At 40.1% G+C, this 250,201-nt stretch overlaps 2 protein-coding genes and 1 long non-coding RNA gene across 13 annotated transcripts; 1 reads left to right on the forward strand and 2 right to left on the reverse strand.

Moving 5' to 3' along the window:
- Positions 1-47,283: 47,283 nt before the first annotated feature.
- Positions 47,284-50,920, reverse strand: LOC141573077 (uncharacterized). The gene is made up of 2 exons (XR_012498646.1): positions 50,715-50,920; positions 47,284-47,914 (listed from the first exon to the last, which is right to left on the reverse strand). It is a non-coding gene; the product is annotated as an uncharacterized LOC141573077 (long non-coding RNA).
- A 68-nt stretch (positions 50,921-50,988) lies between these two features.
- Positions 50,989-213,550, forward strand: SPATS2L (spermatogenesis associated serine rich 2 like). Of its 9 annotated transcripts, none has more exons than XM_019746487.2 (13): positions 50,989-51,088; positions 72,871-72,920; positions 136,840-136,900; positions 158,164-158,272; positions 161,429-161,478; positions 164,133-164,385; positions 177,409-177,615; positions 178,969-179,104; positions 198,196-198,254; positions 204,528-204,637; positions 207,115-207,217; positions 209,921-210,141; positions 212,654-213,550. In XM_019746487.2, the coding sequence occupies exons 3-13, from the start codon at positions 136,862-136,864 to the stop codon at positions 213,044-213,046; spliced, it is 1,680 nt and encodes a 559-aa protein (XP_019602046.2). In that variant the 5' UTR covers positions 50,989-51,088; positions 72,871-72,920; positions 136,840-136,861; the 3' UTR covers positions 213,047-213,550. The 9 variants fall into 9 exon arrangements, with proteins under 9 accessions (XP_019602046.2, XP_074195861.1, XP_074195865.1 ...); XM_074339757.1 differs by lacking the exon at positions 50,989-51,088 and adding an exon at positions 51,138-51,414; XM_074339760.1 differs by lacking the exon at positions 72,871-72,920 and having other exon boundaries at positions 51,008-51,088.
- Positions 213,551-223,577: 10,027 nt separating this feature from the next.
- On the reverse strand, positions 223,578-240,021 carry KCTD18 (potassium channel tetramerization domain containing 18). 3 transcript variants are annotated; one of them, XM_074339765.1, is made up of 8 exons: positions 239,884-240,000; positions 239,504-239,649; positions 236,853-237,088; positions 235,275-235,486; positions 232,677-232,870; positions 231,644-231,738; positions 228,405-228,507; positions 223,578-225,239 (listed from the first exon to the last, which is right to left on the reverse strand). In XM_074339765.1, exons 3-8 carry the CDS (start codon positions 237,010-237,012, stop codon positions 224,735-224,737), a joined length of 1,269 nt encoding a protein of 422 aa, XP_074195866.1. In that variant the 5' UTR covers positions 237,013-237,088; positions 239,504-239,649; positions 239,884-240,000; the 3' UTR covers positions 223,578-224,734. The 3 variants fall into 3 exon arrangements, with proteins under 3 accessions (XP_074195866.1, XP_019602050.2, XP_074195868.1); XM_019746491.2 differs by lacking the exon at positions 239,504-239,649 and having other exon boundaries at positions 239,884-240,021; XM_074339767.1 differs by lacking the exons at positions 239,504-239,649; positions 239,884-240,000 and adding an exon at positions 239,028-239,448.
- Between the last annotated feature and the right edge of the window lie 10,180 nt (positions 240,022-250,201).

Consider the following 250,201-nt stretch of genomic DNA (forward strand, 5'->3'; position numbering starts at 1 on the left):
CTTTGGAGGTTACTACACTGCAGCTTTGACAGTTTTGTTGACTGCTGCATCCCAGCACTTGAACTCTGCCTGGCACATACTTGGTACAAAATAAATATTAATTAAATATAATAATTCACTAAATCAATCTTCGACATATAATTGTACCAAAAACCTTAGCTTTAAAATAAAATTTCCCATAAGATCATATAAAAAATAGAAATATTGATTACTACTCATTACAATGAGACTATCAAAATATCTTTATTGATTGTCTCACATTTTTAATTGTCAATAATATATAATTGAACAGAATTATCAGCCACATTCCTTTACTCAAATAAATCTTTGAATCTTAAAGTTCAATGTAAAAACCATCAGGCACTATAAAATCTTTTGATCAACTAAAACTATTCCTCTGCTCCAGGAACTGCTCCAATGAACAGAATTTTCTTGTTTACAATTTTCAGCTGGCAGATGAGAAACGCATGAAGCTTTATCCAAATGGAAAACTCAGTCATTCTTGGTAAAGTAGAGAGGGAAAAAATACCCTCAGCTCTAAGAATCTGTCACTGGGAAGAATATTAAGGTGATGCAACTTATTTCTTTGAATAAGAAAGGGAACAGATTGAGTAAGTTCTAATTCTCGCATTTAACTGGACTCTCATCACTGTTATCCTTTCTCATCATTCTGTTCTCCTGCAGCACATAGTGCTCTTGTACGTATGCGCACGTACACACACACACAGACACACACACACACACACACACACACACACACACACACACACACACGGGTAGTTTCTAGAAATTTCTCCATGGGATTGGAAGGGTAGCAGAAAGATACCACTGCAGCTAGTGCTACTCAGACTATGGTTCATAGAGGAAAGATGAGGCAAGGGTGGCTCTTGGACACTCCTCTGGGTCAGATCTCCCCTCTCCCCGCTCCCTTCAAGTTGCATGGGAAAGTGCATATTGCTAATGACTGCAGAGGCCCTCCTGGGAGGAAAAGCCATGTTTACACAATTGTTACTGAGCTGCATTCCAAACTCTTTATTGTTTTAGTTGTCTGGTTTAAATCACAGAGAGAATGGTTAGGAAGTACTTTGGAAACCAACTGAAAAAGAGGAGTGACGTCCACTAATGCAGTGGTTCCCAGACTTTTAGATTTCGTGGACAAGTAATATGTCAAAAATAAGTTAGGAAACCAAGAGACAGTTGCCAACTTTTATTTTGCCAAGTAAGACATTAAAACAACATCAAGTCTTATTATTCACTATCACCAGATCTTCATAAAAGGAGCAACACTTAAAATAAAAATAAAAATAAATAGCAGGAAAAATATAATCTTGGAATAAAGGACTATTCTTTCCAAGAAAGACTGGTTGCTAACGAGAGAGAGAGAGAGAGAGAGAGAACACTGTCAGGAGCTTCCATGGCAATCCCAGGTCCCCTCAGAAGTCTCTTATTGCTTCTTTGTGCCCACCTTCCAGCTACAGTGCTTTGCTTCTGATCGCTTTCATCAGCAACCTTCTTCAGAGGACTGCCCTTGGGCTTCTAGAGTTGCTTTGGGTTCAAGACAGAAAACCAGAAGTGCCTGGGAGTCCTGACTGCTCCTTGAGTATGAAAGCCCAGCTCTTTTCCTTGGAAGTGGACAGATTCTGAGGGTTGTCCTCTGAGGGTAATTTCCATATGAGAGGCTGAGACTGGGATTGCCACTGAAGTCATCATGCCCCTGCTTTTCTTCCCTCTCATTCTGTCCTGCTTTCCCACTTCCTTATTGCATTCTCCTGGGTCATTGCATAATATTTCACTTGCACATAAATCCTCACCTTGGAGTACCTTCTGGGGAAACTGATGGAAGACAGATGGGTTAATGCTCCTTCCCAGATGGCTGTCAGTGTGTTTATGGTCTTTGAGGGGACATCCAGACACTAGATTTGGATGAGAAAGCCCGAGTTCTAGTCCAAGCTTCACCACCAACCAGATTCTTGACTTTGGTCAAGTCTCCAAACCCTTGGCTTTGCCTATTCTATCCACGCTACAAGCTGGCTACGTGGGAGGATACGGAATGAGGGTGAAGTTGGTGGGGTGGAACAATTCCACAAACGCAGGTAAGAAAAAAATGTGGCTTCTTTATCTCCTAAAGTTGATCCAGTCTTTTTTTATAAGCCTCGTCCCACTGTATAAGGCTGACAACAGGCAATTCCAGCCTAACCAACATGGTCTCATCCAATAATTTAAGTAGACTCTTTAGATAAATCAACCTTTATCAGGCAAATGTTATTCTTTAAGATTCCCTACTCCTCTCTGATGTGAGATCTGGAAAAATGGAAGGAGGGTGTGTTACCTCTGAGTGGCAGGAGAAAGGAAGACCTCAGAGCTATGCATCAAGGACTCACCTGTCTGCTTGCTCCTAGTCTTTGCCCATGTCCTCCTGGCTCCTGGGCACCCTGCTCACACTGGGTGCAAAATCTAGGGCTCAGGAACAGGCAGTGACTCCCTTGGCTCAATCAGGGCATAACCTTCTCCTCTGCTGTCTAGACACCCAAGAATCTCCCAGGCATTAGGGGTCCCTGAAGTTTGGCCATAATTTCCATTTGATGCCCACCCTGTACCCCTTGTCACAGGCTGCTGTGTCTCTGCTGTGGTGACTCCCACTGATAGGTTCCCCAGCCACACTCAGCCTCCTTATGCTCCTAGGGACCATGCAGGACATTCAGGACTTTGCAAGGCCACACAAAACCAGAGCAATGCCAGCATAATCTTCCTCTCTATCCAGCCATACTGTGTCATCACTTCATGGTGAGCACACGGTACATGCTGCAAAGGGGTCTCCTCCTGAAGTCCCAAACAGCCAGCCTGCCCTCTGTTCGCCCAGCTAGGAGACATGGCACTGGATTCTGTCCCCTTAGAGGAAAAGGTCCTTTTTCTAGTTCACACAAAAGCATTGTAAGTGCTAGCAGCAGCTCTGGTCATATCCATTCTCTTTGAGGACATGACCCACCATGTCCCCGAGCTACACTGGCTGTCCCAGGACACAGTTTACAAGAATGACATACAGATTGCTTTATATTTGCAAATATGATCCACCTTCCAGATGCAGAAGCATCTGGAAGTAGTTGTATTCTGCCATGAATCAGCACTGTGTAAGGATTGGGGTGACATGGGGTGATGTACGACACAACCCCTAAAGGAGGAGAACTGAAGTAAGCGTTAGGCAACAATGCAAGACAGCATGCAATTAGGCAGCAGCTGTGCAGTGTGGGTCTCCATGCTGGGGATCTTCAGGATGGAGGCAGGCCCTTGGGGTCGGGAGCATCCAGACAGCCCGCCATCCATGGCTGGAATCCAGGCGGGTGTGGGTCTGCTGCTCTCTTAGACATGGCACAATCTGAATTCTATTTTCAGAAATCCTTACCAGTCTTGGGCTTTTCTCTATTCTATCTATCTCTAGTCAATCCCTTAAAAGAAAAAACAAAAAAGAGGACAAAGTAAGTTCCGGAGGTGGCTGCTCTTCATATTTGAACCTAACAGGAAGATTCCTGAGCTTCTCTCATGAGGAAAGGAGACACTTCCATAAATTTCAACTTGATTTGTTAAAGTGGTCAGAAAAAAACCTTAAACATGATTCTTAAAGTAAAATTTTAAGTGGAAAAAAAATGCCAACCAGCTGTGGGTTTAATCCCACCCCCTCAACACGACACAGACCTGCCATTTCGATTGTCCCTTCCACCACCGTCTCATAAAACAGAAGGGTGTCTGCAGTCCATAACATGACTTCTGAGCTGCTATGGCCAGGTCGCCTCATTATTTCCCCTCAGATATATTCCTCAGGCTGTCAAGGGTCATGCATCTCAGTGCCTCCCACACACTTGTTTGTTGTCCAAAGGAAATTTGTGTCAATCAGAGCAATCAGTTCACTGAGAGGTGAGTTTGTAATCAGTCCAATGGTTCTCCAAAGTCTCACAGGCTACAAAAAGCTCAAGCATGTATTTGAAGAGGCTGTAAATTTAGGAGATTCTCAGAAACCAATGAATGACTTGTTTTTAGTGAACTAGGGTCCATATCTAATTTATTTGTATCAATAAATCTATGTATAAATCTATGTAATATTTGTATGTGTTACAGACTGTTTCCAATGAGGAGAGGGGGAGAAAGCAAGAGAGAGAGAGAGAGAGAGAGAGAGCGCGAGAGAGAGAAGAGAATAAAGAATGTTTTGCTAATAAGAATTATTAAATGGCCCTCTTCAGAAGATGTTTTTAGGTGCTTTTTCTTTTCCTGTATTTATCAGAATAGATGCACTATGGAAAGATAATGCAGTACATAAATTCTTGTTGGATTAGCATAAAAGTGAAAAGTAATCACAGGAAATGATTACAGTATGCTTATAAATTTAATATTTTCTTTGTAAAAATGCAGTGCTTGATTTTTAGTGAAAAAAAACAAACACCATGTTTATTTCATATCTGAAAATGGACCTTTTTTTTAGTATAAAAAAGGAAAAAATATCCAGGATGCTTAATGTGAGTTCATAGGATTACAATTAGTCAGAACAACTCTCCCTACTGCTCTGAAGCACTCACCAACATTTAATAGAAATGCCAAGTCCAATGGGCTATAAATGAGAAGAATAATATTCATACTTGCCCCGCACATCCCACAGGGTTGCTCTGGGACAGAAAATGAGCCAATAACATGCACAACAGAGGTCAACCCTGAACCAGCACAGGGTCTTTTCTTTCCACCTATCTTAGCCCTCTGGTTGTGAAGGTCCAATATCATCTGTATATAGCATGAGGGGTACAAGTGTCTTGGGTCATTGAAAGGGGTGGGAAAACACACAACAGTTTGGATGGACCTTGGCAGACTTTCAGAGATGTGCCAGCTCCTTCCAATGGGCAATCCAGGGGCATTGTGCAAAAAACTGTGGATGAAAGAGACCAAATAAAAATAAATGTAACCAAGAAAGGAAGGAAAGAAGAAGGAAGGAACGAAAGGAAAGAAGGGAAGGGAAGGGAAGGGAAGGGAAGGGAAGGGAAGGGAAGGGAAGGGAAGGGAAGAGAAAAGAAGGAAGAAACATAGCCCAGGGGCTTGCAGCAACAACTATCATGGCTCCTACCCATGGCTGACAGAACCAGAAATGTGAGAGGAGAACTGAAGAACAGCACCATGGAGGCTGAGACTTAGAGAAGAGAGCTGGTGAGAAAGTGAGAAGTAAGAGTTAAAAGAATGGGAAGCTCCTGAGCACTTGGTGTTTGAGAAAAACACAGAGGAAAAGAAACCCTCAGAAAGGTTTCTAAAGGTTGTAAACTGGATCGGATAATAAAACCATACAATAACCAGAAGATAAAGTTCTTTCAGAAACACATTTAAAGATGTGGATGGCTCTTTAATTACCTTTGGATACTAGACTGTGTTTTTTTGCATGATGTACTAAGTACCACTGAGCCAAGTGAAGCTGTGGTGTTTATTCAGGCACTCTAGCCATGGTACACCCTGATGGCGTATGTATTGTCTGAATGATAATATATCACTGACAAAACTCAGTGGTAAATGTAGTGAGATTTTAGTAATGAGACCTAGCTCATGTGCCTCAAAAATTCTTGAAACAACAACTAGAAACTTTTTCAGATCCCCACGACAATGTGGAAAACAAAAGATTCTGTTTTCCACATAAAGTGAGTATTTCTCAGGATACAGTTTGTTCTAGTGGAAATGAATATGTGAGTTGTGAATCTTATCATCTATTTCCAATTACAACCACAGATTTTTTTTTGATTTTTTTTTACTTTGGCTAAATCTTCCTCTCTGATGTCTTATAATTTCCCCAAAGATGTAGTAAGAGAATAAATCAGATTATCATTTGTATCTGTATCATTTGTGTCATTTGTGACAACAAAATGAACAATATTATCACAGGCTGGCATATTAGTCAGGGCTCTGGACACCCCATAGCCCAGTCAAGTTCACAAATAAAATTAACCATCCCAGTTGGCTTTATAAAATTATAAATAAAACAATGTTTTCATTCACCAGAATGTAGTGTGAGATTGTCTCTTCTTGTTTGCCTGAGAAGCTGCCAGGAACTCATTTTTTGGGGCAAAGGCATGCCTGACATTGAGGGATTCCCCTCATAGATGTTTTCCTACTTCCTGCATCGCTCATGAAGGGCCAGCCTCCCCATGAGTTGAAATGAACAGGATGGCAAATGCAGAGTCAACAGCAGGATGAGAGCAAGATGGGCAGGAGGCCGGTAAGGACTTATGGCAGCTCCCTGCATGACACTCCCCTAGACCTCACACGGCCACAGCAGGGATTTAAGAGCTGGACAGCCTTTTGGGGACATATAGCTAAGGAAATGACAAAGTTTGCTCAAAGCGGAGGAAACAAAGGGAGCTCTTGGCTGCTCGTAGAGCTCATGTGTAAGCCTCAGAGAGCCAATTTCTCTGCTTGGATTTGTCTCTCAGAATTCATTTTGTTTTGCAATCAGAATTACATTTCAGTTTAAAACAGTATCTGAGCCATGCCTTCCCTCTCCCATGTTAGGGTGCACCAACTATTCCCAAGCCTTAATCAAGCAGTGCTGTGCCTTGCACCCAGATGAGGAATCCTTAGTGACTATCATTCAGGAGTAATAGCTTCTTTGTAACAATGACTTACGACTGACTCATTACCTCCTTACCAGCCAAAAATATGCATTTCTCCAGGGTATATCTACATGACAGTAAGTAAATATGAAAGAAAATAATTAATTGCTTTACATGAAAATATACATTAATTTCTTTTCATGGAAATTGGCTTGACACACTAATAGCTGCCCTGATTCTTCAATAGATAAGTATTCTTAATCGATTAGTTCTCATGACAAACAAGACTCTGGCATACGAACTTGTTGCCTAGTCCTCCAGCTAGAACTCACTGCTTTTTTTTAACCCTAGCATTTATCTGTACATCTCTTCTGTGGTATAAATATTTAGGTAAACATCTTATCTTTCCTACTGTGTTGTAAGCGCCTTAATTCATCTTTACACCTTGCACAGTACTTAGCACAGTACTTTGCTTTTGGTACGTTCTTTGTAAATATAATCAACCTAATGAGAATGTGTATTTGCCATGCAAAAGCTGATTCATACTTACTGAGCAGCCACTAAGTAACCAGCACTGCACTATCCCTATGAAAGGATATGATCTCCAACAAGGAGAGATTTAAAATCACAGTAGTGAAAGGAGTTACTTATACCCAGAAAACACAGACATTTTGTACAGAGACTATTAGTGAGTTACCTTCTGCTTTAGCTAGTATCTTCTCCAGCTTAGTGCAAAGACAAATCCTAGAAATTGTTCAAAATAAGGGATACCATATTATATAATACCCAATTTCTATAAATATTACTGCAGTATATTGAGAAATACCAGTTTATATGTGTGAAAATAAGATAGCGCATATAACAACTAGCAGATATTTCTGTTTTAGCAAAAATCATATGTACTAAGAATGAAGGTCTCAAGCTGATTTTCAACATTATGTGTTCCTTATCTGTTGTGTTTTTAAAAAAATAAAGTTCATTACTTCCATCATTATAGCTGACTAGATGCTCTGAGGGATTCCTCCTGCTACGAAACAACTACGTAAATCCTATTGAAGACACTCTGAGACATGACTGGTTTCATAAGAAATAGAGTACGTGTTCAGAGATCCTTCTCTACCCTCCCTCCCAAATCACGTAAGACCAGAATTACCAGGAGCTGGGGCAGCTAGAAGGGGCAGGGTTACCTGAGATAGGTTGAACAATAGCATGGCCTACTGCGGCAAGTGTAAAGGGGCCCTTGGACTCCCTGGGTTAGCTGAGACCTCAGGGCGGCTGAAGTGGCCCCAGGTACAGAGCCTCCTTACCACCAGCAGAAGCAAATTATATGTGGGGAAAATACAGCCCATTTGTTTATGATGTGCCCATGGCTGCTTTTTCTACAAAGCACAGTTGAGTACCTGCAAGAGATTACAAAGCCCAACAAAAGCCTGACCTTTATAGGTCAAGCCTTTACAGAGAGAGGCCTAATCACCTGGACCTTTACAGAGAAAGTTTACCAAGCCCGCTTTAGATCCTTAAAGGTGACGTCAGTCTCCACTATCACCCACACACACACCCCCTCCAGAATGTAGATATATTATTCTTGGTTTACTCTCTTGCCTGGGAGGAGTAGATCCAAAGGCTTCCAATCCAGCAGACAAAAGCTCTAATGTGGGGATTATTCTGACAGTCATGTAAAGGAATTCCAACTGTACATGCCAAGACCAAAAGATGACCCGTGAGTCCATGGAGGCAGGGGCCTCACCGTACGTTGACTTTGGCCAAGACTTCATTTATTACGTGGCCTTAGCATGCTCCACACTAATAGGCCATGATGACACCTTCTAGCCAATAGGCCTTAAAATACTTGGATATTGCCGTTTCCCAAGTATACAGTTACCTGAGTAAATGGTCACAGGTCCCTGTGGGGACGCTCTGGGGTAACCATTACCACATATCCTTATCGTGCTAGGTCCAATTCTTCCTTCTGTGCAACTGGTCTTCTCTGCACTTTTTTGGATTCTAGGTTTAAAAACCTGCGCCAGTTCAGAAATTAAACCAAGGATTGTGACATTTTATTGAGGCTACTGTCTTTAATCTCTTTTTTTTTCAGATGGTACAAGCTGCGTTGTACCCTTGTCAGCTGCCCATGTATTTTGCATCTAAAAATGGCATGTTCTAGTAAGCATCTCTGTAAGTCCCTTAGCTGCCAATCTAGCCACTCATACAAAATTGTGTTTATCTGGCCCCCATTATGACAGGGTCCTGTCATCCCCTTGTTAATTAGCAAGCCTAGATCTATATTGGTCTCTCCTAGTCCAGCTCTGGACTATAAAGGAGAGTGACCACTGAGCATTTCAGTGATGCTGGTGCCCCCTTCACCAGCAATGGTCATTGATAGTATATCCTCTGGGTATTCCCACAGAACATAATCTACTGGTGGGCCTCCACGCTCACTTCACTAAGCCTTTTAATTGCTTCCTCCATCGCCTGCCATTTGGGCATTTCAACTTCATGTGGACCATCACTTTTTCCATGTTTCTAGGAGCTATACTAATGCGCTATCTCCAGAGGTCCATGCCATGCTATTAAATTCTATATCTTCGTAGAAATAAATTCTGCCTTATGTAGTCTTATGTCCCTGTCTCCTTGATCAAGCTCACTCAGATCTCATCCTAGGAAAATGCTCCTTGCTTATACTGGTACCTGCTAGCTAGGTCTTATATAGTCCCTTGTTTCCTTTATCAGTCTCCTAATGTTCCCCATCCAGCTGGTTCATGCTATGACTTAACCCTATTATAGTCTGAGTGGTCCTGAGGGGGCACCTGTTGATGTGTGGGAGACAGACAGTACATTGTCTCAAGGAAGTGGGGTGTGCTAGTTCTCAATAGGGAAGGGTGAGGCACTTCTGAAAGCTCAGAGGGTTCAGGAATCTGTGCACTCTCATTTTGATGGGTGATTCACCCAGATGTCATCATCCCCAAAGTGGAGCCCCACTTTTCCCAAAATTGTGCCTGACCTTGACATAGCAGACCTGACTTAGTTGGGTGTTTAACCTTCTCTGGGACTTGGTCACTTGATTAAGTCCTAGGCCTGGGCCCAGTCTTCAGCTTTCTCTGAACTTCTGCTACAGGAGACGAGAGCTCCTTTTTAAGCTACCAGAGAAGACCTCTGTTTTCATACCTAGCTTTTCAGTTGCTTGTTCATCGCTTATAGCTTTTTCTAGGGCATCAAAATTGCTTAGTAATAATCATCCACTCCCATTGCCTTAGAGTTACTATTGCCCCACACACTGCTCAACTGTCTGCTATGTCACGCCAGCTACTATGTTACACTCCACTAGTACAACACCCCAATTCACCTCTGGTGAGAATGTTAACTACTGGATTGCCACCTTGGGCCAGGTACTATATGTACTCCTTCTACCACAGAGATAGGGGCCTCATTACCAACAGGGAGGTGTGTGATCCAGCTCCCAAACCTCATCTTATCACCCATTTTCTCTGACCACTCCTTGTACTAACTGTCTCAGATGGGGTCACCTCTGCAGGACAAATGGGGCATATACAGGAAGAACAAATAGATATGTGGAAATCAAAGCTAATGTTCCTGTTTTTGAGTTGGGTGGCAGATTCATTGCTTATTGTATTATCTGGTAACTTACATGTAATCTTTTGGGTGTAACTAACAATATTTTCTAAAAATAAGAAGTCTAAAATAAATCGGTTTTTTAATTATTTATATTGTATACCATATTATTCTACCATAATTAGAAATTTATGAAAAAGCATTACTGCGTTTAAAATTTTTCTTTTAGGCTTCTAAATACTAAAAACTAGTATATGTGTTATTTTGTTGTTGAAAGTATGTAATATAATCTGTTGGAATTAACTAAGAATAGTGGTAGTTCATTATCTTTGTCAGTTTCTATTTTAATCTTGCTAATTGATTTTGAATAGAAAAAAGACTCAATTAACTTTTAATAATACAGTCTTCTTTAGCTTTTAATCAATTAATGTTTTAAGTCTCCATCTTGAGGTACAGATGATATATCTCTATAAGAAATCATGATTTTAACAGGGCTGAGATAACACTCTCAGTGCAATAAAGCATAGTCTCCTAGGTCAAGTTCTAATAAATTGTTTGTGCTGATCTTGCTTTATTAAATTTCAGCTTTCCATAAACCTTGTTGCAATATTAATATAATGATTCTCAATTCTTTGTATGATGGAATCCTTAAATATTGATAAGATTTTGCATTTTACAATTATGTTATCATTTATGTTATCAACAAAAATCTGGATGACTGTTTTTGTTTTTTAAGCAAGGGAGTAAATGATCATATCGGTGTTTTGTAAACATATATCTTGATGATCTTTAAATAATGAATGGAAAAGAAAAGTGTAGAAAAGAAAGGAGAAGCCACTGAGGACTCTTACAAAAGTCTGGGTAAAAATAAGTAAGTGTCTGAATCAGACGGTGACAGTGATACTGGAGAGAAAGAATGGAACCACATGAAATGTTTTGGATATTTCCTGGGGAAGGACTTGGTGATCGATTTGACATAAAGGACACTAGTCAAGGGTGGCTCAAGTTTCTAGTCAGGTAGACTGGGAGGAAATAGTGCCATCAGCAGTTTGGTAATCAATGATGAATTGAAAGGTTTGGCAGGGAAAGGATTAACTAAAGTGTTAGCCATATTGATTATAGGAGGTGTACTGGTCATAAAGGTAGAGTCATCAGATATTATCAAGCAGGGACAACAGCCAAAGAAATATTTTGTAAGATTTAAAAAAATCTTTTAAAAACTCCTTCTCTGCCATTACCCCAGTTATGCATTTCCTATTTTCCTAGAGGAAACAAGGCAGATCTCCTGGACTTCTGGGAAGGCAGGAAAGACAGCCATACAGACAGCCTGAGCTAGAAGCAGTCCCAGGCCTATCCTAGTATCCTGTGCAAATCGATGGAGGCCTAATATGGAACTGAGTTTGTCTCCATCTTATTTCAGATTTATTCTTTTTAAAATCCGTGTTCAAAACATGTCCAAAACTCTGAAAAGTCCAATTCTTTATAAGTTTCTAACAAATAGCTCATGCTAAAATGAACGATGATACACTGACAGCCACACAATTCATAATTCTCAGTTGGGCCAATACAGAAATAATCAACATATACCAATAGGCCTCAAATATCAATATGCAGCAATAAGCCAACCAGTCCTTTTATAAATGGGATGTATAAAGCATTAGCAACAGGCCCACTTTGGGCTTTTATTTTTAATTGAGCTTAGCTGACCTTTAAATAGATTTGCATTGGGAGAAATGTAAAACTTCCTCAAATATCATACTACCTTATTCAACATAAGCCATGGAGTGGGGGTGGAGGGTTGTATCTCTGGAGAGACATTTTACATTCTAGTAACTATAAGAGAAAGGTTAAATACTAAGCTATTTCTCTGAAATTTTCGTATTCTAGTGAAGTTTATAAATGGATCTTTGGGCTTAATAAGAATACCACTAATAGTATGACCTCTCAACGCTGTTCTCACCTCTGGGACTAGTTTTTTGGCATTTAATCTCAAGATGATTGTTGTTACACTTTGATAGCTATTCCTGCAATTTAATTATGGTGCCACCAGATGGTGATAAAAAAATATTGTGAGGCTTCTCCCCAGGAAAGCAAAATGGGTAGACAACTAACTGACTAATGGACACATCTTTTCCAGCAATGATTTTAGCTTTTGTAGTCACAACAGCATAAATACATTGTTGTGGGTAAGTCTTCAGTTCATGAATTTTGTCTTCTAAACACTCAAGTTTCCCATCCAACCACCCTAGGTACTTCTTCCACCTCTCGGCCCATCTATCAGTCTCTATCAGTACCAATGACAACCACAATATCTGTCTATTGATTAGGCACCAGGTTTCTCAAATATTATTTCATTTATTCCTCATATCAATCTGTGAGGTAGGTATTATTATTATTATTATATTATCCTTTCACTGAGGATAGTAAAACCAGGGGAAATTGTGGGTCCAAGAGATTAAATAACTTGCCCGAGGTAATCCAACTTATTAGAAATTTTATTAAACATTGAAAAGTTCTAAACCAGGCCTAACTCTAAAACCTTAGCCATTACACTGTGCTGACTTCATATGTTATCTGCCTGGCCTCTTCTAAGGCCTTTAGCTAAAAAGAATTCTTTCGGGAGAAAAAAAAAAATGTAATTGCTGGTGTGGATGAGTTTAGGGGAACTAGAAGATCTCAGAGGATGTAGGTTCTTTAGCTGTGGACAGACAAAGCCCCCAGAAGACATTTTAACCTACTTGATTCAATTCAACAAATGATGATTTAAGGCCTCCGTGTGCTAGACACTGCTCAGTGTTATCACAGAAACAAAGATAAGTGAAACCAAGTGTTACCTCTTAAAAAGCTTATATTTCTCTCCATCTTTTTCTACCGAACATCACTGGAAGGCATGCTATCCTCCCAGAAGAATTTGGCTTAATTAGGACAACAACCTAAGGTTTATTAGGTGTAGGTTGGTACCTACTCCAGGAATTATTTGGATCTATCCCAAGTCCATACATTCCACATAGTATCAAGGATCTCCTTGAATGGCAGAGGAAGAGCATGTAGAAAAGAAGAACAGTTGTAATCTACGTATTTTTAATAGCATCAGAGTTTTCTGGACCATTTATATGCTGTGGTGGGCATCTTTTTATTTCTTAATCATCCCTTCCTTAGAGAATATACTTCTTCCATATAAGGTGAGATCATTGTGAAGATATTAGTCACACAGCCCTGCCTCCATTGGCCATAGGAGTCAGCACATAACTCCTCAGGTTATCAATCACGTCCCTCAAGGCATACTGATTGGTCCACAGATGTACATGTGCTCCAGGTAGAGCCAATCAGGATCCACTTTGGGGATTGATATATGGACACCAGAAGAAGCTATTTTTTCAACTGTGATTTCTAACTATGGACTATATGAAACTTGCCCACCATGTAGAAAGAGTCTGACACTGGAATAAAACCAAGAAAAGACAAGCAGTGCCAAGATATGGAGAGAGTCACAGGACTCTGATGACATCATTTGAACTCTTGGATATATTTCTTAGACTTGCAGTTATGTGAAACACACACACACACACACACACACAAGCAAAACATTTTGCCTGTATCCATTGAGGGGTGGGTTGTTTGTTTGATGTAACTGAAAGTTAAAGGAGCAGCATGAGAAGTTAGGTTGAAAGTATAAGAAGTTAAGATTGAGTATCTGTTGCTTGGAACCAAGAGCCCTGACTTTAAAAAGAAAATAAATAATCTAGAACACCCTTAAACCTTGCAGTTAGTGGAGCTGCCTCCTTAAATCTCTGAGGGTAACCAGGTGCAAAGTCAAGGAGCTGGTGCAGATGCCCTGCGCTTTATTTACTGTGATCATAAAAACAGCTCTCTTGGGTTGAGTTCATTGTGTTTCCCAGGTCTGTTCCAGAGGAATTGGAACAATTTCTCCATTAGTATCAAGGATGCATCAAGTAGCATCTTGGAATCCTGAGTATCCATGGCAGCTTTCTTCTAAACACTCAACTAGCAATTTGAGCAGTTTGTCCGCAGGTCTTAGGACTTGACCTTTTTTCTTTGCTCTGACTCTGCAGATTAATTGAGATCACTGATCTAAGGTTTCTACCTTCACAAAGAGACATATTTTAGCTCATTCATCTTAGTGATGAACAAATAGGTTCCAATCATGAATAATCTGAAAATAAGCAGTTTGTGGGTCCTCCCTGACCATTGTTAAATAGGGAAGTCATTAATCGATTTCAATTACCTGGCATGACGGGAGAATGAGGTCTGGAAACTATCATCATGGCTGATATGTCTATGGTTCCCTGGTCTAGAATTCAGCTATTGAAAACATATGCAAAAAGTAGCTGAGGTTTCAGCCTCACAAGCTCTGATAATTTACCACTAAAAATAAACATGTGCTCAAGAGACAACTACTATGTAAACACTCTCAGAAAGATTTTTCAACATCTGCGTACAGAAGCTGCCATCCAATACCCAAGGAAGCCGAGGGCACAGCACACAAAGAATGCTTTATCTTTTGGGGGAGCCAGCATCTGCTGAGCATGAAGGGAAGGCATGACAAAGAGTCGCTTCTCTTGTTCAGGCAGGGAAATGAAACGTGATTCATCGCTCTGTCTTAACCAATCACATGTTTAATGTTCCATAACTGTGCTAAATATTGGAGCTTGCCTTTTGTTAGAAACATAATGCCTATCCTTTGCATTGGTGTTGGGCTGCAAAATTCTTTTTGGGAAACAGAGACATCCATATATCTTGTTCTCACTGAGTACTCTGTGCCATGTCCAGCATACTACCTGGCACTTAGTAGGTGTTTAATAATTTGTATTTCTTGCCCATCTTTCCATTAATACTGTCTACTTTAGGCAAATATTGTTTGTAAAGGTCAGAACTATAAAGGCAGCTAAATGAGGACACGAAATACCCTTTCCCTTACTTCACGTTGATTTTAAACTGAAAGTTCCCTAACTTTGGGGACATTTAATTTTTATAATTTATATACATACAACTTTTCAGTGCTACTTCTGGTACCGTGTTTCCCCGAAAATAAGACCTTGCCAGTAAATCAGCTCTAATGCGTCGAAAGAGAGCACTCATTTGTGTATGCCATTTTGCCTCCATCAGGGTTTGCAAAGGAAGGCCTAAAGGAAGAATTGACCAAAAGAACAGCTGTTTCATGAGGCAGGAAGTTGAAAATTTAAAAGCTTTTAACTTAAAATTAGGTTTGGGGTTATCTGAGGTCATCAAATACTCATGCATATTGTATTCTTCATTATCACAGGTCATAGGAGAGACTTGGAGCATGGGAATTTACTGCTAGCATTGTGACAGGAAAACCTCCAGAATCATTTATTCATGGATTTATGGGCTTTTAATATGAATTTTTGCCACAGATCACACATTCGTCATGGTGGGAAGTTGCTTTGGTTGAGTTGTGTAAAACACAGAAACCTCTGACAACACCCGGATAGGAAAGAATTACACACTCCTTGGTATCCTGCTTTCTCAGCTTATTTGGAAGTCTAAAAGCTTAAGCCTGCCCCCCAATATAAATCAGACTCCCCAGAACAGACCAGCTTCCCAGCTGAGCCTGGTTCCTTGCCAGCCTGCCCACCCCTGCCCCGTGCCTTGGTTAGTCATGTCTATACTGGATGTTCTAGTGAAATCCTCACTGCAGGCCTAAACTTGAGAGTATCTACAGGTGTCTTTCTAAATTTATGCAGATGATTTAGTTTCTTTTCTCCTATTTTGAGTTTGTTTATGATTTTTGTGATTTTATATAGTTACACATAACATTACATAAGGAGTATTGATGGTTCCCAACTACCTGCTGTCTGACTCTCACCTTCAGCATGTAGTGAAGGATAATTCACGTTTCTGACTACCAGTCGGCTCCTTTCCATTCTTGCTCCCCACGTTAGAATTTATGAAAAAACCATCACCTAATTCTAGTGCTCAGTATGTCTCCCATGGGGGACTAAATGTCAGAAGCCCAGATGAAAAACAATTCTGTAACTAATAGACTCCACAGGCTTGAGCAAGTTCTGGACCTCAGGACTCTTGTGATGGTTAGTTTTATGTGTCAACTTGGCTGGGCTACAGTGCCCAGAATGTGGTCAAATGTTATTCTGGTTATTTCTGGGAGGGTGTTGTTGGGTCCGTGGACTTTACATAAAGCAGATTGCCCTCCATTGTGTAGGCAGGCTTCATCCAATCAGTTGAAGGTTTGAGTAGAACACAAAGACTGACTTTCCCCGAGCAAGAAAGAATTCTGCAGCAGACAAGTGCCCTCCAGACTGGAATTGTGACACTGATTCATTCCTGGGTCTCCTTGCCAGCCTCCTCTACGAGTATAATCATGTAGGCAATTCCTTAAAATCTCTCCCTTTCTCTCTCTCTCTCTCTCTCTCTCTCTCTCTCTCTCTCTCTCTCTCTCCATGTACATATATGGAGAGTGCCAAAAAAAAAAAATGTATACACATGACTTGTATTCATCTTTTGTTATCAGTATATATTGAGTATTACAATTTTAATACAGTTTTTTTCTTTCTTAAAACGTGTATACATTTTTTTGGCACTATCTATCTATCTATCTATCTATCTATCTATCTATCTATCTATCTATTTGTTATTGTTTCTGTTTCTCTAGAGAACACTGACAGAGAGCCAAGCTTTAACTTCAGCCTTCAGGCAGCATTTGTGATACTGATAATGCTAGAGAATAGCTTTAGGAAAAAATGGGGAAAGCATTACGAACAGAGAGTACAGAGTTCAAGACCTCATTCTTCCACTTTCTGCCTTTGTGATTTGAACTACTCACTTAACCTTTCTGAGCCTCATTTGTACGATAAAAAGAGCAAAACAGATTGATCTAAAGTACTCTCTGGCCCTACTGAAGACTTCAACCTAAATGATCAAATAGAGAAGGAGGAGCCGCACTGGTGCATTTGGCTGCATAATGAGCCACAATGTGTACTTACAGGTTAGGTGACTTTTTTTTTTTTTTTTTTTTTTGCCATTTACTTGGATATAACTTCTGCTCTGCCTTGCCCCAAATACTAAATAACCCTGATCACTATCAGGCACGTACCTATTCTGCAGGTATTTTGGGGACTTTCGTTTCTTCTCTTCAAGCCTGGAATCTTTGAGAGCCTAATTTCAATTTGTAAGGGAATAAAATTGGCCATGCATTTCCAAACTTAGGAAAGCTGAACATTCTATGATCCATTTGTGTCATAAACATGTTCACACGTAAACACACAAAAATGTCATTAATATGTAACAGCTGTTGTGTATTTTAATGAGCTTAATTGTAAGTTGTAGGATTATAACATTGAATCATTGTATCATTTTATATGAGTCAAAAAATTTTAATTGTAAGAAGCAAAATATTCACAAATCTATGACTTGTAGGATTAGTCATTTCAATAATATTTTTCTGGTATAGAATTTCTGCTAGTGATCTAAAAATAAAAACATTATTTTTGTTTGTATTTTAAATATGAATTCCTTTTGACTTGCTCATCTGTCGTCTGAGGCTCCTAGCTTTCCACTGAATTGAACTCTGTGTGTGAATTTGTAATACCTGAAAATAGTAGTTAAAAATGTAAGCATCAACAACATACACACAACTATGTTTAAAGTGCTTACTATTAATGCATGTTAATAAATTATGTAATATTTTAAGCACTTAATAGCATTTAAAAGATTTTGTCCTCTTTAAAAAAAAAAAAAAAGATTTTGTCTTCCTATAGCTCTAAGTTTCCCTGGAGTTTTAATTCTATCTTTCAAGCACATTTACACACTGTTTTAAAAGTGGCTAAAGAAAGCCTAGATAAATATGTGATGAGAAATTTAATGTCTCTTTAATTTTATTATACAACAGAGAAAGAAAAGAAACTAACATTTATTATGTGTATATGTGCTAATTCGTATGCTATTTTCTTTTATATACATAATATATTCTCTCTTTTTAATATAGACAAAAAAGCTTATAGTAAAACAAAGGGGAAATATAAATGAGCTTTGAGGATTTAGCAGAAATCTGATGATTTTACTGAATTCATGAAGTTTTTTTCAATGTCTACTTTAAGTTCAAATTGAATAGTGACTATTTGAACACGCTAGAAACATCATCTCTAGTGTATAACTAAAATGAAACCTCCTGGGCTCATCCTGATAACTAAAAATGTGTTCAGCATTTGACGCTTCTAGTTCTCTTATCCTGTCATATCGATGTAATATTAAAATCACATTTTATTTAGTCCCCCTTTTTTCAGCTTAGTTTTCAAGAAATCTGAGTCTGAGAACACATTTGCATTAGGTGTGATACGTTCTTCACTGAGTGTTGCAAAAACGGATTTCATTTGTAGTTAATAGACTTCACTGACATAAATTAAAGTAAAACATTTTTAGGTTACCCCTAATTCAAGTTTTGATTGTTAATAAGTCCATAGCAAAAATAGCAATTAAAAAAAAAAGCACTTAAACAAACCCATTTATACCTCTAAAGTATACTGAAACTGTCTGAGCATGCTATCATAAAACAGAAATTAGAGGAGAAGCAAAATTTCTTTTATCCTGATTAGTAATGAAAAGTCACCAAGATAAAAGTTTTTAAAAATTAATTCTTGTAAGGAAAAAAAATCCAAAACTTTGCCCCTGCCAGGAGCAATTTGTAGAAAATGTAGTATGAGAAGGATATTCTTTAATTGTGTATAAATAGAAAAACAAAGATAAAAGATGACTAAATATTTTCAAATATTAAAATCTATAATAGCAATGTTAGTGGCATTTTTACTGATTGACTGAAAGTTAGCATTTTGGGGGAAGTGTCACATACTATTCTACTTCACTAGAGTGGAAATTTAATACATGGGACGCAAATGACCTAAAAGTCATGTTATTAATAAGTTATTGACATTTGGGAGCAAAGAACCAGAACATTAATTTCTTATTTGATTTGCACAACTACTGAGTAAGTTCTCTAACATTATCACCATTCCGTTTTACAGGTGATATTGATGTTATATGTAGGCCAAGATAAGGTGGCCAGTAACTGAATTTGAACTCCCTCTTGACCCCATATTCCAAGAGGTTTGTGTACATTAGATGTTCATGATTATTTTGTTTTGTTCTATCTCACTACATTAAACTTCTGTAAACTTAGCCAAACTCAAGAAATTGTGTAGATAAAATGCTTCTCAAACTTTAACCTGCATAAAAATCACCTAGAGGGCTCGTTAAAACACAGACTTTCAGGTCTGAACCCCAAAGATTCTGATTCAGTAGGTATGGGTGGAACCTGAGAATCTGCATTTTAACAAGTTCTCAGATGTTGTTCCTGCCGCCAGTCCATGGTCCACTCTTTGAAAAATACTGTTATAAGCTACTGGTTTTATTTAATGTGCTGCCTAATAAGGGAACAGATTGCTAGAGCCACAAGGAGATAGCCGACAGGTCAGCAATAATGACTTTAATTCTAACAGGGCCACGTGGCATTACTACATGCTGCATAATTCTAGATGGTGCTACTTATATAGTCTACTACCTGCTCATCTGTCCACTGTGTTCTTGAGTCTAAATATATGTATTCCAAGAATAGGAGCGGAAAAAGAGGCAAAGAGAAGAAAGAGATAGTACTGTTTTGACCACTGGGTTTTGGAATTTCCCAGATCCAGGAATATTATCATAGCCTATCTAGTCAAGCTGATTTAGGGTCAGAAAGTTTATATAAGGAGAAATCTCAGCTCAGCTTTGGAAGCCAGGTGCTATAGACTGACTGTGTTCCCCCTCAAAATTCATATGTTGAAACCTACCCCTCAATGTGATGGTATTTGGAGGCGGGGCCTTTGGGAGGTGCTTAAGTCATGAGGGTGCAGCCCTGATCATGGAATTAGTGCCCTTATAAGAAGAACCCAGATTGTTCCCCAGCCCCTTCTACCCTGTGAGAACACAGCAAAAAGATGGCCATCTATGAACCAGAAAGCAGGAACTCACCAGACACCACATCTGCTGGCTCTTTGACCTTGGACTTCCAGCCTCCAGAACTGTGAGAAATAAATTTCTGTTGTTTATAAGCCACCCAGACTATAGTGTTCTCTTATAGCAGCCTGGACAGTATAAGACACCAGGGATCTGGAGAGACTTGAAGCTCATGTAGTACTATTTGGGATCCAGAGGACAAGGGCATCACAAAGTTGAAGAGATCCTCCAACCAGTTCTGCCCAGAAGACTCAGTGACTTTGTTGGCACCGGGCCCTGGAAGCTTTAGGAGATAGTATGAAGGTGCCATCACTAAGGACACCAGCAGCAGAGGCAGTGAAAAACTGCCCTATCCAAGTGGCTGGCAAATAACTGTCTCCCTCACAAACCTCAGAAAAGCAAGATGAGAAGAACTGAGTGACCATGAGATACCAGCTGGACTGCCAAGGGGAGGGAAAGAAAAGAACTCAGGGAGATTTCAATGGGGGATGGCGTTGGCATCTGGGAGCAGCACAGTGGGAAAATAAAACTTGTCGAATGTTATTAGTAAACACAGCCTCTTTCATGCTCACAGGCTGGTGAGTTCAGAGGATATTCAAAGGAAAGAAATAATAATACAAAAAAATAACAGCTATCCTAAGTATACAGACTGCAAGCATTCCCTGTCATGATGGGAATAACTTTATTATTTTAGTATTAGTCACACATCATGAGTAATTAACTTTTTAAATTTATCTCTACTGCTGGTAAACTGCCACTTCTACTACCACTTCAGTTTGTTACCAGGTTTTGACATCGGTGTGAACCCACAACTAGGTGATCATGAAAGAAAGCATCAGATGAGCAGGTTTTGCTGAGCTCAGGTTCGCTGAGTGGTAGAGACCACTCTCTGCTCCTCCCAGCACTCCTTCCTTGGCCCAGAAAGTCCACTTTCTTTGAGAAGAGAGGGTCTGTCCTCATTCCACTTCACTACTGCTCCTCAAAGGAGGAGGAATGAAACAGCTAACTGATGATTTGGGGGTAAGGAACTGAATTGTTCCTAGCTTCGTTCTTTCTGCTTTTGATATGGCAAGTCTTCGGGAAGAAACAAATTCTACTCTGCGAAGAAGGGGTTTGCCCTCCATGGGGAAAACTCCTACGGTTATGGGGTGGTAGCTGGGTGGGTAATCTAGTTCAAAACCACTTAGCTGTGGTTTAAAACCGCATTCTCTCATCAGGGCCCCAACAAGAAACAGACGGCCTACTCAAATTAGGATAATCTGAGGAGGGTATATTTACAAAGCGACAATTTACAAAGATGAAAGCAAAGAATAGGGAAAGTGCAAGGGACTGTGTCAGAACAGAGGTCCCCAATGTGGACAGCCATCATCCAATCCACTGAAACTCTCAATGGAACAAAAACACAAAGGAAAGTGGAATTTCCTCTCTGCCTGGCTGCATGAGCTGAGCATTGATCTCTTGCCTTCAGTGTTCCTGGTTCTCAGGCCTTCAGACCCAAACTGGAATTTACAGCATTGGTTCTCTGGCTCTTAGGCCTTCAAACTGCAGCCCTGGCTTTCCTGGTTCTTCAGCTTGCAGACAGTAGATCGTGGGACTTCTTGGCCTCCATAATCACAGAAGCCAAATACCTATTGGTTATTTTTCTCTGGAGAACCCTGACTGATTCAAATACGCTCTAGAAGTCCCACCTACATCATCTTGTCATCCTGGCACTGCCCATTGCTATGCATGCTATTCAATAGCTTCCAACTGAAAGCAATTGCAACTCTTTGCCTAAAGGATTTCTCAGGCCAATAGAATCTACTTGACTTACATATAGAGCAGCTGAAAGTACCAGACAGATAATGAGAGCACCCCTCAACCAATAACTGATAGGAGTTGAAGAATAACTACCTCCACCCCTTGCTCCTTGGGGAACTACTTCCAAGGCATGTTCTACACTATCTTCCAGAGTTTACCAGTAGGACCAAGCCCCAGTATCTAATGGCAATACACTTAGGCTTATTAGGCACCCTCGGTCAGGCTTCCTGCCCTTTCCTGTCTCGTTTCCCCATTGTCCTACTTGTACTTTTAAGGGTTATCTCCTAAATAAACTATTTTACTCAAGTCCTGGATTCCGGGTCTGCTTTAGGTGTACCCAATCTACAACAGTAGTATATACAGGGTGAAAAAATTAACAAATAACAGTCTGTAACCATCTAATCGTATTATTTAGAAACATAGAGGACAGTGCCAGAAGAGATTGGTAAAACAATTGAAAGTAATTGCCTCTGGGGAGGGGATGCGAGATAGGGCTAGGGAAGAAAAGTGGTCAAGGATTAGCTGGTATTTGTTAAAACTTTGTAATATTACTTTATTTTTTCATATACACACACGTATTTCTTTTATGAAAATAAAAGATAATATAAAATATGCTTTTGACTTATTTGCAGAATAGGAGCAGTAGGGGAATAAAATAAAAAATAAAGAAATACAGGTTGATTAAGCTGGAGGAAGAAACAAATTTCCTTGGGAGAAATGTGATCTTAGTAGTCAGGCTAGAAATATATGAAGAGAAATATGAGATACTAGAGGACAGACTTAATGTGCACAGTATGGAACGGGAGATGTGCCTGAGTCTAACTGCTTACAAATATGGGGGTAGGAACCAGGGTGATGCTTTAGTCATTGCTAGCCTTTGAAAGGTGAATGGAGCTCAAAAGAAATGTAAAAGAGAAAGACTGGAGCCAACTGGAATGGCATCCCTGGAGAGAATTCAGATGCAAAAAGTACTGAACAGCATTTTCTTAAAGCTATAAATAAAGTGCCCATAAAAATACAAACTTGGAAGTACCCTTTGGAGAACGAAATGGCTGTACTAAGTGTTAACAGAAATCTTGGACAGTTTTGAGAGGAAATAACTGAGAAGATAAACATAAAATATGCAAAACATTATTAGGTAAGTGGATTTCATGGTGAACCAGTTATTATAACAGGAATCCAGAAATCACCTGTCCTCTGAGAGAACACGTTCCAAAAATTCATAGAATTAAGATGTTCTGCTTCTAGAAATTGCTGAATAAGCTCCTCTATGACCACAGATGATAACTATAAACTGTAGGAAAAATGTAATAACACAACTATCTGAAGGCTTAGAGAAAGCGAATAAAAAAGGCAGATTTTAGAAGAAAGTAGAAAATTGGAAGAAGAGTACGGCTTAAGGTAAACTTCCCATTTTTATGACTTTTAGTCAAGGGATAGGCTACAGTTGGCACCAGGCAGAGCAACTAGAGCTCTGATAGAAATCCAAAGTTATTCTGCCCTGGAAAACCAGAATACATAATATGGGGAAATACGGCTGCAAGGAAATGAGAGAATTATCCCAGAAAGTATTTAAATATATGGAGCTCCAAATAACTCTACACAAATCTCTGTTGTACCCCTCAATTCTAGATAAAGATAAAAAAACTGAACTGAGATTTAAACTGCCACCTAAGAAAGAGTTTGAAATTTGAGTATAAAGCAAGTCAATTGCCTGATAAACCAAACCCAAATGAGAAAAAACAAAAACAAAAAAAGTCAACATTCTTCAGAGGAACTTAATACAATCCAGTCTCCACAGCATAATAATCACAAGCCCAGGACACACACAGCCCCAAATACCCAACATATAAAACTAGAAATTGTGATCCAGTTTCAAGAGAAACAATAATCAATACAGAAGATCCAAGATGGCGCAATAGAAAACACTGTGCCTGCTTCCTTCCACGAACACATTAAAATTACAACTAAATGATAGAACAATCAACCTGGAAAACCATCTGAAGTCTAGCTAAACATAAGTTCTATAACAAAGTTATAGACAAAAACTATATATTTCTTATATATATAGTTATATAACAAACTTTATAACAAAGTATATAAAGAAGCAGCCACATCGAGACTGGAAGGAGGGGTGGGAACGCAAAACAGGCTGACCCCAAACATCCCTGTGGTGGTTGAGAACCAGGAGGGATATCTTGGCCGGGGAGGTTCCACCTGAAAGAGTGAGAGACCCCAGCCTCACACCAGCCTCCCCAACCCAAAGTACTGATGCCAGGAGAGGAGCCTCAACAACATGTGGCTGCTAAAAACAGTGGGGATTCTGATCGACTGGCTGAGATGGAAGGCTGCAGGAAACCCAGACATCCTCTTAGGCAAGGGCCCATGCACAGACTCACTCATTCGCCGGTACTCACCCTGGGCTCCAGCAAAAGAATGGTGACTGGGGATCGGGGAAGGGGGGCGGGGTGTCAGAGACATACAGGGGAAGACTGAGGTGTGTGAGATTCCAGGGCAAGGGCTAGAGGACAGTTGCCAATTTTCCTGTGTAGGGTCCTCATCCCGCTCAGCCGGCAGGTGGACGCCATCTTTCCTGTGTTGAGCCCACCCCCACAGGCCAAATCCAAATCTGATTGGTCTGGCGAGCTCTGCTCGCTCCATGCTGCTGACTCCCTGCCCAACTCAACTCCCCCAATGCCAGAGGCACATTTTCTTGGAAAGCAGCCAGCCCTGCCCTCATTGCACTCTTCCTTGGAAAACTAGTGGAGTCTGCAGGCCCCAGGTCGGAGGCGACTGGCCTCAGTATGCTCTGAGACGATTGCTGAGTAGCTCCAGGCTCAGCACTGGCACCAAACGGTGACCACAACTCTTCCCACTCTAGCAACTCTCTGAGACCCTGCCTCACCTAAATTGCATACCACAGAAGGCTTAATCAGTGGCTGAACCTTACAGGAGCCAGCAGGTGGCAGCAGGCCTCCAGGTGTCCTGGATTTTTGTAGCGCTACCTCAGGCCCAGTACTGGTGGCAAGAAAATATGCTCAAAATGAATAAAAAGATAGGAAATCTCAGTAGAACAATGGAAAGTATAAAAAAAATCAAATGTAAATTCTAGAACTGAACAGTAAAATGCTTGGAATAAAAAATCCATTGGATGGAACAGAATGGAGATGACAGAGGAAAGAGCCAGTGAATTTGAAGATTAATTAATAGAATTATCCAATCTAAAGAATAGACAGTAAGGAAGGAGAGAGAAGAAGAAGAAGAAGAAGAAGAAGAAGAAGAAGAAGAAGAAGAAGAAGAAGAAGAAGAAGAAGAAGAGGAGGAGGAGGAGGAGGAGGAGGAGGAGGGGGAGGAGGGGGAGGAAGAAGGAGAAGAGAAGAAGAGGAAAAGAGGAAGGAGGAGGAGCAGGAGGAAAAAAGGGAGGGGGAAGGGAAAGGAAGGAAGGAATGAAGGGAGACAGAAAGGAAAGGAAAAAATAGAGGACAGAAACTCAGGGACCTGAAAGACAATATCAAAATACCTAATAAATTTATAACTGGAGTCCAGGAGAATAGTAAAGAGAAAGAATGGAGCAGAAAAGAATATTTGAAGAAATTATGGTCAAAATGTTTCCAAATTTGGTAAGTCAAATGTATAGACTGAAGAAGCTCAGCAAAACCCAAGTGCGATAAATATGAAGAAAACCATACTTAGCATATGACAGTCAAACTGCTATTATAAAAAACAAAGAAAAAAATCTTGAAAGCAGTCTGAGAAAAATACCACGTTTCCTCTAGGTTATTGTTAACTTCATAGCTGAAATAATGGAGTCCAGAATACAGTAGAGCAACATATTTAAGGTAATGAAAGAATATATATATATATATATATATATATATATATATATATATATATATATACTTTCCCAGTGAAATTATGAAAATGAAATAAAGACAGTTTTAGATTAGAAAAAAAAGTACTAGCATTAATCATCAGAAGTTCTGTGCTACAAGAAATACAAAGAACATAATGTACGGTGGAGGAAATAATACTAGATGGAAACTTGAAAAACATTATCACCAGAAAGAAATAAAGAATATTGGAAATAGTAAAGAGCTGTGTAATTATAAAAACCTCTTTTTTCTTCAACCTTTAAGCATGCATATAATTTACAGCAAAAATGATAACATTGCTTTTGAGATTTATAATATATGGAGATGCAATAAATATGGCAACTATAGTATAAAGGACAAAGGGGGGTAAATAAACCTTTGTTGTTGCAAGGTTTCTACATTTAACATAAAATGGTAAAGAACAACTCAAAGAGAGCCATGAAAAGTTAAGGATAGACATTATACTTTCTAAAACAGTAAGTTAAAACATATATTTCAAAGAGGTATAGCTAAACAGCCAATAGATATATTAAAATGGAATTCTGAAATATATTCAATTGATCCAAAAGAAGGCATAAAAGGAGAACTAGAAGAACAAATCAACAATAGGGAAAATAGAAAATGAATAACAAAATGGTACACATAAATCCAACCATATCAATAAAAGCAATTCAATGGTGAAAGGAGTCTTTTCAACAAAAATGGCATTAAAATAACTGGATTATTCATATGGGAAAAGAAAAATACAATAACTTCTCACACTGTACACAACTATTAATGTCCAATGGATAGAGACCTAAATATAAAAGCTAAACTCATAAAGCTTTTGAAAGAGAACCTAGGAAAATAGTTTCATGACTTAGGGATAGGCAACATTTTCTACAAAAACAATACTGATTTGAAAAAATGGTAAATTAAACTTCACCAAAAACAAAAACTTCTGCTCATCAGAAGTCATTAAGCGGAAAAAAAAATAGACAAGCCACAAACTAGGAGAAAACTGAGATTTATTTAGAAGGAGGCTACCTAGGAGGGTGAAATCTGAATATAGGAGAACCAAAAGAGATAGTTCCAGACCAGAGCTAGTACCAGCAGAGGGCAGGGAGAGGTTACCCTAACCCATCAGGAGAGAATCATATAGAAGTGGTCACCTTGAGAGGGGTTGTGATCTTCACAATACAGAGCAGTGAAATTTGGTCAAGGGACACGGCCAGCCTGAGGCAATCCCATAGGAAGGAATCCAGGAGAACAAATAGTCTAACTTTATTCTCCACTATTTCTTACATTGCTCGCTAGGGCTCCCTCTGGACTGAATCCAATCAGAACTCAAGGGCAAGGAAGATGGTTGATATAGTCGTTATGAGACACTGTAGGGGCCCCACTCACATCTACTTGGCACTGAACATTCCCATGTGATTTTTGTGATTGCACAGAAATTGCCATTAGGGCCATTCCAGAAGTTCCTATAGATATGTGGTCAGATCCCTGTCAACTCTCAGCTTCCTAGCTCCCTCAGATTTCTCACGCTACCCATACCTTTAGGGATTCCAGAAAGCACTGTCTTGGATAGCCCATCTATAGTGTTTAAGACGCTCTTCTGAGAAAACTCAAAGTGACCTCCACACCCACAGCCTACTACTGAACTTCCTTACTCCTCGTCCTTGTGGGTTTTTTGGTTTTTTTTTATCACGCCATCTTAAGTACCTGTCAGGATGAAGTGGACCACGCACATACCTACATGTTTGCCAGTGATGTATGAGAGAGATTTTGGAATTGTAATGAACTGACTGAACCAAAATTTAAATGAGATAGAGTAGAAGAGCGTCAGATTACTAGTAGCATTTGGAGCAGAAAGCTAAACTATCAATATAGTAAAGAACTAGAATAGGGTTAGATACTAATTTCTGAGGTGATTTTAAATATTAGATTTGCTAAAGCTCAATTTGAACAAACTTTCGAGTTTTCAAGACACTGGGTGAGGCTTTGTGCTATATCCTAATAAAGCTGAGGAAACCTGAATAGATCTCAGCTTCTTGCAACCTTAAAATATCAAATTGGATCTTTCTTTCAGTTTAATGATAGGCATAAAAGGAAAAGGAAATTTATTTCCTCACACAATGAAACAGTCTTGAAGCAGTCAAGTGAAGCTTGATCTAGCAGTTAAATGACATCACCAAGGACTTTTCTCATTGTCTATCCCTTCTGTATCTGCAATGTTGGCTTCACTTCCAGGTTTCAAACAGAAGCTTTCTTCTCATGATGACAGCAATTTCAGCCTTTACAATTTTTAATTCAGTGCTTGAAGAAATAGAGAAGAAACTTCTGATAGTTTCTGCACATGTCTTGAGATTCATTCTCATTGAATCAATTCATGTCATGTTCCCACCTATGAACCAATCTCAAGGGCCAGGGTCATTGAAAAAGCTAATTTGTTAAGGTTCCATGCCTGAAGTTAGAGGTGGGCTCAGCTTTTATGGAACTATATGACTTCCCAAAGAAATTGGGGGCTATGGAGCATGAGATAGTAGAAAATGGAAGTTTGGAAGCAACACATTCAGCATATGTCTACTACTGAGCCTAAATGGCTTCCCAAAGATGTACCTCTTCCATTGACTTACTGAGCCCTCACATTTCACACTTAGAAAGTTCTTTGGTTAAGCCTTGGTCCTCCACTAATATGCAAGTGTCCCTGTTAAAAATAATACATTCAGATATATCCTTGGCAGGTTTAAGTTTTGGGGAAGGGAGAAAGCAATTGAAAGCATAAGATCCTTGGACACCTAAAAAGCAGAAGAAACTACCAAAAGGGGAAGTGAAGAAATAGACTCAGGATGCTAATTCAAATTGTGTCTCATTTTTAAAAAGTGAATACTTTTTTTAATGGTTAAAAAAGAGTATACTTCCTAATACTGACAATACGTAAGATGTCTCTCAACAGACATCTCAAAGCAGGCCAAGAAAAGTCATTTGTCATCTCCGGCCCAAGAATGGCTTTGGGACTTCACAGACCACTCCAGATATTTGAGACATTTTTGATTAAAGTCTAGTGGGCCATTCCAAGGGGGAAAGACAGATGTATCACAGGACGTCTTTCTCTCTCTCTACTAAACGGAAATAAACAAGATCTGTAATCAGCCATCCCCTTCCTGCCTCCTACTGAAATACACGGACATACACATACTTTTAAGTGTATTCCATTCTTGCAAGGGTCAGAATCCACAGAGAAAGATGCTTCATGCAATAACATTGGAGGTTCCCTAATGTGCCACTTCAGAACTATGAGCGTTTTAATGAGGTCTCAATTAGGCATATTTATCACTACTTCATACCTACCCTGCTTCTCATTATTCCTCTCCCACCCTGTAAGACCCAAGAGCTTTCTGAATCAAAGCAAGCTTATAGAACTCAAACTTGCTAATCTGATTACCCCACTGGACATGAGACACAAATAATGTTGATTGATTCCTTTACTATAAAAAAAAAAGGCAATGAAACACCTTGGAAATAGATTAAATAAAGACTATATCTTTTAAAATTAGGCAAGCAGTTAATTTGGGCTGTTGGCATATTATTCTTGATTACAAAAATTGTAAGTAAAGGCTTCTACTGATTCACAATAAGAACAAACTCATAATTTATTTAAATTTATGCTTCAACAGATAAAATATCCATATGCAAAACAATGAATTGAAATTCCTACCTCCTACCATATACAAAAATAAACTCAAAATGAATCATAGACCTGAATGTAATATCTACAATTGTAAAATTTCTGGAAGAAAACATAGGAGAAAGCATTTGTGACCTTTGGTTAGGCAAAGATTTCTTGGATGTGAAACAAAAAGCACAATTCATAAAAGAACAAATTGAACTTCATGAAAATTAGAAACTTCTGCTCTTCAAAAGAAACAGTTAAGGGAATGAATAGATAAACCACAGGCTGGGAGAAATATTTGCAAATCATATATATCTAATAAAGAACTTGTATTCAGAATGTATAAAGAATTCTCAAAATAACACGTTTTAAAAATGGGCAAAGAAATGAACACTTTACCAAAGAAGAGATATGGGTGGGAAATAAGCCCATAAAAAGATGCTCAAATCATTAGTCAATAAGAAATGCAAATCAAGTGACGTCATAGCAATGGCGGCAGCGGGGCGCACTTTTTGAGTTCTCCGTCGGATCTTATCAGAAACGGGAAGCTTATAACCCATCAAAGGACTCTCTGCTCATCACGCAGAACAGCGAAGAGACTCGCGCAGGGATTTCTTGCAGGTGGGGAAAAATTGGGCGAGCAGGGGAAGAAGGAAGGGAGCGGAGCGGAGACGCGCCGCACCTGCGGTGGCGGTGGGGACGCGGGTTGGGATCGCGGTCCACACCTGTGGCGGTAGAAATTCGGCCCCCACCCTCGGGTTGTGGAAATCTGCTCCGCACCTGTGCCTGTGAAATTCCAGCCCACACCCACGGCTACAGATACGCAGGATATCCCAGGACGGAGGAGAGCCCGGAAGCCACGAGGTGGGCGTTTTGCCCTGCATCCCACAGCGGACCTCTCCGCTGCAGGGGCAGCATATCCAGCATTAACTTCAGCTAATAACCTCAGTTGGTCCTTGGGCCGGACAAGGAACACAGACTCCGTGCCTGGGCACCTTCCCCCGCTCTTCTGACCCTGTCCCCGCCTTTCTAGAGACTTGATCTAGCCCCTGCACTAAGGAGCAGCGGCAGATTACAGAGGCGCCTTGGAGCCCCGGCTCCGGGAAGACAGGCGGGCCCAGGGAGGAGGCTAGGAGCTGGGAATCTTCCGCCCCCAGCCACCACCTTTTCTGGCCTGCGGGAAGAGTGTTAAGACAGCGGGGCTGGGAAAGAGAAGACCCCTCCTTCCATCCCCAGCCCCCACCCTTTCTAGCCAGCCTAGAGCGGGGTAAACACATCCCCAGCTGCAGAGACGCAGGGGTTCCCAGGACAAAAGAGAGAACACAAAAGCCAAGTGCCGGACTCTACTTTGCGTCCCACAGCAGACCTCTCCCTCCCGCAGAGGGAGGATTTCTAGCATTTGAGACTATTAAACTCCATACCTGGGCCCCTCCCCCCGCTCTTCCAATCCTACCCCCACCCTTCCAGAGACTTAAACTGGCTCCTGATCTGAAGAGCAGTGTCAGATTACAGAGGAGCCTTGGGGTTTGGGCTAAGGGAAGACTGGCCGCTGGCTTTGGTCCAGGGAAGAGGCTGAGAAGAGTGTGGTTTGCCCTGGACTAGGAGACAGAAGACTCATCCACCCCAGATACCACCGTTTCTGGCCTGTGGGTGGGGTGTGACACAGCTGGGCTGGGAAGAGAAGACCCTCTTTCCATCCCCAGCCCCCACCCTTTCTGGCCTGCCTAGGGCGTGGCAATTACATCGGCGGAGGCACTCCCAGGGATCAGCAGTAAGTGGTATATACAGCACTCAGCTTTCAGCAGCTGAGGAATTCCCTGCCGGCCACACACACACACAGGGAAGAGGTGCCCTAAGACTCAGGAGAGCTGGACACAGGGCTGGTGGTGCTATTCTCGGTGTGCATATGTGCGTGCAAGGGCAGAAACTGCACTGACTTTGTAAAACCTACTGTCCAGACCCCTCAGCCCCACGCATCTAAAGCTGCAGCCTCAGAGTCACTCTGGGCATCAGGTGACCGGCTCTACCTGCACAATACGCAGGGGATTACTTGGTGGGCTTAAGCCACAACTGGCGCTGTTTTTTTTTTTTTTTTTTTTTCTTTCTTTTCTTTCTGTTTTGATTTGTCTTTATATTTTTGACATCTTTGCCTGTGTCGAGTGGGGATTCTGTGCTACAGCAGAGAACAACTTGGAGATCACTTGGTGGGCTTAAGCCACAACTGGCGCTGTGTTTTTTGTTTGTTTGTTTGTTTGTTGTTTGTTTGTTTTTGTTTGTTTGTTTGTTTTTGTTCTGTTTTGATTTGTCTTTATATTTTTGACATCTTTGCCTGTGTCGAGTGGGGACTCTGTGCTACAGCAGAGAACAACTTGGAGATCACTTGGTGGGCTTAAGCCACAACTGGCGCTGTGTTTTTTGTTTGTTTGTTTGTTTGTTGTTTGTTTGTTTTTGTTTGTTTGTTTGTTTTTGTTCTGTGTTGATTTGTCTTTATATTTTTGACATCTTTGCCTGTGTCAGTGGGGATTCTGTGCTACAGCAGAGAACAACTTGGAGATTACTTGGTGGGCTTAAGCCACAACTGGCGCTGTGTTTTTGTTTGTTTGTTTGTTTGTTTGTTTGTTTTTGTTTGTTTGTTTGTTTTGTTCGGTGTTGATTTGTCTTTATATTTTTGACATCTTTGCCTATGTCGGGGTTGTCGATTGTTTTTTACATGTGAATGTATTTGACTTTTTCCTTGTTGTTATTGTTGTGCTTGGTGATTTGCTTTGTTCTGTAATTGCCCTACCAGTGCCCAGCTTAAGAGGCACAAGATTCAACATACCCAGCGCCAACTCCAGACCAAGCCAGAGTACTACGGGTTTGACCTACAAGTGACACACTCAGAGGATTCTTTACAGGCACATAGAGGCCAAAGGGCAAACCACATCTAAGCGGTCAATCCTCACGCAGCAGAATACCCTGCGTGGGCAAAGCCAAGTCTTACAACTAGTCAGCCTAGGAGTTAACTCCACCTACTCACAAGCGAAAAGCAATTAAGGATCTTCTTTAACAGGACAATATACACAACACAAGAGTCACTTTTAGAGCACACACAGGGGAGAAGAAAGTAGTGCAAGTCAAATATAAAGGACATTTATTATATACTAATCCAGCAAGAACTAAGAACTCCAGGGCACCTATCTAATACATCAAGCAAACACAGAGAGTCAGCCAGAATGAGGAAACAAAGAAACATATCCCAAATAAAAGAACAGAAGAAACCTTCAGAAATGGAACTAAATGAAGCAGAGGTAACCAAACTGTCAGAGACAGAGTTCAGAATACTGATGATAAGAATGTTTAAGGAACTTAGAGAGGACATCAAGAAGGATGTAGAAATCATAACGAACAACCAGTTAGAACTAAAGAACACAGTTCACGAAATAAAGAACTCACTTGAAGGAATTAACAGCAGGTTAGATGAAGCAGAGGATCGAATCAGCGACTTAGAAGACAAGTTAGCAGAGATCACCCAAACAGAACAACAGAAAGAAAAAAGAATAAAAAACAATGAAGATGGTTTAAGAGACCTATGGGATAACATCAAGCGCAACAACATGCATCATAGGAATACCAGAAGGTGAAGAGAAGAAACAAGGGATTGAGAACATATTTGAAGTAATAATGTCTGAAAATTTCCCTAACCTGATGAAGGAAACCAACATACAAGTCCAGGAAGTGCAGAGAGTTCCAACCAGGATAAACCCAAACAGGTCCACTCCAAGACACATTATAGCTAAAATGGCAAAGATTAAAGACAAAGAGAGAATCCTAAAAGCAGCAAGAGAAAGACAGAGGGTTACATACAAGGGAACTCCCATAAGACTATCAAATGACTTTTCTGCAGAAACATTGAAGGCCAGGAGGGAGTGGCAGGAGATACTCAAAGTGATGGAAAACAAAGGCCTACAACCTAGGTTGCTTTATCCAGCAAGGCTATCATTTAAAATTGACGGGGAGATAAAGAGCTTCCCAGAAAAGAATAAGCTAAAGGAATTCATTACCACCAAGCCAGCATTGCAAGAAATACTAAAAGGACTTCTGTAAATAGAAGAAAGACGAAAACAATTTATCCACAAATTTAAAAATGGCAATAACTATGTACTTATCAATAATCACTTTAAATGTAAATGGTTTAAATGCTCCAATCAAGAGACATAGGGTGGCTGAATGGATAAGAAAGCAAGACCCTTGTATATGCTGTATACAAGAGACTCACCTCAGATCAAAAGACACACACAGGCTAAAAGTGAAGGGTTGGAGTAAGATATTCCATGCAAATGGAAATGAGAAAAAAGCTGGAGTTGCAATACTTATCTCTGACAAAATAGACTTTAAAATGAAGAAAATATTAAAAGACAAAGATGGACACTATATAATAATAAAGGGATCAATTCGACAAGAGGATATAACCCTAGTAAACATCTATGCACCCAACATAGGAGCACCTAAATATATAAAACAGATATTGACTGACATAAAGATGGAGATCAACAGTAACACTATCATAGTAGGGGACTTCAACACACCTCTGACAACAAGGGACAGGTCTTCCAGACAGAAAATCAATACGGAAACAACAGCCTTAAATGACACATTGGACCACTTGGATTTAACCGATATTTTCAGAGCATTCCACCCCAATGCTGCAGAATACACGTTCTTCTCAAGCGCACATGGAACATTCTCCAAGATAGACCATATGTTAGGCCACAAAGCAAGTCTGGATAAATTTAAGAAAATTGAAATCATACCAATTGTCTTCTCTGACCACAGTGCTATGAAATTAGAAATGAACTACAGGAAAAAGACTGGAAGACACACAAATTCATGGAGGCTGAATAATATGTTACTAAACAATGAATGGGTCAAACAGGAGATCAAGGAAGAAATCAAAAGATATCTCGAGACAAACGAAAATGAAAATACAACGACCCAAAATCTATGGGATGCAGCGAAAGCAGTCCTAAGAGGGAAGTTCATAGCACTGCAGGCCTACCTAAAGAAACAAGAAACATCACTAATCAACAGTTTATCTTCACACTTAAGGGATCTGGAAAAAGAACAACAAAATAAGCCCAAAGGGAGTACAAGGAAGGAGATAATAAAGATCAGAGCGGAAATAAATGAAATAGAAACCAGAAAAACAATACAAAAGATCAATGAATCCAAGAGTTGGTTCTTAGAGAAGATAAACAAAATTGACAAACCTTTAGCCAGACTCATTAAAAAAAGAGAGAGGACCCAAATTAATAAAATCAGTAATGAAAGAGGAGAAGTGACAACAGACACCAGAGATACAAAAATCCTAAGAAATTTCTATGAGCAACTGTATGCCAACAAATTTGACAACCTGGAAGAAATGGACAATTTCCTAGATGCATACAACCTCCCAAGGCTAACTCAAGAGGAGACAGAAAACCTGAATAGACTGATTACCACCAAGGAAATTGAATCAGTAATCAACAATCTCCCAACAAACAAAAGCCCTGGACCAGATGGCTTTACAGGTGAATTTTACAGAGCGTTCAAAAAGAATTGTCACCTATTCTCCTCAAACTCTTCCAAAAATCCAGAGGAGGAAGACTCCCAAACACTTTTACGAAGCCACTATCACCCTGATCCCAAAATCAGACAAAGACACCACAAAAAAGAAAACTACAGGCCGATATCGCTAATGAACATAGATGCAAAAATCCTCAACAAAATACTAGCGAACAGAATTCAGCAATATATTAAAAAGATTATACACCATGATCAAGTGGGATACATCCCTGGTATGCAAGGGTGGTTCAACATCCACAAATCAATTAATGTGATACACCACATTAACAAAATGAAAAATAAAAATCATATGATCATATCAATTGAGAAAAAGCATTTGATAAAATTCAGCAGCCATTCATGATAAAAACCCTTAAGAAAGTGGGAATAGAGGGATCATATCTCAACATAATAAAGGCCATATATGATAGACCCACAGCTAACATCATACTCAATGGGGAAAAACTAAAACCATTCCCCTTAAAATCAGGAACAAGGCAAGGCTGCCCACTTTCTCCACTTCTATTCAACATAGTGCTGGAAGTTCTAGCCACAGCAATCAGACAAGAAAAAGAAATAAAAGGCATCCAAATCGGTAAGGAGGAAGTAAAACTGTCATTATATGCAGATGATATGATACTATATTTAGAGAACCCTAAAGACTCCACCAAGAAACTATTAGAGCTGATAGATGAATTTAGTAAAGTAGCAGGATACAAAATTAATATTCAGAAATCAGTTGCATTTGTATATACCAATAATAAAACATCAGAAGGAGAAATTAAAAAGCAATTCCGTTTACAATTGCTCCAAAGACTATAAAATACCTGGGAATAAATTTAACCAAAGAAGTAAAAGATCTGTACTCAGAAAATTATAAGACACTGAAGAAAGAAATGAAAGAAGATACAAATAGATGGAAACACATACCATGTTCATGGATAGGAAGAATTAATATAGTTAAAATGTCCATACTGCCTAAGGCAATATATATATTCAACGCAATTCCTATCAAACTACCAACGACATTTTTCACAGAAATAGAACATATAATCCTAAAATTTATATGGGATAACAAAAGACCCCGGATATCTTCAACAATCTTGAGAAATAAGAACAAAGTGGGAGGTATAACAATACCTGACTTCAAATTATACTACAAGGCTACAGTAATCAAAACAGCATGGTACTGGCATAAAAACAGACCCATAGATCAATGGAACAGAATAGAGAGTCCAGAAATAAATCCATGCCTATATGGCCACTTAATCTATGACAATGGAAGCAAGAATGTACGGTGGGGTAAAGACAGTCTATTCAATAAATGGTGCTGGGAAACTTGGACAGACACATGCAAAAAGATGAAGCTGGATCACCTCCTTACACCACATACAAAAATAAATTCAAAATGGCTTAAAGATTTAAATGTAAGATCTGAAACCATAAAATTCCTAGAAGAAAATATAGGAAGAAACTTCACAGACATTACCGGAGTAAGATTTTTACTGATATATCCCCTCGCGCGAGGGAAGTAAGAGGAAAAATAAACATGTGGGATTACATCAAACTAAAAAGCTTTTTCACAGCAAAGGAAACCATCAATAAAACAAAAAGGGATCCTACTGATTGGGAAAAGATATTTGCCAATGATATATCTGATAAGGGGTTAATATCACAAATTTATAAAAAACTCACTCAACTCAACTCCAAAAAAACAAACAACCCAATTAAAAAATGGGCAGAGGACATGAAGAGACATTTTTCTAAAAAGGACACACAGATGGCAAACAGACATATGAAGAAATGTTCAACCTCACTAACCATTAGAGAAATGCAAATAAAAACCACAATGAGATACCACCTCACCCCAGTCAGGATGGCTATCATCAATAAATCAACAAACAACAAGTGCTGGCGTGGATGCGGAGAAAAGGAACGCTGGTGCACTGTTGGTGGGAATGCAGATTGGTGCAGCCACTATGGAAAACAGTTTGGAGATATCTCAAAAATCTGAAAATGGAACTACCTTATGATCCAGCAATCCCACTCCTAGGTATCTATCCGGAGAAATCCAAAACTCCAATTCAAAAATCTTTATGCACTCCTATGTTTATTGCAGCACTATATACAATAGCCAAGACCTGGAAACAACCGAAATGCCCATCAGTAGATGACTGGATTAAGAAACTGTGGTACATTTATACAATGGAGTATTACGCAGCCATAAAGAAGAAAGAAATCTTACCATTTGCAACAACATGGATGGACCTAGAGAACATTATGTTAAGTGAAATAAGTCAGAAAGAGAAAGACAAATACCATATGATCTCACTTATATGCGGAATCTAAAGAAAAGAATAAGTGAATGAACTAATCAGAAACAGTTTTGGAAACATGGAGGAAAAACAGAGGGTTGCTAGAGGGGCGGGGGGGTGGGGATAAGGGGAAGGTGAGAGGTTTTGGGAACGTACAGAGGGATAGTGGATGGGGGGAGGGGGGTTCACACAGTGTGAGGGATATAAATGATAAATGTCTAAGTTTTGCTTTGTCTTGTGCACCTGAAACTAATTAATAAAAAAAAATAAAAAAAAATAAAAAAAAAAAAAAAAAAAAAAAAAAAAAAAAAAAAAAAAAAAAAAAAAAAAGAAATGCAAATCAAAACCACAATGAGATGCCACTTCATCTTTATTAAAATGGCTGAAATTAAAACTACTATCTATACCAAGTGTTGTTCAGGATGTGGAGGAATTAGACTGCTAGTGGGAATGTAAAGTAATACGAAACATTGGGAAAAGTCTGGCAATTTCTTATGAAGCCAAACACACACATATCATACAATCTAGTCATTCCATTCATATTCATTTAACCCAAGAGAAATGAAAGCATATGTCCACACAAACACTTTTACATGAATACTCATAGCAGCTTTATTTGTAATAGCTAAAAAATGGAAACAACATAAAGATCAATCAGCAGGTAAATGAATAAGCAAATTATAAAGCTTTGAAAGAGAACTTTTATATTGGTATAACAATATAATAGGACGCTATTCGGCAATAAAAAGGAATGAACTATTGATACACGAAGCAACATGGATAATTAAAATAATTATGCTGAGTAAAAGAAACTAGGCCCCACCAAAGAGTAGATAATGTAGATAAGAGTAGATAAATGAGTCCATTTATATAAAATTATAAAAAATGGAAACTAGTCTATAGTAACAGAAATTGAATCAGTGGTTGCCTGGTAGTGGTGTGAGGGTGGGGAGCTGACAGAGGATTTACAAAGGGGCACAAAGGTGAAACTTTTGGGGGTCATGACTATGTTTCCTATCTTGGTTGTGGTGAAAATTTAACAGGTGTACATATGCGTATGTCAAAACATCAAATTGTATACTTTAAATGTATGCAATTTAATGTGTGTCAATTATACCTCAATAAAATATTAAATGTGACATTCAAACATGTTTGTTGAAAATTTCTAACCATGTTGTCATTTGACAATACTTTGTGAATACCTCCATGCACTGAAACTATATATATATAATATATATATATATTAAAAAGGTATCAGTCCGGCCCGGTGGCTCAGGCAGTTAGAGCTCCGTGCTCCTAACTCCGAAGGCTGCCGGTTGGATTCCCACATGGGCCAGTGGGCTCTCAACCACAAGGTTGCCAGTTTGATTCCTCGACTCCGCAGGGATGGTGGGCAACGCCCCCTACAACTAAGATTGAACAGGGCACCTTGAGCTGAGCTGCCGCTGAGCTCCCGGATGGCTCAGTTGGTTGGAGCGCGTCCTCCCAACCACAAGGTTGCTGGTTTCGACTCCCACAAGGGATGGTGGGCTGTGCCCCTGCAACTAGCAAGGGCAACTGGACCTGGAGCTGAGCTGCGCCCTCCACAACGAAGACTGAAAGAACAACAACTTGACTTGGAAAAAAAAAAAAGTCCTGGAAGTACATACTGTCCCCCAATAAAGTCCTGTTCCCCTTCCCCAGTAAAATTTTAAAAAAAAGGTATGAGATGTAACCCCTATACTACAAAGGCTTTCAAAGTTGTTGAAGAGTTCCAGTTTTGGACTTGTGGAGTTGAAGCTATTTAGAGGGACATAATAATATAGATTTAGAAATCTAGAGCCAATGACAGAGTTGTGAGCTGAAGATATAGATACTGGAGTTAGAATATACAGAGCAAATAAAATAACTTACACAAAAGAAGTGTTCTACAAATAGATTTTGGTAGTCCCCCCTTATCTGCAGTTTTGCTTTCTGCAGTTTCAGTTACTCATGGTCAAAAACAGTCCAAAAATATCAAATGGAAAATTCCAGAAATAAACAATTCATAAGTTTTAACTTGTGTGCTGTTCTGAGTGGTGTGATAAAATCTCACGCCATCCCAGTCTGTACCACCCAGGATGTGAACTGTCCCTTTGTCCAGCGTATACAGGCTACATACACTCCCCACCCTTTAGTCACTTAGTAGCGTCTCAGTTATCAGATTGACTGTCTCAGTACCGTAGCACTTGTGTTCAGGTGACCCTTATTTTACTTCAGAATGCCACATTCACGTGACTTTATCTCATCACATAGGCATTTTATCATATCACATTATCACCAGAAGAAGGGTGAGTACAATACAATAAGATATTTTGAGAGGGAGGAAGAAACCATGTTCACATAACATTTATTACAATATATTGTTATAATTTTTCTATTTTATTATTGTTGTTAATCTCTTACTGTGACTAATTTATATAAATTAATGTTATCATACGTATGTATGTATGTATGTATAGGAAAAAACATAGTATATATAGAGTTCAGTACTATCTAAGGTTTCAGGCATCCACTGGGGGTCTTGGAATGTATCCCCCAAGGGTAAGAGGGGACTACTGTATAGAAGTGAAAAGAGGAATGAAAAGACTGAGGAAACCCCACTGGGAGCACCAACATTTGAAAGGCAGGAGAAGGTAGATGCGCTGTGAGACGGAAAAGAGGCAATCCTAGAGCTTGGATGAGCACTGAGAATGGTAGCACAGAGGAGCAGAGCGTTCTTAAAAGGAAGAGTGTCAGATGATTCACGGAGGCCATGGAGATAAGGAGTAAACAATGTCAACTGAGTTTGGCAAAGAAGAGGTATCTAGTGACCTTGGTGGGAGCACTTTGCATGCCGTTATAGACAGGAAGCCAGACACCAGTGTGTTGATATTCTTGCCTTGCACTTTGGTTGTTGTAAAGGAGGCAGAAAAGAAGCAGATGGACATTTGCATCATCCCTTCTCAGACAGGACTCACAGCACACCGGAGCAATCAAAGGATGACGTGTGTGTGTCTAGACTTCTAGCTTTCACTTCTCTGCTCTTTCACAATAAGACTCTCCTAATTTTGATCAGAATTCATAGCAGTCATCACTTCATCCTTCTTTTTCTCCTTCACTCAAACCCGTACATCCCTTATTTCTCTCTAGCTCCATCTCTCTCCTTCAAGCCACTGGAAAGAATGGTCCATCCTCTCCTTGCTATCTTCAGGCATCCAGCAATCTGGTCCTGATATGATGGGGGAGTTTGTAGTGCTAGATAAAGGGTAGCATAAAGAGTGTGATCACCAGACTGTGTGGATTGATTTTCCAGAGAAGAACTATACTGAAATGTCTGAAATCTTCACTACTGCTGCAGTTCACTCTTTAGTATAATGGCTACCTGGACCCCTATCCTGAGATGGCCCTTTTCTGCTTACAGCTGCAAGCTCTTGACTGGTGTCTGTCAACCATCTGCTACCCTGCCTGTGGCTTAGTGACGAAAGTAAATGCTTGGTGGGAGTCTTTAGGACTTGGATTTAAGTAGCCATCTCTTTCAAAGACATAGACTTTGAGTAGTGTTGCTAATTTGGCTTTTATCTTATGTCCTAGTTCTAGTAGCTATGCTTCTCCCTTCTTCCCCACCTTGCACTAGAATTCTTGAAACAAAATCCCCATCTCTGCTTCCTGTTCCTTAGTACCTGGCTTCTTAGCTAGATATACCAGACAAAAATTTTAATTGGTATCATAGTAGGGAATAACAGTGGCTTTAACAAAATAAAAAGTTTATTTTTCTCTCATGTAAAAAACATCCAGAGGTAGACAGTTCAGGACTCTTATGATGGCACTTTGGTGGTCGGGGACTAAGATTCTTTCTTTCTGGAGCAAATCCTTAACATTGTTTCTACTTTCAGAGTTGCTCCATGGCCCAAATTGTCTGTCGAAGCATCAGCCACCATTGTTTTCTTTGAAGGAAAAAGCAGAAGAAAGAGAAAGCAGGAGGCTGGGAGGAAAGGCACATAGCAGCTATTTGTCCTCTTATTATAGAACTTTCCAGAAAAGCTCCACCTACTAACTTCCACTTATTTTTCATTGGCTAGAAATCGGTCACATGGCCAAACCTTGCTGCACCAGCCAAAAAACAACAGGTTCTAAGTAAGAGGAAGAGGATGGATTTGGGATAGAAACCAGCAGTTTCTGATGTAATTGCTCAGCTTAGAAATGTTTGCCATTCGTATTATATTCTCCCTCTTGCTGTGGCTCAATATCCTATTTTCTCTCTCTGACCATAATATGTGCTGATGAACTTCCACAAATCTGACCATCTGCTGATTATCCACCTGAGTCTCCAAATACTGTCTGCTTCTATTGTTTCTATTGCTGCGCTGTATCCGCATAATGGTTTAAATGACTTGATTACCCCTTTTGGGCGTCCGTGCTGTTGACTCCAGGCTTGGACTTCTTGTCTATGAATTCCTGGTGAATAGTACTTTCCAGTATTGCCAAAGATGCTTGAAGTTCCCTTAGGTAAAGGAAGGTGAGCATATTACACAAGGGACCAGGGTGGCAAAGGGCAATGACAGTCATTATTTTGGACAGAAACTCATCGGGTCTGCGGCAAGCAACTGCTTACTCTGCTTGAATCGCACCTTCCTCCTTCTCCTCCTTGTCTAATCAGTGGTCACCTCTAGGATATGTCCCTGGATCCAAGGCTTTCATTCCCAGTTTGGTAACTAGATTGCTACCTTCTGAAATTTTTCTTCTTTGTGTCCTCCTTGGCTCAGAATCATTTTTCTGGGTACAAGTCTTAGCCTTCATCTTATGGGTTCTTGACTTTCTCCTTCACCTGTGCGGTCTGATGCTCATTTTCACTAATAATATCTCCAGGCCCTACCCTGAGGCTGGTAATAAACACGTTTGTTTGGTTATTTCTAGGAGTTTGCTGGAGCAGGCTTGAGAGAGCTGATTGTTAAATATAAAAATATATTAAAAGTAAATAAATATATAACGTCTCGTTGAACTGTTGGTAGCTTGAAATTGGCCACAGAAGTTATTTACAACATGGAAATTGTCGAACGCTACCAATCAGGGCCTTTTTCTTTTTCCTGAAAGGTGGTTTACGAGCTCACCATTGCTTGTTTCTCCCCATACTTGCCCCCTGTGCAGGCATGTGCGCGTGCTCGAGTGTGTGCACGAACACACACACACACACGCACACACGCACACACACACATACACACACGACAAGTCTAACTCCAGATCCTCATCTCTTCAGTCTATCTCAGCTTCCAGCTACTGCTCACCCTTTCACGCTCGCCTATGTCCAGCGATTTCACATGTTGGCTCCTACCTTACAACAGTCACGTTTAACATTTGATCATTTGAAAATACATTCTGGACCCTAAATACACTTATCCAAAAAACTGCTGACCACATTTTTTGAGAACTGCTAATGTAGGCCATTTAACTTCTGTGAATTTAATATTTGAAGGAAAAGAGGTAATTAATTACTACAGATATTTCAGAAAGACCGGTGCAAACTGCAGTGATAAAGCTGCGTGGTCCAACCAAAATTATCAAGTTGCTTTGCCTTTGACAGAAATTATATCAATTCAGATCATGCTGTTACTGTGTGTCAATCAGGAGCTCTGTTACATCTTTGATTAATAACAATGAAAAATGAATTAATTATTACTTATTGCAGTATTTTAGTAAATAAAACCATTCAAGATACGGAAAAACAATAAAAAGGATGATGAAAGGCTAGGGACCACTAGCCTATGACTTTTTAAAGAGTATGCCAATTTTTTATTTTAAAAGAGTTACGTTTATAAACATGTAGAGGTTGCTAATATAGTGACTAGACGCACAGGCTCTGGAGACACACTGCCTGGGTTTGCACTAGAGCTTTGCCACTTACTAGCTCTATGATTTGGGGCAAATTCCTGTGTCTGTGCCTCAGATTTCTCATCTGTGAAATGGACAAAAAAGCACCTACCTCACATGATTATTGTGAAACCAAAATGAAATAGCACATAAAGTGCTTAGAATGGTGTCTGGCATGTAGTAAATAATTAATAAATATCTGCCAGCATTTTCATCATTAGTGCTATTTTTGGAGTGCCTGCAATATGCCAGGAACTGTGCTACACGCTTCACATTCAATGGCCTGTAACACTTCACATTCGATCTCCTGTAAAAATTAAGCTCATTTTTATGAGTAAGGAAGTGATGAACTGATGTAACTTTTCCAAGGTCTTGTGGCAAGGAGCTGGCTCAATAGAGCTTAGGAGTTTTCATTTAAATGATAGAAAGATGTAAAGCCACGGCTTGCATTGGAATCCAAACCATCCTGACATTTAGTATTCTACTGGGAAATTCTTCCTTCATAGTCAAACGAATCCTTGCATGCTGTAGCATAAACTATTCTTGTTCTGTCTTCAACAGAGACAGAAAAGCTCGCGGACATCCCTGTGTTTCCCCTTACAGGCTGTTATGAAGTTGCCCTCTTGATTTGTCTTCCCCAGGTTTTAAAAACACACAGCTCCCACAGGCCTTCTGCATGAACTCTGTTTATTAACCATAGAATAATCTCCACACAAATGTATTTCCACTGATTTTTTAAATTAGACTTTACATCAGAAGTTCATCATTGATGTAAGTAGGGCGCAGTATCCTTTGGCTGAGCTTGCTTCATTTAGGAAGCAGCCGAACATAAGCATCCTTTCCCTGTTTTGGATGTTCTTATTCCACCTTCCCATGGAGAAGCTGCTATCCACAATGTGCCTTGATACACCTAATAAGGATATTTTTCCGTTTTCAAGTTTACATGTCATTTTGTTTCACAGAGTTGAGTCTAGATTCACTGATATTAATATTGAATTGTGCAATCTGGAAGGCAATGAAACGCTGTTTCATTGTTCGTCATCTGTTCATTCCCCACGTCTGGGTCAGGCACGGTGCTAGACACGAGAAACAAAAGACAGTGTCCTTGCTCACAGGGAGTACGTAAGTCTCCTCAGGGAGACAAATGCACAGTTACCTAATTATGATGATAGGGCAATGCTCAGGAATCAACAGGAACATGGGAACGGGGGCATGGATGACACCCTGGAATGTGGGTTTTGTGGGGTCTGATACAATATCCTGGGTATCCAATCAGAGACCCAGGCTCCAACCCCACTTTTACTACGAACTTTGTTATTATGGTTGAATTGCGTCCTCCACCCAAAAAAGGATATATTGGAGTCCTATCCCCCAGTACCTGAGAATGTGACCTTATTCGGAGATAAGGTCATTAAAATGAGGTCATTAGAGTGGGCCCTAATCCAATATGGTTGGTGTCCTATAAAAAGGAGAAATTTGGACATGAAGACATATGAATGCAAAGGAAAGGCAATGTGAAGAGACACAGGGAGAAGTTCGCTACCTAGAAACCAAGGAGACAGCTCTGGGACAGACCCTCCCCTCGCAGCCCTAGGAAGGAACCAACCCTGCTGACATCTTCATCTCCATCTTCTAGCCTCCAGAACCGTGAGATAAGAAATTCCTGTTGTTTAAGCCAGCCACCCAGCCTGGGGTGCTTTGTTATGACAGCCCTAGCAAACTAATTCATCATTTCACAGTCACAAGCATACCTCATGTCTCAGGTTCCACTCTAGACAAGGCCAGTCCCACGTATGGGAAGATTTGGGCAAAAGCACTCAAAGCACAACCAACCAAAAAAGTGGCTGAATCTGCCTTTGTTTCATTCAAAGGCTATGACCCAAAGGAATCTTGAGTTTTCTTTACATAGTGAGTTTGGGTATACAAGTTTCCTTTATACTCTCTAGTATAGTATCCAAAAGCAACTCCAGGAGAACTTTGTTTATAAAGTAAGTAATATACATTAATACGAGATATTTAGAGTATAAGCTATACCCAATAGATAAAACTTTGTTAGGTAACAGATCAACATGGCACGACTTCAAATAAATGGTTAATAAACATACGAAAAGATGTTCTAGCTCACTAATAATCAGATTTGTGACAAAACTACTCTTGGTAAACAGAAGGTGCTAATACACATCAAAGAATCAAGTGAATGTATACATCCTGAATGAATGATAACCTACTCACCTATAACACACACTGCTGCCATTTGTCTTCCTGTTGGCACACAACTAAGGTTGAATGAACCTGGAATTATCTTCCTAGAATGCAGGGTGTCATGTAATCGTTAAAACCAACCAACCAAACAAACAAAAAACCCTCAAATCCAACTTCTATTAGGTACATAATCATTTCAGGCATTAGCTTTTGAGAAGAGAAGGTTTTTAACCTTAAAAAATCTGAAGCAGTGAAAAGATAACCTAATATTTAGCTCCTGTAGAGACTATGCAAGTTCAGCCAAAGGACATTGTTTGGTGTTTTTTTGTTTCCAATATATTTTGCCCTCCGGCCAGCAAAGTTATCCCTTTTCTTCTCACCCCAAGTCTTCCTCTTTCCTGGAAAATTTCCAAGCAGAACCCTGGTTCTAGTTCATAACAACTCAATCTGCTGCCATTGGGACACCAAGAGAATGACTCATTTCTTTGGATTTGCCTCAGCAAGTTTTTGGCAAGCCTTTGTTGCTCTGCCCATCCATCCCTCAACCCCTCGGCATTGGCCAGTGTCCACAACGGGATTTTATTTCAGTCTCTATTGACTTCCGTCTGTTTACTTTTTGTTTTAAGAAATTGTAATTATATAAATGATATACAAAGGGGGAAAAAGTGTACAAAGTTAAAAATGGAAGTCCCTCACCTCCAGGGTTACCAGTGTCAACAGTGTACATATCCTTCAAGATACATAGATCTCTGCCCTCCTCCCCCCTTTAGAGCACATACTGTACATATTATTCTGACTTGCTCTTATCACTCAAAAATATATCAACACTCTTCTATGTCAACAAATCAATATCTCCCTCATTTTTAAACAGCTACTTAAATTATTCCACACTGTATATGTACCAAATGTACTTAACCATTTCTCTATTCATAAATGTTGAGGTATGGTCCAATATTTTTTGAGGGGGGGGCCTCTACAAATACTACAATAGACATACATGTAAATATATTCTTGCACACTTATTTCTGCTGAATAGATTATGTATAGTGGAAATGCACAAAGAATATATGCATTTTTAGTATTTATAGATACTGCAAATGCTTTCCAGATGTTTATCAATTCTTACTCCAATCACTTCAGTATAAAAGTTATTTCTTATACACGCCTACAAACACTTGATATTAAAACATTTTTTCCAATGATAAGTAAAAAAAATGTTATCTTTTTATTTACACTGATCATTGGTAAGGTTATGTTTTTATAAGCTTATTAGCACATATTCCCTCTTTTGAGAATCAAGAATCACCTCTTCCTATCCTGTGTCCATTTTCTTATTTTGCTGCTTCACTTTTTTGTATTGATTTCTAGAAGTTATTTCTATTTTGCATATTAACCTCTTCCTGTTGTGTATGTATGTTGCATACATTTTCTCCCATTAAGTAACATTGTCTATGGTAGCCTTCACTGTATAGAAATATTGTGGGTTTTTGTTTTTTTTGGTAGTCAAATATGTTTAATCTTTTCTGTTATAGTTTCTGGAGTTTTTAGCAAGGTATTTCTAGCTAGTGTTATAAAGATAACCAATATTGTAAAAGATTCTCTTGTATTTTCTTTTAGCATTTATAGTTCTGTGTAGATTGTTAATCCCTCTGGATTTTTTCTTAAATATGGAAAAAGATAGTGTATTCGTTTTCCTTAACTCAACAGAAGGTTTTTGGTTTTTTTTACTAAGATAACATTTCTATGTGGGTGTTTAGCAAGTAGATACCATAGAGAGACTTGGGCTTCTTCTATCCAGTGTTTCTACCCTGTTCTCAGTAAGGAGTCAGCAAATTATTGCACACAGGACAGCTCAACTCAGTGCCTGTTTTTGTAAATAAAGTTTTATTGGAACACAACCTTGTCCTTTTGTTTACACAGTGTCTATGACTGCTTTCTTGTGAAACAGCTGAGTTGGGTAGTTGGGATAGACACATATGACTCACAAAGCCCAAAATATTTACTTGACAGCTCTTTGTAGGAAAAGTATGCTGACTCCTGCTCTGGGGTCTCAGGAGTCCTTAGTTCCCACATAGCAGATGGAGAAGAGAAATCATGCAGGAGGTTTTCCATTAGTGGGGACTGGAAGTGGAGTACAAAGTTTCCATCTACATTTCACTGGTCTGAATTCAGTCACTTGGCCTCACCTGTGAAATGTGGATTAGTTGTACATCCAGGAAGAAAGAGAAACAGATTTGTAGAATTATTAGCCATTCTCTGCCACAGTGTGACCTGTAATTATTTGTTTCTTTCTTCCTGCCCATTTTTAATCAGAATAGGCTAGATTATGCTGCAGAAACAAACAACTCCTAAATCTCAGAGGCTTAGAAAACCAAAGGTTTATTTCTTGTTCATACTACGTATCCATAAGAATCAGCAGAAGTGACATTGCTCATTGTTGTCATTCATTCCAGTCTGATGGAGCAACCACCACCAGGCACCTTGTTGGTTGCAGTACTATAGGGAAAAGTAGTGATGCATGCATTAGTTCCTCTGCCCAGAGCTGACAACTCATCACTTCCATCCACCTTTCATTGGCTGAAGCAAGTCACAGGGCTACACTGTACTTCAGTAGGGTGGGGAAGTGCAACCCTATCATGTGCTTCAACGGACGCAGAGCTGCAATATTTGTGAACAGCCCTAATGAATACCACACACAATGAGAAAACACATTCATTTCTTCCCTAAGGGAGATCACCCAGATTCTACCCAGTCACAGTCAAGGAACGCTAGATGACAGACTCACCAACAAGTCTGAATAGTGGCCTGGAGCCTAGCAACTAAAATCACTCCCTGTCCCCAACACTGATTCAGGTGTCAAAATTCTAATAGAGACAACTACTGACAACGGCCTGAAACAGGTGTCTGGGATCTGAGCTACTTCCCTGAATGCAAATCCTGATCTGCATGACCATGCCTGGAGAATCAGGAGCACAGCACAATCTAGGGTGGAAAGTAGGGAATATGTCATTTTGCTGAAATCAATACTGCAGGGAACCAGTCAGCCTCAGTGAAGGATATGTCACTGTTCTCCTTACAATTAAGCACACTGGGTAGACTGTAGGTGACAATATGCAGAAAAGCAGTAGACACAGATGAAAAATACCCGTATGGAAATATTAGAACATATAAACTAACGTGTTTTGTTCATCCCTCAGAAAATGTTTACTCATGATTTTCGTTTGTTTGCTTAAGAAAAGAACTTCGCTTCCCTATGGAGCTTAGAAAATAGTAAAATCATATTTATGAATTATAATCATAGAGAATCATTTTGAACAATAGAATCCTATTAACATTAGACAGATAACGTCCTGATCAAAATTTCAAATAAAGTAATTTTTCAAATATTTTCACTATCCGGTGCCAACAATACATATTTTTTTCATATTCTACATCTTTGGATTTGTCTGTCTCCATGTAATTATCTCCATGTCTACTTCCATGTAAGTATAAAAATCATTTATGCTTAACTCATCAAAATACTACTTTTTTTTGTTATTTGATGTCCAAGAAGTTTTTACACTTTTCAATGGGAACTTTAAATCCTCTCTCCCAGAAACAGAAATTTTCATTTTTTTCCTGACTTAATTAAACATAAAAAGGTTTAAGTTTGATCGGAAAGTCACTGTCTATAAAACTTTTAAAAATCTGGTTTCTTTTGCTAGTCCCATAGCTAACTCTTGAAAGCTATAATTATTTTCTTTAGTTACTTTAATATTGTCTTGTCATGGGCGAGGCCTCCATCTCCAGTAGAGAATTAATTTTATCTAGTTTGTGGTACAGTGGTTACTACTACACTCTTATTCTCCATTTGTTTTTTCCATCAATTCAGTGGTTTAATATTTTTGCTCTCAACACACATACCAGTTATTCTTACGGCTGCCACCTACTAACTGAAAAAGAGCCCTCAAATGTAAAAGGCCATCGTGTATGGGCTTCTGAAAACTCTTTCTTCCCTCTGGTCATATTCAGTTCTTGAAAACATTTTTCTTTCAGACTTTACTAAGCAAGTTAGATTTGGAGTCCTGGGCAGATTATGAAGTGGTAGAAGAAAGGAATGAAGATTGAGTTCAATGTTATTTCCAAAACCCTTCCTAGGAAAGCAATAATTTATTATTCATTTTGGAATTCTAATTATGGGGACAAACCCAAAAAACTTAAAATATTTTGCCAGAGGACCTAAAAAAGTGTATCAAATCCCAAGTCAAATTGTTATGTTACCTTTTCCACCTGAATTTAATAAGCAATAAATAATTATCCTTTATATGTAATATGGATTCTAGAAGCAAGTTTTCCCATCTGCAGCACAGGCAGGGCCAGACTGTGTAGGTTCAAATCCTCCCTCCACCATTTACTAGCTTAATAATTTAGGCAAGTTATTTTACCTCTGCATTCTTCAGTTTCTTTGTAGAAAAGGACAAAAATAGTACGTATGTACCTTACAGGATTGTTTGAAGGATTAAATGAAGTTAATACTTATAAAGCACTTACAAATACTTGCTAAATAAATTACATGATTCATACACCCATCCAGTGTAGCAAGAACCACCACAAGTCACATAAGAAAATATATTCCTCTACTTTTAGCTCTTCTATTTCCTATCAGGGCTGTGCATTGTCAACAGGGGCACATTATGTTAACAGATTAGAACTTTGTGAGAAAGGTGTTTGTATTTTATTTCAAATTACGATTCCTGAACATGGGGTGATATACCATTCCGCTGTACACTCAGCGGCCCCTTAGAGATTGCAGCGTGAGAAGCATAACCAACTCTGGTCTGATATTTCTAAGGGACTTTGACATCCAAGGAGCCGCTGAGAAACAATTGTTGGTATTCAGAAAAAGGGAAGCTAAGAAGTCATCCTTTAAAAAAAAAAAACACAAAAAAACTGAATTGGAGAGCTGCCTGCATTTCGCTCTACTGCCTCTGGAAGAGGTGTGTTATCTAAAGTGCTTCCATCATGAATAATGGTTGAGAAATTGCCTTGACTCTCCCGACTACTGTACTCCCAGGCAGAAATCCATGGGCTCATGCCCATGTGTCTATCTGGAACTTAGTATCACACACGTTTAGAGCAACCCATCTTTCAGAGCCCAGTGTAAATGGGAGGGGCCGGAACACTCCGGGTTAGCCCGGTTTCTAAGGTCAGACCCGAGCCCCAGTACTTTTTCCGCGCCTAGGTCTTCAGATCATTTCGGAATCTGCTACCTTTGTTTACATTTTGAGCTTGGCTCAGCACCACAAACCATTATTACCTTCTAAAAGGAGAAGCATCTTGCATCTGTAGACAGTGCCTGGAGGAGCAAAGTTCATTCTGCTGGATATGGGAGGGTGATTCTCCTGCAACACGTGTGGGTTGTGACAAAATCTTTCAATAACAAGGACAGTGAAAGTGAGGTGGAGGTAGGGAAAGGCGAGGACGTTGGTGTAGGGCAAGCAAGCAAGTGTGGAAGCTGTGCAGGGATTCTTCTAGAAAGTGGGGTGGGAAAGGAGCTAGGGAGGGCGTGTGGAGGGAAGGGATCTGTGTCAGAACGTGCGTGTGAGCAGATACAAAACCCGAGAGAGGCGTGAGCAGCGCTGTGTGTGCGAGCGGGAGCGAGGGGCGCCGGCTCGGGGTGTGTGTGCTTGGGTGAGTGACACCGAGGGGCGGGCTGGCCGGCGGGCCAGCGGGCGGGGGCAGCCTGCGAGGGGCGGGAGTGTCCCTGCGTGGAGCGGGCCGACCCGGAGTTGTGTCAGTGAAGGAATCCAGTCGGGGGCCGAGCTGGCTGCGCCCTCCGCCGCGAGAGCCGGCAGCACGGGGCGAGCTCCGGACGGCGCGCGGCCCAGGCAGCGGCTCCCGCTCGGCCCGCCCTCTGTGCCGCTGGGGCCGCTACCGCCGCTGTGCCTCCCCTGCCGACCGCGCCCCCGATCCCCGTCCCCCGGTCCGGGACGGAGTGCCCAGCGATCGGCGCAGAGGTAAGCCCGGGACCCCTGCCCCCCGCCGCCCGAGGTTCCCTCCCCGCCTGCCGGGCCCGAGCCGGTACGCGGGACTCGGACGGACGCGGTGGGGCCTGCGCGGCCGCCACAGTGGCTCGGTCCGGGCCGCAGGTTCCGCAGCCCGGGCCGCCCAGCCTCCGCCGCCTCCCGGGTCGCTGGGTGTGGCCCCCGCTCGGCGCCGACTTGACGCGGAGGTCGCCGTCCTTCCTTTCTCTGGCCGGCGCAAGCGAGCCGGCGGGCGGGCGGGAGGAGGTGCCGGTTCAGCTCACTTTTGCGCGCCCCAGGCAAGCGTGTGGCCGCCGCGCTCCGACGTGGACCCGCCCGCCCCGGATCTGAATCGGCCGTAGTCCCTCGACTGCCCTCCCCCGCGCGAGCGCCCTCTTCCACTTGCAGAGCGGAGTGCGACCCATCCCCGCCCGCCGCCCGCCGCCCGCCGCCCTCTCGCTGCGAGCCGCAGAGCTGCCCGCCTCAGCGGGACCATCCCGCGCACGACCGTGGCCCGGGCGCCCCCGGGCGCCCCCGGGAGCGGGATGCAGCGGCCCCCAGTGCCGGCCAACTCGCCGCGATTGCAGGCGGGATGACGGGAGTAAAAGCCGAGCGACCCGGCAGCGGGAGGTAGCGGTCGCGCAGCCGCGTCTGGACGGGTGCGATGCGGCGTCCGCAGGCGGCGGCCTGGGCTCGGGATTCTGCCGCGAACTGAAGCCCAAGACGGCGGTTGTTTCGGGGGTGCGGAGAGGGTTCTTCTCGCTCTCTGGACTTTTCCGAATCTCGGAAGATCGGCCCCGCTCGCACGCACTCTGCTGTTCGCTCGCTCTCGGTTGGGTTGTTAATTACTTAACTGCACACGTAGGAGGTGAAGGGCTGAGACTTTACCTGGACCGGGATGCGACCGAAGCCTCCCATCTTCGCAAGTGGAGGTTTCTAGTTCTTGCGTGTGTTTGATTTGTGTTTGTGAACTTCTTAAGCTTTCAGCTCCCAGCAGTCCTGATGTTAGCGGATGCCAAGGTTTTGGAGACTTGATACTAAAGTCTTTCTGTACAGCATTTTCCTTGGAGAGTATTGCAGAATCTAGCATGAGAACTACGTAGTGAAAAACCTTGAACTTCAAACACAGCCTCTTTACATAAAATGTTATGTATAATATTTTCACTTTTTTGTTTAGAATTTCAAATGTTATATTAGAAACTTTTACCAGTCTCCTCAGAAGAAAAAGAACATCGACTCTATTTTAAAACCTATGCAAATTTTAAAACCTATGCAAAGGAAGAGACTTTGTGCTACTATTTGAAAGAATGAGGTCTTGTGACCTTTATGACATCTTAAAGGAACGACCCATTACCATTCTGATTATGTTTTCTAGAGCTAAAGCAGATGTGCAATATGGAAGGGACAGGAAGTCAGAAATTGCTTTATTCCGAAAAAAAAAATTCAAGTAACAGATCCAGTTATTTTGAAAGACACTCTGAAAATAAAGACTAAAATAAAAACTCAAGTTGCCTTCTAGATAAACTATTTCATTGGCCTGATAATATAAATTTTATCACTTAAATAGATGGGGGCAGTTTTATTAAGTAACAGTAGTATTTAAAAATATCTGTGTATGATAATATTTGTTGGATCTTTAACTGGGGGGAAAAATCAACTTTGGGAATGATTTTCTATTTGGACAAGGCATTTACTGCTGCAGTCTCTAATTAGAGTTTTGGATTAAACTCAAGGTTTGTTAAAACCTATTTTGTGGAGCAGCAGAACAAAAAGCATGGAAAATTCTGTATCTGTGTGGCTTTAAACACACACACAAATTAGCCCCAAAGATGATTTGCATAAAAATACAATCACTTGAGTGCAGACAATATTTAAGAGGATAGTGAAAACTCAACATCTGGGAAAGGAGTATATTAATTGGCAATTTTCTTTCTTTCTTTAATCCCTGCCTCTGAAAATATTAAATGGTTTCCTAGGACTAAAGTTAGTTTAATGTGCTTATTTAGAGAGGCAAAATGATCGAGAGCCTTTTGTATTCATTTTATTTTAGGGAGTACCCGAATGAAATTCTTCATGATCTGCTCTGTGCTCAAACTGATTTTCAAGTGGCCATTGTGGGCATAGGTATCTATGGGCTTGTGAAGCTGTTTTGCCACCTCTGTAATGATCTGGGAAAGAGAATGCTTTGGCCACACACACCATTGCAGTCTTTGAAGCACTGCCAATCAAAAACATCTCAGATAAATTTTGCTGTGCACGTGGATATACTTTCCATCAGAAGTTAATCTTTAGAAATGTCTCAGTTTTAGGTCTAAATTTTTTCAGTTTCTCAGTCTATGATCATAGAATTGTGCTGTCATTAACAAAAATTACTTATGGCTTTTTGTGTTGAATGTGACTAAGTAGTCTGTCTTCTATCTTTCTCCTACCTTTACACAATTTTAATCAGCATCTTATGAGATAGGCTGGGAAAGGAACTTTTGGTTACATTTGATAAAATAGAAGTTGAGGTTGCTCATGGTAGGATTGAAGCTATTCTACCACCTTTCTTGATATATGAGTGGTGTAGGTTTTGTATGCATTAAATAAAATAGATACCGCTTACTCACTGTACCGTAGTACTTCTTTCCTAGTCATCATATTCTGTAGACCCTTTGTTGTTATTTTACTGTAACAAGTCATATGGCTGCTGTAATTTTTGTGCACAGAACAGTAGCTTTTATAAGCATGACACAGGACATGAGGGCAGATATATAATATGGACAGAGTGATAGAGTCTGTTTATTGATCTCAGAATGATTGTGCATAATTCAACTAATCAATTCATTCCACCACTGTTCTGTCTTACCATGTAATCACACAATTAAAATATGATTTTCATAATACACACTGTTGAAAATCAGTACACTTAATTATAGAAGAAAAACAAACCTTTCTTTTTTCTTCCCCTTTTTGAAGTAGTCTGCTATGAAGGTGTTATTTCCTTGACACATCAAAATGGCTAATTTGGAGTTGTGATGCTTGTTATGTAAATAGGCCATATGTTGAATTTCTACAGAAGTTTATTCGTTCAGTGTTTTAATGGATAGGATCCCTTAAGTACCACAGCTTAGGAAAATAGTCTATGAAGATGTATTTCTTTATGCTCTCTATATCACTTCTGTTGTATTTGTTTAATAGCTAGTATTTTTATTTTCTAATAAAAAGAATCTTAGATGTGATTGTGTCACCTGTCCTTACATCATACAAAGCTTTGGTACTGACACAAACTCCATATTCATTTATGCACCTGTTTAACAGACTTTTCATAGTGGATGTCTTACTGTCAGGTTAAAGGCTACCTGCCTGGTAAACTTTTCATATTTCTGCTAAACCTTTTCCTTTCACAGTGAAAAGACTCTCCTTTTCTGGATACTCAGCATTTGCTTCATCACCCAGACTTGAGACCTAGCAACCATCCCTGACTCTTTCTTTTGTTCCCTCAGTAACACTGTGCAAGTTTTGTTAACTCTTCCTTTGTAGCAGTTTCTCTGAGCCAGCCCCCACATTTCCTTTGTATTTCCCACTCTCGGGCCCGGCCCTCACCCATCACTGTGTTCTAGGATGAGTATAGTTGTCTACATCCTGGTCTCTCTGTATGTGAGTTTTCTCCATTCTGTGTACTTCCACCACATCAACCTTTCTAAAACTCCTCCTTGGAACTGTTCTCCAAGGATTGTCTTACCGGAAGCCTGTGTTGAAGTCTGGTTTACATGATTCTAAAGCAAGTGCTCTTTGCACTAGTTAAAATACTTTCCATGTCCCCCAGGCCCCCACCCCCACCCCCGCCCAAAATTGCCTTTGGCATCAAGTCTAACCTCTCCATGTGTTTGTAATGTACCTCATAGTCTTGCCCAAATTTAACTTATCAACTTTATGTTATACTTTCCAACATGAACCTTTATTCCTACTGATTGGATCTCACTGCCCTTTGAAGATGACTTTGTACCCTTTTGTTCATGATCTACCTTTTAAAATGTCATTCATTTTTCCTCTGACCTAACGCAACCTTTAGGTTCTAGTCTGCCCGCCCTGTTCACTGTTCCTCTCTGATTTTTATCCTTTTCTACCCTTTTGTCTGCATCATTCCTTTAGACCATCAGATGCTCTCCCCTACTATTGTGTTCTTAATTCTTGCTTTTCCAACTATGTTGCAAGTTCCTTGAGGGCACTGATGTACCTTGTAGTCTGGCTTGTTCCTTGTAGGCCCTTGGGCACAGCAAGCACTTGATAAATATACCTGTAGCATCAATAAGCTAGAAGGGTGAATTTGTTTTTTTTAAATAATAGGTTTTGATACTGTCTGTGTACTGCTCACCATTGTGTCCCCAGAGCCTAGCTTGCTTGACACCTCGTCTTGACCTCAATAAATATTTGTTAACATAGAAGTTAATGTTGACATTGGATAAAAGGACAGACAGGCATTTGAAGGAAGCATTTGTCAAGGAGTTTTTCCCGTTTTTCTTTCGTGGTTCTAATCAGCCTCTCCATTCATCAGTTGTGAGGATTCTAAGGCCTGGCCTTTTCCAGAGTTGAGATAATGATGGAGGCTGGCAGTTGTGCGTTAGAATTAAGCAGGTTGTCATTATTTTAAGGTGGAGTGATGGGTCCCATTAGCGACAAGAACAAAAGCATGCAGAGCCTTATGCCAGGATTTTATACGTAAATCAATTAGACTAGAGTTATCAGTTATATGGAAGTTCAGTTAATTGGCCCTACAATCCCAGACTGTATTGCAGGACTACCCAACCTTTTCATTTAAAAGTTTCCTTGTAAAGTAAAAAAGAAAAGAAAAGAAAAAAAAAATATCTGGGGGATCCATCTGGGGATGAAAGGAGGTAGAGAAGAGTTGCCACACCCATTCTATTGTGTCCAGAACAAAATTCAATTCTTCACTTTTCTATAAGACTCATTTTGTACAAAGCACTGTTTCTTCCAGGAATTTCAGTTTATAGTCTAGCAGGAGAAATAACATGTATCCCAGAAACAAAGGTCTAAGAGAGAGCAGAAAGGAAAATTTCCTTCTGCTGGGGGTGGCGGGGACCTGCCTAAAGTGATAGTTGCTTGAGCTGATTATTGAAAAGATTTGGGTAAGATTTCAATAGCTATTATTGGAAGTACAAGGGTGAGGGAAGGGTGGCTGGGATAGCGGCAATGCAGGGTAGGCATTCCAGGGGTTTTTGGCTCTGACATCAGTAATATGTTAGGGCTCTTATGGGCATTGGTGGTCTGCAGTGTTCAATAATGAAACTTTAAGGATATACAGATACCTGAAATAATTACTTTTTGGTGCCAAGTACTGAACTGACCATGACGTAAAGCACAAAATGAATCTTGTAAGCAATATAACCAGTGAGTTCCTGGGTAACATCCAACTTGCTTAGAATGCTCAAAAAGACCTCCTGCGTTTGGAAACACCACTGAATGGTAATGTAAATGGGGAATGTCTGCCTGATTGTGATCCCAAGTAACCAGCCATCTCTGGGACACTGCCCAGTGCACCCAACGGCTCAATACACGGGTAAACATGTGTTATATAGAATCCAATTCTGATTCCTTAGAATTACCCCCTCATGGACTATACATAAAACCAGGACTGATGGTGTGGGGACAGAACCCCAAAAAGCAGTTTCCAGGCTCTCGGCCTCACATGGAAGGGTGCTGGCTCAGGTAGTAAATGGCCATCAACTGTGATTGCATGGCCATCAGCTGTGGCTAGTTGGCCGTCAGCTGTAACCAGTGAGCCATTGGCCACTAATATAACTGCTGTGGCTACGCTAGCAAAAAGAAGAGAAGATGGTGGCTGGGCTGGCAAGTGTGGATGGCGGTTTGCGGACAGTGTGGATCCAGCCTCCAGTGAGAATATAGTGGTATGACTCCCCTACCTATGGCTCCGTGGGTGTTCCTTTTTGGCCTCACCATATCCTGCGTTCTTGTGTGGGGAGTGGGAGCAGAGACCCCGCCTGGCACCCCGCACGACAAATGGTGCAGCGAGCAGGGTCTCCCGCACGACAGATGGGGATAAGTTTCAGGTTGCCAGATTTAGGGTCAGCGTAAGGAAGGTAGTCCTATCATGTATGGGTTGTGCTATTTCATGCGGTGGTAAGCCCACCCATAACTAAGTGTATTCAAGCATAGCCTATACCAGGCAATATCTCATTTAAATATATGCATTATCTCCCTTCTTCCTCAAAGCAGTCCTCTGAAGCATATATGCTAATTACCCCCGTTTAACTGAGGAGCAATAGTGACGCCTAGGAGGTTGAGTTGCAAGCTGAGGAGCAGGTGTCAAGCCTACGCATTTTGAGGGCAGAGACTGAATATGTCCTGGATGAAAAAAGGATACATACATCGGGTGGCTATTAAGGTTTTTAAGAGCCCTTCCTAATGCTGAGATTGATTCTTTAATTCTCTTTAGGGATCAAGGTGCTAATAGTTGCAAAGCACTAATTCATTATCAGCTCACCCAATTCTTAGAAATTCAGAACAAAATGAATGCAATTATCAGAGCATGATAGTTAACACTCTTTGATCATCTCATTTAAACCTCACAGTCATATTGCAAGGTAGGGATTATGTACCCTCATAAGAAGGGGACACTGATGCCCAGGGAAGTTACTTGATTGAATCTGCAGAGTTGATAAGTGGCAGATGCATCTGTTTGGTGACTGACCCCCATGCCTGGCTTTTTTTCTTCCCCTATCCTGTGAGGTAGTGCAGGGTGACATTGAAGATATTTACCTGTCAGGTTGGCACAGACCCTGACCAATCAGAGGCCACTAGCTACAAGCGACCACTGTGATTCTCCTGGGTGGTGACTGCCAACTGAGGTGATGTTTAGGTGAAGTCCAAAGGTGCGTGAAAGTCTTGGTACTATTCCTAGCCTGCAGATGTGGAGCTCCAGAAAGCTAGTGACTTCTTTCTATGTTCAGCATTTATCTGATTTTATACAAGTACTATTAAAGAAAAAAAGCCTTCATGGACAATTACATTTCATTTATATTTCTAAATAAGGAAAACTGGTTTTCCAATGGTATTGTCATGTCTTCCTTAAAAATGGCAGGATCTTCTTCCCCATTCCTTATTTTCCCTGTACCCTCTTCCAGTCTGAGGCTCATCTCTCTGGACACCATCCCCTCTTGCTCCATTATCTTTCATTTCTTCAACAACTCAACCAACCTTTTCTCTCAGTCCATGAGCGTGGTGGCGGTCTTTCACATCCTTTACAAAAATAGAAGACAAGACAAACAAAAATCTCCTGGGCCCCTTTCCTCTTGGTCTGGTTCTGTTCCGTTTCACTCCTGATTTAGAAGGTAGCGCCTTGTAGGACAGGTGGTCCTCAGCTCCTCCCCAGCTGCTGTTTCTCTCCCGCCCTCTACCCTGTCCTCTCGTGGTGGCCGCCTCCATCCTTTAAACTGCCAGGTCCATCCTGCAGGATTCTCTTCTAATTCTTGACCTGTATGCGGCATTTGATGTTACTGATCTCTCTTGAAACTTTGCTCTGTCTTTTGAGTCATTTCTCTCTCCCGATTTTTTCCGTTGCCCAACTGCTGTGTGTTAGACTTACCAGTAGGTTCTCCTCCTCCTCCCAAACCTCAGCATCCTGTGGTATTCACTCCTCAACCCTTGCTCACTCCTCACATTTGCCCTGGGATGACCCCCCTGCTGTTTTCTTCTGCTACCACCATATGCCCTTGGTTCCTTAATCTGTGACTCCAACGTTGAACTCTTCTGATCTCTGCTCCAGGGATCTTAAACTCAGCAAGGTCAAAACTCAACTTCCACAACCAGGGTATTCCTTCTGTGTTCTCTCTCAGTGAATGAAACCCACTTCACCAGGTTGAAAACTTGGGAGTTGTTCTAGATTCCTCACTCTTCCTCAACCCCTACATTTCACTGAGCACCAAGACCTATGGAAACTGTTCTCAAACTGTCTTGAATCTGCCCTCACCTCTTCAGAAAATTACCACCATCACTTCCGTGGTTCTGGCCCTCATCACTTCTCCTGAGGATTACTGCAGGCCCTCATAACTGGTCTTTCTCCTCTGCCTGGCCTGCCTCCAACCCGTTCCCAATGCTGCTGTCTTTCTAAAAGGCAAATATGATCACGACTCTCTGCTGCTGAAAATCTTCAGCGGAGTCACTGCTTCTCCAGGATAAAATCTGAGCTCCCGAGCACAGTACAAAAGCTCCTTTGTGATCTGGGCTCCCCCCTTGGGTGTGTGTCAAACTCTTCTCTAATGATCCTGGTTCCCCACTCTCTTCCCCCGCCCACAGCATCCCTACTGAAGGAAATGAGTTGTGACAGGAAAGAAGTGAGAGGAGGGATGGGAACAGAGAAGAGCCGATAGGATTGTGCTGACCAGCACTGGAGCCCCGAGCTGCATGTAGCTATTGAGCCCCTGAAATAAGGCTAATCCAAACTGAGAGGTTCTGTAAGTGTAAATTACACCACGGCCAAAGACTTTTTATGAACAAAGAATGCAAAGTGTCTCATTAACAGATCTTAATATTGGTTACATGTTGAAACAGTAATATTTTGGATATAGTGGGTTAAGTTAAATATATTATTAAAATGAATGTCACATTTGTTTTTTAACATGGCTACTAGAACGTTTTAAATGACCTGTGTGGTTTGCATTATAATTCTGTCGGACCGCGTTGTTACAGAACATCTCCTCATTCCCAGGAGATGCATCCTACGTGAGCCAACCCAGAGCTTTTTGAATGATCAAGTCAGCCCCACAGGTACAGAGAAGCAGCAATTGCTCAGTTTCTTAAATCCAGAGATATTAAGTGCTTTAGATAAGACTCAGAATCAGAGAGACAGATTGTGAAAGTGACAGCCAGAAGTCATACGTACATCCGTGCACAGCACTGAAGTCACGATTAAAGCACATCTGGCTCCCCAGTCACCGTCAGGAGTGGGAAGCAGGGATACTTGTGTGCTAGAGGGAGGATTTGAGATAGACAGAAGGAGCAAGGGAGGGCCAGTGGAGTCACATTCCCAGGAAGCCTCCCACTTGGGAGCCACACCTTGGCCTCTGAGCTCTCCATCTGCCATTGGTCCTTCCCAGTGGGCTAAGTCCCAGCTCCCCCACTGTCTCCCTCTAGGATCCTGAGCAAATGAATGAATCAGTGGGTCTGCAGCCTCAATGATATGTACATCCTCCAGTCATTGTGCATCAAACAAAATGACGTGCCAAACATGTTGGTAAGTGCTTGACAGAAGGTAGTGATGCCTTAAGATACTGAGGGCAGCAATCTGTGGATCAGTTGGTCACAAAGGCTTTGAAGAGGGGTATGTGGGCTGTCCAAAAGACCCCGAAGGTAACATGCTGTGTCTTACGAGAGATGCAGAGCTTTATGTGTTCACAGTGGAAAAGCCAACCAGTGATAGGAAACCAGAGCTTATCAGTTTGGATGGAGCAGGAGGGAGAAGCCTGAAGGTGAGGGGAAGAAACCATGACTATCACGAGAAAGGTTTAGCAAGATCAGATTCCAGTGCAGCCTGATGGGCAGCGTGAGTCTGCGTTCTCTTCCGGTAGATTCCGTGCTGTGGTCTGTTGAGCCCTTCACTTCTGAAAAGAACCCCCCTGAGCAATTGTTTTTCTTTGCTTTTACACATTAGGCATTAGTATAAGATTCTGTTAAGGGGAAAGATTCTTGTGCTAAAAATAAAAGTTTGAAAGTCATACATCTACAGGAAATGGCCTGAGAAAGTGGTAACCATCCTGGTGTGGTTATTTTTTCCCCCATTTGCAGGATGTGGGACCAGTGTAGGCCCTTTGCAGGAGGGTCACAGCTCCCTTGCATCTGTGCCTTGGTGACTGTCCATGGGGCTGACCATGCAGTTTGGTTTGCCCAGGCAATTTACCTAGAAAGCCGCTACTCAGCCTCATTCTTGGGTAACCCAGTTTTCACTGTGTGCCCCAGGTTCCACTTCCTCTCCCACATCCCCAAGTCCCTGCATTGAGTTCTTGTGTAGGAATCCCAAGTTGCCTTGTAAGGATCCCATCGCACATCGCCGCGCCTTAGGACGGTAGTCTTGCCTCTGAGCCTCAAGCCCTACGGTGAGGCCCCACTACTATCTTCCAGGCTTCTGCAGTACTGACACCTGCCAGCAAAGGGCAGGAAACTCTCTTAGTTTAATAGGTATGTGTGGACTTGAATAGCTTGCCTGGATACTAGCTGTTCTCCGGGTCCAGACCCCTGACACCAAACACTGCAAACACCAAACACTTGCTGCCCTACTGGTCTCTAGGTCCCATTTGTACTATATGTGCAACTGGGGAAGAGATGGGGAAGGCAAATATAGGGCTGATTTTTCTAAATTATGATACATCCACTTCTTTGCCTCCTATGGGAAGGCTGCTAGTCTTACGAGTGGATGAAAAAAGTGGCTGCCTTTGTTGTGTGATTTCAGAACCTATACTACTCAAAAGGGCACTTCAAACAGCAACAGTTTCTCTTTCCTGCTCTCTAATGCAAGCCTGTGTTCTAAAAACTCTGTTCCCTTTCCTAAGACCAGTATAGTTCAGAAGAAAAGGAGGACACATTTGGCACTTGAATGGCCTGGTTTTGACTCATGTAATTGGCTAGCTGTATGAACTTGAGCAAATTATTTAATCTTCCTGAACCTCAGTTTTTTTGAAGTTTTTACGAAGTGAAATTAATACCTACTTGTTTTGTTACGATTTTGTTATGACTAAATAAGAAAGAAAGTGCCCAGCAGCAGGGCCTAAAATGCAAATGCTATGGAAGTGGTAACTTAGACTTATGCTCCTTAGGATGAGTAATTGTATGGGCCCTTCCCTGAGACTGATAAGGAAGAAAATAAGGAATCCAGGTTAAAGGACCCAGATTTCACCCATCAAGGGCTGAAAAGGACCAGAAGGAAGTTGCCTTCACGTTGTGTTTAAGGCTAGGCTTGCCTATTATTGGTTTGCATTTGTGAAAATACGCATCTGGGGTTATAAATACAGCATGAAGCCATGGAAAAAAGGCATGTTTACATCTTCTATTGGGATAATGTAAGAATAAACAAGGTAAGTTTTTGAATCTCTGTAATAGTCAGGTGCACTGCCATCAAAATAAACTTTCATTTCTATTCTTTGCTGATAAATTACAAATAAAGGAAGACACTAAAATAACCCACAAAGGAAGATTCATATACAAATTAGGCACCAGGGACAAATTTCACACTTACTTTGTTGGAGCCATTCTTTCTTTAACTGTGGGTGTTTGGGAAGTTCTTTTGTTGCAGCCTTATCAAGAAGAGGGGAAAAGCTTTAGTGTACTGAGGAAGAATGCTTTTGATTGGAGGCAATATTGTTCTCAGTGTGGGCTGACTTTCATATATTACAGTGATTGCTAATACATAACCGAGAAAACCCATTTATTGAAGTGCCATAAACAGCAGTGAGATAGTCTGATCTGACATACTGCCACTTCTGAGTGTTTATTATAGAAATGTGGGCAGTCCTCTAATTTGTAAAGGAGAAAGTGGAAGATGCTATGCTGGCTACTGTGACTGCTAATGTCCTGATCTGGAAGGTCTTTGTCCTTTCTCATTTATTTCCTCTGTGAAGTCTGAATGGTGGAATGGATTCAGTACATGCGCCGGCCTGCCAGTGACTTCCTCGGCTCTTGATGCAATTGATCACCCCACTGTAATGCCATAGCCTTAGTACAGTGTCATATTAAAATTGCGAACATGCAAGGAGGAAATGTAAATCTACTGCCTCAAAAATTAAAAATAAAAGCATTCAAAACACAATTTAGTGCTGGTTTGTGGCATCGAATGTATAAAGTCATTTATTGTTCTGGTAGTCCCAGAGCAAGAAATGTTTCAGCTATAGTAGATGATAGCACCTAAGGTTGCCATGACAACATTAATTTATAATTTCCAAACTTTGGTAGAATTTCACGTTCTGGACTCTTCTGGATTGCATTTAAATTTATAGTTATTTCTCATTTATTAAGGTGAGCCATATTTAGTTATTTCTTACATAAATGCACCAGGAGTATCTTCACGAAAGTTACTTATAGGACATTAGAAGCATAGAGTGTGGGCATTGGAAAGGGACAGTCGATACTGTGGTCTGACATTTCCCCCAAATGCAGGAATCCCTTCCGCAGTATCCTAGGCAGCCAGCTGCCATTTGAACCAGGAATGAGGAACCCACAATTTGTGATGCTGAGGAATTCTGCTGACAGTAGTCTGCAATCCTCTTAGATCTAAAGCCCCTTTAGATTTGGGCCTTGTCTCATCTGTGGTTGGACCAATATTCATTATTAAGCACAGGTGGACAGAAATACTGAAATCTGCCTCCCTGCGGCTTCCCCATTCATTTTCCATTGCCCTTTGAAGTCCACAGAACAGACATGCACCTTCTGTGGGGTAGCTCTTCAAATATTTGACATAGCTATGGTATCTCCTACTTGAAGTCCTCTCTCTTCAGGCTTTTGTGGCCCCAGGTCTCCGAACTGAAATTTCCCAGCCTTTTAGCACTCCTCTGGTCACTTGCCACTCTGCCTGTGCCATTTTAAAAGTGAGGCATCTTGAACTCAACACCCTCCTCCTGAGTTCTCTGGGCGGTGGAAAACACATGGCTGCCATTAACTCCCCTATTCAAGGCACCTGTCTTTTATTAACCTAGTCAAATATTGGGTTAGCCTCCATTTTAAATCAGTGACAGCATATTGTGAGTTTATATCCAAAGTCAAATAAAACTTCCACATCTTAACAATTGCTACAAAGCCAAGCTCCCGTTATTCTACCCTTGTTTAGTTGTGTGAACCTATGTAGAGAACTTCACACGTATCTTTGTTACATGTTGTTTCTTTTTGTCAAATCATTTTTCCTCTCTATCAAGACATTTTTAAATTCTAACTTTAAAAAATTCAATGTATTTTTTAAAATTCAAGGTATTAGCGGTACTTCTTTTCACTTATTTATCAATTACAGATTTGAGAATGGTACTTACTTTGTCATTGATATAATATTGACTGAGACAGGCCAAAGATAGAGCTCTGTGACTTTCTAGAAGAGACTTCTTGGAATTTTGTTAGATTTTTTAAACAAAACTAGTTTGGTAATCTTTTACTAATACAAAGGGTGCTAAAAAAATGTATACACATTTTAAGAAAGGAAAAAACTTTATTAATTGTAATACTCAATATATACCAATAACAAAAGATGAATACAAGTCATGTTTGACTTCCGCAATTACAAGAGGTGCTCAAAGTGGTTACCATTAGCATCTAAACACTTCTGATTATGGCGAACTACTGCTTGAGCATAGATGACATCTCTTAAGATGTGTATACATTTTTTTGGCACCCCCGGTATTTACTTTTTTGACCCCAGGTTGTCTAAGAGGATACAGTCAGCAAAGATTTAGTCAAATACATGTCTTAGTGACACTATAATTGTTGATCCACTTATTGCCAATCCTAGAACCTCTATTATGAAGTGAAAAGAGATTAATTTGGAGTAACTGTTAGATTGCATTAATTTTTCTTTTGAAAAATTTACTGAAAAGCATATCTAAATAACCTTATTTTAAATTTATTTTTAAAAACAATTTTGTAAAATAAATTCATACCTCACCTATAATTTTCATTCATATGAACTTGTTTGGTTCAAAGGAATTGCTTTTTTGTACATCATTCCGTTTTCTTTGTGGAATCATTGCTCTGAAAATGAATTGGTGGTATGACAGGAAATCGCTCCTTAGGTGTCACTCCAACACATCATTATATTCGCACCTCCTGGGATAGACAGTAATCAGGCTGAGGCATGTCCAAACAGTGTGCTGGCGTCTATGTAAATAGCTCCGTGACAGTATCACTAACATGACCATGACAGCAAATGAGCTGATGACATCATGTCACTCACAGATGTGTGTTTTCTCTGAGTGGAAAATTCTGTACTATTTGAAAAGAGTTTTTTTTTAATATCCTTCACACAAACTCTTGACTTTTTACATTAATATTGAATGTCTGTCAAATACATATGGTACTTTCTGTACTATATTTTGTTATATTAATGTACAAAATAATTTTTTACATATTTTTTACCTTAGACTCAATGGGAAAATATAACTTAAAAGAATAGTAGCACTGAGGAGCCCAAATCTATAAGTCAAGGAATAAAGTATCAATCACTTCATAAAAATACTGGTATTTGTGTAATACTTTGTATTTTACAAAGTACACACATGTTCTGTTTTGAAAAAATTTGTTTTCTAATGTAAAAATAATGCATACTCATTGAATTTGGAAAAGATACTGAAAAAATAATTAAAAGTCAGCTAAAATTTCACCACCCAAAGATTATCATTCACAGCATCTGGTGTGTTTTCCTTCCGGATATGCATGTATGTGTGGTTGTAAGTATGCATGTGAGCATCATACGTGTGTGTGTGTGTGTGTGTGTGTGTGTGTGTGTGTGTATTTAAACAAGCCTCAAGGTGGACATAGGAAGTCTATACTAAAGAGTAAGTGTCACATAGTATTTAAAAGTGCTTTGTAATCCTACACTTTGAGATTCTAGTCCAGGCTATGCTACTTATGTAGTGACTGTAAATCACTTAAATTATCAAAACTTCACTTTCTACTTCTACAAAATGGGGATAGTGATAGTATGCATCTTGCAAGAATTAATAAGATAATGCATCTAAAGTATATAGCATGGTACGTGGCTCATAGTAAATACTCAGTAAATGTGAGCTGTTATTATTATATAGGTTTTCTTGTCTGTTTTCCTCTCTTAAATTCTAGGGTAGGAATTTCCCTTGTCATAAAATATTATTTGAAAAATATTTGGAATGACTGCATAAATTTCAATATATGAATGTACTTAATGTAATCATTTCCCTACGCTTACACTATTTCCAATTCTTTGCTATCACGAAGAGCACCACAGTTAATGTCTTTTATATTATTTTTGTGCATAGACAACAGATTCAAAATGAATTACTAATGGTATTTTATAAAGAGGCAGAAAAAATACTAACGATTCTTTACTGTCTACTAATGTGCCAGGTAATATGCTAGGTTTTTTACAGCAGAATTCTTATTTAACTCTTCCACAGCCTTGATGAGGTAAGTCTGTTACCCCCATTTTTCAGATGAAAAAGCTCTAAGTAGTTTGCCCAAGGTCACAGAGATAGTGGTGGTAGAGATGGTATTTGAAGCCAGCTGTCTGATTTCAAAGCTTAAGCTTTTCCATTCTGGCATGCAATTCATGCCTATCTTTTTAAGCTGGCGGAATGAATAGTTACCATTGTGCTTTTTACAAAATGTCACTTGGTGCCATGTAAGAGATAGGACACTTGGCTGGAACTCTCGGCTTGGCTTACTCAGTATAATACCTTTTGTGTGCGTATGTTCTTATATGTTTTGGAATCAAGCCTCATTAAAATAAGGTGTTAACTAAAGGAAATAAAACATAATGAAAGCAAACCTCAGGGAAGAAAATATTTATTTAGTCAGTAATACAAAAGTCATCTTTGTTTTAGTTGTATGGACTAGGCCAGAATTACTTATCTCCCTAAGAATCAGAGAATTTCTTATAAATCAGTATGGGAATTAAACAATAATAACAGCCAAAGTAAATTGATGCTATCAAAAGAAATGATAAGTTTCATTACTTGTATGTTAGCGGTTGAAAAGAAAAATCTTTAGTCTTAGCTGTAAGATGATACATCAGGAAAGAGCTGTAATAATTGCTATAGGTCTAAGTATAGGGGAAGGGGAGACATAAAGTGTACTGGGAGAAACCCCTAAAGAATTACTTGGTGAACTGACAGGTTGTCTTTAAAAAATCAGCCATTCAGAACATTTATCTTGGCAGCTCTCAAATCTGACTTACAGCATGTAGTGTGGCAGTCAATTTTGTAGGAAAAATGTATAATTAATGTGAAGATGAAGGTATAAGTATTGCCAGTCACTCCCTAACACAGTTTCTCAGAACAAAGGAACCATTGTAGTTGTCTTTTAATAGGGTAATCCTGGTTTGTCATTTTGTGGGTTTTAGTTCTTAGTAAAAATTAAAAAACAACAACCACCTGGTATGTAGTACTTCATATCCAAGAGGTACTCTGTTGTACAGTTTCTCAACAACTATTGTCTAGTCAAGAAAGCTATCTTTGGTTTTTGAGTTCTTGAATTTTTGTAGCCTTTGAGCTTACACATTCTTGTCTTTGAATTGTTCTACTTTTCTTCAGTCATTTTAGTTCTTGCAAGAGAGAGACAGTGTCATTCCTAATCCACTGACTAAAAAAGGTTTTGGGTCTTGACAGAACATGACCACTAACTTGGCCTGTTGAGGGTGTATCCCCCACGGTGGTGTTGCAGGTGGAAAGGGCCCACCAAGTTAAATCTGGGCCCTACACAACTCGTGAGTACTTCGCACTGTGAACACAGAATTGGATATGAACCTGCAGATTGGATTCAAGATGTGGCTCCATCACTTAGTGTAATGCTGGGCAAAGTGCTTTGCTATCTGAGCCTCGGCTCCCTCAGCTCTCACATGGAGATAATGATTACTGCATAGTCAGAGGTCATGTGGAGGATTAAATGTATTGCGCAAACCACTCGGTTAACTCAAAAGTGTTTCTCTCTTTAGTTTCCCAGTTTTCATTGATGGTGACAGGTCATCCCTCTTGAGGAGAAGCCGATTACCATTTGAGATATTTTCAAATGAATAATGGGAATATTTATAAAATATATGTAAAAATGCACCACTCCTAGGGCTAACCTCACCAGACCCTCCTAACTCTTTGCTTTATCCACTAGTAATGGGCCAGGCCCTTGCTCTGTCCTGGAAACCCCTGGTGCCCAGCTTGAAGCCTCGCAAAGCTCACTCCCCTGGCTATTCCTCTGATGAGGGAAGGAGGTCCTTGGTGTCAATAGGTGGTTCCTTTGAATACAATCAAGACACTTATGAAAATAGGCATTTATGGTGTTTCAAGATAGAAGCAAAACTTGTATATTTCATACATTATTGTCGCTTTCAATAAGAAAGACTCAAAAAGACTATCAGGTAGAAAAACATATTCCAACAAGATTGTGTTATAAAAAATTAAAGGAGACTCTTTGATTATTAAGATAATCATGTTGCTGGAGGGAAGAAGGAAAGAGAACAAGAAGTTAGGAATTTTTGACACTAGGTAGAGTCCATGCAAGCTTTTCAGAAGTCTCTCTTGGTTTTTCTCCCAGACCTGGGTATGTCCATAAGGGCTAAGAAACTACTTCTGAGGCCAGCTGCAGGACAGTAACTCCCTACCCTGAGTCTGCACTTACTCCCTTTCCCCGGGCTGCTATGGGCTAACCTCTTTGCCTTTTACTGTGTCCCAAGCAGTTACTTTCAGTCCTTTGGAGGGACAGAATTTGTTCATTGGCCACCTTAGCTTGGGCTATTCTGTAGGACCCTTACGAAGGTGTTTCAAGCAATTCATGATTGAAACGGCTCTGTGGTGTTTCCCAGAATTGGGAGTATGTGAGCAGGGTACTGGACATTTTAGACAAGGCTCCATGACCACTTAGCAGTAGGGACCCAATGGAAGGCCCATGGTCCTCAGACTCCGTGAGCATACTAGCAGGGAGTGGCTAAACCTGCTTGCTACACTTATTTTGAATCTTTTTCTAAATTCTATTTTTTCTACACTGGAAACTATTCTGATTTTCCTCATTTGCAGTGGTACTACGTTTCAAAGCAAGATATGCCTCCAGAATTGGGAGAAGGGAGACGTTAAGTACATAATGATATTTTTTTTGTTGTTATTACTTTTACAATAAATTGTACTACATAAAAATCTATACTGATACTCATTTGTATAGCAAATCCCATTATAATGAAAAAATTCCAGTCTGTGATAAGGGCAGCAGCATTAGAACACAATTCCAATACACAAGACTGGACAGTCCCTTGGAGTGAGCTAAAATGGGATTTGACCTATATATCAAGCTTTTCATGGTTTTGGTATTTTTCATTTCCACGTGTCAACAAATACCAGAGTTGATATTAAAGCCAGTTAAATCAATTTTTCTTGCTGTAGTCAGGTATACAGCAACATATATCCAAGGGCAACATATCCCCAACAGCCATATTTTGTTGAGTATGTATACTTTTATCACAGACCTGAGTGAAGTACCTTCAGATGAATAGGATGAAAATATCAGCATAGCTACCATAAAAAAGAAAGAAAGAAAAGAAAAGCCAGAGAATCTATAGTCTCGTCCCTCACTACTCATTTAAGCAATCCCGTAATTTATTTTGCTCACTTGAACTATAAGGAATGACAATATGGAAAAGATCTCAGTTGCAGTAGCTGTGCTCCAGTGAGTCTGCTTGAACCCTTTTCTCCCAACTCTCGTCCCAGCCAGAGGATGTCTGAACATAGTAAGAGGTACAAGTGAACCCAAGCACCTCAGACTGTAAGAATCAAATAATAGTGATGGAAAGAGAGGGGGGGGTGACGCCTATTCCTACTTACTTATTTTCTGAACTTTTAACTGTTAGAAGATTTCTGAACATTACGTTTCAAAAACTCAGTGCTTCTATAAACAAATAGCCTGAAACATCAATTTATAAACACCAACAAATTTATTTATTGTTACCAGAAAAGCCTAACTTCTCTTCCCTGTGTATGATAAATAGAAGAGTGATGGTCATTTATTGGGCCTCTACTCTGTGCGACAGTATCTCACCTCTAACAGGCAAAGTGATGCTTCGAGTCCTGCGTAATTATTTCCATTGTATGTGCACCTTGGGCTGCTGAGTAACGTATGTGAGGGCACCAAGCTAGAAAGGGTACAAGCTAGGATTTGAACACAAGTTGGTCTGACTCCAAAGCCACTTTTTACGCCAGGCGATTTTCCGTAACATAGCATGAGATTGAAAAAAACATCTTTTTTCAAATTGTTAAACTAACACATGCTCATTATAGGAAGTTTGGAAAGCAGAGAAAATTATAAAGAAGAAAAAGGTCACCCATAATTGTTCACCCCAGAGATAATCACTACTAAAATTTTAATTTTTTTTCTGTCCCAGTTTAAGAAAGCTATAATTTATATATCCAAGAGAGTATTGTTCCTCAGAATTGTCATCTTTGGAGTTTGTGTATGTACTCCGATAATGTGGCCATAGCTTAAAACATTTTTGGAATCCCTTTCAGAGCTAGTTTAGTCACCAAATTCTCTGTATGCTCCCATGCACAGGGTACTTCGATAGAGATATAGCAAAGACAGTATATCCATTACCTAAATACCTGTCAAAATAGGGATATACCATTTCATGCCTTCTAAAATTACATGCTGCAAATATTTAACCATCCTGTAAGGGATCCCATCATTCCCCTCTCTCTAAGAACAGTAGCGACTTGTGCCGACTTCTATTGCAGTAGGAGATAGAATTATCAAAATACTCTTTTCTCCCATGTCAAACATTGATGGACATTTTGGGGTATGTTTAAAAGTCTTTATTAAATTTAAGTCTACACATGTTTAATATCTCATCTGACAACTCATGTTATTTATGTCATTGTCAACACAACAATATTTGCCTTTTGCAGTTCATAAAGAAAATCAGAAGACTATTTTTGTCAAAAGTTTGAAAAGCATATTTTAAAATCAATTTCTTTTTAATGGAAGCATTATACTCACTGAATTATTCCCCTCTAAGGAGTTTCTGTGAAAACAAATATATCTAAATGCGATGAACTGATCTTTAAATAAAGTTAGTAGCATCTTGTGTCGAAGTACGTGTTTCTCAAAGATGCAAGCACGTGGGCACTCACACACACACATACATAAAAGAAAAGATTGCTATCAAAACGGCCAATGGTATACTTTATTAAAGTCCAGAAAGTCAACTAGCGATGGGCCAGCTGAGTTCTCATCTCTGGATTATTGCATAAAACACTGTTCCTCGTAGAAAGCAAACCTAACCCCCAACCCAAGCACCTTACTGGTTGTCTGGTTTCTACCATGTTTTTCACAGACCTTATTTTCTGTCCCGTCATCTTAGCATGGCACCTTCTCCCCCAGACCGCTGGGCACCTGGGACACCAGAGCCCTGGATTTTGGATGGGTGCAGAATTCTTCGAGACCACTACTAGGTTTCAGCTTGGACAGGCAGGGCCTTCACAGTTATCCTCAGGGCTGCACTCTTTCCTGGTCCCCTGATGGTCAAGATTTCCTATGATAAGACGTCATCATGCTCACAGAGCTAATTACAAAGTGCAGGCCGAGTCTTCTGTTGATATCCCGGGCACTATTAACAGCATCTGGCTTTGTGTTCAGTTTGTTAGGTAAACGAAGGGTTATAATATATTCTCTCAAAAATGGACGGTTGGGAGGGAAAGTCAGTCTGATTGAAATGGTGTCAGAATAGAATTGTAGATTAGACTCTCAGGGCTTAAGAGCCTCTAGATCAGTCCTCTCATTTGAAGATGAAATCCAGAGAGGTCAGTTGACTTGAAGAAGGTCACCCAGAGAGCTGGTGCCGGAGCCAGGCACAGCATCCAGTGTCCTGAGGTCCTGCCCCATCCTTCCCAGCGCCCCCTCCTTGTCATTGTCCCCCATTTGTTTCATAGAGGTTGGTCTGACTCTGCAGGATCAGTGACCAGAGCAGTTGAAGCCCCAAACCGTGCTTAACAGAGTGTCAGACACACAGGAATTCTCAGGGAACACCTGAAACCATTGTTGACTTAGTGAGTGGGTGGTTGGTTTACTTATGACCCTGGCAACAGTCCCCGTGCCTGCAAAATGGTGAGTTCCCTGGGGTTGTATGGTTATATAGAATAGGCTAGCTCTTGAAGAAGGAAATATTAGAACAACAGTAATAACAATGGTTACACTTATCTGTAGTAAATTAGGCAGGATAGCATGGTGGTTTCAAGTCCAGGCTCTGGTGTCACAGGTAGAGAAGCCTTGCTCTACCCCTTGCCCTGTATACTTTTATGAGACAGGTGATTCAACCCTTTGGTCTCATTTTCTGCATCTACAAAATGCCAGTGGTAATAGTGCCCACCTCCGAACATTGAAGCATTAGCCTATTTGAAGCCCTAGAATAACATTAGGCACTTTCTAAGCAAGCAACAAATGCTAACTATGCTGTTATTAAAATATCATTATTGTGTGCTAAATTCAGCACAAATTATATATTATCCTGTCTTCTTAACAACTCGGAGGAAAGTACTATTATCTTTCATTTTACAGTTGAGTAAATTGAGGCACAGAGAGGTTACTCACTCAACCTACACAGCTATTAAGTCACGGGTAAGGACCAATGTCATGTCTGTCTGACTCCAGATCCTGTGGTTGGGTGTGGGTGTGATGGAAATGGGTGGTGTGGCTACTAAATGTGAGATCTGACCTCGCAAATTTCCTTTTTCCTAGAGCACTCCAGAACCCAGGCTATTTTCAGGAATATCTCTGTGGACTCCCAGGTAAGTAGAGATAGTCCTTCCCTTCTCCATATCGTCCTCCGTGCACATGGCCAGCTGCCCTTGCACCTGCGGCTGACTCCCAGACATTGTCAGCCTCTCTGGGTCTCAACACCAGAGTTCTTGTGTATAGGGGTGTAGACTGAAGTCATTGTAGCTGGGGAGGCGGAGGGGCAGTGGGCCTGCGGCACTTCTGCCTCACCTCTATCCCCCTTCTCCACCTACATCGACATTACTATCGAGTTTTTAGAGTAGTTCCATGAATGCAAGACACTTCAAGGTACCCACCAAAAAAGTATTTTACAGATGTCCTTATGCTGTAGAAAGGAGTTATGGTTAAAAGTGGGGGGCTCTGGAGCCAGACTCCCTGGCTGGCTGTCCCTCCGCTCAGTGACTGCCATTTTTGCTGCTGTTACGGCTGTTGAAGAACTTGCTCCAGTGAATCTAAAAGTCTTACTTACAATCTTAAGTGCTCACTTAGTGTTGAGTGGGAGTGGAAGGACACAGGCAGTTGAGCAAGACAGCCTGGCTTTGCATTCTGCTGCCAGTAATTGTGCAGCCTTTGCATGTCACCTGCATTCTCTGAGCCTCAGTTTCCTCCTCTCTAAGATGGGGATTATTATATCCCATCTTACAAAGTTGTTGGGGTGTTTCTGTCTCATGCATACAGAGTGAACTACATAAGATTGACATTCGATTAAATGGTGATTATTGTTATTGGTTATTGGCATTTGACTGGGCTCATGAAAAGTATTTTCTGGACAGGAAGCATGTTGTTATTTTTGGTTCATCATATTTTCCCTGAAGTATTTTTATTTCTCCCCCAAGCAGTCTAGTTTGTTTAAATTAATTTGCTTAGCAAGCCATGGATTGTGAAAAGATCATCTCTGGTTCAGACCCTGTCAAATGATTATAAATTCCAAATTGAGGTCGTCCAAGTTAATGAGGTCTTATCGCACCTGAATATATCTATGAATGTTTAATCGAAACTTGATTCTTCTTCTATAATTCTGAGATATTCATAGTAAAATGACTAAGTTTTTGAAAAAAATCATTAACATTGGTGGGAGTTAGTTGTTTTCTGTGAATGGAATAGAATATTTTACTTCCGCGTATCTGAAATCTGAATCACCATGAAAACACTTTATTTTTGTGCAAATAGAATTATAAAAATTACTGGTCCACGCCCCCCCCCCCCACACACACACAAAATTATACATTGCTTAGTTTTTCTTTCCGTTAGGCAACTGAAGAGTTACTATGTACATTCTGGCAGACTTCTCGCCATCAGACACACAAGGGCACAATCAATTCCTGTTTTTCTTGGAACATACCAAATAATCAGAAACTGATTATTCTGCTGGAAGGCAACAAACAGCTTGATGGAAAGATGTACCAATTGAAAACAATTCTGATCATATTTTCGTCAGGAGAATGAGATGCCTCCAGCTGTCTGTCACTAATCATATTAGAGGTGGAAGTAGGAATGTTTTGGCCTGTAAAAGATTACTCTAATCGCATGTTGGAACACGACTTTTACTGGCTGCTTATCCCAGAACAGTGACATTGGACATCCATTCCGTAACTTGTCTTGCCAGTTGGTAATAGTTTCAAACATATGTCACATGAGCACACTTAAGGAATTTTCTAATTACAGTTCAAAGGCTTTTCTTTTATCTTTTTATGCTCACTCTGCAGACATCACTGATTGAAATGATTTTTCCCTCAGCATAATGCTAATGCCAGAAGTTACAAAAGGTAGGGAGATGGCAAATGAAACTCACCATAACTGAAGAGGTGTCCGAATTCAATTAGGAAGAAGCCTCTCCCATGTGGACACATAAGCTGTATGAGTCCATTTTAATCATGAGCTGTGGTACTTATCTGGTCATGTTTATTTTGGATGCAAGTGCCAAAGCTGGATTTAGACCCAAACTCCAGATCTTCGAGCCCTAATGACTACTTTGGGTATCCATTGAATCCCTTAATTCATTTCTTAATTAGTTCTCTCAGAATTAGAGCTGCTTGGTTACAATCATTTTCACAAATTTTTCATAAATGAAAACAAATGTACATAGATTATTTCCCCTTATGGTTCACACATTTTGCTCTGGTCTTAAAGAACTCTTCTTGTTTTCAAAATAACAATGACAACAAAACTAACAGGCTGCAAAGCAGTAGAGTAGCATTTGAACTGAGGCACCAGGGAGCTTGGTTCTGATTCCCAACTCAACTACTTACAGCCAAGGGACCTTGATTAAGTTACTTTCCCTCTCTGTGCCTCAGTTTCCTTTTGAAAATGGGAAGAATAATAGTACCTACCTCAGGGTTGTTCTGAGGATTAAAATAGCATTGTATACGTGAACAATGATGCAGAAAGCACTATAATACATGTTAGTTATTAAGTTTATTACCAATAAGACAATGGGAGACTGCTGAATGGGTTTCACTGCTGCCACAACTTTGTCATCTAAGTATGTTCCGTTTATGTAGTCCCTTTGCACATCACTTATGACAATAATGAAACATTGGAGACCGTGAAGTTTTAAATTAACCTTTATTATTTGTATTTGTACTCCTCAGTTTGCCTACAGGATTGACATTTTTGGCTTTCCATGATTGATAAATATGCGTGTTAACTTGACACCTTTTGCTGCAAAATTGCTTTAAATATTGAATGAACATTTTGTTCACTCATTAAACACAATATTGACCCTCATTAAAAGGAAAAATGTTCTTATATTATATAAAAAATATATGTGGGGGGAGGAGATTGGGGCAATGGGCTTCGATAAATTCGTTGGAAATTTTCAAAGTATTTTTTAACAGAGTTAAATGTATTTAATGTCGTAGTTCAAATTTAATGAATGTGCCAGGAGTGAAAGTCTAGGGAAAGATAAATCTAGTAATTTAATGAGCTCATTGGCTACATAAGAGTTAGTTAATATTAAAATTGATTGCCAAGAGATGGACTAGAATTACCTTCACGTAGATTTTTTTAGTGTTAACTAAGTTAGATAGGACCCAGCAATTCCACTTACCCTCCGTGTATGTGTGTGCGCGTGTGCGCATTTTAGAGAAATGTATACTCACGTACATCCAGAGACAGGTGTAAAATGTTGTTAGCATTTTTTTTATCTGTCTCAAGTTAGAAACATCCAAAATATCTATGAGTAGTAGAATGGCTGAATAAATTGTTGTGTAATCATTGGATGGAATACTATACAGCAATGAAAAAAGAATAAACTAAAGCTACATATAATAATACAGAGGTGTATGTTATATATAAAATGTTGAAAGGAAGAAGATACAAAAGAATACATAGCAATCTTATTCTATTTATATAAAGTGTGAAAACATTCAAAACTAAACTCTGTTGCTTAGGCGTATATACTAGGTGTGATTGAATAATATAGTAAATATTTAAATTTTAAAAATTGTATTACAGTAAAAGACACATTGCCATTAATCCCCCTCAAAATACTTTCCCTTGCTTCAAACACACTTATCCCATCATTGCCACTTTCTGAAGCAGTTCTGGAAGTCCTCTTTCGTGAGTGTCTTTACTTCAACCTCCATCATGACAACGCTCTGTGTCACACATCGCTTCTGGTTCGGCAGTTTCTGTCAAATAAAAATGTTACAATGTGTCCTCATCCACCTTATTCACCGGATCTGGCACCATGGGACTTCTGGCTCTTCCCCAAAGTCAAAATGACCATGAAAGGAAAACGTTTTGAATCGATTCAGGACATCGAGGCAGCCACAACAGCGCAACTAAAGACACTGAAAGTGGCAAGAATGATGGGATAAGTGTGTTTGAAGCGAAGGGGAGTATTTTGAGGGGAATTAATCGCAATGTGTCTTTTACTGTAATACATTTTTAAAAAATTTAAACTAATTCACCATATTTGTTGATCACACCGTGTACATAAGTGGCTAAAACTATAAAGAAAAGCAAATAATTTATGACTGAAAGAATTAGGGTAGTGTTTACCTCTTAAGGGAGGGTGTGCTGGGGAAGAGAAAGGACCTAGAGAGCTTCTGGAGGTGCTGGCAATGAATGTTCTCCTTTTTGACTGGGCTGGTAGTTACATGGGTAATGTATAGTACATTACATTATCCATTAATGTTTTCTGTGCTTTTCTGGTTGTGACTTATAGGTCATAATTTTAAAAGACTTTTTTTTAAATGCAATCACTGTCTTTTTGGTCTGGGTTGATTTGTTTTAGTCATGCGTAGCTTTAGGCCTAGAGATTCCTGTGATTGTAAGTGGCTCTAGAAGTAAACCACTTCCTTGCTGCATGGCAAAGTGGCTTCCAAAATGGGATAAGCTCTTGAGAAGAGCTCCTTGGGGTGCACAGACTTGGGGGGGAGGAAGAAATTGATTAGAACTTGCATTTACATTCATTTTATTATCATGAAACATTGGGATAACTGATGGCAACTGTATTAACACCGGCAGAGTCCCTGGGGCCACATGTCAGGGGTCGGGTATCCCCTGGAGGGCGAGAGGTGAGGCCTCCCCTTCACAGTGACTTCCCTGCTGATTCATCTGCTTTGATTATTTTGTGAAATATATTATGTCTGGTTAACTGGATTTACAAATTCTACATTTTAATTTGAGCAACCCTCGCCAACTAACAGATACTTAACAAGATTCTACAGAGAATGCCCATACATTGAAGATAATTTTAATATTGTGATCGATAAGAAAATGGCAAAGTTTAGGGTAAACTCTTTGTCAACCACATTATGAGGTAATAAATAGTGACCATTAAATCAGATCTGGTAAGAAGCTGGCACCAAATTCTACATTATCTGGAAGATATATGGATTTATATCCACTGTGGTTAATCATGAACCTCGTCCTGTGTGTATTTATTTGCCTTGAGGTTATCATGACTAGCAAAACTGTGCATCATTTCTGTTATTCTTCTTTTCTATTTTGTTCATGTTTTATAAAATACAGAACATGTTAATATAATAATATATGTATAAGAATTATAAGCAACCAGACATATTTGAGGAAACATGCTCAATACATGTAAGATGAAAACAGCTTGGACTCTCCCGCCATGTAGTTCAAAGGCTACTCCCTGCTGTTAGTTATAATGTGTAGAAGATGGTAAACTTGTTATTCATATCAAAAGGAAGCACCTCAGTCTTACTTTCTTTGTATTGGCAAATATCAACACTAAGGCAATAACTATACATTTGATTTTTTTAAAACTTTTCCCAGCCACCAAATTGGAATTGGGGAATAAGAGAGAACAAAAAGATACACACACTCAGAATAGCTCTGTTCTTCTGTTTTATTTATATTCTCTGTAAGATTCCCTTTTAACTTAGGATTTTGTATGTTAAAAATATGGTTGAATACCATCAGGTAGGATTTGCCAAGGTGGAAGTAATAGAAAGTATTAGATGGCACATGCATCATGGCTTGTCGTGGGAAGGGCGCTTGACCAGCCGTCGGTAGACCTGGGTTCTAAGCCTGTGTATGCCACATGCCAGCAGAGCCAGGCTGCAGGACATAGGCGGATCCTCTCTGAGCTGCCATTGCCTTTTCTCTGTCATAAGGATGATAATAGCAATACTTCCCCAGCCCTGCCATGGGTCACATTTGTAACCCATGGAACATGTAACGGAGAGTATCTGTAAAACGTAGAATTTCCTGCAAACTTAAGGAATTATAATCATGTCCCTTATACTTCTTCTTTAACAAAATGTAACTTTTCTTTTAGAGTGCTAATGTTCCTTAACCTACAAGTTTCTTTGATCAGCAAGCTTAAACCAAAAAAGATTTGTTGAAAAAATGTTTTATGGGAAGGGTCCTGTGGTATCTCATAGAGCTGAACGAAGGACCGCAATCAGGGGCGCGCTGGCAATCACAGCGTGGCATCGTGTGGCCCTCTTCTCTAAGGGACTGTTGTTAGCGTGACTTCCACCCTCTGGGTTTCACAGCACCAAGTTTGAGGTCCCTAGAAGAGAGAATCCAATTCATCCAACTTGGGTTGATCGACCACCTTTTGACCAGGCAACCTGGAGTGGGAGGATACGGTCATAGTGCAGACAAGATTCCTGGGAGCTGTAGCCCTGCATATCTGGGCCATCTCTGAAAATCAGGGATCCCTATAGTCTTCTTACAACTGGTATTAATGTTTCAATAGTTGCTAATGACTCAGCTTCTTTTAAGGAATGTTCATCAAAAGAAAGAAAATAAATTCGAAAGTCTATATGAGTGTTTCTTTCAATAAATATCAACACACCTCACTGACCCTGGGTTTCCTCTCATGTTCTCCTTTAGCTGGACACTGGACTTGAAATCAGTTTCATTGGATGCTGAATGTTCTCTCTAGGTCCCAAAGGGTTTCCTTCTGCTTAGGCTGTTCCTCTAAGGTTCAGCTCCCCTTCTCCCTTTAGCTGCTGCTTTACCTCTTGTTAAAAAAAAGGCATTAAGTCAGTTTTGGCAATCCTAATGCTGATAGTTTCTGTACTGACAGCCTGACTTGCCCTGAAAATGTATGCCAAGGTGGAAAGATGGTAAGAGAGGTACATAGAGTCTGCATAGCAGAGGCAAGTCGTCCACTATTAAAGGACCTTATTTTTTTCTCTTGTGAGTCTATTAAAGTACATTGGAATATGTCACAGCCATTCCTAAACAGATGTATACAGTCATTCCTCACACCACATGGATATTTGATATGTAGCATTTGTTCTACCAGGGCTCAAGCAATTACTTGTAATATTTCAAGAATTAAAATGATAAAAATGTTTATATGCTGGAAAAATCAATGAATATCTTCCAAAACAAGTTAAAAACATCGCTTCCAAATGTTGCTCTGACAAGTCCTAAATAGAATATTACCCCCTATGGATTATTCACTATAAAGCTATAAAGAGTGCTGAAATTCTGTTTTTCAAGCATGTATACATCTGAAATCACCAAATTTTATATTGTTAATACACACTGAAATTTTCTTTCTGTAAAAGGAAATTTTCTTTCTTAGAGAGAACGTACCACTGAAGAAAGAGACATGGTAAATAGCAATCATTATTTTACTTAGCTTCCATTTTCCAATGTGCTGAGTTATAACGTAATCTATAGATCATACTTTTTAACAAACTCTCAATACATTACCAACCCAGTGCCTCGCCCTAGTTACAAGGATGATTTATTATTCGTTGGATTTTAAGTGCTGACCCATGAAATGTTAAACTTGCATTGGCAGCTGTTGTCCAAAGGTTTGCAGATGTCCTGACTAATGCTTTGAAAGACCAGCATTAGCAATAAATCACAGCATACGTAATTTTTCAATAAAGTAATGGAAAGGATTTTGCATTCTGGGTCCTCTAAGCTTTGGTATTTGGAAGTTCCTTACATGGGAAATTAAAGGGGCAAAATGTTCTCAGGCTTTAACCCTTGAACTTTGGGCCAGACCTAGTCAATAGCAAAAGCACCTTGGTAGCTTTGGTCTCGTAACCCTGATTGATGTCTTATTCTTCTTTCTCTTTGGCCTGTTCAAAGATTCAGCAAGATGGTACATGATATATTCAGCTAGCACCATAATAGACCATCGACTTTCTGATTGTAAGTTCTGTTCACCAGTATTACCCGCCCCCACCCCAGTGCTGTGCCCATTGCGTGGTACAGAAGAAATGTTCAATGAGTATCTGTTAAATAAAGGAATGTATTCAGGCAGGTCTTTCTGTGACCTCTGTATTGGTGAATAATATATATTGGGCCAGATATACTCTGGGCCAGATTAACTCTGATCAAGGAATCAGTACTCAACTTCAGTAGATGGGGATGTCCCGATACAGAGAGCAAATATTCTAGTGCAGGGGCCAGACACTGAAGAAACAAATAACTGAGTGAATAAATACCATAAGTATAGCTAGTGGTGAGGGCTACAGAAGACCTACGCAGAGTGAGTGCTGGCATGGGGACTACGGGACTGGAGAAACCAAAACCTAGAACTATGTGAAGACTCAGTGGTGTAGAAAGAATTGCTACAACCTTCTAGAAGGCTTAATGTACTCCAGAAGTTAGTGTATGCAGTGAAAGTATTTAGCGTATCACAGCTTTTCTTAATGCAAATAGTTTTGCAGAGTTCTTACTGCACTGACAGTATCAGTTGCTCCTTCTATAGAATTTTGCTTTTAACACATCAGTTGGTTGGTGCCTAGTGCCAAGGCCAAGGGTGAGCTCTCTGCTTCACTTTCCTTCTCCAAGCTGCAACTTCTCTCCCAAAGCCAGGCAGCTGTGTCCCAAATGTATGCTGTCAGTCACATAGGAAACCGGATGACCAAAAAAGGGTAGATCCGCACAAATGTACAGTCAAAGCTGAAAGAAAAAAAGAAGTGTTATCTTTGTATCTCAAGGACAGAACATTTAATAAAGATTTGGGTACAAAGTACACATCACCCTCCAGGCATGCTGAACTATGTCAACTGGAAAACTGTTCCTTAGGGTTTTACAATTTCCTCTTTTTCCTAAATTAAAAAATGCTAATGTGCACTCGTAACTCTCAGCAACACATGATATTATTGTATATAGGGCAAAGAGTAAATAAGACACTTGCCTAATGACATAAGAGTTCATTTGAACTCAGCAAGCTGGAAGTAATTTTAACTTGTTTTTTTTCCATGCTTCTTTATGGAAATAGGCCACAATCATTTTTAGTTCACTGTTCTTCATACCCTTATAACATGCTTCCTGTTTATGCTATTAAGAGCTGTTTTTAAAGACCCTTAAGGGATATCCTTTAATACATTCTTTTTAAAATAATTATTCAGCTACAGTACCCCCTTAGAATGTCTGAGAGTTTAGAAATATAGAAACTTCTTGATGAAAGATGCTTAATGGCTTATACAGAGTATTGCAATGTTTACACCTAGTTCAGTTAATTTAAATTATATTTAATTAGTTATTTTGAAAAAGTACAATAGTAGATATATTAGAATAGATTCAGAACCTAAAGGCCACCATGTGGCATTTACATATAGTACTTATAGATAAAATTCTATGAGTAGTATTTATAGATTTTTAAAAATGTTTGCAGTAAGAAAATCAATTCTTAGGGATGCTTATGATAGTATGAAGAACGTGTCTTCTTGAGGCATGAAAAATATTCATGTGGGACAAGATCACTTTTATAAAAATTCTTTATAAACTTTAGAGTGCCATACAAATGTAATCATGTTATTGTTATTTTTATACTTGTAACATGCAGAACTTTTGGGCTGAGTGACAGTTGGTAACTTGGTGTTTTAATCCCGAATATGTTCCTGTTTCAAATGAGATTTCCTTTTTCACATGGAACTCTTGTTGGAGACTCCCTGAGTCCCTTATTTGAGTTTCTCACACTGCACTTGACTTGTGAAGTCTCCAGTCCACACCTGTGCCACGGGAAGCACCCTTCATGGGATGCTTTAGAAGGAAGTTTAATTTCTAAGAAAGAGCCGCAGCCGACCTCACACGTGTAATGTATAGATGATGGCTAGGAGCCCCACTGGCCAGCGCCCCATCCTCCACATACACTAGAAAAGGACTGAGAAATCACTTTTTTCTTGCTTTATGTGGCCTCTGTTATGGTCCTCTCACATACCTGCTTTTCCACACCTTCTCTGACATGACATTCCCTTGACTCTCTGCTTGACACACTCTTTGCTGCTTTGGTATCTTCTGCAGACTGGCCCCTTTTTTTCATGGTTATTCAGCCACCTGTGTTTTTTTTTTTTCTGTCAGCCTCTCATGTCTTGGTTGGTCACCCTGTTCCTCGCTGCCCTGTCAACACCACATTCTCTGCTTTTCATCCTCTTTTTGTGCTCCCAAAGCCACTAAAACAAAACAAAAATTAAAAAAGGTGTCCTGGTCATATTCCTCTGCTGATTCCCACTGCCTTCTCTCCTGGGTGAAATTGCTCTTTTCTGTAGCACTCCTGAGTTGCGAGCTGCATCTTTGTTCTCCACTCTTCACAGAAAGCTCTCACGGAAGGGGTGTAGGAGGAGGCTGGAGGCCTGGGGGCGGGGTGGGGGCTGCACGGCCCTTTCTCCTCAGTGCTGGTCCAGAGACCTGCTTCATTGTCCACATAAAGGACCAGGCCCTGGGAAACAGACTCCCCAACAGTCACCATGGGCTACACAAATATTACTTGCATTTAGCTTGACCTTTCATTGTGCTCTAAAATGACTGAAAATACTTAAATCATGTGCAGTATTTTTCTGGAAGCAAGAATAAATGGAGTTCTTTTAAGAAGCCACACTTGAACTTTTGCCCTATTCTTCCTTTTTGACTCATTCTATCCAGTCCAAAGTTTCCTTTTAGCATGTATTTTCCTTTTGTGAGAAATAGCTAATTTCTCTGCTGATAAAAAAAAATGAAGCAATGTAATTGTTAAAGATAAGGATACCTCCTGTGACCTGAAAGCACTTAACTGTGGGAATTGAGCTTTGCAAACATTTCTTAAGTGTTTACTGTGTGCCAGGCACTGGCTGACTAGCTTCCTAATTCTATAACTGCTTTAATGTGTGAACTCAATTCATCCTCACAACCGCCCTGTGAGGTGGGTAGTATTGCCATTTGTCCATGTTTTATAATGTAGACACTAAGGCATAGTGATAGTTAAGTAACTTGCTCAAGGTTACAGAATTAACAGTGGGCAGGGCCTGGACTTGAACCTGGGGGGTCTGCTTCAGGGCCCACGTTCTTAACCACTGACCAAGCTATCTCAGTGCGTCCTGTAACCTCTGGGAGCCTAAGCTTTCTCATCTCTGAAGTGGGAATGGTAACACCTGCCTTACTAAATTGTGGTGAAGAGCAAATAAAATAATTATTTAAAAGGGCTCTCCAGATTGTGATGTGCTAAAACATCAGGTTTACGAGTGAGTAACTTTGGACTAACTGTCAAAATGATATTTTCTGTTAGTCAGGTAGGTCTTATTGTTGAGTGGCCCTTGCGCCTTGGATGTACTGCTGGTTCAGATGAAACACAGCATGTTTTTCTTGAGGTTTTCTTAAAATTTCCAGAAAACCTCAGGTTTCACAATGAAAAGGATTCATTTCTTCCAAAATGGTGGCATTTGGGAGTATGTAGAACATAGGCAGAACTCAGCATCACACTTTTAACATGCCACATAAGTTCATTGACGTGCATTCCCTTTAACCCCCCTTAATGTAGCACTTAATACCTCCTCTCTTTGTTTCTAAATCACAAGTTAATTTTCTGCCATGTCTCTGTTCACCGCATACCTGGCACTTGTTGTGAAGTGTTCTTCAGTGTATGATGCGTGGTCTAGATCCATGTCTTTTCAGCATGCAACACTGAAACAAATGATATCAGGCCAATGGAAGAGAGGTAGAAATGGATGAGGATTTAGAAAGGCCACGGGTGAAAAAGAACCATGCTTCAAAACGGTATAGGAGTGTCATGCGGGAGACCCTGCTCGCTGCGCCATTTGTTGAGCGGGGCGACCTGCGGGGTCTCTGCTCCCGCTCCCCATAAAAGAACGCAGGATATGGCGAGGCCAAAAAGGAACACCCACGGAGCCATAGATGGGGGAGTCATACCACTATATTCTCTCTGGCGGCACTATACTCTCACTGGAGGCTGGATCCACACTGTCCGCAAACTGCCATCCACACTTGCCAGCCCAGCCGCCATCTTCTTGCTAGCCCCCATTCTTTCTCTCTTTCCTCTCTCTCCTAGCGTAGCCACAGCAGTTATATTAGTGGCCAATGGCTCACTGGTTACAGCTGACGGCCAACTAGCCACAGCTGATGGCCATGCAATCACAGTTGATGGCCATTTACTACCTGAGCCAGCACCTGTCTATGTGAGGCCAAGAGCCTGGAAACTTCTTTCTGGGGCTCTGCCCCCACAAGGAGAATAGAGCCAGACCCAAGAGGTGTGATGGATGGTGCCAGAAGAGCCTGGGAAGAACAAAGGAACAGGAGACTGAGAAGGACAAGCCAACGGGCAATGGGAGTGTCCTTCCTGCCTCTGAGGCCGGGCCTGCTTTCCCTGCTCTCCCACCTACAAATGATCAGGTCTCACTAATGCTCTCACTAGTCACCATGCCGGGGATCTGAATTCTTACAGTCTCTGGGGGAAGGGAATAACCCAAAGGCCTGATTTTCTGTGATCCTTTGGAGCTTTTCTTTATCCTAGAAATTGAGTTCTTCCTTTATTTTTTTTTTTTTTAATGGGACTGGTGTTGCATATCCAGGGTCACTCCGTTTGGGGGAGGTCTTCCAGGCAGGATTTATAATCATAATGAGCTATTTTTTCCTCTTTTCTGGATAAGAACAATATCCTTGCCATTCAGTCTCCAAATATAGCAAGCAGTTATGACAGAAGAATATCCTTATGTTAGGAAAGAAGTTGGCAGCCTCAGTGATGTGAAAATGTTCAATTTAGAAAACACATTCAGAAAGAAAAGCTCTTTTAAGTCCTTTTTGGAATGAAGTGGAATAAAAATGAATAGATAAAATAATTAAAAGAACACGTGTGGTCTGACAACGCATTCCACTTCTTCGCCTTAGTTTTTGCAGGTACTTGTTTATTTTGCCTGAACTTCAGATGTCGTTTCTATCATTTCATTAAAATGTCAAACAGCAAACTGGTTCTGGCATCTAATTAGGAGCATAATTTGGATAGATTTTTGAGCTGATGCATGTAATCAGAGCACTACAAGAATGTTGCCTGGGACGACCATCTAGACTCTCTTTAAAAATATTGTTAAGTGTATAAAAAGACTACTTAACACAGGGGAGGGCAGAAGGGAACTAAATGCCCCCCAAAAAAGTCAAAATGGAATGTATAAGTCAGTTATGGCTGGAAGTGTAGAAACAGGGAGCTTCTAGGATAAAATCATTTAATGATTAAGGTATTTGTCGTTAACATGCATCAGAATTACAGATACAAGCACATCTATCCCACTTGACCAACCTGTGTGCCTATATAGCTTTTCTTCATGAAGTGTTGAACTTGATATGCATGTAGCTCAAACAGATTAAACTATACGATTCCCCTTGTAATGGTAGTTTGGCAGTATGTATTTTTTTAATCCTTTAAAATGAGTTTACTGTTTTATCACAGAAATTTTACTTCTAGGAATCTATGCTAGGGAAATAATTCAGAATGTATGCAAAGGTTTTTGCCACAAACATACTCACCACATCATTGTTTTTAAGAGGGTACGTAGGAAATTGCTCACATGTATAATAACTGCTTAAATATATTACAATCAAATAGTGAAACACTATTCAGCTATTATACCGTGTTTCCCCGAAAATAAGACCTAACAAAAAAATAAGCCCTAGCATGATTTTTCAGGATAACATCCCCTGAACATAAGCCCTAATGCATCTTTTGGAGCAAAAATTAAGACCTGGTCTTATTTTGGGGGAAACACGGTACATGATGTAGATAAATATTGAGAATGAAAAGGTGTGCATTATATGTTAAGTGATAAAATCATGTTGTAAAAAAACCAAGTATGCACATTGTGCTCATATGTTTGTTAATATATGGATATGTTCTTGGAAAGTGACCTGGAAATATATTTAAGGACTTCTCAAGTGGTTCTATGGGTGTCTAAAATGTTCTTTTTTATCTCTATCTTTAATTTTTCTACTCTAAACATATACTACTTTTATAATAAGAAGAAACCAACACAGTTAATTTTTAATTGAAAAAAGGAAACATAAGCCAAACCATATGAAAATGGCTGATTCTGGATAACTAGAGACCTCATGTGATGCTTTTCAGCTGAATATATTTGTAAACATATTTCAGCTGGTGTGTCATGATTTGGGAACAGTAATTGCTCTTTCACACCTGATTTAGCAGATATTATTAGCTTTCTTCCTAATCTCTGCAAAATGAAGGAACTCAACTTATTAGACCATCTCTGGGGTTTCTTCCAAAACTCCCAAATCCCAGGTCCACACTTTCTAGGTTTACTTAGAGAAACTGCTGAGTGGGGAACATCCTGCATATCTGATATTTATCAGCTATTAAGTGATGAAAGTATATGTGGGGGCAGAGCCCCAGAAAGTAGTTTACAGGCTCTCGGCCTCACGTGGAGGGGTGCTGGCTCGGGTAGTGGATGGCCGTCAGCTGTGGCTGATTGGCTGTCAGCTGTAGCCATTGAGCCATTGGCCACTAATATAACTGCTGCTGCTACGGAGGAGAGCCGAGGAGAGTGGAGGAGAGTCGTCGGTCGGTTGGCAGAAAACAGACAGCAGGTCGCACGTCCAGTGAATCCAGCCTCCAGTGAGACCGTAGTGGTATGACTCCCCTACCTATGGCTCCGTGGGTGTTCCTTTTTGGCCTCACCATATCCTACGTTCTTGTGTGGGGAGCGGGAGCAGAGACCCCGCAGGCCTCCCCGCACGACAGTATATTAATAAGAACTCATTATTTGTGGTACACTCAAATTAACCACTCTGCAAGCTTATCCTTGATTCTGTCTTCTGCTGCTTTGAAAAGAGACCTTCACATGATCTAGTTTTTCCATCACTTGTTGATTACCGTAGTTTTGATTTGCGGGGGGAGCTTATGGTGAGCATCACGTGGCTGAGAACTGCTCATTGTTTGAGGGGAGCTTCAGTAGTATAGGTGGAAACAGACAGTGACAAAGAATTCACTTCCCTTAGAAAGCAAAGGCTCAGTCAGCTGTTAAACCCTGACTACCTCTCAGCCTCTTCCTTGGATACGAGGGAGGCTTCTGTCCACACACCTTGGACCCCGTTTAGTTCAGTAAAGTGAGATATCATATACAGTGGTACCTTGGTTTTCGAATGTAATCCACGAGTTCTGAAACATTCGAAAACAGCCGACAGCTAGGCCTCAGAATCTTGCACTCAGCGGAAGCCGTGTGACATGTTCAACTTCTGAGTCATGTTCGAAAACCGAAGTATTTACTTCTGGGTTTACAATGTTCATAAAACAAAATGTTCGTCAACGGAGATGTTGGAAAACCGAGATACTACTGTATTTTTTTTTCATTAATCACTCTTGGCAGATGTCATAGTATTACAATCAATTTCTCCTACCTCTCAGAACAAAGTCACAGTACACATAGAAGCAAATTACAGTTTACATCCAGTAAACCAGCTTCCTAATCCTGTAACTTCTGAATGGAAGTCAGTGGAAAGAGTATCGTGCCATGAGTTAGGAAATCCATATTTTGATCCTGGCTCTGCCATGAACTTATTGTAGAACATTAGCGAAGTGACCCAGACTTTCAGGTCCAAATTTTTCTCCTCTGTAAAGTGAGAGGGTTGAATTCAGTGATTTTCAAGCTTCCTTCCGGTTCTGAAATTGTATGAACATGATCTACAAAGGCCGTTTCTTGCTGCCTACATAACTCAAGACTGAAGGCAGAGCGTCTGTTAACAGTCCAGCCCTGTGACTCCCCTGCCTCTTATCTATCTCTCTTGGCCTTGTTTTCTTGTTTATCTTCCTTTTCTCATTCCACACTAAATAATTTCAGAGAATCTCATTTTGGCATTCTCCATATCCTCTAATGTATGATGTGTCTTTGTGACTAAGGAAAAAAATTCTTAAAAGTAGCTACTTCCATTATTCTCCAGGTTTTAAAGCTGTCCCATGAGAACTAAATGTCAACTCAAAGATTCCTGCATTTGTAATCATTTCTAACCTAATCTACAGATGTCTAAGGCATAATTTGAAGGAAAAAAAAAATTCCTGCCTTGAAATAGTGGATTCGTAAATATGTGGTATGATTTACATCTATAATTTAAGAAGAAATTAGGATATTTAAAATGTTAGCAACATTGTTTTTCATATCTACATTGAATATGCAAAGTTGGGCTGCTGCACATGCTTGACAATCCTGCTGTTTTAATTGTAGATACCATATTTCAAAATTGAGTAATAATTCGAAATGAATTTGCTATAAAAGAAAAATCAGATTATCCTCATGAAAGATTTCACAAATCAAATAGTGTTTTAGCTTTATCTCTAATTTATAGACTCTGAAATATTTAATACTTCCTTTACATCTGTCTTTCTGTTTCTGCACAGAAAACCTAAACCAAACAGGCCACCTAAAGACTACTAATTGCTCACCCAATACCTGTTCTTTCTGTCTCCCTTAGTAACACACTGATTTTATTCAAGGGGGCAATGTGCCAAGCCCCCCTTGCAGTTAGGGGTGGCAAACAGAGAAATCATCAGATGAGTCTTTCAAGAAACCTCTTCTGTGGGAGTAGACTGAGCTGTGTATTTCCTGACTCTGCTTCCTCTGTTGCCTCCTTTCTGAGCTCCACATGTTCACAAGATGGCTGGGGCAGCTTTGGTCCCATCATCATCTTCATTCAAGCCAGCAAAGAGAAAGTCTAATTTCCTACTAGCTCAAACAAAACCCCAGATTTGCTTCTCCTCCCCTGATTGCCTGTTTTAAGCTGCATCAAATCCATGGCTGAAGCACGTGGATGATGTGCTGGTGGGTTCATCCTGAGTCACATACCCCAGCCCCAGACCCGTTCTGGAGATAGCTTCATTGGCTCCTCCAAAACAAAATAGATCTTTCACAGCCAGGAGAAGTGGGGGTAGGTAGATACTGGATGATCAAACCACAAATATCCACCCCACCAAGTTTGCCAGTGTTTTCTCAGAGTTCTTACAGTCACTAGTAATGAGGTAAGTGATCACTTGGTTTGCAAGGTTACACTGAACAGTGATTTGGTCATTGTATTCATTTATGGCACGTGAAATTGAAGTCTGCAGACCACACCATTAATCCAGATTAGCTATCAAAATAAATATCTTTTAGTTTTCCAGATTAATGCCTTACTGTAAGTTGAATAACTTCCCTTTCTCAATATGACCCTATGCATGGCCCTCTAAAAGGGTAGAATAATAGTTTGCCAACAATTTTTTTTAAACCTCAAACAACTGTATTTTCCAATATAGCTTGTTGATGGAGCAGAGGACATTGTTTCCATACATAAAATGTATAACAAGTTGGAGCTGAATGAAATTTAAAACAACCTGTGATCAACCCTGAAAAAGTGGTGCTTCCACATAGTAGTGTCAGCAAGCTGCCTAGCAAGTAACCATCATACCAAGTGCTCTGAGTTTAGATGGAGGAGCTTCAGGGCAATGACAAAACATATTGTGGTCTTCTGTTTTGTCTGAGTGAGCATGGAGAAGTGATTTTGCAGTGATTTACTGCAGTACCATGTTGGGACATGGTATGCAGCAAGACGGATGATTATGGCCACAGTTCTGAAAATGTTCAGGTGGCTTTCATTTAGCTTTGGGCAAGGCTGCTTCTTGCAGGAGCCAGTATTGATTTTTCAGATTGCCTCCTAGCTTTCCAGCAGAAGGGCCAATCATGGCAACCCCTGAAGCCACAGGAAACGTCATCGGAGGGTGGACTACAGAAAACTTTCTTGCTGTGGCTGCGGGACTGGCTCTCTGGGCTAAAGATAGTAGGAACGCGAGTGTGGGCTCCACAGTTAGAGCAAGACCTAGGGTTACTGGCCCCTCCATGGCTACCAGCCGATCACTTCAGCTCTTGGAGCCTCAATTTTCTCATTTGTAAAATGGGGGTATATGAGAATCTGATGAGAAAGGTGTGTAATACTTCCAGCCCAGTGCCTAGACATTATCCTAAGTTCAGTAAACGTTAATTATTATTCTGCTTTCGGAGTTGACCTTGAAAAGGGAGGAATGTTGAGTTTTTCACCCTTTTATTTCCCTGAGTTTCATTAAGAAACGAAAAGAAAAGTGTGAGAGTGAAGAGATTGAGTTTGGCTTGCCTCCACCTGACAATGCTTTTACTTTGTTATGGGGAAACATGGAGAGCTGGTATTGGCATATCGTAGGTGCCTTGGGGTCCTGTCCTGTATTTGGGGTGCAAGTTTGTTGAAAACAGCCTTTGGGAGAGGATCATTGCATCACATCTAAGAATGGCAACTACCTGCTGTGGGAGCAGGAAGGACCTCAAGAAGTCAGGGAAGCCTCAGGTTGCAGATGGCACCATGTCAAAGACCCGTGACATTCTGTCCTTTTAGAGCTGCTGTGAAAAGTGAGCATCTCAGAATAAGAGGATCCTAGGACCATAGCCCTTCATTTTACGAATGAGGAAACTGAAGCCCAGGAAGGAAAAGTTATTCAAAGGTCACATGAAGAGTCATTGACATAAGCAGGAAACCCAAGGTTCCTTATGCCCAGGTCAGGGAAAATAATGACTGCAGTCACGAGACTCTACTGGTTATCCTCAAAACCTCTCCTCTGGTCTCCTGTTCGTTGCCAGTCTCATCCAACCACTAACAGACAGGAATTCATTCCTTTCAGCAAATCAAACTTACACCCCTACCACCACCACCAAATGTCAACATCTATAGGTTTTCCTATTGTGGCCACTCAGTTTCCCTGAACAGAATCCACATCTCCTGCCAGCGGGTCTAAGACGAGCCACTGTCTAAGCTGTTGAATGGGAGAAGGGCTGGAGGCCTCACTGTCAGCGTCCAGACTTTCTCCTAAGCCTCTTGTTTTCAACCTAGCACCCTAGACTGCCCTCCAGCTTCGTGTGTGCAATTTTTCTGGAGAATAAACCACCCATGTCCCACAGGGCTGGGGAGGCATGGTTGCCTAGCTCGCCTGACAGGTGGATCTGTCACCGTCCTGATCGTCCTGGGGTTCTCTAGGGTCCACATGGCTGGCTTCTCCTTTGTATTCTTGTTTTGGGGCCCTGAAGTCTCGGTGGACTCTGCTGTGTCTCATCAGTCACCCGCTCCTCTGATTTCCATCTTTCAGAATTGCTGTTTCATATCTCAGCCATTTTTGTCTCCTCTCACATTTGTTGTCTTTTTGGGCTTATACCTTTTCTTTCTTTCTCACCATCCTAGTGGGTTTTGGGAAAAAAACAGAGATGAACATATCTGTTAACGACTGCACTTCCCCCTCAGAATGTTAGTAGCCTTTTTTCCTTCAGTAATACAGAGAATGGGTTAAGGAAGTCTCAATTCTCATGTATGACGAGTTACCCTCAGCAAAGAACACACCATATGTTCAGACACTGCCAAGAACCTTCTGAGAGACAAATCTTCTCAGGTTTTGTGTTATCACCAAAAATTAACCTCACAGCATGGTTCACAATCATGTTTATGAAAGTGTTTTGCAAATGAAATGCTTCGCTGTGAAATCAATGGATGGGAATCAATGAGCACTGCAAGGGAGAGGCAGATTTGTATATTTCTTCTGTAGTGGAGCACATGCGAGGAGGAAGTGCCACACATTTCTCTCAGTGGTTGTGTTTTTAGATGCACTAACCAGCAATAGAGAGCTTTCCTCCAAGTGTGTACATACCGGGAATGCAGAGGAATAAATATTTGTTAAGTAAATAAACTTAATGTATGGTAGAGGATTCTGTGACTCGAGCAACATGTTTGCAGTAAAAAAAACATCTGAAGGCAAGACACTTTTCACAATCCTGAGAAATTAAAGTTAAATGAATGGTACATATTTTATTTTGTCAAGGGCTAAAATTTTCCATTAAAAAATAAATACATTAGCTCGTCAGTAACTTTTCTCCAACACCTGATATATTTTAGTTACTACTGCATTATTCCTGGTGTTCTGACATGCATAATTGTTACCAAAGGGATTCACTAATGTTGTATTCAGAATTGATGACTGATTTACATAGCCTTAAGCTGAAGGATGAGATATTAAAATTTTTGTATTTACTCTTTTCAGTCCCTGCAGTGAGGGATTGATTATGACTTGAGTTTTTACTTTAATACAACTACAGTTCGGCCTCGTGAAAACATAGCTAACAATAATATAGATCTTAGTGTAAGGTGGTCCTGTGGACTTCATTCAGGAAGTCCTGCATTCTAGAAATATCTGAGGAATTTGGTTATAAATCCTTGCCCCATGGCATAGTTCTTAAAGAGGGTGGATCTAGTTCAGTATTGTTCAATTAATGGTTGCTTTCTATTGCCTTTTAATGGATTCTGAGAATGTTGTCATATCTCTTCTCTGATCTATGTGGCTACCTTTCTGGTTTGGGTAGTTTCCCATTTCAGTGTCCATTTCAGTTTCATGTTTATGTGCTTGAAAAAAGAGCCAGAGACTGATGTGTTTCTGTGTCCCACCTCTTGCTTTGTGTTAATGCCCAGACTATGTGACAATGCCTCATGGTTTACAACCGAAAGAGGTGCGTGCTGCATTTGTATTCTGAGTTTGCTTTCCTGTGTAAGCAAAACTGATGATTTAAGGACGATAGAAAAGGGCGTACACTTGAAGACATAAAATGAGTTTTGCAAGCTCTATATAAAATACAAAACATTTTGGTTTTGAAGCCACTGCATAACCAGCAGAAGTTAAGGGGGGAAAAAAGGCAAACAAGCAGTGTTTCTGTCTTTCTTAAACATTATTCCAAATAACTGGTTTAGCTAGTTTTTCTCCCACTGTATTGATCAGTTGCTCTGGCCTGTTGCAGACACAGCTATAGAATGTTCCTGTGAACCTGCCCCTTTTTTTCTTTCTTAAACCCTTGGCTTTAGAATAGCTGGATTTAATGGCAGGGGGCCTCCGCCTGTGTTTCTGAAGGCTCTTTTCCTCCCACTCCCTTGGAGAGGCGAGCATGATTAATTTCTCCCCTTCTCTTTGGATTATAGAAAAACGTCGGGTGCACCGTAACTCAGTGCCAGCACACCTGAATTCAGGGGGCAGCTCCCCAGACAATTGAGCTGTTGTTCCTTAGTCTCATGGGCCTGGGGAGCAGAGGGCAGAAGGGTAATGAATTCCTCTAGGTGGTGATAAGAGCTACATTCCAGGAGGATTAACAGAGCGCGCGCACACACACACACACACACACACACACACACACACACACCCCTGCTTCTAGGAGGAAAAGTCCCGAAAAGGCAGGGGGAGGGAGAACACCCTCACTGACATAAGCATAGCTGCACTGGGAGTTTTTGAGTGTGTGCTCAAAGCCACATCCCAATTGTAGCTGTGAAAAACTCAGCGACTTTAACGACAGCACCTACATGTTGTACGTGACAGGGATGGTCTTTCCGACGCTTGGGAGCATTCTTATTCAGAGGAAGGGCACGGTTTGGTTGTATCCTCTGTTTCGCTGGAAGAATTCCATCTGGCCTCTATCAAGTACTTCCTAGATCAAGACCCAGAAACATTTTCAGAATGCCTGGATTTCAGACTTTTCAACCTAGAGGAACAAAGAGGAGGGGGTGAAAATGTCCATTGTAATTTGTTAACCACATCTGAGAACAGTTCTGCAAATGGAAATTTGGTCCTATTTAAACTTTCCTAAAACAGCATGATCACTGCATTTGGGATCTTAATTGGGTAACTCAAGTGGAGGTCCCTTGTATGTGTTTCGTTGGATATATTTGGTGAAATGTAAAGGCAGTATCATTCCTGTCTGCTAATCAAGGGCCAGAACCAACCCACATACATCTGCCTCGCTATTTCTCACTGCCTGTTATGAAAATAAACCTCTCCTTTTTCAAAAGCAGTCACTACCCTTAAACAAGAGCACAGGGTGTGGTCCCTGGATCTTTTCACCCTTTTCTAACCCTTTACCACTTCCACCCCCAATAGCAGCAATACCTCAGATTTTCAGACTTTAAACACCTTTTGTATCGCCACATCTCCTCTTGCACAAAGAAATCTGACATACTTTAGCTTATCCCTTAAAAAAATAATTCTGAAGGTGTTTCCCACTCAGACACGTTGTTCTTGAGAAATAAACACATAATCAACTCTTGCTGAAGTAGTGACTTTTACAAGTACCATGCCACAGTCTAAAAAGAAATATGCCACACCGTTGTAGGAAACTACAGCTTTTACATTTTCTTGGCCAAACTCTGTTCTTCTCTTTATTGAGAGGAGAACATTCCACAAATATCGAAGTGGGCCTTCGATAAAGATACCTGATCCGCATTTTTGCATGGCTGAGTCCATTCAACGTGTACCCTCTTGATGTCTGTACAGGCTTAATGAAGTTAAACATTTGCCCAGTGAGTTTGTTTTTGAGAGGAGTCGCTTCAGGAAAGGCATGTTGGAGCAATCCTAAGCTTAGCTAACCAAGAGTAATTATTTGCCTTTGTCCATAATTTTAACAATGTGAATTATTAGCTCAGACCCTCTCTTTGATCCCAAGGAGAAAAAGATGCATTGGCCAAAATCATGAATTTTAGTGAGGCTCTTTGTTCTTAGTAGAAAAGGATGTTATGTTTCTCACCTTTGTACAATGAGATGACTTAGCTTCAGTCTCCTAACCCTGGAAATGGAGCTGTAGGTCTCGTGCAGTGTAACTAGCCCTGGGAAAGAGCCAGGTTTGAACATCTCCACCTTGCTTACTTGCTTCAGTCTCGTGCCTCTGAAATCCTCACCCATGTGAGAGGCTAATTATTGCCAAGGATTCTTGGTAATGTCCTTTCTTCCCATTTTGGGGGTGGGGAAGGGGTAGTTTGTAGCTTTTAACTGTCCATAGATTTATTTTAAAGTGCTTTCTGGGATACATGAGAAAATGCTTTTCAATTTAAGAGAAAATAGCCATGACGTTGTTAGTTATTTGCTGTGACCAAACAAACCAGATTTGAGCAACAAAGCAGTACCCTTGATGTCTTGCCAGGGTTGTGTTTCGTAGCTAAACATGACATTTAGGAAATGTCAACTGTGAATGACTTTTTTAAAAATTGTAGTAAAGTATGGTTGGATATGCGTACAATCCCTGACTTACAAGAACCTGACAAACAAGTTTCCAGCAGACATGAAAGGCTGCCCTTCCTCCATCTCTCCCTTTTCAGGATCCCTTTTCATTTCTCCTCTTTGCCCTTCCATCCCCCTCCTTCCCGCCCCTCTCAATGCCAGAGCCCTTTCAGCACTGCTATGGAAACTGCCTGTGGAAAAACTTGGCTCTTTGGGAAAACTGTGGTTTCTAAGGTAGAAGAAGCAGATATGTACAATAGGCACAGTTGGCCTTGATCCCAGGGATGGCTCCCGAATAAGACCAGGTGGACACCCCAATATTTTCTCTAATGTGATATGATTTTTTTAAGTCTGTTTACTTTTATTCATTTATACTTCTGAGTATCCTTTTTTAAAAGATACGATGTCTGTGAGAGAGATGTGGAAAAGAACCTTCGTTCGTTTATATGTGCATGTGAAATGACCACATATACAAGCACACAAGCCTCGCATATGTTTCGTGCTTTATATCTCAGTTTACAAAGGGTTCTGCACACATTTGTTGTATGCAGCTACTTTACAAATGGTGAAACTGGGACTCAGAGAACTTGAATATTTGAGCTGCTGGAAGCAGGACTAGAAACTGAACATTTAAATTCTGAATTGAGTTCTTGTTTTCCATATTCCAGTGTGTGTGTGAATATTTTTTATACATGCATGTGTTTTTATATGTATACACACACACGCTCATATCTCTGCCTTTTTAAATAGTGAAGCAAATGCATTTGCAGATGATTAGCAAACAGTAGAATTCAGAGAATCTCAAGCCATCTCCGATGTCAGTATTCTGCTATTTTATGAGATCCTTATACCTAGAAGGTGAAGATTAGATGACTGGATCTTATCACATAAACTTTGGATATTGAGAGTACTGTGTGTGCCTATAAAACACACTTTAAAATCTGAATGTTAAGATACTGCAACTTGACTGAGAAATATCTATGTAATGGCTGATTAAATAATTAATAAAATTCATGAATTACATTTCTGTTTACAGGCCTAATCCCAAGATGGGTAGTATATTTACATCTGTGGTTTTGAATTACGTACAGTCAGTCCACTCTTGTTAAATGGATGTTATTTGTATCTACAAAGTGTATTTGAATTCCAAAAACCTTGTCTAAATATTATTATTTTCTTGTGATAACCTTTCTGATTAAGGCTGAAATAACACAATTCTGAAATTGAAAATTATAAACATGCATATAAGCACATTATACAGTTCTATTTATGGTAATAATATTGATGGCTCTGAACAGATTGTCTCACTGGCAATGAACATACAATGGGAACGTCATTAGAGATGAACTAGTGCCATTTTCTGAGATAGAAAATTCTCACATTTTACATAAAGCCAGAAGAGAAAATGGTTCCAAGAAAAAAACATGTGTTAAGAATTATGTGTTTAGCTCAGAAGGAGGGGGGGGAATTGGGTTATCACAAACATTGCTTTTTTCCTCCCAAAGTAAAGAAACAGTTTCCATGCTCCTACTCCATGATGTCATGCTCTGAATAAGAAATGGTGAAGGAAGGAAAATTATGCAAATGAATGATAAACTTGTTATCAGTTAGATGTAATAGGAAATCAAAATCTGAAAACAACTTGGTAGATATCAAATAACACCTAAGGATCATAGAATTATTTCTTACTAGAATCTTGTTTATGATTAAAATTGTGTAAAGTTCTACCTGTATATTTTCTTGAAAACTATAACATTATCCTCCAACATTCTCCACAGATGTTGAATGTTGTTCCATTCACTTTTATTTTATGGCCAGGTTTTTCTTGACATATATTTACCCTTCTAATCTGTCTCACTGTTCCTGATGGTCATTTCATTGGTAATATATACAGAATTATGGTGTGGGCTTTGCTGAGGTCTCTAGCATTACCGGGTAAGTGAGGCCACTGAGAAAGGAAGCCAAACTCAGAGTTTGCAGGCTCTCACTCTCAGCTCAACCTCTCATTTTCTTTGGAGACAGGTAGGCAGTTATAGAGACCAGCAATTTCTGACTTTTAAAAAATCTGGAAAGGGGGAAAGCAACGATGTAACCAATGTGACTTTTACTATTAAATGCCTCCTATCTTAGTTTAAATCGGATTTCAAAAGCCAATCTAGACCAAATTACATGTTCCATACTTGAATGCACCCTGGCTAAATTTTAAAAGCACAGGATGTATGCTTATATAGTGAGAATAGGGAAACTTTATTTTCATTTTGTGTGAAATGTCCAGCACAGTGGCTTGGTTTAGATCCTGTGATATTCAGATAGACCATGATCATGTTAACCGTGAACCAGCACTGAGTTTTAAAGTTTTTGCAGTTAATTTTAGAGCATCAGTCTACGTACAGGAGCAGTACTTGGCCCAAGCGCATTGCAGATATCATCTCTGAGAGATGACAGGGATAATGAGTTTGACTTCAAAGGCACCAGGCTCCCAGAGCCCTGGGAGAAGCTTGCTTAAACACCGAGACAGGGAAACTGCCCTGGTGTCCAGCAGCTAACGTTCTGTCATTTGCCAGACATTCCTGCCAGAAGTTCACATTCTGAAATTTTTGTGAACCACCTGGACGCACAAACGGTGTGGTCTGGATGAACTAATATCTGCCTAAAAGGAAAGAAGTGAAGTTAGCCAGAAGGCCAGATGGCAGCTGTATTTTCTGCAGAACTCTATTTGGAAAGTGAGCTTTATGTAATTTTTGGTCATTTCTTGCCATTTTAGGAGACCATTTTCAGAATAAGTTATTGAGGGATGTAGCACACAGGTTTCAAAAAAATGAACTGCACAGACACAGGCACCTCATGTAACGTGGCCGCAGAACTGTAGCTATCTGATGAAAATGCTTGGATTTCTTTCACTTCCAGCCTTGTTACGACCTACTCCTCCAGCCTACCTGTTTTAATTATTCAGCTGGCTAAATTGCCTCAGAGCTAAACTTTATAGCTTATAATACCAGGGAGTTCACATACAGGTAAAATGTGGCTGAAAATGTCATGAACTTATTACTAGTCTTCATCTTGTGATTGACTAGATTGTTCATTCGTGTGCAGAAAACCAGCAACTGTCAACTGCGTACACACAAACATGATGGCTCCTTTTATCCCAAGGCAGAGTGCCATTTCTAAATTACATCTTCCAGCAAAGTAATACCTTAGACTCATGAAGATTTGGTCCATGTTCCATGTTTAAGAATTTTACTTTGAGGTTATAAAGTAAGCCCCAAGATTTTTTTTTTAGGGTTTTTATTTAAAAATATAGCTAACATACAATGTTATATCAGTTTCAGGTGTATGCTATAGTTGCTCAGCATTTATATACTTAAACAAGTGATCACCGTAAGTCCAGCAACCATCTGACACCATACCATGCTATCACAGTATTATTGACGATATTCCCCATGACATGTTTTATACCTGGAAATTTGGACCTCTTATTCCCCTTCACCTTCCCCCGCTTTTTAAATTTTTCAATTAAAGTTAACATTCGACATTAGTTTATATTAATTTCAGGTGTACAGCATACTGATAAGACATTTGTATAATTTAAGAAGTGATTCCCCTGACTAGTCTGTACGCACCTGGCACTATACATAGCTATTACCGTATTATTGACTATATTCCCTGTGCTTTACTTTACATCCCCATAACTATTTTGTAACTACAAATTTGTACTTCTTAATCCCTTCACCTTTTTCACCCTGTCCCCCAAACCCCTCCCATCTATCACTGAAAAATATGGTACCTACTATCTGACACCATACATAATTATTATAATATTATTGATTATATTCCTTCTGCTGCTATACCCTATATCCCCTTGACTACTGTGTAACAACCAATTTGTACTTCTTAATCCTTTGCCGTTTTCACCCACCCTCCCATCTGGCAACCATCAAAGTGTTCTTTGTCTATGAGTGTGTTTCTGTTTTGTTTGTTTGTTTATTTTTTTGTTTAGATTCCACATATAACTGAAATCACATTGCATCTGTCTTTCTCTGCCTGACATACTCTGCTCAGCACAATACCCTCCAGGTCCATTCATGCCGCCGCAGATGGCAACAATGCATTTCCATCCATGGCTGAGCAATATTCCATTGTATATATGTACCACCTCCTCTTTATCCATTCTTCCATCAACGGACACCCAGGCTGCTTCCACATCTTAGCTATTGTAAATAATGCTGCAACGTACAAATGGATGCACACGTCCCCTCAAAGTAGCATTTTGGGTTTCTTTGGATAAATAGCCAGAAGTGGGATTACTGGGCCTTCTTTGTCTCTTGTTATAGCCTTTGTTTAAAAGTCTGTTTTGTCTAATATAAGTATTGCTACCCCAGATTTTTTTTTTTTTTCCCCATTTCCATTTGCACGAAAAATCTTTTTCCATCCCTTTACTTTCGGTCTGTGTGTGTCTTTCAATCTGAAGCGAGTCTCTTGTAGTCACCATATGTAAGGGTTTTGTTTTCTTATCCATTCAGCCACCCTATTTTTGATTGAAGCATTTAATCCATTTACATTGCAAGTAATTGTTGATAGAATGTAACTATTGCCATTTTGTTATTCATATTTTTTATTTTTTCCCCTTCATCTTAAAATAGTCCCTCCAACATTCCGTGCAGTGCTGGTTTGGTGGTGAACTTCTTTAGCTTTTTCTTGTATAGGAAGTTCTTTATCTGTCCTTTGATTTTAAATGATAGCTTTGCTGGGTATTGAAGTCTTGGTTATAGATCCTTGCTTTTCATTACTTTGAATATGTCCTGCCAATCCCTTCTGCCCTGCAAAGTTTCTGTTGAGAAATCAGCTGACAATGTAGTGGGAACTCCCTTATAAGTTACTAGTTGACTTTCTCTTGCTGCTTGTAGGATTCTCTCTTTGACTTTAAACTTTGTCATTTTTATTGTAATGTGTCCTGGTGTGGGCCTGTTTGGGTTCAACTTGTTTTGGACTCTTTGCACTTCCTGAACTTGTATGTCTATTTCCTTTTCCAGGTTGGGAAAGTTTTTAGTCATTATTTCTTCAAATAAAATCTCAATTCCTTGCTCTCTCTCTTCTCCTTCTGGTACCCCTATGATGCGAATGTTGTTACACTTGATGTTGTCCCAGAGGTCTCTTAAACTATGCTCTTTTATTATTATTATTATTTTTTTTTTTTTTTTTTCCTTTTGCTGTCCCAATTGGCTGTTTTCTGCTACCTTGTCTTCCAAATCACTGATTCAATCCTCTGCTTCATCTAGTCTGCTGGTGGTTCCTTTTCATGCATTCTTCATTTCAGTTGTTGTATTCTTCATTTCAGACTGCTTCTTTTTTATGGTTTCTGTGGTTTTTTTTTTTTTTTTGGTGTTTTTTTTTTTATGTTTGCTATCTCTGTTGAAGTTCTCCTTCAGTTCCTTGAGCATCCTTATAAGCACTGTTTTGAATTCTGTCTCTGGTAGGATTCTTGCCTCCATGTTGTTTAGTTCTTTTTCTGGAGTTTTCTCCTGTTCTTTTTTTGGGGACATATTTCTTTGTTTCCTCATTTTGGCTGCTTCTCTATGTTTCTTTCTATGTATTAGGTAGATCTGCTACATCTCTTGCCAGGTGGCCTTATGTAGTATGTGCCCTGGCACAGTCTCGCTGGTCACCTGCTGTGGGTGCTTCAGCAGTATCCCTTGTGTAGGTTGTGTGTGCCCTGCTGTTATAGTGTAGCCTTGGTTGCTGTTGGCACATCAGTGGGTGGTATTGATCCTCAGGCTGATTGGCTGTGGAGTTTGGCCACATCCACATCTTAGGGCTGCTGTGCAGGGGGTGTTACCCCCATGGAGTGGTATTCACCCCAGCAGGCTCTGTTGTCTGTTGAGACCACCCTTTGGGTGTGCCACTTGTGGGGCTAATTGGGCAGTGCTCTGCTGTGGTCTGAGGCCAACCTCCAAGTATGTCGGTTTTCAGGCCTCTTGGGAGGGGCTCTCATTCAGGCCCAGTCAGCCACTGCCTGTAACTAGCCAGGGACTACCTGGTAGAAGCTACAGAGCAATCCACAGTTGGTCGCTGCCTTTGCTGGATTGGAGGTGTGTGGGATAGGCCACACTGCGAACTGAGGACTGCTGCCACCAGTAGCAGACCTGGGGTAGCTCTTCAAAAAGCCAGGACACACCGAGGCCTGCTGCCACCTGCTGCTGGTTGCTGAGTAAGGTTCAGCCAGCGATAAAGCCTCCTGCGGTGCAGAGTTGGGTATGGCTGGGTCCCAGTGAGTCAGCAGAATGGAGCTGAGTTGCTCACCAGACCAATCAAATTCAGATTTGGCCATAAGCGTAGGGGGCGGGCTCAACACAGGAAAGATGGCACCCACCTGCTAGCTTCATGGAAAGAGGGTCCCACACAGGGAAAATGGCAACTATCTTCCAGCTTATACCCCGAAGCCACAAACTTCAGTCTGCCTCCCATGTGTCTCCTATACCACCCAAGTTACCATCCCTCCGCTGGAGCCCAGGGTGAGTGCCTGTGAGCGAGTGAGTCTGTGTGTGGGCTGTTTAAGAGGACAATTGGGTTTCCCGCCGCCTTTAGTCCTATCCAGCTGGTTGGACTTCCCACTGTTTTTCACAGCCAGGTGTTGTGGGGGCTCCTCTTCCTGGCACCAGTATTCCTGGCTGCGAAGCCTGGTGTGAGGCTGGGGTCCTTTACTCTTCTGTGGGGAACCTCTGTGGCCAAGATAGCTCTCCCAGTTTTATCAGCCACATGGAGGTTTGGGGCAAGTCCGTTTTGTGTCTCCACCCCTCCTACCAGTCTCAGTGTGACTTCTTTAAATTCTTAGTTATAAAACTTATATTTAGCTAGACTTCAAATGGTTCTCCATGTTGATTGTTCTATAATGTATAGTAATTTTGATATGTTCACGAGATAAGGCAAGCACAGCATTCTTCTACTGCACGATCTTTTGTCCAAGCCCCAAGCTTTAAAATAGGAGCAGAGAAACACCAACGCACACTGGGGCTACTTACCATGGCAAATCAGGAGAGAGGAAAATTTTGAGAAATCAATTAAGGTTATTCATTTTTCAAATTGTGGGGTCATCTCTAGGCATATTTGGTTTCTTCCTCCTCCATGTGTTCCTGGTTACTAAGGCTGGATCATATTCCTTCTAATTGACTTTCAGTTTCATACTTTCTTCTCCATATCACCTTCATCACTCTAGTCACACTCTCATGGTCTCCTTCCAGACTCTTCAGAGCTGCTCTAACCAAACCCAAATATTATTCCATCCAATATACATTCTATTCCCAGTTTAGTCTTCATAAAACATTGATATGATGACAGTGTTTACATCTTAAAAACATTCATTGGGCCTGTATTATGTTCTACATCAAATGAAATCCAGATATCTCTGCCTAGATTTCATGGCCAAGGGTAACCGGCCACCTTTTCTCTGCTCTCTCTCCTCCAATAACCAACTTTATTTCCTGCTGCTCTGCTGGATGTTTGTGCTCAAGTCAGTGTCTGATGAAAGCCAACCTCTCTCTCATTTCTGTGATGTCTGTTCTTGGAATAAGGTATCTCATGATAAGGCTTAGTTGGAATCCCTCTCCCTTTTCCTTCTAGCTCAATAAATACCCATTTATCCACCGTTGGCTCAGTTCTTACCTTCTCCTTCCAACTCAATTTAACACATACTTACTGAGCACCTGCCATTAAATTGAAAGTCACCTTACAGTATATGGTTGAGGAGTGCAAGGCTGAAGGAAACAGCTGTACTGCCTGAAGTCTGTCTGGATTGCACCAGGCCTCTAGGTCTTTCTCTTTTGAACATCTACAGTGCCTAAAGTCTAGACCAGTGGGCTCCAGAGTGGGCTCAAAGTAATCCACTGGGGTGTGGGAAGATATGTTGGGATTTATATTTACATTTTTTGGTTTCTTTTCAAATTTCTATTTTAGAGTATTTTTATAAAGTATATATTAGTACACAGGTACGTGTTTAACATTTACAAATAAATAATATATTGGGGGTTTATATGCAAACATTTTTACTAATGGAATGAGTGATCAAAAAATATAGAGCCTCAAATTCACAACAATTTCAATAGGATTTTAGGTGAGCAAACTGACCAGGCTAGTCCATTCATGCTCTCATTCAAAAATTGTTAACTAATCCCTTACAGTAAGCTAGGCGGTGTTGAGAGACAGAGAAATATGCAAGAGATAAAAAAGGCAGCTTTGTTTCTGATGAAAGCTCACTGGAAAAATGTGGCTTTAGATCAGGGCCAGGATGGTTTACTAAAACTTCACCCCAGCAGTTAGCAGACTCAGGCACAGGTCAAGTCGGAAGTTACAGCCCCTTTTCTACCTCCCTCCTCTCCAGCCAGGGGCCAGGCCTGCACCCAAAGTTTACTGCATGACAAAGGGCAGGTGGGAAGGCAGAAGGATCCTGACAGGGGAGAGAGGTGGTGGATTGAGTAGGGTGTACTCAGTTTAGTCTTTCAAACACACCTGTGGGATAAGCCATTTTTTGTTGGGGGAGGAAAGCACGTAGCAGATGGAGAGGTCTCAGTGTTCCTGTGATATGGGGGTCCCTCCTAATAAATATGCCAGTTGTTGCCAGGCAGCAGCCTACCCGTCTGTCTCCTCGTACCTGCCCCTAAAGAAAGGAGAGTCTGTGAGATGGATCCTTTCAGGGACTTTGCTTCACCTTTGTGCTTACACCTTATGTCTCCGTTTGGCCCCAAAGGATGGCTGGTTAGTCGATGACAGGTAAGATTCCTCAAGGAAGGAACACCCAAGCCAGGCACAGTCACATGGGGGGCCATCTGGAGAACTCACAGGGTTGGTAGAGGTGAGCACAGACCCCCCACATTCCCCCTGGTAAGGAGAGCTTCTGCCTCTGTGGCTACATACCTTCCCACATCCTGCTTGGGAAGAGATTCAATGATGTGATAACATTGGCTCTCCATCTATTCATATGCATAAAGGTTTTGTGCCTTGGGGAGATACAGACATCCTGTGACTTTCGGTTCCGCTGTCTGCAGGCAAGGGGGGTTGGTTTGAATCAGTTTCCTAGTATAATGCATGAGATTCACAGATCTTGAGATTGACAAGCTTTACTTCTTTTACTTCCTCATCTGTTAATCAATAAAAGCTATGTGTTGGCGCGATTCGGGGTGCTCAGTCCTTTGAGGCGCAAGTCCCTTGGCCCCACTTGCACTCTGTTCTTGGATACTGTATTTCTTAGCCCTGCACCGCCCTCCTCGCTTCCCACAACTTTTGTCGTGCAGGACGCGACAGCCAGTGTTCCCGCTTTTATCACCTCCTAATAAGTAATATTGTCTGTTTCAAATGTATCTCTCTAAAAAACAGCGCTCTTTTCTCTTTTACCAAAAGAAGAAGCAAAACACAGAAAACCTGTTGACAGGATTTTGAACTGTATACTTGAAGACCTAAGATCAGTACTGAGGCATGGGGCGTGATGCCATTATATGGCCCTGCCCCAGAGTTTATTATCAGACTTACCAACAGTGTGATAGAGCAGAACAGGGCTGTGTGTGTGTGAAAAGAATGGTGTGACTGTCAATCTATCTGGATACATTGTATGATTTTTTTGACATTGTGGAACTGCTTTTCTAGCTCCACCCCCTTATTCCCTACCACACACAGGTACACACACACACACACACAGTTCCTACCATTAAATTTTGTAGTCTCTGTCACATTATGGTATGGGAGACATAGGCCAAGGCATATGTTTGTGAGAAACCAAGCAAAGTGAAACAAACTTGTTGCTTCTCATTGCTTGTAAGCAGAAAATAATTTAGGGTCATTCTGGAAAGAGAGAGGAAGAGAGAAAGATAGATACGCATTGGAAACACATTTGGCCCCTGGGTGAGGGAATTTGTTGAGGTCATATTGTCCATCCTCACTTCTTCCTCCCTGCCCTCATAGGGCGGAACTCGAACATGATATTCTGGAAGATTAAAACCTATCCCGTTCTCAAATATCTACAGAGAAAGATTTCACAACCCTCCTCAATAACTAATTAAAATGATTAACCATAGACTTAGAGAATACTTTTCTCCAAACTAGTAAGGCTTTCTTTAGGTTAAAATGGTTTCCTTCCATAGTGGAAGGGACAGCCCATCATCATCCTTTGTCTAATAGTGATATTAAGTTGATTTGTCAGTAGATTTGTCATCATACACCTATTTTTGTTTATCTTGAATCCTCTGTGGCACCTGTCTGCATCCACTCCAGTTTTCCACACCCCACATTAGTTGTGGAAACTAAATAAAAGGATCACATGATGGTTTCTATGTGCTTCCATGTATTTATCCCAAGTATTTAGCTTTAAAAAAAAAAATAATGCTAATTCAGAATTAGATTTCTAGCTGTCCGTTCTGATTTCTTTAGGGTATTAGGACATTTATACATAGGTTTTTGGATATAGAAACCTTAATCCAAAGATATGAATGCTGGAAATTTCAAGCCAGTGCAGGACATTTTTTGACTAAATATTAGTTAGGGTACCAATTTGGTTGCTGTGATGAAAGCAAAACAGCTGTGGCTTCAAGAAGTAAAAGTCAGTTTCTCCCTATTGCACAGTCTAAGCATGCAAGCTGACGTGGAAGCTCCACAGTAATGGAACCAGTCTTCTTATCTTGCTGGTCTGCCATCCTCTCTTTGTGGCTTCCATTTCAAGATCGTGTCACACTTTATCCGACAAGAAGGGGACGGGAGGAAATAGAAAGCACCCCCTTCTTTTTAAAGGTACAACTAAGAAGGTGTGTGTATCACTTCCATTCATATCCCGTTGCTCAGAACTTAGCTGTATGAGCATACTGAGCTGCAAGGGAGTCTGGAAACTGGCCTTTAGCCCGGGGGTCATGCCCCCAGGTAGGACCTCCAAGTTCTGTTACTAAAGGAAGAAGCAGAGAATGGACTGGGGTGGGGGGACAACAATTAGCTCTGCTGTTGCTTAGTACAGCCAGCCTGAGATGATGTTTTGACCATGCGTTCAGCTAGGAGACTTATAAGCAGCATAGAAAGGACACAAAGAAGGAGATAATCTTGCACTGCAGTAGAAGCCCAGACTACTGGATAAGCTTGGCGTTGCAACCTGTGGATCTCACGCCTGGGGTTCAATAACAAGGTGCACCTACCCTGCTCCTGGAAAAGAAGTTTAAACTTAACTCCAAGTATGTCCTTTGCTACTATACAGCTGAGTTACAGTGATTTTCTAGGTGAAGCTTCCAGACTAAATAAGTTCAATATAAAATCAAGATCGCACCTTTGCTCAGTTGCTGTACTTTCAGAACACAGAAGGCAAGTACCCCATCACCCCTTGATCAGATCGTCCTATTAGTTGAAGGTGTGCTGCACTTCTCTGACAGAAGCAGTCATGTCTATTTTAGGCTTATAATGTTAAAAGTAAATTTTTTAAATGCTAGTAAATAAAAATTTTACATTTAAAAAAAATCACACTACCACGAGCCCTCATTGTCAGGTCTGCATTACTTTAAGAACGTTCTAGGAAAGCAGCCATAAAAAGACACTTTGCTGATTGCAGTGCTATACATACTCCATCTGGGGCTTGCGTGTCGCATTTGTTTACATGATTAGCCAGGCACTTTTTCCTGTTAGTGTCCACATTCATCTTTTTCAGCTGTAACCCTGGTTTTCATCTCAACCTGACAAGACCAACCTGGATTTTGACAGTTGCACTGATTTTTATCTGTTTAAACTGCTAGAAGCAAAATCTGATTTTGTTCCTGGCTTTTGTTATTGAAAAAAATAATGAAAACCAAAGCAGAATTAGATCAGGGACATCCATTATTTTAACCAGGAAAAAAATTAGTATATAGCTCTACCTAAATATTGGATTCATTTAAGTGTATGGGGGATGCCAAAAATCGTATTTAAAATTTTATTTCTCAGCTAATCATTTATTTCATATACAAATGTAACATTTCTTTTGTCTACTGTGGAAATAATAATAAAATGATGAAAACTCTCATTTGTTGAGTGCTCAGTATGTACCTTTCCTTCACGGATTTCTGTGGTCAAAGCTCAAGCTTCGAATCAGTCCCACCCAAACAGCATGGCTGCCACACAGCAGAGGAAGGAAAATCGAGGAGCTTTGGGTAGAAGATAAACAATAGGTTTTACTCTAGTATTATTCTTCCTGTTTGAATAGATCATGCATTCCCAACAGGGGCTATATTGCCCCCAAATTGAAAATTGGTTCTTGGGGCGTGAAAAAATCAGATATTATGGCTGAAATCAGAGTGAGAGGGAGATGCTACTATGGAAAACTAGTCACTGAGATGCTATGATGCTGGCTTGAAGATGAAGGGAGGGGAAAATGAGCTAAGGAACATGGACAGACTCCAGAATCTGGAAAAGGCAAGAAAACAGATCCTCTCCTGGAGCTTCCAGAAAGGAATGCAGCCCTGCTGACACCTTGATTTTAGCTCAGTGAAATCCGTGTTAGAATTCTGACCTACAGAACTGTAAGATAAAAAAAATTGTGTGCTCTGAAGCCACTAACTGTGCTCATTTGTTACAGCAGCCCTAGAAAACTAATACTCAGTTTCCGTCCCTGTTCAATGAGTTCAATGAGTAGAGTAACATGATCTATGTCACAGGTTTTTTGTAACATTAAATAAAATAATCTATTCGGAGTACTTCGCATAGGAACAGCATGACATATCCTGACCTTGCCGTATTCAGAGGCACAAGGTTTGCACTCTGAGTTTACTTTCCCTAGGTTTAGGTTGTTGATAGGCTTCTTTCTTTGATCATGTCAGTGGCAACAGTTAAGTTTTATATTGGCCCTGTCATGTTAAAGGGACTTTATAGATTCCTCCTCGTTTCATCATGTATTGATTTTATATTTCAATTGTGAGGAGTTCCTTTTAGTGGCTTCTATGTAGTACCAACTCTTAGGTCCTTCCCCAAACTATTCTCCCTCTGTTGTCTTCTGCTGCTTCTGCCCTGTCTGAAGAAATACCTGAAACCTTGGTGGGGTCTTTGGGGAGGTGAGGCTCCAGCAGGAGCAGAGAGAAGGGCCAGCTGCCAACACCCCAGTAAGGGAATGTGAGTACCAGGTGGTTTCCATTCCATTGAGCGGGCTGGGAAGAATTACCTCATGTTGTGGGGACAGAGTCCCAGAGAGCAGTTTCCAGGCTCTCGGCCTCACATGGAAAGGTGCTGGCTCGGCTATTAGATGGCCATCAGCTGTGGCTGAGTGGCCATCAGCTGTTACCGGTTAGCCATTAGCCACTAATATAACTGCCATGGCTACGCTAGGGGGTTCGTTGGTTGGCAGAGAAGCAGACAGCAGATTTTGGCTCCTGCTTCTTGTGCCTCCAACCCAACCGCCAGCGAGAATATGGTGGTATGGACTCCCCTATCTATGGCTCTGTGGGCGTTCCTTTTTGGCCTCACCATATCCTGTGTTCTTGTGTGGGGAGCGGGACCAGAGACCCTGCATGACACATGTACTGTTTTCTTTTTTTAACTTAAGGAGGGAGAGAGAGAGAGAGAATCAGAGAGTTTTCATTTTTATTTTTTTTTAAGTGACTAAGAAAAAATCGCTCCAAACACGAGAACCTTCACAATGTCACATTCACCTTGAGGCTCCCTGAAGCCAGTTGGGGAGAGCTTGGTATAAATGAAGTGAAAGCCACAGGTTTTTTCTATCTTTGTTAAGTCAGTTATTTTCACAGAGAACAAATTTTGCATGACTACAGGAAAAGAAACCAACAGAATTATATTCCTACTGCCCAGTAGTAAAACTGTGTGTTTGCATACGTTATTTTTTAATCCTCATAGCATCCCTGTGAAGTGGATATTATCACTCTTATTTCCCACTGTGGAAGGGGGAATATCTTCATAACATCACTATGAAATAGATAAATAGATATTATTATCCCCATTTACAGCGAAGGACCCAGGAGCTCAGGGAGGATGGCAGCTGTACTGGTCTGGCTGGGACAGCAATGTGAATGCTTTCTGGGGCTGCCACTAGCTGGTTGCCAAGGCAGAACTTTTCGGTTCTGGTTTCAAAGCCTGGTTTTCAGTCCTCAAGGTGCATATATTTGACATGTTTTGTGTGTGTGAGCGCAGAGATGCTCAGACTCTACAGTGATATATTCAGAATAACAAAGTTTTTATATGGATGGTAGATAAATCAGAAAGCTTATGTTTTTATTATTAGGGTGTTTCTTTCTTCCTAAGGTCCAGGGCATCACCTTCCCAATATCAAGGGCACACAGACTTCTTTTGCTCTCCACACCAGTCTGATCTCTGCACTGCCCCAGGTTCTCTGGGAAATCTGTATCTGGCCATTTTACTCCCTTGCTTGTGACCCTTCCGGGACTCCTTGCTGCCCTCAGGATAAAGTGAAGACTCTATACCTAAGTTACAGGCCTCTCTGTCTCTAGGTTTATCTCTTCTCTCTTCATTCAGTTTCAGGGATAGTCAGGCCTGAATCTCTTTTGCGTCTGGCCTCTGGTGTATTCTGGTCCTTCTGCTGATACCATGTTCTACCCCTTTCTTTCTTCTTCATCCTACACCATTTGTCTGGCTCCACCATTCATCAGTCAGGCCTGAATCTCTTTTGCGTCTGGCCTCTGGTGTATTCTGGTCCTTCTGCTGATACCATGTTCTACCCCTTTCTTTCTTCTTCATCCTACACCATTTATCTGGCTAACTGAGGGCCTCATTTAGATTAACATCCACCTGGAAGTTTTCCTGGACCCTCCTAATGTTGGTTATTTGTTCGCCACCCCCACCCCCAAGTCACAGTGCTCTAAGCAATCTTTGTATTTCCTCTATTACAGCTTGTGTTGACTTGTGTCCCGTTTACTTGTCTGGTAATCCTCACTAGAATCAATGTCTTTCAGGCCAGGGTCCATATTTCATTCACTGTTCTTCTACTTAGTATTTGTCACAAGTCTACCTATATAAGGAAGTACTCAAAAATTATTTTTGAATAAATAGAGAATGGAAAACCTATGTTCAAGTCCTGGCTCTATTACTTTCTGGTTGTGTGATTCTTGACAAGTTCTTATATGTGTAGGACCTTAGTTGCCACATTTATAAAAACAGAAATTTCATTGAGATGATATGAAGTTCCTTGCAAATATGAACACACTGGGATTCTAATGCAACACATTAGCCATCCTGAAACCATAATCAATAATCGTATCTTGCAAATGTTAAGTTGGGAGTATTGCCATAGATTTCATTTCTTGAACATGGATTATTTCACTCCATCCACTTTTATATTAGGTTGGTGCAAAAGTAATTGTGGTTTTTGCAATTATTTTTAACCTTTTAAACTGCAATTACTTTTGCATCTAATACATTAGTGGTCACCAGGTTCATACCTGTTTTTGTGTTGATATTTCTGTCCTTGACCCAAGGGTTTATTTTCTGCAGGATACGCTCTTCATTTACACTGATTGGCATTTCCTAATTGAGCCTCTTAAGCCTAAGAAAATAATAACTTCTGTTTTATTCTTTATGTCCACTGTTTTATTCTTATGTTTGTTTTTATCAGGAAAGAGTTAATGAAATCTTTTGCTGTACTAAGATTTTAAGTGAATGTAATTAAATAAACTATTAGATGGGAACATCCGTAGCAAACAAAAAAATTACAATATTTGCTGATTATCCATGGACTTGAATTGGTAGTAGACATAATACCATATATGAACTGTGTAGAATATTTGATACAAAAATAAAAGAAAAAGAGAAAACTGCTAACATGCCAGCAGTGAATGTGTAAATGTCAAGTGTAAATTGTTACAATAGCTCACACATAATGTCTGCTAGGTTAGCTCTTTGGTGAAGGAATCCATGTCAAACTGCAAGACTGTATTTGAGCTTATACATTTTGGAGATTGCTTCCTTCTACATGCCTAAAGCTTATTATCATAGGAATCAGAATCTTGCCACAGTTCAGGTACTTCTCGCTAGTAAATTAAATATGGTTAGATATTTCATTAATATATGTAATAATCTGAAGTAGTAATTTACTAAGAGTTTTCTATAGGTGCTATTAATTTTTCCCTATAATTTGCTCTGCATTTCTTGGTAATTGTGACTAATTCAAAATTTGATGATAGACTGAAAATTTTTCACAAATTACCTCTCAACTTTACTGCAAAGTCTTGATCAATATTATTGAATGGTATATATTATTGAATGAGATAAAACATCCGTATTCTAAGTAAAGTCACTACAAATAATTTTTAATCTCTTTTCTTAATTGAAAGTTGTCTTGCCCAATGCAGAATTTCTTTTATCTTTGGACAAAATTGTATTTGGCCTGGTTTATAGGCTAACTAGCATTAGGGATTTTTTTTTTCTCTTTCTCCGTTACTTTTATGTATTGTTGCTTATTTAGCAATCAACGATGATCTCTGACATCCTGATTCAGGGAAGCCCACTTCTAGGTTAAGTGGCCATGACCTTGCATGGACAGAGCATAGTCTGGACTCAGCACATCAGGCAAACACAAAAGACAAATGGATTTGTTGCTTCTCTACTGACAAGTTACTCTGAGCTCAAATCACAGCCAATGAAAATGATTTCATGACTATAATTCTTGGTACATCAACCTGCATAAAAATCTACATTTTTCAAGAAAATAAAAATATATTTTCATTTTATATGGAAAATAAATTGTAGCTTATTTGGGGACAGCTTTTGCATTTGATTATAGATTACTTACTTTGCAAAAAGTAAATTAAAGAAATTAAGAAAGCAATGGTTGTATTTACATGTCTTAGTATTGAAAGTGAATTCCAATTTTTATGCTACAGATGAGGGATGTGGATATGTAAATGAAAGTTCAAATCCTAATAGTTGCTGGTTATGTTGATGATCAACTGCATAATATTATAAATTTAACTATATTCTTTAAAAATGTTAATTATTTCCATCATTAAGATCGATGATTTTTAATGGTGGGTGGTAAGGGTTGTACTTTATAAACGATCTAGCACTTTGTCTTATAGCTCTGATTTTTTAAATTACTATACTTCATTTGGTATTTCAAATAACATTATAGGAAAATAAGAACGTTTTCATTACCAGCAATTGAGAAATCCTTTTTAACTAATCTGCAGTTAAAAAAATGTTGGTCAATGGCAGAATTTTTGACAGAGAAGAAACAGAAAGAAAATGAGTTATTCCCATGGTGCAGGAATCCAGACGTTCTAGAGAAGGCAGAAGTGTGGGTATCCAAAAACCCAAGAGAGGACACACATTTGGTGAGGTTAAAAGTAGGAAGAAAAAAATACAGTACACATAGTAGGCACTCAGTAAATTGTTTGAGTGAATAAATGAACTTAGACCGCCCAACCATATCAAGCATGGTATCGTTTACTTCTGATACTGCGTACAAAAGTGACGCGAAGGAAATTAATAGGAGTGTTGGGAGACAAGCTATTTGGGCATCTGCTGGAAGTCTTATTCATGTTTAAATGAAAACAGGGTCTTAGATACCAATATACCTCACTGACATTTTCATCTCTAGGAAGGTAAAGAAAATGAAGGGAACTCTTATTTTGAATCTAATTTTAACCAAAAAGAGGTTGGTTGGCAAAATAGAAGTGGAAGGAACATGTGTCCATTTATTTAATAAATACTGAGTGTCTGCTATATGCCAAGCTCTTGGAAGATTGTGGCCACATCATTTTAGCTTTTGTGATAACCAAGGGGCAGATGATGACTATCGCCAGATACGCATTACGGTCTTTAAGAGGGAACTTTCAAATATTCAGAGAAACAGATGTGATTCTATAGCCTGAGACCCTAAAATAAGATAACCAAAGAAATGAGAAACCCAACCTTTGAGTTCAGATGAAGGCCCTTTCTGTGTGCGCCCAAAGCTCCGCAAAGCTTCCTTCTCAAATCTCGATCATACTCAGTCATAACTGTCTTTGTACTCATCTCTATTTATTGTGGAATTTTAAGCTTGAAGAGGGCAGGGCTGCATCTATCATGTTTATCTTTGTATCCCAGCAAATAGGACAGTACTTGGCACATAGCTGTCATCCAACAAATCACACACACACACACACACACACACACGCACCCCAAGTCTAACAGTCCACATTTTTTTGAATGATTAGAATTAGAGGTTAGAAAGTTCTAAAAAATGAGGAAGACAGATGGCTGTGACTACAAAGGGCATGTTCAAATTAACTGAAAATATAAAAGACCACTTAAAGAATGCAAAGGGAGGCACATACCCAAGAACAAATATCAAAGAAAGATAATCCCATTAGAATAATGTTAGGAAGCCTAGAGTCCAGAATGAACTGAAGTATGGAAAAAATTCTAAAAACAACAAAAGAGACTGAAAAAGCTGGCACAGAAAATGAAATCCTACAGGAATGAATAAGCCAGACATAGAAAACTGGAATCTTGTGATGTCAAGAGTGTTGTGCCCATTTTTCATAATAACATAGTTATAATTTCTATCAAGACTGGAATACTATTTTTATCATAGAATTTTGTTTTGTAGAAAAAAAAATTTAAGAAAGGGATAAGACCTCTGATGAAAATAAAGGATGATTCATCTCTTCTTATTCTTGCTGTTAATCAAGGATCATAATTTCGCACCTGGGAAGGGGAGCACAAAATGTCATTATGAGGGACTTAAGGTGCACAGCAGCATAATATTAGATCCTTAGCCCTTGGTCATGGATTGGGGTCTCCTGGCCCAGACTGTATCCATGCCTGGGACTGTCCCACTTCAGCCAGCCATCTTGGAATTTTAGCAAATGGAGAAATCCCAAAAAGCTTGGAGACTGACAAAAAGAGGAAACATAAAATCCCAGCAACATTCTAGAATTTATTCTGAAACTTTCGAGAACACTCAGAAAAGAAAGTACCAATAAGAAGTCAAGCAGGACTAAATGAGTCTCCTGTTTAATAGAATAACTAGAATGCAAGATGAAGAAAATGTAGATGTGGTGTATATGAATTTCATCAAGGCAGTTTTCACACTATCTCAATATTTCATTGTGGATTTAATATAAACTAAGTAAAGGCAGAGTTAAGTGGATTCACAACTAGGTTCACATAACCAAACCCAAACAGAGCACTAAAGAATGGGTCTATGTGATTACAGAGGGTGATGTATAGATACCTACTTGTGTCTTATTCTAGGTCTCTCTTTATCAGTGACTTGAATGATGATGAATTTGATGAAAATAATAGAAATAACAGATATCTATTGAACTCCTATGTGTCAAACACTGTACTATTACTCTGTATGCATTTAATCCTTATGGCAATTCTATGTAGTTTGTACTTTTATCTCCACTTAGTAAATGAGTAAACTGCAGCACAGAGTTGAAATAACTTCCTCAAGTTCACACAGTTCTTAGGTGGCAGAGCTGAGATTCAAGCCTAGACTGTGTCCTTAATGGCATTAAGTTACATAAATGATATCTGTCAATTTGTGAATAGCCAAAGTGAAATGTGCAGCTAAAGTGGAAAGTTATAGATTTGGTATCTAATAGAACTCTAGTAGACTGGAAAAAAATGGCCAAATTACTAAGGCAAAAATAATTTGAGCCACATATAAACTCATGCACTTAAGTTTCAAAAAATCAACTGTAAAAGTAAAGATTGGGGAAATGGGATTTACTAATAGATCAAGTGAGAAAGTCTTGGGGGTTTCATTTAATATAGACTCATTATGACCAATGTATAGTGTGATGTGATTGTCAATAACATGTAATCTTAGGCTGCATTAAAAAAAGAATAAAGCCACAGAATGAGTATCTATATATCTACACATATAGATACATGATATATGTCGTATACACTCGTACATGTGGATGAGAAGATTCAGCACTGTGTCACATGAGGAATGAGTACACTCTCAAAAATAAAGTTCTACAGGGCTGACAATAAAAAATGTCTTACAAAATAATTTAGGAAACTATAAAGTCCTTTCCAACTGTAACATCCTATGATTCAGTGAATGATTCTGTGCTAAACAGAGAAAGCATACTTTGAGACAAATCTATTTTGGAAGAGTGGTCAGATTTATGGAGTGTCAGGAGGCAGGACTAGGAGCATTGCATGGGAAGTTACAGGAAGGCGTTTGAGTTTTATCTGAGAATTGACTCAATTATTCTTGTGCAGAAGACGCCATGTTAGGAGGCATTGAATCTCCATCATGGAATTTGTGTGAACTCAGGCTAGAAGTCCACTTAATGAGGATGTTGGAGAGGAGATTCACTTACAGGTGAGGAAGATGGGAGACCTGTGAGTCCCTTGTAATTCCAGGTTCCAGCAGAGAAGTTACTAGACTCTGTGAAACAAGTTGTAAGGGATGGATGTTAAGTGTTGAAGTTGTACAAGCTTGCAGAACTGGGGGTAAGTTGAGGCCTGGAGATGCTTTCCATGGGCGTTAGATTGACTTATGAACTAAATCAAGCACAAAAATCTAAGAAGATATTTGTTTGTGCCCTCCCAGTGATAGTTTCTTCAGATTTTGCTTCAAATGAAGTCACAACAAAACCACCTATTAGGAGGCATTTCTGGCCCTGCCTGCAGGTGGCGCTAACATGACCATCTCAGGCTACTAGGTACAAAAAGCTCAAGGGGAATACTTCACTTCTGGGAGTATGCCAAGTATCAGCTAGACCAGACTTGGTTTCAGTTTCCATTTCAAGCTTTTAGGCAATAAATACATGACTAAGACAGAATGAGACCGCTCTAGGCTTCATGGGAAACGTAGACTAAGGACTCAGGAAAAACTACAAACTACATAGTCTCCCCTTCTGGAAGGAATCCTGGAATTCCAAGGGACTCAGAGGTACGCCATCTTTTTGAACTGTAAGTGAACCCCTCTCCAGCATCCCATTAAGTGGTCATCTAACCTTTGCTTGAACTAATTCTATGACAGGAGACTCAGTCCCACCTAAGATAGCTGCTATTTAAAAACACCATATGTAACGGGAAGAAAGGGAAGGGAACACCGGGAGATAGCAAGTGAAGGAAGGGTGAGCAAGAACCTGGGAAATTGTATTCCACAGTGATTTGTCCTCACTGAGAAGTGGAGACCAAAATTTAAAACGTGGACATAACAGTGTTCTTTATCCCATTGATAATTTTCCTGCCCCATTAGATCTTTTGCCAAGCCAGCTTTACATTTCTGGCTCTAATTCTCGTGAACGCTAAGATTTCTCAATTGGAATGAACCCACTAAATAATTTTTAAACAATTCCCTCTGTTTTCATTGAACCAAAATGATGGCAAGAGGCCAGTGGAATAAAGCAAGCTTGGGAGTCAGTTTCGGAGGTCTGAACCCCCACCTTGCTGTTGGCTGGCTCTGGGACCTTGGGCTTGGCCTTAACTTCTATACTCTTAGGTCTCTCATCTATGAAATGGAGATAATAACACCTTACTTGCAGGAGCATTGTGGGGACTCAGTGAAATAGAAAGAGATAAAATCATCCAGTGTGATGCCTGAGGGGGTTTTGTTTTTGCTGTTGTATTCCCCATCATCTTGGACAGTGGAGATCCTTAGTAAAAGTTTAAGTGAACACTGAATGAATGAATGAATGAATGAATGAATGAATGAATGTGCTCAGTGTATAACTCTTGCTAAAGGGATGGCAGTGTTATCAGATATGAGAGTCTTTATAAAGACGGGCTCATTATTCAGAGGTTTGAAGAAAGAGAATTCTTTGTCATTGCCAAATTTATTTTTTCCCATCATGCAGCATAGTTTCAAGATTTTTTTAAAAACTAAACTAAAATTGTGACCATTATGTAGTCTTTATAGTCTTTCCTCAGTCCTTACCCCGTGCTTTCCATGAGGTATCTAGAGTGATCTCATTTTATCTAGTCATATCTGAAAGCTTGAAATGAAAAATGAAACCAAGTTAAGTCTGGCTGGTAGCCATTCAGAAATAGATCTTTTTTTTTTTTAAGTAGATTAATTTTCAAATATGTTTTCCCTCATTAATACTTCTCATATTTTTAAAAGAAGCATTTAGTAAAACAACAAGACTGTCTTTTCAGTGTCTGGTTATCTCTTTCCCAAGACTGAATTTGGTAAATTGCAAAATATTAGCTATTGGGCACCTCCCAGTATATAACACCAGGTAAAAATAAAACCAAATGAAACTTTTAATGTAATGTATGAGTTGCTTTCCTACCACTAAGTGAAACTCAGCTACATAGTTTTATTTGTTTTGGAGCCTTTAATATTAGTCAGATTACAGCATATGTTTTTGCAAAACTAAAAGGACAAAAACATCAAATTACATCTAGTTAAAATGGTTAAAAAAAACACACACACCCAGTTTTCAATTTAGCATTTCAAGGAAATAGGGTCTAGTTTCAGAACTTTGTAAACAAAAATGACAGTGGGGTGGGGTGGAAAATTGGGGGTGGGGTGGGGGTGAGAAGGAACATGCCCATTTTCTGAAAGGAAAGTGAAACAGGGATGTTTTCTCTGCTGCATTATGAAGAGGACAAGCATATAATGGAAACCACACCATATAACACCTTTTTACATACTGCCTTCTGATGTCATCTAATTGCTTACTGCCTGGTAATCTTATCTCCCTTTAGGAGCCAGTCTTAAAATTACATTGCATTGCACTCAGCTAAACACATTGTCTCTAGCCGAGACACACAGTGGACCCCCAATAAATATTGATTGATTAACTATGTGCACTGTGCAGCCAGGTTTTCTTCTGACCTCACACATCACTTGCTTGTTTCTGCGAGAGAGGTTTCAGTGTTGCGCTTCCTCTTACCTGAAATGCCATTCCCATTACTGCACTACTGCCTCAAATCAGTGGAAAAGAGTACCTTCTCTCAGAACTCCTCTCTGATTAAACCCACCCAAACTAAAGCCATCTCACCCCTTTGGAAGCTCCTTTTATTAACATAGTTGTAGTCATTGCATAATGATTTGTTTAAGATATGTTACTGGCATTCTTATTTCTCTTGGCTCTGCACCCGCCCCCCCCCCACGCCCACAATATATACCACTCAGGAACAGACATATATGCAGTAGAATATTACTAAGCCATAAAAAAGAATGAAACCTTGCTACTTGCAACAACATGGATGGACCTAGAAGGAACAAGTATTATGCTAATAAGTCAGACACAGAAAGACAAATACCATATGATTTCACTTATATGTGGAATCTACAAAACAAAATGAACGAACAAACAGAAACAAACTCATAGATACAGAGAACATTTTGATGGTTGCCAGATGGAGGGGGTCGGGAAATGGCGGAAAAGGGGGAAGGGATTAAGAAGTACAAACTTCCAGTTATAAAAACAGTCACATGGGAATATAGTCAATCATATTGTAATAACCATGTATGGTGCCAGGGGATACTAGACTTCTTGGAGGGGGTCACTTCGTATGTTATATAAATGTCTAATTACTATGTTGTACACCTGAAACTAATATAATTATGTCAACTAGTTGAAATTTTTTAAAAAGATTATTGTTTAAAAAAAATACATATATATATATATATATATATTTATTTAAAAGAACAGGCATTGGACACACACATGGACGCCCCTCCACATACAGTGTCCAGCCCATGGGGAAGACTCAAAGACATGTTCTGAAGCTTAATAACGGAACTTTTTAGTGTTAGAAAGAAAAACACAGACAACCCTGTTTGCTTGTCTCTATCCGTCTGCCAAGAATGGCTATAAATGCAATCAAGGCTATGAGAGATGGATCTTTTTCATCAAACAAGTGACCAAAACCTAATACATGTACTCCTGAAAATTTCTTCCACATAGATTGGATGACTAATAGAAAGTCTTCCAAAGGGAAATAATATATGGTGTTATATTTATTTGAGAGGCCTCTACAATATTTGAACTACTGTACAAAAGCAATTTTGATTTATTCAATCTTTAGAAAAATGATTTGGAAGAGATTACCCTACATATTGCTAAGGCTTATAGACCATCATAAGCATTTGATACTTTCCAAACTCCCCCCAGTAGGAGTTGAGCGATAGGGCAGGCTGGAGCTCCGTGCAAAGTAAAGTCTGAGGTGTCTGCTCCTGGAGCTTTTACGCTGCAAACTAAAGGAGTAAGCAGGCAGGCCATGAGAAGGTTTACAAAGAACCCGTGGTGTGCATGTGGGTGTCAGCAGCAAAAATGACCCATATCTATGGGTGGAGTTACAGGGGTACATAAAGGTGAGGTTAGTGGTTAAATGTGTTTAGCATTGGGTTGGAAACCATTTATTTTTTGTTTTCTCATATTCCATAGAAAAGGTAAAATTTCAGTCTTTCTATTTTGGACAGAGCATAGGCTTTGATGGAGAGAAACTAGAGGGCTAGTCTAGAGATCGGGTTATCCCCACTACAAGGCTCTGAGTTAAGAAGAAATAAAATAAGTAGATATTGGGGTAGTTACCTGGTTAAAGAGATGGGATACATGGGGTCCAATATGGGAAGAAGTGGAGGGCTTTGGTGCTCATGATTAGACCTTGACTCTGAGAGTGATTAAAACATTGCAGGGTTGGAGATATGGGGAGAGGAGGATGAGGATTGGATTGGAAGGTGTGCAAAGTGGTGTGGCTAGAACAGCGTTGGATAATGCTTGTTTTAATGGTGGAATTTAAAGTGATAACCCAGTACTAGGTGTTGAAAACTGGGGAATAAATTCTTAAAGACTCATTGTAGCCCAGAAAGAAAAAACAAAATGAGGGACATTTATTCTTCTTTTTCCACATGTCTTTATTGAACATTTAATTGTCAAAGGCATTCTACTAGGTAATTTGGAAAAGAGAAAGGAGAAATAGAATTTATCAGAGCCAGACTTTTTAAAAGAAAGCAATTATTTTTGTTATTCATTAAATCTATGACTATCTTGTATATTTGAAGCATTTTTGAAGTATTTATTAATTTTCCCAAAATAGCACATTTCGGGTGACAGATTTCTATTTGTTTTATTATAGTTAGAAATGGAAATAAAATTTGCTGAATAAATATGACCTCTAGAATTTTGAGCATATCATAAAATGGTCAAAATGAATTTTTATTATCTGTGATTGCATTAGAATAAACTCAAGGACATTAATATCATATTCTTTCCTTTATCCATCTTGATATAATTACCTGAAATCAGAATGTTTGGAAGGAGATTTCGTAATTTTTGGATTGTTCTCTTTGTAGCTCTAAGACTTTATTTGAGCTTTGCTCTTTCTATGTTGTAACTGCTTGTTATCCTCTAAAGGGAAGTACCTTAGCTGTGAATTTGAATTCTAGAGTCCTGATCACATCTGCTAGATACAAGGGAGGAACCGGTGACCTGGCACGGGTCTCTGAGCCATGCTACAGGGAAGAGGTGTTATAGTTTTGCATTCACTTTTGCTTGTGCTGAAGTTACAAGAACATGGAAAACAAATGACCCTGTGGACACAGAGCCCTGAGGGTGTATATCCCTCTTAGCAATGCTGCAGTCAGGCCTTGACCTTGGGCTGCCACCCTGGAGTTGCCCTAGTCTTCCCATAATGTGGCGGTGTCTGTGGGTAGGGAAGAGTGTAGCCAAATGAGGACAATTTGTGGTCAAAAGGTTCTGTTTCAAGGGCCACCTCCATCACCGCCTAAGATGCATGACCACAACCTCTCAAAACATAGTTTCTCATCTGCAAATGAGGACCATGGGAAAGCAACCCCCGTAGCAGGGGGATGGGGTAACTATTGGGGGGCAGAATGGAGAAGGTTTTCATACCTTCCAGTCCTTCTCTACCTACAGGCAAATTAGTCCTATATATGTGTACATTACCTTGTTTTCTGGTTTGCTCTTTAAAAAACTAACACGTAAGTTTAACATGTCCTTAGAAAGGTGCTATGCCTCTTTAGGGTTAGTTCTCTCTTGGTCCCCACCATTGGAGCCCATCTTGCTAACCACCTATGGCCAAAGGCAACACAAACTTCGTGACTGCAGCCCCAGCCTGTACTGTCTCTTAAAGCTTCGGCACAAGCAATAGGCTATGGAGGAATCTAAAGAGACTATTTTTCCATTTATATTTATTTTGTAGCACATACTGTGTATCAAGCACTGTTTTCATTACTTTACAAATGTAAAGTCATCCTCATTACCACCCTATGAGGTAGATTAATATTCTGATTTTACTGAGGAGGAAACAAAGGCATAGAGGGGTTGAGTAACTTGCTTAAATCCCAAAACTAGTAAGAGGCGAAGTTGGGATTCACACTTGGCAAATGGTCGTTACTTACCTTCTATCATAAGAAGATAGGAAGAATCTAAATAGCAGAAAATAGGCAGCATTTCTACTTTGTGATCATTTAAGGGCCCAAGACACTGGTTGTTGACAGAGGCAGCTTCCTTACAACAGAGGCTTCTGCCGCGTGGCTGGCTCTAGGGCCTTCCCGACCGCCTCTGGCTGTGCGTGGTAGCACGACGGCATCATGGTGGGGCCAAGACAGGATGAGCCCTAAAGAGGAATTGCGCCTTTCGAAGGACATGTTGAACTTACGTGTTAGTGTTTGAAAAAGCAAACCAGCAAACAAGGTCACATACAGAGGGTGCCAAGAAAATGTATACACATTTTAAGAAAGGGAAAAACTGTATTAAGATTGTAATACAATGAATGGCGCTAGAATTCATCTGGTTAATGCCATCTTTTGAGCAAACGTCATACTACGCATTGCCATCGTAATTCAATTCAACTTCGAAAAGTAATACATAGATAACATCTCTTAAAATGTGTACATTTTTTTGGCACCCCCAGTGTATAGGACTACCTTGCCTGTAGGTAGAGAAGGACTAGCAGGTAAGAAAGCCTTCTCCATGTGGAGGTTCCTGAAAAAATTACGAATAGAATTGCCATATGACCCAGCAATCCGTCTCCTGGGTATCTACCAAAAAAATCTGAAAACATTTACACATAAAGACACGTGTGCTCCAATGTTCATTGCAGCTTTGTTTACGGTGGCCAAGACATGGAAACAACCAAAATGTCCTTCGATAGATGAATGGATAAAGAAGTTGTGGTATATATACACAATGGAATACTATTCGGCAGTAAGAAAAGATGATATAGGAACATTTGTGACAACATGGATGGATCTTGAGAGTGTAATGCTGAGCGAAATAAGTCAGACAGAAAAAGCAGAGAACCATGTGATTTCACTGATATGTGGTATATAAACCAAAAACAACCAAAGAACAAGACAAACAAATGAGAAACAAAAACTCATAGACAAAGACAATAGTGTAGTGGTTGCCAGAGGGTAAGGGCGGGTGGGGGGTGGGAGATGAGGGTAAAGGGGATCAAATATATGGTGATGGAAGGAGAACTGACTCTGGATGGTGAACACACAATGGGATTTATAGATGATGTAATACAGAATTGTACACCTGAAATCTATGTAATTTTACTAACAATTGTCACCCCAATAAATTTTTGAAAAAAGAAAAAAGAAAGCCTTCTCCATTCTGCCCCCCAAGCAGTGATCCTCACCCCCATGCCCCTCACACTAGCTTTTACTGGTAAAGACTGAACATTCCCCAGGAGAACTTCATTCCTTTGGGTGAGAGCATGACCCCTGCTAAAATGTATGTACCCCTGGACAGTAGTACATTATTCACTTAGTGCAGCATTAGCCAACGATGCTTTCAAGTAGGCCTAGAACCAGGAACAGGTGTTAGGGGGGGGGGGGGGAGGCGAAGGAGCCTCAGGTGCAGTAGAGGAATGTGTGCTGCTTGACTGATAAGCCTGCGCTGGTCTCACCGGAAGATTAGAAGCCCGTAGCCAAGACCATACTCAGAAGCGACCTTTGGAATGGTGACTGCAATCCCAGCCTGTACTGTCTCAGCCTCTGGGGCAGTCAGTGTAAAGATTGCAAATCAATCCAGTCTTAAACTATGACTTTCCCAAGATAAGAAGAACAAAGCACTGGGGATTCACTAACTAAGGGGCCTGAAGACAAGCACCTGGGCACATTTATAAAAAAGAACCCAGCAGTTTCTCCTAAGGTGATTCCCTCGGAGCCTCAGGTGGCTGAGGCCACCCTCAGGTTGCTCAGCCACACCCAGGATCCTGCCACCTACCTAGGTTTCTGACTCCATCTGCGTCACTGTTGAAATGACTAACTGGCTGCAGTAAATGCAAGTTGATAAAGGTGGCCAGTTGGGAAACAGGGCTTATTTGCCTATTGAGAAAGCCAGTAGCTCCGGCCGTGCACTGGAAACCCTGATTTGGAACACCAGGGGACCTTAAAAAGTGAGTTGAGGTTGATTTTGTTAGAAAGCCTTAGGCACAGGAATGGGTGGCGGCAGAGGCCCGAGAGGGGCTGGCTGCAGGTGAGTTCTCTTGTGCTGGGTGCTCTGCCTCATTCCCTAGTGTGTCTTTCATCGCGTGAAGTAGTACATCTTATACTGTTGGTATTCAGCCAGGGCTAGTGGTATTTCAAGGAAGTAGGAAGAACCTAACTTTCTCTGCTACTTTGAGGAAATCATTAATGTTTACTAGGAGAGTGCTGGCTTAATGAAAAAGAAATATTGCGAGTTTGTTGGAACAGAGGTTTCTGCAACCAGATTATACTCTGAAGAGATGACGGCTTCCTCTACCAGGCGTTTATTCCATGACAAATGAGCCACGTTCCCCAGATTTGGCTATGAATGTATAGCTTTTGTTTGCCAGGTTTTCTTAGGATTTCTCCTTGCCAGCCCAGAGTTACATTGCAAAACCACAATGCATGATTTTTGTTTTTTGGGGGTTTTTTTTTGGGGGGAGGAGATTCTAACCCTCTGCTGCACCTGGTCTGTGTGATGATGAGACTTGCAAGTTGGGCACGTCACAGACCCAGTCTTGTTTTTGCCAGAGCTTTGAGCCAAGTAAACTCCAACTCTAATTTCCTGAGTCTACATTCTGATTTTCTTCCCCACCTCAACTAGCTCTTTTCTGTTTTGTGTACATACCTGTCTCTGTCCAACGATATAAGCTCCTTCAGGGGCAAGAGTTCTGGAGCCAGAAGGTCCGAGTTCAGATCTCAGCTCAGCCTCTTACTAGCTGTGTGATTTGAATAAGTACTTACCTCTCTGTGGTTCATTTTATTTTGCTATAAAATGAGGATAATGTACTACTCCATAGGGTTATTATGAGAATTAAATGACCTCATACCTGGAAAGTGCTTAGAGCAGTGCCTGCCGTGTATACATTAAGAGTTCAATAGGTGTTATTTTGTAACCGTTGCCAGAATTCCCCATAGAACCTGGCACATAGTAGCTGTTCAGTAAATGTCTGTCAAATAATAAGAAAAAACATTGTTCTTTCTGTTGGAATTGCCTATAGCTAGTTGGAGAGCTATGGAAAGGAAGGAAAGACAGGGAAAACATGATATTTCTTTTTCAACATTTGGGGAGTTTGTGGTAAGGTACTTGGTGCTCTGGGGTGTGAAGGAGAACTGTGCTTGGTCTTTTGTCTGAACCCCTCTGGGATTTGGGATTTGCTTAGCAAGTGGTGGGGGGTGGGAGGCATGCCAATGTGATCTGCTCAGAGGGAGCCTATTATGGTGTGCTTGGAGAGGGTGGAATTTATTCTTTTGAATCTCGTAAGGCAGGCCACTTCACCTTTCCCAAGGCATCTCTGAGGATGGGCATGTTCGAAAGACTTGAGCTGACATCATCGCATCTTAAAAGAACTGAGCATAATTGAATTGCTGATACAAGTGGGTACTTGCACCAGTCGCGGGTCACCCTCATCTCTATGGAAACACATGTTTGCTTGAAAGCCCAGCCATCAGAAGCGGAGCCTTCCAGGAGCTAGCGCCGGGTCACTTATTTAAAAAGGCGTTTATTTATATTCTCAAGTCGTCAGAGACGTACAAAACGAAATAATTTCAAATTAAATAGAAAAATCATGCCATAGATGAATGCTAATAGTGCCTGCCACGCGCCCTCCCCCTGTGCTTGCCGTGCCCGAGATCCACTGCATTTATTTTAGCTGTCCTTTGCTCTTTTGCTCCCATTTGCATTCTGCTGCTGTGGGGAGGTGGTTTGGCACTCTATGCAAAAATGGTTAATCTTCATTCACGCGCATTTGCCAGTACTCAAACGGAAAATTCAAAGCAAGGCTGCCACAAAGTGTGCATTGTGCGGCTCTCTGCCGTCTTGTGTGTGCAGCATGTACAAGGACACACAATTCAGATGACTCTGCCTCCTACACACACACTCGGGCTGATGAGTGGAGACTTTCTCCCATGAAGGACTGATAGTCGCATCAGCACATCTTGCCCTAGATGTGCTCAAGTGATATTCTTCGTGATTGGGAGCTTTTATCTGCTTCTGGAAGCAGGCCTTTTCAAATAAGTATTGACTGTTAATGACCTGTTTAAATAAAACATTCAATTTTCTTTCTTCCCCCCACAAAGGACTTAGTAGGAAGTGACATTTCTAAACCAAAGGCTAACCCTGCTTTTCAAAAGAGGCAGAGCCAGGGCTTTTAAATGTGAAATTTTTGTCTGACATTTGCCCTTAAAATGCTTTTCAGTGAATTTGTTCTAACAGTGGGTTTAGTACATTGAAGTGTCTTTGAATAAAAATGCAACCTTGAGATTTTTGCCCCCCCCTCGAAATTAAACAAAAAAGTCTAGGTAAATATCTTCATACGACATTCATATTTCAGTCACCATCCTGTGTTTCATTGTTTACATGTCCTCATTCCTAATAATTAAAGCAACTTTCCTCTAAGGAACAAGGCACTGCATAGGAACTTCTATTAAACTGTGGGATTTAAATCACAGAACAAAGAGCTAAAGCACTTGGAATATAAGAGACTTACCTCGGTAATTACAAGGCCAGAAAAGGAATAGCAAAGAAGTTGAGGGAAAGGGTAGAGGATACAAAACGGAAGAGAGAAAAATTAGGCAATGGAAAAGTTAAGCAACAGAAAAACCTACATTTAAGCAATGCCTCAATGTTATAAAAGAACCCTGCTTCTCTCCTAAGCTGGCATGCAAGGACCCATGACTGCTAGGCACATGGACGCTTAGTCCGTGACCAGTTTGAAGGTGATCTTTACAGAAAAATAGCCTAGTACGTTGAAGACTGCAGCCACACCTTGTATTTTTTTTAAGGTGGATTTTCAGCTTTCTACTACCCTAGTGGCTAAGCCTCACCCCCTAGGGCCTTTGTAGTACCTGAGAACTGAAAAGGACCACAGAGGTCAGGTACTCTGAAGGGCAGAGAATTGTTCACTCCGAAATATGACGGTAGGAGGTCAGGACATGCTAACCAAAATAGGCCGTTTTGACATATTGATTATTGTGAGCTACAGGCACTTGAAAAACAGCAAATGCAGCGAGAAGCTTTTTCTGAACTCGCTTGTCTGCCTAAAGACAGATCCTCCTCCACAGGGACTCCGTGGTCACAAATCCCCTCCCTGGGAGTTTCACCAACCAGGGAAGATTGACTCTTATCACAGGAGAGGAGACTAGAAGTCGACCACACCCAGACACACTTTGTTACAACCCTCATACCTCCCATGTATTGCTCTAAGGGCCCGTTCATCTTTCCTAAATATCATTTACTCTGCCTCCCATAAGAGCCGACACCCCACCCCCTTTCCCTATTAAGATGGTATTTAATCCTCAGTTCTAAGCCATCTTGGGGAGTTGGTCGTTTTTCCCTGTGTATCTCCCATGTACACATATACGTGTTAATAAACTTGTTTGGTTTTCTCTTGTTAATCTGTCTTTTATGACAGGTCTCAGCTAAGAACTCAGAAAGGTAGAGAGAAAATTATTTTTCCTCCCATACCACTCCAACCTCTTACTCTTCGGCTGGCGAGACCTGAGGCCCTCGTGCTGTACTGAAACAATCTAGAACCTTTCCTCACATGTCCCATCAGGATTGATGGTGCCTTGTACAGAGAGCTGTGCAGCCTTCCCCACTCCATTAACACTTACCTGTCCCGGTTCCCATTCTCTCAGAGCACTACTCTCTGCTCAGGGCCAATCGATGGCAGTAGAGAATGAAATAAATTAATCTGTGATACTGTACCTTCTTCTAGAGGTAATAGCATGCGTAAGATGAGTAAAAATGCAGATGTCTCTTAAGAAACTTACTGTACAGGTTAGGAATCCGCACTCTGGGGATTGGTTGGACATTGTTTAGACTGAGAGGCCTTTTGCTGCTTCGCCAATCACATCACGTAGTTGACTTCCTGATTCTTCCTCTCTGAGGCAGTCATGAGGAAGTGTGTCAGGATCTGTGGGATCACAGCGCTGCCTAGGCTGTACCAAAGCCAGACACATAGGCACTTTCATTAATTGTGACAGAAGAAGCAGTTACACATTAGACCCTGGAATGTCATGGATCCCCAGGTCAGCATCGTGGAGCCAGGGAAACAATTTGTTGGGCCACTAAATGCAGCTTTTTACACTCTCACCTGAAGTAGGAAGCCACAGGAAAATAGTCATCTTTTTATAGCAGGTACTTTCCTGCCCATTCCTGTGTGAGGTTAGTGGCTTTGCTCTGCTGCTTGAGTGCCCTGCATAATTTTGAGGCATGCATCAGATAGATGTCTGCCAGGCCTGAGAAGGAAGGGTGCCTGGGATCAGTTGAATTCTCCTTGCAGAGTTTTTACTGCAGTTCATATGCAGTGAGCCCCATAACTTGTGTGTGATGGTTTTGAGGTATTATAGGCACAGTGGCTGGGGCTCTAGAATCAGATTGCCTAGGTTTGAGTCATGGCCCTGCCACTGTGGGACCCAGGATTATTTCAGATCTGTGCCTCAGCTTCCACATATATAAAATGGGGATAATCATAATTTCAATAGGGGTATAAGGGTTCCATGGAAAAACGTGTGTCAAGCGCTAAGCAGAGTGCCGGGCACATTATAAGTGTTCCATAAGTATACCAATTATTATTTTCAATCATTATTTTAAAAAGTTTTCTCATGTGTTTCCTCTGGTTCCATAATCCAATTCAAGAAAAGTGATGTAATGCCTGAGAACAGAACAGTGACTCAAAGAGCAGTAGTAGGTTTCAGAGAAACAAAAGTGAAACTTTATTTTTATCTACACAATAAAACATAAGGGAAAACAGTGATAGGGAAGTCAGAAAGCAATCTGGCATTTCAATACATTGCTTTACCTTTTTATAGTTTATATGATTGCATGAAATATAAATATATATATATTAAATTAGTTTGGTAATTAATCAGATTGTCATATATATTATACTTCACTGAGTTGTATTAATTAGAAATGCTGAAACAAACATATTTGCCAGAATTTGTACTATTCAGATTTATTTTTCATAAAGAATATTTATCTTTGTTATAAACTAATAGATTTTCTGACAGGTATTAATGCATATTAAGTAAGATCTTTGCATAATGAGTAGTGCAGTTTGCTATAACTTTGCACATGAAGTGATTGGTAGTAACCATATTTATGGTTTATTAATTTTCCACTGGAGAAGTGTATAAATGATATATTGGTGATAAATGATGAAATTCTTTTCTTTGGGATTGATGTCTTTTCCTAATGAGTTTTTGACTATGGAATATATATAATCTAGAACGAAGTAAGAGATTAATCTTGTCATAAATAAAATTTCAGTCAACAATTTCCTTGATCTTTATCGTATGTGTGTGTGTATATATATATATATATATATATATATATGTGTGTGTGTGTGTGTGAATGTATATATGTATATATACATATATATTTTTTCTAAAAGTATCTTTAGATATATATTATATATATAACTTTTATGATAGCTATATATGTTTGTAATGTTATTATTGAAAATTGAAGTATAATTTAAAGGAAAAATTTTTCAAATAATATCTGAGCTGTTGAAATGTTGTGTCACTATTAGGACTTGTAGTTCTGGTTATCTTAATTTTATATTGATTGTCTGATGTGCATGGAACATGTATCCATGGATTTGAATAGTTAGGCCTCAGTAATTGGTTGGTTACAAGAACAGTCTTAAGTGATAATAGGAATTAGAAACCAAGTTCTTTCCCAAGAAATCAGAACTCCCTGTACCTTTCTTGTGCCTCTGAAGCTCTTGTGATCGAGCTCTCTTAGGATATGGGCATCAGTCATGTCCAGGAGTGACACATTATCAAGCGTGGTGACCAAGCATTATGTGAGGGTGATAGGTCTGTTGGCCCCAAACATCTGTCACTCAATCACAGCATTACGGGCTTCTCAGGTTAACCCAGGGGTCTGCAACCATGAGGGCTGGGTTTCAAGTTGCTGAACTTTGAGCCTGTCATTGGGAGGGGATAACAATATGTTTCCTAGAGGCAAAGTTCCTTATATTGATATAAAAAGAAAAAGACAGAGAGAGAAAGAAAGAAAGATTTAGATGTATATTTCTTATATCTAAATTAAACAATTAAGATTCAGACTGAGTTCATCTGACTGTCCTTATATAGTTCATAGCAGACAACAGAATCCCAAAAGAATAGGGGCACGGCACAGTATCATTTTCATAGGGGCGAGGGAGACAGCTCAACGTAGGGAGTTGTGACTCATGCCCGTGCCAGGCGTGTGTGCCTCTGAATTTTCTGGAGGGGCCAGTGCTAGTCCAGGGCTGCCGACACCACTGAGGAATTTCAGCACAGCGAAGACCAACTTTGCCTGTTCCGTAGTTTCCCTAGCATGTCTCCTTTTCGAACAACCCAGTTTGACTATCTAGTCACTTAAACTCTTAATTCTTTAAGGCAAACCAAATTTATGTTCTGTTTAGGTTAAAATCCTTCCTCTGGTTTCCCTAACTGGAGATGGAGCTGATTTCCCTGTGTTAACCACCAGCCAGCAGAAAACCTTGATGTGGAGAGAGCGTTGCCAGTTACCTGGAAGGCACAGCCTGTAGAGGCAGCCCTCCACACAGGAAAAGACAATTGAGGAGAGTAAAACGAGCAAAGAACACCTCCCTACAATTATTTTATATCTTACCTTCTCATCTGAGAAACCTGTAATAGCCTCATTCTACCCTCATAGCCAGCATTTTCGTTCCACAAAAACAATAATGTTGTAATTAATTTTACTGGCATCACTACCAAAACAGAGCCTTCCCTGAATCAGATTTTGAGATTAAAGAGAAAGAGAATAGCCAAGGAAATACGTGTGTGTTTTTTTGTCCTATGAATACTATATATATATATATTTTTTTTTTTTTTTCCTTCCTATGAATATACCTTACCATTCAGTGCTGCCACTTCCTCAGATCTCAGAAATTTTCTGTCCTCAGTGGAATTCCTCCCTAATTCCTCTGTGGATTAGAACACTCCAGCTTTACAAAATGCTGCATACCCAAATCCTAGACGTCAAAGCAAAACAAAAACAAAAGCAAAAAAACCCTTTTTCTCAGATTTCACAGATCTATAATGGCACGATTGAAAGATTCAGCTAATCTAGTCTAATGAAAGGAATTGTGGCTCAGGGATCCATCGTAACAAATAGCACTGAATCCAGCTGTCCCCTCAATTCTTAATATTTCCATAGATATAATGTGTGTCACTCTCTCCTTTACTCCTTCCCTCTCTCCGTGCTTCCTTCCCTCCCCCATCCTCATTCTCTCACACACATAACACTATCATACACAGAAAAACACCAAAAACACGATGCCAAAACTTCCATGTGAATAAGAAACTCAACTATCCAAATGTCTTCAAATACCATGATTATAGACCATTTTGTAGGCATTCTGATGACTGATCAAAGGTTTCACTTTTTATCTATGGCCTGTAAACAAAAACACCTCGTTATTTGTCAGTGTACCTCACCTACCATCTCTCTTCACTGTTGCAGATAATCAGAAATAATCCTGTTGTGTTCTACTAGTAACGCTCAGGAGCAGGAATAAACGAGAATGAAATTCAGATATTATTTGCTAGCTAGCGTTATTTACTTTCTCCCATATGCCAAGTCAGAGGATAGAAAATGTATCGTTTGGAAGTTATTTAAATGGGAGGTGCATTCGGTGGGATGGGCACCTTTAGGAGAGCATGTGGGCAGGAGCGGCCTTACTGGGGACTGAGTACGCAGGGTCTCTCCTGCTGCCATGCCCATTTAAATGCATGTGTCTGTCACTGTGCTATCATTTGGATGCTTATAAAAATAAATAAAATCTTACCGTTTCTAATCTTTGGTAACATAATAATATATCTATGTGTATTCCTATTTGAGTGGTAATAGAATTAAGATTACATATTACCAAGCTTTCATCCTAACATCAATGAAGGGTAATGGATCTGAATTTATAGCTCTTTTAAGATCTAGGCTGAAAAGCAAATGGGGAGAGATCCGAGAATTTTTGCAAGTTGTCCCTAAAATGTATCAACTCTAGATACACTCTTCTGCAGCAAAAGTCAAAAAGAGTATAGAAATGTGTTTCAGTGGTTCTTTTTCTTTAAAGATTTTTATTGAAATAGAGCTAACATACAATATTATATTAGTTTCAGGGGTACATCATAGTTATTTAACAGTACCCACGTGGCACTATACATAGGTATTACCACATTATTGATTATAATCCCTGTGCTAACGAAGTGAGCACCATGATAAGTCCAGCAACCATCTGACACCACACCTACTATGTTATCACAATATTATTGACTGTATTTCTTATGCTGCATATTACATCCCCATGACTTATTTGTTTTATACCTGGAACTTTGAACTTCTTATTCCTCTTCCCCTTTTCACCTCCTTTTTAAAATTTTCAATTAGTTCACATTCAATATTATTTTGTATTAATTTTAGATGTACAGCATAGTGGTTAGACATTTATGTAATTTAAGAAGTGATCCCCCTGATTAGTACCCACCTGGCACTATGCAGTTATTACCATATTGACTGTATTCCCTATGCTTTACTTTAATCCCCATGACTATTTTGTAACTACCAATTTGTATTTCTTAATCCCTTCACCTTTTCCACCCTGCCCCCCAACCCCCTCCCATCTATCAACTCTATAGATCTAGTACCCATCTGGCACCTACATAGTTATTACAATATTATTAATTACGTTCCTTATCCTAGAGCCTACAGCCCCATGACTACTGTGTAACAACTAACTTTTACTTAATCCCTTTTCTTTTTCACCCATCCCAAACCCCCTCCCACCTGGCAACCATCAAATTGTTCTCTGTATCTATGAGTTTGTTTCTGTTTTATTTATTGTTTATTTTGCTCTTTAGATTCCATTTATAAGTGAAACCATATGACATTTTTCTTTCACCGTTTGACTTAACTCCACTCAGAAGAATATCCTCTAGGTCCATCCATGGCAAGATTTCATTGTTTTTTACAGCTGAGTAATATTCCATTGTATATATGTACCACCTCTTCTTTATCCATTCATCCATTCAGGAACACCCAGGTTACCTTCGTATCTTGGCTACTGTAAATAATGTTTCAATGAACCATATGGATGAGCATGTCTCATTGAAGTAGCATTTTGGGTTTCTTCAGATAAATACCCAGAAGTGAGATTACTAGGTCTTTCTTTGTTTCTTTTTACAGTCTTTGTTTTAAAGTCTATTTTGTCTGGTATAAGTATTGTTACTCCAGCTTTTTTGTTTGTTTGTTTCCATTTTTATAAAATATCTTTCCATCCCTTTGCTTTCAGTCTGTGTGTTTCTCTCAATCTGAAGTGAGTCCCTTATAGGTAGCATATGTAAGGGTCTTGTTTTCTTATCCATTCAGCCCCCCTGTCTTTTGATTACAGCATTTAATCCATTTATATTGAAAGTAATTGTTGATAGGTATGCAGGTATGTAGTTACTGCCATTTTATATTTATTTATTTATTTGTTTGTTTGTTTATTTACTTATTTATTGTCTTAAAGAAGTCCCTCTAAGATTCCTTGTTGTACTGGTTTCATGTTCATAAACTCCTTTAGCTTTTTCTTGTCTGGGAAGCTCTTTATGTGTCTTTCTATTCTAAATGATAGCTACGCTGAGTAATCTTGGTTGTAGGTCCTTGCTTATCATCACTTTGAATATTTCCTGCCAATCCCTTCTGGCCTGCAAAATTTCTGTTGAGAAATTAGCTGACAATCTTATGGGCGCTCCCTTATAAGTTACTAGTTGCCTTTCTCTTGCTGCTTTTAGGATTCTCTCTTTGTCTCTAAGCTTTGCCATTTTGATTGTAATGTGTCTTGGTGTGGGCCTCTTTGGGTTCATCTTGTTTGGGACTCTCTGCTCTTCCTGGGTTTGTATGTCTATTTCTTTCACCAGGTTAGGAAATTTTTTTGTCATTGTTTCTTCAAATAGGTTTTCAATTCCTAGTCTCTCTCTCTCCTCCTTCTGGTACCCCTATAATGCAAATGTTGGTATACTTGATATTGTTCCAGAGGCCCCTTAAACTGTCCTCATTTTTTTTTTTTAATTCTTATATCTTTTTGCTGTTCTGATTGTGTGTTTTCTGCTACCTTGTCTTCTAAGTCAGTGATGTGATCTTATGCTTCATCTAATCTACTGTTGAGCCCCTCTAATGTATTCTTAATTTCCATTATTGTATTCTTTATTTCTGACTGGTTCTTAATTGTTTTCTGTCTCCATTTTTTTCCCTATGTCTTTGTTGAAGTTCTCCCTGAGATCACTGAGCATCCTTATAACCTGTCTTTTGAACTCTGTGTCTGGTAGATTATGTGTCTCCATTTTATTTAGTTCTTTTTCTGGAGCTTTGTTCTGTTCTTTTATTTGGGACATGTTTCTTTGTCTCCGCATTTTGGCTTCCTCCCTGTGTTTGTTTCTATGTATTAGGTTGGGCTGCTATGTCTCCGGTCTCAGTAGAGTGGCCTTATGTAGTAGGTGTGCTGTGGGGTCCAGTGGTGCAGTCTTCCTTGTCACCAGGACCAGGTGCTCCAGATGTGTCCCTTGTGTGGGTTGTGTGTGCCCTTCTCTTGTAGTTGAGCCTTGGTTGCTATTTGCACATCAGTGGGAGGGATTGACCCTTGGGCTCATTGGCTATGAGGACTGTCCATTACTACACTGGAGGAGTTGTGGTGCAGTGGCTGACCCTACAGAGCAGTATCTGCTTCAGCAGGGCTCTGGTGCCTGCCCAATCTGCCCCCTGGTGTGTCGTCCTTGAAGGCAGCTGAGTGATGCTCCAGCTCATTTTGAAACTGGCCACTGGGCACACCAGCCCCAGGGCCACCTAGGAGGGGCACGCTCTAGTTCAGCTGCAGCCTGTGCCCCACCCAGGGCCACCCAGTAGGAGCCACAAAGCAATCCACAGATGGCTACCACCTGCGCTGTACTTGGAAGTACCTCGAGAGGCCAAGCCACAAACCAAGGCCGACTGCCACTAGTGCTGGGCTTAGGGCTACTCATCCAGAGGTGTGAAGCATGCTGAAGCCAGATGCTGCTTGTTTGGGTTTTGTGAACCTTTGAGAGACCCTAGGAAAGTCTGCAGCATGAGCCAAGGCAGGTGGTTTGTATGAAAAAGCCACTGGAAGTGGCTTGGGTGCCTGGAAGTTGAGGGGGATGGGGTCTCGGAATCACCAGGGTATGGTAAACCAGTGCTGTCAGCCAGCTTGATGGAGACTCAGATATGGTGTCTGCCTGCGTCTGCACACTGGGAATGGGGAGGGCTCAATAAAGAAACAATGGCTTCCACCAGCTCTTCAGTCCAAGAGAAAGCTGCCCCTCCAGCCCTTGTACTGAAGCCAGAAAACTCAGTTTCCACCCCACCCCACCATTTGTCCCTGTCGCCTCTCTAGCAGCTGCCCCAGTGCTGAAACTTAGATCCAGTGATTCCGTTGGTGAGTAAGTCCATGCATGGCCTTCTTAAGAGGAGCACCGGCATTGCAGCTGCCTTCCATCACACTCAGCCACATCTCTGCTGGTTTTCACAACCAGAAATTATGGGGACTTCTCTCCCTGGCACTCGAACTCTGGGCTGGGGAGCCTAGTATGGCACTGGGACCCCTTGCTCCTTTGTGGAGGACCTCCACAACCACTTTTTAATGGTCACACGTGGCTGTGGGACCAGCCAGTTCCATGTCTCTGCCTATCCTACCAGTCTCAAGGTGACTTCTTCTGTATGTCTTTAGTTGTAGGGCTTTGGTTCAGCAAGAATTTAGGTGATTCTCAATGGTGGTTGTTCTGTAGTTTAGTTGTAATTTTGATGTGGTTGTGAGAGAAGGTAAGCACAGTGTTTACCTACTGCACCATCTTGACCAGAACTCTCAGTGGTTTTTGATTGACAAAAAGCATTAAACATGCAAATAGGTAGTATATTGATATTGTGGCCTATCTAGCTGCTGATTTCTGAAGAATCTGCCCATTTTAAGTCATTTATGCTCTATTTCAAAAAGAGATTGGAACTATTAAAGACGTAAGATCTAGCTTCCATAATAATGGTGAAAGATTTAGACCAGGTGAGAAGGAAGAAAACACCACAGCTTGATGTTAAGATTACAGATCTCAGAATGGGCCATTCACAAAGAAGATTGGACACTAAAGGCAGAAAAACTAAGGAATTTGGGGAAACAGAAGGATGATGGGCAGTTTTAAGGGGCCATTTGAAACTCAAGATCACGAATTTATCGTCATTAAAAATATGTTGAAGGTATATATGTATGGATGTTCATGATATGTTTGTTGGTAAGTGAAAAAGCAAGTTTTGAAACTGCTATATACAGTGTTTCTTACATTTAAATTCTCGAATAATTTCTCCTATTTCTTCCTCGAGTGCATGATGTAGTTACATACATGCAGGAAAGACTCAACAAATGTTTGTTATATTAACTAGAGGCTGATAAAAGCTTTGGGACAGTAAGGTTTGTGATGACAATGCTTAGTTCAAATACGTACACTTTTCCTCCTCTCAGTGTTTTGACCACCTTTCTTTTACGTAAGAAGCACAGTTTGTGTGCATACCCATCTGTCTTTGTCATTTTTCATGTCAATGCAGCATGAATAAAATATTTTACGTTGTCTTCTAGGGTTATCATAACATGCTTTTAGAACATATACAAGACAAGTGCTTAGCTTGAAAGTATTTTTACATTCCAAAATGGTATTTATTATGATTATGGCTGAATAAAATTGTTTACTATTTTGGAAGAGAGCATAAAAATAACACATTGAGAAATCAATTTTAACACTTTAAAGTTAACCTTTGTTTTTCCCTTCTTTGTAGGGCTTATTCCATTGAAAGCAAGATGGCTGAACTCAATACTCATGTGAATGTCAAAGAGAAGGTAAGATAAAGTTGGATGTAGGCTTGTAGAAACTCTAGACTGGATAATGTGGTTGCTAGCTGGAAAAACCTCAATTACAGTGGAAGAAGGGAAAAATGGTTTGGGGGATATATAGTAAGTTTAACACACTAGAAAATCATTTAACAGAATCATAAGTAGTCTTTACTGAATGTGTATTAGGTATATTACATCCATTTTCTCATTAAAACTTGGTCACAACCTCATAAAGTTAATACTATTATTATTCTCAATTTGTAGAGGAGGGAATTGAAAGTCAGAGAAGTTAAGTAATTTGCCTAAATTCACATAGCTAGTAAGCGACACAGCTGGGATTTAAACCCAGCAGTGCCATTCTACAGTCATACACTTACCCATCATAGTGGTTGCATCTAAGAGCTGCAGTATCATGTTATGTTTCCAGAAATGGCCTCATAGAAAGATATCTAAAACCTTATATAGAGGTTGCGCTGCATAGCCTTTAAAGTTTCTTTCAGCACTGAGAGTTCATGACTCTGAAAATCCCACCTTCTCATCATTGGTTGGAGGCTGATTGTACGTTACAGCCTTTCCGAGTCTTGTCTTCATCTGTGAAGCTTCCTCCAGTTGGGGTCACAGTCCCTCACTTGCCACATATGGCAAGGGTTAGGTCTAAATGATCATAACCATACGAGACTATGGAGATAAATTTGTCCAACCCATTCATCTGGCACCAGGCAACTGATGTTTTAGAAGGGGTTTGTCCCGGGTCACACAGCAAAGTTGGAGAGCCTGGACTAGAACTCTCTCCACCTTCCACAAGGCTATCTCCACTAGTCTATAAACTACTTAAGGATGGAAGTTTGTCTTTCATCCCCTTGTATCCCCACAGTACCTAAAACACAGAGTGAAGGATGAGAGAAGTAACATTTGTGTCATCCTTACTATTTTTTCTTTTATTCAGCAAAGATGTATCAGATCCCTACTTTGTGCCAAACGCTGTTCTAGATGCTGGAATATGGCACCGGACATGTAGATGAGGTCCCTGCTTCCATAGAGCTCACTTTTAGGGGGGGAAACGGAGAATAAAACAAGAACATATAGATGAATACAGTCATTTCAGACAGTGATAAATATGAAGAAGAAAGTAGGGTGGCTACTTTAGATGGGTTGGTCAAGGCAGCTCTCTCGGAGGAGGTGATATTTGAGCTGAGACACAGACAACAGGAAAGAAACACTGCGCAAAGATTCGAGGGCAGAGCATTCCAAATAGAAAAAGCAAGAGCAGATAGCCCAGGTGGACTAAGCTGTGTTTGAAGAGCAAGTGGTCGGGTGGCCAGAGTGTGGTAGGCAGAAGGGATGGTGATGGGCGGTGAGACCAGAGAGTATGGCAGGAGCCAGTGTCAGTAGAATATTATTGGCTCCTCACCTGTGTTCCTGAACCTCCAAAGGATCTGTGGGTAAAATGCAGGGTTCCATGGACTTGGATGGGAAAAAAATACATTTTTCTTTACTAACGTCTAAATGAAGTTTAGCATTTCCTTCAATCACGAATGTAGGCAATGGAAAAAAAAAAAACCTACAGTAGTAGCAAGAGTACCTGTGACTTTCACACCTAGAAATCACAGATAATTACATTTGTAGCAGATATCCTGAATATTGTTTTTTATCACTACTTCACAATTACTGTAGTTAATAGAATCTGTGCTATATTGTGTTATTTGATGTTGATAGAGAAGCACATATTTTACTGTTGCATAAATTTTGTTATTTCATAATATTTTAAATTTATTTCAATAGGAGTGGTTTCATTTGTAATCATATGGATTTTATTTCACGAATATTCAGACGTTATTCTTAGAAGGACCCCATAGGCTTCACCAGTCTGTCAGTGGGGCTCCGTGCCCCAAAAAGTTTAGAACCTAAGACAAAGCCATGAAGGGCTTTATTCAAAGAGCAGAAGTAGCAGTTGAAAGGTTTTAAGCAGAAGCCTGACTTGGAGTGATATTTTTTCAAAAGTTCACCCTGGCTCTGTCAACTACTATGGTACATGTTTTTGTAAATCTTCATACTAAGTAACTTTCCTGTTTAGTGAGAACACAGAGGCTCCAAGTAAAAGTCAAAGTCAGAACAAACTTGTTACCCCAAATCTGTGGACATCGTCAAAACCAACTTCCACCAATATACAATTTCTTTGGAGTCTTTTATGTGTTACCTTAAAAGTTGATACACATTTTTTTATCCATTCTATTTCATAATATATTCCATGTACTATTTTAATACAAAACTTTAATACAAAACTGTTTTTAGTTACTGATCATTAAGCAAACAATAGCAAAAACATATACCCCCTTTATATCATGGCTTCATATTCTCCCTGACTCACAGCCATATACTCAGATGAGACTTTATTCTCCCTAGTTGGAGAAACTGAGTCCAGCACCCCAGTGCTGATCAAAGAAAGGCCAGCCCCTTTCCAAATGTCTGTTGATGGATGAATTGAACACCTCCTAAAGTTGGGCTATGGGAAGGTAAAACACTTTAAACAATCAGAGTCATAGCAATTGATTCCCTGCAAATTATAACGAGTGGACAGACCAATATGATAGGCTCAGCAGTCAAAGACAGAGTGTCTTATTCAAACAGAGGTGGCATCGAGCCAGGAAGGGGAAGAAGGCTGATGTGTCAGCACACAGGGCACAGAAGTTCGGTGTGAACTCGCCATGCACTGGGCTCAGGCGCCACATCATCCACCTGCCATGATCAACGTTACATATGCCTGTGAAGATGAACAGTAGATAGCGGTTTCACTATTGCATTTGAGTCACTTATCAAAAGGTTGACATTATTTTGAAAGAGGGTGATATTTAAGTTGTAAATATTATCAATCCATATGACAATGAAAGTAGAGCTCCTCTAACTCAATTAGTAAATTCCATCTTCCTATGTCAAAAGGTTAATAGATTTCTCAACTCAATAAAATAAATCATAATAAACAACTGAAAATTCAGATCATTTATAATTTTACGTTGATTTATTTTAGTACATTTATTTCCTTTAGTTATTAGCTTTTATGGCCTTTATATGATTAGTTTGTTTCTCAATCTGTCACACAGAGCAATGACATTTTAGTTCTGAAAATTAAGAATAATAACAACTGTTATGTCATAAATTATAAGCTTTTAGAGATCTAAGAATAGATCTATGTAGTGTTCTTATACAATATCTAGTCAAGCACTGGGGGAAATTAAATACTCAATAAAAGCCTTGAGATGAAATGAGCTCATCATTTATCTCTAGTGGGTCTACTATTGGATGAATTGAAAAGGAGTAGGTGCTTTGGTGAGGATGTCATTTCTGTCCTCCGGCAGCTTTTAATGAATGCAAAGGGGAAACTAATAACTTAAGTTTTAATATCCAAGACAACTGTAATTTATAATCGACACTTTTTGTGACTGTTTTATTTTAAAATATCTTTATATGATTGGATTATAACTGTAGTGATTTAAATGGAAATATTGTTGGAGCCAAAGTTCAGTCTCCTTAGTGTGACATGTGTGATCAATCTCCGGTGTGATCTGACCCCCATCTACTTTTATACTTTTATCTATTGCCACTTCTCCACACACACCACACCCTGCAACATAGCAGCCATCCTGACCTCGAATGTTTCTGTCTCCAGGACTTTGCAAAGGCAGTTTCCTGTATCTGAGATGTCTTCCTCAGGGACCCCCCCTCACTCTCCTCCTTTTTACAAATCTTTCAGATATCTCCTTTCTTCTTTCTTCTGCCCCATCTGAATCATTTGTACTTTCTCTATTGTCCTTTTTGCTTCGGTGGGGTTCTCTGCATTCAGCATGCAGCCATTACTCCTTCTATTGTGATCATTAGTTGTCTTTCTTCTCCTGTAAGACTGTGTGCTCCTTGGGGGCAGGGACTGGGCCTTTCAGATCATCGACCCCCAATTAGAATCAGACAAATGACTGGATACCAAATGGTGAATGTGCTTGAATAGTTAAGTTCTTTAGAGGCTGTATTTCCCATTCATGATATTTTGCAAAATCTCAAGCATTCTTGAAAACTGAAATATATATTAATGGAAATGTTACCTCGTTTTAATACCATGTTTCCCCGAAAATAAGATCTAACCAGAAAATAAGCCCTAGCATGATTTTTCAGGATGACGTCCCCTGAACATAAGCCCTAATGCGTCTTTTAGAGCAAAAACTAATATAAGACCCGGTCTTATTTTTGGGGAAACATGGTACTCTCTTTGCTATTAAATCAAGCAAGTTTAGATTGCTTCTAAAAACAGAAACTAAGGTTACTTAGGTGGTTCTGCAAAAAAGCAGCATCTTTATGAGATGCTTATCAAATACCTATGGTCTCAGGTAGGTTTCATGATAACAAGTGATGTCTTTTGGTGAGTAACCTATCATATCCTGCCATATAAAAAAAAAAAAAAATTGAAGGAAGAAGGGAAGGAGGGAGGGAAGGAAGGAGGGGAAGAAATCCCCATATCTCATTTTGTTAAGGAGAAATACCAGAACAAATGGGATAAAATTTTAGGGCTAATCATGGATCTTATATTTAGGGCATACTTACTTTCTATAGCTCTTTTCCAAATGACATATTTTTAAAGAAAGCCAACACTAGAAAATCATAGGTGAGCTAAGGATAGAACTCAAGTAGTGATTATTACATCATTTCTCATGTGAAACACTAAGGTACCAAGCTAAACTGATTTATAAAATTTTAGATATAATTCTCTACTGATAAGAAAGGGTTATTAGAACTAGCATAGACAAAATAAAATTTTTAGTTAGATTATTTCCATGCATTATTATAAATCAGTTTAAATAGAATACAATTCAGCAATAAAATTTAGTGATAGAAAGTAAAGGAGATCCCCATGTGTAAAATGGGATTAATGTTTGAGTGTCCAGCAATGGACTGATAACTAATTCTAAGTGATAACTAGTCCTAAACCACCTTAGAGAACCTAGTACAATCGGGAAGTGAGCTATATGAAAAGTAAGGAAAAAGCATGGAGTTTAGAGACAGACACTGATTAGTAACTCCCCAGTTACTAGCGAGCAGGCTGGAGCAAGACCCTTAACTTGTCTGGGCCTCAGTTTCCTAATCTGTAGATTGGGTGTGATGATAACACCTACTTAACAAAATCATCCAATACAGTAATAAATGTGGAGCTGCTTTATGAGCTCTTAATCATATAAACTCTAGAGGATCTAGAGGACCTCATCTGTTTATTTTACAATTTAAAAAGTGGAAAGGGAGCTCTAGTTAAGATAAAATATAAATTCATACAGAACTGAGATTAGAAAGAAAACAAAATTTTAAAAAGCCCAAATGAGAAAAAGAACATAAAACTGGACTTAACTTTCTCATACTTCGATAGCTGTTGCTGAGCCTCACGAAAAATAAGTGAGATTAGAAAATGTGATGCTCTGGAAATGAAGAAGAGCTTAGACTATAATATCCTTGCTGAGCTGTGCCACTTACTGTGAATAGCTTTAAGAGCTGTTCACGGTGCAGAGGTAAATTGGGCTGTAAACAATAATCATACAGAGTCATTAAGGTGATAGAGGAGGAACAGAAAAGGGGAGAACAACCGCTTGGCCACAGTGGGAAAAGGGCTGGGTTGTCTCAACATTTCTGCCGCTGGCTGAGGTACACTGTGTGGTAGAGTCTGTCCACAACAGGTAAGCAGATGTCCCTCTTTATTGTGATTCTTTCCCTGTAACTGCCTCAATCTGTGTTTTACAAAGGACCAAAATATAGTTCAAATCTTTATGTGGGGTGCAGTATGGTCAGAAAACCTAAGCATTTGATTGAAGAGGTTTTTAGCAGGATCAGGGAAAGTACAGAAGAAAGCCGTCATTGTGCATCTTTAAAATATTAACTCTGTTTAATACAGAACTCATTTCATGGAACTCGTGACAAGTTTTAATGACATGCAGTTGTTTTAAAAGACCGAACCATGCAAGCTTTGGGGCACATCTTAATTTTATAAGTTTTTAGAAGTGTTTAAGTCAGCTTAGCCCAATCGTTGGATTCAAGCAGCAAGAACATAAGCCACACACACAGCTTTTAGGTTTCACTACGGACAGGTTTTTGTCATCATTTTCTCATAGGAAAGGGTCATTAAATTTCCCTTTCAAAGAAAGGAGAGATGTTGACAATAGTTACTGCCTAATGCTTATGTACAGAACTGCTGTTATTGTTGCTTGGCAACTAGAAGAGGTTTGACAAGGAGTCTAAAGGAACTGAAGGAATAAATGGAAATGTCAGCATCAGTTTCAGGGGATAAGAAGAAATTTACTGTTGCAGGACTACCATCACATTGCCTTTTCCAAGCTTGACGGTTAGAAGCCAGTGTGTCTGTTCTGCTTCTCCTGCCCCCCTCTCTTTCCAGCCTTTCATTGATAGACTCTTTTGTACTGTGGCCGAGAGGGATATATGAGGTAGATGGTTAATGCTAAGAAATACAAGAGCATGTCAAAAACTAAAACCTTTGGTAGCAGGAAAAAAGTTACCTCTGTTGTCAATCCCTTGGAATTTATGGGTATTTTACCAATATTCTAGTTATTTCTCACCATAGCCTTTCATAGTAAATTATTCACTTTTTACAGATTAAGAAAAAAGACAGAGCTGCAGTGGTTTCTTCTCTTCTGACCCTGAGCACTAAAAATCTGTCCAGATAAATTAGATAGGTAAATAGATAATTTGATTGATTAAGCACTTAAAAGTATGCTGCTTTTATTATTATTAAAACTACTTTTTCTCTATGATTTCTCTACAACCTGATTACAAGTTATTACAAACTCCTTATAAGCACAAATGGCCTTTTAATTTATTTGTGTATTTAATAGCTTTTATAATACTATCAAAATCTTTATGCCCCAAAATATTTGGTAGTCAATATTTAGTTAATAATCGAGCCAAGATTTTATAATGATGATTCTCAGCTGTTAGAAGAAGGGAGCATGCCTTCCTGTTTTGGGACAAGTGTTAGATGTTAGTGGGGAAGAGACGGGTAATTAGAAAAAGCATACTTGTGATCATTTGAGTCCTCCCAGAAGCAGATGCCAAGATGAAATTATATGAGCATGAGGTTTCTTGGGGGTCGGGGGAGCAGGTGAGAACTTATAAAAGAAAAACCGAGAGGAAGGAAGCGTGAGCAGGCAGGGAGAGTCTACAGATGTCCATGCAGGTTTGACGTCTTTGAAAGAAGAGGGAGAAGAAAGGAAAATTGGGTAGGCAGTCTCAACTTGCAGTGCCATTCTAAGAAAGTTGCCACAGGCTGATGGGGAGTCCTTGGGCCAAAGCTGCCGACTGGGGGATACCCTACCCATGTCCCTCAGACATGAGCTTTCACTAGTACTCCACCACCTCAGTTGTTGACTGAGAACATCCTGGGGGAAGGGTGGCATGGGTGCCAAGGCACCAGTGGACCCAGGGGATTGGCAGCTGGGCTGTCAGTCAACTGTGCTTCCCTCAATGGGAGATTTCCATAGCTACCACAATATTTGAGAGTATAACAAATGTTATGTTTAAAAAGAAAATCAAAATACCTATTTTAGAATCCATTCACCTAAGAGAAAAGCATGTGACTTATGTGTTTATTGAAGAGAATTAATAAGAAGTTCAAGAACCACTGTTCTAATTAGTAAGTTAAAATACAAACTGTATTATTTCCTTTCCTTTCGTAAGCTGAGCCATACTGCCACTAGTATAGAGAGTCTTCTCGGCTTCTAGGGCAAACAATGATTTCAGTAGCCTTATTTTCTTTTATCAGTATACTTTATTTCTAATCATGTTTAAGGAAACAAAGGGACATGTTAATTCTACTGAAAAACTATGTGTTCTTTGGTACATTGTGTAATCTCTCTGAGCTTCCATTTTCTTATCTTCCAAATGGGGGATTCACGTAGAGGATCTCCAAAACCCTTTCCAACTCTAAAGTTGGATGACTCCATGGTCTTTCCTGCCTCATAAGTGCCGTCCGTGCAAGACCAAAAAGGGGGACTGTGCCACATATCAGAGAACGCTGGCGCAGCCTTAGTCCTAACACAAAGGAGCTGCCTCCGTTGGACTGCAGTACACGACGTCTCTGTACTCAGTTTCTTGTACAAATAAAGGAGTTTAATTAAACCACCTCGAAGGTCCTTTTACCATTCACTGGTACGGCATTTATCTTGCCTAGGGACCCTTCAGAACTCTGCTTCTCAATCCTTGAAGATAATTATCAATAAAAGTGTATTGAAATAATTATTGGGGATAATTTACATAACTTGGAGTTATTAACTTTTATTATGGTGAGAGCGTTAACATGAGATTGACTCTCGTTAAGTAGACAATACAGTATTAAATGATAGGCACAGTATTATTGTGCAGTAGTTCTCCAAAACCTAATCATCTCAGGTCACTGAAACCTTATGCCAGCTGAACAGCAATTCCTCATTTCTTTCTCCCCGTAGCCCCTGGCAGTCACCATTCTTACTCTGTGCTTCTATGAGTTTTGACTATGTGACTATTTGAGATGCCTCATATAAGTGGATTCATGCAGTATTTGTCCTGTGGCTGGCTTATTTCACTTAACAGTGTCCTCATCCATGTTGTCATATATGACAGGGTTTCCTTCTTAAGGCTGAATAATATTTCATTGTATATATATACCACATTTTCTTCATCCACTTATCCATTGGTGGACATTTGTTAATGTTTCTTTTTAAAAAAATATTTTATTGGCTCAAACTGTAATTTTAGTTATTTGACTGAGGCTGACTGCACAAATTAGCTTTAACTCTGTTTACTGCTTTTAGAGGAAAAGCAAACGAACAAACTCAACATCACTGGAAAAACAAGGTCTGGTCAATCAGATGGTAATTTTTACTGGTGTTGAAACCAGCATGCCTTTTTAAAAATTGGTCGTCAGCCTATTAAAATTAAAAAATAGTATGTGGGTGAACAAACACACTTCCTCCAAAGAGAGAGTGTGTTCCTGGTTTTTACGATGTTCAGGTGGGTCTCCTTCATTCATGCCTCAGTGAAGAAATAGCCAATGTTGATATAGTTTAGAGATTAACTTAATTCTTTTATTCTGGTATTGACTAAAAAGGGTAATTAACTCCTTTATTCTTGTATTGATTAAAGGGTATTAGTAACTTACACGTTTATGGTACTCTTTATCTGAAAAGTTCTGTGAATGAGTGAGAAAAAAAATCCACAAGAGACTGGATGTCAATAATTACCTTTCCCCTCCCCCACCCAAATGAAGACCTTAAATCCAAAGAAAAGGAGGAAAGGTTTTGACTGAATAGTCTAAATTAGAAGCAGAAGATAAATTAAAATTATCTTGCTTGTCTATCCTGATTAAAAGCAAAATGTCTTATAAAAATAACATTGCCATTTTCTGATTTCATCAGAAAAGGTATTTACCTAAGTCCTAATACTGTGTGGGTGTAATAGGCTGGTTGAAAACAGACTTCCAATGGCCTCAGGGGCTCACCCTGCCCTAAATTATGTGCAAGTCTAACTGGTGATTTTGGGAAAATATGAGGAAAAATCAAACACAATTATAGAAAACATGCAGATATACACTGAATATGTGCTAGCTAAATGCATGAAATGAAATGTATATTAAGCCCATTACTTGTCTCAATAGAGGCTAGAGGGCAACTGCTACTATAGCAACCGTTTGATGTATATATATATATGTATACATAAGTATACATATATATATATGTGTGTGTGTGTGTGTGTGTATCCATATAGAAACCACAGTGACCTTAGTAAGTATGCAAATATCACACTCCTTCTCTGAGTAAAACCCTTCAATGGCTTGCCCTTAGAATAACGCTCAAAATTATAAGATGGCTTTCAGGGCCTTGCACACTTTGGCCCATGATGTTTTGATCCAAGTTCATCTAAAATCCCCTTCCTTGTAACATTTAATGATCCAACAAGCCTGAAGCTTCATTATTTTGAGTGTGTGTCTAATCCCTCAGTCCTGTCCGTTAGTAGCTGTCATACATTCTTCCTGGAACACTCCATCTCTTCTCCGCTTCCCCTCTCCTGTCTTAGTCTTACCCCTCAGCCTCAGTTTAAATGGATATCAATCCTTAGAAGGGGCTTCCCTGACTCCCTAGATTAGGATAGGTCACCCTGTTATGGGACCCAAAGCATCTTTACTTCCCCTTCTGTAACACTCGTCAAACATCTGTCTTTCGAGACTATCAACTCCAAAGCAGGTCAGGGGTTATATTTGTCACTGAGTGCAGCTCAGCTTCTAGCACAGTGTGGACATGGTGACTGAATGGATAAACTAATAACGTAGATTAAAAGACCAATATCAACTCTGAGGGAAGTTCTCGTGGCGATACTCTGGCCTCTATACTTGGCTCTGGCCCATCCAAAATCCAAACCTACAATTTGGATAAGATATAGAAGACGTTAGCTAATTTTTAAAATAATACAAAATTGGAAGGAATGGCTAACGCATTCCCTATTTTTGGTGGCAAAAAACAAGTTTCTAAAAGATAATAGCCAGCTGGAGTGATGAGTCGGAACTTAACAGATTGAAATTTATCAATGATGAATGCAAAATCCTACCCTTGCATTCTAGTCACTGCACAAGTATAGGACAGGAGACACCTGTCACAGAAGCAATTCAGGGCACGTTAGTAGGAGAGTAAGTTCCGTTTGCGGCAGTAGTTGACGTGGCTCCTAAGAGTGCTAATGCCATCTTTGATTCCTTTCATGGAGATGTAGGGCCCAGCCATGACAGGAAGGCCCCACAGTGCTCTGCGCTGATCCAGCCATCTCTGCAGCAGTGTGCTTCATTTACAGGAACACATCTCAACAGGATACCCTCAGAGGAGCTTGCCCAGGGTGGTAAAAGCTTGGGAAGCACAGCTTATGGAAAACTGCTGAAGAGCAGAGGTTTGCTACATAAAACATGGAATTCTGGGGAATACTTTATTTCCTTGAAAAAAAAGTGAAGGGCTAGTTTTTAGAAAAAAGATTGTAGTTACACACCTGAAGGAGGAACTAAGACCCAGGATTGGCACTAACATCCCTTTCTGCCCACATCCTTCTTAACATCCACCCGCTCTCATCCCCTCTCTCTCTTTGACACCTGCTCTTTGTTCTCCATAGGATCTCTCATCCCTTAGCCTCTTGTTTTCCAACCCGTTGTCCCTCTTCACAGACCGCAGAGGCCTTGATCGGCTACCTTAATGATTCTCAGCCCCCATATCCCTGAGCCTTCGGATCTATCACTATGTTTCTTACGGTTTGTAACCTTGGATCATTTTCTTTGCTTCTGCTCCTGGCTTATGGAGACTCTCTAGGGAAAGCCATGCCAACTGGCTCCACGACAACTCTGTGTTTTCTACAATTACTCGCGGGCCTCCAGTCTTTCTCAGCGTCCCTTCATTCATCTAGGCCGTTTCCTGTCACATTCCGAAAAGCAGCTCTAAACCCTTTTCCGCTTTTTTAGCCCAAAGCAAAGTCCAAAACTCTCACATAGAGGAAATAGTTTCCTTAAATTTGCCGCTTCACAATCTCAGATTTTTATTGTATCTTCTGTACTCTTCCTTTCTATCCTTTCCTCCTTTGTCAGAAGTCTGAGAATGAAAGAGAACCACCCCCTTCCTTTCCAAAGCGTGCTTTTTCACAAGGATTTTGATACCTTTTTTTTTTTTTTTTTTTTCATTTCCTCTAGGACTTTGTTTCATAATTTATTTCCTCTCTTCAAATTCTTTCTCATTGCCAGGGCCTTCCCTCGGTCAGTGAACATACTCAGATATTTTGGGGAGATGAATTGTGCAGTGATTGTTTCAGATGGGTTGGGGAGAGGAGAAACCAAGCCAGGGAATCTAGTTAGAAGGCTTTTTCCAGAGTCCAGGTGAAAAGCAGAGGGAACCTGCAGTGAAAGAAGGAATGGAGAGCAGGTGAGATTCAGAAGGGATTTTGTTGTTTAGAATGACTCTTGAGTTAGTTGTTACTTACGACTTTGCCTTATTTTCCTACTGTTTTGTTAGCTCCTTGGGGGCAAAGACTGTCAGATTTATCTCACTTTCCCTCACCAAATCTGGCTTGAATGAATGAACAGTTAGAATTCCCTCAAAACATGTGTGTATGGGGAGAGAGCTGCCCTCTGAAAGGTATATTATTAAAAAGAAGATAACCTGTTTCCCCGAAAATAAGACCTAGCCGGATAGTCAGCTGTAATGGGTCTTTTGGAGCAAAAATTAATATAAGACCCAGCATTATATTGTATTATATTATATTATATTATATTATATTATATTATATTATATTATATTATATTATATTATATTGACCTGGTCTTATATTTAGTAAAATAAGACCGGGTCTTATATTAATTTTCGCTCCAAAAGACGCATTAGAGCTGATTGTCCATCTAGGTCTTATTTTCAGGGAAACACAGTAGTTCATGGAAAAGGAAAAGACATCTCCATATTAGGAAGAAGAAAGTACACCTTTGTTCCTCAAATTGTGATCTTGTATTAATTTCACATTGCTGTAACAAATGGGATTTGCTGTAACAAGTCTCCACAAACGTAGTGGTTCCGAACAACACAAATTTATTACTTAAGGTTCTGGAGTTCGGAAGTCTGCATAGGTCTTATTGGGCTAAAATCAAGGTGTCAACAAGGCTACATTCCTTTTCAGAGGCTGTAGGGGAGAATTTGCTTTCTTACCTTTTTCAGCTTCTAGGAGCTGCCTGCATCCTTTGGCTCATAGTCCCCTGTCTTCTTCAAACCCAGCAATGGCTGGTCAAGTCTTTCTCACATTGCATCACTCTGACACTGACTCTTTGCTTCCTCCTTCCACTTATAAGGACCCTTGTGATTACATTGGGCCCACTGAGATAATCCAGGGTAATCTGCCCATCTCAAGGTCAGCAGGCTAACTACCTCAATTCTATCTGCAACCTTAATTTGCCATATAACCTAACATATTCAGATTCCAGGAGACTAGGGCATGGATATCTTTGTGGGACATTATTCTGCCTGCCACATCTTTAAATAGCCTCTACATCATCTGGGAGCTTGTAGAGATGCAGAATCTCGGGCTCCAGCCCAAACCTCTGAATCAGAATCTGCATTGTAATCAGGTCCCCAGGTGATTTGAATGTACTTTAAAATTTGAGAAGCCACAGCTAGGCTATCTCTAAGTCCTACTTTAAACTTCTCACGATTCTATGAAAACTGCATTTTTTCCCCACTTTCAAATCTTTATTATCCCTCCTTATCCTGGTTTCCTGCCAAAAAAAAAAAAAAAAAGAGAGAGGTTAATTTTGATTTGTACCCCTGGTGTTAATTCCCAAAAAGTCAGCCAAGTAGAACACGACAATACCTCATGTATATTTTTTTCCCCCGCTGGCAAGAAGTAGATGCGAGGAAAGGCAATTAAATTATAGAATTATCCATGATGTAAAGGTACTGGTCTGCAAAGAATATTTTCTTCCCCAAAAAGATTCACAGGAGAGCTGCCTTCATTAGTGTGAAGATAATATTAGCAGCCCAAGAAGTGAAGCAAAATGTACACAGATGAGCTGTTTTTAAGGCATCTCTGAACGACTCAGCCTTAGAAATGGGACCAAAGCTGATTATAAAATTCCTTTCAGAGTTGCAGGAATGGCAAACCCATCAATACCTCTGGTTCTGACTGGTACGAAAAGGAGGTTGCTGGCTGTTTGATTGCTTTCCTTATTGTAGGGGATAAGATTAAGCTCACCTCCAAGGCTTCAGGCACCTCAAGGCCAGGACCGGCCATATGCATGCAGTTCCTGGGACCTAGGAGGTGCTCCATACATTTGGGGCTTGAATCCTTGTTAGTACTGTGTAATACTTTATGCTCAATTACAGAAATACACTGGGAAAATGGATAAATAAAACTGGAATACTTTAGTAACCATCTTACTAGACTTCCTACTTCCTTTTGTTCATTCAGTAGTTCATTCCTTTATTCAACAAACATTTATGAATCATCTACTGAATGCCACCCATTGTTCCAGGCCCAGTGGATATAAAGATGTGGTCCCTGTCACTCAGGAGCTCCCATCCCAGGGGGGCAAATAGTCACATAAGTAAATATATAATTATGGCAACATGAGTGCCAGAAGAGTTACGTGAACAAGGCTCATGGGACTCTCTTCTCCCACCCATTATGCACATTGCTAACTGGCTTTATCTTTGAAATTGTCCGTTTCTCCCCTTTGCCAACTGAACTAATTATTTGGCTTTATTGTCTTTATGTTCAGCCCTTGCTACTAATGTTGCCTCTAGGCACTTGGTATTTATTCTAGAAAATGAAACCCTCTCAAACTAGTTCAGGTAAGAAAAAAAAAATAGGGTTATTATAAGGTCTGGTAGGGTCTCATGGGGCTTAAGAAAAGTTGAAGAAGCAGGAAAGGCAGGAAGTGAGTTAGCTCCCAAATGCCCCTGTTTTCTCCCTTCATGTTGAGTAGTCTAGGCCCCCAAGGCCAAGGATCTGATTGGCCCATTTGGCCTTTTCAGCTGGGCCACTTCCTGACCACTGTGAACATTGTCACTGTGTTCTGATTGCTTCCTTCATATCACTTTCATAGCATGAGCTGCAATTACAGGTATTTTAATTTACGTGTTTATATCTCTTTTCCTTTCTAGGTTTGGTAGTGACCATGTCTGTTTTGTTATTACTATATCCAGCCACTCATACAGTACCTGATCATAGAGGGCATTTAGCGGCTTAAAAAAAGAAGAAAGAATGAGAGGGAGAATAAAAACACGTGTTGTTAGTCACCCTCGAGATGAGTTTCCTTCTGGTACCAGTCAGCTTGCAGGAGAGGGGAGGCTGGGGAGAGCTTTGGGTCCGTTGATCGCTCAGCAAGGCTGTGGAGGAAGGCTCTTAGGCAGAGTGGTATACAGAGCAATCTCCCCCGAATACGTCTTGGCAACACTAGCCACATGTTCTTTCAATTGCAAAGACATGCCAGCCTGTACACCTAGAATCCCTTTTCCTTTGTAGCCCAATGTAAATCCTTGCACCCTTTTCTTTTTAAAATTTATTGAGCAGCTAATATATGCTAAATTCTATATCAGACACTTTACATGCATCATCTCTTTTCATTTTTATGGAGCTTCTAGCAAGTAATAGCCTCATTTTACAGCGACAGAACCAAGTTTCAACAATTTAAGCAGTTCATCTAAAGTCATAGAGCTAGCACGTGTCAGAACCAAGATTAAAACCCAGTTGTGTTTAATTCCAAAGTTCCTTCCATGACATTTGGCTGTCTCCTCTATGACGTATTCTCCCTTCCTCTTGCAAACTTAACTGCTCCCTTCTCTATAGTACCACAGTACCTTGTTCCTAAAGACAGCTCAGTGTTTTTACACACTTTCGGGTACAGATGGTTCTGGCTCCAGTGCTACACTGTCCCTCTTAGGGGAGGAACTGTATCTGGTTCCCTTTCATGTCCTCAGCGCTCATCACTTAGTAGGGTCTCAACCAGTATCTGCCTGCTGGGCTGAGCTTTGGAAGGATAGGCAGTTACTATGCCATTTCATGTTTTTAAAATACTTGGGAAAGGTAAAGCAGTTGCTAAATACATGTTTTTAAAATACTTATGAGGAGTACCTTACCATAAAGAAAGTGGGAATTATCGCATCTTATAAATATTTTTTTCCATTTCTGTTACTAAAATTTAAAGAACATACATGTATTATGCCTCACTACCCATATAATGTCATAGAGGTCACATCACAATCAAATGAAACTCACCCCTGCTATTGTGGACGGTAAATGCAGAGTGATGGGATGGTCCAAACACGCTGGTAGAATATTCCTTTGATGCAAAACAGCAGCCTGGTACACCTACAAATTGGCATTCTCTCATTCAACAAATAGTCATCACATGCACATTATTAGTCACTTGGGGTGGGCATGGTGACTATGCAAAAATATCTGAGAGGAGGCTTCTACCCTTGTGTCACCATCGAGTCGACACAGCATGTACACACACACTTAGGATAGAAAGGAGAAGGTGTGAGGTGTTAAGAGACACCTACTCCTAAGGGCTATAGAAATTGAAAGGAAGCAGGGAGGACTTCTGGCAGGGATGGGGGAGGACTTCATGGAACACATGCATCTCAGCTGGAATGTAAGATTCGGACAAGTAGACACATCTTGGGTCAAAGGCAAAACTCACACGGAGGTGAGGGTGAGAGGCCAACTCTGGGCTCGCGCTTGTCCGTAAAGGGCAGAGCAAGAGGAGCGTTTGGAAAAGCAGGTTGGAGCCCAATTTGATGGCCACGAATGCCAGGTTGTCGAGATCTAACTTTATTCTGAAGGAGGGCAGTAAAATGGCCATGATCAGACTTGAGGAAGACCAATCCGGCAGCAGCCTCAGGACGAGTTTGCAGAGGGGAGACTGGAAGCAGAGAGAGTGGTTATTGTACGTGTATTTGATAACACTGGGTCTGTCCTGATCCCACAGCTGTGTAGGTGGACTGAAAACTTTGGTCAGAACCATTTTTGAAACTCAGACATAGTCTAAATAACTCAGTAAGCCAAAAAGGATTTCTAAAGAGTCATCACAAACAGGCTCAAAAAAATACACAGTGTGAATGAGGAAATCTGCTAACAGCTCTTAAACCAGACAACTCAGGTACAGAGGAGGTAGGTTAATGTAGGAAGTTGAAATCAAACAGCTTCTGAAAGCCACACTGCCTCCCTGCTTAGTGTGGGCGAAATGCCATCAGGGCGGGCCTGAGGCAGAATGGGGCAAAATGTGCACAGCCAGATAGAAAGCCCCAGAGAGAAGAGGATGGGGGAGATTAAAATGCTGAAGGTTACATCAAAACAACTTTTGAGGTGCGAAAGGCAGATTTCTCGATAGCAAATTGAATATGCTGAGCCAGATTTAAAGTAGAGAAGCAAAACGGGGACGTGATTTGGGAAAGGTAAAGCAGTTGCTCAATGAAGTGTTCGCTAGCGGTCTGCTTGTCACCCAACAGCCTGCGCTGCTGCCTGGTCGGCCCTCCTGGACCACTCTGTTTGAGGCGTGAGAACCCTTGAGAGACGCAGTCAAGTGCAGCTTCAAACAGTGGGCTCTCACGTGAAGCTGCAGCAGCAGGCACATCGGCTTGGGCTGTGGCAGTGAAGTAAAGGCTGTGTGTCTGAAGCAGCGCCAGAAACAGCCTCTGCAAAACAGCCACCGCTGGCTGGCGTGAATTTTATGAGTTCCCCGTATGCAAACTACCATTAGTCACGCATTGATTGATCCATTCCTCCCCAAGCTTCATTTCCAAATGCAAAGGCAGCCTTTCAATACAGCTTCACTCTAACTCTGCCTTTGTCATCCTTCCTTATATTTAAAGCTATTTCATAATGAGGTCTTTTTGAGATATAAATACTTAGACCTCTGCTGCATCATGAATAGTGACACTGTGAGGTTCCTGTATTTTTTTTATTTAAATTTCTGTATTTTTATGCACGCAGATGAGTATACATGATTTCTCCATCTTTCTTAAAGACATTTTCATAGGAAAATAAATGTAGTGACTAGAAATAAGAAAGTGGAGAAACAATCCTACTCTCTTCACATTAGCTAAGTCTGGTGATTAAAGTAGAAACAGAGCTTAGCCCAGAAATTCACTAGAATTCAACATTGCTATAGAATACCTCAGAATAGGCAGACATTTCTTTTGTCCTTTTTGTTTTCTCATTTTTTAAAACTTGACATCCCTGTCTTAATTACATTCCTCTGGGAATTGTATGCAATATTTGTTGTTAGATTTGATATCAGAACTCAGTTATTGATAATTTTCTAAGGATACGCTCAGAGCTAGGATATATAAAATGACAAGGAGAGATGTATACTCTATCTGACCATAGTTGTATTGTTTTATTTTTATTTATTTATTTTTTTGCCTTTAAAAAGAGAGAGGAGTAGGAGAACTGTCTAAAAACGACGTGCCTGTATAAACCATGGTTTATACTACACTTTACCTTAACGTGATAAGGTGGACTGTGTTTTACAGCGGAGGAACTGGAAGCGCATGGAACAGTTATGTGAATTCCATAATTCTGCGTCTTTACTCATCGCAGTTCTGCTGGATTGAAAACTCTGGTTGAATGTAACGACAGCTGGCCCCTGAACAACGTGGGGATTAGAGATCCTGACCCCCAAGCAGTCAAAACTTCATGTGACTTTTGACTCCCCCAAAACTTAGCTACTAACAGCCTACTGTTGACTAGAAGCCTTACTGACAACATAAACAGTTAACACATATTTTGTGTTACATGTATTATTTTCTATAGCCTTACAATAAACTAACCTAGAAAAAAGAAAACGTTATTAAGGAACATGGACGAGAAAATACATTTACATTAATTATTGAAAAAAATCTGCTTATACATGGACCTACATAGTTCAAACCCGTGTTGTTCAAGGGTCAACTGTATAATGTAGTTAATATAATTAATAACTAAGCATTGTATTATTTATAAGGACATGGCTGATGTGGTCATTTAAGAAATTTTGTATACTAACCAACTGTAGTGGTTTGAATGCTAGAATTTTATTTAAAAGAACTACATTAGAAGGGTAACATACAGTGTTAAGCATGAGTCCAAGGCACTGATCACTACAGGCCATCGTGTTTATTGTTGGACAGACACTGTTAATAACTTTCCTGGGTTGGATGCAAATGTGTTTTTGTTCTTGTTTTTTCTTACTCCCCATCTTGGCTTCCTTTGAAAAAGAGAGGGAAATGGGGAGCTATTGGTCAAAGGGTACAAACTTACAGTTATTAAGATTAACAAGTTCTGGGGATCTAATGTACAGCGTGGTGAATGTAGGTAATAATACTGTATTATGTACTTGAAAGTTGTTGAGAGTACATCTTAAAAAAAAGAAATGGTAATTATGTAATGGGGTGGAGGTGTTAGGTAATGCTATGGTACTAATCATTTTGCAATATTTAAGTCTATCAAATCAACACCTTAACTTATACAGTGTTTTATAGATACAGATGTAGATGTAGATACAGAGCTATCTAACACAATCAATGAATAAGAAAAGACAACTTTACAAAACGATAGTTGAGTAATGACCACAAGACCTAAATCCTTTGCACAGCCTGTAGGCCCTGCATGATCTGGTTCCTGCCCACTTCTGGCCTCACCTCACCCTCTAGAAGCCTCACCCTCTGTCTCCCTCCTTACTCACCTCCAGCCCCTGCCTCCTCATCTGTGTCTTGCTCCTCCTTCATGAAGTTCCCTCTGCCTAAAATGCCTTTCCCCTTACCTCCCACTCATCTCTGTATCTATATAAAGGCAGGTCTCCCTTTCATATGACTTTATAACTTTTATTTCATTGTATATGTACATATTTGTGTGATCATTTGATCATTGTGTACATTTCTCTCAAGTCTATAAATTCCAGGAAGTTTGGTGCCTTGTCATACAATAGGCATTCAAAAAATATTGAATGGATTTTTAAAGAGGGAAAAGAGAAAAAGTGAGAAAAAACTTAGATTTGAACAAGTTATTGTTTTTTAATATGAAGGCTAGAAAAACGAAGAACCATAAAATGTGAGAATAGAAAAAAATATCAAAGGAATCTTGAGTCACATATATACAAATACATATATTGTATTAATATTAGAGTCTTCAGCAAACCCCACATAGTTAGTATTTATGAGTGTTAAGATTCAAAACCAGGGCCAGCCCGGTGGCTCAGGCTGTTGGAGCTCTGTGCTCCTAGCTCCGAAGGCTGCTGGTTCAATTCTCACATGGGCCAGTGGGCTCTCAACCACAAGGTTGCCGGTTCAACTCCCGCAAGGGATGGTGGGCTGTGCCCCCTGCAACTAGCAGCGGCAACTGGACCTGGAGCTGAGCTGCGCCCTCCACAGCTAAGACTGAAAGGACAACAACTTGATTTGGAAGAAAGTCCTGGAAGTACACACTGTTCCCCAATAAAGTCCTGTTCCCCTTCCCCAATAAAATCTTTTTTTTAAAAAAAAAAAGATTCAAAACCAGCTTTCCAATCTATAGTGTCAGAACCTCTACAAGTCACATACCCACGGCTTTGCTGTTTTCTCATTACAATCCAAATACTCTTGCACACAGACCTATATGGTGAAGGCTGCCAATTTTCTAACATAATTAGAAATATGCTATACTGCTTAATTAAATGTTCTGGTTAATAGTCACATTACACATACCATATCCATATAATATGTATGCCATGAATTTGATTACAGCAAACTGCAGGTGACTCTCAAACTCAACTGGTCATAATTCACCACTGATGAAAACATGTAAAAATTGGACAGTGATTTCATGGCCATCGTTGTGGATGCCACTTATCTTTGTTCCATGCAGTACTTGAGTATTTGTCAGTAGCGGCTACAGTAATCCCCTTGATAGAAAGCTGAGTGAACCAGATTTTGCTAAAGTAGATGGAGCATCCTACAGTAATTGCAAGTTCTGGGAGATAAAAATCAATTATTTCTAGTAAGCCAGAAGAAAGAATACGTGCTAAATTTGACTAAGAAATACATATAGGTCATTAAAAATTGAATGTCAGCCTAATCTGTTGAAATCCTTAGTTCTCATATACAAGTATGTATTTACTTTTACTGTGTTTTAAATGTTTGGTTTTCAGAAGTGTGCTTGGGAACATTTCTGTATTACAGCTTGCACTGCCATTTCAAAACTACAATGCCCCACATTTTTATATCTCTATAAACACTAATGGAATTTCCCGGCACACTTGTGTGAACCTTGAGATGACTGTTTCCACTGTGCAGATAAGAGAAGCTGAGGCATGAGGCTATTTCTGCATGTTTTCCAAAGATGCCTCCCCCTCGCCCCCCCCCCGAGCCAGTGGAGGAAGAGCCTGAGACGGAAAGCATCTGTGTCCTCACTGAAAACACATCTTGTGTGCATCTGGAATCTTGGAGGAGGGTAGATAACTAAACCAGAGTTGGCTTTTCACACTTGTTATTCAAGTCCTAACAAGGGGATCTTTGTAGAAATGTGTACACAGTAAAGAGGGTATCAAGGTAATTATACGGAGGAATTTTTACTGGTCTGAAATGCCATGGGTATGCTTGATGGCAAGAAGATAGATTAGTTGGCTTCTCAGGGCCTTTCTAACAGTTAGAATTCTATCCAGTGAGAAATTCGTGGATGAAAAATATTTAAAGTGTTTACATTTCAGTTTCCTTTCTTTTCCTTTACAGATCTATGCAGTTCGATCAGTTGTTCCCAACAAAAGCAATAACGAAATAGTGCTGGTGCTACAGCAGTTTGATTTTAATGTAGATAAAGCAGTGCAAGCCTTCGTAGATGGTAAGATTATATGTCCCCTGAACCTGAAGATGTTAGACCTAAATATTCTATGTATTCTGTATGTTTTCCCTTAAATGCATTGAATACTAATTAGTTACTAATACTGTAATTCTCATAAAAATATGTTAGGCTTTAAAAACACATATACATATGCAATAAGAGCAGAATTTAAAGTTTTTTTTCTCATTATAAATAAAGACTGTGGGTAGTTTCTAAATAATGCTCCGAATTCCACTGTCTACCAGTCAGTCCAGTTAACGAGACATGTCCTTTATTTGATGTGAACCGACGATAATGTACTTTATCCCTAATCTCGAAAGTCTGCTCATCAACCAGGGTAATTCTACTTGGCCTTATGAATGGAATCCTTGAACTTAATGCTTTGGTAGACGGAGAGGGCTGGTTTATTCTTTAATGTTCTTAGTTTAGGATTCTGCGTTTGTCTAATTAATCAGAATATCAGTTCATCTTGTCTACTTCTAACACCCTTTTCACATTCTTAAAATAATTGTTTTTTAGACAGCCCATTACCAGTGATATTATAGAATCTCAAGCCTCAGGAATATGTGTACCCTATAAATGTATGACTGCTTCACATTTCCTGTAAATTATGGGGAAATTCTCCTCTCCTAATAAAATTAAACAAGTTCCATTTATGAACAAAGATCTCCTACCTGTCCTAGGTTATCATATGTCTTCTGTCCTGGTATTAGTTTCTATTTTGTAAATATGGACTAGTTACACCTAATCTGACAAATAAAGTCAGGGAAGACTTATCAGCATGTTTCCCAGTTGTCCTAGTTATACTGTATTTGTTAAGGATGGTTTGATTTACTTATTTTCCTAGGAGTAAAATAATTTTCCTAAGTTTCTACAAGAATAATTGCATTTCAGGCGAGTTCTCGGAACCAGGCAACATGCTCACATTCTGATGTCTGCAGCCAAGGTTTTGGGTCTTAATTGAATTAAAAATGATTATCATTCAAAGTAGACCTACAAGCAGACCCATAGTGCATAGCTTTTCTGTTTTTCCCTGATTCATGGATTAGCAGGTATAGAATCTTTAGTCATAAGAAACAAATAGTAGAGAGAACAACATTAATTCAGTTTTGTAGCATTCAGTGCAATTTGTCTCAAGAAAAAAAAATTGGAAATATGCACATCGTGACTCAAATAAACTCTTTTCAGGTTTTACTTGCAATGTCACTCGCCTGGGAAAAAAAGCTTTAGGAACGGAAACAGATTCCTAGCTTCATTCCTCCCCACCCTCACTTGGGTTGAGGCCTCCACAGAGTGACCCTGATGAAATGCACAGATGCTCAGTAACTGACACACTGTCATCAAATTTGCTTGTATTTAAATAGAGCATCTTTCTTGTCCTTGAAAGTTTCACCTTGTCAGTGTTGGGGTCTCATTTAAAACAAAAAAACAACCTCATTGATCGCTGAGAAACTTTATGTCATTTTGGTTGGGGGGCCAATTGGACAACTTGTTTTAAAAAAAAAAACCACTGAGAATCAAAAATATTTGTTAGGAATCATGAGGCATATTAAAATCACTATTTCCAAGTGGCTTAAAAAAACTCCAAGCAGTTTCAGTGTAATTAAAATTTAATAATAACAGTTTCAAAATTCTCTGTAAACATGGATATTTCTTCTTCAGAATTACTCTCTAAAAGCTCATTGTTTAAATTGCAAATAGAATTTATGTCAAAATATGAAAACTAGAGGAATAATTGAATATTGCAGTTAAAAACAGGGGGCATCTCACCTTCTTCCTCTGTTTAAAAAGAACAATATTTAACTTTTTAAGATTTATAAGACTAAAGCTTAGCTACAAGTAAGGACTACCCTAATGTATTAGCCACTGGCGTGACTTACGGACAAACCTAATGAAAGTGACTTCCTGAAGTTCTTCGAAAGGAAAATACTGTGAAACATTAATTCTCTAGGCAAGTTAGAGAAAAACCAGCCCAGTTATTACAAAGTCTGAAATAGAGCTTACTTTTCTGTGCAGTCGTACTATTTCAAGTACATGTAACTTAAAAAGCCTAAGAGGAGCATTGAACTGGAAGCTTTGAATTTGATAGGATTAGCCTGTCTAAACATTAGTCGAAGCAATATGGCTTCTACTTATCCAACAGTGACAGTAACCTCAATAATTGGGACCCTACTAATTTGCAATTTGTTATAAATACAGGCTGAAGTTTATCTTTGTTTGGCCAACACCCTCATTGTAGAGAACTATTCGTATAATGAGATTGTATGAGAATGCTTATAATTGTTAAAAGAATACATTTAAGAAGCTACTCTTTTAGAAAGAGTACTCTTATTTATGAGAAAACAACTGATGTACTCATTACCAATAATTTGCTGTTGAAATTACCCCCAGCACAGTTGGAATGAGTGAAAGGACATTGGTAGACTATGTGGAAACAATTACTGTCGCTGACCAATGGCAAAGCATTCCTTTAAAACATTGTATGAGATAGCAGGTTAGGCTTTTCCTCTGAGTCTGTGCTGTTCCACATTCATATATGAATGGCATTGACAGAACCTGGGACTCAGCTGTCACTTGATGAACTGCTTTTGCTTCAAAGTGGAAACCTTACAAAGACCACATCCCCTGCCTATCCACAGTGATGAGAACAAAACTGACATCCGATTATCTGTCTTCCTATCACCCTGCGAGTTGTGAACATGAGTAGAGGCAGAAAAGAGCAGAAATGGCCAAACAAAAAGCTGTAATTCTCATGGTTAATAATATTCAAAATCCCACATTTGGTCCAGAAGATTATAGGTATTTTGATTCATATATTAAATAGAGCAATTTTAATTTTACCTATGGCAATGGCAGTGAAGCTACCAGAAAATGCTTAAGATAGCTTTCATTTTCTCTAAGACAAAGTAATGATAAAACAAAGTAAGCAGATGTAGTGGGGCTTAACATTTTTTTTAATAAAACCAAGATCATGCGGTGAATTAAATGAAATTCTGGAAATAAAACATGAAAGTGGCATTTTTATTAAGGTAAGATGTATCAAAACAAATGAAAAAGCCAAGAAAAAAATTGCTACCAAGATGGAAAGACTGAAATGAATTTTGTGTGGTGGTTTATTATGTGAATGCACATTGAAAATTCTATGTCTTTGTCTAGGTAGTGCAATTCAAGTTCTAAAAGAATGGAATATGACAGGAAAAAAGAAGGTAAGATTAATATTGATTGTAAGTTAGTAACATCTTCAATCAAAACTTTTATGGTTGTTATCATTTTAACAAGGCTGCCAATTTTATGCTTCTTTCAAATATGTTAATGTGTACACCCACAGAGCTTCCAAATTCATGACTCTCTTCAATTACCAGCCACCGTCACTACTAATGCCCCTGTTTTCTGTTCAGTGTTTTTAGCCACCAGGTGTGCTTTAGAAGTCCTAGAGTTTTTCTTAAGGCGTAAAGGGAGATTCAAGACATTAACTTGCTGGAACATATCCTGTAGCAGAAAGGAAAAAATTCGGGAGTGTTTTAAAGATACTTGAAAATCTCTAAGTATATTTTCACATGTTTTTCTAACTGAAAGAATTTATCCAAAGTTACCCTGAGATACGTTTTTGCTGAGTTCTAACCTAGATTTTTTTTTTTTTTTAATAAAAGAAGAAGAAAAGACAAGACCTTACAATCATAGTAGGGGACCTGTTTTCCCTTCTTAAGAACCCTAGCAGACGCCTCCTTGAAACCAGAGGGAAAATTTTAATCTGCCCCTTTCAAATTATTTTGCTTTCTTGTCTAGTCACAAAGAGTCTGCCTTCTGGGCACACGTGAGGTGTACAAGTGCACATACTGGACTTCTGGTCTCCCACACACACCTGCCTGATCTTGTGAGCATGCTCACTAGCTCCTATAAGACACAACCCCTTGTTCTTGGCCTGTAACCTGTTTCATGACTTTCACACAGAGTCTGCTTCTCTTTTCAAAGTAACTTCCCGACCCTTTCCCACTGTCTCCCAGCGAAGCCTTGTGTTTTGAGTATCCCAAGATATAATTCACCACTCTACCCTTCCTCATGAGGGAAGATCACAGGCCTGTGAAATACATTTAAAACAAACCAAAAACAAAAAAAAAAAAAAAAGGCAGTATTACTTTCATAAAATCCCAAGATTACTGAAATTACTGGAATTATCCTTTCCCTTTTTTTCTCCTCCTAGTTTCATGTAGAACAGGAAGAATTATGAGACTTTTTTCTTAACCTTTGTATGCCACCATCTTGGACAATCTCTGCTTATCTTTAATCATAGCTTCCAAGGCTTCTGTGTGAGATGATGATTCAGAAGTGATTGAAAGGCAGTATTTACACTTAAATGGAAAATTTTCAGAAGTGTGGTTTGGGTATGAAATCTCTGTGATGTGAAAAAAGGAGCAGACAGCAGCTGTAGACCCAACTCATTAGTGAGTCTCCCTCTTGGAAGTTCAGTGGGAAAATGGTCTCACCACCCAGCAGACATGCGACTTGTGTGGGAATAGGTGCCACTGGCCTGTCCCGTCGCGCAATGAATGCATGTCTCTCACTTCTCTAGAGGAGTTCTTACTCAGGGGCTTGACGTGGTTTCAAAGGAAAAGAAAGGGAGTAGGGAAGAGAATTCAGACGAGAAAGCTGGGGTTTTTTTGTTTTTTGGGTTTTTTTGTATTTCTTTCCCAAATGTGTTGAAGAACAAATCCAGGCTGATGTTCAGCTGCTACCCACCGATGTAGCAGGCAGGACAGAGTCTGCCCTGATAGGTCAGTTCTGATTGGCTGAGACCTGTACCCTACTGGATGTTAAGGATTTTGAATATCTCCTCTATACAAAACCAAAGTCAATAAAGCATACAACATAATTAGGAACAACAGCTTAATTTCCTGTATATTGTTATAGTTATTGACCATTAGGATATTTTAGGAGAAAAACATTAAAACTCTGCCGTATTGTGGTAGTTGGGGTCTAAATAATTTCGGTTGTCTTAAACATAGGGGTGTGTTATTTCTAAATAAACAAAGTGAAGCCTTGTGGTGTTGTTCAGCTAGCAGCCAGGAGGTCCAGGAGTCTAGCTGCACAGTCCAAACCCAGGTGGACCCAGGTCATTTTGGCATCACTTTGTAGCAGTTGTCTGCTCCAACTTAAATATTCACGGTGATGATTGTTGGTCTACAGCTGCCGTCTGCTCCTTTTATCACATCACAGAGATTTCATACCCAAACCACACTTCTGGGTCCTGTGGCTGCCTGGCACTTCCTGGACAGTGGCAGCAATCTGGAGACCTCCTGGTTGGTTGGTGCCTATTTCATAGACCCAATGTGGACTTTGGGGATCTGCCGCTTACTTCCTCATTTTGCAAGGACTTGCCTGCCTTTTTTGTACCAATCCTCCCTTCAACTTCTCCTCCCCAGAGGATTCCAACCTCTGTGTCCTCCTTGCCCCCCCCCCCCCCCCCCGCCATCACGTCTTTAAGAAATGAGAGTTATTTTCCCTGGGCATGGTAACTGAATTCAAGTTCTTTCAGGGGACTTTACTGTATTAGTACTCATAGAGGTATGTAGTGCCTCAAAGCACAGGTCAGTATTTTAGCCATTCCCTGCTATTTTTGCTTGTTGGAGGAAACTTTTTGTTTACTATGTTTACGAGGTAAAAGTTGATACAACTTATTGTAAGAAGGAAGATGTTTACCTTAATTTGGGTGGTTAAGATACAGGTGTTTTCACCCATTCTATTAGAAGAGCCAGAAAACAAATATACATATAACATATCTTATTTTGGTTTCTCAGTTTTGTCTTATATATCAAAGGTCTGAGCGAAATAATGTTGTCTTCTCATTTGTGTCTCATTCTAGAACAATAAAAGAAAAAGGAGCAAGTCCAAGCAGCACCAAGGCAGCAAAGATGCTAAAGATAAGGCAGAGAGGCCTGAAGGGGGGCCCCTGCCCCTGCAGCCAGCACCGCCGCAGATGCAAAATGGCCACGTCCATGGCTGTGAGAAGGACAGCTCATCCACTGATTCTGCCAGTGAAAAGCCAGCCCTTATCCCTCGTGAGAAAAAGCTCTCAATACCCGAGGAACCTTCAAAGGCACTCCGTGGGGTCACAGGTCAGTAATTTTTAAGGAAAGTTGCTTAGGAAAGGATGCACGGGGAACCTGTTGGTGCAGTCGTTGGTACTGTTGGGATTGTTGGAAGCGAAAGGTTTCTTGCACTGTACAGGGATTCAGTCTTCCTGCAGGATTGGGGTCGGGAGGCAGGGACGACTGTAACAGGCCCAACAAGTAAATGCTCAGTCTAGCCCTGCACTAAGTCAGAGGATTCTTTTTCCTTAAAAACACAGTTCTAGTGTGTATTAGGACCATTAGGAAAATGGAAATTCCAAGTTTAAGGAAATTTTCTTTCTAGATACCTTTGCTGGGATAAGGGAGGGATAATTGGTGACAAAAGGAAATATTATTAAAGCGTAGTATTTTACATTATGTGATAGAACATAATCATCCAGGGTGTTAGAATCTGGAATGTTAATTATTTGGGCTATAGCTATATGTTAATCTACAAAAGGCTACTTCTTAATCAACTGTATGACCTTGGGTGCATCATTTCATCTCGAGTGTCCCATTTCCTTCCTGTAAAATAATGAAACTGTACTGGAATGTACTAGATCAGTGGTCCTCAGTACTATCCTGACTCAGTGCTTCATTTTTTACAACAAATCCTTAAATAAAATTCATAGATAATATAATCTACCTAGAAACAGACTTTCCATAAAATAAAAAATAAAAGAAATCAGAAGCAATTAAAATAGAAGGCCTAGTATAATAGCCAGATGTTCACACCACTTATTAATATAATGAGTACTTACACTTAAAAGAAGTAAGACAGTAGTCAAATGCATATTGTGCACACTGCTTCTCTATATTTGACATGTGAAGTAAGAGCTACATAAGTGTATTTGCATATAGACATGGAATCTTTGTGAATATAACTGCTAGACATGCAAACTGACCCAGAGCGCTGGCTGTGAACTCAACCGCAGTGACTGCTGGGGTTGGCCATGTGATTTTCCAAATGGTGGAGAACTCTTGGTAAAGTTCTGAACACCACCAAGTACAATCTGTTCTTAATCGACACAGCATGAATCCTGGAATCCATCGGAAAACTACCAGAAAATACTTTGGGTTTATATGTAAAGTGTCTAGGACATGAGAAAGGTCAGGACACCGGGCAATTCTTTGTTGTGCGGGATTCCTGTGATTTCAGTCATCTAACATCCTGCCCTTTCCTCCTATACACACACTCAATTTGATAGATTTTTAAAATGCCCCATCAGTTTTTCAAAATGCCTCCTCGGAGGTGGTAGATCCCTCAATGAGAACCACTACACTAGATGATTCCCAGAGACTGTAAAATCCTGAGTTTACTGAATCAGTGACTTTTTAAACTCCTCGTACACACAAAGCAGTGTGCTAGAGGCCACAGTATATTCGGAGAAGGATACAGTATGGTCGAGGCCCTGAGGGAATCGCATTCTGATATCCTTAAAGAGAAGGCTCTGCGTGCAATGCTGAATTTATGGTTTGGGGAAGAGAGGTGCCACATCTGACTGAGTTATCCAGGGAGCTTTCCTGGGAACTGTGGGTATTGAAGGACCAAGAGACTTGCCATGGCAGAGAGGACTTGGAGGGTTAGAAAACAGTAGGGAAGTTATGCAACACGTGCTGTATATGAGGTCGTGCTTATCCTCTGAGAAACCAGAAACGAGTAAGACAGGGGTCCTGCCTAAGCAGAAAGAGTTCAGTCTAGCAGAAGAGACAGATGCAAACAAAATACTGCATGGTGACACAGACCACATCAGAGACACAGTGAGGAAGCACTAAATAACGGACACATGGTTCAGCACACTAGTGAGGTTTTAGATTGCTCACAGAGCACTAATTTTCTTCCAGAAACACGTTACCAAACAACTCTATTAATAGTGCTGTAATTCAGGTAATCCTTACCACAATGATTTCTTAAAACAAAACAACAACAAAAATAACCTATTTCCATTCAGAATCTGGATTTTCTAGGAATTTTTTTTTTTAACTCAGTTTTTACTATGCCTACCATTTTGAGAATGTCTTGATTTATAGTCAGGGCAGGAAAAAGAAATTAAATAATCAAGTGGCAGATTCCCAACTTTGCTTGTTATTGCTTTCACATGAATTACTTTCAAAATCTAATTACTCAAGTTGCTGTTTTGATATCAATCATAGACTAAAAGCCTAGCACATATATTTGTTCATTTACTTATAATTTATACCTTCTCCCTAAAACAATTTCAGTAGCTCTATCAAGTATATGACATTAGAGCAAATGCAATATTGAAGAGCTTCACTTCACGGTAGATATCTGCCTTGAAAGTTAAGTACCCACTCGAGGAGTTCTTTCTTCAAGGGGCCTTTTTGAAACTTCACCATGAAACTTTCTGTGAAGAATCCTTCCTTGCACAAAGAGCCGTCCCAATATCCCTTCAGTTTCTTTTTAAGTTTAGTATGAAGGCATTGAGGTATGTCAGCATTATTTTTTTTATTGGTTCATTACAAATCTCTGCTTCATATAAATTTTTCTGTTAAAGAATAAATGTTGGTAATGGCAGGTTATTACATATTTTTGCCAGGGGAAGGGACTCTTTCTCGTTGACCATTAAGTTACTTAGCAACTTACTGATTAAGATCATACATTTTAAAATGAGTTTGTAACTAGTTAGGTTTTTTCTTCTTAAAAATAATGATGGTTCATCTGGAAGTTGAGGTCAAAACTGTCAAATGACTTTAAAATACTTGTCCAACCTGTCCACCATCCAGAGATACTTCAGTGTTAGAACTTGGACATTCTACCCCCTATTCTGAGTAGACTGCTGGAACTAGAAAGCATCGAGTGATTCTTTAATCCCATCCCCTCATTTTATAGCTCTGGAAGCAGAGCCCCCCACACCCCAGGGGTGTAACCCTCTTTAGTTTGCAAAAGTCTGACCCAAATCCATGTGTTTTTATATAAGCATTAGAGAGTTACTGCTAAAGCAATGAGCTTCCTAACTGGTGTATAATTGAAAAATTAGGAAAAATGAATCGTAGCAAAGCTGTATAATGATACTCTGTACTTGAATGGGTTCGACGTATGAGCCTAAAAGAAATCTCCAGTCTGCTCGTGGTGAGCATTTATCAAGCTCTCCACTAATGAACTGGCTCAAGGAAGGCGGCCCAGTGCCCAGCCAGGCAGCAGGCTGTGAACATGTGGAATGCGTGCTTTATCTTTTTATAACATCTTGACATTCAAGAGCTCTCTTTTTAAAAAGTTTAAACAGAATCGTTTTCTGGTGGGGAAAAGTTAGCTTTGAGATGCATGCAGGTGGCTCAGGGGTGTGAGTGCGACTTCCTACGTGAAAAATAACCACCCAGAGCATCGTCATTTCAGGCTGTAAACACGGCGCTGCCGAGTGGGGCAAGGCTGCATGTCAGCATCCAGCTCACAAGTTGGGGAGTTTGATTTAAACTTAGTACAAAATTGCTTCTTTAAGCCTTGGAGTCATTTTTTCTGGGTTTCAGAATTTTTAATAACAGCTCAAATTAGATCTTTTGCATAATCCAATCAAGATCATCCTGCATCCAAGCACAAAGTCAGCCAAGGAGTAGATCAAGATTTATCCCTACCAAAAGTAATGCCAGGGATCATTTTTATTTCTGAGGCCCCACCTGAATGCCTAAAACACATGATGACCTTCGGGTCCAGTTTTCCCAAATGTTCCTCCTGCTCTATCTTTCTTAAGGCTCAGATTGCTGAAATGTATAGGTGCTTATCACCGTGTAGGCCAGAATAGGAGTTCAGGTTCCTGTGTCGTCTTTCTCCCGCTGGACCCGATGCCCATTGAATAGGAAAGGAACAGGATGGTGGGCCACCAACTGGTTCCATTGGAGGAAACTTTGGGGTGGGGCTCTCCTTATCTTCATTTCTTCCTGCTGGCCCCGCAGCCTCCCTGTATAGCCCCTCATCTTGTAAAGCACCCTGGGAAGCCAGCTCTTCTGTTTCCTGTTACTTGTCTCAAGCAGAAGGCTCGGTGCTGCGTTCGCTGACCCCACAAACTGGACTTCACTCTGTGCCCTGTATCACATGACAGGAGCAGCTGTGCAATGCAGTCTGTGTTCCGGCACGGCACTGGTGCAGAGCTGCTTTCTTGTTCTCACAGTGAACTAACCAAATGTGGGAGGAAGGGTCCTGTTAATTTTAGAATGTGGGCTGCTTGTGTCTCATTTGTACTTCTTGTTAAAACAAAAACACCAGATTCTTTCACAGTATTTTTATGGTGTGGAGGTCCCTATAGTTCTTCCAAGCAGATTTTTTTAATGCTGCTGGTAGCCCCAGCTTCGTCTTTCCTGCTTCTCTCAGCCCTGTGTTGGGCCAGAGGATTAGGAAATATCAACAAGAAGAAAGCAGCTCACCTAGAACTTTGATAGTAAAGCCAGATGCGTGTGTTCCAGCATTGCAGTGCCAGCTCTCAAATGGAAGCAGAATAATTTTGTAGCTAAGAGCCAAGGCTTTAGCATTAGATGTGTTTGGATTCAAATCTTGGCCTCGTCACTCACTGGGTGTGTGATTCTGGACAAGTTAACCACTCTGTCTCGATGTTCTAACCTGCAAAATAGAAAATATAACTCCACTTTGCAAGATTGTGGTGAGCAGTAAGTGAGAAACACCAAGGGATTTACAGCATCTGGTATGAATAAACCCTCGAATCATTTATCTGACATTACTTCTTCTGAATAAACCTGTTTTTGGTCCCTGTTCCAAAGTTATTGGTTCCTCTGTATATCTGTTAATTACCCTGTCATGTAGTGATAAAATAATGATGAACATTTAAACAAGGTGTATAATAATTACACTGTGAAGGGTTTTCTTGGGGCTTAATCACGAGACCATTATTCTGTAACATCTTAAGAGAGTTAACTACTCACTGTTCTCCATTTATTCACCTCTCTCTCACTTACCAACCTATTCATTAGGGCTTACAGCCCCATCACTCTGAAGAAATTGTCTCCTCTAAGTTTACCATTGGCCTTCCTGTGTTCAATCTAGCAGATATTTTTTAATCCTTACTTTACCTTTCCTTTCAGCAACATCCAATGCTCTTGGCCACTCTATTCTTAGCCACTCTGTTTTTTCCCTTTTGTTTCTATGACATGACACTCTCCTGATTTTCCTCTTCATCTTTATTGCTTCTCTGTTACCTTTGAGGGTCATTCTTCTCTACTAGTTATCCTGTTTCACCGAAAATAAGACCTAGCCAGACAATCAGCTCTAATGCGTCTTTTGGAGCAAAAATTAATATAAGACCCCGTATTATATTAAATTATATTATATTATATTATGACTTGGTCTTATATTATAGTAAAATAAGACTGGGTCTTATATTATTTTTTGTTCCAAAAGATGCATTAGTGGTGATTGTCCAGCTAGGTCTTATTCTTGGGGAAACACGGTAATTGGTGAAGCTTGTAAAGCCTTGGTTCCAAGTCTTTTTTCATATAAAGCTATATCTCTCTTAGATCATTTCCAACATACTCTAGCTTTAATTACATAAGCTGGCTCACAGATTCTTCTTTCTGGTCCAGGTTACTGTCTGAACTCCAGGCTCTTACTTGACGTTTTCACTTTGACATTTCAAAGCACTTCAACATGCTCAAAACAAATTCATGAGCCAGTTAACTTTCTTTTATCATTCATCGTCTTGCTGTACCATCTATCCAGTTGTGCAACTCAGAAATATAGGCATAAATTAGAACATCTTCCTCTCTCTCACCCCCATATTTAATTAATCACCAAGTCCTATTGATTTTTCATTTCCAAATATTCCTAGAATCCATCCATTTCTCACTGTCTCTACCATCTACCTTCCCAGCATCACCATGACCCTCTCTTGCCTGCACTGCTACAGTGGTCCACTCATTAATCTCCTAGCATTTACTCTTGTTCTCCACTAAATCATTCTCTATCCTGTAATCTTGAACAAAATGAACTCTTAAGATGAAGACCAAAAATGTTACCCTGGCCCACAGGCCCAGCATAGTCTGACCTGTGTGTCCTGCTCCAGCCTTGTTTTATGGTGTGCTCATTCTTACATTGGTCTGCTTTCCGTCCCTCCTACTGGCTATCTGTGTCAGTCAGGTTCAAGTCAGGAGACAGAACGCTGGTTATTTGAATGGGAGGAATATAATCCAAAGAATTGATAACTAAAACAGTAGGAGGTAGTTAACTACCAAAAGGGGTAAATGCGGACTCCAAGGGGTCAGACAGGGCAAGAGAGCAATTATTATCTCTAGGAAGATTAGACAATGAAGGAACTAGGACGAAGAAGAGTCCCCCAATCCAACCCTGAGATTCTGACCTCATCAAAGAAGGTGTGTGGCCAATGTGATATATAGATGATGTATTATTACAGAATTATACACTTGAAACCTATGCAACTTTGCTATCCATTGTCACCCCAATAAACTTTAATTAAAAAAAAAAACAAGTGTGGCTACCAGAGAGACATGCGGCCTTGTGGTGGCAAAAACAAACAAATAAAAAACTGGTCTCAGGTCATGGACTGAGCTGTTCTGTAGAAGAGACCAACCATTGCCAGAGGATGTAGAGAGACTGGAGCTTCTCAAAGCCACTGTCGGGGTGGGGGAAGCAGGGAACGTGGCACGAGAGAGCAGCTGGAGCTCCTCCTCGTGGCTGCTGGTTCCTGTGATGAAATGAATACCACTAATAATGGAGGATCAGAACCTAGAAGAGAAGTATATTCCTGTCCTTATAGCTTGGCAAGATTACTTATTACCCTCTACTTACAAAGCTAACATTCTGCTAGCTAGCAACAGAGAATTATTTACAGGGTCCAGCTCCAGGATCACAAAATAGGGCAAAGAAGGGTGGAGGTGAGCAGAGAGACAGTAACTTGATGACTGGCATACATTGCTTCCTCCTGCTTCAAATGCTGTTCCTGCCTAGAATGCATGTTCTGCCCTCTTCACCTGATTAGTTCATACGATTTTAAATTAGCTTAGATGTTTTTAACTTGGGGAATTCTTTCTTGCTATCCCTCGGTCAAAAATGCCAATTACAGATTTCAGAATACTGTGTACTTTCATAACACTTATCACAGTTGTAATTCTTTATCTGTTTGTGGGGTGGTTTGATTTACATGTCTTCCTATTAGACTGTGAGTTTTAGAATTTTAGGAACCACATCTGTCTTTGACCACCATTGTATTTCTGGTGCCTAAATGGACATAGTACGCACTCAAACAAGTCTTTAATTAGGCTAATTAAATTTTTTTTTTAAGTTGCTTTCCTGATTTACGGATTTTGTATTTCTAATTTTAAAAGAAATTTATACTAATTGAAGAAATTTGAAAAATGGAGTAAAGTTTAAGGGGAATAAAAAAATCCTACCTCACAGAAATAACTACTGTTAAATTTTATTTCAGAATTTTTTAAATGCACAAATATATATGTGGATATATATTTTTTCAAATGTGAACTTGTATATTCTTTTTACTTAACACAACATTATAAACATTACCTCATATGTGTCCTTTAAAAACATGATTTTTAATGGCTGTATTGTATTTTTATAAATTTGCCAATTTCTTTTAATAATTCCCAAACTATTGTCCATATAGATTGTTTCCATTTGTTTGCTATTATAAATAATGGTTTAGTGAATATTTATTGTATATAAATCTTTATGAACAACTATGATTATTTCCTTGGCATATTTTCCTAGAAATAGAATTATTGGGTTCAAAGAGTATGAATATTTTTGCAGTTTTTAATATATTGCTGTCTAGAAAGATTGTACTAATCTCATTGTTTTTATTTGTAAAACTGATTAATAGGGAAATGGAACATTTTTAAGATATTTAATTTCCATTTGCATTTCTTCGTTTGTGAATATTTAAGAACTCTAAGATCAATGATCAAAGAACTACCAATATATTATTATCAGTTATCACAAAACACTCTCATATTCACTTAAGTATTTTTAAGTCAATAGTGACATGCTTTAAGTAACACAGACATTAGGAATTTTAGCCAATTTTATAACAACAAAATTATACTTGATCAGTTTTTCCTAGGTAGAACTACTTTACAATAGTAAATTAATCGTCATCAGACATTGTACTCTACTGAAATTGTATGTGTGTAGGAGACTATTAAACCATATTAATGGGTTAAAATAATTATTTTAGAACTACTCTATACATGGCTGTGCATATATTATGAAAACCTTTGCATCCAAGTTCATATATTTCTCCTAAGAGAAAGATTTATTTTCTGTGGTGCTGTTAACAAAAACCAACCACCACAGTTCATGTTTTGCTGTGTAAAATAAATCAAGTGAAGGACAAATCAAATACGTTAGTTGATAATAAGACTTAGTAACTATAAAGTTGATAGTTCTCAGTAGTGGCAAGAGTTAATTATGAGAACACTTTTGCGCATTACAGCTGAGTATAAATAGGTACCAATTGACTGGAAAATAATTTAGCAATGCATATTAATAACTTTTTAAGAAAAAGAAAGGTATGAATTTATATCTTAATCACAAACCCCACTGAATTATAGTAAAGAAATGTTTTAATGTAGAAATATACAATAATGAAGAGAAAGAAAAGGAGGGCCTCCATTAGTAGGAGAGAGAAAGTAGATGGATGAGAATTGAGTGATGGAGCAGAGTATGGGAAGCTGCAGCATAGAATTCCAAGGGAGGGAGCTGTGGCAGGGAGGAGGATGACTGCCCAGCAGAAAATGGGGAAGCTCAGGATTTAGAGTCAGCAGATAGGCTGGAGGGCAAGCTTAAGAAGGGAGGTATAAAACAGAAGCATTAAATGAAAATATTTTAAGAAACAGTCCACTACCCCATTAACATCTCTTCTACTCTAGCTTATTCTATAAGATCCCTAACATTTACCTTCAAGGAAAGGAAAGGGGGGGTGGGCGTGGTGGGGGAAGAGAGTGGAGAGTGATATACTAGTATTTTAATGACCTATTAGAACAAAATCCAAAGTATTTGGAGAAAAATAACAAAATCTAACATTTCTCAATATATCATCCACAATGTTCAATACCCAATTTTAAAAATCACTAGACCTGGGAAGAAGCAAGAAAATGTGACCTATAATGAAGAGAAAGGTTAGTCATTAGAAGCAAACCTATAGATAACACAGATGTTTGAATCAGCAAAAGATTATAAATATGCTTAAAAATTTTTACAGAAAAAAAAAAGATGAATATAAAGGGTGAAGATAAGGAGAATTTCAGGAGAGATCAAATAGTGAAATGAAAACTCTAGAACTAAAAAGTACAATATCTGAATTTTTTTTTTAAATCATCAGATGTATTTGATAGCAATTTGGACAATGAAGAAGAAAGGATCAGTGCACTTGAAGACAGGTCAAAAGAAATTATCCAAACTGAAGAGCAGAGAGAAGTTTAAAAGAAAAAAAAATAGAAAGAATGGAACACTTTTCAACTCATTTAATGAAACTAGCATAACTTTATCAAAAACCTGACTAAATCATTACAAGAAAAATTACAGAATAATATTGGTCATGATTAAAGAAGCAAAATCATCAACAAAATGTTAGGAAATTGAAGTAAGCAATATAAATTAAAAAAAAAAAAAATACACCATGAGCAAGTGTGCTTTTTCTCCAGAATACAACATTGATTTCACATTTAAAAACCAGTCAATGCAATTTACTATATTAAAAAAATTAAGGAGTATAACAATATGATTATCTCAATAGATAAAACAAAATAAAATCACTTGACAACATAAAAACTCCCAGCAAATCAGAACTATAAGAGAACTTCCTGGTAAACATGAAAAATCTGTTCTACAGCTAATACCATTCTTAATAATAAAATATTGAATACCATTTCCCCAAGATCAAGAACAAAGCAAGGATGCTTAACTACATTGTACTAGGATTCCCAACCAATACAATAGGGCAAGGAAATATTGGAAAGAAAGAAGTTAAACTTCATTTACCGGTGTCATTATTGCCTATGTAGAAAATGTTAAGAGATCTACAAAAAACAAAAATACTAATATTTGTAGCTAAATTTTAAAAAGTAAAAAGAAACAGGTGAATTAAACTGAGCGATATATCTTATCTAACTTAATTTATCCAAAATATTATCATTTTGACATGTGATCAATATTTTTTAAATATCAAAGAAATATTTTTTGTACTAAGTCTTCAAATTTCACTGTGTATTTTACACTTACAGCAAGCACATCTCCATTTAGAACAAGCCACATTTCAAATGTTCAATAGCCACATGGCTATCTTATTGGACAGTAATATGAATCAACTCTGAATCAGCTGTAGTCTATGGAAGTTTACAAATGGATTCCAGAAAGACAAAAGGCTGGTGGTACTTCTGACCTCTAATCTTAGAGGAAAATCACTCTATCCAGGAGAGAACTCCCATTATTCTAATTGCTAAAAATATCAGGATTCGTGGTCAAGATGAACCTAATTCTGTTCTATAGTAACTCTCCACCAATTTTCATCTGAAAGAGCTCCAGAGTTTTACTATATTTGGAAACAGATCTGTACAGCCAGTGTGCAAATATTATATCCAAGTAGTCTTTGAGAACTTCAGATCATCCCAATGTTTAATGATCCCACCAATAATTAGACAGTTTCTCAGGACACCACCCCCCAAAATAAATAAATACTGCTACTCAAATTTCTCAATAAATATTTGTTGAATGCATGATGAAATGAACCAATAGTTTTCTGATACACAAACGAAATATGTTCAGCTCTGGGTTAATGAGCCTGTGCTCATTTGCATGCTTGTCTTCCATTTAAAATTCTTTTGCATTCAACAGAATAATTTTTTCCCTTAGGTCATTATTTCCATTAGGCTATAATATAAATCCCCTTATTTTTAAGAATAAGACTAATTTACTACACTATGCACAGATAGCTGTATTTTAGAGTCTCAATTTACAATATTTCATCAAGGCTGAATCTTAACTATGATATATAGAGAGAATGAGTTGGAACCAGCCTGTACTGAATCACTGTTTTTAACAAAACATTTACAGACTCATCAAAATTTCAGTTTTTCATCTTTCACAGTAGAGTTTATCCCGGTGGGTGGTGCCACTCATCTCCACCCCAACAGAATCACTTGGTGGGTAGAATCCTGGGCCCACTGCTAAATCCAAACCTCTGGGATTTTGCATTTGTAATAGGTACTAAGGGAGAACTCATGCACACTAAAGTCTGACAACACTGCCTAGAGTGAAGTTCCACTTTAGTATAACTAAAGCCTCCTAATAATCTTTCTAGTGAGGAAACTAAGGCTCAGAGATGGTTAGTGGCTTGCCCAGAGCCACTCTGCAAGTAATTACGAGAGCCAAACACCCACCCAGGTCTTCTGACTCCCAAGTACAAGGCTCTGTATTTCTAGTATGCTCTCTAATCTTCTGGGGATTCTATTAAATGTGTCATTACTGGAGGAAGTGCTGTTTTCAGTACTTAATCACCATGTTCACTACCTTTCCTGAAAATTTTCTTGTGTATTTTCTTGTGTATTTCTTAATTTCCCTTTAAGCATATTTTAAAGAGTATTCATCATTCAGCCCATAAAATGTATGTTGTACTTTCTTGATATGTAGGTTATTATTCATGGATTCAACTAAAGTGAAATTTACACTTATTATAAATGGACTAATGTCTAAAATCAAATTGACTAGGACCAAGATCAGATTCTTTTGCACTTTCCCAGTGCAGTCTCCGTAAAGTTTGTAACAGTGTCAAAAAAGATGTTCTTTGTTTCTTTTTTTTCTTCTTCTTCTATGAAATCATTTTAAGTGTTCTTTACTTCAGTTACAATTCTACAGATAGCTATTGATCCAGCCACAAGTACTGGGGCTTGAAAAATGAATCATATTTTAGTATTTGCCTTTAAGGAAGTCATAGCCTCTTCAGGGCAGTGGCAGGGGACGTAAGGCTTATGTTAAAATACAATGCATTAAGTTTTTACGACGTACCACGGGGACAGAGAGAAGTGAGGAAGGGTGACTGTCTGAAAAGGGGCTGGGCTTCATGGAGATGATAATGTGCTCTGTTTGAGTGTGAGCCACAGTCAACCAGAAAAGTGAAGTCATTCCACAGGGTCATCAGGAACGAGGGAAAATCAGAACATGGGTCTCCTGGATCCAAACCTGCACTCTCCACTGCACCCAGCTTTCTCCAAGAATCCGGCCTTCAGAAGCACATTGGCTTCCCCTTTTTCACACCCAAAGCTCCCTCTGGTTAAGTAAGATGTTAAGGGTGATACATTTCCTTTTCAGGCTACGAAGGTGCCATTTAATTTATTCCAGCAATAACTAAATAGGAACCTACCTTTAAAACATGCCAAAAGCAACGTGCTGCTAATTTATTGCCACATCTGTTAGAGCTCCAGAGAGAATCTGACTCCCTAGATTTTCAAATAGTTGAGATATTATGATGATGTTTCCTGATTTAATCTCTCCACAAATTAGATGAAATGATTATCGTACCTGTTGTCACTTCATTCTTGCCCTAATTCCAATCATTCTTCTGCCTTCATTAATTCAGAACAAAATACCACAAGACATTAATGTAGCTCTTGGAGATAGGAGGGCTACATGTTTATAGCCTCAATACAAAACTCATACTTAAAGACATCTGAGCCTTTACCAAATGGGGGGAAAAAATGATCGTCTCTCATGTATCTGATGTAAACCACCTAATAACCTTTCTGGCTGAGGAAACTAAGGCTCAGAGATGTTAAGTGGCTTGCCCAGGGCCACTCTGCAAGTAATTACGAGAGCCAAACACCCACCCAGGTCTTCTGACTCCAAGTGCAAGGCTCTTTCTACTTCTAGTCTATTCTCTCATCTTCTGGGGAGTCTATTACAACAATTTCTGGACTGTTTGCAATGAAAGGCATAATTACCAACATGTAAAGAAAAACAACGCTTGGCATCCCCTATCACATTATCATCAATGTTTTTAGTTTCTCACTTCACAGTCATTATTTGGTGTTTTCTTACAGAAGGCAACAGACCACTGCAACAGAAACTATCCTTAGATGGGAACCCCAAACCTATACATGGAACACCAGAGAGGTCAGATGGCCTCCAGTGGTCAGCTGAGCAGCCTTGTAACCCAAGCAAGCCTAAGGCAAAAACATCTCCTGTTAAGTGCAATGCCCCTGCAGCTCATCTTGAAATAAAGCCAGATGAGTTGGCAAAGAAAAGAGGTAAAGTGATTTCTTTTGCACAAATGATTCAACGTATTTTGCACACACAGAGAAGTTCCAGAATGATAGAACTTGCCAAAAGATGCTGCTTAGTGAAGGAGAGATACACCTGAAATTGCATTTCTTCCTATGACCCACCTAGATTGAAAGGCAGATGTGATTCCTCCCAGGTTAACCAAAGGTCTTGAGTGTTTTAAGTGTAATTGCACCCCCTTTCTCTGCCGCTCTGTGGCCATTCTTCTCTCTGTAATCATGGATAACTTTGCACCACAAATACTTTGTACCCTAATATCTTATAAAGAAAATGTGAATGTAGGAGCTCTTTTAGAAATGTGAATGCTGAATGTTTTCTTGATTTACAAATTCTAAACATGCATTGAACAAAGATGAGTCTAGAGGCTGGTATGTCTTCTTCAGACAGGATCTTCCTTGTGTGAATTCAGTTCTGTGTTAGAACGTGCAGACAGTATAACAGTAAAAGAGGGTTTTATATTTTTTTGTTATTTTTAAAGCTTTGATATACTTTATCCATATAACTGGCATTAAAAATGAGAGGGGCTAAAACACTTCCTTTCTGATTCCCAGAAGATTAAATAATATTATTCCCATTCAGCCTCAGTTGTATCTGATTTCCTTGGCTTGGATTTGATATACTTTCTCACTTTTCTTGAGGGAGATTTCTTTCTTCTAAGAAACATGCCCTTGTTGGGATAAATACCGTTTGCCTATTTGTTTTGCACTATCTGTAAAGCCTGGTGACAATTTCAGGAAATCAGGCAAGATTGGCACCCACAGAGCCGCTTTAAGTGCTGCTGCTATAATTACAGGCCTGGCTCAGGACAGATGGGGCCAGAGCCAGCCTACCTGGCACTGAGGCTCCGTCCTCTTTCTAGCTCATTTGTACCTCTCCCAATCTCTATGTCATTTTCCTCTTCTAAAGCCCTGCTGGCTTTTAACCACGCAGAGTGGTGTTCACAGAGTGAGCCAGCAGCACAAATGGTCTTTAGACATATCCGTTTCCAAGAAACTGCAGTTTGTGATGAAACATATGATCAGAACCTCTTTCCTAAGAGCAAAGGAGACACGTGTGTCCAGAACAGCCCTGCCAGGGAACCCACTGGTGAAATCAGAGCAGTCTCAGGGGCCATATAAACTACCAACTCTGGATTTTTAAAACCCTGGGTTATAAACATCCTCGGGACAGAATTTGTTTTTTTCATTGAAAAACAAAACACATCACTCTTTTTATTGGGGGGTGGGGGTGAGTTACTTGGGGTTTTTTGTTGTTCTTCAGCTCACAAATAAAAAGATAAAGCACTCAATTTACATTTTATTCCTCGACGTTAATTTTAGGCCCAAACATTGAGAAATCGGTGAAGGATTTGCAACGCTGCACTGTGTCTCTAACTAGATACCGCGTCATGATCAAGGAAGAGGTGGATAGTTCAGTGAAGAAGATCAAAGCTGCCTTTGCTGAGTTACACAACTGGTGAGTAATTCAACTTGGAAACTGTAAATGTATGGCACCGTTCCTATAGGTAAAAGCATCAGATGGAAACTGTTGTTTATTTAATACATAAACATCACAGAACAACTCTTCAGAAGATTTTTTTAAGCCGTGCATGCAGAGGCATACATCTTGGGAATAAAAAAGAAGAGAATGTGTTTGAATAAAAAGAAACCTGATACACATAATTTATTGATGCTTGAAGTTGGCCCAAAAGTGTCTGAATGATGTAGAACACAACCTCATCAAAGAACAAAACCTCAATAAATGATATTTTTGACAAATCTCTGGAAGGCTAATATCATGAATGCTACTAAGAAAAAATGTTTTCCAGCTTTGTCATTATAAAAGAAAACAAAACTCAGAAATATCTTACACAAGCTTAGTGATAGAATCCCATTCTTGGGGAACTGTAAGACTGGAATCTAGAAATAGTTCACTGGGTGGTTTTCATCCTGCCCTGCCCTGCTCTGCAGCTGATTTTGATGAGAGACATTGCTTTGATTCCTGCACATTTGCTCATGTTCACAATTGGAATGAAATATGTGTTAGTAAAGGTCATTATCAGCATAAAAAATGTTCTCAGTGTATCAATCAGAACATTTTCGTTTTCAAGTGGCAGAAACCGAACTAACTAGTCACATTAGTTAAAGGCAAAAAATAATTTATTGGCTGATGTACATGAAAACTCCAGAAGATTCCATTAGGCGAATTTAGTTCTAAGCCCAAATTATGTTACCAGGATTCAGTTTTATCTCTATCTTTCTCTCTCCCTTACTCCCTCACTCCCTGTTTCTCTTTTCCTCTCTCAGTGTTTTCCAAAGTCTCCTTGTTCTGCTTATTCTTGGCTTCATTCTTAGGCATGATCTGTCCATGGAGCAGCAAGATCCCCCGGCAGCTCCAGGCTCCCATAATCCTTAGCCCCTGTGATCTGAGAGAGCGCCATGTCTCCAGTAGTCCTAACGAAAGTCCAAGGGCTAATTCTCATTGGCTGGCTTGTGTCATACATCTGTCCCTAAACCAATCACGGTGACTAGGAGAGACAATATTCCCACCAGTCAGGCCTACTTGTGCCTACCACAGAGTTAGTGGTGGGGTGAGCCCCACCTGAACCTCATGAAGTGAGAACTAAAGAGCTGTGTCTCCCAGAGGAAAATTAGGGTGCTAAAAAGGAAAAATACAGGACAAAACAAAACACATCCACAATGCCCAGGCTCCCTGTAACATGCTCCCTATATCTCATTGGCCTCCCATGATTCTAGAATTTGATCACATCTTCTGCTAACTTTTCCTATTCCAAGTCCTTGGTTGGACACTGATTGTTGAGTTGTATAAAATTAAAAGAGGACTCCTAACACTGACCTAATCTAAAATTATTGAATTTGAAGCCACGTGTTACATATACTGCAAGATCCCAAGGGTGCATGAGATGCCAGGGACTTGAAAGAAGACCATGCCCCTTAGTTATCATTCAGTGAGAACATTGACCCTCCCCTCGTCACAGCGTCTGGACCTTCATGGACCTCTTCTCTGTTTGATCAGATTACAACCTAACTATCTGTTCAAAGCAAACTCCAAAAATAGTCTGAAAGTACTTAAAGAAGGTAAAGATGCTGTGCAAATGAAAGGTGTTTTCTCTTAGTATCATTGGGTTTTAAATTTGATAGTTATATGACTTTTCCACTCTGTCCTTATGTTCCCCTCATCTATATAGCACACTCAACTTCCAGGCCTGTTCTCTAGAGCCAGAGTCAGCAAACTTGATCTGTAAAGGGTCAGCTAGTAAATATTGTAAGCTTTATGGGCTATAAGGTCTCTGCAACGACTCAGCTCTGCTGTTGTGGCATGAAAGCAGCCAGAGATAATGCACAACACAGTGGGCCAGATTTGGCCTGTGGGGGTCATAGTTGGCCAGCCTCTGTCTGGAGGCATTAGTTAGCTGCTCGGAGAAGACATCTCTGTCTTACCCTTTTGTGTGGCATTTTAGAATAAACTCTTCCTCCGAGGCCTCTGTATTCTACCTTCCATCTGAGTGACTCACACTAATTGACAAAGTGTAGCAATGACCTCAGATTACCTCTCTCCTCCCGCTGCTCTGAGTACTTTTATTTATTTATTTATTTATACTTTATTTCCTTAGTAAAATGAACACCACATGGGTCACGAGACATCTTGAGATTTATAACAGATTCTTTGAGTGTTTCACTCCTCAAGAGCTGAAAGTGTGGGGCCAGGAAAGTCAGCACCAGGGAAGTTGTATATCTTTTCTCTGCTTGTAATTCACATTGTGTTTTAAACTGATGGGAAGGATCACTTCTAAATGAGCTCTTCCAAGCCACACTACTGTTTAAAAGTCACCTACTTAACAAAATGGCACTTTCCGTCCAAACTGAAGAAGAAAAAATTTAGATTAACTGTTTTCTGTATGCGATTGCTATAAAATGAACCAGCAGTTGATTTCTGATCTAACCCTTAATAAAAAGCATCCCCAAATGACATAAATGTTAAAAATAAAACCAAACTTTTTTTGTTTTTTTGTTTTGTTTTTATCAATCACTTACATGAATTTCTGTCAAATGGAAAAACTTTGACTCTGTTCCGAATGAGCCTGCAGCCCAGCCAACATGGCAATGTACTTATATTAAACCCCCTCTCGTTTTCTGAGGGATGAATTTTAGGGACTGTGGTGCTCTTGAAAAATAGCAGGTCACAGAACTCAAGAAGGGAGCTTAAATGTTTTAAAAAATTAAGCTTTCTATTGGTGGTGAAGTCATGAACTCTAGGCATTAGAGAGAATTTTGAATGCAGCACCGTTCATTTAATACAGTTGAAATCTCAGGATTACATTGGAAGACATATCCAGATTTGGAGGATGTGGGACAAGTCCTCTGGAGATTTCCTGAAAGTGCTGGTTGAAACAGATGGTAACTCAGCTGGTGTACAAGCGATATTGCCTCCCAGTTCGTCTCCTCTCCTTACTTGAGGCCAGCAGTTCCCTCACCAAAACGTTCAACAGGCATCGCATATAGTTTAGAAATAAATAGAAACTCTCAGATAAGAAATTCTAAACATTCACTTTCCTACCAAAGTGCCAGCTTCACGAAGTGAATCTTGCCTGACTGAATTCCCCCAGAATCCTGCTGAATTCGTGGGAATGATGATTTTGTGAGGCTGGGAAAAAGCACTGGTTTGCACATGCTCGTGCAAGCGAAGTGAGCAGATATCTGAGAAAAATGAATTAAAGGCTTATCCTTCCCAGTCTGGTTGTGAAGAATACTTTGTTCAGTACAGTTAGTGAAGAAAACCATTAAATAGCTAAATTATAATATCAAAGTTGGCGTTTAACCAGGACACAGTTACATAGGGCTAAATGACCATTACGTGGATCATTCTTACTTTCCCAGGAAGAATCAGGGATTTGAGAGGGGAGCAAAGGTGACACCATGTTCTCAAAATAAGTCTTAACAGAAAATTAATTTTGCAACATGAGCGCCTGTGTGAAAAGTCCCATCAGGAACTAACATGTAACAGCTGGTTTCTTTTCTGTATGATTGGCCCCCTACCACAACTGGAAAATATTCATTCTTTGGAATTACAGCTGCCAGATTTAACTGCATTGTGTGCAGACTAGTGTAGCTTCTCACCACAGATGTGTGTGTGTGTGTGTGTGTGTGTGTGTGTGTGTCCAAGTTGATGGTGAAGGCTTAAAATGAGCAATAAATCATTGAATTAAAAAAAAAAAAACATTGAGGAAGGAGAGTAATAGTTGATAGTTCTGCCATATGCTAGGGGGAAAAGTATTCCAAAATAAAGCTGTAAAGATTGTTAGGTGCTATTGGTGATTTAACATCTAATTAAAAGCACTCCTAAAGAAAATGAAAGATGGTAATGAGCTAAAGGGTAGTGTGTGCTGCGCGTGGGGTAACGGGGTTACAAAAAATGGGGACTGGCAGGAATCATATTTTTAGGCTGCTTTGGATTCAAATAGGAAAGGGAAATCAGTCAAAGCATGCATTCTGTATAAAGGGGCCAGAAATGTTCATATACCTCATGTTTATTTGTTGCTGGAGCAGTGCCAGGTCTGGCTCAAGCAGAATTCAGAAGTAGGTCAGGGGTTTTGGCACCTCTAGCCGTAAGCCTTTGCCCACTGCCCCCTTCTCTTTATCTTGGAGTTTCTCCCCTCACAACACAGCAGGGTGAACCTCCTGCTGCCCCCTACAGGCCAGGGGCTCCTCACCATGACACCACTCAGGATAAGATGGGAACTTGGAAGGGGATCCCCCTTTCCCTTCCTTTTTCTTTTTAACCATTAACTCCCTTTTGGTGTAAGTGATAACCTCATCTGTTTGATGACCATGTGTCCTCTTTCTCAAAGTCACTTATTTGCATGTTCACAAATGTTAACTGAGTCTGTTTAGACTCTCCATCAGCCAAAATCACTCTAAAAGTGAGAATTTCAGGCTGCAGAAAAAGCTATTTTGAGATAAGTCTATTTTCTTCCGACTGACCTCCAGTCCCACTACAAACGGAGCCTCTACTATGGAAGTCCTGCTGGTAGCCACGCGAAACCGCACACAGACCACCTGGTGGTCAGCAGGGTGGCCCCCCACACTGACCGGTGCCATCACTGTGACATTTTAAATGTTGTATCCTTTTTCCAGGCTGTGTGCTTCAGCAGGCTTCCCACAGGGAAATTGTCATTGTGGCTGCTGCATTTCTGAACCAGCTCTGCAGCAGTTTGTCCTGCCTACCCAGCTTGCTGATTCTTGGGTGCCCACATGATGTAAAACTCTTGGAGCATAGAGCCTTGGAACTACTTCATTTTGAGCCCAAATAAGACCATTTTCCTTCTTTTGCAGGTTTCTCACATAGGAGGATTCTTTCCTCCTTGGTTGTTTCATTCTCCCCCGACATTCTCCAAACTTTTAGCTGCATTGGGGTTAATACCTGGCTTCCCATGCGGTGCCTAAAGCCTGGTTTTTCTGGGCTCTTCAGGGTTCTTATTTTTCCTCTTTGTAACTAAACAGTGACTGAAAGATGGTGCCTGTAAATTAATACTTACTTCTCTCCATACCAAAGTATTGTGTATACACTATAATTAAGAACTCTTAGAGCTCTGTGGTCATCCTTTGCCTACGTGCCACCTCCAGGGATGCTGAGGTCACTGGTCTGAAGTGGACCCAGAAAGAGGTTTTTTGGTGTGTCTTTTTTTGTTTTGTTTTAAAGAACTCCAGGTGATTCTTTGGGAACATCTGTGGTTGAAACTCACTGATTGAGAGTCCTGCAAAGAGAGGGCTATGTCTGGGGCTAGAGCAATATTCTCAAGCAGGATGAATTTGCCTCCCAGGAGATACCATGTCTGGAAATATTTTTAGCTGTCACAATTGGCATCTGGTAGGTAGAGGCCAGGCATGCTGCTGAATATCATAGAATGCACAGAACCGTCCTCTCCCGCCCCCACCCATATTACAAATACTTATCTGTCCTGAGTCATCCGTAATGCTGAGAAAGCCTGGACAGAGGACAGTGAGAGGAAGACTGCATGTCTTCCTCGCCATCAACTTCAACACAGCCTTTCTGCATGTTCTGCTGTAGCTCCTTGAGGAAGGAAGGAGATTCCTCCCTTTGTAACACCCCTGACTATCTATCCCCCCCTCTCCCACTGCCCTCATAATGTGCCACTGGAGACGTGAGAGAGGAAGTGTCCTTTCCAGTCAGTTACATACCCCCCAAAACATAACCATAGTATCTTCTCTTTCAGATCAGTGAAGTAGGAAATTTTTTTTTTCATATGGCCTGAAACATGAACCTTCTAGGTACACACTTTAAAGGTCAAATTACATTTTCGTTTCCTGAAGACCAGAAAAACAATTGTATTGAAGTGTAGAACTTTGGGGGCTTTTCTTTTTTGTCTGTTTTTCATTATAGAATTCAACTCAGTCTTTAGGAGAAAAATGGAAATATTCAGAACTGACGCTTGTAGCTAATGATAGGCAGTCGCTCTCATTAGCCATTCTGTCTCTACCTGAGTCTTTTTCTCATTTCACAATAAAACCAAATAGCACAGTGGGGGGCCGAGATTAGGGTGAAGATCCGAAGCATGTAAAGATAAATACAGTAGAGAATTTTTCCATCTAGGGGATTATTATTTTTCTTTGGCGTCAGCCAGGCAACAATATTACTTGGTGTTCCTGGGCATACATGGCATGTGTCCAAATACTCCACTGCCAGTGACATCCTCAGATGTGCCAGCCCTTGTGCTCCTTAATGAGATGAAATGAAGGAATAAAAACAAGGTGTTTTTGTGTGTCTTGTGGTGCAGTCGTGGTTGAACAAATACCTGTGAACCATTTAATTACCCTCTCTTAATTAGGAGTCATTGGAATTAATTGTAGCACTGTATATACTTTGATAGATAAATATAGGGAAATTAATAGTAGGTGAAACACATCCTGGAATTAGATCTGTGTCACAGAATAGATGCTGTGACAACAGCAAGCTTGGTTTTTGAGTTCAGTTACATGGAGGATGTTGACATAAGCATGGGTAATGAGTAGCGACTCCATTTTAAAACCGTGTGGTTGAAATAGTAAGCATTGTCAGTGCCCCACTAGCATTCAGGGTATCTGGAGTATTGTGTTGTCCAGTAATAAAATGATGTTTTTCTCTGTGCCATTCATCAAAGGATGTTGGCAATGGGATTATCAGCAGGAGAACTGACTTTTCAGCCACTTAGCATTGTTATGTAATAATATTACAAAGCCTTCAGTTCTCTATTAAAATAGCAGCAATGTGTTAAATGATGGCTAGATTTTACCAGCTCCTTAGACTCAACATGTAATGAAGACAAAAATCAAGAGTTTGCAATGTATTTTTTTTTTTAAAGAAATTTAATAAAAGGTCTCTGTGTCCTTCTGCTCTGGAAATGAGTACAATCTTCCCATTGATCAAAACTTGTACAAACAAGACTTTCTGATTAATCCCTTTCCTTCTCATCAAATGGTTTTCCTAAGTGCCCACCTGCTTGTGACTTGTACAAAGCACAATACAACGGAAATTAAACAAACCTGTTTCTTCTCCCCACACCCAATAGTTGAGATTATGCCAGCTTATTGAAAGAATGCACAGTACGGAGATGAGCACACACCTGCAAAGGATATCAAGAGACAATAGAAGAGGCTAATAAATATATTTATGCCTCAAGAGAGTGATATGTATGGGTTTTTTTGTTGTTGCTGTACTGGCTGACAAAAATGACTCTATTTCCTTACTCTGTACGAGTCCAATAAACAGAAATAAGCTTCAGGATCCATTTTGAAATTGTGAAAAGGGTAACTACCATACGAGGATACCATGGAGAAACTCAAGGTTCCTGTGACTTTGTGACTAACGCAAGTCCCTGTGGTACAGTGTATTTCCAATCTTGCCTCGTTTGTGATGGTGCCATTCTAAATAGTGTAGTTCGCTTTTTGAAGGGGAAAGCTTTTCTTTTCCTATTTTCCTTCCTCCCCAAGGTTTTTCTCTGTGTTAGATGTTTCCCCAGGGCCACTGCAAGGACTGAGTGAATCGTCGACATGAAGGAAGAGCAGGTTGATAAATAACGGAAACTACAGCACTAGCCTTTCTAGTTTTGGTATGGTCCCCAGGAAACCAGCATCAATAGCACCTTGTATTAACAGCCTTTCTTAGCTACATGTGTGATTACCTCCATACGTTATGTCAGTCGCACACTTAGCATTGGAAGGCGGCTTTCCTTTCACTGCAGCCTCCTTTGCAGAATAATAGACCCACAATAAGCGCTGGAGGATAAGAAGTTGATTCTGACTCCAGCTTGAAATCTGAAAAGATTTCTGAATCTTTTCAGCAAATGAAGGCTACCAGCTTGGTAACATGCTCCTGAATAGGAATTGTTAGTTTTCCTTATACCATAGAAATATGAAAAGGAATTAAGCAAAATGTTCTAGCTATACAATACCAGAGGGAGAATATGCATCATTTGTGTGTGAGTGTTTTTCTTAGTTTACAGTATAATCCATTTTCACTGGGAAAATAAGGTGAATTCATTCTTATACATTAGTATAAATATAAAATACATTATAATGTTAAAAGTGGGATAGCTTACATCATAATTTCAGAATGGATCTTGGAGCTTATTCCTATTTATTAGACTGATACAGGGTGAGATTCTGTAGTTTCTTAGAGTGAGACTGAGGCATCATTTTGGGCAAAATTTGTCAGCTAGGATAGCAACAAATCATATAAAAGACTACAAAATACATGAAGTTAATATAAAATTCCTTATATGTATGTTATATTTTTATTTCAGTGATGGTAAATCTTTGGTTCTTAGGCCATATTCTAACAAAAGTCACATTTTCAAGGTTTATTAACCACTTAATTGGTAACGTGGGGTGTAGAGTTAGAATGGGGTTTAAATCTCATCTACACATATTCTAGCTCTGAAGATGGTTGGCTTTCTTAACTTTACGTAGACTTTCTAGAGATTTTGTGAAGATTCATGTACAAGATAAGCATTTCTTAGATTATTCTAGAAAATCTCTAGCCTGGCCCACAGTGGAAATTCAATGTAGGTTGGTTCCCTTCTCTTCCAGATAAGCATTTAGTAAATTTCTTTTCCTCTATACCAAGACACTGGGAAGACGTTATGCTTCTCCACCTTTCTGTTTATTTAGCATGCACTGGATCCCAGCTATGAGATACGGCTATTTCATCACAACTTTTTACTGTTTACTGCTCAATGAAGAGAGAAGTAAGGCAAAAGGACTCCTGATTCTGAATGGCCACAGTAGCCACCACTTCAGCCCTCCTTCCCCTTTCATGCCTTGCCATGCCTTCTCTCTACCTTCTCTTCCCCTTTCACCATTCATCCATCCAATAGATAGATGGATGTGTCACAAGCCATGCTTCTCAAAGCTTGGAATGCATGGGAAACATCAGGGCCCCATTCCCAGAAACTGATTCTGTGGGGCGGCGCCCAGGAAGCTGCATTTAATGAGTACAGTGGGTACCCGTGTAAGTGGTCTGAGGACCACACTTGAAGAAACACTGCTAAAAACACGAAGGGATAGAAGACGATCTCTTCCCTTAAAAAGTTCAAGGTTTAGTGGGAATAGACAAACAGGCTATGTAATGCAGTATTGGCAAAAACCAATGGAGCCGTGGGGCAGCGGGGAGGGGGATCAACACTGCTGGCTCGTTAGGAAGGGGTCCATCCACAGTGTGCTCTGGAAGGAGTATGTTCCCTGGGTCTCAGTCCGTCAGTGAGTGAATTGTGAGAACATCCGTCTCAAACCAGATAACTTATTTATAAATCATACATGGGTTCTACTGTTAATCTGTATACTAAAGATGAGGAAGGTCTACTTCTTAGACTAAGAAGTAAGTACATAGAGTTTATTATTTTGTTTGTTCCCCCCACTTGGGAAACTGATGGCCTAGGGCAGGTCCTGAAGAGGAGTGGCAGTACGTGAGACAAGAAAATGCTGGATGGTAAAGAGTCTTATGGTCCAAACCAAGAAGTGTACGTTCCCACCCCTCCCCTTTCCACATGAGAGCCAAGGAATTCAGGAGCCCAGCAGGAGGCAAGGAGCTGCCTCAGCTAGGCCCAGCGGTCTTGGGTTGTGGGCCAGCATTTCTGTGACTTCTTGTACCACATAAGTCTCTTCTAGTTTGTGTTCCTAACATATTCATGTTCAACAACCATGATGGCTTCTGCATAGATGCCACTCCCCGCAAAAAACTGGAAAGAAATGCAAGTGTTCAGAATGGTTGACTCTATTTTAAGTATGAGACCAAGAGAGCATTTGTCTTATTTTGTTTTATTTTGAAATTTGTTTTATTTTATCTTGCTTTTCCAGTTTTTTTTAATGAACATGAAAAAAGTAAAAATGTGAAGAATGTTAATTCAATTTCTTAAATGGTATCCTTGTGCTATAAGACAATTATCCACATTGCTTTCTTTTCTATAGATGTAGATGTAGTTTGTTTTTGTTTTTGTTTTAAGGGGGTTGTAATAAATCATACAATTTGTGTAGCTATAGAAACTGAACACAGTTTAGTGATGAGAACAGTTATACAGTGATCTCCATGGAAAGAAAACAAAACTAAGAAATAATTAGCAAAGATAAGAAAACATATTATTAAGCAAAATTATATGTATAATTCTAAATGGATGTGGACAAGGAATATAGATTTTTACACTGAACATGTGGTGTTGTGGGAGTTGTAGAATATATAGGATTTTGCAACTCTGATGTCATTTTTAAAATTATAAGAAAAAAAGGTATCCCTGTGTTTGTTTGTTTTTTCAATTAACTATGTCTTTTTTGAGGAACTCTAGGATTTTTGTTTAAGTGTTGGAAGTTAGTCCTTGTGCTAAATCTGCAAATGTCTCATTTCTGAAATGCACCTCAGACAGTGTGATGAAATATTCATTAACTATGATTTAAATCATTGTAGCATTTCAATATAAAAAATGCAGACTAAGCGGTATTAACATTAACAGATTATATTACCTCTGATAAAAGAAATAGAAATCAAATGGGCTCGGCCTGATTGGCAAATTGAGTGCTGCTGTCACTTTCATTGACAGCCAAAGGGATTTTAATTTTGCTTTATATGTTAAATGTGGTTCATGCTTAGAGGCACTGCGACTTCATTTCCCTGAGCCACGATCACTAGGCAGTTTATCAAAGGGTGTGTTCCACCCTAGTCTACATGCTGTCGATATGTATGTTGGGTTTCATATGTTTACCAAATCACACTGTGGAATGCAAGAAATATTTTAAAAGACCATTTTGTCACCACTGCTACCTTAAGAAAAAATAATTCCTTTTTTTTTTTTCTAATTATAAAAAGAATGCAGGTTGTTGTAAAATCTAAATGAAAAAATGGACAGAGCAGAAGGTGACAAACCCAGGAATCCCAACCAAAAAAATAAATAAACATAGCCAACTATTTGATAATGAGCCTAGAGTTAAATCAGCAACAGTGGAAGTGGAGTAGGGTAGGAGAGACAGTTCTAGGGTGGACTTCAGAGGATTTGATCACATGGGAAGTGAAGGGAAAGGACTCACGGACACGGGGTGAGTGGTGATGCCAGTAGCCCGTATACCGGGTACAGGAGAGGGGACAAGATGGGGGTGTAGGGGAGGAAAAATAATTTTTGCTCTACCCTCTTGAGTTCTTGGCTAAGACCCCCTATAATAAAAGACAGATTAACAAGAGAAAAACAAACACGTTTATTAATTTGTATACCTCATATATACATGGGAGATACCCAGGAAAAAACGAGGAACTCAAAAAGTTGGCTTAGAACTCAGGCTGAAATACCATCTTAACAAGGGAAAGGGGAGAGGAGGTGAGGTATAAGGGAGAGCAAATGATTTTCAGGAAAGGTGAATGGGCCCTTAGAAGAGTAGATGGGAAGCATGCAAGTGTCTGGCAAAGGGTGTGTGGGTGTGGTCTTGATTTCTAGTCTGCTCTCCTGTGATAAGAGTCAACAATGCTCCCTGGCTGATGAACCGCCTGGGGAGGAAGGGTGTTTATGGCAATCAAGTTCCTTGTGAAGAATCTGCCTTTAGGTAGTTAAGAAGAGTTCAGAGAAAGCCTCTCCCTGCTTTTGCTGTTTTTCAAGTGCCTATAGCTCAAAATAGTCAATATACCAAAGTGCCATATTTGGGGGTGGCTTATTCTACTACCCTTCAGGAAGCAGAACAGAGTAAAGGAGGAGCAGGGAATTGGCAGCGTGCAAGAGCATGGGTGCCATTTGCAGGCACCTGTCATAAGTGTTAGGGCTGCCTGTTCTCTTGACCCAGGAGTAGAGACCCACACACAGTATTGCTGCATTTGTGGCTGTCAGGCCAGGGACAGAACTTGGTCGACAGCAGCAGTAGTTGAAAACTGGGTGAGCTGAAACCCCTGAGTAGTTTTGCCCTGGGCCCAAGAATTTCTGCTAATGCTTGGGGAGTTACACTAGAAATGGTACCCATGGTAACAGCATTGCACGTACTAAAAGTATAAAGGGAGTTTTTCTACACTTCACCTGGTAGGCAAAATCCTCTCACCCCGGGGAAGGGACATAGCTGCCTGAACTTGTGGGCAGTACACACGGCCTCGTCCATCAGCTCTAACTCCCAGCTCAAGGCCCACATAGTGGGCACTGGGCACTACAAGGCTGCCAGGAGCCCAGCTGGCATGCCCCTGGGCATGCACAGTTCCTGATGCAGCAGTTAGGAGCAGAAGCCATGGGGAGTGGGGGGCAAATGTGAGAGAAACAGAAATTCTTTATACAGGAATTCTTGCTCTATGGCTTATCACTCATGTGTGTTTTATGTAAAATGTGAAGGCCAGAAAGGCTAAAACACCACCTCAGCATTCATTGGACTCCTTTCTCCCCAGCAATTTCCACATTCTTTTTCCCTCTAATGGGCTGGCGGACAAGAGGGCCTTCTCCAGCGTGCTCATCCTGCAGGAGGCGGGGCTCTGTCTCCCTCCAGAGCCTCTCCACCTGCTTGGTTCTGCTTGGCAGCGGAAGGGTTAAGGAAACTCCAAACTGAAGCACTTTATCCACAAGAAGGTCCTGAAGTAAAATTGTCTGGGATCAGATGGTCCCAGGCAATTTGTCTCACTACCCTCTCCCTGAGGCGAACTCAGAGAAGGAAGGTGGCCTAGTTTTAACTCTTTAGCGTCTAACTCTGGCTGCTGTCACTGATTGATTTCTAGCAATTCCCTTTGAAATTCTGCTTTCATTCCTCAGTACCCGCCCCCAGGTTCTGCTCTCCAGCTTATCAACCCCTGACAGTCCTGTGGCTGCTCCCTATCAGAGCATCTTTCTTTATGAAGAACACAGGACTTGACGTGGCTCGTCCCGGCTTCCAAATGAAGCCTTTTTATCGCTCAGTGTCTTAGTCTCCAAATTTAAAGAGGAGTCTTCCACAGAGCAGAAAATAGTACATCTATTCCTGCTGACGTACCTTTCCGATTCTTTTTGATTATTGTTAGTATTAGTCCTCTACACAAAGGAATCAAGACAATGGAAACATTTTTGTAAAATGGCACTTTATCTCTATGATTAGCTGTGTAATAAACCATAAAGGCTTTGCCATGGTAATCTCCTTATCCTTACACCTTATTGCTTTGATAATAAAAGCTTTTTTATGGCAGCAGAATAAAATTTTACTGTCCAGGCAGTTTAGATAAAATGAGGAGATGTGTTTGGAAGGATAAAGGGCACATCTGAAACATGTGAGGTCATTTATGTGGGCTCAGTTTAGGTGGAACACGTTCAATGTATGTCAAGTCTGGTGCCCTCTGGATGACTTGATCCAACCATGGAGAGAACTTTCAGTGGTCGGCAAAAAGCCAATTAAAGAGTTCTGTGTTCCTGTCAAGTACAGAGGATCACTGTTGAAAGGCCAAAATGTTCAAAACCTAGAATTGCAGATGATTAGTGGGGGAAAGCACAAATTTCAATAATTTATTACCACCTCAATTTGCAAACAGAATCATCAACTGCCTGTTTTGATTCTGAGCCAAACCCGTGTGGTTTGGTGAATATCGTTGCACTTTTATTCATAAGCTTATGTCTCAAAAGATTAGATTCTGTCAGTAACAAAAATTATAAATTTTTGCGTAAACATGATTTATACACAATGACTACAATATGCCAATTAAAAGTTTCATTATTGGTATGCCATAGAAAAATGAATGTGTTTTCTTCCCTTACATTCATCAGTCTTTAGCAATTTTTGTCAAGCAACCCACAATAGTCTAAGATCATGAAGTTGAACAGAAGTTTTTCAGTCAGAGTTTCCCTGAAGAAGTGATGATTAAGCAGAGACCTGAAGAAATACTCAAAGTTAATGAGGTGAAGACAAGCAGGAGTGGGGAGGAGAGTTGTCTTTCAGCAGAGAGCAGGGCATGTGCCAAGGCCCTGTGGTGAGGAGAGAGCAGAGCTCATACCCTCTGGGGTGTCGTGAAACTTAAATGACATCATCCAGCAAGGCACTGGCTCTCTGCTTCATGTATCCAACACCCAGTAAGCTCTCAGGATGTGTTAGCTTTGGTCAGCTCTCATTGTGAGGCGAGTCGGGGCCGATTCCTGTTCACACAGGTTTACCTCGAAAGCAAGCATGTGAGCTTTACTGCTTCCCCTGTGGGAATGTGATCTGTGACCCTAGCTCTGATTTTTCCATGACTCGTCACCTCTCTGATGTCATTCCTCTCACAGGCCTTCCCTCTTTCCCCCCATATCTGGTAACCTTATACCAGGGTTTTGCCCAGCACACTCTGTCCTTAGCTAGCCTGCGAAGTTGTTTTTCACTGCTAAGAAGATTCAGTAGGACTTGCAAATGGCACTGATGAAATTCCTCATGAAGCTGGATGTGACACCAGGGCTTGTGGACATTTGGAAGGTTTCAGACACAGTCTTTTCTCTTGGCCCGTTCCTTTGGTCTGGCACTAAGCTTGATAAGATGCTGGCTCCTTGCCGTCTGACAGCCTGCCAGGGGACAAGCTGGCCTTTCCTACTTCATCCCCTGCGTCCACTTCCACAGCCCCTCTTCCCTTCCACAGCCTGCTGCCTTGAAAGCAAAAGCCAAGGGAATCCTCAGGTGCACTTTTTTGAGATTCTTGAGGGAGGTTCAGGGGGTGCTGTCTCAGGCTGGCACCTGAACCTTGTTTGCATTTAGACTATCAGTTCAGAGCAGGATCCCCACTCAGCAGAGATTCCTTGGCTTGCCTTTGTGCGCATGAGTTTTGAAAGCAGTCATACACCACAGTGCTTGAATTACTAAAGTGTTTGAGGACAGTATTTTGTTGAAATACCCAGAAGAATGGAAGCATGGTCTGATGCCAACTCCACAGGCTTTCTCACATCCTCAAGTGGACACGAAGCAGATTAACAATGTATTGTGTATAACTTTCACTCCTCCTGTTGCTAGCCCCAAAGGCCGGAACTAACCGTTGTATGAATATCAGCTTCCTGTAATATGCGTTAGACCTGGGGCTATGCATTAGACCCCAGATGTCCATCTTGTAAACTCTCTGGGTGCATAATTATGTTAACAAATTTAATCAACAAAAATTTACCATGCTCAGTTGGTTGGAGCCTGTCCTCTCAACCACAAGGTTGCCGGTTCGACTCCCGCAAGGGATGGTGGGCTGTGCCCCCTGCAACTAGCAACGGCAACTGGAACTGGAGCTGAGCTGCGCCCTCCACAACTAAGACTGAAAGAACAACAACTTGAAGCTGAACAGAACCCTCCACAAACTAAGACTGAAAGGACAACAATTTGACCATTGTTCCCCAATAAAGTCCTGTTCCCCTTCCCCCAATAAAATCTTAAAAAAAAAAAAAAAAAAAAAAAAAAAATTTACCATGCTCTTGTAGCTGGTTAAGAAATTAGCAAAGGCTTCTTCGTACACCGTTCTCCCCATCCAATACACACACAGGCTGCAGGGTTCCCAGCCTCCGGGGTCTGTGGCCTTGTTTGGGGACAGATGGGGTAGGGGGACAAGGTGAGTCTGTCCTGGCACTCTCACTGCAGTCTGCTCCTTTCCCCCCATCTACTAGAAGGCTGAAGACACCCAATCTTATGTCGTGTGCACGTATTTCTTTTAGTTGTGTACTTTGCGTGCTCTCAAAACCTGGAAACTAATTAGAAGCCTTCTTGTTGGTTAAGGGTGGAAGAACCCTAATTTCTTCTTGCCATCATTTTCTTCCCTCTTCCCACTATTTCCCCAGCAATTTTGGCAGCTCCTCTCACCTTCTTCCTCTCAGCATTCCCAAAAAGAACGTGTAGGCTCCACAAAGATGGTAGGATTTTTTTTTTTTTTTTTATCCACAGCTGGGTTCCCAGCCCCACCACCCTTGCCTGGCAGATGGCAAGCACTCAGCAAATATTTGTCCGATGGATGAATGTTTGTCAGCTTCCCCCTATTTCTAGTTCTCTCTGCGGCATCCTCCTTTACAGTCGTCCCAAACCTGTCCAACCCTGTTTCACACCGTTGGGCAAGAGGATGGAGCACAAGTGTCACCTGCAAGTGTCACATGACAGGTCACACGTGACATAAATCAGCTGAAGTCTCCCAGCCCCTTAAGCAAAGAGGTTGTCCTTGACTCCTGTCCCATGTCCTGTGGCAGTTGAAAGCCCTCTCAGATTTGTGCCAGTTCTGGGGGTGGGTTAGGACTTAACATTCTCAGTCCACTCTGCCTTCAGGCTGTTGCCTCTTCCCATCTGTACAGCCTTGCATGTCCACAGACAGAAAACCCAGCCACTCCCGCAGAGTGTGTGTGTGTACCTGCACATGTTCAGACCAGGCACACCAAGCAGGGTACACCTTACATTCGCATAGGAGACCTCCTGGCTCCTGGAAGCGCTTTTGCCCCCCTCCGCCCCACTCCAGTGATTTCTTTCAGGCTCTTCACCCAACACAGCTCCCAGCCTTCTTGCTGACTCTTCTCTCTCTCTTCTCGCCTCCCTGCCTATAGAGGATAAAAATGTGTTTCTCAGGCAGAGTAGCTTAACCACATTGTGATTTGGGCTCCAGACTCCAGATCTCTAGGTTCTCACCTAATGTCTTTAGCAGCTTATCCATTAACCTTGTTTTCCTAAACTAACTTGGAACTGCCCTCTCTCAGGGGGTTGCTAAAAACAAAATGAAAAAATTACTTGGCCTCGATTGTGGCTACATTTGTGAACTTGACAGAGACGCTAAATATACCTCATAATCACAGGAACACAAGCCTATTGTTCCCACCCACCCAGCATTTCATATAATTAGCAAACATATTGCTGGTTTATGAATACGTGGTCTCTGGAAAGAAACGCAAGAAGCTTCTAACAACGTAGAATTCCAGGGAGGGGAACTGAATAAGTTGGGACAGAGATGGGATAAAGACTTCCTTCTCACCATACACCTTTCTGTATCATGTATTTCCTGTATTAAAACTCATTGACATCATACCTATATAATGTCAATAAATAAGGTACAGGTAACCTGATATGCTGGTTATACCAAAGCGATCATATCCAGTGATCTTAAGCCATCTGCCTCATGGGAATAACTGATGTCTAAACTGGATGGATTTGGCTTAGAGCCCAGTTCTGGAGAATTTGACTTACACATCAGTTCTTTCCATTAGGACTTCCGGATTTCCTTGTTGGAAACAGCTGAGCTCCTCAGCACACAGTCACTTCACGTTTCGGTTACATCATCTGGTTTAGGAGCCCCAAACTCCTATAGCTATAGCCCAGTTCTTACCTTGACAAATATTACAAAATAGTTCCGCTTAAGAAGAAATACATTGTCAGCACACTTTAGATTTTAAAAGTACATCTGATGGAGAAAAAAAATAGCAGATATGATGGAACAATCTGAGTGGTAATAAGGATATAACTGCAGTGTGTTTAGTGCATTACATATGAGAAAAAAAAATATGAGCTCATAATTATACAAACAAACAAAAAAATCTCAGTTACTTTCGGAGGATCCTAAGGAACCAACTATCATCTCAAAAACTGATAAATAAAAGGGAAGAACCAAGCATGTATCCTGCCTTACTTATACAAGACGTATTTCATGGTAACTCAAGTAGTTTATAAGGGATAGTTTCTCTTTATGGCAGCTGCCCAGTAAATAAATGAAGGCGTGGGAGCATTTGGATGTCCCCATATTTCAAACCCTATTGACCCAGGTGATGGTCATCAGTGGCTGCTAATATCAAAAACAGAGATGTCCTTTGTATTTTCTATAAATTTGTTATGAGGTGTAGAAATTTGAATACATTCAGATTTGATTTCAGGAGGCATATTTATAAGGTGTTGTGTCATTATGTGTCTACTGATGGAAATATATAACGTAAGTTTTCCTCCTGAAATAAAAAAACAAATCTAAATCCAATCAAATTTCTGTATCTCATAACAAACTTACAGGAAATATAAAAGAATGGGTTATATAATACCATGGAAATGCAGTCAGCAAAATTCAAACCTGGTTTCTTCAACAAATGATGGCAAAGGAGAGAAAAACAGAGTTAAGAAGGAATCTATCTCTAGCTCAAAACAGATTTAAGAAAAAATCAACCAGTGGTAGTAAGCAGGCCTTATTTACATCCTGGTTCAAACAAACTGTTTTTAAAAGGGTATGGGAAATTAATGTTATCAGTTATATTGAGTAAATAACTGATAACATTAAATTATTGTTAAGATTTTAGGTATTAAAGTAATACTACGGTTATAGTCCCCCAAAGTCCTCATCTTTTAGCTATATATTGAAATATTTATGGTTAAAACAAAAATTTAAAAACATCTGACATCTATGCTTATACAGATATAAAAATCTGTGAAAGGATATAGGAGTTTCTGATGGTGTGTTGCTTCTGGGAGGGAAACTAGGAGTCAGTATGGGAGAGAAATAAACTTTTGGACAGATAATTACTCATTTTGTGCAAGTAATACTTTTTCAGAAGACTAACCAAAAATAAATATAATGGGAAAAAGTTCACATAAAGATGCTTGAAATGCTTGTTTGGAAGAGTGAGACGGCATAGACTCATATTAGAGAGCATGGAGATGACAAAGTTGGTCAGGACCATCTGCATCAGAATGGGGCCCACCTGCCTTGCTCCTGGCCAGAATCTGAGCTAGTGAAGTATAGAGACTTTTGAGAAGTACAAGCCTTATAACCTGAGTGCCAGCTTTTCAAATACTTACACATTGTTTTGGAACTTTGGAATTCATAGGGCAAAAATAGTCCCCAATTTAAATTCAAAGCAGTGCAATTCTGAAAGTCTGAAAAGGCTTTTTTTTTTTTAGATTTGCTGACAATGATTTAATCAGCAGATGTCACTATGTAATACTTAGGAGCATCCCTTCCACGTTGCCTCATTTTTGGAAAAGCAGAGTGTGCTGCTGGCATTGTAACATAGAAATATTTATGGTGATTGTGTATTTTGTTTAATGAAAATAATCTTTCTTTTACTTCATGACTTCATTGAAAGTTTGTCTTTGATTAAGCATTCTTTGACTTTGTTTTTCCGCCCCTACCAGCATCATTGACAAAGAAGTTTCATTAATGGCAGAAATGGATAAAGTGAAAGAAGAAGCCAGTAAGTAGACACCTCGTTGTTTGATTTAGAGCCTCCCAATCAGAAGCAATCTGTAGGTCAGACGGACAGTGATATGGATTCTGGGCGGGTCCTAAAATTCACACTGAAATCCTAGTGGCTCATGAGCTCTGTAGCCTTAGGCATGTCACTCAGTCTCAGAAAACCTCAATAACCTCATGTGGCAAAAAGAGAGTAGTAGTAGCACCTACTGAGCACAGGGCACAATAGGCACGCAGCAAATAATAGGTATTACTGAGTTATTTAAAGTCCAAAAGGACGTCTGTGCATATATATAAAGGGCTACTTAACGTCAGTTCGGTTTAAAATGACATTGAATTTCATAGATACAGGAAACAGAATGGTGGTTACCAGAGGGGAAGAGGGGCGGGGAGAGGACAAAGAGGGGATCAAATATATGGTAACACAAGGAAACTAGACTTCAGGTAGCGAGCACACCATTGAGTATACAGATGTATTATATTACAAAGTTGTACACCTGAAATTTATATAATGTTATTAACCAATGTTCCCCAAATAAATTTAGTAAAAAAAATATATAAATAATAAAATAACATTGAATTTAGTATTAAATTTTAAAACATAACTTTTAAGACTTCACAACTTCCAAATCTTGCTATTCTACTTATACAATCCTTTACACTTGGTCTTTTTAGGTTCAACTAACTCAAGTTCAACAAGTTATCCCTAAAAAAAAGTTCCATTTGAAACTTACATAAAGTCCTCTTAACATTTTGAATAACATTTATGAATTTAATACATCTGATCTTTTTCAACATCTTCAGATGCCTGACCAGGCAAACTCACAAACTTAATGGGCAAAGTATTCCAAGCTTTTAAGTAACTCTTCTATGATTAATAATTCAAACCTAGAGAGGTACTTAATGAAGTTTTCTTAAAACACTCCACTTCTGTTTACAAACTTAGTCAAGTTTGCTGACACCTGCCCACTTAACACCTCAAAAGAAAATCAATTACATGTGTTAAATTGAAATCACAAGTGAGATTACCTAATGTACCAAATACTCTATTTCAATAATGAATACACTCAGACGATCTTGATGATTGCAAAACTTTTCCTAATTTTAACACAAAATATTAGTCCTCTGGATTTGATTTATTTTATTGTCTTTAAATTTATTTCTAAACCTTTCCACTCTTGTGAAGTTACTCAACAGCTAGTAGGGCAGATTTACCATCTCAAATAGTCTGAGATTCATGGGTTGGAAATTTCAACCGAGACAAGATTACTCAGTCAGGTTCAACACCGTGCTACAAAGGAACGTGCTGGGCCTTCTCTTACTGAATTCAGTCTGCTGTGTTCACGGGAACCCTAAGACCATATGTTTCAACTGGGATTTAGTTTTACAATTCTTATCTCCTGGCCATTTTAAATTCTTCATCCTTGCCGAAATTTTATCTCTGGAATTGGATACATGGCAGTCTGCACTACCAACCAAGTTTCAACTAAATTCCTTTACCTTTGACTGCAATGCCTTTCTTTGTACCAGAATGAAGGATCAGACCAGATTCTTCATTCTTTTTATATTTTCCTCACCTGATCCTTGGCCACAATTCAACGTCCCTTTATGGAAAATACCTCTCATTATTTTCATTACACAATTTTTCTAAATAATTTTAGACAAAATTTTAGAATCTAAAATAGAGCAGGTTTTATTCAATAAAACTAAATGTGATCCAGGGTTAAGCTGTGGAATATTCAGGGAGTTACACAATCCCTTTGATTGTGAAATTGTTTTGTTCCTATGAAATTTATTGGTTCTTCAGTGAAAGTAGATTTCCACATGACGGGATTTTTCCTGTTTCTCAGGTAAAGCTTATTTTTTTCCTCTTCAGTTTCATGTTTCATTGGTAAAAACACTAAGAGCCAACACAGGCACAAATGTTTCTCTAATACCAAAACAGAAAGTTACTAGCACATCACTTTTTAAGAGGTTAACAAAAGACCTCAGATTTCAATGTGCTCATTCTTTTTTCTTGGGACAATATTGGGTGCCAGGACCTGTGGAATTTAGAGCATCTCTGGAGAGTATCCCCATTTTTTACAACTCATTCCATCAAATAAACATTTACTGCACGCTTCCTTATGGGCTAAGCACTGTTAGTAACTGGGATAAACAGCAAATGGCGGTCCGTGGGACCCGCATTTGGAGCTTTCAGGGTAGCTGAAACAGCTAGACTGAAGGACAGGGTTCGCCTAACTTTAGTAACCCGTGCTGCAGCTCCTAGTTTTAGACCTGCCCAGAGCCCTGGGGAAGCCAATTCATATACACTGGAGGCAAGCAGAACTGAGTTCAAATCCAACTTCTACCCATTTACTGGCTGTGTGACCTTGAACTATTTTTTTATCTCCTCAGTCTGTGGTTGCATATTGGAAAAGGGAGAATAAGAATAGTGTCTATCTCAAGTAGTTATTATAAAGATAAAATGAGAAAATACATGGCAGGCACTTAGCACAGTGCGTGATACCATATCTGTGCAAAAAGGGAAAAGCTGTTTCTAATAAAGAGGTTAATCCAGCCCCCTCATGTGACAGTCAGAAAATGGAGGTCACCGATAGAAGGAACCATTGAATTTCTCCCCACAAAACACAACTCTCTTTACAACCACCATCTTGAGCTTGCGTATCTATGGTCTCACAAGTATTTTCCATTTCCTGTACATGGTATAAACGATATTTTCTCAATTATAACCTAAGCTTCTATATCCCTCACGGCACCTAACACAGTACTGAGAAGACTGTAGGTACTGCGTAATATTTGTTAAACAAAACAAACCATTGTGATTAATTCACTGTCTCTAGGCTGTGGGATCCAGTAACAGTGAACACTAATGTAATTACAAAAAGAGGAAGTATAGTCTAGACACATATATCTCACTTTATTAATAATATTTGTAGTTAGCATTTTTGACTGTACTATACTAAACATTTTACATAGGTTATTTCATTTAGTTTCACAATAGCCCTACAAAATTTGTAGGATTATTACATTTTACGGATTAAGAAACTACTTGTTGTAGTGCAAACTTTGTCTGCATGCCCAGGGAATTCAAGGCCAACATAGGAATGATCTTGGAGCGTCAAGTTTACAAGAGATTTGGGAAGAAAACATTACTTTATATTAACAGGAATGCAGAAATATTATGAAATAAAATGCGTTGTTCACAAGAATTTTTAAGGAAAGAAAGGATTTCAAAGAATCTTTGTACTTCAGCTACTTCTGCCCCAACTCTTGCCTCCCCCCTTAAGTACATTCTCTGCTAAAGAGTGTTATTTGAGAAGCCCTAAAAATATTCCGTGGTTCAAGCAGGCAGAGCAAGCTTCCAATAGGTTCCAAAAGCTTGAAAGAACTTATAAATCCTATTGAGAAGATAGATATCAGCATACAGATACTGTTTATAAAAGCACATAAATAATAATAATGAAGTCCTGAGTGCCGTGAAAATATAAAGCTGTATGGAACTGTCTCCCTGTACAGATTTACGAAAGGGTAATGTTTTCAAAACATACTTACTATGCTATTTTAAATTTTAGGATCGGTGAATCTTAGGATCTGATCTCATTTTGGTTTTGCTTTTAATTTCTGTGATTGATATTTTTGAGGTGAAAATGTTGGCTCCCCCCAAAGAATATTGGCTTTACAGCTCAAGTTTTAGGGCTTTTTCATAATGAAAGGCTTTGAAATGTTAATGATGTAAAACTCATCCCATCACTTGCTGATGCAAAGTATTCATTTCCATGCACATTTGCATGAGTGTAAACTCAGGATTTATTGGTGATCTTGCACCTGCATTCCTATTTTAGGGCCCTCTTATATCTGTTTCTACAAAATCTGTTGTTTGGTGTGAATGCCCAAGTTCTACTTAATCAAAAAGAACAATTGCCCCTAATTGTTACCAGTCCAGTAAATGACCCATTAAGAAAAGTCAGATCTGTTTAACTGTATAGTCACTCAGGATCTGCTTGCCCCTTTACTTATTAGCTGTTTGTCAAGTCTGTGCCTTCAGAATTTTTTCTTTTTAATCTTTGCAAGAAGAAAGTACTTTGTTTCATCTTCTTACTCAAGAATTGGTTTCCCTTGCTCCAGACATGAGACCCTTCCATAGGTTGGCCAAGAAATAAATAATCAATCAAAGGTATGAGTCCTAGATATTCGTAAGTGGGCCCTGTTGAAAAGGAACTTCTGTCCTTCTCTGCATATTCCTTTTAAGTACGGAATTGATGCAGTCATTCAATCCTTCATTCAGCAAACATACTGGGTACCCACTGTGGACCAGGATATCGGTGTTGTAGACACAGTAACTACATGTGCAGTCTCTGCTGTGACTGAAGATGCCTACAGGGGCCAAGCAGGTAACATTAATCAGCCAAGCAGGGTGGGGAGGGACCGAGGCACACTGGCCACCATGCTCCATCTGAAAAGGGCAGCGAGTCCTCGGCTCTGGTCAGTTGTTGCCACATGGGAATGCTGGCCAACCGTGGCCAGCAATTCCAATATTTTAAAAGAAGCCAGAAATTCAGCTTTCAAATGGAATCTCCTAATTTTCAAATGTGGGCCATTAATTTGAAAAATTAACTTGCAATGTGTGGACCAAACAAAACATATGTATTCTGTAGCCAAAAGTAATAGTGGGTCACCTTTGTGCGACCTCTAGTCTGCCTGAGTAACCTTGGACATCATTCAGTAATACATTGTCTATGTTCAGATGAAAGTTCCTTTCACTTTCCTCATCAGGACAAGTTTTTTACTAGCTCTTCTATATTCTGAAAGATCGCCAGGCACAGATCAGCCTCTGCCCGGCTACATGGTATCGTAAGTGGGAGGCAGGGGGGGTCCTGGTAAATAGTCAAAGCATGAGTAGAGTAGTTTGGTAGGTGATTAGGCTTTATGGGTTATAGATTGCTTATTTTATTGACATCTCAACATTGATATCAGCATAAAAAGATAATGCTTCTCAGACTGTCTGAAGAATGGTTTATGATTTGCAGGAGCTCTTAACTCTTGATTGCTTCTGAACTTCTTTTGGGTTTTTAAGATCACTGTTTTTGACATTAATAAATTAAGAACGCTTACACTGAGAAGTCACATTGTTGGGCTCTGCATGGAGGCTGTGAGTCAGTTCCAATGAAGCAGCTGACCTTTGTTCAGCCAAGAATAAAATGTGAATTCAATGTGCATATCATCTTACTTAGATGGGCTTCTCGCTTCTTTTAACTCAAAATACTTGTACAAAAGAAATGAAAACATTTCCTATGTGTCTTGAATTAGAGAGCTACAAGTCTATCTATTGGAAGATCAGACTTCATATTTAAATCTCACGTGATGGGTTTGTATTCATTGCTTTTCGAGCTCCATGATCTTTGGGAAAACACACATACACACACACACACACACACACACACACACACACACACACACAGTGAGCTACTACATCTACTTGATCCTTTAGGTCATCTGACAGACGTGTGAAAAGTGGTGCCAGAGAACTCCCTGGTGTCCTCTCTTCATGTGCAGATGCTAAAGGATGCACACGAATCCAGTTCAAAGGGCCTTTGACTCACCCTTGAAATTTTTCCATTGGGGCCACTTATAACAAAGACAGGACCCTGGACACTCTGCTCTGGAACTTCTGTCTGGTTGCGAAATGGAAACATGTCTGCACAGTATTGAAGAGGAAATTTTTTTTAGCTCACAAAACAACTAATAAAGTAAAACTTTTATGTCCTGTTCCAATAACACAGCTAGTTGCCCTAAATGAGTATGTGTTAAAGTTCATAAGGTTTGACTCTGTTAGAATTTAATAGTACAAAAAAAAAAAAAAAGAACTTAATAGTACAGCACATAGGAGAATGAATTTTGCTTAATGTCCTATCTTTGCAATATCCAGATAGGATTTTAATAAGTATCTTTTTCAAAGATAGCTGTTCTGCGTAATGCAGAAATTTAAAAGTCCAAATTAAGTCAACGAGATCAGATGCCAATGAGGCAAAGGAAGAAGGTTGTAGGCGTACAGTGAATCAGAAGATCATGTTTGGTTTGGGGCTTGGTGGGGAAGGACATGGGTGGTTGGTAATGAGCACCAATAGCAAACCCACCCCGATGACCAACTCAGAAAACAGTCATGGTCGAATAAAGCAATCAGTCTGTGGAAGGAGAACTGATTCCAAGAAATTAGGTCATTTAATATGTTTAAAGCTCTGGCCCTAATGTATTATTCCTTCTTATTTGGCAGTGGAAATCCTGACTGCTCGTCAGAAGAAAGCAGAAGAACTAAAGAGACTTACTGATCTAGCCAGTCAGATGGCAGAGATGCAACTGGCCGAACTCAGGGCAGAAATTAAGGTCAGTTGTAAAATATCACAGCCTGAACTCTGAGCCAGAGATCCCGATTACATTGGTGTTGCACCCATAGAGTGCTACTCTAAGGATCTAACTTCATACACCCAGCTCTCTTTCACGAGGCTGGATAGAGAACAGAAGGGTGAAGAACCATCTAATCACTATATTTAAGTATACTGTGGTTGGAAGAGATATATTAATACAGAGGAGAAGTACAAGCTATTTTCTTAGTGGAGACTGACCTGTATAAAATGTATTCAACCATGAATTATAGCTGGGATGGGGGATATTATTTTCACCATATATAATTTACGTGTATGTAATAAACACACACGTGAACATACACACATGAACTTAGTGTAACAGTAAGGATTCTAAAGAATGCGTAATATCTGGAGACTTCATTCCTACGTCCTTGTCTAGCTTAGTTACCCTTTTATTCAGAATCCCACCCACAAGTATGTATTTGTTAGATTTCTTCAGTTGCAAGCAACAGAAACTGACCCTGGCTCACCTCAAGAACAAGTAAGATTTGAAAGAGTATGAGTGTAGCTCACCAAGACAGAGTGTGATCTGAAGACTCCAGGCTACCATTAGACAGAAACCTGGGCAGTTGCTGAGTAATATAGGCTCAATAATTACCAGACCCTCTTCAGGGCACCAGCAGAACGCGTGATCACCAGACGTCATGAACCTTGTGCCATCCCACTTGATTAAATCCCAAAGAGAGAGATTCTGATTCATCTCCGCTTGGGTCACATCCACCGTTTAGCAGAGATTGGTCTTGATTGACAGACCCACCAAGACTGTGAATCTTGAAATTGCATTGGGGTACAGTTACCAGAGAGAGAAAAATGGTTACCAGAAAGGCAAAAACAAGTTTGTACAACAAAATAGGAATTTACAGTTTATAAGTTTCCCCTTTTTCTCTTTTTCCACAGTTCTCTCTCTCTCTCTCTCTCTCTCTCTCTCTCTCTCTCTCTCTCTCCAGCTTCTGACCCACTTCTTGGGAACTAGAGTACTTTGAAGACACAGTTGCTGCAGACTTTATAAGTAGGATTGTTTGCTCATCTGGGCATAAAACTGGTTGAGTATGGTAGAAAGTGGTAATAACTTTTAAGTCCCCTCCGTTTTGATTAGGCATGAAAAGGAGCCCCACGGGACTAAGGACCCTCCCACCCCCACCCCCACAGGGTCTAGAGGTCTTTTCTTTCTCAATTTCTCTTCTGCTTTTTGTTGCCTCCCACTCACTCAATTGCCATGGCCTCCTAATTAGTCCTGCCTCCAACGTCCCCTTCCAGCCTGGTCATCCACCCTAAGAGTCATACCTCAGAGCAGATCTGGTCTTCCCCTCAGAATGAAATCCATGACTGGACTCCAGTACATATATCCCAACGTCTATCTCCCCCCTCCCCCTTATTAGAACATCAAGTGAGGAACGTAAAGTTGCCAGTTTCCTGGTCTGTTGAAACCTAATCATCTTTCGAGTTTCATTTCTGCCAATCAAAATCCCACTCAACATAAAATGGTTAATAGCACAGGCGTTGGGGTGAAACAGTCTAGTTTCTGCAACCTTGAATAAATTCCATATTCTTAGAACCTCAATTCCCCCTCGGTAAAATAGAGATAATAATAATGTGTACTGACTTCATTATACTACGATCAGATGAAAATGAGATAATCTGTTAAGAATTTGGCCCATGTCTGGTAAGGGTTCAATAATTTTTTTAATGTTCCAGGTCAAATGCTTCCTCTTACATAACTCCTCATTCCCCTCCATAGGGTAATTTCTTCCTCTTTGATTATTGCCAAAGCACCTACCACATTCTACCCTATATTGTACTTAGTGGGATCTCCTTCCCCTGCCATGTGGTAAACTCTCTTGGTGAACTCAAGGAGGGGCTGAGTCATAGTTATTTCTGTATCTCTCACTCTGCCATCTACACATATTTCTTAATTTTAAATGAGAAAGAATCTCTTTCCCACTTCCTTTAACAGCACTTGGAATTCTACCATTCAAGATAATGTTTCTAGTTACTAAAAGCTGTTTGGACGTCCTGAGTCCCTGTTAAAATAGAGATGGATGTCTAGGGAAAGATGACATGCTTCTCTTGAGGGGTAATACCTGAGCACACCATTGGCCAAATTAGGAAGACTGCTGGAATGCAACAGGACATAAAATGCTGGAAGGAGGGCAAGGAGTGCTGAAAGGTTAAATGGATGAGTCCAGTTTGCCTGTATCACAGTTTTGTCTAAGCCCAGGCAGGGGAAAGGCAGGACCCGCACATATTCCCAGAACAAGAAGGTGATCATGCTCCAGGCAGATGAAAACCAAGCCTGAGTCAGTGGAATCTCCTGGTTGCAGAGCTGGCAGCAGCAACACCACCAGTGGTAGCAGAACTCGTGAGCGAACTCATCTGCAGTGTGCCTCAGTCATTTCTGTCATTGGCGAACTCCTGGTTTATTTCTCTTTCTTCCAGCACTTTGTCAGCGAGCGTAAATATGATGAAGAACTCGGGAAAGCTGCCCGATTCTCCTGTGACATTGAACAGCTAAAGGCCCAAATCATGCTCTGTGGAGAAAGTAAGTTTTGCATGCTTGCTAAATAATTCTGTGTGAGGAAACCTGACACTGTTTGGAGTTAATACCGGAAATGTCAGGTGCGCAGTCCCCCAGGGAGGCTAAAGTGAGGTCTAAAGACATTTAATGATCTAAGGTCAGGACACAAGTCACTAGAAATGTCAAGATTTGAACTTAGAGTCTTCAAATGCCACTGCCCATCAGTAAATCCCCAGGATTTAATACTTAGCAGAACAGAACAGGTCAACTAGTTTATACCTTTTGGAAACTTTCCTTAAGCACTGCCAGATAAACTGCACCTCTCATTTCAAATAGCCTGGTTCTACAGAGACCTGTTACACTGAGAGTGAGTCTCCCTAATAAGTCTGGGAACAATCAGCTACTGTCATGAAGGGCCCAGCTGTTGTGCATGTGCTACTCAGCAGTGCCTAGAGCCTCTCCCCAGGTTCTGTGCTGACTGAAGTCTGCAGATAATGAAAGACTTCACCTCAGCCATTAGCTTTAGTCTTGTTTGCTATTCAGCCTTAATTAGAGCAACTAATGTGCAACCAAATTGGCCTGATACAGTTTTCCCCTACTCCAGCCCACCCACCAGAGGAGGTGGGAATGAGCACTCACGTGGCTTTCAGGGCGGCCACAAGAAGGAAAGAAAGACTAGTGAGGGACACAGAATATAGCCACAGTTTCAGAGTCAGTTGAACAATTGAGATTTGGCTACACTTTCTTTTTTCAAAGTGGAAATTGTTTTTTGTTCCTGAGTATTAAAAATACAACCTTGATCCAAAAGTTACAGAACTATATTAAACAGAACCAGACATTACTTTTGTGTATCCTTCACACTTTTTATGCACATATAACCTACTGTATAAATTATGTATTACCTATATAATTTTACTACATATGATAATTTGCTATGCTTTACTAACTACATACATATATGATAATATTATTTGTTTTCATTTCACAATACATGGTTGACCTTTTTCCATGTCAATATACTTAATCCATAATTTATTTAAATAAAATTTGTGTAAGTGGTCCTCTGATTGTAGACATTTAGGTAGCTTCCAGTTTTCACCATTAAAATAACACTGCCATAAGCATCCTTGTTCACATATCGTCGGCAATTATCTGATTTCCTAACTGCATTTCTTTTAAATTATTTTCTTTTTTTTTTCTATATACACCCTCCCTTATGAAAGAATCTATCCATTTGCTATTCTCCTCCCCCAACTTTTGCCCCCTCTCCAAAAAAGCCACCAGTCTGGTTCACAGTTGGAAATTTAACTGCCCATCCTACTTTCCACTTCAGCCTGAAGTTAAGCGGGAGCCAGATGGATGCCAAGTGACTGTCACCGATCTGAGCGGTGGGAATGTGCCGCTTCACCTGCTTTCCTTCAGAGCGCTTCCAGTGACATCTAGTGGAAGGAAGGAAGCATCCCTTACTAAATTCCAAGTTTCCACATGAAAAACAGCCTCCCTTGTTGGAGACAATAGTCTTCCATGGCTTAGTTAAGAGCACATTGAGAGCTCACAGCTGCTGAACCAGCAGTAGCAGTCTCTGAGCTGTAGGAAGTAATGGCCCCATGCAACTGGATCTAGTGAATACAAGAGCCACTGAAATCCCCTGGGGTATTTGCATAGCCCCCAATGTGCCATCACACCTTACCTATAAAATGAAAGGACCAGAGATACATCCCTGTCCTTTCCACTTCTAATGTGCTCTGATCCCCATGAGTCACTCCTAATCCTCTGGAAAAATTCTAGGATTAAGTCTGATCCAACTACAAGTTGCAGGGAAAATTGCTTTTAAAAATTGGTGACAATTTTAAGACTCAAAGGTCTTGCCGTCCAGCCTGGCAGTCAAATTCTGGTGACCTCTGAGAGGGAGTCATGACTTTATCCTTGAATGGATGCCCTCGGGCCCCAATTCAGCAAAATCATATAGAATCATATCATCAGTAACCACCCCTTTCAAAACTAGCAGGAATGGTGATAATAAACGTTGAACAGACCTGCCTGAGCCCCATGGGGACCTGTCTGATTACCCTGCATTGACACTAGCATTGGAATTGGTGCATATTTGCATTGGAGCTGTAGAACATGGGTTTGATAAAAGGCCAGATGATGTAGCTCGAATGGAATATGAAAGATGCGGTTAGGGCATCTTTGGTGCTGCCAGGGCTAGCCCTATGGTCAGGGGTATGCACGACCCAGGGTGACAAAAACCCCTGCCACCCAGCATCACCCCCGTTGCATGCTCTCAGAACACCATGGTGCAGATGGGCCAAGTGTGCACGTTGCTCCTGCCCTTTCTGCTTGTTGCATGTCTGCAGTACCAGTGGTGTAGGGGTCTGACAAGGACAGCAGAGTAGATTTGTGGACAGGGCCAAGGGGGCCCTCCAAGATTTATTATCCCTCTTCATTGGTCATTCTTCACCTAAGGAATAATATTAGAGTTACTCAGACGTGTCTTAGTTCCTATAAACGTCTCCCAACTTGGATGATTATGCTGTAATCACAGGTCAGTGATTCTCACAGAGGAAATTTGGTGGTTTCCAAGCACCAAGGTGCCTTTTCAAATGACATTTTCCAAATAACAACAAAAAAATGTTTTTATGATGCTCCTGCCAGTTTCTCCATCTCCTAATGGAGGCATCCATGTTAGTCATACAGCCCTTGACGCCTAGTGCTTTCTTGTTGCAGTTACACATCCAAAGAACAACTATTCCTCAAGAACTCCCTGCAGCAACCTGCTGCCACTGCTGAACACTCATGCAGCAACCTCTGGAAAACAGAGTAACTTTACCAGAAAATCTTCCAACCACAACAAGCCTTCTGAGGGTAAAGCAGCAAACCCCAAAATGGCGAGCAACCATCCCAGCACCGTGGACAGCTCTCACCAGGCCATGCCGCCTAACAAGCAGGTAAGCATTTCTGGGGTGACTCCTAGCGCTGCCCGCAGGGGTCCTGCAGACACTGGTGCTGGGTACCTGGAAGAAACTACTCGTTTGCAAAGGAACAAAACAGCAACTGCTAGATGCGGAGGTTCCTGGGGTCCCAGCCAGGCCCTTGTTCTTTGCTCATTATTAAACCCTGTACTAAAAATAAGTCTAAAACTTATTCTGAGTTTCCCTTTCACATTTCTTTAAAAACAAAGGAGACCAGTTATAACAATAGTCGCAGGGATGTTAAGTAGAGCATAGGGAGTATAGTCAATTATATTGTAATAGCTATGTATGGTGTCAGATGGGTACTAGATCTATTGCGGTGATCACTTCGTAATAAACTTATATAAATGTCTAACCACTATGAAACTAATAATATTTTGAAACTAATAATATTTTGTATGTCAACTGTCATTGAAAATTTTTTTTAAAAAAGTTTAATAAAAATAAAAAACATAGGCCAGATTAAATGCTATCTACAGTTACTTTTCCAGCTCACTGTTTTATCATTTTCAGCAAAGCATTTCAGGTGCTCTCCTGTTTAAGTTGAAGTACACTTATATAAATCTAAGCTAGGACACTGCAGACCCAGGCCAGACGGCCATGTGGTGGGCCCGATGCTTTACAGTAACCCCTCCAGGCCCTTCCCCGGCCATGGCCCTTCCTACAAAGCCAGACCAAGGACATGTGACTGCCTAGAATCTGTACTCTCCCTTCTGGGACACTCCGAGCACTCCAGATCCTGGAATTCTGGAATTCCAGAGCCTGCTCTCGAGGTCTGTTTGGACCACTTCCCTGTAAACATCATCTTGAGGTTGGAGCACATTACCAGTTTACACATCCCAAGGTCCAAAGGGTGATTATCTGTGGGGCTGGGGACAAAGCTGACTGTGCGAGCTGAAGTGTCCACATTCACGTGTTCAAGGCCCCCCTCACAATGTGTGACAGTCAGAGGTGGGAAGACACAGTATTCAGGACAGATGGAATGTGGGCCCGCCTTTGTACTCTCGCCCTGAGTCCTGGAGTATTAGCGATGGGTCTGCCCTAAACCTATACCATCCAGTCACAGTGCCCAAATTAAGAACTTCATATGTTTGTAACTCATGAAATTATACAGCTTAATGATAGAAGTTTAGTTTTCAATAAAGGTCTGTGTTCGTGCAACAACCTATCTGTGAATCTTGTCAGGAGACAATATATGACAGACATGGGAAGGGCTCCACCATTTACTAAGTGTACACGTTGGGTAAATCCCTTAAATTTATTGTCCTCATCTATAAAATAAAACAAATAATAGCAACTATTTTAAGAATGAATGTGGGGGCAGCCAGATGGCGCAGTTGGTTAGAGCGCGAGCTCTGAACAACAGGGTTGCCGGTTCAATTCCCACATTGGCCAATGAGCTGCGCCCTCCACAACTAGATTGAAGACAACGAGCTGCCGCTGAGCTTCCAGAGGGGCGGCCAAATGGCTAAGTTGGTTAGAACGTGAGCTCTCAAAAAGTTTGCTGGTTCAATTCCCGCATGGGATGGTGGGCTACGCCCCCTGCAATTAAAGATTGAAAATGGCGACTGAACTTGGAGCTGAGCTGCGCCCTCCACAATTAGATTGAAGGACAACGACTTGTAGCTGATGGGCCCTGGAAAAACACACTGTCCCCCAATAAAAAATTTAAAAAAAAAGAATGATTGTGATGACAAATGAGATGGTACTGGCACTCTGTAAGCACTCAATAAGTGGTGCCAATTATTTATCTCAAAAAGTTAAATCTTTCCCCTATATGGACACAGACAGGATAACCCATTGTTTCCTCTCTACTCATCCTTTTGTGTTCTTGGTTGCCAGTTTGTTGAACGTGGACAATTTTTCAGTATGATGCTTCCAAATTTGTTAGCTGAGAACTGTAAAACATGGGCTGAGAACTGCAAAACTTCTGTGAAAATATTACCTCCACATCCCGCCAAGATCAGATACACTCATCCCTGTATTTACCTGAGATAATATTTCTGAACACCGATATTTGTTTTGAAATATAATAGAAAAACTGCCTTGGAGAAGAAAAATTATAAATAGAATTGTATATTTTTCTTCATAAATGTAATGAGAATTCCCGTGTATAGTCTATACAGAATGTCCCCCAAATGTTCATGGTAGAGAACCATCATTGCCCTGCTTCTGTGTGACATTTCATTCTGTTATATTTGAAGCGTACTTGCTGGGCTTTATTAGGCCTGGTTCTTGAATTGTCTGTCTTATAGTTCTGTGACCTCTCTTTCAACATCAGTAATTCTCTTGGAGATTCATTTACAAGATAGTCCACTCTTCTAGTAAGCTTGAAGATTTTATCAGCTTGACCTCATTTTCATGCTGCCATATTCTTCTGAGGTGTAAAAAAGCTTACCTGTGGCTTAGAGATTTGGTTTCCCTGAGGTCTACTGATGTCATCTGTGGTTTATTGGCATCTAATACCTATCTTTTCTTTCTTTGGTAGAATGGGTCTTCTAGCCAAAGACGAAGATTTAATCCACAGTATCACAACAGGCTGAATGGGCCTGCCAAGCCACAGGGCAGTGGTAATGAAGCTGATCCAATGCTGAAAGGCAACAACCGCCATGAACACAGAAGACAGCCGCACAACGGCTTCCGTCCCAAAAACAAAGGCGGCGCCAAAAATCAAGAGGCCTCTTTGGGGACAAAGACCCCCGACACCCCGGCCCATTCAGAAAAGCCCCGACGAAGGCAGCACCCTGCAGACAACTCAGAGGCCCGGCCTTTCCGGGGGAATGTCGCTAGGGTTTCACAGTGCAATCTCTGTCCCACGAGAATAGAAGTTTCCACAGATGCCACGGTTCTCTCAGTCCCAGCTGTGACGTTGGTGGCCTGAGCTAGGAGAGAAAAAAAGCAGTTTTCACTCAGTTTTGGTTCCCTGCCCGAGGTGCTGACCCAATTCGCTGCCAAAAGAGAGTCAATCAGAATAGACAAACCCTGTATGGTTGTGTCATCCTCTCTTAATCATTTTTACTAATTCTAATAATCAGCTCTAGCTTGCTTCATAACTTTCATGGCTTTGCTTGATCTGTTGATGCATTTTTCTCATCAAGACATTGCAGCAGTTTAGCCAGGCAGTATTTACTCATTTGTTAGGAAAATCAACATGTGGCTAAAGATCAGAGGCTCAGTAGCAACCTGTGTTGTAGCAGTGACGTCAGTTCATTGATCGTCTTTAGAGAGTTAACGTTGAAAAAAAAAATTCTTATTGATCAGACAAACATGATCTGCTAAAGACACATGCGCTTTTGTAGAATTTAACATCTGGTGTTTTTCTGAAATATATATATATATACATATATTGCTTTATTTGAAACAAATTAAAATATGCTGCATTTGACACCCCGGCTAGTTTCTTTTATTGATGCCTCACTTTATTATTAAATGTACCATGTAGCACTTTCAAGAAAACTTGAGAGACTAGAGGTTGTGGCCCAGAGCTCTGTACAATACTGTTTCTCTTGGGAGACGTATCCTTTCAGAAAACATAATGCTTCACAGTGACCCCTGCCAGTACCTTACACTCATGCAGATGGAGATACCATGTGGCAGTTTGAAACCTTGGTTGCAAGTAACATGAACCTCCGTTCCACCTAGCTTCAACAACAAACATGCACTGGTTCAGTGACCGAAAAGTCCAGTATCAAAGTATGTCTTGGGTCCAATTTGATCCAAAGGGCTTTCTCTTGATTATCTTAGCTCGCCTATCCTCGTTAGGCTGGCATTGGATTTAGAATGAGTTGAAAATGACCGCCTTGCTCCTGAGATTCCATTTCATCCCCACGTGGGGCTGTGTGGAGAAGAGCTAGTGCTACCTCGTGAAGGAAGATGGATACTGGGGAGCCCAAGCCCCAAGTAGCCCCAAGTCCCTATCTTTGAATGCAGGGCAGCTCAATTTGGACAGTGCTTCCCATCAGACTTCCACGTGTCCTACAAATTGGTTGGTCTCTTTCAAGTGCAAATACTTATTATTTTCAGCTCAACATTTTGTCTGGCAAACAAGGTGCAGCAGTCCTCTTCCGCAGCACAGCCCTGAGCAGCTGAGCCTGCTCGCCGCACAAGCATCCGTCTCTTCTGCCAAGTGCAGGAGGATGTTTGCTTTCTCTGGAGAGGGCTTTCTGAGCTCTCTGGGTGTACCCAGAGATTTAATAGGAATTTTAAATGTTAAGTCACATTCCAGGAAGGAAGGAAGAGTTCGTTCAAATATGAAAGATAAATGTTCAGGACTGCCATTGCCCGTTTACTCCATCTGAGGCCCTGAATTTATATTTTACAAGACAGAAGTACTTTGTACAACTTTTGTGTAGCAAGATTTGACTCACCACTGAAAAATGTGTTTATATGTGACAGCTTTAAAGATGAGTCAAATAATTCTTGCAACAGGGAAACAATGGTTGCCAGGTCAGGAGTGCACGTGTGTTCGTCAGGGTTGGACCCAGCCACTCTCAACCCTGACTCACTCGTTCAAGTTGCTCTTGGGGTTAAGAAAGCTCAAACCCGTTCCTAAACACACAGCAAATGCTCCCAGCTCACTGAAAAGAAACAAAAATGCTAACAAATGTTGATTATCTCTTTTCCTGGATTTTGCCTTTCTTTGTAGCCCCTAGACATGTGAGCATTTACTAATTTGCATTTTGGAACAGTCATTTCAATATTTTAGTGTCAGGCCACTAAAATATTAGGTTGGTGCAAAAGTAATTGCAGTTTAAAAAGTTAAAATTAATTGCAAAAACCGCAATTACTTTTACACCAACCTAATACTATATTACTAAATACTATTCCCTGTTCTAGTGGAACCATTGCTGTAATCCTAGAGATCTGGGTCGAATTCGGCCATTCTTTTAAAATGTTTTAAACTCCTCTTTAAAAACCCACTGACTAGGAGCCCTCCGGGACAACAGCCAGAAGAATAGAGTCTTCTCTCTCAAACATTTCTCTAGTAGAGGTTAAAACATTTTAATACCCATGAAGATGAAATAACTTCAAAACTCAAACGACGTTATCCCACCAAGACCATTTGTGAAATTCAAACCTATTGGGTTCCCAATTACATTCCACATTTACATTTCATTTGATAATGTCTACATACTCCAGCTCTACCTTGTTGAACCTCTCCTGGGGGAGTGGGGAGAGCTGAATGCAGCAAATCCCAGAAAGTTAAACACAAACCAGTACAAATTTCAGCCTCAAAAAAGACTGTACAAGAATCTGGGGAAAGAACCCAGAAACACACCATATCCAATTTAAAGGTCAGTTCTTGAGCCGTTCAATTCTGCTGGCATCAGAAAAAAAAGATTCTAATTAAACATTCTTTGGAAACCCACATCTAATGAGGTTAATGGCAAAAGTTGCCAGATCAAAAGTGACCTACAGATTTTTGCCAAAGAAAGAGATTTGGGAATTCTGACTCTGGAAGCTTAGGTCAGAGCCTCAATCTTAACCATGACAAAAGGGATTCCAGGGTCTGGACTGTTCTTTTCCTAGGGCAACTAGGAAGAAGGGGGCATCAAGAGAACAACTAGACAGGAAGAGGCTTGCATTCAACACCATCTTTATTTAACTTAGAGTGTCCTCCTTCCCGCCATCCCTCCCAGCCTTTCCATTGTACTGGATCCTACACTACCTCTTTAGAGTGCCTTCTTCTGTCTAGAGATGGTAAGATTTTAATTTCTCAGCAGACATTCTAGTGACAGCATCCATGAAATAAGTAATGGCACCATTTTTACCCCACTTGCTTCAGAGGCTATAGTTAAAACTCAGACATAGGTAGGCTAGGATTCCAGATTGCTCCCAGGTACCAAAAAACGAAGCAAAAAAGAAAGAGCCAGTCACTTGCTCCCAAATTTCCTAAGCAAACTATAAAATAGCAAATAGTAATGACGATAATAATAATAATAATTTAATTGGCCAATACATTGCTCCAGAATTTTCCTACAAATACTGATCCATCTTAACTACTCTAATTTGGTGAGAAAAAATTATAAAGAGTTGCTAAATCCCCGGGATTCTTTTGTTAACTCAGAATTTGAAGTACAATTTTATACTATTCATTGCAAGCTATTACAAGGAAGTTTTTTTTACCCCTTTTCTTTTTCCAACAAGCTTTTTAAATCCTAAGGAAGTTTTTATCTATTATTAGTTTCTGAGAACCAGGTCCCCAGTCCTCGGAGGCAGATCAGCTGAAAGCAGTGTTTAGTCTCATTCTAGCAGCCCCTCAGGCTAAGGCACTCTGGTCTGGATCTTGTCATGCTATCTGAGAACCGCAGTATGGCTCTCATCACACAAGGTGCTTACAAATCATTTTTGGTGATTGATTTTCAAAAGCCCCCTTGTTTGCGAACACTGCTTGAACGTTTTTTGGTGCTACCACTAAGTTCAAGTTTCACAGGAGAAATTGACGCACACCATTTTTAGAGAACAAATATTAATAAATTCTAAAGTAAATGTGTTTATTTGCCTGAGAAAATATGTAGATTTCTGGCAGGGAGGGGAGTATATTTCAGAACCATGACTTCAACAACCAAAGAATTCCTACAGAAGATAAACGTAAAAAGTCTTGTCTAACACAGAAAGCTATCCTATTTTTAACTTCAGATACTTAAGTTTGAATTATATTTACCTATTCCTCACTTTTGAGAGAACACAAACTTTCTGTAAATTACTTATACAGCAAGCTAATGTCATTACCCCTATGACAATACCTGACACACAGTAGATACCAGTAAATACAAGGAAAAGAGAGCAGATGTGAAACAGTGACCAACTCCAGTACCCCTAGAAAACTCCGTAGTCTAAATGGCTTGTGCAAAATAATGGGAAGGGAGCAGAGCAGCTACCGCACCAACCTTGGTGGCAGACAGCCCGGCTTCACGTTCAGGCCCCACCACCTCCACTCTGAACTTGGGCGTGTTTCTAAACACTTCATTACCTCAGTTTCTCCATGGGTACACGGGGCCAGTAACCATATCTCCCTCGAGGGGTTGTTATAAGCATTGAATAAGTTAGTATTTGCAAAGAACTTGGAATAATGTCTGATGCTGTATATGAGTCAGGTTCCAATCAGGAGTCCGTAACCAACCACAGAGTAATTTGAATGGGAAGTTTTATATAAATTTATATGGGGAAGCTTTATACATGTACATGTAATTTTTCATGTATGTACAGATATAGTTTATATACATATATTTACATAGGAAGTTTATTTATATATATATATATATATATATATATATATATATATATATATATTTACATAGGAAGTAATAATTAGTAACGGAATTAGCTACTAAAGAATACAGGAATGGTGGATACAGGCACAGTTGAGGGCGTATCTAGAACTGAGGCAGAGTGCCCAAGGAAGGAACAAGTTTGCAAGAGCCTCTCCTCTGCCTCCACCATTCTGCCCAGTGAAGAGTGGATTTGGAACCAAGAGGCAGAGTTGATGACTGGCATACGGCTAAAAGCACCGTAAGAGTCGTGGATAAACAAATAGCAGCTACGCAGCATACAGAAGACTCTCAGTGCCATCTAGCTCCTGCCCGGGAGTGGAGTGTGCTCCTGTGTGAGGAGGCCCGACCTGCTGCTGAGCGGCCCGCACTCACGGAAGATGCATGCATACGAATCCTGCCGGTGCCGCGTACCAGCTGCTGAGCAGCGTACCAGGTGCAGCTCTGCTTCAGTTTTCCCACCTGTCAGTGAAGATAATAATAATACACCTACATAATAGAGTTGGTGTATTAAATAAGTTAATATACGAAGGACTTAGATGAGTACACCTTAGTATTTATTAAGTAGATGCTTGGTCAGAACAGCAAATAAAAGTTTTTTTCTAATACTATACCGAAACCAGAAATGTAAGCGGGAGCTAATAGGAGAGGTTCTTTAATTGGCAGGCCTGAGACATCCTTCCTTCCCTGTCGTCCTCCCCTCAATTCCCACAGCTTCACTCCTGCCTGTGATTGACAGCTCCAATGTTCTCATTTATCCACAGCCCCCACTTAGGAGAGGCAGTTATTTTGCTCAGGTTAAATCACTCAACAAAGACAATGGTTCTCAACTGGGGGTAATTGATTTTGTGCCCACTCCTCACCCCCAGGTGACATCTGGAAAAGTCTGGAGACATTCTGACTGTCACAACTGGGGCAACGGGTCCTGGATAAGGACACTGCTCAACATCCTACTGTGCATAGTATAGTCACCCACCATAAAGAATGATGCAGTCCAAAATGTCAGTAGTGTCACTGTTGAAAACCCTGATCTGGAAGCGTGGGGACAGAGTCCCAGAGAGCAGTTTCCAGGTTCTCGGCCTCACGTGGAAAGGTGCTGGCTCAGGTGGTAGATGGCCGTCAGCTGTAACCAGTTAGCCATTGGCCACTAATATAACTGCCGTGGCTAAGCTAGCAAGCGCGGATTGCAGTTAGCAAGTGGGGTTTGGTCGGTTGGCAGAGAAGCAGGCGGCAGATTGCGGATCATGTGGCTCCTGCTTCCTGTGTCTCCAACCCAGCCGCCAGCGAGACTATAGTGGTATAACTCCCCTATCTACGGCTCCGTGGGTGTTCCTTTTTGGCTTCACCATGTCCTGCATTCTTATGTGGGGAGTGGGAGCTGAGACCCCGCATGACACCCTGCATGACACGCAGCGCAGCAAGCAGGGTAGGGCGCCGGCCAGAATCCCCAAAGGGGTAATTGAGCAGTTTGTGCGTATGAACACTCAGTCTTGGGAAGCCCGTGAGGAGCGGCACTGGGAACAGGAAATGCGATCTGCCTGGGAGAAATGTGACCCCTTGGAGAACTGGTGGGCCTCTGGAGCCTCCTGATGGCATGCCACCCTGTTGGCTGTGGCGGGCGTCACCTTCCTTTTGGTGGGCCGCTGCTTTGTGGGCTCCGAGAGTTGTGGACGTCTTGCTCCGAGGCCACCACCCACTCAGATACCTTGTGCGGGGAGCGGGACTCTGGCCAGGTAAGGACATCTGACTGGGCGGGAGGACATGTGGCCCCCACTGTGTGTGTTGCCTGGTGGCCACTGTTCTCAGGAGCTGGATCCCCGTGGAAGGGTGGGAAGAAGTGGACAGTTCTCAACCAGCATAAGCTGGAGAAAGTGAAGGTCGTTGCAGCCGTGTGGGCTGGAAGTGCTTGCTAGGGCAGCCCAGATGTGGGACCTATGGTCCCAGGGGGAAACACTTGCTGAGTCCTTGGTGGAAGATGAGGCCAATGAACATCCCTGGTGAAGGACTGTGGCCTATGGGGAATGGCCTTCAATCCCTGATTTGATGGACCGCTTGACGTTTGCTTGGGAACATGCCACTATGTGGTGGAACTGGTGAATGTTTACCTCCTGTTGTCTAGTCCCATTGCAACCGAGACTGGTGTTAAGAAGACATCTTCTTAGGATGCAGGCGGATGTTTGCTTCCTATGTCTCACCCAGCTTCCAGTGAGACTGTAGTGCAGGAAGACCCCTCATTGGGGTACAGTGGATGTTTACTTTCTGTGTCTCCACCGGCCGCCATCGAGACTATGTAAGCTCCTTGGCTGTGAGCCACTGTTGTTCCAGCATGGTGCCCTGAGAACCCTGGCTGTGCCCAGGAAGTAGGTAGACCCTATCGAGGACACCCCCCGGGACATTGCTTGAATGGGACTGGGGCTTTTTCTCGTGAGCTGGGTTCCTCAACACAGGGCCCTTCGCGGAAGACACTTGTCGTATAGATTGTGAGGCAATACCCTGTAGGGGTGGGGACAGAGTCCCAGACAGCAGTTTCCAGGCTCTCGGCCTCACGTGGAAAGGTGTTGGCTCTGGTAGTAGGTGGCCATCAGCTGTAACCAGTTAGCCTTTGGCCACTGATATAACTGCCATGGCTAAGCTAGCAAGCGCAGATTGCAGCTAGCAAGTGGGGTTGGTTGGTTGGCAGAGAAGCGGGCGGCGGATTGTGCATCGTGTGGCTCCTGCTTCCTGTGTCTCCAGCCCAGCCGCCAGCGAGAATATAGTGGTATGACTCCCCTATCTATGGCTCTGTGGTTGTTCCTTTTTGGCCTCACCATATCCCACGTTCTTTTGCGGGGAGCGGGACCAGAGACCCCGCATGACAGGAGAGTACAAGGGATGTGGAGAAAGGGAACAGAGACTAAGTGGATGAATGAGGACACACTGCCTTTTTCCTCCAGCTACCCTGGGTACTGGATTGGTTCAGCCTAGGTTACCAAATCCAGACTGACCCACAGCCAGAGTCTAAATGTACAATTTCTGATGTCCTTGGGCTATTTGTGTCATCTACATAGAAGCTGAGTTGCCACATCTTCCAAACCGAGAAATTAGGGGATGAGTTCCTGAAAGAGCGCTATTGAAAGAGAATGTCCAAAATTTTAAATCTTGGCAGAAGGAAAAAATATTTGCCTTTTTCCAACATTAGCAAATATACTACCTTTTTCTTTCCATAATGTGCTCTCTGTTTAAAACAAGTTTCTCTTCTAAGCTTCAGGCCCCAAATTCACTCCTGTAGCTGAGCAAAATTTTCCTAAGGTAATGAGGGCGTTAGGATAAAAGAAGGAAATAAAAAGTATGAGAAGCAACATTGTAAAGTGAAAAGTTGTTACATAAACAAGTAGGGCAGAATACTGACTGTTACTGTAAAATTCTATTTGTTTTAGCCACAGCCTACATCAGAAACCATCTACCTAGCAAATATGAAACGTGTAAGGGCTGTCGGAGACATCACGTGAACAAAGAAAAATTAGTTTTTCTGTAAGAATGTAAACCACGTGTATCTCATGAGGCTAACAGGGCAACAAGTGAAAATGGCCCCTCTGAGGCTACACCACCAACCAAATTTCCTGAATATGAAGTTCTGAAAACAGCTGGAAACCAATTTTTGTTTCTGTTAGCTATTCATGAAGTTTCCTTTTTTGGCTGTACTACATGCTTGAAATCCTGCATACTAACTGCAGCCCTCAACAAAGAATCACTCATCCACTCAAGAATCGGCAACTTGTTGACAGTTTTCAAGGGAGAGTTTTGGCACATGGGAAAATGACAGTGTTTGCCATAATTAGAAAGTTCCTAGTTAATTTAGAAACACGTATGTGTAAATCATTTTCTATAATAGAAGCTCATTTTCTATAGCAGAAGCTCTTTCCCTTCATTTTATCAAGTTCATACTTTACACTTAGTATCTATCCAACATCCTACCAAATGTAGATTAAAGCTATTCAAAGGGATTGAAAGTACAAGGCAATGCTTTGTAAGGCAACCTTACATTCATATGGATGTTAGTCTTCCCTTTACAGAACAATTTGTGCATATTCAAAAGCTATTTAAATCAAAATTTTTCAATGAACAATTTCTCAGGTAAAGCCAAAGATAACTGTATGTTAATTCCTTTCCAAAATCAAGGTATAGCTGGATAATAATTATACTGTATTTAACCATAGACTGGGAAGTGAGTCAACAATGTTTTCAATGTTAGCACTTGTTAAGGAAGCAACAGGATTCAGTCTGCAAATGAAAAACAAATTGACTGCATTCAGCAATTCCAGTGGGAGCATTAGGCAGAAGGGGAGAGGCCAGACTGCTTTTTCCCTTTCTCACAAGTCAGGCAGCATCCACCAGCGACCTCTCTAGGATCTTGTGATCCATGCCTCTGAATTACTTCACACAACTTGACAAATTTAACTGTTCTGGTCATTGCGAATAGGAACTGTGGTCCCAAGCACTGATCACAGTACTAAGGAACTTCCAAGAGCACCTCCTGTGTCCTGACAGTATAAACTCTGCAGGGTCGGAAATCAGCTTCTGCACCCCTTGAACCCTGCTACCCGATAGTTTTAAAAACCAGTGGGGTGCAGTGAGGGGGGTTGCCCTAACTGTTCAGAAATGCACTGAAGGCCTGTTGCATAGCAGGAACTGCAGGTACAGAGGCAATAGCAGCCCTGTCCAGTAGGAGAGGTGTGTCATCCAATACTTTAATACCTTTCTGCTCAAAACCTTTAAATATTAAACACATTCACACTTTCATATCCACATCCTCCCTCCAGCTTTTCCTTTGGTCAGTGATGCTATGTCATTCTGTGGAAATCAGATTATGAGGCTCAAATGTGTGTGTGTTGCTGGGGGATGGGGGGTTATGATCGTACAACTTTAACTTTGCTGAACTTCATTTTCTTGATCTTCAAGGAACCAGGAAAGGTTACCTTCATTAAGTCGTTGTCTGAAACTAAAGAGCAAAATGAACACAACGAAATAAAATATATGACAATAGTTTATAAACTGAAACAAAAACTTCTTTAGAAATAGACAAAGCAAATCCTTCAGTAGGCCGCCACTGTCAGCCTTACGCTCTCCACGATATAACTAACTAATGAGGGCAAAACAGTTTTCAAAAGAGAGATTACCTGGAAAGTCAATTATCTTTTTTTCATATGAGCAGCACCTAATATCCTACTCACCATTAAGAATTTCTATTGTCCCCTGATCCAACAGCCACATAAACCTACTTCTCCAAAGTAATAACACAGAATCACTATTTATAAAACATGCTTTCCTTTTTAAAAAATTTTTATTTTCTCCTGTAAGAGCAATGGGTTATAATGAGATTGCCAAAGCTTTCATATTTACAGGGTCTGGTGTTAGGAAAAAGGTGTTTTCATGGGAAATTAACCTCATCCCTATGAACCACACCCAAATAAAGTAAGCCTCAAGTTCCAACAGCATCCTGAATTTGACTTTGACTCCTGATACCCATGAGAGACCATTTGCCCCTTCCCACCTCAGCTGTGCCACAGCTTAGTAGTTATTCCAAAACCTCTCTTCTTATAAAGGCTAAATGTGCTAAATAGACTATCCCTTAAATTACCTGACGCAAAGAAATGCAGGCTGTTGACTGAATCACCCACGATAAATATTCAACATGTTTTTTTTCCAGATAAATGTTTATTATGTATAAAATACACATTAAATATTTTAGTAGTATAAAATTTTCTTACATGAATCAATTCAAAATATCCTAGATCAAGCAATACTAATAATGTCCTAATTGGAAGTTCTCAAAATTCACTATGGTCTGATTTTTCAGAATACCTGGATTCTCTATAATAGTATTTTTCACAGGTAACTGAATATTTTGTATATTCCACAGGGGAATGTCATTCATGACTCTTCAGTTAAATATTTGTTTTTTCTGGCCAAATACAACATCCATTTTAAAAGGCTGCTGGTATTTGGATAGCTATCCAAAATTGGTTTAATTATTTTATCCATTACCTATACAGGAAAGCAATTTTGTAAGCAGAAATAGATAACGTATATAAACTTCACCAGCTTTCAAACTATTAAAGGGCTCCAAGGCTTAAGAACAAGTACAGTAACAGAAAATGTCACTTGTTATGGAAAAGTTTTACTTTATTTTTCAAAATGTAATGTTTTCATATATTTACCCTTTCAAAGCAATGAAAGCACAATAAGCGCGGAGTAAAAAATACCCTGCTTTATGAACTTATTTTTAACACACTGAAGGCATTCTGCTCACTGAAGGCAGAAATATGTGATCCAATTATAAAACCTAACGTGTGAGTAAACACACACAACTGAAGAGTTGTGGGAAAATAGAGGATTAATCAAAATGCTCTGTTTAAAAATAGTAAATTCAAGTCATGTGAAAATTTTATGCATAAAAACTCATATTGAATAATCAGAATGACTCTTCAATGGTCATTTCTGGGGGAAAAAATTAACTATAGTTAAAAAGTTAAACTTTTAACTTCTTTTTTAAAATACTTTCAAAACTTCACTATTCAAATTAAAATATTTTAATTTATTCCAAAGACATGTTATATAGCTTTTATCCCAAGAAATACTGTGATGTATAAATCAATCTGTTAACGGAAAAGAGTAAGAAAAGCCAATCAATGAAAGAAAATAGTTCTACTGAGAGTCCAAGTGTGATCTCAAATTATTACCTTTATTTTCCTCCCCATTGTTTCTTTTCATGTGGCTTTTCCTGACTGAGAATAACTTGTAGGGAGTTCACCTTGATAAAAGTTTTCTCTCAAATCTCTCTTGGCTCTGATAAAGCACAAGAAAGCCCTAACACCACCCTCTCTATTTCACCAGACAAGAATATCTAAGCCCAAACTGACTGCTCTCTCTGGGCTGCAATGCATAACATTACAAAAGTGCCTAAAGTCTGTAATTACTTTAGCAACAAAGTAAACTTCTCAAGAGATGATTTTGCTGTACTGTTTTGTTGCCTTTATACCAATCAATCATTAAAAAAAGAACACAATTAAAAACCTGAAATTCAAACTGTAGACAAATTATCATTTAAAAGTTGGGAAAATGAGAAGTAAATACAGCCCTAACCACCTAAAGTCTCCCCTCCTCCATTCCTACTTCACACAATCTATTTTTCCCATACTTATCCTGAATAGAAACATTAAGTTTTCACCTCAACTGCATCAACAAACAGTGCCACTTATGCGTAGCAAACAGGGTGGGAGCTCTGGAAGCAACCAGAACCTCTGAGCCCACCGTTTCCATCAATCAGCCTTGCCCTGCTCATTTTTGGTCCGCACGCCCATGGTGGGTGCTTCGTGGGGCGGCGGTTCTGGGACCCCCTCGGGCCTCACTGCTGTGCAGGCAGGCGGGGAAGGCCCGGGGGCACACAGTGGAGTCCGCTTCAGTTTTACCACTCGATGTGGGGTGGCCTTCTTGTCGGAGAGCAGAACTTCAGCTGGAGGAGGGTCTGTGGCTCCGTTTTCAGCACTCCTGGTCCCATGGGAAGCTGGGGAATGCCCAGGTAGCCCAGTGCCCACCAGGGACGGGGTTTTCGATGATGCCGAGCGCTGAGCTGTACTTCTGCCTGGACACTGGTTTGCCATGGCCTGGGACCAGGCTTGGAGGGCACTGGCTGGAGACACCCTAATGGAAGCTGAGTTCTTGACTTTAATTTGGGTGCTGGTGGAAGGGCCCACAAATCTGACCGGCTTAGGACCAGTCTTACAGTTCCCATCTTCTTCCTCTTCATTAAGTGCTATCAGTCGCCTGTAAATACAGAAGCACATTATTATCAGCAGTTATAAGGAATGAAACCGTCTCCAAAATTTACCTTCAAGGTGAACGAAAAGGGTCTCAGCAAGAATTTGAGTCGAGAGGTTTATAAATATCAACATACTTCATCTCTCATCTCCCTCCATGGTCTATAAGTAAATCAGCAAATTTACAAAAGATTGTTTCAACTTGAATACAAATTCTTTTAAAATCACACAGAATACCAACAAATTAAAATTTGGAGATGAGCTGTTACAGGAGAACTATACAGCATATCATTCTGCTCCCCAGAATCCTGATGTGATCCAGAGGATAACCAGGAATATCCCAAGTTGTTTTCCCCAGAGCAGTGTTTCAAGAGATTTGCTGAGGAAAAAAAAGGGTTTCACAATCAAATAAACTTGAAAAATGATGCTGCATATTTTATTCTCCTCTCGGAGTTTTAAAATCTATATGAACAAATGAAAGGTTCTGAGAAGGCCTATAGGAAGGACACCTATTTGACTTTGTTGGATCCAGATTTCCCAACCATTCTGTAATGACACCTTTAGCACCCACTAAAATTAGCATTCTATAGGACATGTTTTGGGAATTGCTAGAGCAGTCAAACCCATGGTAGAGTTAGATGCCTTTTGAATTTGAGAAGTATTAGGCAAACCTTCACAGATTGCAACTGAGTTTACCTTTCATTATAAAAAGCCTAAAGGCGGAGCACTGCTTTAAATGACTTTAAAACTGTCAAACCACCACTGTCTAAAACCTGCCTGTTCCTTCCACTGCTGCCACCAGTGTCACTTCATGAAGACCACCTCCTGAACTCAAAGTGTAATAGCAATCCTCCAACTCATCTCCTCACCCAGCATTGTTGTGTTTTCAGAGGCAAATATAACATAGTGAACTCGGATTCTTGGAAATGGGGTCATAATAGCATGGTGATTTGAAAATTGCCATGTGTAGCAAATGCAAACACAACAATCCCTCCTTATCCACGCTTTCGCTTTCCAAGGTTTCAGCTACCCACAGTCAACCACGGTCCAGAAATATTAAATGGAAAAAATCTAGAAATAAACAATTCATAAGTTTTAAGTTGCATGTCACTCTGAGTAGCATGATGAAATGTCACACGGTCCTGCTCCATCCCACCTGAGATGTGAATCATCCCTCTGCCCAGTGTCTCCACGCTGCAGACACAACCAGCCCATCAGTCACGTAGTAGCCGTCTCTGTTATTAAATCAACTGTCATGGTATTGTAGTGCTTGTGTTTGAGCCACCCTTATTTTACTTGGCCCCCAAATAAAAGAGCAGTGATGCTGGCAATTTGGATATGCCAAAGAGAAGCCTTCAAGTGCTTCCTTTAAGTGAAAAGGTGAAAGTTCTTGACTTACTAAGGAAAGAAAAGAAATCATACGCTGAGGCTGTTAAGATCTACAGTAAGAACAAATCCATCCGTGAAATTGTGAAGAAGGAAAAGAAATTTCTGCCAGTTTTTGCTGTTGTACCTCAAACTGCATCAGTTACAGCCACAGCACGTGATAAGTGGTTAGTTAAGATGGAAAAGGAATTAAATTTGTGGGTGGAAGATGCGAACAGAAAACATGTTCCAACTGATGGCAACACGTGGTGTCAGAAAGCACTGAGACTATATGACGATTTCCGCAGGGGCCCCCAGAAACGAGTGGCACCAAGCCATTTAAGACAAGTAAGGGGTGGTTACACAGATTCAGGAATAGGTTCGCATGAAAAAATATAAAAATTACTGGAGAAGCTGTATCTGCCAATGAAGAAGCTGCTGCCACACTTCCAGCAGAATTGAAGAAGTTGATGAAGGAGAAAGGACACCATCCAAAACAAGTCTTCAGTTAGGGTATGGTACTATTCAGGGTTTCAGGCATCCACTAGGTGTCTCGAAACATCCCCCGCAGATAAGGGGCGACTACTGTATAATATATTCAACCCTAAAACTCGACTGAACCTAACCAAATTTTCTCTGGCGGGTCAGATGGTTCTTTGGGAGTTCACAAGTGCTTTAAACTTACCATTCTCATTATCCTGTCGATGCATAAAAAATGACGTTTAATAAAATCCCAGAGGAAAGACAGCGAACACAGAGGAGAGTCTCCATAACACTATTCCTGCTGCTTTGTTTTCTGTCCACGTCTTCCACTAGACTCTAGACCAAGGTTTCTTAATCTTGGCACTATTGCTATTTGGGGTGGGATAATTCTTTGCTGTGGGCTTGCCCTGTGCATTCCAGGGTGTTTAGCAGCACCCCTGGCAACAGCATCCCCCACTCCACAGTGTGACAGCCACAGATGTCTCCAAACATTGCCAAATATCCCCTCGGGGACAAAATCACCCCCAGTTGAGGATCGCTTCTTTAGACCCAAATAATATTTGCTAACTGTAGGTTCAATGAGTGAAATAAATAATGGTAACAAAATGAGCGCCTTTAAGAAAAAAATATCTGTTTTAACAAGAGATGATTAACTACTAAAAACTGAATAAACTCCGCATTTCTGTGAAAGATCCAGAAGGCACAAGCAAGAGAACATTCTGGAACTTCATAGGGCCATTGGATCAAATTCTAGAGCACATGATCAAAAAATCAGAATGTTTAAAAGCCATGGACAGTACCCAGACAATAAAAATGATTTTAAGTGTATTTAAAGCACAGTGAAAGACACAGATGTGAAGTGAATTCAATGCTAATAATTTCATAGAACACAAGAAAATACTATTAAATTAAAATGCTACTTGTGGCCATGAGAAGGAGAAAGGAATTCGGAATAAGTAACAGGAAAGTTCAAATATTAAGTCCAATAAATAAATTTTTTGACTACTGCCTGATAAAGCCTGGATTTCACTTTTGTGGGGAAAACTACTTACCAAAGCACTGCCACTGTGTCCAGTATTTTTAAAATCACACTCTCACAAAAAGAACATACTATATAACTCAGTTTTATGGAATTATTTGCATTTTTTACATAGTTTTGATAGCTGTGCATTTATCAAGGTTTATATTTTGATGTTAAGGCAGAATATTCGTCTAGGTGATTAATAAGCTTAGTAAGGTCAAGAACCACTATTCATTTCCCCAATAAAGACAGTAAAAACGTAGGTCATAGATTAAAAGCAAACATCAACAGCACATAGATAACCTCTTTCGAATTGGGGCCATGTGACGTAGGTTTCCAAGTAAAGGCCGCTCTTCCAGAGTCCAACATTCTATCAGCTCATGAGGTACCCGCCAGTAGCTCACACCTGGAAGATAAAAAGACACAATTAAGAGAGCCATTGTCCACCACAAAATGTTCAGACACACTGTTTCATGCAGGCCAGCCAGGAGTTTGAGGTTCATGTTCATGCCTACCATTTGATGAAGGGAAATGTCCACTGGAAGTGCTCCCACGAAGAGCCAGGGCAATAGTGGCACAGCTCATGACCTGGGTGTAGGAAGAGCTGGCTACCAGCCCCGGCTCGGCCACTAATAATCAGCAGGTATTACATGGGCCCTGTGTGGCTGTGTGTGCCGGTTAGAGGGGACAGACTCGAGCCAGGATTGCCTGGGCCTGAATCCCACTTCTGACACTCACTACTCACGTGGCCTTAGGAAACTTACTTTTCTGTGCCTAAATTTTCTCATCTGTGAAATGATGACAATCACGGTATTAGGTTGGTGCAAAAATAATTGTGGTTTAAAAGGTTAAAAAAAAAATTGCAAATACCACAATTACTTTTGCACCAATCTAATACATACCTCACTGGACTGTTGAGATGATTAAATGAGTAAATAAATGCAAACTGCTTAGAAGAGGGCCTGGCACAGACTAAACACTCAAGAGATGTTAGGTTCCTTTACTATAAGTCACGGTGTTGGCTGCAGCGTTGGGATTGGACAGTGGGGGCTAACACTAGCCCTGTCTGCCTCATTGGGTTGCTATGACCATCAAACCAGGTGAATTTTTTGAACCACTCTGTAAGAGGCAACCACTATATGAATATGAAATATCACTACTCTATAAGCACCTTTGCAAACAAGAATAATCTGAGTTAATATGTTAGACCAAAATTCCAATCAAATTCGCTTTAATTCTGAAATCTAATGTTTCTGATTGAAAGCTGAAAATGTATTCTTATGAACCTTGAAAACATTGTGCTAAGTGAAAGAAGACAGACACAAAGGTCACATTTTGTATGATTCCATTTATATGAAATATCCAGAAAAGGCAAATCCATTGAGATAGAGAGGAGACGGGAGGCTGCCAGGGGCTGAGGGGAGACACAAATGAGGAGTAACTGCTTAATGAGTACTGGGTCTCCTTTTGGGGGGATGAAAATATTTTGAAACTAAATAGAGGTGGTGGTTACACCTTATTGTGAATGTGGTAAATGCCACTGAAATTAAATAATCTATCTTTTTTTCTTTAATATTTTACTGTGTAACTTTCTTATCACATAGTACTTTTCTTCTTATACCTTTATTGGGGTTTATATTTGATCTCTGCATATATTCTTACACCAGAAACACATGGTTTTTATTATTATAGAGCTATAGCATGTTTTACTATCAAAGAGTTAGACTCATCCCTTTAACCATTTCTATTTCCCAAAATGTTCTCGGCTATTTTACCTGTTTATTCTTTCAGAGGAATTCTAGAATCATTTCAAGATTCCCAAAGAGTTCTATTAATATTTTGGTAGGAATAGTGTTAAACTTATAATTTAATCTGAGAAGAACTGACGTCGTTATAATACTCAGGTTTCCCATTCGAGACCATGGCATGTCTCAGCATAATCTCCATGTCTTCTTTTTTATGAATGGATGGATGGATAAATACATTTTAGCACTTTTCTTCATAAAACATCAAGCATTTCTTGGCGAGGCAGTCCTAGTTATCTTACATTTTATTTATTGCTATAGTGAATTGGATTTCCCCCCATAATTTCTAGTTAATTTATAAGTAAGCTGCTGATCTTTGTTTACTTTTATTATATCCAGCTAGTTTAGTCTACTAAACTCATCATTTAAAATACCTTTAGTTGATTCTTTTGAGTTTTCTAAAAAGACATATTGTCCACAAATAACAGTAACTGTCTTCTTTCTTCTCATGGGTCTTCCTTTTACTTCTGTTTCCTGTCTTGTGGCTTTCCACAGGCCTTCCAGAACTTTATTAAATCACAGTGATGCTCCATTACATGCTCTCTAAAAAGCTGAAATCAGTTGCACGCTTAGTAAAAGCCAGTGATCTAGCTCTCCACTCCAGCTTCCTAAGTCAGTGGAGAAAGAAGCCCAGCCAGGCCCTCCTGAAGCCTCCTGGGCAACTGCCAGCCCAGAGGCACTAAAGGAGACACGAATACCAAGCGATCTGTTCCTCAACGTAAACTCAAGTGCCTCAAAGTCAATTAAATCCAAAATAATAAGCTTAAAGAGAACAGCACTTCTTTCATTACACTTCATCCTGTCTGCTTGAGGGGTATGAAAAGAAAAAGGAGGAAAAGTAAGAGGGGCAAAGGGAGGAATGAAAGAAGGGTTGGTACTAGCACCCTGCCTGAGGAAGAACGGCTCATGTGGTTTTTAAAAGCCTCTGCCTCTCCTTTTATTCCATTTTACGTCACGTGCAATGGCTGTCTCTACCAGCTTTTAAGATCATTTAAAGACTGAGATGTGTCTTATTTATTTTTGGACCCAATTTTAGGACTCACTATAGTGCTTGAATTTAACACTCAATAAATGCTTGTTAATTAAGGGGAAAAAAACAAAACCTTAGGCATAGAATAGTTAACCCTCTGTGATCCTTAAGGAAGTGGCATGGCCTCTCTGAGACTCAGTTTCCTCATTAATAAAGTGGTAAATAGCATACATGTTTGCTTTAGGACTAAGAGATAATGAAGTTAAACTACTTATCACACTAGAAATTAAACAGCATTATTATTATCAACTCATATAAGCAGCTTGGTAAAAATGGTCAAATTTCAAAGTGTGCATTTAAAGATTATTTTAATTATTTTATAAGGGCTCTTTAGACATCTTCCCCAGCATTATTTTCATTTCCTCCTTTTTTTTTTTTCGCTTATACATTTTATGCATAATTTAGAGGTATCTCCATAGGACAATACAGGTACACAGTAGGTGCTAAGTAAACTCTCATTTAATTGAACGAAATAAGTATAAGCAACAAAAGCATATTTCAGGTTACTGAATTACAAACTATTAATAATATCTAGCAACTCAGGGGGTTTAAAGATTTGTAGGTAAAATGTCTCAATGTTATCATGACATGACAAATACCTGGATCTACATAAAAATATACTTTCTCAAAAAAAGAAATGCAGTAGTTGAGCTTAGTCTTAAGGAAGAGTCTACCTTCTGCCATGAAATAAAAGCATTGTACTATACCTTTTCCTTCCCAAGCATCAAAGGCATCCATCATTTTCTTCAATTCTGCTGCTGAATAATAGCTCCAAATGTACTGAACATTATTTCCCGCCTCTCTAGAAATAATGCAAAAGCTAATGAAAATATACAATCTAGGCACAAGTGTGTATGTGTGTGTATTACTATATACAAAAATAATATACTATATGAGTATTCTAACATACATTTGAAAGTATTTAATTCCACGATATAGGATATGCAGACAAGTCAACAAGTCTTTAAAATAAGTTTTCTAAAAAATATCACCTAACTCCAGTAAAGTTGAAGACACAACTTTGATTAAAACTTTCCTAGCACTGTGCCAGGCACTTATATACCTTATATAGAAACACCCCTACCTGTAAAGAATTCAGAAAATGATGATATATTTCTTCATTTAAGAAACAAGCTCATGTGGTCGCACATTAGTCACTAACATGTGACCCAATCCAGTCTCCCACAGAATTAAAAAAAAAAAAAATTGCTAAGCAAATTGACCAGTGTAAATAAGATTACAGGGAAAACGTTAATAACCCTTAAGAATTTAATATGTTTAAGTCATAGAATTTTAAAGTTGGGAGGGACCAGGGAAGTCTTTCGTGATTTCTCAGAACAAGACACCAAGGCACAGGCCAGTCCTGGGTCACTTAGTGGGCCTGCTGACATCTAGGTCAGTGCTTCTGCCCCTGGTCTAGGGTCAAGGGGACATACCTCGGCATGTGGCTGTGCTTTGCTTTCTGTCTCTTCTTTCTTTTCATAAAGCCTCACAGGGGATTCTGAATGCCCACTCCCAGATGAGAACCACTGCACTAGACCATGTAGTTGGCCCATAGCTTATATATATGTGAAATGGTCTTAATTATAATCTCCCCATCTTGACAGTTCCAAAAGCTCAGTCTGTCTATTGAGAAGTGCTGATGGTCTTTTCGGGTCAATCACATATTCCGTTCAGTAACACCTTAGAGAAGACCAAGACTTTACTTTGTTCCTTTTTCATTTTTAAATATGGACATACCTCTTAAAAATGCATTTACTGTGAATTCTTCCTCCAAGCTGCTTATCAATAGCATCTGTTCCATCAGTTTTTGTGGAATATACACCAATAATTCTACTCTCACAGCTTGCACCAGATGTGTTAAGATAGTGGAGAACCCAAACTGTTGGTTTATTGCAAACTAAACCATACGAATCACAGAAGTCTGTTAAAGCCTGGAGAAATAAATAAATAAGTAAATAAATATAAAATTTGAATTTAATTCTGGAAAGTAATTTTTTAATTAAAAAATAATTTGTTCTGTTACTTTCATGTAAAGTTGCAATTTCAGTTGGTCATAAGGGAAATTAAAAGATTATAAATTTCAACCTAGTCTTTATGCCTTCAAAAACCAAACATGAATTTGTTGAATTTGGGGTGGCGGAGCAAATCACAAGAAGCACCACCCAAAAACCCCAACACCTTTTCATTTAGAGAATTATTTTCCACACGGAAATTCTCTTTTATTTCCTCCCTCTTTAGCTTCACTGCTAACATAATGTTTCATTTTAAAATTTTCATATAACTAAGAGTTAGACTTTTTTACTTTTCCCTTTATTTTCCCCCAAATTTCCCATTTGACTCAATCTTCCTTTCCCCTTCTACTGACTAGTCATGGCTGATCCTTATTTTTAACTCCAATTCCAATCATGGATTAAGCAGATTAACTTGCTCTTTTACACTTAAAGATACAAACATATGAACTGAATACATACTGTCTGAACTCATTTGGCATTTATCCAACTATTCATTCATTTACTTGAATATTAAGTACCTACAATGTGCTGAGCACTGTCTAAGGCCCTGTAGATATAATGGTGAGCAAAAGACAGGATCCTGGCCCTCCTAGAGTTTACAGCAGGGGTGTCCAAACTGCGGCCCGTGGGCCAACTGCAGACCGCGATCCATTTTTTATTGGCCCGCAGCAAATTCCAAAAATATATTTAGTTTACTTAAATAAACCGGGTGAGGCAATACGTACTTCACCTCGAGTGAGTGGCCCGGCTATTTGTGTATTTTACCGCATATGGCCCTTGGTGAAAAACGCTGAAAAAAGTTTGGACACCCCTGGTTTACAGCTACTAATGCAGAAGACAGACACTAAATAAGCCACTAGCACACAGTGTAATAAGTGCTACCAGGTGAGCCTAGGAGGTGCTATGGGGCACGGAGCAGGAGGGCGTCACTCAGGGGAGTGGCAAAGGCCTTCCCCAGAAATGGCATTACTGCTCTGAGCGCCCCGAGGGCAGACACTTCTGTCAGTTTTGGTTCCTATCTCAAGTGCCTGGAATAGTACCTGATACAAAAGAGATGCTTAATATTTACTGACTCAGTGACTGAAAATAGGGCACTGACATATCTTGTATTTTCCTTTACTATCGCTATCTAACTCCTGTGTTGGTTTTTAACTTTACTTACACTTTTATGAGAATTCCCAACTATATTATAAACTGTTTAAGGATGAGAATTGTATGTTGCCTTTCTTTGTGTCTCACAGAGTCCCTAGAACAGTGCTCCACGTGCCAAAAACATGTGAAATAAATGTGTTGGCGGACAGAATGAATGTGCGCATGCTACGTCCCTTTTGCATACAGACCAGATATAAAAGACTACAGAATTGAGACTTGAGAAGACGAATGTTAACCACCCCCCCCAACCTTCCAGTCAAGATTTTTCAGCCCCGTTCTGCAGATGTGGCAAACAGCACCAAAAGACTACCTAACGACTCAATGTATAAATAACTTCAGCAGCAGAACCCATACATTCATGCAAATTCCTGAAGGGGAGCTGGAACCAAATCAACTTTCTCTTCATGCTGCACTCCTAAAAGCCGTATCATCAGCTTGCTCTCCTAAACCCTGACATCCAAATCAATAAATTCAAATCAATTCACAACAGTTTTCACTATTAACAATGATCTAGGACAAATATTTTTCTTAGATGTCCAAAGGTGCTAATAGCAAACGTAATACTCACCAATAAAGCAAAAAAGATAATGAAGCTTTTAAAGTCATGTAAAGATCTTTAAAGTGTGATTTAAAACAGAAGTATCTTTAAAAAGACTGATCTCAAAGTGAATTAATCAAACTGGTGTTTTCACTTAGTAACACGCTGCTACATTCACTAAATCATGTAAGAGATTTTATACAATCTTTTATTTATTATGACCATTCTTTCAAAAAATCACTTCAGGAAACAAAATAATACCACTATACCCTCACTTACTACAGTATTGCTCTTAATTTAAAAAGGACTTCAAGAGAACAATTCTACAAAACAGCCATCAAAAAGTGTTAAATCTCTAATGAGGAATAAAAACTTCATAAACCTTTGAATGGCGATGTAATACACTTTCCTAGAACAGAATTTGGGCCTTAAAAATGACTAGTACTGAAGAAATGGTGTCTTCAAAAATTATGAAAAAGTAACACTGTCTCATGTTTGGTTTTAGGTGACAACATGGGCTAGGCAAAATAACTCACATTGCTTTGTGCTTAATAAATGTGTATGTGTGTATATATATATATATATATATATACACACATATATATATTTTAAAACTTAAGAAAATGCCAAGACCTTTTTAAGTTCTATATTTGACCTTAAAGAATATGTCTCCATTTCATTGGCCAAGTGGTCAGACAGGCTATATGGATAAGGGATGCCAAAGTAATCAGCCTCTTCCTGCAGAGCAACACGGGTTTGCTCATCGGTGGGAATGTGAACTTCTCCATGAAGATAATCCAAAAGGTATTTAAATAGATGTCCATCACGATCAATAACACAAGCCCCTAGAAAACATGCAGTTCAAAAATGATTGCACAGATACATATGACCATCGACAAAATTTCAACATGTCAAACTAACATCAGGCTGAGGTTAGAAATGTTTCTCCCAAGAACGTTAACATCTAGTATTCAAATAGATTCGGTCACACTTGGTGATCCTCTCTGTTCTCACCAACCATATAGGAAAATGTATTCTGAGCTCCATTTGGAATTTTGGATACAAGGACCATACTTCCACAATGGCCACTACAAAAGCCATGGAGACCTCAGACTACGGGTAGAAATGGAAGCTTACCCCTAAGCTCAGCCCAGCTGGGCCAGGAAAGGCGTATGGAGTTCCTCCCTAGTGAAGGCTTGCGGGGTGATCATTACTAGGTCCAGTGTTTGTGTCAACTTGCAGCGCTGACATACAAACCCAGGGTTTCTAACTCCAGGCATGCCATGTGTTTGGATTTATTAGATTAGTCCCTTTGTACTGTGAGAACCCATACTTTAAAAAATAAATGCAATGCTGGTACTACTTTATGAGAGACTACTCTTAGATAATTTATCAGAATTAAAAAACACTTCTGTGTGATGTTACTCAATAATTCCTTTTCTCCCTTAATTAGTTTAGAAACAAAGGAATTAAGGAGGTAAGACTTGGGGACAGAGAAAAACATTCATCTCTGCTTACCATCTTTTCACCAGCAACCTTTCTGTCCAGATGGACATTAAGCCCTGGGCACCAGTCATCATGAGTTTTCCATTCTTTCAACTGCCATTCAGTTGGCAAAGCAATCCTTCAAGACCCAGGATTACTAACAGCCCTTCATACTCAAGATGACTCAATCCCTCCCTTCTAACAGAGAAGAGTGGGTTCCATGAGCCCTGAAACCCCTAAAATGTGCAGAAAGCATGACTTACAGCCAGACTAGGTGATAAATTTAACGCTAATTCTACACTAACAATGACTGCCATGTCAGTTATGAGGGCAACTGCTTTCTCCAGAGATAATACATTTTTGAACTCAGAAAACACAGGGAGAAGTTAATGTATTTATTTAATCAGCCTCAATACCTTTTCCCATGGAGCTGCATGAATGTAACAACTTTCAAAATATAATTAATCCCCATAATTAGATCACGGTTGGTCTTTACACACACTCACTTTTTTGGCAACTTTTTGCAACAGCATCACAACGTCTAGAAACTGGTATTTTAAATTCTCCGTGTATTTAATAAATCTCCATACAGTCCTAATGACCACACTAATGAATTAGTAAACTAATCTAATACATTCCGTTGTAATTATAAAAATCAAAAGGAATTTAAACTAGACGCCTATTTTAATGACTATTCACGATCATGCTTACACTTTAAATATTTACCTGATTCATCTGTTTTTAGAGGAAAACGACCACTGAACATGGATGCCAGCATGGAGTCCTTAAAGCGGCACAAAGACTCACGCCTGGCTGTGTAAATACAGCCACCCACATTCAGCCGAAGAATATCTAACATCTCTTCTTCTGTCTTGTGACTTTCCATTGCTCCCACAAACACCTGAATTTTTGCCTTGAAACACTTTCAAAAACTGCAAAACAATGGTGGTCCTGGTCCCCCTCTGTAAAAACAAAGGACAATCACCACTGACATTTCCAACAACACTCTAACTAGATAACAACATAAATACATTTTCACGTGATTTAAAATAAATTCCTCAGCACTGGCAACACTGAACTGAAGGATTTTTATACAATATGAAAGAAGTTTGAGATATGCTGAAAAGCTGGAAAACTTTGGCTCAGAAGATTTGTAAATGATAATAAACTATTACCAACCAAATCCTAGCTGTTGAGATGACTGTTTAAAGAACTGAACAAGATAATGGATTGTCTGACACATATAAAGCAAAGATGAGGTGTGCTTATGATCTTCAATATTTACATCTTTTTTTTTTCAAATTTAATATCCTTTTGTAATGAAAATGAACTGTTTCTAGTCACTGCTAGACATTCCATCATTATCAAACACCTATTGTTTTATGTAAATGTCACTTTACACAATTTAGCTTTAAAAAAATCTAAAGTCCTTTCTAGAATTTTCTGCCTTAGTTCCTTAGTTTCCAAACTATCCCTCTCTTTGTAACACTGTCTTCCAAACCTTTTGAAGTTACTAACAATAGCCACCATTTATTCATCTCATATTATATACCATCCACCTAACCTATATGACAGCAATAAAAAGTTGATATTATTTATATTTTGTAACTGCGGAAACTAAAGTTTTATCCACGCTATGGCAGATGTAAGGCAATGTGAATTTTTCACATATCTTTTTAACCGACAGTAAGTCTGAAGGAGCTGTCTAGACTGCCGAGATCAGTATATAGCATGAGATGGGGCAGCTAGGCTCTGCCACTTACTAGCTCTGGGAACTCAGGCAAATACTTACCTTCCTTGCCTGTGTCTTCATCTACAAAATGGAAGTGGGAATGGTGCCTACCTCAAAGGACTATCAGAGGAATAATCGACAAAACATAAAAAGCACATAGAACAGTTTCTGGCTTAAAGTCAATACTCAATAAATGATAAATATTACCCATAATGATATAAATGTTACCATAAGGTAATACTGAGGGACTTGATAATGGCTCTGGAGATTTAAGGAAACAAAAGAGCAGAAATTATTAACAACGGTAATTGTAATTCTTAGGTAACTAAGGAAGACATAATTTATCAACTGAGATCAGAATTCTAAGTATACCAGTAGCCAGACTGGTCCAGAAGAACAAATAACACCTCTAAATAACACATCTGACTTCTTCACTCTAAAATGGCTGAAGCTTTAGGGAAGTTTTAAGGATCTGATTTCTTAATCCATCCTGGAGCATCGAGGTGATTGTGGCTTTTATAGGGAACCTAAAATAATACTGTGATGAAAAAGGTACTCCCGATATTGAGATCCACCGTATCTGCACATCTCATAGCAAGTGTAAAATGGCTGCCAAGAGGCTTAACTACAACAATGGCAATTCACTTTTACTATGTCATCAACTAAGATCCTTTCATAGAGGCTCCCATTTAGCCAGTCTCCAATGAAATGAAAGGAGACCATTAGGCTGAGGAAAACCATGGTCAGTAGAAAGAAATTATTATGGGCCAATGGTCCAACCTTCAAAAATCACTTACGGATGTGACGTCCTGAGCTACCAGTAACTCCTGGGAGCAGCCCCTCAATGATCCATGTGAGAGAACCCCCTCTGAGGCATGGAATGGAACTGGTTCATGCTGCCCCAGTTACCAGCTTCCTGGAATTCTATCTATTCTTCAACGCCCCAGGCAAACCTCATTACTTGCATAACCGTCTCAAGCACCCCCAATGTAGAATCTTTGCACAGTTCTCCAAATATACTTTGTACCTCTGTCCACATTTTACCCCACTTGTTTAATGCCTGGTTTGGGGGACTGGAAAGCAGGACCTCTGTTACTCTTATTAAAATTCCCATTTACTGAATGCTTACTATGTGCCAGCCACTGTAGGAGACGCTTGAGAGACATTACCTAATTCACACAAAAGCCCTATTGGATAAGAAATACTGTGCCTATTGACAGATGAGGACACTGGGGAAAGAGAGTGATGTGTGCTGGGTCCACATTAAGACTGTCCTGCTAGTAAGTGGTGAAGACAGCCTTAATCCAGGTTAGCAGGACCAACTCCAAATTCTTCCTGCTGAAGCCCACACTGCCTCCTTCAGCACTGTTTTATCTCTAAGGCTCCTGACGCAGGCACTTCACTCTGAGCATCTGTCCATCTGAAGACTCCTATCGGTGGCAACGGGAACACTGCCGCACCGAGTGCAAGGATTTAAGACACCCCTGCCTCAGTCAGTATCTCCTAAGGCAGAGGCAGACGATCAACACCATTTCAAGGCTAGTCAGGATGCCCCGTCCTCAAATGCACCCGCTTAGGCTCCCCGCTGTATCGGAAGTGCCCCGCCCTCTGGAGAAGTGCCCCCAAAGTGCGGTCCTGTGACCACCTGTATCAAAAACATCTGGAACGCTTGCTGAAAATGCAGATTCTTGGGCCATGGCACAGGGTCCGGTCCAGAAAGTCTAAGGCGGGGTCGTGAGTCTGCTCGCGGACCCACTTTGAAAAACGGTGATCAAGGGACTCGCACTCCTCCTGCGAGACGGAATGAAAGGCGCTGGGACACCAGAAAGCCCCGCAGGAGTCTCCCCGCGGCCCTGGGACCCGGGAATCGGCCCCAAGCCCGAGACTGCAGCCCGGGCCGCCCATGTGATCAACGCAGCCTAGGCCCTTCTTCGGGGCGCCCCGCCGCCTCCCGGGCCCGCGGCCCACCCGCAGCCCAGCTACTCTGGACGGGCGGGACCGGGTTAGGGAGCCTCCCCGACTGACCTGGGGCCCGCCCGGCCCTCCGTGCGGCCGTCAGACACCGCGGGGCCCGATGCGGAAGTGAGCGCCTCCTCGGCAGCTCAGCAACTCTTGAAGGCGTTCGGCCCCAGCGGCGCCCCCGTGCGGTCCGGTCCAGCAGCGGCGACCAGAGGGAGGGAGGCTCCGCCCGGGACACGCCCCGCCCCGCCCCGCCCCCGGACTGGTCCCGCCCCGCCTCTCGCCACCGCCTGCCGAGCGTAAGGATACCTGTCAGGGGGCTTGGTACCCTGCAGGAAAGGAAAGTCTGGCAGGGAAATACGGGCTGGACGCCGAGGTCCTGTCTTGTTCGTTCACAGGCTGCTTTAAATATGAAGAAAAGAAACAACACCGAAGTTGCAATTGTCCGGGGTCATTTAATGAATAGTAAAAGAATGAGTCAGGTCTTTGCACCTCCTGGTGAGGGCCCTTCCCTCCAAACTGGGCTGCTCAATGCCAGGATTTATTAATATATTGCACTTGGATAAGTCCATTTGGATAGTATTTGTGGTTTACAAAGCTGTTTTACAGAGTATTCTTGTTTAATCTGTAAGACAACCCTATATTTTTATTCCCATTACAGCAAGGAAACTTGAGGCAGGAGCAAACATTTATTGACCACTTCTGTTCACCTGACATTCTGCCAAGTCCTTTGCATGCACTATTTACCTTCCTCTTAACAATAACACCAAAACAGTTCTTTCAGTTTCTAGCTGCACCCTACTTTGTACAAGAGACTTTGTAGGCATTTCAAGAATAAAACAGTCCTGTTTTCAAGGGACTTTCCCAGAGTCCACAATGATTGGTTCCTAATTCCTCTGACTGGGTCTTAGAAGGGAATAAGTCAATGAGATGTAAACCCACCTATCCCTTCAGACATTAGTAGTCAGATGAGAGAGGGAAGGTTTGTTCAACCTATAATTACTGACTACTAGCTATGGACTAGGCACTGGGAGTGAGGGACTGAACAACACAATGTCCCTGACTCATGACATGGTTTCATGTCACAATTCACAATGAATATATAACCATTATGAATTCTATTCACCAAATAACTCAGTAACACATTTATAAAGCAAAAATTGTAGGACATGCAAAGAAACATAGATAGAAATACACTAGCAGTAGGAAACTTTAATATGCCACTTTTAGTATAAACACACCAAGTGAACACAAAAATAAGTAAGGAAAATAAATATAGATGTAAATAGCACAGTCAATAAGGTAGATTTTATGGATATGTTTACTTTATACCCTGAAAATAGAGAATGCAATAGTAACAAAGAAGATTAAATATTTCAGGATACAGTTATCAAGAAACGTGCAAACCTTATATGAGAAAAACTTTAAAGCACCCTGAAAGATACAAAAATGGACTTTAACAAAGGGAAAGACATTCCATAACATCATAAAGATATCAGTTTTCTCTAAGTTAATTTATAAATTTAACAAATACCAATAAAAATACCAGCAAGATTTTTATGGAGCTAGCCAAGTTGATATTAAAATTTATATGGAAAAATAAACATGCAAAAATAGCGAGGAAACACTGAAAAAGAAAAGTTTACGAGAAGACTAGCCCTACCAGTCATTAAAATACACCATAAATCTGTCTTGTTTATCTACTCATGGTACTGGTAGATGAATAGACAAATAGACCAGTGGAATAAAATATAAAGTCCCAGAACTAGATCCAAATACATGTGGAAATTTAACATGTGATAAACATGATATCTCAAATTTCTTGGAAAAAGATGGACAATTTAATAAATATTGGTGGGACAACTGGTTTGCCATTTAGAGAAAGATAAAATTAGAACCAAGTCTCACACTATAATCAAGAATAAACTCCAGGGGCCGGCCCGGTGGCTCAGGTGGTTAGAGCTCCGTGCTCCTAACTCCGAAGGCTGCCGGTTCGATTCCCACATGGGCCAGTGGGCTCTCAACCACAAGGTTGCCAGTTCAATTCCTCGAGTCCCGCAAGGGATGGTGGGCTCTGCCCCCTGCAACTAAGATTGAACACGGCACCTTGAGCTGAGCTGCCTCCCGGATGGCTCAGTTGTTGGTTGGAGCACGGGCTCTCAACCACAGGGTTGCCAGTTCAATTCCTCGAGTCCTTCAAGGGATGGTGGGCAGCGCCCCCTGCAACTAAAATTGAACATGGCACCTTGAACTGAGCTACCGCTGAGCTCCCGGATGGCTCAGTTGGTTGGAGCGTGTCCTCTGAACCACAAGGTTGCCGGTTCGACTCCCGCAAGGGATGGTGGGCTGTGCCCCCTGCAACTAGCAACGGCAACTGGACCTGGAGCTGAGCTGCGCCCTCCACAACTAAGACTGAAAGAACAACAACTTGAAGCTGAACAGCACCCTCCACAACTAAGATTGAAAGGACAACAACTTGACTTAAATAAATTTAAAAAAAAAAAAAAGAATAAACTCCAAATGGACCAGGGATATAAATATCAAAGATTAAACCATGTAAATACTAGAAAAAAGTATGCATGATTTTCTCTTTAGCCTGATGTAGGAAAAGACTTTCTAACTATAACTCAAAATTCAGATGCAATAAAAAATAAAATTGATAAATTTGACTATGTTTAAAAACACTTTTGAACAACAAAAAGTAAAACAAAGACAAGAGACAAATTACTAACTGGGAGACAATTACCCCCTGCCACACACACATTTCTCACCTACTTCTCAAAAATGTGAAAGATATTCAAACTCACTCATCATGAGTAAAATGCAAATTTAATTTACCCTGATGATACTCCTCAAAATTACGAGAATTCTATGCACAAAGTTAGTCATTGTAGTATTGTTTGTAATTGCAAAATATCAGCAAAAAAACTGAAGTCCTATACATAGGTGTGTGTATAAACTGGCACATCCATACAATGGAGTACTATGAAGCTATAAAGAAGAATGAGGTTATTTTCTATGAACTCATGTAGAATGAGTTCCAGGATATTTTGTTAAGTAAAAACGACAAAATGTAAGAGTTTTAATAGTATGTCACTTTTTGTGTAAGAAAGAGTGGGAAATGAGAAAACACACATGTATATAATCATTTATGCAAATAGAAACACAGGAAGCATAAACAGAAAACTATTAAGATTAGTGACCTATAATTGGCTGAATAACGACCGCCCAAAATATCCAGGTTCTAATCCCAGGAACTTGTGAATGTTACCTTATATGGGAAAAAAAGTCTTTGTAGATGTCATTAAATTAAGTATCTTGAGATGGAAAGATTACCTGGGATCATGAGGGTAGGTCCTAAATGTAATCCCAAATATCTTTATAAAAGGCAGGCAGAGGGAGATTTGACTACAGGCAGAAGAGAAGGCCATGTAAAGGAAACAGAAGGAAGCAGAATGAAAAAAAAAAAAAAAATGTTATGCTGCTGTTTTTGAACATGAAGAAAGGAACCTTGAGTGGAGGAATGTAAGGAATGCAGCTCTAGATACTTGGAAAAGACAAGGAAACAGATTCTCCCCTAGAGCTTCCAGAGGGTGCACATCCCTGCTGACCCCTTGATTTTGGCACCACAAGACTCATTTCAGACTTCTGGCCTTCAGAACTATCAGAGAATAAATTTCTGTTGTTTTAAACTACGAAATTGTGGTAATTTGTTTCAGCAGCAACTGGAAACTAATGTAGGTGGTAAGGAATTGGGAGTGGGAAAGAAATAGAAGATAAAAAGAGAGGAGTGATGCTTTCCAATACATCTATGCATAAAGCTCTGACTTTTGAAATTAGTTACTTTTTCACACACTAAAATATATATAGGAGTATAAACACACATGCATATAAAGGTAGGGAAAAACTATAAAACTATACACAAACAGACATAAAACTAAACATAACCATAATTCAAACGAATAACACAGTCACACTGAAGAAAGAAGAGGGGGAGGGATTAATGAATCCAAGTAACTTTAGATCCCAGTATTTGACTACATTCTCTTAAGAGAAAGATTTTAAAAAGAATAATAGATATTCAACTCCAGTTAGTTAAGTTTTCACACAGTTATATATCTTCTGCATAGCCCCGATTATATCCCTTTTCTGATTAAAAACTTACCTGCGGGTCAGCCTGGTGGCTCAGGTGGTTGGAGCTCCATGCTCCTAACTCCGAAGGCTGCCGGTTCGATTCCCACATGGGCCAGTGGGCTCTCAACCACAAGGCTTCCAGTTCGATTCCTAGAGTCCGGCAAGGGATGATGGCAGCGCCCCCTGCAACTAAAATTGAACATGGCACCTTGAGCTGAGCTGCCTCCCGGATGGCTCAGTTGGTTGGAGCGTGTCCTCTCAACCACAAGGTGGTTGGTTCAACTCCCACTAGGGATGGTGGGCTGCGCCCCCTGCAACTAGCAACAGGACCTGGACCTGGAGCTGAGCTGCACCCTCCACAACTAAGACTGAAAGGACAACAACTTGAAGCTGAACAGCACCCTCCACAACTAAGACTGAAAGGACAACAACTTGGGAAAAAAAAAAAGTCCTGGACATACACACTGTTCCCCAATAAAGTCCTGTTCCCTTTCCCCAATAAAATCTATTAAAAAACAACAACAACAAAAAAAACTTACCTTCATCCTCATTGCCTAACAATTGCCCTATCCCTCCTTTCCTACCTAGCCTGTATGTTTACATTATACCTGAACTGAAATATTCATTAGAAAATTTAACCATTCTTCCTCCCCACCTCCACCCCCCATTTTTATTGCATTTATCCTGCTCTTCTCTCAAAATAAAATGCCCCTTTCCAAACACTGCAGTCCTTATCTGGTGAAACCTTACTCATCCTTCAAGACCCCTGTATTAGTTTCCTGAGGCTACTGTAGCAGATTCCCTCAAACTTGTGGCTTAGAACAACAGAAATTAATTGTCTCACAATTCTGCTAGCTGAAAGTCCAAAATCAAGTTGTCAGCATGGAAACCCCCTCTGAAGGCTCTCCTGAGAATTTGTTCCTTTTCTCTTACAGCTTCTGTTGCCTGTTGACATTGCTGAGCTGGGTCACCACATCTCTCCTCCATCTTTCTGTGAGTCTGTGTGTCAAATTTCTCTCTCTCTTTCATGAGACCACTTGTGATGACATTTTAGGGACCACCTAGATAATTCAGGATAATCTCCTCATCTCAAAATCTTCAAAGACTCTTTTTCAGAATAAAGGAATACCCACAATTTTGCCATATAATATTCACAAGTTCCAGGAATTAGGAAGTCAATATATCTTTGGGGGACCATTTTTTTTAGCCTACCACAACCCCCTCGGTCACATAAACTGTCCTCTATGTTGGCTTCCTGGATCTGCAACCAAATAGCAATCGGTCTCTCCTCTGCTACTGTTCTGGCAATGAACATGGACCACCTTTCATTGATAATAATGTTTACGTCACATCTACTAGTCTGTAAAATTTTTTGTCAGTATGAACTTTCTATCATTGTAACCCCATAGGATCTAGCATCTATTAGCCATTTATCCTTTTTTCCTAAATAATTTCTACCACTCCTTATATAGTTCATTACTTACATATAAAATAGTGGCAAATATGATCTTAAGAAAACCACCTATGTTACCTGTCTTAATAAAATTAAGGGGATGTGAGAAGATACAATGTTTTCTATAATCAACTGTTATGATAAATATTTAGCTACTTACAGGTTTCTGCATTGGCTTACTTAGAATAATTTGATTTGATGAGCCTATTTGTTTGGGTTTATTTATATTTATTGTCTAAATTTTTACATTGGGAGGAATCGGCAATCTAGTGTATTTATCTTGCCCTCTTAAATTCTGCAGTGCTTTAGTCAGCAGGCAACTCAGTTTGGAACCAGTAATTTTTTATGTTTTTTCTATAACTGACTGTTTCTTAAGAGGCTGTAACTTTGTATAGTGGTTGACATAATAACAGCTGAGAGTTTTAGGCACACACTAATTATTTCCTTTTACCTCCATGAGATGAGAAAGTTTTGGCCCATGTCCAAATAATGTCTCTGACCTTAGTTTTTACTAAATTAAATGAAAGTATCAAAATGTTCTAAATGTAGAGATGTCTTTTTTTTAAGTAAGCGAAAGTTTTAAATAGAATGATAGATAATAACATGACTTTGAAAGCTTACAAAGCCCTTTTGTGTTCAAACTCATCTATGTCTACATCTGGTCTTTCATCTCATCTTCCTGCCTCAGAGGAAAGGTGACCCTTCAGTCCATGGCCTGGTCCTTGTTCCAACCTCTGGAACCACAGAACTCTGCTCCATCACTACCCACCTCTTTTCTCTATCATCCATTCTCCCTCTTTACCTTTCCCCCAGCCTATGAAAAGAATACAAACCCTCCCTACACCCTGTATTCCCCTGTAGCTGTTGTCATTCTCTTTTTATCCTTAAGGAATTGCATGTTCTCATCTCTGCATTCTCTTTGCTGAGAAATGAGTGACTCCTTAACTATTCATCCCCAGGGCTGTTATTGTTCACATCTCCCTGCTGCTTAAGACAAGATTTATTCTCCCCTCTTTGAATGAGGTCCTCCCTTGGCCTCCAGGGGGCCAGTGTTTCCTCCAACCTCTCACTGCCTCTCCTGTTGCCCTTTCATTTTTCCTCCATACACGATGTTCACCAGGGTCTACCTTCTACCCTCTTTGTGTTCTACACACTCTTCCTCCATAACTTAATCGACTGCAGTGATTTTTGTTGCTGTTCACACTGACTCCCAAATCTAGACATTTCTTTGGAGCTCCCTGTTTTACATCTGCATGCCTGCTGAACATTTCCACCTAGGTATTCCCCAGGGACTTTACCCAGCAGAATTCATTATTTTCCACAAGTGCTGTTTCTTTGCATTTGCAGTGAGTAGTAGAAGGGAGGAGGGGGATGTGATCAGGAAGGGTACAGACAGAGATCTACTGGGAGATCTCTCCAGCAGCCAGGGAACTACGTCCACGTGGCGAGAACTCTGGAGATGTGGGCTTCAGGGCCCTGCACTGTTGGATGGTACATGTAAGTGTAAGTCCACTCGTAAAGCCACTGGGCATAACAGCTGCCTTTTAAGCCTCCACTTTGTATGGTTTGAATTTTATCACTGGAAATCTTGAGTAAATAAATACTTAAACCTTTCTGTAATTCACTGTGGAGGCACAGGACAGAGGTTGTGAAGTAGACCCACACAAGTCTCTTAATACAGACCAGCATGTGGACCAGTATTGTGTATGTAGGTGAAGGAGCTGCAATTGCAACTGCTGCTGGAGGATATCCAGCCAGCCAAAGGGTAGACTAAGACCCCTGATTATATTTTCCCTCCAGAGGGGAGCCTCCCCTCTTCACCGCCCCCACGCATATCTCAATTAGCGATAAGAACACTTGGTGTCCCTATTACATATTGCCTGCCCTTGCCTAGACCAGAGAAGCAATCTTGAATCACCTCAGGTCTCTACTTATCCTAATGCAAAGGAATGGATTGTTTGCTTATCTGCCTTCTCCCTTAAGGAAAGAGCGTTTACCTCATTCATCTTTACTCCTAGCATAATGCCAGGAGCAAAAGGGACTCTCCCAAAAAATGTATATTTAAGAAAAAGAGGAGGCTGGCATGCAGGCAGCATGGGGAAATTCACATGATGGATGTCATGCCTCGAATTGAAGTGACAGATGACAAGCCTCTTTTATTACCTCAGAGGCCCAGGCCAAATTGCCTGGGTTCACATCCCAGCAGCACTGCTTACTAAACTTTGCAGAAATTACTTCAGTTTTTTGTGCTTCAGTTGCCTCAAATGTGAAAAGGAAATAATAGTACCTACCACATAGGATCACTGTGAGAATTAAAAAGGTATATAAAGGCCTTGACACAGTGCCTAGGACATGGTAAACTCTTGATATATGTTATCCAATGCTATTGTATTTATTACCTATCTTTCACCTGGCGCAGCAGGAAGTCTTTCCATCAAAGAAAATAGAGATAGTTATTACAGTAAAGTAGCATAAAATACTGAAATGAACCTTTGTCTTTCTTTTGATTCTCCAGCTCAAAATGCCTTTCCTGAGTCTAGGTGGGAGGCCTCTCACTCCGAAGCTGAAAATGTCAGACACAGGCTGAAGGTTCAGAACTCCCTTGCAGCTAGGGCTTGCAGCTTATGATCCAGACCTAGCAAAAGGAACTAGTGATGCCCAGTAGCAGGGATGGGGGAACCACAGCACAGTCCTGCCACTTTTCCCAGAGACAGCCGCAGTGATGATTCCCGTGGCAGCACGTAGGGCTATTGCTGATTGTGCGAGATCAGTGGCTTCTTCAAAGGCTGAACAGTGGCTGGGTCCTTGTCTGCTGCCAAGGCCCCCTATTCCTGCCCATTTTGAAGCCCACATCGCTATCATTTCCGGAACTGCATTAAACCACCCATTGTCCTTTCCTGTTTCTGTCAGCCTGGGTTAGTTTTTCTTGGTGCAATTCAACCTGCCAGACAGATCAGGTGGTTTAATAAGACGTAAGTACACTATTTTTACTTTCTTTTATTAGTTTATTGATTTGCAGTATGTCTTCTACTGGGCATTCAGGGATGATTTTTCTTGGATGATTTTTGTTTTAGTAATGCTGAGATGTTAAAGAAGAATTTTGTTGTGTTGTTTGGCGGTTAGCCTTCCTCTTCTCCCTTTCCTTCTACCCCTTTATTAGTGTGGGGAGTGTGGGTTAGGATAATCAAATTTTAATTGACTGGAATCTACCTTTAGAGAGAGGAAATCAGACAACCAATGAGAATAAGAATAAAGAAAAATGAAGGGAGAGAAGCAAAACCAGTGCCTTGTGCAGGAGAGTAACACAACAGAACTGTGAGCTCATTTAATTTAATTGGTTTATTTTGTAGATAAGGAGCTTGCAACAAAGAACATACAACTAATGTGTATTCAAGATAAAATTAACTGCATCTTCACACTCCTAGTCCAGGCACCTGCCTCTATCCATTATACCAAAAAGCAAAAGACCCGAAAGCAATCTGAGATCAGGTTAAATTCAGCCCAATTAATTATACTTTTTAAGTTTATGGTTGTGTATGATAAGAATTTACATTTTCAAGAGCTTTTAGAATTTAAAAAGCACTTGGTTCATTAAATTCTCTCAACTTCTCTGAGATAAGATAATCAGCACTTTTTGAAAAAGAGATGTTGGCATTCTTGTCTTGATAAAATTTTTAACATCTTTCCTACCTCTGACTGCCCAGTCTCCCTCTTTCTATTTGTTTTGCTTTTGAAGTTATAGCTACAAAATGAGTCAGGAGGAAAGCAATATTAATGTATTTGAACAAAAGGGTCTGTTGATTGGGAACCATCATAAAAATATATTGGATGTTGCTATTAACCTCCATTTTACAAATGAGGAAACAAAAACTCAGAAAGATTAAGTGACTTGGAGAAAATTAAATAACCACTCAATGGCAGAGCCATGACATGGTTCATTTAAAAACAACACATAAGAAATATTGAGCATTTAATGTGTCAGGTTGGGTAAACAAGATATAGTGCTAGTTAACCCCTAGATAACCAGAAATTTCTATAACCAGTATATTACATTCTAAACCACTATTATTGAAGTTTGTACTGTACTATATGCTGTAACTTTAGCAGCTAGACCAAAATAAATACGTTTTGACTTACGTAAGATTCATGTAGCCAGATCTCTTTGGCGACTGATTTTGAAATATATTAGACTAAAAGGTCTAACTCAAAGTCATGTTTTGCTTCATTTCTCTGGATTCTCTAAAGAAAAATGGAAAGGTGTGAGCCTCGAATGTCCCTAAATGAACAAAATATTGACAAGAGTATGAAGTTGACTATATCATTATATAATCAATTATTAAACCCTAGATTTAACAGCCTATTTTTATTTTCAATCTAATGGCATACAAAAAGGAAATTTTATTCTCTGCATATAGTTTTTCCAAATTATTTGTATAGATTATGAAAGTCACTTGTGAAAGGAAACTAAGCTAATTCTCTTGGAACATAAAGTGCATAATAATATATATTTTTATGTATTTTGTGTATATTGTAAAATACTATTCTTGTACATGTAGCTAAAACAGACCATTAGCACAAGACCTAAATATTGATGAGATCCAGGATTTCCAAAGAAATTTCATTGCCTCTTTTTCCAAGTGAAAACTAAATAACGGTGCAGTCATCACAGGACAAAGACACAGAAGAAAAGGTAAGATGTGTGCTGGGAGTCTCACAATAGGTGTCATAAACAACAAAAACTTTCCAACAAACTGCAGGTGGCTGTCAGGCCTTTTAGACATCTGGTTGATAGAGATA

This window comes from Rhinolophus sinicus, linkage group LG01 (assembly GCF_036562045.2).
Source record: "Rhinolophus sinicus isolate RSC01 linkage group LG01, ASM3656204v1, whole genome shotgun sequence".
Lineage (NCBI taxonomy): Eukaryota > Metazoa > Chordata > Mammalia > Chiroptera > Rhinolophidae > Rhinolophus > Rhinolophus sinicus.

Bases quoted from the DNA above. Each gene is read 5' to 3' on its own strand.
- SPATS2L (XM_019746487.2), top strand. From the start codon at position 136,862: ATGGCTGAACTCAATACTCATGTGAATGTCAAAGAGAAG. The intron at 158,273-161,428 runs GTAAGATTATAT...GTCTTTGTCTAG, and splicing joins AGTGCAAGCCTTCGTAGATG to GTAGTGCAATTCAAGTTCTA. The intron at 161,479-164,132 runs GTAAGATTAATA...GTCTCATTCTAG, and splicing joins ATATGACAGGAAAAAAGAAG to AACAATAAAAGAAAAAGGAG.
- KCTD18 (XM_019746491.2), bottom strand. From the start codon at position 237,012: ATGGAAAGTCACAAGACAGAAGAAGAGATGTTAGATATTCTTCGGCTG. The intron at 231,739-232,676 runs GTATGTCCATAT...CATTATTTCTAG, and splicing joins AGTAAATGCATTTTTAAGAG to AGAGGCGGGAAATAATGTTC. The intron at 228,508-231,643 runs GTATAGTACAAT...TTTATCTTCCAG, and splicing joins TGATGCTTGGGAAGGAAAAG to GTGTGAGCTACTGGCGGGTA.